We start from the raw sequence: 243,264 nt of genomic DNA, 5'->3' as shown, positions 1-243,264 counted from the left end.
GTCATTTTGATAGTAAAGAGAGAGATTTGGCAGGAACAGAGTAGAGTAGAAGATGCCAGCCAGGTCCCTCAGAGACCTACCTCGGGTTCAGCCTGGGGCAGGGCAAGCGGGGGATGATTAGTGAGAGCAGGAACTCTAGATAGGTTGAATAGGAAACCAGAAGAAGAGAAACAAGGCTCAAGCCTCACTTCTAGTTGGAACCTTGCAAAGTGTCCCTATGACCACATGGGCTAGTAAAGCACAGCAGAAATTGAGGCATATTGTGTTTTGGCAAAGAGAGACCCTGAGATTTTTATACACACTCCACAGAATTCCTTTGATTCCCATATGGTATAAGATGGACACCAGTTGAGTGCTAATGGGCTTGCCATGGGGTCACCACCATTAAGGGGGTGGTTACTGCACAGCAGGAGCTATAAGCCGGGGGCTGGATGGAGCCAGCAGGATCCCAAAGGACTGTGAACACCAATGAAAAGCAAAGCGAGATGAAGTTAGTCAAGGAAGACCACTGGGCTGAGTGCTGAGAAGCCAGACCACCCATTATACTAGCTTTGGTCATTCACTGGTAACTATGGGGAGAGCCGGACCCGAAATTCAGACACCAGACAGACAAACGACGGCTCAGGTAGAGATTAGAGACAGCTTGCTGGCATAGGCCCCTTCCTCTCATAACCAGAAGACCTAAACTCTGCATCCAAAAGACCTTGGAAGGTCTTGGAAAGGTGGAAGAAAGACCTTTTAGAGAAAACAGCCCTAATAAGAGGTCTGACCTTTAAGTTAACTGAATAAATATTTCCCTTAAATTAGACCATTTGAAAGTGGAAGAAACCAACTTAGTTTTACTTGGCAAGTTTATGTTTTTTCTACCATCAGAGGGAACTTATGAGAAACAGAGCATATGGGAATTTGGGGGCTCTGGAAGTCCCCACTAAAGCAGAGGAGGTAAGGCTAATACTACCAAACCGTAAGTTCTAGGTGGAGGTGGCCCCAGTTGGGTAGAGGCCTTCATTTTGGCAGATCAGGTAGCCTTTTTATCTAGCTCGTTTATTCATACTGTGTCTTAAACTGACACCAATTCTGTGTACAGTTCAGATCCAGAAATCTGTAGGGTCAGGCTACCCTAATCTCCAGCTAAGGCCAAATCATGGCTTGACTAATTCCCTGCCCTGTCCTGCTTCCCTCACTCCCTTTCACCTGAGAGCGTTTCCCCACGGAATCACTTGCACAAGAATCCCTGGCTCAGGCTCTGCTTCCAGGGACTTGATCTAAAAAATTTGAGCTGGAGCTACAGCAAAAATTTACATCACCCAGACATCCTTGACTTAGATTTTGATGCACTAAGTAATGAGACATTGAGTTATCTCCTTCTGAGGAAGGGGTGAGAATTTTTTATTTTATAAGGAATAACTGCGTTCTGTTAGGGAGTAGTATTTTTGAAAATATATGTATGGGAAGAACATAGTTTGGATGCTGAACAGCCATCAAGGTGAATTATAATGGACCTTTTGTTAAACAACACAGCATTAGTTTCCCCTTTTAAACAGTAACCCAGTTTTCCTTTTGGAGTATTTCGCTCCCGGTTGTATGTAGACTTGATGAGACAGTAATCCCGGCCCTTAGAGATTCCTTATCACCCAAGAGGCTGGGCATTTGACTCAAGATTGCCCAACCAGACTCTTTGTCCTGGGAATTTGAATCTTAAGCAGAATGATGCAAGCAAATTGCAATGATCATAGTTTTTCAGCAGCACTAGTGGAAGAGACTTTGGGGCAGGTTCTGCTCTTACTACTCTAGAACTGCCTGATTTCTATTTATAAATCTGGTTCCCCAGCCTTCCCTTCCATCCTAAGAGCTTTTTCATAACTTCAAAAATTATTTTTGCTTAAACTAATTAGCCAGTCAGTTGCTATTATGTGCAGCTCTTCAATGGAAGAGGCTTATCTTGTACAGGCAGCACTGCTCATTTCAGGCAGGACAATGGCAAAGTATGAGTGATGGCTGCGTCCTCCACCTCAGCTGCTACTGCTGCTAACCAACGTCACTCGGGCCTTCACAGTTCTCCTATTTGGAGATAAATCAGTCATTTTCTAGGGGAGTGCCAGGCCCTATTTCCAGTCTGCCACTGAACATCTGGGGCAGCCAGCAACATGCCCCTAGTTTCTGGCTTTTTCCTCCACTTTCACACTTCAATAAAGTTCCACACTTCACAGGCAAGGGATTTGATTTCCTAAGCAGCCACCAAAGGTACTGGATGATGCAGTCTGGAATGATGGAGGAGTCAACTCCGTGTGGGGAAACCTCTGACCAGTGGGAAATAAGAAAAAAGAGAGGGGCTGGCCCTGTGGCACAGCGGTTAAGTGCACACATTCCGCTTTGGCAGCCTGAGGTTCGCAGGTTCGGATCCTGGGTGTGGACGTGGCACCACTTGGCAAGCCATGCTGTGGTAGGCGTCCCACATATAAAGGAGAGGAAGATGGGCATGGATGTTAGCTCAGGGCCAGTCTTCCTCAGCAAAAAGAGGAGGATTGGCAGCAGTTGGCTCAGGGCTAATCTTCCTCAAAAAAAATTAAAAACTACAATAAAGTATTTTGGGGAAAAAAAAAAAAGAGGAGAGAGACACACGCTACCCTGGGATCTGTCCTTTCTGGCCGCTTGGCCCACACTGCTAGGGACGCATAGTGGACAGCCAGAGGCAGGCAGCAATTTTGGCCCTGGCTGTCAGGCTGCCACACTCAGTTTTGTTAGAGATACAAAAAGAATTATTAGACTGCAAGGAGTTGGCATTAGTGTTCTTTAAATGAGCCACAGGCCATCAGCTTTCGCTAAGATTATTAATACAGAGAATCTTGTGTGGGAATTCTTAGCCGTTCCAGACAACAACAAGGTGATTCTTGTGCAAAGAGGTGGGTTGGGCCACTTTAGTGCTGTCCCCTTAAACATGATTGGCCTGAAAGCAGGAAGGTGTGCCAATTATGTGGTGACAGTAGCTTGGTCAGCTAAAGCCACAGAAGAAGCCTAGAAGTTTGGGACTATGACTGAACTAAACTTTGGAGTTACATAAAAATTCCAGATCCAAGACCCTGGAACCTCAATCCAGATGCCTCCTATGTGTGTTACTGCACAAATGAGACTGCGCACAGAGTGGATTTGGACTTTATACCTGAATCAAGGAAGCAGGGTGGTTTGCAATATGTCCTCAAATTTCTTATTTAAGCCAGTGGACGTTTCCAAGTTTGGTGTGATTTTTGCTGGTGCCCAGAAGAACGTTGGCTCTGCCAGAGTCACAGAGGTGATCATCTGAGATGACCTGCTGGGGTTCGCCCTCAGAGAGTACCCCTTGGTCCTGGAATACAAAGCACTGGCTGGAAACAACTCCTTGTACAGCATACCTCTGTGTTTCAGCATCTATGTCATGGGCTTGGTCCTGAAGTGGATTAAGAATAATGTTGGTGCAGCAGCCATGGAGATCCTTAGCTCCATTAAAGCTCAAATGATTTATGATAGATATATATATATATATATTTTTTTTTTTTTGAGGAAGATTAGCCCTGAGCTAACATCTGCTGCCAATCCTCCTCTTTTGCTGAGGAAGACTGGCCCTGAGCTAACATCCATGCCCATCTTCCTCTCCTTTATATGTGGGACACCTACCACAGCATGGCATGCCAAGTGGTGCCACATCCTCACCCAGGATCTGAACCGGCGAACCCTGGGCCGCCGAAGTGGAACGTGGGAACTTAACTGCTGCGCCACCAGGCCGCCCTCGATTTATAATATTTTTGATAATTCTCAAGGATTCTATGTATATCCAGTGGACCCCAGAACAGAAACAAGATGAATAGAAACAACATTCTGCATTGGCAATGCCAAAGGAGACGATGCTTTAGATAAAAAGATTTCTAGATAAAGCTCTTGAACTTTGGGTCTGTGGGAGGCATTGGGCCTCTCTGTACAATGCTTACGGGATCAAAGATCTTCAGAATCTGGCAGCCTTCATGAAAAATTCTTTGGAGATGCATCAGCTATGAACACATCCTAACCAACACATACTCTGCCTTTGAACAATGTACAAAATTTAAAGTAATTTGGGAATGGCTACAAAAACGTAACAAATACAGTATTTCTCTAGAATGAAATGTTTATTCTAGATTCTTCTTTTTTCAAAGAATGACAACAAAACATTTGCAAAGCTGGTGGGACTTAATGGACACCTTAATTCTGACTTGAACTGGAAGCATTTAAAAAATCTTGCTCTGGGTCGGCCGGATGGTACAGTGGTTAAGTTTGCACATTCTGCTTCTTGGCAGCCCGGGGTTCGTGGGTTTGGATCCCAGGTACGGACATGGCACCACCTGACAAAAGCCATGCTGTGGTAGGCGTACCATGTATGAAGTAGACGAAGATGGGCACAGATGTTGGCTCAGGGACAGGCTTCCTCAGCAAAAAGAGGAGGATTGGCAGTAATTAGCTCAGGGCTAATCTTCCTAAAAAAAATAATAATAATAAAGTAAAAAAAATACAAAATCTTCCTCTGGCTTTTCTAACAAATTTCAGCTTATGTTGTCTTTGCTGCTACTTTTTCTAGCTAGATCTCAGTATTCAAACTTGTCTGTGGACTTCAATTATGCAAATTTCAGTTAATTGTCTCTGGAGACACACAGACACAACATGGAGGGTAAGTGGGGTCCTCTAGGTGCTGAATCTTGATCCTTTCCAAAATGACAGCAATGGGATCTCCCATTCAGCTGTTAATTCAGGTCAACGTTGACCATGTGGTGAGTTTAGGAGTTCCAGGCTAAAGGACAAACTGAAATCTTTCTTTATACTGTTAGTCTCATAAAGAGATAAAAGTGACATACTATATGTTTATATAGCAGGGTCTGTTTTTAATACTGAATAGTTTATATATCTCTATACATTTATATTTCTAATAATACAGTTCTCAGTAATACACTTAGAAACTTTTAGAATTTGTTAGAATTCTTGACTTTGTGTGTTACAGCACTACATTAGCAACAATTGTGGCTCCCATCCTTCACATCTTTTTCTTTTCTTTCTTTCTTTCTTTCTTTTTTTTTTTTTTTGCTGAGGAAGATTCACCCTGAGCTAACATCTGCTGCCAATGTGCCAGACACTACCACAGCATGGCCTCTGACAGACAAGTGGTGTAGGTCTGCACCTGGGAACCAAACCCAGGCTGTGGAAGCACAGTGCACCAACTTAACCACTAGGCCACCAGGGCTGGCCCTACTCCCCATCTTTTTAAGCTGCTTCACAAAAGAAGTTCTCTGCTTTACTTTTGCTGTCCTTTCACTGGGTAGAAGAGAAGGTTGGTTGGTTGGTTCTTTATTTTATAGTTATGCCATTTGGAACTAAAAGTCCCTGTTAAACTCCCTTATCCTTTGTTCACTTGACTGTTCTTTTTATAGTGTTTGACCAATGATGCTGTGAGTTCCAGAAGATATTTGCTGAAGAGTCTTTTCCCCTATTGTTTATCCATTGTCAATATTTTATGTTGATTATGTGAAGGACATAAAAATCCTAAAACATCTAAAAAAAGAGAGAGAGAGAGAGATAGGAGAGAGAATCTCCTCCTTCTCCCTCCCACAAACTGCTCCAAGGCACAGTTTCTCCATATGGTTTGTCCAGAGACTTCCCCAATGACTGAACACTCCTACCTGCTGACTAGCTGTGTCTCTTCAAGGCTCACCATGCAGCAGTGACGAGCAGAATACATTACCTCTCCTTGTATTACTTGCCATCTGAAACTTCTCTTTTCCTTTCCCTCACTGAGTTGATGCCCTCAGACTGCACCTCACAGATAAAACATCAGCACTTAATCCCTGCCTCGGGTTCTATTCAAGATAAATATTCCTTTGTATCTGTTTAATTTAGTTTTAAATAAACAGGTTTTTTTAAAGCGGGTTTTTACATTTATTATTGTTATATATCCCCTACTTACCCCCCATTTTTGCACTACAATCTGAGTGATCTATTGCCAACTGGCACCAATTCTCCAAATCAAAGTGTGCAAGAGAAACACACTGGTGTGATCCTCTTTAACAGAAGATACACCAGGCAATCTGTGTACAGAAGGGCTGCTGCTCTTCTTCCATGTATCTGAATTTCAGTTCTGGAAACTTCTTCGGCCTGTCTTTGGGCAGTGCAACAACCCCTTGCTTGATGATTTCCAGGACCCATTCACTGACAGCTTAGCTCCAGCTTGTAGCAACCTTGAGCTAAAGAAGGTGCTTACCAGATCAATATTTTGCATTACCTCCTGGAATGAAGGGTGAGTTTGAAATTGTTCAAAGACATCTCATTTGTAAAGCAGTGCATATACCAAGTTTGGATTGTGGTGAAGAGAATTTGTCAGGCAGGAACTGATGATCCGTAACATCATTCAAATCACTTCTTCAATGACATTTAAGTCTTGTGCGTAATCTGGTAAAGGAACATCGTTGGAACTCAGCAAACCTCTCAAGGTTTGTGTGGCTTGTTCTAGAACTTTGTTGGGTTTTTTAGACAGCAAGGAAAACAAATATATTATCAGTTTATTATAGAAGGATATAACTCAGCCAGAGGGAAGAGATGTATAGGGCAAGGTATGTGGGAAGTGGCACAGAGCATCCACGCTCTCTGAGCATGCCACCCTCCCCAAAACTCTATTTGTTCACTAATGTGGAAGCTCTGTACTATTTTTCATAATACTTAGTTCCTTCTCCTAAGCAGGAAATACTAATTTCACTAGTTAAAAGCAAACTATGGTTCAAAAAATTGTAACTGGTTTTTAACTGTAATTATAATGTTAATGATGTATAATGGAAACAATATATTTATTCCATTATAACTAAATACTTTTCACCGGAAAGAGTCCATTCTGCCCCTAAGCCACAGCCTGTGGATGGGACATTTTACACTCAATAAGAAGAGAGTAGAAAGAGAAAGGGTCTCTAATGGTACTGAGAAAACTAGGATAATATAATGCCCTACGAGCCAAGAGTGAATTTCAAGGAAGTGGTCAATCTTAAACGCTAAATATGGATAAATCAAGGGGAAAAGGAACAGAGAAAAATTATACAGTAGTGAGCCATATCTCTTTTCTGCTAAGCCTTCTTGTGGCTTTGGGAAAATCAGGGGAAATGAAAACAATTGAGATGTCCTACCTTCACAAGATCCATTCTACTTCTCTGCTTATCTCCTGCATATATGAGAAACTACGGCCTCCTCTCTAGCAATGTCTATTGTCCATTCATTGCTCTAGACAACTTGTGCAACTTTTCCTCGAGAATACCTCTTAACCCACTATTCCTTTAAGTATCTGCCATAGCCTATCATGACAGAAAATAGCAGATGTAGCGATGACTGCTGCCAATGCTTGACATTTAATTTAGCTATTTAGAATGATAGTTCTCTTAATGATCAGAATAATCTAACTTAGATGCTGTTCAGGAGGGGGAAAGTGATAAGGACACATCGCTGATCATGTCTCCCTCCTTTGTTAACTTTTACTTTATTTTATTTTTTAAAGATTTTATTTTTTTCCTTTTTCTCCCCAAAGCCCCCCGGTACATAGGTGTATAGTCTTAGTTGTGGGTCCTTCCAGCTGTGGCCTGTGGGACGCTGCCTCAGTGTGGTCTGATGAGCAGTGCCATGTCCGTGCCCAGGATTCGAACCGACGAAACACTGGGCCACCTGCAGCGGAGCGCCCAAACTTAACCACTCGGCCACGGGGCCAGCCCCCAACTTTTATTTGTATTTATTTATTTTCAAAGATTTTATTTTTCCTTTTTTTCACCAAAGCCCCCCAGTACATAGTTGTATATCCTTAGTTGTGAGTGCCTATGTGGGATGCCGCCTCAGCATGGCCTGAGGAGTGGTGCCTTGTCTGCGCCCAGGATCCGAACTGGCAAAACCCTGGGCCATTGAAGCGGAGCGTGCACGAACTCAACCACTCCGCCACAGGGTGGCTGGCCCCTGTTAACTTTTTTATTTTTTTATTTTTTTATTTCTTGAGGAAGATTAGCCCTGAGCTAACTGCTGCCAATCCTCTTTTTGCTGAAGACTGGCCCTGAGCTAACATCTGTGCCCATCTTCCTCTACTTTATATGTGGGATGCCTACCACAGCATGGCTTGCCAAGTGGTGCCATGTCCGCACCTGGGATCTGAACCAGCGAACCCCGGGCCGCCAGAGTGGAACGTGTGCACTTAACCGCTGTGCCACTGGGCCAGCCCCCACTGTTAACTTTTAAAATGCAAACTTAGGGACTATTTAGAGGTCATCTTGATCTTCAAAAGCCTATACCTATAGAGTAGAGCTGGCAAAGGTTTTCAAGAGAAACATACCCAGCTGGCATGTTCCTTTAGCCCTCTGTTCCTTTACTTTCCTTCTCCTTTCTGTGGACAAAATGCCTATAAGGGTAGAGCCATCTTACAACCGTAAAGACAAAAGCCACATGCTAGGGATAGCGAGTCAGAAAGCGAGGAGCCTAGTTCCTTGCTGACATTCTCAAATAGCTGTACCAACCCTGGTGTGCCTACTTCTGGACTTATTATATGAGAAAAACAATCCTCCTTTTGTTTAGTCACTACAGTCTCATTTTCTGTTGCTGGAAGCACAATCCAGACGTTTGATAGCCTTCCCCACTAGACCATAAGATGTCAGACACCATGTCTGTATTTGCTACCTGCATAAGATAGGAAGCTCTCATAGCAAGTAATAGAGAACCCAACTCAAAACTGCTTTCAACTACAAGGAAGTTTATTTTGTTTTCCTTAAGGATTGGCACCTGAGCTAACAACTGTTGCCAATCTTCTTTTTTTTCCTTCTCCCCAAAGCCCCCCAGTACATAGTTGTATATTCCAGTTGTGAGTGCCTCTGGTTGCAGCATGTGGGACGCTGCCTCAGCATGGCCTGATGAGCAGTGCCATGTCTGCGCCTGGGATCCAAACTGGCAAAACTCCATGTCCCCGAAGCAGAGCCCACGAACTTAACCACTTGGCCAGGGGCCAGCGGCCCCCATAAAGTAGTTTACCAGCTCACATAACTAGAGATGAAAAAGTAGGACAGACTTAAGAGTTGACGTAAGCCTGTTACTCCAGCTCCATTTCTCTGCTATTCTTTTGATCCCCCCCATGTGCTGACTTCATGCTCAGGTTGTCATCAACTTCAAGCCTCATATCCAAGCTCAACCATGTCCAGAGGGAGTGTGAATCACTTCTGCAATTTCTCCTGGAAAACCTTATCTGGAAGCATCCTGCAAACGTACTCTTGCAACACACTGAGGTGAACTAGGAAGTATGCGTGATCCTAACAAAGTCCCTGGTAAGAGGGTGATATTACACTTAGGCCAGTCGAGACCACCCTTAAAGCTGAGGATGCTGCGCTATGCCAACTGTGGTTAAGAGGGAGGCATTCCTGAACAAGATCAGGGTTCTGTTTGGAAGGAAGAAGGAAGGGAAGGAAGTTGAATAAGTAAAGAACTCACTTTTTGTATTCCCAGCATCTTGTAGACACACTTAAAAAAACCCAAAAAACCTCCCCCACCCACAGTTTATGCTTTATCTCAAGGTAAGGACCTTGAGAGAAAGAAGCATGTTTTATTCATATGTACTACTTTTTTTTTTTTTTAAAGATTGGTACGTGAGCTAACAATTGTTGCCAATCTTTTTTTTTTTTTTTTTTTGCTTTTTCTCCTCAAATCTCCCCAGTACATAGTTGTATGTTGTAGTTGTGGGTCCTTCTAGTTGTGGCATGTGGGATGCCTCCTCAGCACGGCCTGATGAGCAGTGCCATGTCCATGCCCAAGATCCAAACCTGCGAAACCTTGGGCCACCAAAGCAGAGCGCCTGAACTTAACCACTCAGCCACAGGGTCAGCCCTTATATGTACTACTCCTAACGTCTAATTCAGTATCTTGAACATAGTAAGAATTCAGATTGTTGAGTTTTTTTCTGTCAACAAGCCTCAGTGAGAGAGACAATGGCCTAAATTATTTAACCTCCTGGATTCTTTTGAAGATTGTTAGATTTTCTCGCTAATCCATTTCTTTGACTCTCAGGACTTAGAGCTGCTGGGGTAGACAGGGACAATCCCAAAGCAACAGACTTACATTTATTTAATAACTGTATTAATGTACTAATGACTTTTTCTGGAAAAGCAAATCATAGTGGAATCCTTAAAGTTCCTTTTTCTTAACAAAACGAAGAAACTGGAGGGATGAAGATGTTTTGCTTCTCTAGGGTCATAGCTGTCAAAAGTTCCACATCCTCCCAAATTCCAAGATTCTTTATCTCAATAACCAAAGATGACTGATTATTTTCAAGTTGATTTTCAAAGATACGAACGTTTTATATCTATGCAGATTGAAGTCTCGGAAGGAGAAAAAAATACACGCTTCTATACTAAAATTTCATCACCAGGAAAATCTGGATCAACACTAAATTGACTCCTTTATGTTTCTCTTCATCCTATTAAAAAGTTTTTTTTTTTTTTAAGTTTGAGGTTGTGATACTTATTTCCTCCATTGATGGCTCCTCAGCAGGCCCACTGATAGAATCACTACTTGACGACCAGAATAGTTGGTATTGGTGAGTTGGCTCGTAGAAAGTGCACTAAACTTGTGGATTGATAAAGTTTCGAGTCTCAGTTCAACTATTGCTGTGACCACGGCGAAACAATGACCCAATCAGCTTCACTTGCAAAACGGGGACTGCAACCGCCGCTTTTCTCATGACCGGGACTAAATAAGATTCGGTACTTAAGCACAATTCCAGGCACACAATGTTAATTTAACAATTTATTACTTTTCTCAACCGTTTCTCCAAACGTTCCAACTAATCGTTAATATCCATTCGGCCTCCAAACGGGCCAGGAATTGAGCAAAAGGAAGAGGCCTGCCTGGGGGATGGGGGTGGGGGACCGCTGCCCCGCGTCGCAGTCTGGGGGTGGCTCGGACCCTTGCACCAACACCGGCGGCCATAATGCTCGTCACGGCCCGGGGACACCGGGGCAAGGCGTTGCCGAGGGCGTCTAGCCCAGTCTTCGCCCCGGGGTAGACGAAAGGGGCGGGAGCCGTGAGGGCAACGCCGTACACCAGCCGGAGTCACGCACGCCAGGCCCCGCGCAGGCCCACTTGCCCGAAAGGAGGGTGGGAACACCAACAAAATGGCGCAGCCGCACGGTTCAGGGTGGACAACTCCCGGCCGCGCGCGCCGCAGCCTTCCAGGCAGTTTCCTGACCTTCGGAACCGGAAACGGGTCCCGGGCGCGCGTGGGCGGGGCCGCCTTCCCGGAAGCGCCTGCGCCTGGGTCCGGCGCGCGGCTCCCGGTCCGCGCCGCTCGCTGTGTGGCGGTGCTGTGGCCGGGGGCCCGGCGTCGGGCCCCGCTCTGGGCTCGCGGTGCCGCCCTGGGAGGCGGGCCCTGTGAGGGCAGCAGTCCCACGGCGGGCAGGGCGGGAGCCGGCCCTTGCCCCGCCTGGAGAGGGAAGAGAGTTTGGCCAGCTCGCGGGCCAAAGCGTCGTTCCCGGTCCCAAAGGGGAGGGGCGGGATGGACGGGCTCCTGACTCCCAGGGAGTCCGCAAAATTCGTTGCGGAAAACAGCCGAGATGTGTTCATTGATGGCGGAGGCGTGCGGAGGGTGGCCGAGCTGCTGCTCGCCAAGGCCTCGGGGCCCGAGCTGCGCGTGGGAGCCTGGAAGGCCCTCCACGAGCTGAACCCCAGGGCGGCCGATGAGGCCGCGGTCAACTGGGTGTTTGTGATAGACACGCTCAACTTCTCCTTCTGGTCGGAGCATGACGAGCACAAATGTCTGGTGGGTTACAGGGGGAGCACGTACAGTGGGTACTGGTCCCTGTGCGCCGCGGTCAACAGAGCCCTCGACGAAGGTTGGTGCTCCTTCTCCGGGTCGGACCCAACAGCCTTTGTGGTTTCAGTTTACTGGGAGGGTGCCGAGGAGCGGGCTGGGAGATGGAACAGTGTGTTAATAAGGTGAACTTGAACTTCTTCGTTGTCAGTCCCTCTGCTTGAGATAAAGATATGAGAAAAGGCTGGTATTAAATCTTTATTCAGTGGGAAATATCCTGATATTTATCATCATCGCAGCTAAGTAGAAAACTCAGTTTTCTAAAGAACGCCACTTTGATGACATCTGAAGAACAAAGGGACAGGTATTATAACACATTTTACACAGGCAAAATACATCGGATGTAGTATGGCAGTTGTTAGAAATGAGTGAATAGGTACAAACAGCAAATAGAAAGTGAGGGGTCTGCTTCTGATTTTTTATTATCCATCCACCTGTAGTGTATTCCTCTAACATTTAGTTGGTTTCATGTTAATTGTATTTACAACAGACAAGGGTCTAATGGATATAAAAGTACGACACTGTTTGCATTTTCTTTTCTCCCTAAGGGATACCAATAACGAGTGCTTCGTACTATGCCACCGTGACCCTCGATCAGGTCCGGCATGTCCTCCGTTCTGACACGGACATTCCCATGCCTTTGATAGAAGAGAGGCATCGGATTCTCAACGAAACCGGGAAAATTCTGCTTGAAAAGTTTGAAGGTTCTTTTCTTAATTGTGTCCGAAAAAGTGACAAAAGTGCACAGAAGTTACTGAACCTGATAGTTGAAAGCTTTCCTTCTTACAGAGATGTGACTCAGTTTGAGGTGAGTTGCTTCTGTCAGAGATTTTAGGATTCTAAAATCCTATGTCTTCTCATAGTTAACTCTTTTCCTTCCAGAACCTCTTTTGAGAATAAAAACTTAAATTTTGAAGTTCGTTCCTTATGGACAATAACAAAATTAAGCAGTGTTTCAAAGACATTGCTTCTCTTATGTTTTGTCGTTTTTCCTTTGTCCTTTAAAAATGTCTCAAACCTAAAGAAACAATGGACCTTCAACGTGATGTTGTCTCTTAGGGATAATGAGGTCCTTTCAGTGCTTCAAAAAATTTACTTCACTGGATGAAAATCAGAATACTGATTATACTAAGTTCTCTCTAACAAAAAGTATTTTTTGCAAAGTTCTAATGTGTATATACTATGTTGTCTTTTTCATGCACAGGGTACTTTAACAGTATTATTTGTTTTATGGTACAGGAAAAATTTAAATAGATGTGCTTTTAAAATGGTGAACATTGTGTATACCCTCCCTGTGTACACTTGGATTTTGTTTTTGTAAAATTCTTTTGGAATCCATTATCACTATGTATTTTAACTGTGAAGTAGAATTGAAAGCAACTTCGCGGGAATCACATGGTATAAATCTATTGAATAAGTTAATACTTATGTCAAATTGAAATTTTAAAGCTACACTTTTATAATCAATTCAACAACTAAAATTACTAATAATATTGTTTAAATTGCTCTTTAAGATTTACAGGATATTTGCACATACACTTTCGTTTGATCCACAGATCAGCTCTATGGGGCCCAAGGACAAGGAGCATTATTGTCCTGTCTACAGACTGGGAACCAAAGTCTAAAAGAAAGGTTAACTAGTTTATCTTAGGTCATTTAGTCAGGAAATAGCTTGCTTTTCCATCCTACCATAAAGTAAGAAATGCCTGATTATGTATGTTAAGAGTCTTTTCATTGCAAGTGACAGACACAAAACTAGAAAAAACTTAAGCAGAAAGAAGAATTTTTGGATGCATATTGGGGGTAGGAACATCCAGGGTCAAGGACTTGGTGCCATCAGGATTCAGTCTCTCCTCTGCTTCTGTTGGCTCCATTTTTGTCCTACTGCCAGACCAACTTTCTCCATGAAGGAGAAAAGTTCTGTGAATTTTGCATCTGGTGTACTGCTTCAGACACCAGAGAGAGAGAGAGGGAGACATTCTTTCTCAGTTCCTATTGTAAAACTGGGCAAGGACTGACTGAACTGGCATGGATTATGACCAGTAAGTGTGGCTGCTGCAGGTGTGGATGGGGCTGAGGCAGCTCCTAAAAAAGAGGCCCTAGGCCACTGCTGAACTTCATTCTGTTCTGACTAACCATTTTGCTAATGCAGAGGTTCCTTTGAGATTTATCTTTATCTTCAAAGTATGTCATTTCAGCCTTGTTTCTCAAGAAATTATGGATCAAGTTCCTTGGTCCGTCATTCAGGCCATCTAAATATATTAAATAGTCTGTAAAAGAAATCAAACTGCCATTAATGTGACGAAGAATCCATGTATTCCAGAATCAACACGGTTGAAATTAAATTTAATGTGACTTCAGGATGAAATGAATTCGGGACACTGGGCTCTTTATTTACTTTCAAGTTGTCCTGACTTTTTGTTTTTCTGGAAGAAAGGAGTGCAGTTGTTTTAGATAATAATATTGATTAAGCATTTTATGAACTTCTATTTTATTTACAGCACAGTGCTTTTTGATTTGCTTTGCTAAAAATTTCAATTTTTAAAAACTGATACCGGGATATAGATTAATCTTGAGGCTCATGCATTTTAAAATGAAAATTAGTACCCGAACCATTTCCCATCAGTACTGTACTCATTTCTAAAATACATTCTTATGGAAAAAATCTCCAAAATGTAACAAAAATCATACTTAAGAATTTTGACACTTTCTTAAAGGAGTATTACATTTTTTTCATTTATTTCTCCATAAGATTATCATTAGTGTTACCCAAAAGCAGTGTATTTTTGTAACTCCTGTGATTCCTGACATAACACTGAGCATATAGTGGGTGCTCACTTAACACTTTGATTAGTCAATTTACTGTTATGTTTGCATAATTTACTGTTATCTTTGTGTATTCATTTAAAAGATACACAATTAAAGCACTTCATGCAATTCCAAATCTGGAGGATTTCTAAAGAACTTTTGGGACTGCTTTTGAAATTCAGGAAGTGTTAAAATCAAATATATCTTTTTATCCATATTTTAAAATTGTCTTAATTCCAAAAGTAAAACATATTAGTTATATAATTTGGAAAGTACAGAGAAGCAGTCTCTATTGTACCAAGAGGTAACCACTGTTCAGAATTTGGTCTTTTTCTGTATGTGTGAGTGTGTATACCCATGGCCAGGGGAGAATTAGGATCAGGCTATGTAATATGTTTTAAAATTTAACATATTATGAACATCTTTCTATGTCAATAAAAATTCTTTCATAGCACAGTTTCTTTTCACAGTACCATTTTTACTGGCTTTACACTATTCCACTGCATAGATGTACAATCCCATGACTATTTGCCCAAACTATTTTACCACAATAATTGTGTTTGATATGCAGTTTTATTTATTTATTTATTTATTTTTGAGGAAGATTAGCCCTGAGCTAACTGCTGCCAATCCTCCTCTTCTTGCTGAGGAAGACTGGCCCTGAGCTAACATCCATGCCCATCTTCCTCTACTTTATATATGGGACGCCTACCACAGCATAGTGTGCCAAGCAGTGCCCTGTCTGCACCCAGGATCTGAACCGGCGAACCCCAGGCCGCCGAGAAGCAGAACGTGCGCACTTAACCGCTGTGCCACTGGCCCAGCCCCTGTGACTCTGATTTAGAATATATAGTAACTATGTAAAAATCCTGATTAATAAATTAGCTTCCTTAGACTATCATCTTTACTCTGACAGAGTGATAAATATACATGGAAAACAGGAGCTTCTTTGATATTTTAATCACTAACATTTTATGTACTCTTAAGCATTTGTAATTCTTGCCCTTTCTAGTTTGTTCATGATAAATTTGTTGAAGAAAATCAACTCGTGGTCATAGAGTTTTTTCACTGATGATTATTTTTTTAATGGTACTATTTTGAAAATGTTTTACTCATAAAGCAATATTATGGAACATATAGGAAATTGTTATTTTAGGATTTCCTGGTATTTTTGGTGATATCAGTTAATATTTTAGAGACATAGAATTTGATTACTAAAATCATTTGATTACTAACATCATATCAGTTTAAGACAATGTTTTATAGATGATTTGAATTTATTTTTAGATTCCTCACTTAAATCTTACTATTTTTTTTAGTTTTGAGGGTATTATAATCTAATCTTTATGATATACTAGTTGGCTATCATGGAAACAGTGGTCAGGATGTGACAATTTATGTTTTGTTAGATGCTAACATTTTTGTATATCTCTGGTTCCTAGATTTTTCTGTTTATGCCTCTTGTTAAACATGGGAGATAATAGTTTCTATCATAGTAAACATTGTGATGTAATAATTGTGTTTGATATACCGTTTTATTTTGTAAATTAAGATTTATGTCTTGCTGTTGAATAAACTAGACGAATTAGAAACTAGTTATCATATATAAGTTCAGTTTATGTAGAGGAACAGTTGTCAAGTTGTCATATTTTGATAGGTTTGGGAGTATAGGTTATTCCCAAATGATGTAAGGATACTTCTGAATGATTTGTTCCCCCAGCACTTCATTTAATTTACAGACTTAACATCATGTCAAAAAATGAGCATATGTCTTTGCCCTGGAAAACAAGATACTGAATTTCTTAATGGTAGCCTTAGAAAATTTAATTTACTTAGTAAAAGGAGGTCTGGGTTGATTGCAATAGGTATTCCTTAAAGTTAAGCAATATTAGTTTATTTCTTCTTAGGACAGAGTATCTTTGGAGGTTTTTTAGTAAGTAAAGGAATCTATATTATCATCTTAAGGAATTTTTGTATGGAACCTTTCCTTGAAGAATTTAATTTCATTTTTAATTTAATTATTTGTCATTTATCAAAACATTCTCTGAGGTGGTCAAGATAAATTTTGGGAGCCTGTAATGCTGATTATTCTCACTTAGCAAACAGTTACAAGAGATGATTTGAGGTTATTACTGTTGGTTTAGGACTTGGAGTATATTGTAATTGTCTGGTTTTTCTATAGTCTGTGCTGATCTGCGTTTGTAATTTTATAGAGAATTTTTGAGTTAAATTATAACCCACTATCTTATAATGCTTTTTTCCATGCATAAATATAATCCATAGTTTATTTTGTTATATGACTTTGTTATATTGACTTTGACCATTTCTAAAAATGGTAGACTGGATAAATTCTGGCTGTTGATCAATTGTGTGTTCATCTCTGAAGTAAGTTAATCATTACTAAAAGGAAACAGTTAAATGAATATTGTGATTCTCCCTCAGAGATGAGTTTAGGGATGATTATTTTCCTCTTTATACTCTTCTGTATTTTATACAATTAACGTGAGTTATGTTGCAATCAGAAAATATATATTTTTTAAATTAAGAAACTTTCTAAAGAAATACTATCTAGCTATTAAAAATAAGCAGGTAGATTACAGTGACACAGAAATATGTATATGAAGTAATGCCATTGAAAAAGAACACTAAATAGTACCATGATTACGTACATTGTAATTTAGTGCCTTGAAGAATATAGGAAGTAAATTTAGAATGATAGAGATAATTTAATATTTATCAGACTTCCTCCTTTTTTTACTGTAAAAGTTCTATAAATTCTTACCCACAGAGTAAGATTATTCTTGAAAAATGTTTTCAACGTGTGTCTTTTTTAAATAGCATACTTAAAGCTTTCAGATACCTAAGTAACATTTATATTCTCTTCATTCATCAGGGGAAAAGAATTTCCTTTTACAAACGGGCCCAAATCCTTGTAGCAGATACATGGAGCGTATTAGAGGGAAAAGGAGACGGCTGCTTTAAAGACATCTCCAGTATTACTATGTTTGCTGACTATAGATTACCTCAGGTTCTTGTTCACCTGGGAGCCCTGAAATATTCTGATGCGCTACTAGAGAAACTTCTCAAAGGTTTGCCAGCTTTATTAAGACATTCTTTATCATACTGTGACTTGTTGAGTCTCTGTCTAATTTCTTTCACAAAAGCTCCTTTCTTTAAAAGAAAGCCCTGTTTATTGTTAAAAGGACATGTCAAGAAAAATCCAAGGGCAATTAAAATACAGGCAAAATTGCTTTTTGTTGTTTACACTGTAGAATGTGGATATTGTGGGAAATTGCACTATTTGGACATGATAATTTCAGAGCCTCGTAATAAAATGAAACCTAAATTTACGTTACATGAAAGTGTGCAACACTAAGAATTCATCAGGTGTAGTATTGAAGAGCGTTGGTTAAGCTGAAGAGCACACTGCATGGTGAAATAGAAAGTGGGCTGAGAGCTGGGTAAGATGTACTGGATTTTGAGACAGGAGATTCCAAGATCTGCTGCTGGGTTATCTTGCTCAAATTGCTCACTGTTCTAGGTTTATTTATTTACCGTTAATGGATTTGATTATTGACTCTTAAGAGTGGGAGCCTTATTATAATATATGAGTATAGATAATTATGTTTGTGTGAAAATTAGCTTTTTGTTTTTTAAACTTTTCTGTGTATAAGAAAAATAATTGTATAATTTTCATGTTAATATCTCTCTTTGGGTGCAGTATTTTCAGCTACTTTTTTCTTTATAATTTCAAAGAAAGTAGTTTTTATGACTGAATAATTTTCTCTTGTGAAATAGATTTCAATCACCCAAAATAAGAATAACACAATATAAAGGTACCATTATTCCTCTGGTTGCTTCTACTAGGTTTTTATGCTGCCTTGGGCAATCCGTTTTGTCCTTCTGTTTCCTTATTTGAAAAGTAACAAGCTATTTTATGTCATAATGCTCATGTTCTGGGTCATTAATTGTTGGATACCTTTAAATGGAACAACATCTAGCAGTCGGGGCATTGACGCACAGCCGTGCTCAGCTGATTTTTTTTTTTGCCGTTGTATACACTGTTCATTCCTGTCTCTAAACATTCCCTTGCCTGGTTTCCCTACCCAAGTTTTCTTTTTTTCAATTCAAATCTTACATATCCACAAAAGCTTAGTTAGCTCTGCCACATAGCTTTTCCCAACTCTTCGTGAGTTATCCATCTCCTTCTCTTGAATTTTTATAGCACCCAACTGTCTCTGCTACTGTGAGAAAAACCCTGGTGAGAAGAGATCATTCAGCATAGTTGAGTCAAGTTGTCTGGATTTTTTTCTGCTATCTGTTTCAACTCCAGAGGCTGTTTCCCAAATGTCCCGCTGCAGCTGTTACTGCCTCCATTATGTTCAGCTTCTGAAAGGATACTCTGCGATCCTTAGCTAGTTTGACATAGGGTGAACAAATTTCTTTGCCCCTTAGTTTATTTAAGCAAAGTTGGATTTTTTTCCCCCAAAAAGTACTTTACTAGCAAACTAGAGGAGAAACAGAAACTATAAATATGAAGGAGCACACACAAGTATAGTACACTGATTTTTAAAAACTACCTTAAGTGAAATCTAGAACCAGGTGGCTTGACTACATGAGGTGGAAGCTTCCTTAACTGGCCTCCAATGACACTTCTTCCAAACCTGAGGATGTGCTGCACTTACATTCCCTTTCCTCTTCCCGTCTTCTGGAATCTCCAGGACAGCTCTTGGAAGGCCTACCCAGACTTCTGTCCATTTTATCTTTAACCCATCTCTTTACCAAAGGCATATTTTTTAGCCAGTTATAAAGACTGACAATGCAATCTGGCTACATTTAGATTCTTCCCTGTGATTCTAGGGCCGGCTTTCAGGCCTCATACATTGACCATGTTACCCTCCCGGACTCTAACCTATGTTTGTCAGTCCTCTCAGATAGTTTCATTCTTTTTCTGTTTCAAAGTCCATGTCCTATCCCATACTGTGAGTTGCTGTATTACTTACTTTATTAGGTTCCTAAGGCCAAGATAACAAGTTACCACAAATGGATGGCTTAAAATAGAAATTTATTCACTTAACAGCTTTCAGAAGTCTGAAATCAAGGTGTTGCAGGGCCATGCTCCCTCTGAAGACTTGGGAAGAAGCCTTCCTTGCCTCTTCTAGTTTCTGGTGGCTCCCAGCAGTCCTTGGCGTTCCTGGGCTTGTAGGTGCATCACTCCAACCATGGGGGCCTTCCCTGTGTGTCTCCTCTGTCTCTTTTTCTTATGAGGACTCCAGTCATGGCATTTAAGGGCCACCCTAATCCAGTATGACCTCATCTTAACTTAATTATATCTGCAAAGACCCTATTTACAAATAAGGCCACATTCACAGGTACCAGAAGTTAGGACTCCAATGTATCTTTTTGGGGGACAGAAGTCACTACAGTTATTTATTGCTCTGTAAAAAATTATGCTAAAATTTAGTAACTTAAAACAACAGACATTTATTATCTCACAGTTTCTGTGAGTTAGGAATCTGGGTGCTGCATAACTGGGTACCTCTGGCTCGAGGTTGCAGTCAAGCTGTCAGCTGGGGCAGTGGTCTCATCTAATGGCTCTACTTGTGTATCTGCCTCCAAGTCACTGTCATGGTTGATTTGGCAGTTCTGGCAAGTTTACAGTCAAGTTTGGAGGAATTGATTAACAAGAGAACTGAAGAGGAAGGGGTGGATTTGTATGCCAGCTCCTGGGCAAAGTAAGGAAATGGAGGGTACAGCTCGTGTCTGTTCTTCTCCCTGCCCCAGCGACCAGTGCCTCAGCCCTGGGGAGACATGGATAGAGGGGACATAAGTAACACTACTCAAGATCTCAGATAACAGAGTGGAACCCAGTGGCGCTGGGCATTTTCCCTATATCTCAATGGATGACAGGGCCTGTTGGGTACTGTGAAGCTCTGTGCAAGGGTACAGATTGGTGGTCAGAGGTCAGATATAGCCTGCACATGTGTTTTGTTTGGCTTGAAGAGTGCTTTAAGCAATTTTTATTTATTGATTGATTGATTTTGAGGAAGATTAGCCCTGAGCTAACATCTGCCGCCAATTCTCCTCTTTTTGCTGAGGAACACTGGCCCTGAGCTAACATCCATGCCCATCTTCCTCTTCGTTATATGTGGGATGCTTACCACAGCATGGCTGCCAAGCAGTGCCATGTCTGCCCCCGGGATCCAAACCGGCAAACCCCGGGCCGCCGAATTGGAACGTGCACACTTAACTGCTGCACCACCAGGCCAGCCCCAGCAATTTTTAATTAGTTGTCAACAATTGACAATTAAGAGGTTTCACATGAAAATCAAACTTTCTGACTTCTCATGTAAAAATAGAGAAATATTGAAACATTAGGTCTACCTTTAGACAGGGCAGCACATGCTCTCCAGTTCACCACAGTTTGCATCTGGCTGCTGCATTCACTTACTCTGTCTGCCTGATCCTTATAGGCAGTTGAGTTGATGAGCCCAACTCTAGTGTCTGTGGCAAAGCACAGCCAGGGCCCACCCTGCAGGATCAGATATACCCTGGAGATGGACGCTGAATAGACCGCAGGTCCTATGGGAGCTCTCAGCTCCATATTCAGGTAGAACTGACTAAAGGATCCTGAATCTAAAGAATGATCATGGTTTTCCTTGCTCAAGTAAGTAGCTTTGATTTCTCAGGTTCTCTTTGATGCACCTAGGGTTTACCCAAGACAGTGTTCAGTTCTCGATGAGGAAGGGAGGTGGTATTTATTTGGCTCCGTAGGAGTCCTCCAAATTTTGCAATAATTTTTTTTTCCTGGCATCAAACCCAATTTTAAATCTTTTCTGTTCAATAATTTAATAATCTTGCTGTCATGTTTTAAAATTTATGGTTACCCCACATTCATTTAGCATATATTTATTGCAGAGCTAGTATGTGCAAGGTACTATGCTAGGTCCTAGGAATACTGAGACAAAGAAGCCAGACATGGTTCTTATCCTTGTGGAACTTAACTTACAGTTTTGAATTAATGTCTGAGTTTAGAGATGGTTACATTACTGAAAATAAAGTCTGAGGTTTACAGTTTTAAAATGAGCACTATTTAAATACTGTGTTTTGTTCCACAGTAAAGTTCTGAGTAGATTTTATGTTGTTGACTCTTAGTGCTTCTTGCTCTGTTTTTCCCCCTTGCAGGAGAAATGCTCTCATATGGGAATAGGCAAGAAGTGGAGATCAGAGGCTGTTCACTTTGGTGTGTTGAGCTGGTCCGGGATTGTCTTCTGGAGCTTATGAAGAAAAAGGGTGAAAAAACTAGTGGAGAGATCAATTCCATTCTTCTGGATTATTACTTATGGGACTATGCCCGTGATCACAGGGAAGATATGAAAGGAATTCCATTTCATCGCACACGTTGCATATATTATTGACTCAAAGTGTAAACTGATCCAAAGAAAACTCCTTGCATTTTTATATCCCATAATCATTTGTACAATTTTGCTTTGCTATTCAAAGAAGGTGGTAGAGGTTACAGCAATAAGAAAATTGAATACCCAATCTCACTTAAAAAATTTTCCTAACGTATCACTCTGTATACACAACTTTTTCTTTGGTCTGCTTGTTTAATTTTGCCTATATTTTTCTTTTCTGTGGTCACATGACAGAAATAGTGAAGGAACTTTAATGCTTTCTTCAAATCTCAGATTCTTAAAATTAATCATGCCTTATAATGTGATTAATCTTAAGTGGTAATATTTCATCCATTCAATTGATCTCTTTTCTCAAGGTGTAGTAGTTTTCTATATATCTTAATCATTTGATATGGGGGGGTCTTTGCTGTATGAATGCTGCTGCTGTTGTAAAAATGAATCTTGACAGCTTATTTTAAACTTTTTATTGGTAATGACAGTGGATTTTTTTACATATGATTTTCAGTTTAGGATATCTGTCTAGTATTTTTTTTTAGAGTAACTATATTGGAATTGAATAAAGATTTTTAAAACTTTTCTTAAACCTGGAATGGATTATTTCATTAAAATGGAGTTTACCACATATAACTTTTAAAGGTTTACAATGCATTTGATTATTTACTTTATATTGCAGAACTCTCATTTCCCACCTTCACCCCCACCTTCCTTCTAAGGTAATCTTTTTTTCAGACATAGGGACTTTAGTTTTTGTTTTGTGTTTTAGGTATCTACTTTGTCAGCTCACTGTGAATCAGAAAAAGACGTCCTTTCCCCAAGCACTTTACTGCCATCTGCTGGAAATTTGTCGTAATAACCTTACAAATGACAATGACTCTGAATGGGGTCCCCCTGGAATTGTGCCCTGCACAGCTTGTGCCACCATGAGTAGTGGTTCTGTATCTATCCCTCCCCTAGTGATCAGGGGAAGGTGGTCCCGTCCCTAGTTCCAGAGGAGGACTTGAGTTAATATGAATGGTTTCTTATTCATGATAATCCTATCCTCTGCCTCTGATTGCTTTAGTAGTGGGCATAGAGTCTAGTTCTGGCCAGTGACACTGGAGGGGACGTCTGCAGGGAGGCTTCTGGGAAGAGATTTCTTCACTTTTAGGAAAGATAGGAGAAGGTCCGTTGTCTTGCTCTGAGCAGTGTTCTAAAAGTGACGCTGGAAGCTGTAGTAGCCGTTGTGTGGAGCCAGAGCCCGCCACACCTGCCCTGCCTGCGCCAGTCCTAGCTGTGGACTTCACTCCTGAGATGATGAACATGTTACCTTATTGCCATCATTTTGAGTGTTTTCTGTAACTTGTAGTAGAAAGTTTCATAACTAAGAATTTCCAATTTAACTCACTTTCTCAAGGATCCAGGAAGCAGAAGCTAAAACGGTCACCTGGACCTCAGGCTTTGCTGCCTCCTCCTCCTGCCACCCTCCCACTCCTCTCCCTCTCCTCCCTACTCCTGTTCATTTTCTCCCTCTTCCTCTCTTTTCCCTCTTTCCGCCTTTCCCCCCTCCTCTCCTTTCTCCCCTTCCTCCTCTAGGCTCAGCCAGCTCTGGGCTTCCTGCTTCCCCCCAGTTTACTTCTCCATCATGTAAAAGACAGGGAAGGCAGTCCAGAGCTGTATGGTTCTTGTGTCCAAGACCCAGCTGTCTTTTCTCATGCCACTGAGCAGAGCCTGGACTCGTGATTCAAGATGTCCACATTCTTATCTGGGCAGCAGGATTGAAGAAGCGATGCAGTTGAGGAGTGCAAGGTTGACAGGCTCCAGCAGCTACCATATGCATTTTTGCTATCATTTCACTGATAAGGACTTAAGTCATATGACCACAAATAACCACCATAGAGGCCAGGAAAGTAGTCTCTATTCTGGGCATCGGGTACCAGCTAAACTATGGAAGGAGTATGGATGGATATTGGGAAACAGTAAGTTTTCACCACCATGCATGGATTTTATAATTTCATACCTGATACAGACTAAGAATTTAAATAACATTTCACCAGTGGTTTCACCATTGATGATCATTTTCCAGATGTGTTATTTTATTAGGGATTGCAAAATGGTAATATTCTAATTCTAATGTTCTTAGTTTTGTGGCCCTTGTGCAGGAATAATTCTCTCTGTGGATTTCAGGGTAGTCTGGGGAATATAATGAACAGGGAGTCAGCTCCTGAAGTTCCAGATGAGAATGTAGAAATAGGATCTGGAAAGTTTTTTTGGTTATGTTGATTCATTCTGCATACTCTCTTAAAGACAATTAACGAAAACGTGCACAGCTCCTGGAGTCCCTTGATCACAGGCCTCCATCCAGAGAAATCCTTCATTTACTGTCGATAAGCCAGTTCCCTAGCAGAGATTAAACATTAATTCTAATTCCTTGGTGACTCAGTTTCCTTTAATGCATTTTGCTTTGTAACAAACTCAAAAACATTTTGGCTTTTTTTTTTTTTTTACATATTTCATTAATTCTTCTTCAGTGGCCACCTGATGATTTGCCTCCCTCTACAAACTCTAGTAATTTAGCCACAGTACCATGTCAGTATCCTCCAAGCGAAGTAAACAGGTTGGGCTAATTCTTGTTGCAGCATAGGGCATCTCTGCAAGAGGATGATTTAGGGGAGGGTCTGGGGAAGCAGGGTTCTCTCTAGATTGGATGCTGTCAAAAACAGGAGCAATTCTACCGCTGGCTGTCTCATAAATCTTATCTATAAGGAGGGCAGGCTAGAGCAAGTGAAAAGCTGAAATTGGTAAAGAAGCAGCAGTCACTCACTTTGGCCAAGATAGAAGGATATTTGGTACTATGTGTGTGGTACAGTAGCCTTGCTTTTGTCTGTGCTTAGACAAAATTATCAAGTGGCCTTATTTTTTGTCTAGCTTTGCCGTAATCTGTAAGTAACCTTGTCTGATGTTGGTATTCTGTGAGATTATGTTCAACAGGAGAATAACATGGCACAGCTGTGAGTGCCGGGCCAGCTCTTGTCAGGGGCTGATTTTGTTCCTTTCTCAACCTGTAATTCCCCCTAATTAGCACTAAAGAAATTAATAGATTTCATTCAGTTCAATTCAGAAATCATTTATCGAGCTCTTTCAATCTGCCTCCTCCCCTGAAGCTGAATGAGTAATGGCTTAATAACCCAGTTGAGGAGGTACAGGTTTAATGAGCACAGTATGTGATCTAGGATCAGCCCCAAGACAACCACACCTTCCTTTTCCTTATGTCTCTAACCCGTTTCTCTCAGTGTGCTTAGATCACTTTTTCCTTTTTTTTAATTTCAGTTTTTGATTCTCAGCTCTTTGGTGAATGCTCTTGTCAAAGAGAAAACCTGAACAAGTAAGGAAATTGGTCTTATTCAGTCTCTTGCAATATGAAGATCCAGAGGTCCAGAGGTCAGAGTCTCTTGGCAGAGTGGTGTTGCCCCGGTCTCTCATAGGGAGGAGTAGACAAGTTACAGGTGGGGGGATTTACAGGTGGGGTTGTTTTGCCATCAGGAGCAGTCTCAGCCAGCTCACTGAACTAGAAATGTTTATCTCTGTAGCTAGTTTCAGGTGGACAAACAGTTCTAATCTCAGCTAATCATTCACGAGACAGAGAGTGAGGAACAGGAGAGTCTGTATCTGGCCTTGTCAGCAGGTTTAGGCAAAAGAGGAAAGATTTGTGTTTGGCCTTGTCAAGGGTAAACAAGGGAGACATGAGAAAGAGTCAACAGATTAGTCTTATCTAAGTCACATACAGAATGGTGGTCCTTTTGGGTAAACCGTTTCCCAGAACAAAAAAGGGTGGGCAATTTCAGAAAACAAAAGGTTTGAGGAATTTCTTAATGTCACTGTTTTCTAAGAGTACAAGGTCAGGTAGAGTTCAGCAGTGTCACCATCAACCCTTTCTCGTTTGTGCATTGGTTGAGAAAAAAGTAGGCTGCCACGACCCAGGCAACTTTTTTTTTTTTTTTTTTTTTTTTGCTAAGGAAGATTTGCCTTGAGCTAATATCTGTGCCAGTCTTCCTCTATTTTGTATGTGGGTCACTGCCACAGCATGGCCACCAACATGTGGTATAGGCTTGTGCCCAGGAACCAATCCTGAGCACACTGAACTTAACCACTAGGCCACAGGGCTGGCTCCCCAAGCAAAATTTTTACTTGTTTATTCATTTTATTTGTTGCCAAACCATGGGAGGTAATGACCCTCAAAGTAAGGAAGTCCAGAATTGTGAGTTCTCCACAGTGTAAAATGTTCAGTCTCACGATCCAAGGGTCTATGCTCTCCTAGGAGAATCACTACATGCTCACTTGCCTCGGTTCTGTCATTAACATTTGAACAAATCAGTTAGAATTTCTATGCCTGTTTAATTTACATATGTAACGGGATCATCTGACTCTGATTTTCTAGTTCTGATTCCAGTTTTCTTTTTGTATCATTTTACAGGATGTATACATATCTCAAATTATTTATAGGATGAGATTGCAGTAGTTAATCTTATGTGTCAGCCTGGCTAGGCTATGGTGCCCAGTTGTTTCGTCAAACATCAGTCTAGATGTTGCTGTAAAGATATTTTTTGATGCGGGCTCAGCGAGCTGAGGAGTCAAAAGAAAGATTTCAGGGCCGGCCCCGTGGTGCAGCGGTTAAGTTCACACATTCGGCTTCTCGACGGCCCCGGGTTCACTGGTTCGGATCCCGGGTGCAAACATAGCACCACTTGGCTAAAAGCCATGCTGTGGTAGGCGTCCAACATATAAAGTAGAGGAAGATGGGCATGGATGTTAGCTCAGGGCCAGGCTTCCTCAGCAAAAAGAGGAGGATTGGCAGTAGTTAGCTCAGGGATAATCTTCCTCAACAAAAAAGAGAAAGATTTCTTGGACTCTCAAAGTCTGGTAGTAGTGCTCCTTTATTCAGAGAATAGCATGGAGGAGCATGGGGACAGGACCCATGGGCAGTGAAGAGCTGCAAACACAGGTTGAGGGTAGGGCTAAATTTATAAGGCATAGGTATGTGAGTTACCATCTTTACAAGATGAAGGAAAGGTTATGTAAAAAAGTCATTAAAATGGTATCAGTGTAGGTAGGGTCTGGTTATTGGGTGGTTCTACAACTTTAGATAAGAATCAGATGGATCAGGTCGGGACGTCCTGTGCTTCTTGGAGGATGATATAGATCAGTGTGTAGGCCAGGACGCCTTGGGCTTTTCTCCCCCGGGGCAGGTTTGATCCTCATCATTTTTTAGATATGATTAACATTTACAATCAATAGACTTGAGTAAAGCAGTTACACTCCATAACATGAGTGGGCCTCATCCAATCAGCTGAAGGCCTTAAGAGTAAAGATTGAGGTCTCCAGAAGAAGAAACATCCAAGCTTCAAGACTGAAACATAGGGGCTGGCCTGGTGGTGCAGCGGTTAAGTTCACATGTTCTTTGGCAGCCCGGGGTTTGCCGGTTCAGATCCCAGGTGTGGACATGGCACTGCTTGGCCCGCCATGCTGCGGCAGACGTCTCACATATAAAATGGAGGAAGATGGTGTAGGGGAGGAAGACATTTCCTCTACCTGCTCTGGGTCCTTCTGGCCGGAGAATGAATTAAATTCACATGAGACAGAATAGCAGGAGAAAATTAAACAAAGCTTTATAACATGTATACATGGGAGAGGTCAGGCAAGCTGAGCAACTGCCAAAATGGCTGAAGCCCCCACCTTAAGTATGATCTCAGCTAATGACAAAGGAGGATGTTGGGGGTGGGGGGAGTCAGTTACAGGAGGTTACCAGAAACAGGAATAAGATTATTATGCAGATTTAAATCTTTGCCTTTGGCATTGATTAAGAGTTTCTAGAGAGAAGGTCATCCCCTTTCTTCTTCCTGGTACAGAGAGGGAGGCACCTTTACAGATAGAGATTTCCTTTACAATGTAAATGTCTCCTAACAAAGGGCAAGAAAGTTCCACCCCTCAGAGCCTCCTTCCCTGTCCCAGTTTATCAAAAGCAATCAGCCTCAAATAATCCTCATGCCAAAGAGACATATCTTGGAGTGGCCAAGACCAGTCCCCGACAATGGGCACAGATGTGAGCTCAGGGCCAGTCTTCTTCAGCAAAAAGAGGAGGATTGGCAGCAGATGGTAGCTCAGGGCTAATCTTCCTCAAAAAAAAAAAAAAAAAAGACTGAAACATAGAAACCCTGCTTGAGTTTCCTACTTGCTGGCCTGACCTGCAGATTTTAGACTCAAAACTATAACATCCACTCTTACCTGAATTTCCAATTTCCTTAAAATAAATCTTTTTCTCTCTCTAGGTGGATGGATGGATAGATAGATATAGATTATAGGTCTATATCTATATTTATATCTCTATATATTCTATTGGTTCTGTTTTCTCTGGAGAACCCTAATGCAGGTATGAATAAATAATATGGCAAAATATCTTTTGCCTAACTCGGGGATATTGAATAAAAAATAAATATATGGTGGGACTAAATAACTTGTAAGATTTCTTTCAGGTATAAAATTAGCTAACTAAGGCAATTGGAAGTTTGGAGAAATAGATTATTGTGGCATTCAGCTAAGTTTCTCTTTTTCCCATATACTACATTCCTTCTTTTCTTTTTCCTTTCTGTTTTGATTTCTCCCATTGTGTCATAGATAGTCTAGTTTTAAGTGAAAGAAACCAGACTGAAACTAGCATAATGAAAAAGGAAATGTAATCATCAAAAGAAAAAAAGATAAGTCCAAGGAAAGAGCTGGCCTTAGCCATGCCTAGTTATGGTCCAGGGATTAAAATGCACAAAGACCACATCTTGTATTTCTTTTTGCTCTGTTGGAAGAGACGACTCTAATAGCTAGTGATTCCAGCCAATAGAGTGCAAATCTTTGCCAATAGCCCAAGGAAAAATCTGGGGCTTGGCTGATGAGCCTGGTGAGTCCCAGATCCTGTCCCCCTACCTGTCCCATCCCCGCCTCCTGCCCCCTCCCCGGTGACCTGGGGCAAGGGCCAAGTGATTGACTGGCCTACCAGATGGAGCAGGGGCATTCTTGAAGAAATAGAGGAGGTCTGCTTATAGAAAGGAAAAGAAATGGTAGGCAGCCAAAACTACCTTTTCTTCTACACCTATGTGTGGTCAGAATTCTTCAGCAGGTGGAGATCATTTCAAGCTGGGAACTGTTGAAGAAGAGCTGGGAAAAAAGTAAGGCTACATTCGAGTTGGTCCAAGGAAAGAACTAATCCAATTTCCTATCAGGAGATAGGAAAACCTATTAACTCTCTCCCTTCCTTCACCATTCCTATTTCGACATTCTCAGGACGGACTAAGGGTTGGTTTGCATGTGAATTAATCAGTATTCCTTGGGTGCAGGAAAGGAATTCAGTTATTAAGCCTCAATAACTTTGACGAAACCTGAGTTAAAATGAAAAGAAACAATAGGTCACAACGGTATTTAATAAGTCTGGAAATACTTGCTTTGAGGAGTGAAAATGGTATTTGGAAAGCAAGTAAAAAGTTAAAAAATCTATGAGTTCATAATCACACACACACACTCAACTGGAAAAAGAGAAACCGTATTGGTCGACTCTGGAGTTTGGTGGGGACCAATTCAGCATTCTCATAATTGATAAATAAAAGGGGAAAAAATCAAATATGTATCCCACCATTCCTGTACTAAGTGCATTTCAGGATAACCCAATGAGGCAAGGCTCTTTATAGAACAATTCCACCTACTAAATGCAAGAAAGGAATATTAGAATTAGAACTTTATTGTTTTCGAATCCCTAATGATATAATAGATCTGGAAAATGATTATCAATGACTGTTAAAACCATTAGGTAAAATGTTGATGGGGAACTTTTTTAATCGATGGATTATGCTGAGAATATCTGAACTTGCTAATAATCTTAAAATCATGAAAACTGGGATATACAGACATTATGTGCCTCCTCTTGTATTGCAATAGGAAGTATACAGCCCCGTCTGTGAATTATTCTTGGCAGAAAAATTGAACCTAAATCTAATCAAGAATCTAGATCTAACTACTAGTTTACAGGAAATGTAGGAAATAAGAGGAGCAAGTTAAATGACAACACAAAGACGCGACCACCAAATCTAGAATGTGAAACATTCTAAACGACACATGGGACAATTTCTTCAACAAATAAATGATTTAAAAAAAGGGTGGGGAATGGCGTGGATGTGGAAAATTGAAATGCTTGTGCACTGTTGGTGGGAAGGTAAACATGGTGCAGCCACCATGGAAAACAGTATGGTAGTCCCTCACTTAATTAAAAAGAGGATTACCATATGATCTAGCAATTCCACATTTGGGTATATACCCAAAAGAATTGAAAGCAAGATCTTGAAGAGATATTTGCACATCCTTGTTCACAGCAGCATTAATCACAAGAGCCAAAAGTTGGAAGCAACCCAAGTGCCCAATGACATATGAATGGATAAACAAAATGTGGTATATCAATACAATGGAATATTAGTCTTAAAAGGAATGAAATTGTGACACATGTTATAATGTGGGTAAATTTTGAGGACATCATGTTAAGTGAAGTAAGCTACTTATATGAGGTACCCAGAGTAGTCAAATTCATAGAGACAGAAAGTAGAAGGGTGGTTGTCAGGTTCTGGGGAAAGGGACGAATTGGGAACGGTTGTTTAACGGGTATAGAGTTTCAGGTTTGCAAGATAAAAAGAGTTCTGGAGATTGGTTGCACAACAATGTGAATGCACTTAACATGACTGAACTGCATACTTAAAAATGGTTAAGATGATAAATTTTGTGTTATGCATATTTTACCACAGTTTTCAAAAAGGTGAAGGGTTAAAAGATTAAAAAGGATTACGAGGATTAAAAGAGAATGAAGGGACATATTGACCAGAAGCTACATGTGGAGCATGTCTGGATCCTGACTTGAGCAAAAAAAGTGTTAGAGAGAGAGAGAGGTGCATTGTGTAGAAAGCTATAGCTCAGCTCAGCCTCTGGGGAGGCAGTGTTGACTTTGTCATTGACACATACAGGCTTCTGTCTTGCCTCTGTCAGTTAGCAACCATGTAGCCTTGAGCAAATTACTTGTTTTCTGATTGTTTTTTTTTTTCGTTTCCATAAACATTTGCTGAATCTCTGCGATGAGCCTAAAATTTACTGTGTATTAACGAGTGACTATGCTCAACAATGGGGACATGAAAATAAGTAATATATGGTCTCTGCTGATGCGGGAGAATAAAATGTGAGGCAAGAAATAGCAGGGATAAGTCTGGAAATGTAGGCAAAAAGTAGATTATGGAAGGCCTTGTATCCCATGTAAAGATGATGGGACTTTATCATAAAGAGCCTTTTTTTTTTTTTTTTAAAGATTGGCGCCTGAGCTAACAACTGTTGCCAATCTTCTTTTTTTTTTTTTCTGCTTTATCTTCCCCAACCCGCCCCCCACCGTACATAGCTGTATATCTCAGTTGCAGGTCATTCTAGCTGTGGGATGTGGGATGCCGCCTCAACGTGGCCTCATGAGCAGTGCCATGTTCGCGTCCAGGATCTGAACCCTGGGCTGCCTGCAGCGGACGGAGCATGCGAACTTAACCACTCCGCCACGGAGCCAGCCCATAAAGAGCCATTTTATCTTTATCATAAAGAGCTATGAAGTTCTTTTAAAAATTTGTCTTTCATGTTTATAAAATTAATGTATTTATAAATTAAAAAAATTTAAATACAATCCCAATAAACAAATATCAATGGAACTTTCTTCCAGAAATTGTCAAACTAATTCAAAAGTTCTAGAAGAGAAATGCTGAGAATAGTCAAAAAAAGTTAGAACAATGAGGACTGGCTTGCCCTATCAGCAAAATATCCCAGAAAACTATGGTAATTAAAGCAGTATGGTATTGGTACAGGAATAAATAAATTGATCGATGCAAAAGAGTAGAGGCCCCCTCAACTAAACTCATGAGTATATAGGAGTATGTCCTATTTCATTGATTCTAAGACATATTTTTCTCACATTTCACTTCAAGTTATATGAGCTGAAATATATTTTCTTATTAAAGATAATCTGACTTTGAGTTTCCATTACTTGTAACATGAAGTGCTCTAATGATAAACTTTTCAACATAGTCTTCTTTCCTTTTTTTCTTAAGTAATCTAGAGTTGGTTTCTGTTCCTTGGGACCAAGATCCTAATTGTTTCAACTATGAAAATGACCTTTGGGGCCCACCTGGTGGCACAGTGGTTAAGTGCGCACGTTCTGCTTCGGCAGCCCTGGGTTCGCCAGTCCAGATCCCGGGTGCAGTCATGGCACTGTTCCGCAAGCCATGCTGTGGTAGGCGTCCCACATATAAAGTAGAGGAAGATGGGTACAGATGTGAGCTCAGGGCCAGTCTTCCTCAGCAAAAAGAGGAGGATTGGCAGCAGATGTTAGCTCAGGGCTAATCTTCCTCAAAAAAAAGAGAAAAGAAAAGGACCTTTAATCCAGTGTTGATGGTGGTTATCATTTTGGTGAATTTTGTTGAATGTTTTTACTATCTTGTGTTTTTCTATGTGAGAGAATTGAGAAAATTATCATCATTCTAGCTACCTAATAATTTTTGAATACTTACTGTTCTTTGTGCTTTACAATTATTTCCTTCTTCAAACCTCACAACGATTTCTATGCCAATTCTTCAGGTGAGAAAAATAGATACTATTTTATATCCTTAATTTGTAAGCATTTTCCTATACAAATTTTTGTAAACATGAATTTCAATGAGTACATAATATTCTCTTTTATAAATGTAACAGGTTAATTTATCAGTCCCTTTCATTGAACATATATGTAACTTCCAGGTTTTTGCTATTACAAATAATACCATAATGAACTTCCTTGAACATGATTCTTTATCCATATCCGTATCTTCTTAGGAGAGATGACAAGAGTTGGGATTATGCACAAAATTTTCTGTCTCACTGAATGCTTGCTGGTATTACTTCATGAAAAGTTGTTGCCAACTTGGTAGGTGAAAATGGTTTATTTTAATTTGAATTGCTTGGTTTATTAGTGAAATAAAACATCACTGATGTGCAAGCCAGACTTCAGCTTTCTTCTAATCTTCTGCCTTCTAGGTCCACATGGTCGATCTCTGGTTTTGTCCAGCACCAGATTGGACTTGGGGATGGGCATATCTTTAAGTTTCTACAAACAATCCTCTGTCACAGATGCTTCAGTTAGCAATGTAGACTTTACTGAAGATTTTGCAGGGGAGAGAGAGGAAGGCGTACACACTGCACACCTCCCTACATACATCCTAAAGATCCCCATTACCCAATTCCCTTTTACCTGGAATTCTCATCATATACCCACTCCCTCCTCTCTGATACAGCGTCTTCCCGACACCTTTCCCTTCCTCCATCTTCCTCATTCCTTTTCAAGAGCAGTTAAATAATTCTTCTCTTGGTCTCGTATGAGCAACAATAGCCTCTTCTCTGAAGCCTAGGTACCAACAAAATCAAACCTAGGAGGCTTAGCTTCCACCTGGGTGTTGGCAAGCAATGCATCCTCTCAGCAAAACTGTCTCCCCTATGTGGATTTCTCATTCCAGCTGCTAAGAAGTAATATTCTCCATGATGTTACAGAAACGTTATAGGCAAAGGACAGATTTGTGGTCAGACTTGTGTCCTAGATAGATCATCACAGTAGGTGTGGAGGATGGATTTGTCAGAGCAAGATTGGAGACAAAGGAAAAATCACAGGTTCTTGCCCTGCCAAATGGTGGGAGTGCAGGCTGCTCCTCTCAGCACCCTCTCTGTGCTGTCATTCAATTGCTTTGCTTCAGTCTACAGAAACACAGAAGGAGATCATTCAGCCTCTTGCCCAATCACAAGGCTGGTTTCCCCTTGGTGCTGCTCTCCCAGGCTCTCCAGGTCACTCTTAGAGCCTCGTTTGACTGAGGAGGGAAGCCTCTTACTTGTGAACCCTCTATCCCCGAGTCCGCAAGGCCCAAGACCTCATCTCTCCCTTAGCACCCCTAAGTTCCTTTTATAAACACGTTAAAAGGATACAGGGCTGGAGTTGGAATGGCATTAGCTCTGTTCTGCTGTAAATCCTGGGGGCCAGTGGGAGGGGGCAACAATGACTTGTGTGCTCCTCACAAGTGGGGAACTTAAGTGACCCCTTCTCTTCACCTTTGGATTCAGGACAGCAATTTGGGTGAAACAGGAAATGTCCCATTCCAATCCTGTTATGCATTTGCTGACCTCCTTTGCAAACGTGTGGCCTCCTGAGACCTGCTGCAGAGACTTCCCCGGAATTCTCACACCCAAATTGTTACTGTTATTCATTGAGGTTTCGTCAGCAGGCCAGCCTGACCTACCAATTTACCATCACGCCAGGCAAATTTTTTTTGAGTTCTAAAAATGCAACATAATTAACAAATTCATATCTTTGGGGATTTTTAAAATTAAAAATATTCAATTTAATAACTAAGCAGTTATTAAATTCATCTTCACTCCTAAGTTTCATAAGAGAAGAAACACTTCTTGAAGATGCTTAGATTGTGCTACCCACATGTCCATCAACTGATGAATGGATAAATAAAATGTGGTATGTCCATACAATGTAATATTATTCAGTCATAAAAAAGAATAAATTGTACTGATACATGCTACCGCAGACAGTTACTTTGGCTCGGCACTCTCATAGGGTTCCCTGGGCGTTGGTTTTGTAACGACGCTTAGGGGAGGAGCTCCCGGCGGCGGGCGCCCGGCTCCTCGGCGACGGGGCGGGGCGGGGCGGGGCGTGCCCGGGGGCGGGGCCGGGCCAGCACGTCCAGCCGGGAGGGGGCGCTTCGGTGGCGGGCTTCGCGCGTTGCCGGGAGATCCCGAGACAACAAAAGGCGCGGGCGGCGGCGGCGGCGGCGGCGCGGCTAAGGGAAGCCGAGGAGTCCTGTGCTGCGTTCGCCGCCGGAGGCCGGGGCTTTCTCGAGCCAGTCAGTGAATGGCGGGCGCGTCGGGAGCGGGGCGACACCCACTTGTCCTCCCGCCGGCTGCGACCGTGACCCCGGCCAGCCGTTGGGAGGGGGGCCGTCGGCCGGGGAGTCAGGGTCTCCGCGGTGTGGGTTTGGGGGCGCTTGGGGCGCCGGCCAGGCCGAGGGGGGTGTCTGAGGGGGCCTGGGGTGGGTGCTGGGACCCCCGCCGAGTGGCCGGCGGAGCTCGGGTCTCCCTTGAGGTGGAAGGGCCGGAGGAACAGGAGGCGTGGGACCGCTGGGCTGCATCCCGCTGCCTCGGGTCCTGTGTCCTCCTCGGGTTCCCGCTTCCGGCTGCGGGTTTGAAGGGGGCTGGGAGGGCCGACCCGCGGCGGGGGTTTCGTTTTGTGGCCAGCCTCCTTTTCCCTGGCGGATGTTGAAACTTTGGTACTTTCTAAGCGCTGTGGGAGTCCGAAAGCCGCTCCCTCAGAGGCAGGTGATAATTGAGAAAGAAAGGGTGCCCAGATTATTTTTGAAACACCTTTTAAATAGCACTTCGTCCCCTCCAACTTTTTAAATATTTGTTTACGTCCTATCTTTACTCTCTACTTCCTATCTTCCCTGTCTACTTTATGCATTTAGGGCCTTTTCTGAGCTCCCTACACGATCCACTATTCATTTGCTGGGAAATTTCTTAGGAAAATATTAACAAACCACAATTTTTAGACAAGCAGTACTTCTGAAAAACGAGGGACACAGGATGGCAACGGTATTTGGAGACGCTTGTTTCTGATCAATGACATGGCATCAAGTGATCAAGTATTTCTCTTGTCTTTGCTCAGGTTTCAAAACTCCATTGAGTATACCTCAATATTACCAGCCAATCAGATTTCACTTTTCTTTACATTTATTGGTGACATGATACATAGGCTTCTGTTGACTGTAATTGATCCGAAATCTGAAGAAGTTTAAGTGTTATGGATTTTTCTTAAAACTTAAGTTCTTGTATTAATGTTTTGCAAGCCATATGTTTATGGTCCCTTATCATTCTTCAATGATTAGAATAGGTGATTTCGATTGCCTTTATAGTCAGATTGTTTATAGATATTCCTAGTCTAGAAACCAAGAAAGTGAAAATATCCCAATTACACTTGGCACTTTTTATTAGCGGTTTCATTGAAAGTAGTTAGATTTAACATAAAACATGACTTTTGTTTTAATGTGGTGGCATAAGAAAAGAAAATAAACCAGTTTTTATTGATAAAAACTTCATATGTAGGTGTTCAGAGACATTTGGAAGAACCAACTCTTAACAGCATCTCTGTAGTTTCTTTGGAAAAGTTTCCAGTACCAAATGATTGTAGAGTCCTTTAGGATCCAAGAAAAGATATATCATACTTAAGAGTATTTATTTTTTCAGTGCAGAATTTCCTACAGTGATTGAACTGCCAAGGTTAGGTGCATCTCTTTGTTTTGGCCCCTAAAGATAGTTTGTTGACTCAGTTTTGGGATTTTACAGCCCAAGGGAGCTGATATATTTTTACTCTCAGTGAGCTCTCTGTAGAGTGATGTAAATTTTTTTTGTTACTGTGATCCTTTTCAGACTCCACTCACAAAATTATAAATGCATAGTGCTGCTGTAGGGATTTTTAAAGGCTAGTGAATATTAAATGTCTTCATTAACATTTCCATAGCAAGTAGTGCTGAAAATATTATTTTAGTCCATTGGTCTATAGGTTACTTAATGATGGTGTTCAAGACTAGTCTTCTCCAAAGAGCCCAGCCCCACCCCAAACTGGTTATTTTTCATCATCTGCACTTAAACGTTATCATAAGTTACTTGTTACATTTGTTTTTAGCTTTTATATGGTGTAAGCTTTATCCTACCAAGACTGTGAACATGCATGTACAAATTTTTATGTCAACATACGTTTTCATTTCTCTTGGGTATATACCTAAGAGTGGAGTTGCTAAGTCAAATGATAACTGTGTTTAATTTCTTGAGAAACTGCCAGACTATTTTCCAAAGCAGCTACATCATTTTACATGCCCATCAAGAGTATATGAAGGTTCTGTATTCTCTACAATCTTGCTTACACTTATTATGATCTGTCTTTTTGATTATAGCTATGTTAGTGGGAGTGAGGTGGTATCTTATTGTGGTTTTTTTTTTCTTTTTCGAAGGAAGATTAGCCCTGAGCTAACGTCTGCCACCAGTTCTCCTCTTTTTGCTGAGGAAGACTGGCCCTGAGCTAACATCCGTGCCCACCTTTCTCTACTTTATATGTGGGACGCCTGCCACAGCATGGCTTGACACGCGGTGCCATGTCGGCACCTGGGATCCAAACCAGTGAACCCCAGGCTGCGGAATGTGTGAACTTAACTGCTGCACCACCGGGCTGACCCCTCTATTGTTCCTTTTATTGCTTATTGCTTTTGCTTTGGGTGTCATATCTGAGAAATCATTGCCAAATTCAAGGTTACAAAGAGTTTTACCCCAGTGTTTTTCTTTTAAGGGTTTTATAGTTTCAGCTCATACATTTAGGTCTATGAACGATCTTGAATAGACTTTTGTATATGATGTGAGGTAGGAGTTAAGGTTTGTTCTTTTTCTTTTTTTTAAAGATTTTATTTTTCCTTTTTCTCCCCAAAGCCCCCAGTACATAGTTGTGTATTTTTAGTTGTGGGTCCTTCCAGTTGTGGCATGTGGGATGCCGCCTAAGCATGGCCTAATGAGTGGTGCCATGTACGCGCCCAGGATTCGAACCGGTGAAACCCTGGGCCACCGAAGTGGAGCACTTGAAGTTAACCACTCTGCCATGGGGCCGGCCCCTAAGGTTCATTCTTACGCATGCAGATATCCAGTTGTCCCTTGACCGTTTGTTGAAAAGACTGTTCTTTCCCCCATTGAATTGTCTTGGCTCTCTTGTTGAAATCAATTGCCCATAAATGTGAAGGTTTATTTTTGGATTCTCAGTGCATTTCCATTGATCTTTGTGTCTGTCTTATGCCAGTACCACACTGTCTTGGTTACTGTGGCTTGGTTTTAAAATTGGGGAAATGTGTCTTCCAACTTTGTTTTTCTTCCAATATTGTTTTGGCTATTTTGTGTCCCTTGAATTTCCATTTGAATTTTAGGATTAGCTTATCAGTTTCTGCAAAGAAATAAGCTAGGCTTTTGATAGGTGTTGCATTGAATCTGTGGATCAATTTGGGGAATATTGGCATCTTAACAATGTTGTCTTCCAATCTATGAACATGAGCTGTTTCTCCATTTATTTAGATGATCTTTACTTTCTTTCAACAACATTTTGTGGTTTTCAGAGTATAAGTTTTACACATTTTTTTTTTTTAAAGATTGGCACCTGAGCTAACAATTCTTGCCAATCTTCTTTTTTTTTCCCCTGCTTTTTTTTTCTCCCCAAATCCCCCCAGTACATAGTTGTATATTTTTTTAGTTGTGGGTCCTTCTAGTTGTGGCATGTGGGATGCCGCCTCAACATGGCCTATGAGCAGTGCCACGTCTCCGCCCAGGATCCGAACCCTGGGCCACCGAAGCAGAGTGCGAGACTTAACCACTTGGCCACAGGGCTGGCCCCACACGTCTTTTGTTAAATTTATTCCTAAGTATTTTATTCTTTTTGATGCTATTGTAAATGAAATTATTTTCTTAATTTATTTTTCAGGTTGTTCATTGTGAGTATAGCCACCAGTTTACTTTTAGTGTATTAATTCCACCAGAGACCTTCAGAAATAAGTACAACATAATTTAGGAGTGGCAAACCAGTTTTTCTATTAGTTTTGATGATTTTCTAATAAAAAATTTAGCTTTAAATTTATATTGACTTAGAGAAATTCTTAAACTATTTTCATAGGTTTATTTCTAATATTTGTGCCAAAGAGGAGATGTTATTTTTCAATACATTGCTATAAAATCTAGTACAAAGTTTTCCTTTTAACACATGTGTACAATTGGCCAGTTATTTCCCTGTCTTAATTTCCTTTTTTTTTTTTTTCCTTCCATTTTTGGCCCTGAGCTAACATCTGTTGGCAATCTTCCTCTTTTTTTCTCCCCAAAGCCCCAGTACATAGTTGTAATCCTAGTTGTAAGTCCTTCTAGTTCTGTGTGGGATGCTGCCACAGCATGGCTTGATGAGCAGTGTGTAAGTCTGCACTCAGCATCTGAACCAGTGAGCCATGGGTCACCGAAGCGGAGCATGTGAACTTGACCACTACGCCACTGGGCCAGCCCCTCCCTGTCTTAATTTTCTAACTCCCCAATTGTTCAGTATTTAGATTAAAGAGCTGGGAAACATATTGCCACTATAGAAAGAATGGCACACTGGAATCCCATGCACTTATCACTTATCTTTATCATTTGCCAACTCATGGCCCCCACCCCCTAGATTATTTTGCAGCAAATCCAGACATCATATCATTTCATCTATAAATTATAAGTGTACTGTTACAAGACAGATTTACTCTTTGTAATTATCTTATATTGGAACAAAACCTGCTTTGATTGGCTTTGCTTTCGAAGATGGTTAGTTTATTAGGATAGAGGAGTCAATAATTAAATTTTGTTTTTATTTGATACACAGGAGTCCAGATCTTACGTAAAATGGATGTTTCTCACACTACTGAATATTAAATAGAAAATCTATTTAGTAAAATCTAAGCTACCATGGAAGAAATACCAGTAAAAGTTGCTGTAAGAATTAGGCCTCTGCTGTGCAAAGAAGTTCTTCATAATCATCAAGTTTGTGTGAGAGTTATTCCAAACACTCAACAAATTATCATTGGGAGAGATAGAGTCTTTACTTTTGATTTTGTTTTTGGCAAAAATTCCACTCAAGATGAAGTTTATAATACCTGTATAAAGCCACTTGTGTTGTCACTCATTGAGGGCTATAATGCAACTGTTTTTGCCTATGGACAAACTGGATCTGGGAAGACATACACCATTGGAGGAGGCCATGTTGGTAAGATTCTCATACTCTTTGGCTTTATTTGATACATTAGAAAGAAGCTAAAATATGACTGTACCTGACACACAGGTGCTCAGCATTCTGATTGAATGAAATAATGAATAGGATAATCAGATGTATTCATAAAATCATCTTTGAAACATTTGCTTTCAAATGTTGAAGTTTTATCAATTTAATTTATGATTATATTTGCTTGAGGAGAGAAGTTTGAGTGTTTAGTGTTCAGCCCTTTGCCTTTTTTCCCCAGTTTTATTGAGATGTAATTGACAGATAACATTGTATTAGTCCAAGATGTACTACCTAATATTTGATATATATATTGCAAAATAATCACCACAGTAAGTTTAGTTAACCTCAGTCACCTTACATAGTTACAAAGTGTTTTTCTTGTGATGAGAACTTTTAAGATTTACTCTCTCAGCAACTTTCAAGTATATAGTGCAATACTAACTATAGTCACCATGCTGTACGTTACATCCCCAGAACTTATCTTATAACTGGACGTTTTTACCTGTTGACCACCGTCACCCATCTTCCCCATCCCCCACCCCCGCCTCTGGCAGCACTTTGAACAGAATTTAAAATAGAGGGAAATGAGTTAACACGATCAGATTTTGCATCTTTTAATAGTCCACTTATAAATCTTAGAGTCCTGCAACCAAGACTTAGAGGCAGGAGGAGAAATTTGTTATGTAGTTTAAAGTGTCTTTTAAAGAATTTTCTAACCAGATTTCTATATTTTTTTTAGCTTTATTGAGGTATAATTGACAAAATTGTAAGATATTTAAAGTATACCTTGTGATGATTTGATAGAAGTTTCCAATGTGAAAGGGTTCCTCCCATCTAGTTAACACATCCGTCACCTCACATATATATATATATATATATACAGATTTCTATTTTAAATATTGAATATTTTGGGACATAATTTCTTCTGCTTTTGATTCTAGTTTGAAAAGTTAGAATCATAGGATTTCCTTTAGAGCTGAAAGGAACCTTGAAAATCATTTCTCTTCATCTGTAAGTGAGGAGCTCTAGCCATGGAGCTATGAAGGGCTTGTTCAGTTAGGTGACTAGTGACAGAGCTGGGATTGAAAGCCAAGTCCTCTGCTGAGATTGTTTACCATATTGGTATTTTTCTACTAAAAGCAAACTTTTGAATGTTGTGCATATGTATCATTGTCTAAAATTATCATTAGTGTTGTCTATATTTATAATGACTCAATATGTTTTCTACTTTCATGCTTTGCAAATATAGAATATATGACTTTCAGAAACATCTCTCATTACATGCAGAGATTCGAGGGGGAGGGTTGGAGGGTGGCACTGGGGTTTGAAGAAGCCCTCATTCCAAAGATTAAATAGAGAGGCCTCAAGTGCCCAGTATCCCTCCTTCCTCATTTTTTAGAATCGCTGTGGTTCAGGATTAGGAGATTAAAGATATTGGATTATTTTAGGGTCTCACAATTCAAAAAAATTCACTATTTTTGACTATAAGTTGTAGTTTTTCTTGAGGACTGTGGCTTTTTTTTGCTTGGCAAATGATTTATGATCTTTAAGACTCAGTATGTGCTTTATACTAATAGGAGTTATAAATGTTCAGAGCTTCGTAACTTAATTATAGCTATGGGTTTTTTTATTAAGAGTCCATGAATACAATTTCACTTCCTTAAAGGAAAAAGTTATTAAAGTTATTTATTGTCCTAAAATATTTTTTTTCTTTTTTGAGGAACGTTAGCCCTGAGCTAACATCTGCTGTCAATCCTCCTCTTTTTGCTGAGGAAGACTGGCCCTGAGCTAACATCCGTGCCCCTCTTCCTCTACTTTATATGTGGGACACCTACCACAGCATGGCTTGCCAAGCAGTGCCATGCCTGCATCCGGAATCTGAACCGGCACACCCTGGGCCACCAAAGTGGAACGTGTGCACTTAACCACTGTGCCACCAGGCCGGCCCCTGTCCTAAACTCTTTTAACTGCTCTAAAATACTTCGTACCAGAAGAAATACACCACCATTAGGAACAGTTTCTGGTGTTTTTTTTCCCCCTTGTTTAAAAAAAAATTAATGTTCATTGTAAGAAGAATTGCAGGTGATCCTTAAGCTTAAGAAATTAAATTAAACAAATGAAAGCTCCTCTCATCTCCCAAAAATAACAGTTTGATGTATACCATTCTGGAGTCCTCAAGACACTTTTCTAGGCATATTACAAATGCGTATGTAGTTTTCCTTTGTTTTTTGTTGTTTCATTTGTTTAATGATATATCCATGGTTTTTTAACTTTCTTTTTGCATTTAACAATATAAAACGTCATTTGATTTCTTCCCATTTGGGTCATAGAATTTCACCTCATTTTTTTGGCTGTATAATATTCCATAGTTTGAAAGGATCATAGTTCATCCATTCCAGTATTAATGAACATTTAGATTGTTTCTGGTTTTTACTATTATAAAAAAGTTGCAGTGTATATCTTTGTATATTTAACTTTGAATCCATGTGTTAGTATTTCTATAGAATAGATTACTAGAAGTGTGTTTGTTGAATCAAAGGGTATGTACGTTTAAAATGTGGATAGTTACTGACAAATTGCCTTCCAAAAAGGCTGTACCAGTTTATATTTCCACCCCAATATATGAAAGCCATTTGCTCATATCCTTACCACTTACTGGATATTATAAATCTGAAGTATATATATTTTTGCCATCTGATAGGTGAAAAATTGTACTTTGTTGTTTGAAGTTACATTTCTTGGTGTATTAGTGAAATTAGTGAGCATTTTCAATTTCCCAAGCTGTCTCTGTAGGACACCAATTCTGGGTCAGTCATCTGCTGTTTGATTACTGACTATGCAAACAGTGTTGGTTTTTTCCCCAGTAAATTATTTATTGAGCATTTACAATGTCTAGGGTATCATGCTAGGCACTGTGGCAGAAGGAAAATCTGTTATTTTTCAATATTATGCTTATTTGAACTAAAATTCATTTTCCTGCTTTTCAGAACCGTGGATTTACTGACTTTACCAGGCTTAATAGTCTCTAAAAACTTTTATTTGTGTACTATTTAAAGAGTAAATAGTTTATAATAGCTAAATGATGTCATTCTTTCTCTGAAGTAGTCTATTTCAGGAATATAAGTGTAACGTAGAAAATGTGATGTTTAGGTTACCAGGATACATATTGAAACTTTATTATAAATATTATTTGAAATTCAGCTTTTTGATAAGTCTTTTGAATTATTCTGTTTTGTTATCTATTGAAGTGGGAAATGAATGAGTTGTTTCTGAACAACCTTATATTTTGGCTATTCTAGAATGCGTATATGTATACTGTATATTTATAGATAGTACTATTGGCTAGTACCTTGAAGCTGTCAGAAAGGAGTCTTCACGTTCTCCCTGGTGTTGGAAAAACCTACAGCTTCTTTTTACCTGCCACACGATGGCAGTCTTACATCTTAAATTAGGTGAAAGGCAGCTCACATTAATAGAGGTTGAGATTTTCAGGATGTTTGTTGCCAAAAATCTAAACATTGGTAATCTTTAACTTGGAAGCAAGTTGTTTTTAAGGTTCATTTGTAAGCCTTTTTGTAGATTGGAATATATTTTCCATGAAACAAGACTGAAAATGTAAGCAGATTTCTAAATTGGCCTGCAGAAATTTATTTAAGTTCCAATTTTTTTTTCATTTTATTTATTTTTTTTGTGAAGAAGATTGGCACTGAGCTAATATCTGTTGCCAGTCTTCCTCTTTTGGCTTGAGGAAGATTGTCCCTGAGCTAATATCTCTGCCAGTCTTCCTCTACTTTGTATGTGGGGTGCTGCCCCAGTATGGCTTGATGAGCAGTGCATAGGTCTGTGCCCGGGACCTGAACCTGTGAACCCCAGGCCATCAAAACAGAGCATGTGAACTTAACCACTATGCCACCAGGCCAGCCCCCCTTAAGTCCCAATTTCTTTCAATTATTTTAAATTTTATCTTGCACTTTTTTTTTTTTTACTATTTTAAAAATTTTGGTTAAATAAGTAAAATTGGCCAGTTAAGCCTTTTTTTTTTTTTGAGGAAGATTAGCCCTGAGCTAACGGCTACCAATCCTCCTCTTTTTGCTGAGGAAGACTGGCCCTGAGCTAACATCCATGCCCATCTTCCTCTGCTTTATATGTGGATGCCTGCCACAGCATGGCTTACGAAGTGGTGCCATGTCTGCACCCGGGATCCAAACTGGTGAACCCCAGGCCACTGAAGTGGAACGTGCGCACTTAACTGCTGCACCACCGGGCCAGCCCCCGTTTTAGCCATCTTTAAGAGTATAGTTCTGTGACATTAGGTACATTCACAGTGTTTTGCAACCATCACCGCTATTTCCGAAATTTTACATCACCCCAAATAGAAGCTTTGTACCCATTAAACAATAACTCCCCTCCCTCCATCCCCTGGTAACCTTTAATTTACTTTCTTTTACTGTGAATTTGCCTCTGCTAGGTATTTCATAGAAGTGAATCATCCCTTATTTGTCCTCCTGTGTCTGGCTTCTTTCACTTAGCATAATGCTTCCAAGGGTATCCTCCATGTTGTAGCCTGTATCAGAACTTCCTTCCTTTTTATGACTAAATAATATTCCATTATACATATATGCCACATTTTGTTTATTCATTTGTCTATTGGTGGACACTTGAGTTGTTTCCCCCTTTTGGCTATTGTGTATAATGATGCTATGAACTTTGGTGTTCAAGTATTGGACTCCCTTGTGTGCATTTCTGTTCATTTGTAATGTTATTGTGCTGATCTGTGTTCTGGGCTGTGGAAGTGATAGAGGAGAAGCAGCAGTGATGGAGGAAAAGAGATACAGAGATGTTCTCTTCCTCATTCCTGGACTGAAGTCTAGGCAGGGAGCAGAACTGGCCTTTCTGCACACGTGTCTTCTGTTGCCTTTGGACTCTGGCTTGCTCCCCTGTTTGTTTCTTTTTTTTTTTTTTTTAAGATTTTATTTTTTTCCTTTTTCTCCCCAAAGCCCCCCGGTACGTAGTTGTATATTCTTCCTTGTGGGTCCTTCTAGTTGTGACATGTGGGACGCCGCCTCAGCGTGGCTTGATGAGCAGTGCCATGTCCGCACCCAGGATTCGAACTGACGAAACACTGGGCCGCCTGCAGCGGAGCGCTCGAACTTAACCACTCGGCCATGGGGCCGGCCCCTGACACAAGGATTTTTAAAAAAAGATTCTTGCTGACATAAATCAGTTGTATTCCAGTGACTGGGATTCTATCCGCACCATAATACATGATCTAAAGAGAGAATTTTAATGCAGAGGAGGTGAAATAGGTTGGTCTAATCTGAGTCAGTTTCAACTACCCCTGCCTGCTTTGAACTTCACTCATGCCCCTTATGCCCATTGTATCCCTGGAGCTTTCAGTAATATATATCCTTATTAAATCTTTTATTTTTCCCTTAAATTGTTATATAAATATCATTTAATTTTTTTAGTTGTCCTGTCATTTGATTGTGAGCTTCTTTGTTTTATGCTTCTTCCAATGCTATACAGTATATTTAGCTTATTTATTTTTTTAAAGATTTTATTTTTTCCTTTTTCTCCCCAAAGCCCCCGGTACAAAGTTGTATATTTTTAATTGTGGTTCCTTCTAGTTGTGGCATGTGGGACACTGCCTCAGCGTGTGGCTTGATGAACGGTGCCATGTCTGCACCCAGGATCTGAACCGGTGAAACCCTGGGCCACTGAAGTGGAGCGCTCAAACTCAACCACTTGGCCACGAGGCTGGCCCTATTTAGCTTATTTTTAAGCTATCTGTATTTAAAATTTTTAATTTAGTTTTAGACTACATATTTAAATTATTTCTAATGGTAAAAATTTAAATATTACAACTAAAAGATAAAAGTTTTTCTTTCTTTTTTTCTCCCTATTCTGACTCTGCTCAGGTAACCACTGCTTTTTGTGTACTCTTTCAGAAGTATTTTTTGCATAGATATGTATGTTTTCTTTTACTCAAATGAGATTTACTCTGCAATTGCTTTTTTTTACTTCATAGATTTTAACAATTGTTTAACAGTAGGTATGTTGTAGACCATTGTTGACTAGTCATTCTCCTACCAAGAGATTTATTAGATTGTTTGGAATCTTTTCACAATTACAAGCAATCTTTATACAACATCTTTGAGTATGTACATATGTATTTCTTTTATTTATTTATTTATTTATTTATTTTTTTATTAATGTTATGATAGATTACAACCTTGTGAGATTTCAGTTGTACATTTTTGTTAGTCATGTTGTGGGTACACCACTTCCCCCTCCGTACCCTCCCCCCACCCCCCCTTTTCCCTGGTAACCACCGATCAGATCTCCTTCTCAATATACTAATTTCCACCTATGAGTGGAGTCATATAGAGTTCGTCTTTCTCTGACTGACTTATTTCGCTTAACATAATGCCCTCGAGGTCCATCCACGTTGTTGTGAATGGGCCAATTTCGTCTTTTTTTATGGCTGAGTAGTATTCCATTGTGTATATATACCACATCTTCTTTATCCAATCATCAGTTTCTGGGCATGTAGGCTGGTTCCACGTCTTGGCTATTGTAAATAATGCTGCGATGAACATAGGGGTGCAACGGACTCTTGAGATATCTGATATCAGGTTCTTAGGATAGATACCCAGTAATGGGATGGCTGGGTCATAGGGTATTTCTATTTTTAACTTTTTGAGAAATCTCCATACTGTTTTCCATAGTGGCTGTACCAGTTTGCATTCCCACCAACAGTGTATGAGGGTTCCTCTTTCTCCACAACCTCTCCAACATTTGTCGTTCTTGGTTTTGGATGTTTTTGCCAATCTAACGGGGGTAAGGTGATATCTTAGTGTAGTTTTGATTTGCATTTCCCTGATGATTAGCGATGATGAACATCTTTTCATGTGTCTATTGGCCATATTCATATCTTCTTTTGAGAAATGTCTGTTCATGTCCTCTGCCCATCTTTTGATCGGGTTGTTTGTTTTTTTGTTGTTAAGCAGTGTGAGTTCTTTGTATATTATGGAGATTAACCCTTTGTCGGATAAGTGGCTTGTAAATATTTTTTCCCAATTAGTGAGCTGTTTTTTTGTTTCAATCCTGTTTTCCCTTGCCTTGAAGAAGCTCTTTAGTCTGATGAAGTCCCATTTGTTTATTCTTTCTATTGTTTCCCTCAACTGAGGAGTTACAGTGTCCGAAAAGATTCTTTTGAAACTGATGTCAAAGAGTGTACTGCCTATATTCTCTTCCAAAAGACTTATTGTCTCAGGCCTAATCTTTAGGTCTTTGATCCATTTTGAGTTTATTTTGGTGTGTGGTGAAAAAGAATGGTCAATTTTCAATCTTTTGCATGTGGCTGTCCAGTTTTCCCAGCACCATTTGTTGAAGAGACTTTCTTTTCTCCATTGTAGGCCCTCTGCTCCTTTGTCGAAGATTAGCTGTCCATAGATGTGTGGTTTTATCTCTGGGCTTTCAATTCTGTTCCATTGATCTGTGGACCTGTTTTTGTACCAGTACCATGCTGTTTTGATCGCTGTAGCTTTGTAGTATGTTTTGAAATCGGGGATTGTGATTCCGCCGGCTTTGTTTTTCTTGCTCAGGATTGCTTTAGCAATTCGCGGTCTTTTGTTGCCCCATATGAATTTTAGGATTGTTTGTTCAATTTCTGTGAAGAATGTTCTTGGGATTCTGATTGGGATAGCATTGAACCTGTATATTGCTTTAGGTAGTATGGACATTTTAACTATGTTTATTCTTCCAATCCATGTGCAAGGAATGTTTTTCCATCTCTTTATGTCATCGCCTATTTCTTTCAAGAAAGTCTTGTAGTTTTCATTGTATAGATCCTTCACTTCCTTGGTTAAGTTTATCCCAAGGTATTTTATTCTTTTCGTTGCGATTGTGAATGGGATAGAGTTCTTGAGTTCTTTTTCTGTTAGTTTATTGTTAGTGTATAGAAATGCTACTGCTTTATGCACGTTAATTTTATACCCTGCTACTTTGCTGTAGTTGTTGATTATTTCTAATAGTTTTTCTGTGGATTCTTTGGGGTTTTCTATGTATAAGATCATGTCGTCTGCAAACAACGAGAGTTTTACTTCTTCGTTACCTGTTTGGATTCCTTTTATTTCTTTTTCCTGCCAAATTGCTCTGGCCAGCACCTCCAGTACTATGTTGAATAGGAGTGGTGAAAGGGGGCACCCTTGTCTTGTTCCTGTCCTCAGAGGGATGGCTTTCAGCTTTTGTCCATTGAGTATGATGTTGGCTGTGGGTCTATCATATATGGCCTTTATTATGTTGAGGTACTTTCCTTCTATACCCATTTTACTGAGGGTTTTTATCATAAATGGGTGTTGGATCTTGTCGAATGCTTTCTCTGCATCTATTGAGATGATCATGTGGTTTTTGTTTTTCATTTTGTTGATGTAGTGTATCACATTGATTGACTTGCGGATGTTAAACCATCCCTGTGTCCCTGGTATAAATCCCACTTGATCATGGTGTATAATCTTTTTTTTTTTTTTTTTATTAATGTTATGATAGATTACAACCTTGTGAGATTTCAGTTGTACATTTTTGTTAGTCATGTTGTGGGTACACCACTTCCCCCTCCGTACCCTCCCCCCACCCCCCCTTTTCCCTGGTAACCACCGATCAGATCTCCTTATCAATATGCTAATTTCCACCTATGAGTGGAGTCATATAGAGTTCGTCTTTCTCTGACTGACTTATTTCGCTTAACATAATGCCCTCGAGGTCCATCCACATTGTTGTGAATGGGCCAATTTCGTCTTTTTTTATGGCTGAGTAGTATTCCATTGTGTATATATACCACATCTTCTTTATCCAATCATCAGTTTCTGGGCATGTAGGCTGGTTCCACGTCTTGGCTATTGTAAATAATGCTGCGATGAACATAGGGGTGCAACGGACTCTTGAGATATCTGATATCAGGTTCTTAGGATAGATACCCAGTAATGGGATGGCTGGGTCATAGGGTATTTCTATTTTTAACTTTTTGAGAAATCTCCATACTGTTTTCCATAGTGGCTGTACCAGTTTGCATTCCCACCAACAGTGTATGAGGGTTCCTCTTTCTCCACAACCTCTCCAACATTTGTCGTTCTTGGTTTTGGATGTTTTTGCCAATCTAACGGGGGTAAGGTGATATCTTAGTGTAGTTTTGATTTGCATTTCCCTGATGATTAGCGATGATGAACATCTTTTCATGTGTCTATTGGCCATATTCATATCTTCTTTTGAGAAATGTCTGTTCATGTCCTCTGCCCATCTTTTGATCGGGTTGTTTGTTTTTTTGTTGTTAAGCAGTGTGAGTTCTTTGTATATTATGGAGATTAACCCTTTGTCGGATAAGTGGCTTGTAAATATTTTTTCCCAATTAGTGAGCTGTTTTTTTGTTTCAATCCTGTTTTCCCTTGCCTTGAAGAAGCTCTTTAGTCTGATGAAGTCCCATTTGTTTATTCTTTCTATTGTTTCCCTCAACTGAGGAGTTACAGTGTCCGAAAAGATTCTTTTGAAACTGATGTCAAAGAGTGTACTGCCTATATTCTCTTCCAAAAGACTTATTGTCTCAGGCCTAATCTTTAGGTCTTTGATCCATTTTGAGTTTATTTTGGTGTGTGGTGAAAAAGAATGGTCAATTTTCAATCTTTTGCATGTGGCTGTCCAGTTTTCCCAGCACCATTTGTTGAAGAGACTTTCTTTTCTCCATTGTAGGCCCTCTGCTCCTTTGTCGAAGATTAGCTGTCCATAGATGTGTGGTTTTATCTCTGGGCTTTCAATTCTGTTCCATTGATCTGTGGACCTGTTTTTGTACCAGTACCATGCTGTTTTGATCGCTGTAGCTTTGTAGTATGTTTTGAAATCGGGGATTGTGATTCCGCCGGCTTTGTTTTTCTTGCTCAGGATTGCTTTAGCAATTCGCGGTCTTTTGTTGCCCCATATGAATTTTAGGATTGTTTGTTCAATTTCTGTGAAGAATGTTCTTGGGATTCTGATTGGGATAGCATTGAACCTGTATATTGCTTTAGGTAGTATGGACATTTTAACTATGTTTATTCTTCCAATCCATGTGCAAGGAATGTTTTTCCATCTCTTTATGTCATCGCCTATTTCTTTCAAGAAAGTCTTGTAGTTTTCATTGTATAGATCCTTCACTTCCTTGGTTAAGTTTATCCCAAGGTATTTTATTCTTTTCGTTGCGATTGTGAATGGGATAGAGTTCTTGAGTTCTTTTTCTGTTAGTTTATTGTTAGTGTATAGAAATGCTACTGCTTTATGCACGTTAATTTTATACCCTGCTACTTTGCTGTAGTTGTTGATTATTTCTAATAGTTTTTCTGTGGATTCTTTGGGGTTTTCTATGTATAAGATCATGTCGTCTGCAAACAACGAGAGTTTTACTTCTTCGTTACCTATTTGGATTCCTTTTATTTCTTTTTCCTGCCGAATTGCTCTGGCCAGCACCTCCAGAACTATGTTGAATAGGAGTGGTGAAAGTGGGCACCCTTGTCTTGTTCCTGTCCTCAGAGGGATGGCTTTCAGCTTTTGTCCATTGAGTATGATGTTGGCTGTGGGTCTATCATATATGGCCTTTATTATGTTGAGGTACTTTCCTTCTATACCCATTTTACTGAGGGTTTTTATCATAAATGGGTGTTGGATCTTGTCGAATGCTTTCTCTGCATCTATTGAGATGATCATGTGGTTTTTGGTTTTCATTTTGTTGATGTAGTGTATCACGTTGATTGACTTGCGGATGTTGAACCATCCCTGTGTCCCTGGTATAAATCCCACTTGATCATGGTGTATAATCTTTTTGATGTATTGCTGTAATCGGTTAACCAAAATTTTGTTGAGGATTTTTGCATCTATGTTCATCAGTGATATCGGCCTGTAGTTCTCCTTCTTTGTGTTGTCCTTGTCAGGTTTGGGGATCAGAGTGATGTTGGCTTCATAGAATGTGTTAGGGAGTTCTCCATCTTTCTCAATTTTCTGGAACAGTTTGAGGAGAATAGGTATTAAGTCTTCTTTGAATGTTTGGTAGAATTCTCCAGAGAAGCCGTCTGGTCCTGGACTCTTATTTTTGGGGAGGTTTTTGATTACCGTTTCTATTTCCTTACTTGTGATTGGTCTATTCAGATTCTCCATTTCTTCCTGATTCAGTTTGGGGAGATTGTAGGAGTCTAGGAATTTGTCCATTTCTTCCAGGTTGTTCAATTTGTTGGCATATAGTTTTTCATAGTATTCTCTTATGATCTCTTGTATTTCATTGGTATCTGTTGTGATTTCTCCTCTGTCATTCCTGATTTTATTAATTTGCGATTTCTCTCTTCTTTTCTTGGTGAGTCTGGCTAGGGGTTTGTCAATTTTGTTAATTCTTTCGAAGAACCAACTCTTTGTTTCATTGATCCTTTCTATTGTCTTTTTTGTTTCAATATCGTTTATTTCTGCTCTTATTTTTATTATTTCCCTCCTTCTACTGACTCTGGGCCTTGTTTGTTCTTCTTTTTCTAGTTCTGTTAGGTGTCGTTTGAGGTTGCTTACGTGAGCTTTTTCTTGTTTAGTGAGGTGAGCCTGTATTGCGATGAATTTCCCTCTTAGGACTGCTTTTGCTGCATCCCAAATGATTTGGTATGTCGTGTTCTCATTTTCATTTGTCTCCAGATAATATTTGATTTCTTCTTTAATTTCTTCAATGATCCATTGTTTGTTGAGAAGCGTGTTGTTTAGTCTCCACATTTTTGCACCTTTCTCTGCTTTTTTCTTGTAGTTGATTTCTAGTTTAATAGCGTTATGATCAGAAAAGATGCTTGATATTATTTCAACTCTCTTGTATTTATTGATGTTTGCTTTGGTTCCCAAAATATGGTCAATCCTTGAGAATGTTCCATGTGCACTTGAGAAGAATGTGTAACCTGCTGTTTTTGGATGAAGTGTTCTATATATATCTATTAAGTCCATCTGGTCTAATTTTTCATTTAATTCTATTATTTCCTTGTTGATTTTCTGTCTGGATGTTCTGTCCATTGGTGTTAATGGTGTGTTGAGGTCCCCTACTATTATTGTATTGTTGTTGATGTCTTCTTTTAGTTCTATTAAGAGTTGCTTTACAAATTTTGGTGCTCCTGTGTTGGGTGCGTATATATTTATAAGTGTTATGTCTTCTTGGTGGAGAGTCCCTTTTATCATTATATACTGTCCCTCTTTGTCTTTCTTTATCTGTTTTGCTTTGAAATCTACCTTGTCTGATATTAGTATAGCGACACCTGCTTTCTTTTGTTCATTATTAGCTTGGAGTATTGTTCTCCATCCCTTCACTCTGAGTCTGTGTTTGTCTTTGGGGCTGAGGTGTGTTTCCTGGAGGCAGCATATTGTTGGATCTTGTTCTTTGATCCATCCTGCCACTCTGTGTCTTTTGATTGGGGAGTTCAATCCATTTACATTTAGAGTGATTATTGAGACGTGGGGACCTACCACTACCATTTTGTGTCTTGTTTTCCGGTTTTCTTCAGTTTCCTTTGTTTCTCGTCCCATGGTTTAATCTGTTCTGATGTAGAGCTGCTACTCTCTGTTGTTGTCCTTCTACTTATCTCCTCTGCTCTTGGTTTTGTAGCCCCTTTCCTTTTTTGGATTTTTCAGGAATGAGGGTTTTCCTGAGGATTTCCTGAAGAGGAGGTTTTGTGGCAATGAACTCCCTTAATTTTTGTTTATCTGGGAAAGTTTTTATTTCTCCATCGTATTTGAAGGATATTTTCGCTGGGTAGAGAATTCTCGGCTGTAGGTTTTTGTCCTTCAGATTTTTGAATATATCATTCCACTCTCTTCTAGCCTGTAAAGTTTCTGCTGAGAAATCTGCTGATAGCCTGATGGGGGTTCCTTTGTAGGTTAGTTTCTTTTGCCTGGCTGTCCTTAATATTTTCTCCTTGTCGTTGACTTTTGCTAGCTTCACTACTATATGCCGTGGAGTTGGTCTTCTTGCATTGATAAAGTTTGGAGATCTATTGGCTTCTGTCACCTGAAGATCCATCTCCCTCACCAGATTTGGGAAGTTCTCAGCCATTATTTCTTTGAATAGGTTTTCTGCCCCTTTCTCCTTCTCTTCTCCCTCTGGTATACCTATAATCCTTACGTTGCATCTCCTAATTGTGTCTGATAATTCTCGGAGAGTTTCTTCATTTCTTTTAAGTCTTGCTTCTCTCTCCTCCTCTGCCTGCAACAATTCTATATTGCCATCTTCCAAATTGCTAATTCTTTCCTCCATATTATCGGCCCTACTGTTCAGAGCATCTAGATTTTTCTTAATCTCCTCTATTGTGTTCTTCATTTCCAGTATTTCTGTTTGGTTCTTCTTTATCGTATCAAACTCTTTTGTGACATAGCTCCTGAACTCGTTGAGTTGTCGGTCAGAATTCTCTCTTAACTCAGTGAGTATTTTAATGATGGCTGTTTTGAAGTCATCATCATTTAGGTTATATATCTCATTTTCTTTGGGATTGTTTTCTGTGTATTTGTTACTTTCTTTCTGTTCTGGAGATTTAATGTATTTTTTCATATTGCTTGATGATGTTGATTTGTGCCTCCGCATGGAGATAGAGTTTAGTTGCTCCTTTCACTTGTTTCAGCTGCTGCGGTGGGGGGAGCAGCTGTTTATACTTCACCAACCAGGAACCCTGTCCGTAGTTGCTAACTGGGCCTGGGCCCCTCTTCGTAGCCACAGTGGCCCTTTGGATTCCCTCCTCTGCCGTGGGGGCCGTCACGGGGGGCTTCAGGCTGCAGGTGCCTACTGTTGTTGCCCACCTAGATGCGCTCTCTCCTTGGGGTCTGCAACGGTGTTATGGGCTTTTCCAGCGGCCAGGGGTGGGATCACTTATATTTGTCGCTCCGTTGCTGTCGGCACCCACCAAATCTCACTTGTCCTCTATGGGTCGCAGGAGAGCTATTGGCATCTTCTACAGTCTGTGGTTAGTACACCTAGCTATGCTGCTTTTGCCCTGGGGTCTTCCAGCCTTGTGGCTGGCGGCTGGGTGCCTTCTACTGGTGCTGTGCAGAGGCTTTCCCTAAGGCTTCTGTGAGCCTGTAGGGTTTCCCCCTAGGCTACTAAGCTGGGTCTCTGGAACTCTCTCCAGCCCCAGTCCTCTCCGAGATCTCCGGCAATCCCTAGCCTCACCGGGTGGGCAACGGCAGCTGGGGGTCGCCCCGTCCTCTGGGCTTCTCTCCGGGCCTCTGCCGGGCGCTCTGAATGCTCAGCGTGGCCCCTCTGCTACCGGCAGACAGAGAGTTTTGTCTGCTGCCTGGCGGAGCTCCGGCGCTTCCCCTCCGGGTCGCCGGACCCGCCTTTGAAAGTTCCCCCGCCCCGGTCCTCTCCGAGATCTCCGGCAATCCCTAGTCCCACGGGGCGGGCAACAGCAGCTGGGGGACGCCCCGCCCTCTGGGCTTCTGTCCGAGCCTCTGCCGGGAGCCCTGAATGCTGGGCGTGGCCCCTCTGCTAATGGCAGACAGAGAGTTTTGTCCGCTGCCTGGCGGAGCTCCGGTGCTTCCCCTCCGGGTCGCCGGACCCGCCTTTGAAAGTTCCCCCGCCCCGGTCCTCTCCGAGATCTCCGGCAATCCCTAGTCCCGCGGGGCGGGCAACGGCAGCTGGGAGACCTCCGTACCCTCCGTGACTCTCTCTGGGACCCTCCGGGCGCCCCGGGCACCAGGCTGGGTCTCCCCGCCAATGGCGGGGAGAGACTCTCCCCGCGGGCTCAGGTGTGCAACTCCAAAGTTTCCCTCTGCGTTTAGGAGTAATTGCGGGGGGTTTAGGTAGGGTTCTGGTCACCTGTTTCCACCGTCGCTCCTCTGTTGTGTTCTCGCTCCTGCCCTAGATGTGTGTGGATCCTCTGGGGGCGTCCATTGGAAGAAAGCCGCTTGCGGGTACTAGGCTGCCCATCGGGGTCGGAGAGTTTTCACCTATTTCCACATCCTCCCGGAGGAAAGTCCGTCCGCCTTCCGATGTATAGTCACGTGGGTGTCTCAGACGTCCTGAGATGCTGTCTGGATATCCTTTGTCAAGCGATAAGTGTCCAAATAATTGTAGACTCGAAGGGCGAGAGACAAAGAGGACTACTCACGGCGCCATCTTGGATCTTCTGTACATATGTATTTCTTTAGGACTATATCTGAGTCAAAGGGTGATCACATTTAAACTTTTGATGTTATTGATACTAATGGTTCTCCAAAAAGGCTGTACCCGTTTACATTCTCATAGTGGATTAGAGGACCAATTTGCTCACCTTGAGGAAACAGTCAATTAGGAAATGGGGAATTATCAAATTTAAAAATCTTTACTCAGATGTTATTTTAAACAATGAATAATCATAAATAGTGATCGGCTCTTTGTGAACATTTTTCATCAAAGTGATGTGATTTTTAATAGTATTTTACTGTTAATTGAGAGAATGCTGGATAAATCGGTTTTACTGTATCTTAAAATAATTTATAAACTTTTCTTTACCCACTTCCCCAATCTGCTATCGCACTTCTCTGCTTCTCTTTGCAATAGAACCCTGAAAGTGTCATCTGTGACTCACTGTCAGTTCTTCTCCTCCCAGTCTTTCTAAAACCCATTCCATTCAGACTTTCATCTTCACAACTATTGAAACTCCATTTGTTAAGATGTCATAAATGACCTTCCCTTTCCTAAATTCAGTGGTCAGTTCTCATTTCTCATCATGCTAGCCTTTCAGCAAATTTGATACACATTCTCCACTTAGTTTCCAGGCCACCACATTCTTGGTTTTCCTCCTACTTAACTGGCTGTTCCTCACACTCTCTTGCTGATACTTTATAAGTGGACCAATAAATTATTAAGTTCCCGGGGCTCAGTCTTTGGTGCTCTTCTCTTCTGATGCTCTACTTTTCCCCTTGATATTGTCCAGCCTGATGACATTAGATACCATCTATATGTAGCTGACTTCCAATTTTTTATCTCCAGTCTAGACTTGAACTCTGGACTTATATATCCAGCTGCCTATTCAACTTTCCTAATTGGATGCCTAATAGACATCTCAAACTTAATAGGTCAAAAAATGAACCTCTGCCATTTTTCCCTTAAACCAGCTCAACAACCACTCTTCTCCATATCAGTTGATGGCAACTCCAGTGGCTCATGACAAAACTGTGGAGTCATCCTTGACTCATTGCGTTCTTTCACATTCCACATCGTATCTGTCAGGGAATCTTAATGGCTTTCCCTTCAACATAAATCCAGAATCTGGTCAGTTCTCACCTTTCTCTTCTATCATCCTAGTATGAGCCACTATTACCTACCTCCAACCCCCTTGACTCCTGGATTACTGCACTGTTCTCCTGAGTGGTCTTTCCACTTCTGCCCTTGGCCTTCTATGACAGATGTAAAGCACAGCAGCCAGAGTTGTCTCTTTTAAATCCCAAGTTACTGCTCTGCTTCAGTGGCTCTCATCTCAGAATAAAACCCAAAGCCTGTCCTTTTCTACAAGGACCTACATGGTCTGGCCTCTGTCATCCCTATGACCTCATCCCCTGTCCTTCTCCCCTTGCTTCTTCTGTTCCAGTCGCACTGGCCTCCTTGTTTATGGATCACACCAATTTAGTGCCTTCACACTGGCTGTTCTCTCTGCCTGGGACACTCTTCCTTCAAATACCCACCTGGCTCCTCTGCCACCTCTTTCAAGTCTTTGCTCTGATGTCAGCTTCTCAATGATGCCTATCATGACTTTCCTACTTTAAAGCTGCAAGTACCTCCCACCTAAATACACTCACACTTCCTGTCCCCTGACTCTGCCTTATTTTTTCCTCCACGCATACTTATCACTTTTAACATACCATATAATTCACTTATCAGTTATTCTACCTTGCTATTGTCCGTCTGTCCTCAGTACAGTCCCACAAGGACAGGGATTTTTTTCCTCCGTTTCATTCACAAATGGTTCCCAGGGTCCTAGAATGTTGCCTGGCACATAGTAGGTACTAAATAAATATTTGTTGAATGAATGCATGAATGAATTTTGAGTAAGGACATGCATGTGAAAACTTTTACCTATGAATTTTATGGTTATGGTTTTAAAAAATTTATAGAGAAATGTAAGAAAATAAATTTATTGATTATAAATTTTGGGTTGTAGCTTTTCTTATATTTTAAGTTTCAGATGTGGTTTCTTTTTCTAAATTTTCAGCTTCAGTTGTGGAGGGTCAAAAGGGTATCATTCCTCGAGCTATCCAAGAGATATTTCAAAACATCTCTGAAAACCCTAGCATTGACTTTAATATAAAAGTATCCTATATAGAAGTATACAAGGAAGACCTAAGAGATCTTCTAGAATTGGAGACATCTGTGAAGGATCTTCACATCCGAGAAGATGAAAAAGGAAACACAGGTAAAGTAGCTTACTTAATTGATAGCTTTCATTAGCAAATAGATACGATTTAATTCAATTTCTGGGTATAATCCAAAGAATCTTTAAAAAGAGACAGAAGCAAAATGAATTTGTTTTTACTTTAAAATTGAATAGCTTATTAATTAACAGCATCAGTACCAGGTGAAAAGTAGAATTTCAGACTGATTGTTGGTAAGGCGAAGTTATTAAGATGTAATTCAAGATGCTTATTCCTGTAATTGTCACCCCCACTGGGCTGACCTTAAGTGAGACTGTGAAATAGGTTAAATTAGTTTTTGTAATTTTTTTTTCTCCCAGAGTTACCCCGAGATTGGGGATGGCTTCTCCCTTTGCTGTTCATTCAGGTTGATCCAGAACTCTCCTTTCGTTTTGATTTTTGTCTTAGAACACCTGTAGCTTCTTTTTCTTCTTCTTTTTTTTTAATTTAGAGAGTTAGTGTGTTTGCTTCTCCATATTGACATTTACCTGGCCTTTGTTTTGCTTCTCAAGCTCTGACTTTCTGTGCTACCAACCTGTTAATCTTGATAAATATCCATTTGTTTGGAAATGGGAAAAGGTTAGAATGGGAGGGTCAAAATGCAAATATTTTAAGAAATAATACTGTTCTGCTGTTCTGATTTAAATGGTAATATGTTCAACATAGAACATTTTGAAAACAGAAAAGTATAAGGAAGAAAGTTAAAGATCATCTTTAATCTGAGAACCCAGAAATAGCAACTTTTCTTTTTGGTGTGTTTCCATCCAGATTTCTTTTTCTATGCATATATATATATATATTCTTAATTAACTTATTTTTTTGGTGAGGAAGATTGACCCTGAGTAACATCTCTGCTGAGCTTCCTCTATTTTGTATGTGGGACACCTCCACAGCATGGCTTGATGAGTGGTGTACAGGTCCATGACTGGGATCCAGACCTCTGAACCCTGGGCCACCAAAGTGAAGTGCGTGAGCTTAACCACTATGCCACCGGACCGGCCCTCATGTAATTTTTTTTTAAAATATACTTGCAACCCCACATATAGTATTGCATCTTGTTTTTTCACTTTTTCTTTTTAAGATTTAAAAAATTTTTCCTTTTTCTCCCCAAAGTGCCCCTGATACATAGTTGTATATTTTTAGTTGTGGGTCCTGCTAGTTGTGGCATATGGGATGCCGCCTCAGCATGGCTTGACTAACAGTGCCGTGTCCGCGCCCAGGATCTGAACTGGCAAAACCCTGGGCTGCTGAAGCAGGCAGACTCGACCACTCAGCCATGGGGCTGGCCCCCTTATTTTTTCACTTAATATTTATATTGTGAGCATTTTCCCAGGTCATTTTTTCAAACTTATTCTTCTTGGTCATGTAGTTGTTTTCCTGAAGTATTATAATTTATTTAACTAATATTGCATTGTTGGACATTTAGGCTGTTTCCAGATTTTCCATATTATTAATAACAATGACTGTTCTTGAATGTCTTCCTCTCCTAGAAAACACATTTAGTAGAACCATACTGGAGATAAAGGATCTTGCCAGAGTGACTCTGGGGGAACTTCCTAGCAGTTAGCAAAGATGGCAGTCGTCATTCAAACAGCAGCCTGCAGGGGGCAGTAAAGCTTGCCTTCTTATAGGCTCCGTCCTGGCAGCCCTGGCATTCCTGGGTTTGAAGAAAGTAGTTTCTGTTTTATTTTTTAGAAAGAAAGCATGGTAGTTTATGGTCTTATTAGATAACTCAGTATAGTTTTATCTTTTCTGGACAAATTCAGACTGATGTTTTGATCTTCTGTATCTTATGAAATGTAATTATTGAATGCTTTTATCTTTTACTAAAAGTTACAAGAATAATACGTTTATTGTAAAATAGTGAAACAATACAAAAGTATACACTATCACTCTTGATAAACTTAATGATCAAAATATTCCATAGCTGATAATCAATTTTGCAAAAATTTTGGAAGGACATGACAAATTGTCTTAAGACAGGTTGCCATATATCTCATATAGTGTCCCACTCACAACCAAAATGCATTTGTTTGACATATTTATTTAGTTCCTCTGTGTGAAGTGGTGGTTGGTATCCAACCTGGATGCTGCACAATTATTCTCACCTTGGAAGCTTTTTAAGAAATACTGATTTTGGGGCCCTACTTCTTTTTTTTTTTTTTTTTTTTGAAAAAGATTAGCCCTGAGCTAACTACTGCCAGGCCTCCTCTTTTTGCTGAGGAAGCCTGGCCCTGAGCTAACATCCATGCCCATCTTCCTCTACTTTATACGTGGGATGCCTGCCACAGCACGGCATGCCAAGCGGTTCCATGTCCGCACCCAGGATCTGAACTGGTAAACCCTGGGCGGCCGAGAAGTGGAACATGCGAAGTTAACCGCTGCACCACTGGGCTGGCCCCATGGGCCCTGCTTTTTAGAGATTCTGATGAATTAGTCTGGGATGAGGCCTTGGCATTGGTACTTTTTTTGTATAAACCTACCATGTGATTTGCAGGTGATGTTGAGGACCACAGATAGTGGTCAGCTATAGCCTAACATTAGAGAAACTTTGTAGAAGTTGGTTCTGTGATTTACAGTTACAGTGTCATTTTGGAATTGCTGACATTCTAGCACTCTCTGTAGCACAGGTACTTTAGAACTTTAAGTTAACTAGATTGTTAAGAAAGGTGTCATGATGGAAATAATACAAGCGAAATGATTGTTTTTTCAAAGAAACAGTGACATGAAAGGATCTGATTAAAGAGGAAGCGGAGCACTGTAATTTAAGAAGAGAATAGGAGCTTTACTGCTCTCATTCAAATCCCAAATCCACCTATTCCTTTTTTGAAATATTTTTGGATATAAACAAATACTGTGGGTGTTAAGCTTAGGTTATTTTTGCTTCTTATTCTGCCATTGAAATAGAAACATTTTTGCTTTTTTTGAATTGCCATCTCATTTGTTTTACTCTGATATTGTATCTACATTTCTGTTTTTAAAATGAATAACCAACTTTACTTATACTACTGAAATTTTCATTTATCATTGGTTATGACCCCACAATACCGAAAATTTTAAACCTAAGGATAGCTTGAATATTAACGAAACTCATAAGAAACTAATTTCTTTTAGCTAATCTAGTACTGATTAATTCTTCTGAGTTATATGTTTAATTACCCTATTACCTTTTAATTAATCTGTTAGACTCTGCAAATCAAAATACTGGTATAAAGAGTTTTTCTTTTGTCAGCCATCTTAAAGAATTGAGCATGATATGTGACTCCAAATAAACCAGATTTTTTTTTTTCCTTCTTCTCCTCAAAGCCCCCCAGTACATAGTTGTATATTCTCGTTGTGAGTGCCTCAGGTTGTGCTGTGTGGGATGCCACCTCAGTATGGTCTGATGAGCGGTGCTAGGTCCACACCCAGGATCCAAACTGGTGAAACCCTGAGCCGCTGAAGCGGAGCGCCCGAACTTAACCACTCGACCATGAGACTGGCCCCCGAATTGTTTAAAATATATATATATTTTATATCTTTTAGAATTTAAACATCAAAATGAGTGTTGTCCATTAAAATAGTTCCTTTGGGAGATTATCTGAAATTATTTAAGGATGATGCTGATGTTACTGTTATTTGAAGTGCTATTGATTTTTTTTTAAAAGGGACTGTTTTACCTGGGCATTTTAGCAAATGGTAAACTGTTCTGTGGTTAATTTAACTATACTAGATTTTGATTAAAACTTGTTTTAAAAACTTGCTATTGCTATTTTAAGTGATTGTTGGGGCCAAGGAGTGCCAGGTGGAGAGTGCTGATGAAGTGATCAGTCTCCTGGAAATGGGGAATGCGGCCAGGCATACCGGTACCACTCAAATGAACGAGCATTCCAGTAGATCACATGCAATTTTTACAATCAGCATTTGTCAAGTGGAGAAAAATGTAGAGGCAACTGAAGATGGATCGTGCTATTCCCGTCGGCATATTGTCTCAAAGTTCCACTTTGTGGATTTGGCTGGATCAGAAAGAGTAACCAAAACAGGGAATACTGGTGAACGGTTCAAAGAATCCATTCAAATCAATAGTGGGTTGCTGGCTTTAGGAAATGTAATAAGTGCTCTTGGGGACCCGCGCAGGAAGAGTTCACATATTCCATATAGGGATGCTAAAATTACCCGGCTTCTGAAAGATTCTCTGGGGGGCAGTGCCAAGACTGTCATGATCGCTTGTGTCAGCCCATCCTCCTCGGATTTTGACGAGTCCTTAAATTCTCTCAAATATGCCAACAGAGCACGCAACATTAGAAACAAACCCACCTTAAACTTCAGCCCAGAGTCAGACCGAATGGACGAAATGGAATTTGAGATTAAGTTGCTTCGAGAAGCTTTGCAAAGCCAGCAGGCTAGTATCAGCCAAAGCAGCCAGATCCCTCGAGAGGAGACTCCTGATAAAAATAGGATCCATTCTCTTGAGGAGCAAGTAGCTCAGCTACAAGGAGAATGTCTGGGGTACCAAAATTATATAGAGGAAGCCTTTACATTCCTAGTGGACTTAAAAGATGCTGTGAGACTAAACCAAAAGCAGCAACACAAACTACAGGAGTGGTTTAACATGACCCAGGACGTCAGGAAGGCAATTCTCACCTCCTTCAGAGGAAACCAAGGCAATGGAAACCTGGAAGAGGAACCACAGCATATTACAATTCTCCAGCTGAAGCGAGAGCTTAAGAAATGCCAGGTACTTACTCACTACTTTTATAAGTAACTTGCTTAAGGACTAAATTTATTTGGGTGAGTGTCATTTTGGAATTTCAGAAGTTTTTTTAAAAGGATTATATGTAAAATCTCATTTGCCTTTGCTCTGCTTCTTTCTCCTTTCTCTTTCTATTGCTTTCTCATAATTTATAACTTTCTTGGCTCCTCCTCCTTTCTCCTTTAGGTAAAATATATTTTAATTTGTTATATTCATTAAATAGAATTTTGTGGACCTTGTCATTAGAGGATGAAAAGAAATGCAATTTCAGAAACAAAACTAAGTTATACTTTAATGAGTTTTTATCCTTCTATGGGTCAGTGGTTCTTGAAAGAAAAAAATACTTCATCCTTTGAGTTTGGAGTATTGATTTTTTAAACAAACAAATCATCATATGTGATAATATTTAAGTGATGTAGATATGTACATGTATACATATTGCATATCTGTATATTGAGTTCAGAATTACATTTCCCCACTTTTCATTCAAAAAATATTTATTGAGTGAAGATTACGTGTCATGGGGGAAATAGTGGAGCATAAGACATACCTAGTTCTGCTTATGTGGAGTTTGCAATCTGGTGGGCAAATGGATGTTCTCCCAGTTTTTTAAAATAGGGAAACATAGTTAAAAAAGAGCTGCCTAGTTAGAAATCTTTCCTCAATACCTTTTAATATGTATTAGAAAGAATCCAGTTGTATTATTCTCTATTACAGCATTTCTCGAACTTTTTGTTCACAAAGTTCCTTTACACTCTTAAAATCAAGGTCCCCCATTGTTTCTATTGATATTTACCATATTAGAATTAAAACAAGAAATCTAAACTATTAATTCATTCAAAACTAACATAATAACTCAATTATATGTTAACATAAAGAACATTTTTTTGTGAAAGAAAAAACATTTTCCACAACAAAAAAAATTACACAAGAGTGGAATTGTTTACATTTTTGCAAATCTCTTTCAATGTCTGGCTTGATAGAACGTAGACAGATTTTCATATCTACTTCAGCATTCAATTTGTTGCAATATGTTGTTTTAGTTGAAGTATATAAAGAAAATCCAGCCTCATATAGATTTGTAGTTGGAAGGGAGGAATATTTTAATGACTTTCAGATAAGTGTAGATATTCTTCCTTGATATTACATCAAAACTCAACAAGCAGGGACTGGCCCTGTGGCCGAGTGGTTAAGTTCGGGCGCTCTGCTGCAGGCGGCCCAGTGTTTCGTTGGTTTGAATCCTGGGCTCGGACATGGCGCTGCTCGTCAAACCACCCTGAGGCAGCGTCCCACATGCCACAACTAGAAGGACCCACAATGAAGAATATACAACTATGTACCGGGGGACTTTGGGGAGAAAAAGGAAAAAAAAATAAAAATCTTTAAAAAGAAAACTCAACAAGCAGAAATTTCCTAAAGGTTATTTGCAATGTGAGATTTGAAACGATTTTGTTAGATTAAGATCTATACATTAAAATACACTGGTCTTTGTCTTGTACTTTGAATGGATCTCTTATCCACACATGATTTTGAATCATGCACTGGGCATTTGGGAAACATTTGTTTACTAAGTTATGCAGATCTTCCAAATTTTGACACATTTCATTATACAATATAAAAAAATCATTTTCATTAATATCACCACTGATCTCTCCAGCAAAGTCTTTAAGTATTGGAAGCTGTCACGCCCTTAGTAGCAGAAATGTTTTCCAAAATTCCAAAATTTTTGTACAAAACTCAAATTTTATAATTTGCAACAATTACCGTTAATTGTTTTCCTTGAAATGACAATTCTTGTTTTCGAGAAAATGTCTGCCACATACCCAAGTGTGAATAACCATATCTGTCAGTCATTCTTTAGAGTAGAAATAGTGCCCTATGAAAAAAGTGGCTAGTTCAGCTTGCAACCCAAACAATTACACAAGACTTTTCCCCCACAGACAACTATTGCCCTTCAGTATGCAGCAGAACTACTTTATGCATACCTCCCACTTTGTCACATAGAATACTAAAAAAAGTAAAGTGTTGAGATTTAATAAAATAATTTTTATTGCTTTATCAAGATATTCTTTTTTTTTTGCTGAGAAGATTCACCCTGATCTAACATCTGTTGCCAGTCTTCCTCTTGTTGTATGTGAGCTGCCACCACAGCATGGCCACTGGCACACGAGTGCTGTATGTCCGTGCCCAGAACCCAAACCTGGGCTGCTAAAGTGGAGTGCACCAAACTTAACCACTAGGCCACCAGGGCTGGCCCTATCAAGATAGTCTTAAGTAAAGTTGGCATCTGTTTGCTTTTAATGTGAGTGCACAGCAGTGAAGAGTACAGTGATTACTAGTAGAGTTTGGTGACTCTTCCTGTATTTGTGCTGGGAGCCGGCAGTTTTACCCACTATTGCTTTTGCACCATCAGTGCAAATGTCAACATGGTGAAAAAGGTAAATAGCATCTTAGTATTATTAGGAAAATAGTTTTGACCTCAAGAACACTCTGAAAGGATCTGAGAGACATGCCAAAAGGGTCTCTGTTGAGCACACTATGCTGAGCAGGATGAGAATTCCTGCTCTACTACAAAGTTTTTGATATTTAACTATAGGCATTTAAAGTAATACTTTCTAAATCACGGATTTTTTTTTAAAGGCTGTAACTCTGCCCTGCTTTCTTCCTAGTCAGCGCAGGCCTGGCCCTTCCTCATTGGTATAAGAAACTGGTGTACGGGTTACTGAAGGGTTGAACTTTGGGACACATGTAGGAGTTGGTGACAGGAAATGTTTTTCCTTCATGCTTCTAAGGTGGCTGAAATTGGAAGCCCACAAAACCCACCGCTTGAGGGTGGGGTGGTTGGTAACTTTTTCTCTCTGTTTGTTGGAAACTCTAAATTTAAACTTGTCCAGATTATGATTTCCCAAAGATATTAGCAGTCGTGATGAGAAGAGGCACTGTGATCAGATTATTTTGGGGAATGCTAGATTGGGAAAAGCATACAGATTTCCTAATCCCAAACCTTCTCAGAACTTTGAAAGTGCTGATGTCTATCACGAATCTCAAAGTGAGAGACATAATATTCAGTGTTTCCCAATTTTAAAAATGGGTTCTCTGTTTTTGATCTGCAGTCTTGCAGGACTAGTCTTTGGATACCACTAAACAGCAAATGGAGAAATGATTGGTGTCATTCCTCACCCTGTATATCTCTTTGAAAAATTGTCTTAAACTTCCTTTTCTGTTCTTTTTTTTCTGTGAGAGACAGAGTAACATAGTAGTTAAGAACATGGATACCAAACTGCTGAGGTTTGAATCCCAGCTCCTCTGCTTACTAGTTCTATGACCTGGGGTGAAGGCTTAACCGCTCAGTGCTTCAATTTCCCCATTTGTAAAATGGAGACAATAATAATAATCACTTTGTAGGGTTGTTGTGAAGATTATTACAGCATTAGTTCCCATAAAGTGATGAGAAGGATGCCTGGCGTGTAGTAAGGCTCAATAAATGTCAACTTGTTGTTATCTCTTCTCATTTATTTTTCACTGGCCTTTGCCTGTGGACTCAGTCATCGTATGTAGGGCCACATGTCAGGGCTTACTGTGAAGGCAGCTTGATAAACTCGTCTGCCTGAGGAGACAGCGGTCTGTTTGGGGAGAGGCACCTTCTCTTTGCTCAGCCCTGCTTCCTTGAGCCTGTTAGGGAAGCAGATAAGTACTTTAAAAAAAATTCCTAGCTAAGATGAGATCGTGGGCATCTCACAGGTAGAAGAGTAGCTGGATTGTTGTTAGGGAAGTAAGTGTCATTTTAAAGTTACCATCTTCTCTTTTTTAGACGCTGTCACATAGTGTTGTAACCTTGATTTTTGCCATTGGTCAATTATTGGAGCACTCCATCCCCTCATCAGTACTTCTTAAGGAAGTTTGTTGCTTTTTTATTCCAAATTTTGAACACAAGAACAGTACATGAACATGAATATATTCAACAGTTAAACACTTTTAAATAATAGTAAACAATAAAAATGTAGTTTATAAAGCGTATGTAAAAATCTTTAAAGGGTGTGGCAAAATCAGGGTTGGCCTCAGTCCATGGGTTACCATTGCAGGGGCCCATCCATCTCCATGCCACTGCCTGAGTTGTCGCACACATACTCTGTTTTTGCAAATTAAATCTTATTTGTAAAGTGAACACTGTGTAAATTACCTACTCTGTCTTGCCTTTTCCTGTGGCTTAGTGGAAAGAGTATAGACTTTGGATCGAGGTAGGCCCTGGGGTTGAATGTCAGAGTTTACTTAATGCCCCATATCATCTTGGGAAGAGGTTTTAATCTCACTGAGCTTTAGTTTCTTCATGAAAAAGGAATCATAGCTATTCAGTGAGATATTTTTAAAATTCCAAGTCACCATCTAGCATAACGTAGACCCTTGACAAATACTAATTTCCTTTTTGTTTATTTAATTTAAAAATTATCTTAAAAGTATTATTTGCATATCCCAAGTCTATTTTAAAACACGAATAATTTACTAGAAACTAAGGAAACTATTTGTTTAACCATACTTTTAGACATCTTCAAAATATCTCTCTTAATAGTAAAAGTGTACAAAAGTAGCAAATGTTCTTTCTTTTTTTGAGGAAGATTAGCCCTGAGCTAACTGCTGCCTAATCCTCCTCTTTTTGCTGAGGAAGCCTGGCCCTGAGCTAACATCGGTGCCCACCTTCTTCTACTTTATATGTGGGACGCCTACTACAGCATGGTGTGCCAAGCGGTGCCACGTCCACACCCGGATCCAAACCGGTGAACCCTGGGCCGCCGAAGCGGAATATGCGCACTTAACTACTGCGCCACTGGGCCAGCCCCGCAAATACTCTTTATTTAAACATCCAAATTCATTCTTATACTCTAAGGTCAGTTTGGAAAATGTAACCTCTTTGATTTTTAAAAACCCACATTAAAATCTTATGGCAATTCTAGCAAACTTGTAAAAATCCTACTGAATGTGCTCTAGAACCTAAATAACTGGACTTCATTTTAAAATGTAGGAAATAAAAATCAAGAAAATCTTCCTGTCTTTATGATAGTTAATTCTTATGTTATAGCAATGATAGGTCCTCTCAAGTGTTTCTGCCTTTCTTATAAAGAAACCAGAAAAAATGGTGAAAAGGAACAGGATAAGAACAATTTTAAGAGACATCGTCAAGCTGTCATTAAATAACTGTTTTTGTGGTATTATGTGGGTTCTCCAGAGTGTTTTCCGTGGTGAATCTCTCCTGTGCTTTCTTTCCCTCCTCCCAGTGTGCTCTCGCTGCTGATGAAGTAGTATTTAATCAGAAGGAGCTGGAGGTGAAGGAACTAAAGAATCAGGTGCAAATGATGGTACAGGAAAACAAAGGACATGTTGTATCTTTGAAAGAAGCGCAAAAAGTGAATAGATTGCAGGTAGAGTTTCTTAATGTATCTAGCTCTGTAGATTTAGTTGAAGTAGTACCTAACTAAACAGAATAGCATTTTAAATGATAAATGGGAATGTTTACAGAAATAAGATTAGTTGAAGAGTTCTGAACACAGGCATCTAAAATTTTGAGTTATTATAGTTTTTCCCCTAAGTCAGTATAAAGGGAAAATGTTGGTATTGTTAGCCTGACTTATATTTCACAAGTATAAAGATAATACCCAGGAACTTAATTTGCAGATCATGTTATGGTTATCTTTTTTTTTCGGTGAGAAAGATTGGCCCTGAGCTAATCTCTCTTGGCAGTCTTCCTCTTTTTGCTTGAGGAAGATTGTCTCTGAGCTAACATCCATGCCAATCTTCCTCCATTTTTGTACGTGGGACACAACCAGAGCCTGGCTTGATGAGCGGTGTGTATGTCTGTGCCCGGGATCTCAACCCATGAGCCCTGGGTCACCAAAGTGGAGCACGTGATCTTAACCACTATGCCGTTGCGTTGGCCCCTATGGTTATCTTTTCTCCATACTTTTCCTTCCTCTTGTTTGCCAGGGTAGTAGGCACTGTGATATTGTTGAGTTGGAAGGTAAACATATAATTTAAACATTTTAATTTATTAGTTTATCCTTCTTTACTCCTTCAGTGATTTGCTCTTTAACTTTGATTAAATCTTTCAAATTCTCTATCTTAGCGTTCCTGTTATTAACATGGATATGCCTATGGTGTAACAGGGTATGTCCCTGAATAGTGTACTCCCTGACTATGAAAGCCCCTCACCTCCCGAAACAGTTAATTTCATTGAAAGCCTTTAGCTTCCTATCAGTGAGGAACTAATGCCCTGAGAAATAATTTGATCCAGTACAAATTACATTTTGATTTTCACGTTATTTATTTTTGTTTTCTTTAACTCGTCGAATTCTATAGTAATTTTAACATATAAAACATATGCAAAACAAAATGTATTGTTCAGTGATTCATCACAAAGACAACAGCCGGGTAACCACCACGATGTCAGGAAATAGCAAACTGCCAGCCCCTTGGAAGTCCTTAGTCCCTCCTCAGAGAGAGCTGCTCTCCTTACTGTCACATAATCATTTCCTTGCTTTGCTTTGTGGTTTTACTAATGTGTATCCCTGAACACTACAGTTTAGTTTTTGGAATCTTTATAAGTTTCACCATTCAGTATATATTCTTTAGTTGCTTTTTGTTTGCTTTTATTGAACATTTTGTTTGTTCTGATTCATCCATGTTGTTGTGTGTAACTAGCTTGTTTAGTTTTATAGGTATATAGGATTTCATTGTATGAATATACCACAATTTATTTTTCTGTTCTGTTGATGGACATTTTCTTTTCTATGAATTTTCTGATACATGTCTCTTTGTGCACACATATGCGTGCACACACACACTCAGACATTTCTTTTGGATTTGTGCTTAGTAGTTGAATTGCTAGGTCATAGGGCACGTAAATCTTTAGCTTTAGTAAATAACACCAAACTCTTTTCCAATTTACTCTTACACCAGCACTATATAAGCATTCCCACTGCTTCACGTGCTTGCCAATGCTTGTTAGTGTTAATTTTTAAAACTTAGACAATCTGGTAGGTATGAGTGATATTTTATTGTGATTTTACTTTGCATTTCCCTGATGACTAGTAAAGTTGAACACTTTTTCATGATTTTTGGCTATTTGGATATCTTTTGTGAAAGACTCATTCAAGTCTCTCACTTATTTTTCTATTGGACTGTGTCTTTTGAATTATTTGCAGACGTTTGTTATGTATTCCAGGTATGATCTCTTTGTCAGTGACATGATTCCAAATATTTTTTCCCTTTCTTTGGCTTGCTTTTTACTCTCAATGATGTCTTTTGATGAAAAGATGTATTGTAAATCAAATTCAACTATCTTTTTATTATGGTTAATGATATTTGTGATCTGTTTAACAAGCCTTTCCTTTTCCCAATCGTTTCCTTTGAGGATACTTTCTATATTATTTTCTAGGAGCTTTGTTTTGCCTTTTGACTTTGGCTCTCCAGTTCTCCTGGAATTGATTTTTGTGTATAGAGTAAAGTAAAGGTCAAATTTCATTTTTTTTCCATATAGATAGCATTTGTCCCAGCATAATTTATTGAAAAGACCATCCTTTTACTACTGTTCTGAGTGCTGTCTTTGTCGTAAGTCAGGGTTCATTTGTGCATGAATCTATTGTCTATTTCCGGGACTTCTGTTGTGTCCTATTGTTTTGTCTGTCCTTGAGCCCATATCACATTTCTTATTTATGGTAGGTTTATAATAAGTCTAGACATTTGGTAGAGCAAGGCCTTCTGTTCTCCTCTTCCCCAAGAATATCTTTGTTGTTTCATATAAACTTTAGAATCAGCTTGTCAAGGGCCACAAAAAAAATACTTTTTGTGATTTTGGTTGGGATTCTGTTAAATCTATAATCCATTTGGAAAGAATCAACGTCTTTTGATTATAAGTCTTCTAATCCGTAAATGTGGCATATTTCTCCATTTACTTAGGTTTCCTTTGGTTTTTCTCAATGGTTTTGTGAGTGTGTAGAAGTATTGCACATCTTTTGTTAGGTTCATTCCTAGGTACTTGATTTTTTTGTGTGACTGTAAATGGAATCTTTTTAAAAATTTTGTTTTCTTAATTGTTTGCTGGTATATGTAACTGTACTGATTTTTTTTTCTAAAGATTGGCACCTGAGCTAACAACTGTTGCCAATCTTTTTTTTTTCCTGCTTTTTCTCCCCAAATTCCCCCAGTACATAGTTGTATATTTTTTAGTTGTGGGTCCTTCTAGTTGTTGTGTACTGATTTTTGTATATTGATATCTTATACCCAGCAGCTTGACTAAATTCACTTTTTAATTCTAATATTTTGTGTAAATTCTTTTGGATTTTCATTTACAATTGTGTCATCTGCAAATGATGACAGTTTTATTGCTTCCTTTATAATCCTTGTATCTTCTATTTCTTTTTCTTATCTTTCTTCATTGGCTGGGATCTTCAATAAAATGTTGAATACAGTGGTGATAGCAAGTGTCCTTCTCTTGTGTCCAATCATAGAGGAAAAGCTTTCAACATTTCACTAAGTGTCATGTTTGCTGTAGGTATTTTTTTATTTCCCTTTATCAAACCAAGGAAGATTTCTTTGTTGAGAATTTTTATTATGAATGGTTATTGAATTTTATCAAATGACCTTTCTTTACATCATTTTTCTCTTTTATTCTGTTGATGTTATAAATTATATTGATTTTTCTAATTTTAAACCAATCTTGTATTCCTGGAATAAACCTTTTTTTTGTCATGATGTATTGTGTGTCAGGGGTCCCCAAGACCACCCTCAAGTTGGATGATGCACTAGGAAGATTCAGCATATAGTTGTGCTCATGGCTAAGATTTATTACAGTGAAAGAGCAATGGTCAGCAAAGGGAAGAGGCACATAGAGTGAAATCTGGAGAACTCGGGCGCAAGCTTCCAAGAGTTATTGCCCATTGGAGTTACACAGATGTGCTTAATTCCTCTGGCAATGCTTGTAACAACACAGGTGAAATGTTGTCTACCAAGGAAACTCAGTAAAGACTCAGTGCTTAGAGTTTTTATTGAGGGCTAGTCATAAGGCGCTCTCTGTTCAACATATACCAAAATTCCACACTACCAGAAGGAAAGCAGGTGTTCAGCATAAACCACAATGTCTGCACAGTTTGAGCACAGTGAGCCACTCTTATCAGTTAGGGTGTTGGAACCCTTTCACAATCCAAGTTCCCAGATACCAGCCAATGGACACCTTATAAGCAGTTCTTTCAAAGAATAGGAGTCAGGTCTGCTATGTTAACTCTTTTCTACAAAGGTCCTTGATTTGGTTTGCTATTATTTTGTTTAGGATTTTAGCATCTATATTCACATGTGAGATTGGCCTATATTTTCCTTTCTCAGATAATGTAACAAGTTATGTTAGTCTCATAATACAGGTTAGGTAGTGTTCCCTCTTTTTCTGTACTTTGGAAGAATGTGTGAAAAATTAGTGTTATTTCTTATATGTTTGGTTGAATTCACCTATAAAGTATTTGAGACTGTAATGTTTCTTTGTGAGCACGTTTTGATTATGAATTCAATCATATTTTCTCTTTGCCCTCGTTTTCATAAGGTTTATTTTTCCAAGAATCTGACCACTGTATAGCTAAGTTTTCATATATATTGGCATAAGTTTATGATAGTCTCTTATCTCTTTAATGTCTTTGGATATATAGTGATATCTCCTTTTTCATTCCTGGTCATTTGTGCCTTCTCTTTCTTTCTTTGATCAACTTCACTAGGGGGTTATCAATTTTATTAGTCTCATCAAAGAGGCATTTCTTGACTTTGTTGATCTTCTCTAGAATATGTTTGTATACTATTTCATTAATTTCTGCCCTATTTAATTTTTTTCTGCTTTTTTGGGGAGAGCAATCTTATGCTGTCTTTCTAAGTTCTTTAGATGGATGCTCAGTTCATTGATTTTTAGCCTTTCTTCTTTTAGAATATATGCCTTTAAAATTATGTATTTCCTCGTAAGCTTATCTTTACCTGAATTCTACATTCAGCTCAAAATATTTTCTTTTTTTATTATGACTTTCTTTCTTTGACCTATGGGTTATATAGTTGTTTTATTTCTAACACATGGAGGATTTCTTTTTATCAATTTTTAGCTTAATTGCATTGTGGTCCATAGGATTTCAGTCCTTTGAATGTGTTGAAACTTGCCTTATGGGTCAGCATAAGACCAGTTTTTGTAGATATTACAGATGGGCTTGAAAAGAATATGTATTCTGCATTCATTGGGTGCTGTTAATTCTGTTACTCATATCTTTATTTTTACTCACCTTTTTGAGTCTTTTTTTTTTTTTTTTTAAAGTTTGGCACCTGAACTAACAACTGTGGCCAATCTCTTTTTTTTGTTTTTCCTGCTTTTTCTCCCCAAATCCCCCCAGTACATAGTTGTATATCCTCGCTGTGCGTCCTTCTACTTGTGGCATGTGGGTTGCTGCCTCAGCATGGCCTGACAAGCGGTGCCATGTCAGCGCCCAGGATCTGAACTGGAGAAACTCTGGGCTGCCAAAGCGGAGTGCACAAACTTAACCACTAGGCCACGGGGCCAGCCCTCTGAGTTTTTTTTCTTATATCAGTAATTTAGAGTGATGTTAAAATTTTGGATTTGTCTTACTTCTCCATGAAGTACGGACAATTTTTGCATTATATATATTGAAACCAATTATTAAGTACATAGAAATGTAGAATTGTTACATCATCCTGGTGAATTGACCTTTTTATCATTTTTACTTTTTTTCGTCTCTTCTAATGTTTTTTGCTTTAAAGTTTACTTTGATATTCATATAGCCATGTCAGCTTTCTTTTGATTAATAATTACATGGTGTCTCTCTTTCCATCTTATTTTTAATCTTTCTGTGTCTATTTTAGTTGTATTTCTTGTAAGCAGCAGGTTAGATAATTTTACAGTCCTCTCTGACAGTCTTATCTTTTTATCTGAATTGCTTCGTTTATTGTTATGAATTATGATTATGAATTTAACATAATTGCTATTATACTTCAGTTATAATCCCACCATTGTGCTTTTTTACTTATCCTATGTGCTCTTATGTTCCTTTTTCTCTCTTTTCTTACCTTCTTTTGGATAATTTTGTATTTTTTCTTTTTCTTTTTTTACGTCATTAGCTTAGAAGTTGTACTTTTGCTCTCCTTTTTAGTGGTTATTTCAGAGAGTATACAATGCCCCCATGACTTAATACAGTCTAATATTAATTGGTATTTTTACTCTTTTCCCAGACAATATAAGGACTTCATTTAACAACCCACCCCCAACTTATATATCATTGGTTTTGTATATTTTAATTATTTGAACACTTTTTAATAAGGTTTTTATAGCTCAGCATTAACACAGTGAAACTTCAGGGTTTGATTTTTTTCCTATTTAAACATTGTAGTACATGTGAGTGTTAAGACGAATGACAATTTCTTGCGTACATAATTTTGTTGTTGTAAAACAAAGATTGATGTTAGAGCTTTCTGAATTAGACATACTTCAAAAATTATCTTTAGAGGATATGTAAAAACCTAAACCCCACGTGCACACACACACACTCTCTCTCTCTCTCACTCTCCTGATGTACTATTTGTTCTGCCTTTGATTTCCAGGTTCTCCTTTCTCCCAGGACTATCAGTTGCCTATCTTCTCTCTCTTTGTGTTTTTGGCTTTCTTTTTCACTGAGTAAAGGCTTTCATTTCACTGCACCTGTTACCACTTTCTGTCTCCTTTGTTGCTGCCTCTGCTGTTTGCAGTTCTTTCTCCTCTTTTCAACTTTCCTGTCTCTTGTTGCTTCTTGGATTTCACTCAGAAAGTCCAAACTTTTGTAAAGATCAGCTAATCAGAGTGTTTCAGGTTAGCAAACCAACCAATCACAGTGTGTGGGGCATTTTCTTTGGGTATTTAACTCTTTAGGCTGTGTTTATTGCTGCTTACTATTCAAAAGTTTTTACCAGTCAGAACAATCCTAGATACTTGTGAACACCAGAAGACTAGTCTTTGGATAAATGAGGTTTTACTGTACTGTTAAGGTAGTTGTGATTTTGGTCAAGGTACTATTTATTGTTAATCATTATCTACACATGTACTGAGGTTCTCTATTTTTAAAATTCTCATCTCTCTTCTACAAAGAATGAAAAAATAATAGAACAACAACTTCTTGTGGATCAACTGAGTGAAGAACTAACAAAACTTAACCTATCAATGACTTCTTCGGCTAAGGAAACTTGTGGAGATGGGCCAGATGCCAGGATATGTGAAGAGAGACCATATACTGCACCATTTGATACTCGTTTGGGGCATTGTATTTATATCCCAGCAAGATCAGATTCCAGGAAGGTAAAGTCTAAACATTAACCTCTTTCTTATTTTGAGATTTTAAAAATATGATATATAATATCATAGTTTGTTTGTACAGTCTCAGCAGGATTTTTTCTGTTTGGTTTCATAGACTTTTGTGATTAGTCTTTGTTTTAATTATGTTTCTTTTTTTTGGCTGAGAAAGATTCACCATGAGCTAACACCCATGCCAGTCTTCCTCTATTTTTGAATATTTGGGCCTCCAGAACAGCATGGCTGCTAAGAGAGTGGTGTAGGTCCACACCAGGGAACCGAAGCTGGGCCGCCGAAGTGGAGAGTGCTGAAATTAACCACTAGGCCACTGGGGCTGGCCCTATGTTTCTTTTTAATAAAAAATTCATAAACAGGAAAATGTATAGTTATATTTGGAAGGAATAGTTGAAGATAATGTCTACATTCATCAAGAAGAAAAAGGTATTCTCTGCCATCATATTTTCCAACATGACTAAGATTGATATCTCTATGAATTTTTTTCTTTCTTTAACCATACCAAGTTGAGATGAGGTGGAGAGTATTTATTTCAACTCATTTGGTCTGTCTTGTTATTTTCAAAATTATATTTATGTATTATTCAGTCTTGCCAAGCTGACATAATCAAGACTGTATAAAGATTAGTATGAGGTTTTGTTTTAATATTTATTTATTTATAAATATGTGTGTGTGTATGGGTAAATATATGCACAGAAATTTCTCTTGAAAAATCATCAAGGAATCTCTGCTATGGAAAAGACTAATTATCAGATTTATGAATTTTGGTTTCTGTTTATTAATTTTGTGAAGAGAAACGATTTGTTTGAGATCTTTGTGGTGGTTACAGTCCAAGGGATAAGAAATATGAGAGACATCATAGACTTTGCAATCAGGCAGGCTGGAGTGTGAACACCAGCTCTGTTGTTTAGGCCTGGATGTATGACTAAACCTCTGTGAGCTTCAGGTTCCTTATCTGTCAGAATGGGAGAAACATTGTGGTGTGTAGAGGATTTGCATGAGCCGGTGACTCTGAAATTGCCGGGCACACTGCGTCCTGAACACACGTCTATGGATGCCACGTCCCAGGCTCAGTGCCTCAGAGTGAGATGGATGCTCCCTCCCTCTGTGGTTTTCAATTTTGAGTGGCTGGATTCTAAAATTTAAACCATTGTTATCATTAATTTCAGTTTTACTTTGTAGAATTATTGGCATTTTCTTTAGGTGGTTGAGTACTTAGTAAATTTTCGTAGAACATTTGGGAAGAGAGATAAATTCTTCACAGGATTCAAATTTGGTATCTATTAATTCAACTTAGTAATTATGTTATATATCAAGTCTTCTATATTTAAGGTTTTTTTACTATTGGCTAGTAATGTGAAAGAATTTCCTGTTTCTGTCCATTCTTTTAGTTTAAAAAATAACATTTGGCTTTTTTCCTGATTACGAAAGTTATACATATTTATTCTCTCTCTCAGTCTCTGTTTCTCGTTTTTACTAGGCACTCACACACACACATATATACATACATTCTTTGAGGAGATAGAGCTACGTGGGCTCTTGAGAAGGGTTAGGCCCTTCTGTTCTTATCTCTAGTTGTTTGATTAGACTTGAAACACACGTGACTGGAATAAAGACTTCCATGCTTATTGTTCCAACTTAGCAGATTCTTAGTTTTGTTTCATTCTTAAAATTTTCCTTCTACCCCAAAAGAACCCTGCTAGCCACTAAAAGAAGGGAAAACGGAAGAAGATGCAAAAGTCATATGCTCAGCAGTTTGGAGGGTTCTCTTGCTCCTACTGTGTGTCCAGGAATCCTGGCCACCTCCCTTGCTTGGCCTGGGTACTGCAGCAGACATGAAAAGGCAGGCTTGCATGGGAGGACTCAGCCTGACAAGCTGTGTTTCAGTCCTATTTGCTGTTCCATTGTGCTAAGAGTGAGGGGAAGGTTTCATACTGAATACCAAAACTAGCTAAATTAAGCCAAAGAGGACATCTGCAATACCATTTCATTTTCTCCTGGATTTCTGTCTCCTTGGCAGAAGTCTAGCTAAGGTTTTCCAGCTCTAATATTTTCTTTTAGAGTTTAGCTCTAATATTTTCTTGAGGTAAAAATAGTCTGAGAAGAGAATATTTCCTCAACTTAGAATACTTTCAAAGGAAAAGGGGGGAAAATGGCTTAATCAGTTTTTAAGTTAATTACAGAAAGCGATTTTATTTCTTACATACCGAGGGAAAGAGTGAAAAGATCTTATTTATTTTAAAAGTATTATTTATGTTATATTTATACATACACTTTCATTACTAGCTTTTCTCACTTAATATATCATGAACATTTGATAGTCATCAAATATTCTTCTATAATATGTCATTTTTAATGGCTGAATAGTATTTATAGTAAGGGCATACCATTGTGTACTTTTTTCTGTTGTTGCACATTTGTTTTCAACTATCTTTTAATCTGAAAAGTTAAACACCAAAATGGAATTACAGGACATATCCACTTCTGCAGAAATGCTAAAGAAATCACCCCTCACAGCTAGATAGTGTACAGGTAAATGAAAGGAAAAGTATTAGTATTACTTACCAAATTAATAGGACAAAAGAAGAAATTCATTTGTCTCAATAGATATCAAAAACTCATCTGATAAAATGCAGAATCGAATCTTGATTTAAAGTTAAAGAAAAAAATCTAGCTTTTTTTTTCTGCTTTCTTAACATGGTAAATATCAATATAATTAAAGCCAAGAGTCATGTTATACATACTAAAAAGGCACTTTGGAAAGAAAAAAATTCAAGGTGGTCCCAGTCATCACTTAAGTTTACTATAATACTGTAAATGCTGATGAAAATCTACCATATTTCATTGATTATAAGACTCACTTTTTTTTATGTTTTATCATCTTTAATGGAAGGATACGTTTTACAATTGACAACATGTCATAATTTGACAGCTTTTTTTCTTTCTTGGTGTAAAAATGATGGTGTGTCTTACAGTTGATGGCATTTTAGATTTGATGTAATATGGTATTATGAAAAGGAAATAAAAGCAATAGGTAAATAATGTTACTTTCAGTACTTGACATAATGTGTACTAAGAAAACCAACCAAAATATTCTTCAGAAGATTTAAAAAAATATCCCTTAAGTCTCTGAATTCACAAAAGTGGAAATATTTGTAAAATATTTTTGCTTTTTCCTGAATGAATTACATTTTTGTTGAGTCACAAAATTTCTTTGCATAATCCCACACTGTAGGTTAACAGCTTTTTCCGTTTTCACTAGTTTTTATCTTTCACACAAAGGCCATTTTTTTCTCACAAAAGAATTATTTTTTATTTTTAAGTACCTCTTTGCATGCATAGTTGCTTGTGGTGAAGAGCGAACACAACAGAACACAAGAGTTGTGTCTGCTGAGCTTTGACCAGGTTCCTTTGCTAGCTAGGCAACTCATTCCAGCAGAATGCACCAGCTTCACAGTAGCAAGGTGGCATATTACATCTCATGACCTTTTGCAGAACTCTCAGTTGAAACTACAAAGTTAAATACGTGAAAGCCACAATCTATGGTGAATGAGTTAAGCAAAACTGCAGCACATCTGATGAAACAAAATCAAATGCATCACTAGAGAGAGGAGGTTGTCTTACTGTATGGCGATTTAGAATATTATGTTCAGGTCTGAGTACAACACTTTAAGTCAAATTAGATTATTTTCAGAGAACAACCAAATTGCTGAAGGATCTTGAGGAAAATCTGAAGTAATTCTAGATTTAGTCCGATTCGGTGGGGGGTATGATGACTGTTGTCAGATATTTGAAGGCTTATCATTATCGTTAGCCTTTGTCTCTAGAATTAGGACCAATGAGAAGAAGTGCTAAGGGAATATAAAGAAGGGCATATTAGTAAGAACTGCCAAAGATGATATGAGAGGCCCCAGGCCTTGTGAGGGCCCCCACAGTGAATTTGTTTCAACAGAGGTTACATGATAATTTGCAATATTACAGAAGAGGGTCCAACTGGGATGAATAGTTGAACTCAGTAACTTTTTTTTTTTTTTTAAAGATTTTATTTTTTCCTTTTTCTCCCCAAAGCCCCCCAGTACATAGCTGTGTATTCTTCGTTGTGGGTTCTTCTAGTTGTGGCATGTGGGACGCCGCCTCAGCGTGGTCTGACGAGCAGTGCCATGTCCGTGCCCAGGATTCGAACCAACGAAACACTGGGCCGCCTGCAGCGGAGCGCGCGAACTTAACCACTCAGCCACGGGGCCAGCCCCGAACTCAGTAACTTTTAAAGTTCTGTCTAGACTTATGGCTATGTAATTCTAGGAAAAAATGGTTAGATTAAAAAATTAGCTTCTAGTTGTATACACCTCAGTTATTTGAATTATTAATCAGCTTATTTGAGTACTTATATTGTGATCAATACTGTCTGGGGTGTGGTTGAAAATGCTAAAATATCCCTATTGGGAGCTGTGGAATGCAGAAGCAAGTGAAGGGAAGCAGGACCCAACACCTAGGTAGGAAGGGGCCAGCTTACAGGCTTTACAAGCCTGGAAGGGGCAAAGAACCATTGTGTTGGGTGGAATGACTGTTAAAGAATTAATTCGCTAAGTGTTACTCACTGTGGCAGAATTTATTTAGTGTTCATTATTTAGCTGGGACATTTGGTTTTCTCTGTAAAAAAGAAATTTTAAAAGCAAATTACAATCCCAAAGAACGAAGTTTGACTCTGAACAAAAGTTTGATCTGCTCCTGAAATAATTTCCACCCCCCTGACAAAGAGAAACCTTGATGCCTGTCAGTTATGGGGCAAAATGGCCATACTGGGTACATTGTACTTGTTAAATAAATACTTCTTGAGTTGGTTATTCTGTAAATAATTCGCCTCCCCCATAGCTCCTACCTTAGAATTGGGAGCCCACCTAGAGAACTTTGCCCCTCATTCATCATGGTGTTGACATGACAGATGGTCTTATTAAGTGACCAACAGTGGAGGCACAACAATTAGGTATCAAGAAATCTTTAGTACCAGGTAGGCTTTTCGGGGGTGGGGGGTGGGGTACGTGAGGGACCTACATCAATTGAATTTTGAACACCATGTGATATATACATTCTACTGTATGTTATAATTTTAATAGCGTATAATGATTTATGTTAATAAATTGAATGTCCCTCTAAGATTTTATTATTTACCTTTTTTGATAAATTACCCTGAGGTTTGGTTACAGAGAGGTGGTGAAAAAGGAAATATTTGGTAACAAAACTAGAATAAAAGTTTAAAGCCAATTTCTAATTCATTTTTATTGTTTTCCAAGGTCATTTTTTGAGAACTTAAGGTGCATTGCCCATAGAAGCATGTTATAATATAGAAAATTCCCAGGCTAGCCCATGAAAATCTATTTATCCTACAATACATATTAAGTATGTCACTTAGAGCATTAATTCAGCCATCCCTAACCACTACATGTAAAGTGTGAGTAGATACATTTGGATTTCCAAATTGGGAGTATTTTGCCTTCGCAGAGGGAGTGGCGATGACTCTGAATTTCTTCATGTGGTGAGATGTGGATTGGAGGGGGATGCAGACCGTTAGCAGCAACACCACAGTTCTCCAAGTGTTCGGAACTGGAAAGATTGGAGTGCTGGGGAACACTTGCCTCCTGTTACATTGTATATTGGCTTCACATTTGTTGGGGAGTGCGTGTGCTCGTTTAAGCACTGTGATGTTTTCACTCATGGGTCTCTTTGGTTTCATTTTTGCATACTATTTTCCGTGAAGCTATAATTGAAGATAGAAGAGCTTTGTAGATTCTGAAGGAAGTGTGTGTCCATGAGGCACAATAGTATTGTGACATGAATTTTGACTTTTTTGGGGGGGGAATGCATACTTTTAGTGGTTGGCTAGTTTAAGAGCACCTATCTAGGGGCCAGCCCTATGCCTGAGTGGTTGAGTTCCTGCACTCTGCTTCGGTGGCCCAGGGTTTTGCTGGTTTGGATCCTGGGTGTGGGCATGGCACTGCTCATCAAGCCATGCTGAGGCAGCATCCCACGTAGTGCAACCAGAAAGACCTACAGCTAGAATATACAGCTATGTACTGGGGTGCTTTGGGGAGAAGAAGAAAAAGAGAAGATTGGCAACAGGTGTTAGCTCAGGTGCCAATCTTTAAAAAAAAGTACCTAATAGCCTCTTTTTTAAAAAAAAATTATTTTATTGAGGTTATATTGGCTTTTAACATTGTGTAAATTTCAGGTATACATTATTATGTATCAGTTTCTGTGTAGACTGCCTCATGCTCACCACCAATAGTCTAATTTTTATCCATCATATGTGCTCCTTTACCCCATTTGCCTACCCTTCCACCCCCTTCCTCTCTGGTAACCACTAATCTGTACTCTTTATCTATGTGTCTATCTTCCACATATAAGTGAAATCATACAGTGTTTGTCTTTCTCTGTCTGGCTTATTTTGCTTAATGTAGTACTCTCAAGGTCCATACATGTTGTTGCAAATGAGACGATTTATCTTTTTTATGGCTGAGTAGTATTCCATTCTCTCTCTCTATATATATACACACCACATCATCTTTATCCATTCATTGGTTGTTGGGCACTTGGGTTGCTTCCAGATCTTGGCTATTGTGAATAATGCTGCAATGAACGTAAGGGTGCATAAATCTCTTTGAGTTTTTGATTTCAAGTTCTTTGGATAAATACCCAGTAGTGGGATAACTGGGTCCTATGGTATTTCTATTTTTAATTTTTTTGAGAAATCTCCATACTGTTTTCCATAATGGCTGCACCAGTTTGCATTCCCACCAGCAGTGTATGAGGGTTCCCTTTTCTCCACATTGTCTCCAACATTTGTTGTTTTTTGTCTTGGTAATTGAAGCCATTCTAATAGGTGTAAGGTGATATATCATTGTAGTTTAGATTTGCATTTCCCTAATGATTAGTGATGTTGAACATCTTTTTCATGTACCTGTCAGCCATCTATGTATCTTCTTTGGAAAAATGTCTGTTCATATCCTCTGCCCATTTTTTGGTAAGGTGGTTTAATTTTTTTGTTGTTGAGTTGTGTGAGTTCTTTATATATTTTGGAGATTAACCACTTATCAAATATATGATTTGCAAATATTTTCTCCCAGTTGGTGGGTTGTCTTTTTTTTTGTTCCTGGTTTCCTTTGCCTTGAAGAAGCTTTTTAGTCTGATGTAGTCCCATTTGTTTATTTTTTCTTTTGTTTCCCTTGCCTGAGTTGACATGGTATTCGAAAAGATGCTGCTAAGACTGATGTCAAAGAGTGTACTGCCTCTGTTTTCTTCTCGGAGTTTTATGGTTTCAGGTCTTACATTCAAGTCTTTAATCTATTTTGAGTAATTTTTTTTTCCTTTGGTGAGGATGATTGGCCCTGAGCTAACATCTGTTGCTAATCTTCCTCATTTTGCTTGAGGAAGATTGTCGCTAGCTAACATCTGTGCCAATCTTCCTCTGTTTTGTATGTGGGACACCACCACAGCATGGCTTGATGAGCACTGTGTAGGTCTGTGCCTGGGACCCAAACCAACGAACCCCAGGCTGCTGTAGCAGAACGCACGAACTTAACCACTACACCACCAAGCCAGCCCCTATTTTGAGTTAATTTTTGAGTGTGGTGTAAGATAATGGTCTACTCTGAATCTTTTGCATGTGCCTATCCAATTTTGCTACACCATTTATTGAAGAGACTTTCCTTTCTCCATTGTATGTTCTTGGCTTCTTTGTCAAAGATTAGCTGTCCATAGATGTGTGGTTTTATTTCTGGGCTTTCAGTTCTGTCCCATTGATCTTTGTGTCTGTTTTTGTGCCAATACCATGCTGTTTGGATTACTATAGCTTTGTAGTATATTTTGAAGTTAGGTAATGTGATGCCTTCAGCTTTATTCCTTTTTCTCGGACTGCTTTGGCTATTTGGGGTCTTTTGTTGTTCCATATAAATTTTAGGATTCTTTGTTCTATTTCTGTGAAGAGTGTCATTGGGATTCTGATTGGGATTGCATTGAATCTTTAGATTACTTTAGATAATATGGACATTTTAACTATGTGTATTCTTCTAAACCATGAGCATGGAATATCTTTCCATTTCTTTATATCTTCTTTGATTTCCTTCAATAATGTCTTATAGTTTTCAGTATATAGGTCTTTCACCTCCTTGATTAAATTTATTCCTAAATATTCTTTTTGTTGCAATTGTAAATGGAATTGTATTCTTAACCTCTCTTTCTGCTAGTTTATTAGTGTATAGAAATGCAACTAATTTTTGTAAGTTGATTTTTTACCCTGCAACTTTGCTGTCGTTGTTGATTATTTATGCTAGTTTTTTTGGTGGATTCTTTAGGATTTTCTATATATAGAATCATGTCATCTGCAAACAACAAGAGTTTTATGTCTTCCTTTCCAATTTGGATATCTTTTCTTTCTTTTTCTTGCTCAATTTCTCTGGCTAAAACTCCAGTACAGTGTTGAATAGGGTTGGCGAGAGTGGGCACCCTTGTCTTGTTCCTGTTCTTGGAGGGATGGCTTTCAGTTTTTCACCATTAAGTGTGACATTGGCTGCGGGTTTGTCATATATGGCCTTTATTATGTTGAGGTACTTTCCTCTATGCCCATTTTATTGAGAGTTTTTATCATAAATGTATGTTGGATCTTCTCAAATACTTTCTCTACATCTATTGAGATGATCATATGATTTTTATTCTGCATTTTGTTAATGTGGTATATACATTGATTGATTTGTGGATGTTGAATCATTCCTGCATCCCTGGCATAAATCCCACTTGATCATGGTGTATGATCCTTTTAATGTATTGCTGTATTCAATTTGCCAATATTTTGTTGAGGATTTTTGCATCTATGTTCATCAGGGATATTGCCTTGTAATTTTCTTTCTTTGTATTTTTCTCTCTGGTTTTGGTATCAGGGTAACATTGGCCTCACAGAATAAGTTAGGAAGCATTCCATCTTCTTCAGTTTTTTTGGAATAGTTTAAGAAGGATAGGTATTAAATCTTCTTTGAATGGTTGGTAGAATTCTCCAGAGAAGCCATTTGAGTACCTATTTAATAGCCTCTTAAAAAACATTTTGAGTAATAGGATAAAAATAGACATTTAAAAATCACTTTTTTTGTTTTTGGGTGGGGGAATCACTTGTAAGGTCTACACGAGTCCTTCTGTGTACTCTCTGGATCGAGTAGTTGCTGGATTTCGAACACGAAGTCAGATGCTGCTGGGTCACATAGAAGAACAAGATGAAGTCCTCCACTGCCAATTTTCTGATAACAGTGATGATGAAGAATCAGAAGGCCAAGAGAAGTCTGAAATTAGGTATGTTAAATATAGACTGATTTAATAAACATAGTTATATGATACAATAAATGTATACAGAAGTAGGTTTTGTTTTTTTCGTTAAAGTGTATCTTTTCCATTTAATATAAGAGCAGGTAGTTTTTGCTAAATGTACTGTCAACTAAAGTGTTACGAAACCAGTATTTGAACACAAGTCATCAGTCTTACAATTGAAAAATAATTTTGCTTTTAGAGCTTTTGTAGTTGTTAGATTTTAATTTTCAGAGAGAACATTTTTGGATTTTCTGATTCTGCTACCACAGTGGCAACAAACAGGATGAATTTTCCACTGGATCCAACATGGGGGCAAGGCATCCTTTTATTTTGAGGAATATTAGTAAAATTCTATTTGTTTTATATAATGCTTTTTTAACATTACTGTCACTTTTTGGGGAAACTTATTTGAGGGCAGATTAGAAAACATTCATAGACAACTTACCTTTGATCTTAATTTTTCTTTTTTTTAGATGTAGAAGTCACCCATGGATTCAAAAGCCATTCAAAAAGCCAGGGTCTGTTTGTTCTCTTGTTGAGTTGAATGATATTCAGGATCAAACACAAAAGTCAAGTTCGGGGAATGAAGGTACACACACTTTCTCAAGTAATTTAGATCTAATATTTGTAAGACACTTCTCTTTTTCTTCGGTCAATAATTTAAGAAGCATTTAGGAATTCTCAAAGATGGGAGCTTGATGGGAGTGTTTTCCTGGTTGATAGAATGTCCTTTATGTTCTCTGTTGTACCTCTAATTTTTCACTCTTTTTTATTCCTTGATAAAAAAAATTTTCCACCAATCAGTTCTGGCTAGAGTTGTAGCTAAATCTTTCGAATGAGGATTTTATATTCAAACCTGAGTTGATATACATTGTACTCTTCACTACTTTAAAATACATCTTAAGTAATTTACTAAGTGTCTATTTTATGCTTCACTGGCACACATGCCTACCATTAGTGATGTATTTGGCATTGGAGCCAAATTAGTATACTGGGTGCTCATAATGTTCTAGTACACAATTGATGAGAATTTTTGTACATTAAATAACAGCATCAAAAATGTTTATGTTGCAAAAACTATAGTAGGAGATTTTAACTCATTTCTCTTGGCCTATGAGTGGTCAAAACAAAAAATAAGAGTATAGAGAAGATAAATAACATGATAAATAAGTCCTACACGTTGATAATAGCATCTTTTTAAGATCCTATGCATGTAATATTAACAAAAAATTGACTATATGTCACAAATAAAACGTGTATAAATAGTGTAGATTGGTGCTCCTCAAGCAGCCATCCTTGAACTGTTTGTTACTGGTCTACAACCAGGTAAGAAACTTAGTCCAGAAGGTAAATCAGCACACTAGTTCCTTCATTGAGGATGTCTTGCTATGAAAAAAGATAGCAGCTGAACTAAAACAGTGACATAGTTGATTTATGTTCTGGTCTAAGATAGTAACAAACAGTGCTGGACCATACTCTGAGTAGTCTGTTCTCTGATTACGATTAAACTACAAGTTAGTAGGAAAAAATTCAACCTTCTACCCACCTGGAGATTTTACACTTTTCTTAAATAACTCAGGTTAAAGAAAAGCTGAAATTGCAGAATATCTAAGGGCGATGAAAAACTGTATATCAGAACCTACAAGACATGACTAAAACATTTATATATTTTAAGGAAAGGAAGACTTGCTGTAAGCTAGAGAACCAGTTTCAACTGCTGTGTATTTTTTTTTTCTCTCTCCCTTTCTGTTTGTCCCTTCCTCTGCTGTCTCTAGACTGCTTCTGTGTCTGCTTTTCTTTTTAACTCTACTTCTGCTGAATATTTTATGAGCAGATAGTTTTATTTCTCAGTTTTGTTTCTTTTATTTTAAAGATTTACAGATTGACTATCTCCAGGAGAGTCAGGAGTTGAATTTGCAAAAATTAAGGAATTCAGAACTCATACTTACTGAAGCTAAACAAAAAATGAGAGAACTTACAATTAATATCAAGATGAAGGAAGATCTGATTAAAGAATTACTAAAAACAGGTAATAGTATGCTATCAACCAGCTTATATGAGAGAGAAAAGCTTCTAATGTTGCATCTAATGTTGTAACATTTACTTTAGTTTTTGATGCTCAGGACTATCCAGTGTAGCTTGTAATTTGGTGTAACAAGCTGTGTTTTAGAGCTAATATGTGAGGTTAGTTATCAAAAGAATTTTCTTATTTTGGAATTTCATCTATGAATTGTTCTAGCCAGTGTGAACTCTGTGTTGTGCTGAAACTCTGGCACTTAATGTTTTTTGCCACTTTTTAAGAAACATTATACTAGGCATCTGGGAATATGTCTGAGATGTTTTTCTAACTCATTTCAACAGTAATTTATTTTAAATTGTTAGAATTCATTTTCTGAATTAGTTCATTTTTAACATTAATTGTAAACTTTGTATTTTAAATATAGATAATTTTTATTTTTCTGAAGCTGTAAGGAGTTGTCTTTGAGAGCTGTTCTCGTAGCCAAGCTTTTAGCTCTTCCCCTTAGTCACAAATTCGGCCAGGTTGGGCGTATGTACCTCATCTCCTCACCTTCAGCTACTTTAGACTTGCCTTAAAAAGCACGTCTCAGGTTTTTTGGATTTTTTTCTCCCCTAATATACTAAAGTGCAAATCTTGACTACTTTGAAGTTCAGTAAAGGATTGAAGGAATAAGAGACACCAGCATTTCTTTTTTTCAACTCCAATGAAAAAGAACTCACTGGTCACATTTAGGGGAACTGAAGAAAATATTGTCTTCCTCTTCTTCAAGCCCAAGGCAATAATCACAATCACACTCAAACTACATGAATTATGAGTCCCAACTCCTCTGCCAGCAAGGGGAAACCTGCCTTCCCACTTCCTTCCTCTTCCCTGCAAGCTTGCTTTCTGGCCTTCGGTCCTCCTTTCTCAACCTCCTCTCCCTAACTGCGGTCCCAAAGTGTTTTCCTTCCTCATTCCTAGTGAGGTATATGCTGTGCATCATCCCAGCTCCAATTATCCCAGGTGTTTAAGTTTGACTATCCTCCTTATAGGCAGGATCAATGCCAGTAAACCTCTCTTATGAGTATCTAGGAACTGATTTATGGGTTTAAATAACTTCTCCATCCTCAAGATTTCAGGGTACTGCCTGTGGAAGTTGAGGATATTTACCGCTCTGGAATAGATGATTTTCTTTCTGGTAGATTATCCCACCATGGGATATCTCACTAAACAAGCACAACTTTGAGGCTGGTCTACCTATCCTGATTGCCTTAAAATGGAGAATACCTCAACTTATGCAGAGAAGGTCCTCTTCTTGCTCATTAGAACCAAGGGCAGTTTGGAGCTTTCTTAAAGATCTTAGAGATGGTGACTAGCAAAAGGGTCAGTGTGTGCTTTTCAAAGCCCTTCCACTGACGACTTCTCCCCAATAGCAGCTGCTTTAATCAACAGTAACAGTGACAAGTATACTGCATTTCATCAATTCTATTACACATTTTTTTCACATTTTAATCTCTGAAATCAAGATGCATCTTACAATCAATAGTATCTTAGCATTTAATCATGGTGTAATTGGCATTGTATTTTTTTTCTTAGTGGTTCATAAAATATTGGTGTGTTGAACAATTTATGGATCTTAGAGTCATTAAAATATAATAGTTGTATGTATTTTAAAGTCAGTCAAAATCATAGAGTTGTAGAGGCAGAAGACAACTCACAGTGCATTTAGTTTGATAACTCCTTTTTATTAAAAAATTAAGAGATTTTCAGTATAGCAGTGTGACAAATTGTCCCCGGCGATTATTCATCCCATGAGCTCTAGAATCTGATTTCCCACTGCCATGAGTTTGCTAGTTTAGTTCAAGAACAGTTGACTATTCAGAACAAATCAAAACCAAGTTTTTAGGCTCATAGCTGGGCTTAGAATGAAAAGATATGGAAATACCTAATCCTATTTTTCTCTATGTTCTAAATATTCATAAGAAAAGCATTTAAAAAGAATTCGTCTTTAACAAGTTCAGTGGAATGAAAAAGGAGGGGGCCAGCTCTAGATTAAAAGATTCTTAAGAGACTCAACAATCAGATGTCTGGTGGACCTTGTTTGGATCGTGATTAAAATAAACCAATTATAAAAGACATTTTGAGACAATTTGGGAAGTCTGAATAGGGACTGATGGGTATTAACATTGTTAGTTAGGTGTGGCAATGACTTTTTGGTTAGGTCCATATTCTGTATAGATGCCTATTGAAGTATGTATAGATGAAATGGTATGACATCTGGGATTAGTTGACAGTTTTTTTTGCTGGGAAAGATTCTCCCTAGCTAATGTCTGTTGCCAATCTTCTTCTTTTATTTTTGTTTTTTTGCCCAAAGCTGCAGTACTTAGTTGTGTATTCTAGTTCTAAGTCCTTCTAGTTCTTCTAAGTGAGCTGCTGCCACAGTATGGCTACTGCTAGACGAGTGGTGTGGTTCTGTGCCCAGGAACTGAGCCCAGGCCACTGAAGCAGAGCACGCTGAAATTTAGCCACTAGGCCATTGGGGCTGGCTCTACAATTTTTAAGGAAATTAAAACAAAAGGAAAAAGGCATAGATGAAGCAACTGTGGCAAAATCTTGATAACTCTTGAATCTGAATGATGAGCATTCATTATATTATTTCCCTACTTTTTATATAGTGAAAATTTTTCATAATAGTTAAAAAAAAAAAAAGAATTCAAAGAGACAGATTATGGGGACCAGGAAGCCAAAGTGTAGTAAGCAAGAGGCCAAAGAATCATCTCAAACATCCTACTTAACTGGAGTTTGATGCCAGCAAAGCTAAACTGCAAATTCAGTAGAAATGTCACACTGAAACACAAAAGATGAACCAATGAGATGATTGAATGGCACCATATGGGGACAGTCATTAAGGAACTCATTATTAAGAGGCCAGGTGGCAAATTGTGTTTGATGGGGATGGGTGGGGACAGTTGGGTTTTTAGTGCTATGCCTTAAATAGTTATACTGCCCAGGTGGATTTTTAAGAGTACAGCATTTTTATGTTTTTGATGTTTTACTTAGTTTTTCTTTTTTGCATAATTTATAATTATTATTACTGTTATTATTATGGTTAAGGTAATGATGCCAAGTCTGTAAGCAAACAGTATTCTCTGAAAGTAACAAAACTTGAGCACGAAGCAGAACAGGCGAAAGTGGAATTAACTGAAACACAAAAGCAGCTACAGGAACTGGAAAACAAAGATCTTTCTGATGCTGCTTTGAAAGTAAAATTACAGAAGGAGTTCCGTAAAAAGATGGATGCTGCAAAGCTAAGAGTCCAGGTAATTTAAAAAATGTATTTGAGAAAACTTATTTAAGGCTTCCTGCTTTTGAGGATTTTTGTACCTGGTTAGGAAAGAAGTAGGATTCTGTTTTTACCAGCAAGAGAAACTGGATGGCAACTTTTCTTTTCCAGTGTGCTGGTAGGTTTATATACCTTCAATCTGGGTAGTATATTTCTTCATTCAAGAAGTTTATTATTTTAATATCTTTATCAAAAAGCATCTACTAAGAAATAAAGATAACCACAGAAATATTTTCCTTTTCTGGAGGACGGAAGATTAACTAGTGATTAAATAATACATATAAAACATCTGGTACGTACATGGCACCTTGTAGACACTCAACAAATGGTAACTATTTCACTTTTCTGAAACCATAACTGCTTGCTTTAATAAAGGTTAATAACTTAACTACATATCATTCTTAATCTCCTAATGCTGGATTTAGCTATAACCTCGGAAATAGCTACAATTAAAAGTTCTATTCTATGAGAAATATTCCATTACAGAGAGATTTTGTGTAATGAAGCCATTTTCAGATGCTTTTGGGATGGTCAGACTGCTTTGTTAGTCTGATGATAATGAATTTGCCAGAATGCCTTCTCCTTTTCTTTTCATCCATAATCTATTGCTTTCATATTGTTTCCACTGTAGGTAGAATGGAATTGTAGTTAACCTGTTCAGAGCATTATTTATTTCTTTTTGAAACTGCCACAGTTATTTTCTTTCAACAAGGTAGCTGTTCACTGCACACCTCCTGTGCACCAGGTCCTTTTCCAGGTGGGAATGCAGAGGTGAACAGACCAAAAAGTACCTACTCCTAGGGTTTTTAATGCCTCCTCAAACATCTGGACATCTCCACTACAATGTTTTACCTAAGTAGCCTCTCAAGTCAACAAGTTAAAATAATATGACTTTAGTGTTTGAACTGCTTAAAGGAGGACATGTGGTAGTGTATGTCACACTTTCTACTTTCCTTCAGAATACTTATTTTCAGAATACATATTTTCACTTAGCAATTCACAGCAAAGTCTTGGGATTGATTCTTTTTCACTTCTTGACCCTTTAAATTAAGGCTGCGGTGCCTAACAAAGTAGTCATTTTAATAAAACATTAGTAGAAAAGAACAATTAAGATTTTTCCTTTGTGTTTATTATGAAATTTTATTTATAATTTCATAGTTTTATATCCTAGCTTCAGTTCTGATTGTAATTTTTATACATATTAATAAGTAATAACTGGGATTATTGTTTTTCTAAGGAGGTTATTATATTTATCATATACATCTATAGCTTAAGCCTTGTTTGTGGATTTAGCAAAGATTATTTTTGTATGTTCTATATCTCGCACAACTAAAATGGTTGAGATTGAAAGATTAAATGAAAAATTGTAATAGGGTTTGGGAATTATGATGTTCTTTTTGTTTTCCATGTTTCTTGCTGCATATCCTTTTCTGGTAAGGGTACTAATAAGGAAGGGAAAGAAGACATAGAGTTTAATTAAGCTCAAAAAACATCTCATACAACAGAGAACTGAAACAAGGTTCCCATGTAGTTTTAGAAATTTCTGTGCCTTGATGGGGTTGGGAATGATTAAGATGATGAGGATGGTGGTGGGGATGAGGAGATAGACAATAGTTACCAGTTGTTAAGTGTCTACAAAGTGCTATATGCGTACCAGATGTTTTATATATATTATTTAATCGTTATTTAATCCTTTGAAGTGAGTATTTTACCCTATTCTACAAATGAGGAAGCTAAGGTTTAGAAAGGTAAAATAATTCATTCAGAGTCACATAGTTATGATGACAGTAATGCTTGTCAGCACTCTTAACATTTCTTACCATTTTTAAATATTGAAATACTAGTGTTTTTATTGGTATAAAGTTATTTTAGTTTTTAAAACTTAAAATTTTTTTAATTTTTAAAAATCTGAACTCTCTATTCTATATGTCTTTAGATATATAGAGAGAGTAATATGCTCCATTAGTATGCTAATGCTAACAGAGGTGCACTTTTGAGCTTCTAGAATAAGTGCAAAAGACAATGACAACCTATCTCACTTTTAAATAAGATTATCAGTACTCATACTGATGTTTTCAACATTATGTGGAAAAAGACACTAAAATGCTCCAGTGTTGCAGTTACTTTCAAAAGTAAGTGGCAAAGCCAATGTCCAAATCCAGGCATGGAAAAGTGCAGAGGCCTGTGGCCTCCAAGCCAGTGGTCCACAAAGTAGTCCATTTGCACATTGTTCATTGTTGGTCTGTGACAAGATAAAGGTAAATGAGAGCACAGCTTCCTTCAGAACAGTCCTGCATGAAACCAATGTCAGCCGAATCTAATAGTGAGCTTAGTGGTACAGGCTGACAACAAGTCTGTGACTAGTACTGGTCCACAGAGCACACTTTGAGGAGCCCTGCTCTGAGCTATGATAGCTCTGTGAATACTTAGTCTAATTAAAATAAGATGTGTTTATGTCAACAATTTATTGCAAGATGAAGGAAATAATTATAATCTGCATAATTTACAAATAACCTTCCCTTAAATTTTTATGCCACCTAAGAGTTACTTAGTGCAATATTAAAGCACATAATACAAGTCTGATATATGTTTGTTTGTTTGATCAGGATTCAATTGGAACACCCTGATATTTTATATTAGTAGTGTAAACCCTTTAAAAATGTTCACAAATTTTTAATGCTGTCTGTAGATAAGCTTAGCTAGATGAGGAGAAGCTTTATTTAAGGTAGTTAAAATAGTAATTATAATGTTTGGTCACTCTCAGGGAAAATGGTATTGATTCTGATCATCTTAACTCAGGATTAATGATTTAGGCTATAGCTGGATATAAAAGAGGAGCACAGTGGAATACTATGCAGTCACATAGAAGGAACACATCTATGTGAAAGAGTAGCCTATCTGGAATATATATGAAGTTATTTGAATGCATGTAAATTATTTCTGGAATAATATTTAAGAAATAGCAGGACAGGAAGATTAGGGGTCTGAGATAAGAGAGAGTTTTTAAAAATATAAGGTCAGTTTTATGTTTTAATTTTTATCATGTACACATAATATTTTTAAATTGCTCATTAATAAAAAAAGCAGAGACTGATTTTGTTCTGTTTGGTTGTCTGCATCAGGAAGAATGATCATTCTTTATATCTAGTGAAAAGTATGATGGTTGCCTAGTTGTAAAAGTAAAAATGTAGAAAACAAGTGTGAATGTATCAAAAATAAGTTAAAATCGAGGCAAAATGCCTACCCTTGCCATTGAATGAAAAGTTTATGAGAGATGTAGTTTTTCATTTTGAAATATCCCATATGATCCCAGGTCTTACAGAAGAAGCAACAAAATAGTAAGAAATTGGCATCATTGTCGATCCAAAATGAGAAACGTGCTAATGAACTAGAGCAGAATGTAGATCACATGAAATATCAAAAGATACAGCTGCAAAAAAGACTTCGAGAAGAAAATGAAAAAAGGAAGCAACTGGATGCAGAAATTAAGCAGGATCAACAAAAAATCAAAGTAATATTGTCCTACTTTCCTGCTAAGCATAATAATGCTTGATTCGGTTGGCGTGTGAGGTATCTAACCTTGGCCTGTCCTGGGCTGCTGTCTTCATTCACTTTAAAGCTTTGTTCATCTACGTAGTAAAACCCATTTATTGAATTCTGAGTACTGTCTTGAAGGCTTTGACTTCACAAAAGACCAAAGCGCAGTGATAATTTCTCTGCTAGCACCTTAACTTTAGTTGAGGCTGTCAAAACTATAAATATATAAAGCTGACTTTCTAAAAGATATCTAACATGTGAATAAGATTTCCCATTTTCAGAGTGCTCTGTCATACATAGTGCAAGGTAAAATGGTACCATCTCATTCATAGTGAGCAGAAGAGTGATGAGACCTGTATGCACAGCAGTTCTATAGACTGGATTAGGCTTGGGAAGAACTGGTGGTGTCAGCCTGGGCCATGGAGCCAGGCTAGCATGGGTTCAAATCCCAGCTCTCTCAGTTCTTGGCTGGATCATTTTTTGAGAAAATCACTTACCCTCTCTGAATCTGTTTATTCTTATCTAAAATGGCCTTAATCATACTTGCCTCACAGGGCTCTTTTGAAGAAGAAGATGATAATGATCACAATAACGACAATAACAAACACTTATCTAGCACTATGTACTAGGCTCCTAGGCTCCGTTCTCTTGAAATGTTAAGCCAAATCCAAGGCTTGGAACATAATTGGAGATTTCCTGGATTTTAAATTTTGGAATATAATCTATTCTCAGAACTTAAGAAAGAAATCACAGAATTTAGTGATGAAAGGGTCTTTAAAGAGCAGTTAAGCCAAGTTACTGATTCTTTTGTTTTTGAAGATTGGCCCTGAGCTAACATCTGTTGCCAATCTTTTTTTTTCTTCTTCTCCCCAAAGCACCCCAGTACATAGTTGTATATTCTAGTTGTAGATCCTTCTAGTTCTACTATGTGGGACGCTGCCTCAGCATGGCTTGATGAACGGTGCTAGGTCCATTCTCAGGATCGGAACTGGTGACACCCTGGGCTGCTGAAGTGGAGTGTGTGAACGTAACCACTTAGCCATGGGGCTGGCCCCTGATTCTTTTTTTTTGTAACAGCTTTATGAGATACACTTCACATACCATACAATTCACTCATGTAAAGTGTACAATTCAGTGGATTTTGGTATATTACATTATTAATTTTTATAAGTTGTGATAAAATATATATAACATGAAATTTACCATTTTAACCATGTTTAAGTGTACAGTTCAGTGACATTAATTACATTCGCAATGTTGTGCAAGGATCACCACTACCTATTTCTAAAACTTTTTCATCACCCTAAACAGACACTCTAACCATTAAGCAATAACTCCCTATTCCCACCTTCCCCCTAGCCCTTGGTAACTTCTAATCTCCTTCTGTCTCTGTGAATTTACCTATTCTAGATACTTCATAAAAGTGGAATCATACAATATTTGTTGTGTCTGGCTTATTTCACTTAGCATAATGTTTTCAAGGTTCATCTGTGTTGTAGCATGTATCAGAATTCCATTCTTTTTTATGGCTGGGTAATATTCCATTGTATGCATGTACCACATTTTGTTTATCCATTCATCTGTTGATAGACATTTGGGTTGTTTCCACCTTTTGGCTATTGTGAATAATATTGTGATAAACATTGGCAGATACAAGTAACTGTTCAAGTCCTTGCTTTCAATTCCTTTAGAATTGAAATACCTAGTAGTGGAATTGCTGGGTCATATGGTAATTCTGTGTTTAGCTTTTTGAGGAACTACTAACTGTTTTCGATAGCAACAGCACCATTTTACATTCCCACCTTCAGTGTACACGGGTTCCAATTTCTCCACATCTTCACGAACACTGATTTTGTTTCCTTCTTCTATGTCATCCAAGTACATGTGCAGTTGTATCTCATTGTGGGTTTGATTTGCATTTCTCTAATGACTAATGATGTCAAGCATCTTTTCGTTTGCTTATTAGTCATTTGTATATATCTTCTTTGGAGAAATGTCTATTCAAGTTCCTTGTCTACTTTTTAATTAGATTGTTTGTCTTTGTTGTTGAGTTATAGGAGTCCTTTATGTATTCAGGACATTAAACTATCAGATATGTGACTTCCAAATGTTTTTTCTGATTCTGTAGGTTGTCTTTAAACTTTCTTGATAATATCTTTTGATGCACCAAAGTTTTTAATTTTTATAAAGTCCAAGTAATCTATTTTTTCTTTTGTTGCTTATGCTTTTGGTGTCATATCAAAGAATCCATTGCCAAATCTAAGGTCATGAAGATTTACCCCTATGTTTTCTCCTAAGAATTTTATAGTTTTAGCTCTTATATTTAGGGCATTGATCCATTTTGAGTTAATTTTTGTATATGGTGTGAGGTAAGGGTCCAACTTCATTCTTTTGCATGTGAAAATCCAGTTGTCTTGGCACCATCTGTTGAAGAGACTGTTCTTTTCCCATTGAATGGACTTGGTACCCTTGTCAAAAATCAATTGACTATAGATTTATGGATTTATTTCTAAACTCGCAATTCTATTCCATTTGTCTATATATCTGTCCTTAAGCCAGTACCACACTGTTTTGATTACTTAGCTTTGTTGTAAGTTTTGAAATTGGGAGGTAAGTCTTCTAATTTTGTTTTTTTTTTTTTTTTTAAGGATTTAATTTTTCCTTTTTCTCCCAAAGACCCCTGGTACATAGTTGTATATTTTTAGTTGTGGGTTCTTCTAGCTGTGATATGCAGGATGCCGCCCCACATAGCCTGACGAGCAGTGCCATGTCTCTGCCCAGGATTCGAACTGGCAAAACCTTCGGCCACCAAAGCAGAGTGTGTGAACTTAACCACTTGGCCACGGGGCCAGCCCCTTGTTCTTCTTTTTCAGGATTGTTTTGGCTATTTGAGGCCCCTTGCAATTCCATATGAATTTAAGGATCAACTTTTCCATTTCTGCAGAAAAGGCCATTGGAATTTTGATGTGGATTGCGTTGAATCTGTAGAACTCTTAGGATAGTATTGACATCATGACAATATTAAGTTTTCATATCCATGAGCATGGAGTGTCTTTCCATTTACTTAGGTCTTCTCTAATTTCTTTCAGCAATGGTTTACAATTTTCAGTTTTACTAGTCTTTTACCTCCTTGGCTAAATTTATTCCCAGATATTTTATTCTTTTAGATGTTATTGTAAATGGAATTGCTTTCTTAATTTCTTTGAGTTACTCAATTTTAATAATAATGATAATTATTTTCGTAGCAGTAGTTAACATTTATTGAGTATTTGTCTTCAGTCAGTACTATGCTAAGCACTTATGTGCTTTATCTCATTTAATTCTTTTTTCTCCTATATTTTCAACTTTTACTTTTCTCCTAGATTCTTTAAACATCTTAGATTTTTCTCATCCTAAAATTATCTTCCTTCAACTTTATACTACGCTCTCTCTCTTCTCTTTATAACCAAACTTCTTGGAAAAGGTTACTGCATTTCTTTCTCTTTCCTCTGTTTCCATTCATTCTCTTATCCTCTCCAGTCTGGCTTGTGACTCCTGGCTCACTGTCCACTTCAAAGCCCTTGAGAAGTTCACTAGTACTCTCTGTCACTAACGTCCTTATCTTAACCCCTCAGTTGCATCCAGCATAGTTCACCACTTGCTCCATCTTGAAATATTTTCTCCTTTGTGAAGTATTTGCCTTTGTGAAATTATTCTCTCCTTGTTTTTTTCTCTTTCTGATTGCTTATTTTCTGTCTTTGCTAGCTCATCCTACACTATCAGTCCTTTACATACGGGAATTCCTCAAGGCTCTAGCCTCTGCCCTCTGTTGTTTTTTTTTTTTTTTTTAATTGAGGTTTGGTTTATAACACTGTATAGATTTCAGGTGTTCATTATTGGATTTCAACTTCTGTATACATTACATTGTGTTCACCCCCAAAAGTCTAGTTTCCATCCATCACCATACAAATGTCCTCCTTTTACCTCTTTTGCTCTTCCTCTACCCCTCTTCCCCTCTAATAACCACCAATCTGTTCTCTGTATTTATGTGTTTGTTTGTTTATCTTCCACATGTGAGTGAAATCATGTGGTATTTGTCTTTCTCTTTCTGACTTATTTCTATTAGCATGATACTCTCAAGGTTTATCCAGTGTTGTTGCAAATGGCAAGATTTCATCTTTTTTATGGCTGAGTAGTATTCCATTGTATGTGTGTATCCCACATCTTCTTTACTCATTCATCTGTCATTGGGCACTTAGGTTGTTTCTATGTCTTGGCTATTGTAAATAATGCTTCAGTGAACGTAGAGGTGCACATGTCTTTTCAGATTAGTGTTTTTGTATTCTTTGGATAGATACTGAGAAGTGGACTAGCTGAATCATATGTTAGTTCTATTCTTAATTTTTGAGGAATCTCCCTACTGTTTTCCATCGTGGCTACACCAGTTTATGCTCTCACCACCAATGTAGGAGGGTTCTCTTTTCTCCACATCCTCTCTAACACTTGTTATTTCTTGTATTTTTGATAATAGCCATTCTGATGGGCATGGGGTGATATCTCATTGTGGTTTTGATTTGCAGTTCCCTAACAATTAGTATCCTCTGCCCTCTTATCTTCTGTACTCTTTCTGGGCGACTTCATCTTTTTCCATAGCTGCAGTTAAATTCTAACAACTTGCAAATTTAATACTTAATCCTAGATTTGTCCTATGAGCTCTGGATTCATATATCTAACCATTGAAATATTCATTAAGTTGTCTTATGGATGTGTTCATGATCTTCCTTATTTATCTCTCCACTATTCCCCCTCCCTGCTCCCTTCATGGAGAAGAAAATATAGTTTTCCAATGTGTCTTACATGACATTTCAATCTATTCACTTGGGTAAGCTAGAAATTTAGGAGTCATCCTTAACTCTGCTGTCTTCCTCATCACCCAAATCTAATGAACCACTAAGTTCTTTAGATAATATCTTCTAAATATCTTGAGTCTGTTCAATTCTTATTTCTACTGCCAACAACCTAGTCTGTTTGTTACAGTCCTTCTTCCAATGTGAGGATCAAGCCGGCCTGTCAGTCTTGTGGTTTTTGAGTCTCAGCTTCTCATCTCTCATAGACCTTGGCTTAACCCAACAAGATATAGCACTCTCTAAATCTATGCCTAGGGAAAAGGAAAAACTTTTTTTGTCAGAGTGCATAATCTACGGAATACAACTCTGCCTGTAACTTAAACTTTTCATGTTCTTATCTAGGGCAATTTTGTTTCTTCTAGCCATATCTCTCCTTCTAAGGAAGTGACCCATGTAAGGAGGAGAACGAATATTCCAGGAAAAGGAACAGTCTGCCCCAAAGATATATTGAAGTTTCCACTACTTCAGGCAAAAACAGAAAACCTGCTCACAGTTCTAAAGGACATCTTGCCTTTTGTTTGAAGCTAACTTTCTGATACTTCTGTTTGTCCATTTTCCACTTGAGTCAACCATTTCCAGAGAATACTACAACTTCTGCATAGGTTCTCCTTAGAGCAGCGGTTCTTTAACTAAAGTCCCTGTATGATACATAAAGAAAAGGTATGGGAACCCCTGAAGTTGTGGGCTGTAGTGTGATGGGGCTCTTTACTTCTCTAAGCACCAATTTCCTCATCTATAAAGTGGAGTTTATAATAGTCCTTGTCTGAGGATTAAATGGGATAATTAAATAGATTTTAAAAACCTAGCACAGTGCCTGGTAGATGGTTATTTTAATATTATGCAGGATTACAATATGAGATAAAGGCAGTAATGTCTAGAGCAACATGTAGAAGAAGGGATTAGACCTACTGCAGTACACTTTTAAAGGATTTTCAGAAGAATAAAAATAGTAAAGAGTCAGCTTCAAGCATAAGGTGACTTTATTTCAGCATGATAAAGTTGCTGTAACGATGACAGGGGCTAAGTTAAAACTGTGCACTAGAGCCAGGGAAGCATGAAAAATTAGTGGCTAGTAAATATAACAGAGTCCAGATTCACTCATAATACAACTCAGATGGGCATGGGAAATTTCTTTATTTAGCCTATAGCAGAGCTGTCTGCTTTATGAGCTACCATATCCTCTGTCCAATCCATGTCATGGTAATTGCTGGAAATATGGTGGGAACTCAGCAAATGTCCAGTCTGTTCAAACCTTATTCTGATACTTTAAACATTTTCTTTAAATAATTCTCAGCTCTCTCGAATAAAAATATTCAGTCTCTTAGCCTCTTCCCCACTGTGCGTCTCTCCCTAAGATGGGATCTGGTATATGTGGTGATTTGGGTGTGTAGCTTATGTTGCATCCATGGAGTCGAGGAGGATGGGACCTCCTGAGTTTCAGTTGGTCCCTGGATGTGATTGGCTGGAAACTGCTCTCTCTTGTTCACCTTTCCCTGCTGGCCCCCTGATGATGAAGCCCATGGCTGGTATAACTCATAGTATGATCTCGCCTTCAGCTGAGGGCATGGAGGTGTCTTAGCTTCATCTCATCTCCTAACGGCATTATAAACCCCTCTTTAGGCTATAGATCTTCCATGTAGCTTGCTAGCCCAGTGGCCTGTCCTCATCTTCAGTTTTGGGGGTCAATTCCCCACGATAACTAACCCCTGTTGACTTCAACTCAGGATCCATGTCACTGAGGCCAAGGAGTCCAGTCATTCTCTTGCCTGACCGTACTTCTCTGCTCTTTCATAGGGCTAAGCAGCCCCCTGTTGGTGTGGGGCCTCTGCACTGCAGTCTGTGTTCTCTCCCTCTGCTCTCCGTGATACCTTTATCACCCTCTTTCTGGGCCAGAACTCGAGAGGAAAATTGAGACACACATCTTACTGTCTCTTTTCTTCTTTCTGCCATTCCTGGGGCTGTAAAATGGTAGATTTTCCTTTTACTTCCTTCATAGCAGTAATTCTGAAATTAACTGTGGAGAAGGTACAATTTTTATTTTATTACTAATTTGGCACAGCTCGTTACTTTTGTAAAACATGAACTAGTAGAAAAATGAAATAAAAAATTGACATACACTATAAAAATCCATCTTTTAATGATTAGCTTCCACAGACATAAAATTATTCTGTCAAATTGCTATAAAAATTTCTAAACATTTTCTTTCAATTTCTGTATGTATCCATCATGGCACTAGTAAGAGAGAGTAGGCAGACTGGCCCATTTTGATTCATGGCCTCCTTCCTGAATCCTGCTAAGCTTTAGTGGTGACAGTGGCGTTTTCTCTAAACCCAAGGAGAGCACAATGAGGATTGGGCCTCTTGACTTGACTCTTAAGATGTGGATAGAAACTAAAGGAATTTGGAAATACCCTTCATGGGATCACGATCTGTCTTGCAAGCCTGTTTTCATGCTACAAAATCCGAATTTTGAATGCCAGAAATGGAATATTACTTTTCTTTTTACATTTCTACTGTCATAAATTTTAATATCCCTGTGGCAGATGGATGCCTTGGGTGGACTAACTGAAAGTAATGAGCTCAGAAAGGCAGAAAACAAATTTCTAATTTTCAAATTCTTATCCCTGGTATACTAATTTGTAATAGTGGCAAAGAATGAAAAAAAATACTTAGATTTGTTGGTAAACCCTGATTTTTGCTGTGAGAGTCTATTGCTTTAGTGTGGGCTAACATTATTTTCTCCTCAAATAGCTCCAACCTTCATCTACTCATTTTCTTTCTTTTTGCAACTAAGAAAGTGACTGTTAAATATTTAATGATGGCCAGGTAGTAAAAGCAATAAGATGTTTTCAATTTCTGTTTGCTGCAGGAACTAAAGTTAAAAACAGAACAGGAAGAAGGTCTGAAACTGAAAGCTGAGGATCTTGATGCATTGAAGATGAAAAGGAGAAAAGGTTCGTTTGGAAGTATAGACCAACTCCAGGTTTGTCGATTCTACTTAGTGTTTCCTGATTTCTCTTTGATGATTGTCTAAATAGAGGTAAACAGTGCCTGACTCTAAGTAAAATCTTCAAACACTAGACTTTGCCACTAAAGTGCAAAATTTCCAGTGCTTCTTCTGAAACCTTTCTGTTATTAAAAAATTACTTTATTGTCCAGAAATATGCTATATTCTTATTTCAGTAGAAATGGGTTTATCTGAATGTTTGTTGTGGAATGTAAGCATGAAATCCATATTCACTAGACTGTATTTATTCCTCCCAAAAACTTCATGTTTTTTGATGTTGCAAAACAAAAACCCACTTTTCAGAATTTAACTCTAAATAAGGACGAGATTATAAGTTAATCAATATGAGTATCCAAAGAGCTTGTAATAGGACATTGATTTGATATGAAGCTTTTTTATAAGAGGAAAGTACTTAAAATTAGAACTGTGGGGTAGGAACTTTTGTTATGAAAAGAGAAAAGAGGGAGCCAACCCTGTGGCCAAGTGGTTAAAGTTCCCCCTGCTCCAACTTGGCGGCCCAGGTTTGTGGGTTCGGATCCTGGACATGGACATGCTCCACTTGTCAGCCATGCTGTGGAGGCATCCCACATATAAAGTAGAGGAAGATTGGCACAGATGTTAGCTCAGGGCTAATCTTCCTCAAGCAAAAACAAAGATTGGCAACAGATGTTAGTTCAGGGTGAATCTTCCTCAAAAAAAAGAAAAGGAAAAAGTCAAGAAATTTTCAGAAAACCTACTTAGATACAGTGAATCCTACACAAATCATAATCTTTATTATATCAAATGAAGATAAATCCATTCATTTATTATTGGTTTCCCTGGGAAACCCGTATTATGTTAGTAAACTCCTACCCATTCTTCAAAGTACAGATAGAATATTACCTACTCTGTGACATTTCTTCCATTTCCCAGACAGAACCATCCCTCTCTCCATTTTTGCTTACATGGTACCTAGGAATTAGCTGTATATAGCATTTATTATCAACAATCATTTCTTTCAATTTCTCTCTTGTTGGAATGGAGCCTACAAAAGATCTCTCATTCATCTTTCAAACCTCACTCACAGTGAAGGAATGTGTGTAGAATATGTTTAGGTTAATTGCTAGGCTTCATAGGGTCTCCTATATAAGTTCCTAAGGTATAGCTGGATATAACAAAATTAAAGTATTTCTATAGTTGCTCTGGGATATCCTTCCTGTTCTTAATAATTGTAGAGCTACTGTTTTAAGCTTCAATATTATTTGGATGTGATAGTGCTTGTAAGACCATACTGTCTAGGTCTGGATGGAAGACTTCATAGCTGTGGATCTACTTTGCTTTGGCCACTTTGCTCTCTTTCTCATGCATATTCACCATCTCATTGTTTTAGTGTAGATTTCTAGGAACCAGTTTTATCAAGTTTGAGAAGAACTGGGAAATAGTACTATATTGATTTGTTTTCCTATTACTTGTCGTTTAGGGGGCATTGCTTCATTATTATGTCCACAATGCAGATGGGTGGTTGGTAGAATTCATCTTGGACAGTCATAGTCCATTCATATTTTTGTTTGTACTTGTTTCTGGGTATCCTTAATTTAAAATAGTATAAGATGATTGTTTTGGAGATCTTTCCAGCTCAATTCATTTTACTTTATAATTATTTGATGTCAACAGTCTACAATGCAGATTGGATTTCCATGCTCCATCATCTGTGTCTTCACTGTGTGTATTCATTTATTCACTTCATTGATTGATTGATTGAATCAGGTGCTCATTCAGGCATACCAGGCATTGCAGATAGAGAGGTGAACCAGCAGTGTAAGTGCTGTTACGGAGGTATGCTCCTCTACAACAGAGGAAAAGATTCCCAGCATGTTCTCAGAACTAACTCTTATTATATGTAAATAAAATTGTCAGCCCTTTGTCAGCCTAAAAAAATCCCAGACTCAAACATATTTGGGGAGTGAATTTTAATTCCTTATAAAAACAACACAACAAGTTGTTAACTACACCCGCGTACTTCTTTATGGTTTTAGATAGGAGCACTATTTTGTTATTCTCGCTGGTAGTTTTTAAATGTTCATTTAAAGTGTTTTCAGCCAATATGAAATTATATTATTACCATATAAATTTTATGGCAGAAGAAAAGCAAATGATAATATTTCTCTGGAATTTTAATGTAGAAATTGGATGAGCAAAAGAAATGGTTAGATGAAGAAGTAGAGAAAGTTCTAAACCAACGCCAAGAATTAGAAGAGCTGAAAGAAGACTTAAAGAAACGGGAGGCCATAGTTTCTAAGAAGGAGGCCCTGTTACAGGAGAAGAGCCACCTGGAAAATAAGAAGTTGAGATCTAGTCAGGTATTCTATTTAATATGCTGTTTGATTCTGGTTGTAAGCCATATAAACTAGGATTTTTTTCTTTAAGATGTAAATCATACCATTGTGAAGTTAAAAATCAAAAGAAAACTATTCTTCTGGTTTTCAATGTATTTTGCTTATTATTGCTTATCTAATAACCATCACTAACCATCACTAAATCTATTGCAACTTTTAAGTAAAATGTTCAGTGTTTTGCCAAGTATGATTTACTTACTGATTTTTGTTTGATGTTTTAAAAATTGTGGTAACATATACGTAACATAAAATTTACCATTTTGACTGTTTATAAGTGTACAATTCACTGGTATTAATGACATTCATAATGTTGTACAACCATTACCGCTATTTCCAAAACTTTTTAATTACCCCAAACAGAAACTCTGTAACCATGAAGCAATAACTCTCCATTTCCTCTGGCAACCTCTGTTATTAACTTTAGTGGATGTTTTTAGAATAAATTGTACTATTTGATGCTGTATATTGAACATTGTTAATTTGGGAAAATAGACTTGAAAATGATTTAGATATTACTACCACCCAAAGTTAGGGGTTTGCAGGGTTCCTATAAAAGAAAGAAGATTTTGTGTACTGAAGATTTGTTTTTCAAATTAGAAAGACTTGGAGACCTTTACAAAAATTTTTGCTGGAGAACTTGGATTTTATGAGCCAGTGAAAGAGGTGGTTTTATGAAGGATTTTGCCTCAATTTCAAGTTTTGAAAAGGGAATGATGGTGGAGGGAGTAGAAGGACCAGGAGATACTTTTCTGGATATATCTATAAATATTTTCAGCAATAGCATCTAAACATGAAGCTGGCTTGTCCCAGACTCAGAGAGGACTTTCTACCCAAACCTTTGCCTGCAGCAGGCCTCGAGTCCGAGATCGGTCCGTACATTGCGTCGTGGAACAGAGAGGATCAGTGACCTGCCTTTTCATTAGACCTGCCTTTCAGCCAGCATCTAGACCAGTAGGATCTGAGTTGATGGTGGTGTTGTCTTAACCTCTCCACCTCAATATGACAAGTAGACAGGCATGTACTTACCTGTGCTCTGTCCTCTGTTCCCCAATCATGTTGAAATAGCTATTGGCACCATGCTGTTGGACACAGGGGTAGGGGCAGCCCTTCCAACCAGCCCAGTTGCTGGTGCTATATTCAGGTAGCTTGCTCACACTGGTTGTCAGGGTCAAATTTTAAAAGCTGCCCCTCAAAACATGACAGCAGAGGAGATTAACAAATTAAAACATCAAGTGAGTAAATAGAAGAAAATAACCTGAGTGCTTTATATGTTCTGTATCACAAAAGAAAAAAGAGGAAAAAATAAAAAGGAATGAGGAGGAAAATCTTTTTCCTGAAATAAGTTTCCTTCATTATACAGAAAAAAAAAAAGAGAAGAAAATAGCTGTTTTCTAGTTTCAACAAGATGCAAGCAAGAACAAGAACATACTGAGATAAGTAGAATGCAAATAAATGAAACCCACAGTAGATCAAAGCAAAATTGATTCTTTGAAGGTTGTTTTAATGAAACAAAAGAGAAACTTGAGACTGTTATACTGCTAGGTTCTTTTCTGAACAAAAGGCATAAAAAGATTACATCTTTTTTCAGTGCTTAAGAAATACTTATAAGACTCAATCATATACATTTCAGACAAGGAACATGATATTAAAAAACCTATATTCATACCATATACCAATTTAACTCAAAATGAGTCAAAGACCTAAATGTAATAGCTAAAACTATAAAACTCTTAGAAGAAAACATAGGTGTAAATCTTCATTATCTTGGGTTAAGCAATGGTTTCTTGGATATTACACCTAAAGCATAAGCAGTGAAAGAAGCATTAGATAAATTAGACTTCATAAATTTAAAAACATTTGTGATGCAAAGGATACCATCAAGAAAGTGGAAAGACAACCCACAGAGTGGGGGGAAATATTTGCAAATCATATATCTGATCAGGGACTTGTATCTAGCATATATAAAGAACTCTTACAACTTAATCATAAAAAGACAACCCAATTAAAAAATAGACAGGCCAGCCCTGGTGGCCTAGTGGTTAAGTTCAGTGCGCTCTGCTTCAGCAGCCTGGGTTTGGTTCCTGGGCGTGGATGTATACTGCTCTGTTAGTGGCCATGCTGTGCTGGCAGCCCACATACAAAAAATAGAGGAAGATTGGTATGGATGTTAGCTCAGGGTGAATCTTCTTCAGCAAAAAGAAAAAAAAGAAAAATGTGCAAAGGATCTAATAGACATTTCTCCAGAGAAGATATACAGATGGCCAATAAGCACATGAAAAGATGCTCAACATCCTTAGCCATCAGGGAAATGCAAATTAAAACTTAAATGAGATACCATTTCATACCCACTAGCATGGCTATAGTAAGAAAAATAGATAATAAGTGTTGGTGAGGATATGAAGGAATTGGAACTTTCATATACTGCTGGTAGGATTGTAGAATGGTGCAGTTACTTTAGAAAACTATCTTGCAGTTCTTCAAAAGGTTAAACATAGAATTACCACATGACCCAGCAATTCCACTCCTAGGTATATATCCAAGAGAAGTCAAAACACATGTCCACCCAGAGATTTGTACATGAATGTTCATAACAGCACTATTCATAATAGCCAAAAAATGAAAACAACTCACATGTCCAGCAACTGATGAATGGAACAAAATATACTACATCCATACAATGGAGTATTATTCAGCAATAGAAAGGAATAAAGTACTGATACATACTACAACATGGATGAACCCTGAAATATTATGTTAAGTGAAAGAAGCCAGTCACAAAAGAACACGAATGATTCCATTTATATCAATGTTCAGAAGAGGCAATTCCGTAGAGACAGAAAGTAAAATAGTGGTTACTTAGGGCTGGGTGGGGGCTTAGGGAGGAAATGGAATGACTATTAGTGAGTATGGGGGTTTCTTTTTGGGGGGGGTAACAAAAACGTTCTAAAATTGACTGTGCTGATGGTTGCACAACTCTGTGAATATACTAAAAACCATTGAATTATATACTTTAAATAGGTGAATTGTATGACATATGAATTACAGCTCAATAAAGCTATTACTCAAAAACTGTAAACCCATAAAGGGGAAAAAACAGTGGAGGAGACAACTGAGGAAAAAATATTACAAAAAATGTTTGTAAGATGGAAAGCAAGTAGATGACTTAGCAGAACGGAGGAAGCTGAAATCCAAGTGCCTAGAGAGGGACACCAATGACAGCCAAGGCTTTAGCGTTAGTTTTTCTTTTTTTATAAAAGCTTTATGAGATATGATTCACATAGAACATGAAAAAGACTCAGAAATGAAAGGACCAAGATTTTCAGAAGGCAGGAGTGAGGCATAAGGATGAAGACCGTGTATAGTCAAGAAACTATCCTTTTCTTACTCTGGAACTAGATGGTTTATATTCTGAAGATTGAACGAAGCACAGAATAGGGTCAGGGTGAGTCAAAATAAATCAGGGAATGAATGAAAGTCTACATACAAATCCTGAGACATCCATTTCCTAACCCCTACTTGGATACCAGAAATGCTGGGAGCCAGATTTATACTTTCCCAGCAGGAGATTGGTGGATTTTCTGGAACAGTCTCTGAAAAAAGATGAAAAAACACTTAAATTTGAGGTAGAGCCCAGATATATCCTGTGGTGACAAATCTTACCCACCACACAACTTACCAGCTTTTTAATACCTGACTCTTAAGTGTGCTGGACATTTCAAGAATGCTCTTAACATTAAAGACAGAGACCAAAACAAAAGGAAAAGGAAGCTCAGAGAAATTAGAGATAGAGCAAGGAGCTGAAAAACTTCAAAAAAACCTTAATATCCTCAAGGTGGTAAAAGGTGATTCTCTATAAAACAAGAACTACAGGTTATTAAAAACATGAAAGAACTCTTGGAAATTAAAATGATTGGAAGATAATGTTGAGGAAATATCCCAGGAAGTAAATAAAAAGATAAATTAATAGAAAATAGGAGAAAAAATATTAATTGGCAGACAAATCCAAGAAGCCCAACATCCAAGTAATAGGAATTCCAGAAAATACAACAGAGAAAACAGGAGAGAAGAGTTTATCAAGAACATAATACAAAAAATTTTCCCAACACTGAGGATGTGAGACTTTAGATTTAAATAGCTCATTGAGGGCCCAGCAAAATGAGTGCCGAAAGCATATCATTGTGAAGTTTTGAGTATGCTTAGGAAAAAAATATCCTGAAAGCTTCCAGGTAGAAAAGACTAGTCAGAATGGCATTAGACTTCTTAACCTTCTTCATTAGAAGTTAAAAGACCCGAATGCAATCTTAAAACCCATAAGGAAAATGATTTCCAATCAAGAATTCTTGTTTTAGCCAAACTCTCAATAAAATGTGAAGTTAGAACAAAGACCTTTTCAGGTAAAAAAATTTCTCTCTCACCTAGCCTGTCTCAGGAAACTACTAGAGGATATGCTCCACAAGAATGAAGGCATATACTATGAAAAAAGGAGACTCAGGAACCTGAAAATGTGATCCAACATGGAAATTCCCAGGGTCGTACCAAAGGGCAGTCCCAGAGTAGCTTGTCTAGTTTGGGGCAGGAAGAGGGAGGCTCCAGGCAGAATGTTTCCAGAAAAGACTGGAATGAAAAGATTTCCTGATTTAAGTTTGATCAGATGAAAAAATAGTGTTCAGAGGAATTTCATAGTTCTTTGGGAGAAGAATTAGTTATAAAGTACCCCCCAAAATTGTGGCAGATGGAAGTATAATCATTTTATACAAGATAGTTCAGCTTTGAATAATATTCACAAAGCTGAATATTGATTTAATGAAAAACTGTAGTAAATATTGGGAGAATGGAAGGAGAAGTAGGAAAGAGGAGGCCCAGAATGCTAACTCGTCTTCCACAATAGACAGTCAGTAGACAATATCTAAAGTTGATAATGTTATTTAGAAACATGGACATAAACACCAGAAGCAATAGCTAAAAAGTTGAAGATGGTTGTTTCTGGGGAGCAGGACTCAGGTGACAGGGTGGGATAGAGAACTGCTTCTTTTAAAATTATAAACCTTATATATGTATAATATATATGCATATAATTACTTTGATGAAAAAAATATTTTAAAAATTATCTTAAATTAGGCCATAAGGAACATCTCCGTAAATCTAACTGGCCATATTTTCTGACCAGAATGAAATAAGAGTAGAGCAAATTATGTGTTTAAACAACAAACCAAATCTCAGCCTCTAGGAAATTTTAACAGAATTAATTCTACTATGTAACCATCCAAAGAAGAAAAGTTCAATTTAGAAAATAATAAAAAAGAAAAATGCTACCTCTCAAAACCTATGTTATATATTCTGGTGTGGCTAAACCATACTTGGTAGTAAATTCATTGAATCTCTGTTTTTTTAAAAAAAGGCATTCAATTTACTTTTTTTTTTTTTGAGGAAGATTAGCCCTGAGCTAACTGCTGCCAATCCTCCTCTTTTTGCTGAGGAATGCTGGCCCTGAGCTAACATCCATGCCCATCTTCCTCTCCTTTATATGTGGGACGCCTACCACAGCATGGCGTGTCAAGCGGTGCCATGTCCGCACCCAGGATCCGAACCAGAGAACCCCGGGCTGCCGGGAAGCGGAACGTGCGCACTTAACCGCTGTGCCACTGGGCCGGCCCAAGGCATTCAATTTAAGATTTTAGAAAATGAAGCCCCCTCCCACCAAAAAAAATCCATGGGTGAAAACAATGTAGAGGCTAAAAGTATATTCATTTAGTAATTTTTCTATGTTTTTTTCTAATTTATATGCAGTTTGGATTTCTAGTAACTGTTTTTGGGGTGTCTGGTTGATTGTGTCTTTTTAGGCCTTAAACCTAGATAGTTTGAAAATATCAACTCGCCTGAACTTGTTGGACCAAGAGTTGTCTGAAAAGAATGTGCAGCTCCAGAGCAGCACTGCTGAGGAGAAAATAAAGATTTCAGAACAAGTTCAAGTCCTCCAGAAAGAAAAGGATCTGCTGCAGAGACGAAGAAACAGTGTGGATGAGAAACTTAAAAATGGTAGCGTGTTATCACCTGAAGTAAGTCTGTGTTCTCTGGAACTGGAAGTGCTGTACGATGGATCACTTGGATGATGTCCTCCATCTTTGTCACTTAAACATAAAAATGATAAATCTGGTAAACTTTGTTTCCTTGAGACTTCATCAGATGTAATGAGTTTACCTGGCATCTGTTTGGTGCCATAAGCCATGCTTGATTAGAGACTGATGTCCTTGCGTAGAGGACCATGAACGTGGCCCCTTCCTGACATTGCCAGGGGTTGCAAGACTAACACTTTCCTTGAGTATGGCCCTTCTCAGCTAAGGTTTCTCATCTGAAATCACAGAACACAGAAAATTATTTGAAAGACTCTTTCTCAGTTCTTCCAAAGAGGGCACCTACCTTCTTCTATGCATCTTTCTTGAATGATCCTAGGTAATTCATTACATACAATGGATGCCTAGAACAATAAGAGTCAATTCTTTCATATTACCTTGGTTGAGAAAGGCCCAGTGTTCCACACTTAAGTCCCAGCCAGGTAGATGCACAAAATTCAAATCCCCGTAAAAATACCTTTGAGTTGGACTTTTAATTTAGGGGGCACATGGCTCCTCTCACCTTTGTTTTTTTAAACTATGTAAAAGATGTTTCATTTACTGCCTATAAAATTGCCCCAGACTTTGTCTTTTTTCAGCATTTTACTTCAGTTGGCAATGGAACCTGTACCTTAACTTTATCAAAGATGAATTTTTGAGCCTGACTTTTCTCTGCAAATATTTATCGTTGATGTTCTGTTGTTGCCAAAGCAAGAGAAAATTGCTAAGAGAAAGTGAATAGCTGAGAATCATGCAAAACATATAAGATTTAGGGAATTCTTGCCTGCCTAGGATGGTTACTGGGCCCATGGAAGAAACAAAAGAAGTGAAAAGCATTATTATGCTCCTCTTGAGAAATTCATACTCCAGGGTAAAAGAGACGTAAATATAAGAAAACTCTAAACCCTGAAGAACATGAAAAAGCAAGTTACAATGTAATAAATCTATACTTATTACATTATTTATACAAAGCAGTACAGTGATCATTTAGGGGAAGATTCATTAAGGCAGGTGGAATCTTGACCTGGATTGTGAAAAACATGATAGGTATGGGTAGATATAAGAAAGAAGGCCATTTTAGATAGAACACCCTTAAATAAGGAATAAAGATGGGAATGAGTAAATGATGTTTGCAGAAAGGTAGAGGGTCCATTATTATCATCAAGAAACATTTAAATTTCTCTTTCAGGTGGAATACTGGAAATGAAAACATCGTTTAGGGTTTTGTGGTGAAAATATAGCACCATGCAGGATACCTATTTAGCAGCCACTCTGGATTGGTTTGAGGGAAAATGGACCTCCTGCAGTTGATAGGGTTCCATTTAGTCATATGATCTTCTATGCAGCCTTCTTCCACATGACATAGTTGGTTTTTCTTAGTGTAGCTCTGAAGTGGGCTCTGCTCTCACCTCTGTTGTAAAGCCAAGATTGATTGGGATCATGGGATTCTGATGTGACACAAGCCATCAATAAAATATAAGTGGAATAGTTTAGTGTTTTGATGTCTTTAAACTAGCTTAGAATTATTTTCTCTTTCCACAAAAACTAAAATATCTTTCCTAATTGTATTACTTTACGGGAAGTGATAGAAAGATCTTAGATCACTATACTAGTACGGGTTTACCCAACTATTTAATTTAGAGAAATCACCTCCTTTCTTTGGTAAAATCCAGAAACTAAAATTAAAAAAAAATACTTGAACTCTTCTTCTAATAATGGAGAGCAGTTGCCTAGTAAGTGGGGTATAGGAAGAAAATACAAGAACTATTATATCTATGTTTATTTCATGTTTTAAACTTTCAATTTCATGTTTTATCATGAGAACATGCATCTAATTTATAGAGAAATATACATATATGTAGTTGCTTGCTCAAGTTTTTTTTTTTACTGATAGGGATGTGTAGTCTAAAATGTTTGGAGACCACTGCTTTAGATCCTTGTTACTCTCAGTGTGGTTTCTGGACCAGCAGCAACAGCATCACCTGGGAGCCTGTTAGAAATGCAGAGCCTCAGGCCCCATCAGACCTGCTGAATTAGAAATCTGCATTTAAAAAATTTATTTATTTATTTTTTTGGTGAGGAAGATTGGCCCTTAGCTAACATCTGTGCCAATCTTCCTCTATTTTATGTGGGATGCCGCCATAGCCTGGTTTGACAAGTGGTGCTGGGTCTGGCCCAGGATCCAAACCTGTGAACCCCAGGCTGCCTGAAGCTGAGCATGCGAACTTAACCACTACGCCACTGGGGCCAGCCCCCAAATCTGTATTTTAACAAGATCCCTAGTGCACGTTTGAAAAGCAGTGCTCTGTGGTAAAGCATAGTCAACTCTTGATAATCTGTGGTTTGAGTGTGGCAAAGTTTTCATGCTGGGACAGTTTCCCATTGCCTCTCATCTTGTCAGTCTACACCCATTGCTGGGTTAGAAGGAACCATAGATATTTATATGCTGCAGCCTCCCTGGAGTGAGCTGTCCTCAGGGTTCTATAGTCACACTACCTTATATTATCTCAGTGCTTCCTTAACTTAGATCCAAAACTATACAAACTAAATTTGTACCAAATTGTTCTCAGCCATATGTAAGGGCAAACTCTTTCTACATTTGTTTTTGATAAAATATAATTACAGAATGCATTCAAAAGTCAAGTATGTTCTTTGGATAATTTACTTTTGTTTTCTGGTTCCTCTTATTTATTCACCTAAGTACCTTTGAGGATTTAAGTTTGTTTTCCCTTTTTTTCTTGAAAAGTGAATATTATTTTCTTCCTTATGGAGCAATTATCAAATCATCAAATTCTTGATGGTTAATGATTGCACAGAGAAATAAAATGGGTGTTGAACATTTTTTTCAAAATGCCTCTTTTGGGAGATTTTATAAAATGGCTTTTAAAAATAAGTAGTATTCAACCCCTCACTGTAATAGGTTGTTACATACCTTTTCCCTGAATTCCAGAAAAGAAGTTCGGGAAGTTACTCTAACTATTCTTTAGGTAGGTCAGAAATATTAACATTATTTTCCTTTGAAATTCTGGGAGGCGGAGTGGAGAGAAATATTTGGGTCATATAACCAAGGCATTTCTCCTCTTCCTTCATTAACTCATTTAGCAGACCCTTACTGAGTTTAAACTAGGTGATATGTACTGTGCTAGGCAATAAGGACATTAGTATGCACCAGACAGTCTGCCCTCAGGAACTTACAGTTGAGGAGACCTCTGCCACACATACAGGTATACAGAAACATATCCAAGTCTGACCAAGTCCAAAATAAATTCTTACCAGAGATTTGGATGCCCTCAAATAACATATGCGGATAGTTCAAAGAACTGCTAGGTTTTTTGACAGGGACTCATCAGACTTTTTTTCCTACAAAGGAAATCATCTCTGGCATATCAAGAAAATGTTAGGCCACCACCATTTTTAATGCCTATATTTTCCCTCTAATGACATCTCATAAGAATCTTATGAAATGTTTCATGTTCTTAAATCCTCACTACTCTTTTTAAATGCCATACTGTGTTTTTTCCCTAGAGACTCTCCTCTGATTACTAGTTCTTAATAACTTATTCTAAGTCTATTTCTTGTTTCCCTCCCAGCAATGTACTGTTTTGATAGATCCTTGAAGGGACATCAGGTCTCCAGATTTCACTGACACATAATATGCACTTTAGGAGCAGTGGAGGGAGATATATGACCAATCCTGTGGGCTGAAGTTTGCTCAAGTGTATTCGTTAGTGACCAGCATTTGCTGTATGACCTTGGGACATTTCATAACTCACCTAAGCTTCTGCCTCTTCCATTTTACTACTCATGGTTTATTGCGAGGATTCAACGATTATAGGTTGTATATATGTGTATACACACAGTGCATTGTGTAGCATAGCAAGTACTGAATAAACATTACTTTCTTAAAATTTAGTAGAAGAGTGGTAATGTCCATTAGACTCAAATGGCATAGTAAAATCTTAATATATGACAAAGTCCAAGTTATACCATTTCATTTAAAATGAGTCACTTCTATTGTATTATATCTAGGAAGAACATGTTCTTTTCCAACTTGAAGAAGGAATTGAAGCTTTGGAAGCTGCAATTGAATACAAGAATGAAAGTATCCAGAGTCGCCAGAACTCACTCAGAGCTTCATTACAAAACCTTTCTCATAGTGAAGCAGATGTCTTGGAAAAACTAATTTGCCTGAACCCTATTGAAATTAGAGCTATTCTTTTCAGATATTTCAATAAGGTTTGTTTTTTGAGGGACAGAGTTTTCTTATAAAAAGGGGTCAAGATGCTTATATATCCCACATTTATTTAGAATTTTTAAAGAAATTGAAAGGCCTTAAGTTTTGATGGTTTTACTACAAATTTAAACATCATTTCTCTTTATAGTACTGAATGTTGACATCTGAAACCTTTGTGATCATCTAAATATGTAGGCCTAATGCTGGGTTTCTTAAAATTGAAGGATCATTTGAAAGAAGGGTTTTTTGAAATAGTTGTAAAAATCAAGGATTTAAGTTATATTCGTCAGTCACTATTTCTTGGATATTTTCTAGATTTTGGTATTGCTACTCAGCATTCATGAAAAATCAGGGGCCCTCCAAGTTTGGGTTGCCTTTCTCTCCTTCATTGCTGTAGAGTAGGAGTCCTTGTCCTTGCTCATCGTAACCTGTGGATTGAAATGGAGATGAAGTGGTGCATCAGTGGCAAAGACTACTTTGTAGTAGATTTTAGCATTAACCTGAATGCTTAATGTCAATTAAAATTTGACAGTTTACTGATGCGGAGATGTTTCTTAGCACTGAGAACTATATCTTCTCTCTAATATCTTCTCAAGATACATATTATGAAGTGTTAAACAAGTAGATAACTTTTTTCTCTGAAAAGTATATTAAATTTAAGGGAGTATCAGACAATTACTGAAAAATAAAACACTGAAGTTTTAAAATAAAGTTCTAATTCTGTGAGACAAGTGAAATAAAGATGAAAAAATTAATGGAAATAGTATGCACAGCCCTCCTCTTGGATAATTACTGTCAGTAGTAAGCTACTATTATTGATGAGAGTGCATCCTATTTACTAGGTGTATGGAGGGGAGAAAAATGGTGGAGTACTGTCTGCAGCTTTGATATAGATGACTCTTATGGTGCTCTTAGAGCAAGGGCTCTTAACTTAGAGCACCCAGGCCGACATCAGTGGATTTTCTGATCGTGAGAACCCTTTGTAGAAATGAGTATTTTTCTGGAGAGAAGGTCAACAACAAATTCAAAAGGCTGTTAGGTTATTTTGTAGGTATGTTACAAAGCACTGCCTAATTATACCATGGTGATTAAGGAAGTTCATCTTATATAGTCTAAGAGAAGTAGGTTAATCTATTATATTAAGCTTTTTAAGACACACTTAAAAAGGGTCAAAAAATGTCTTTGCTAGGTGGTTAATTTGAGAGAAGCTGAACGGAAACTACAGTTACAGAATGAAGAAATTAAAATGAAGGTTCTTGAACGGGATGATATGGTTCGTGAGTTGGAATCTGCACTGGAACATCTGAAATTGCAGTGTGACCGGAGACTGACCCTCCAGCAAAAGGAACACGAACAAAAAATGCAGTTGCTTTTACATCATTTCAGAGGTACCTGTCCCTTCTCATTAATTGTGTAAAGGTGATGTGTAGGAGGTTGATTGGAGAAGGAAGATTGGACAGAATTTGATTACTTATAAGCCCAACCTGGATAAACAGTTCCTACTTACGTGTTTTTGTGCTCTATGTGTTTTGGTTGCCACATGTTGGCACAGTTCACTTGGATGTAGGGCTGTTCATGCTTGAAATGCCCTCCCTTCTGCCTGTCCCCAGCACACACATAAGAACTGCTGTAATTCCATTAGTTTGTTGTTGGTCTAGTTTTTGTGTAGAAATGTGGAATGAGGCTGTCAGATTTCTAGTTATATTTCTTGTTATAATTTTCAGTTGATTGTAAATTTTGTGCAGTTAGGTTATATCTTAGGTCAAAATTAGTCTACCATTGATGGGCACAGCACAGTAGTTCAGCTGTCAACTCTGATGTGGAAAGAGCTGTCATATCAGTCGGTCCTCATATTACCGGGCATATGGCCATATATAAATAGTTGCTATGGCAACAAAATCACTGCCAGACAATACTGGTACTGCTTCAGTCCAGGCTGCTTAGCTACTTAGTCTTGATTCTTGTGATTCTCTAGCTGGAAATGGGTTAAACAGAATCTGGAAGAAACAACCTGAGCAAGCAGAAAATTGGAGAATTACCAATTTGGGTGTTGAGGCAATTTGCAACTAAGTTAATCCTATAACCAATTAAATATCAACCAATTTCCTGATGACAGGATTTCCTTGACATGATCCCAGAAGTCATTTCGTTCAAACTTGCTCTCCTTACCTTATTTTAGTTCTGTCTTAAGTCTGTAAAAGTAATATCCTAACAGAGTTTTTAATGTATTTTTCAAGTAATTGGCATTGTACCACAAAAGTTATAGCCAAATGAGAACATTTAAAAAATCATTCATTTCTACAACTATACAAGTTTTTCATAACAAAGTTATAACTGTAGTTAGCAATTTATGAATTTTCTAATTTTGACTGAATATGGGACATAAAATTAAGTTGATTTATAAAATATACTTTATGGAGATTCTAATTTATGTTGTCATTAATTTAAAGTATTTTTTTAAACAAGATGATAGGTTAATTTAAAATATACAAATATACTAAGATCAAAGTTTACAAAATAGCTAATTATAACAAAATTACAAACCATTAGGACCGTTTTATAAATTTACCAATAGGAAAGAGTAGATCTGAAAGTATGTATTTTCTGAAGGCCAGTAAACTAGGTCTTACTGGTTCTAGAGCATAACCTAGACATTTATAAATATTAATTAGAACCTTTAAGTTATATTGTAGCATAAACTAGAACTTTATGCTGTTTCTCCTCTTCTCCTTTTCTTGTGGTGTGTTCCTTTGTAATTTAATCTTTCTAGCCTCTTTTGAGAGGTTTTTGGTTTTTGTGGGGTTTTTTGGTGTGTATTTCTTGGGCCTATAAACCTTAGGCTTATGACTTTTCATATATCCACAGTTCCTGATATAAACTTTAAATAAGATTAATACAGCTGAGGAACTGAGTTCCAAACTCTGTGAACTTTTTATAGAAAACATCTTATTTCTGCTGTTCTAGTTAGTAGCTACTCAAAAAGTGCTTATGAATCATGAAAATGTGTTTGATAGGGGGTAGGGTACTGAAGCAGAGTAATGGCTCAATCCTACTTTGAAAAATTTTACAGGCAGAAGAATCCAAAGTGTAACTGGAAACAACTGTATTCAGGTAATAGATATGTGTAACATACTTTTGAGCCTTTAAATATAGTCTGGGGGCTATGTTAGAACATCATTTTCAATCATTTATTTTAAGCTGATTTTAAAGGTAAATTTCTGTTTTATAGAGCAAGATGGGGAAGGCATTACAGAAACTTTAAAAACATATGAAGATAAAATACAGCAGCTGGAAAAAGATCTTTATTTCTATAAGAAAACCAGCAGAGATCTTAAGAAGAAACTTAAGGAACTGGTAGGAGAAGCAGCTCGACGGCAACTGGTACCATCAGAACGTAAGACATTTAGTGTGATTTGTCATGCTCACACTGCCTGGTTCATAGTGTAGCCTTTCCCAATTGATTAGGTTATTTAGGATTAGATATTTAACTTCTCTTTGTCTTTGTAAACAAAAATAGTTGTCCATTCCATGTGTAAGACAGAAAGAACCACAGGAGGGATGAAGAACAAACATGTATGTATGTGAAGGGAAATGGTCATTTTTCGGGTTGCCTGCCATGTACGAGGGGCTCTTGTATTCCTTAACTCATTAAATCCTTAAAATAACCCTATAATCTAAGATAGCTGTTGTTTTCCTATTTTATAGTAAATTACACCTTCTGACTATCACAAAAATATATAAAATGAATAGAGAATAATAAAAGTAAAGGTAACATATATTGTTTGTATTTCTAAGATCAGTCAGGTCTTTTCAAATCTTGACCTCTGGAAATTCAAAAGTATAATAAAACCCATTGTTGAGACAAAGATATTTTCTTGCATAATTATATGTAGATATGTAGAAGTAGCACCTTCCTCAGTGAAATGATAAAACATGACAAAGCACTTTGCAAAAGTAAAAACTGCCATGAAGGTAATAAATTGCTGTGATTAAAATACATCCTCTTTAAGCCCACCAAATAGAGAGGAATCACTATTTCTAAAATAATATATTCGACATTGTATAAAAGAATTAGCCTTCCTTCAGAGGAGGTATTCTCCTAATAATTTCATTATGGCTTTTGAAAAGTTGACTTTACAACCTTTTAGGAACACACCTATTTTGTACCTGTAAAGAAAACTGCTTAAAGATGGGTACAACAATATGTAAAGAACACACCTGAAACTAATATAATGTTATATGTCAATTATATCTCAATAAAAAAAGAGATAATTAGGTGACGTCAGCAACATGGCAGCATGAGCTCACCTGGGACTCTCTCCCCTCCAAATTACAACCAAAAAGAGCAACTGCTTTCCAACAACAACAAAAAATCCTAATAACAGAAATCTTCGGAGACCCAAAGCAGCCAAACAGCGGAGGGCGGAGAGGCTGGAGCCGCCCTTGGAGGAGCTGGAACCGAGCAGGAGAGAACTTCGCTCCTGCCCCTAGAGACTGGGATTGCTGCTGCGGGTGAGGGAAGCAGCGGGGGAGGGGCCCGCAGGTCCATGGAATAGTCCAGGACTCCCACTGCCTGTGCAGTGGTAACCCTCTAACAGGGGAAAGCTTTCATGTGGGGGAACCCCAGCAAGCCAGGGGCTTGGGAAACCAGAGAGCGAGAGCTGAACGGAATCCAGGTCTGTGCAGGAGAGAAAGTGCCCCTCCTCCCCCAACCCGGGCTGTGCACCACCATCACGGCTGAAGGTGGAGGGCTCAGAACGTGTGGCTCTTAATCCCCATCTAGTGGCTACAGGCTGTAATTGCAACCGAATAATAGCATCATGCACAAAAACCACTCCTCTACCATCCAGCAATTTATAAAAGCTCCAGTCCAAAAGGAAAACAATAAAAATACAGAAGTATGTCCTAAGGACTTGGAAATAGGTAAACTGAGTGAAGATGAGTTCAAAATAGCTATCATCAAAATACTCAGTGAGGTAAAAGGAAATATGGAGAAACAACTCAACGAGTTCTGGAGTTACTTCACAAAAGAGATTGAAACTATAAAGAAGAATCAATTAGAGATACTAGAGATGAAAAATACAATGGATCAGATAAAACAGAATACGGATTCCCTGAATGCCCATGTAGACACCATAGAGGAGCAAATTAGCATAATCGAAGATAGACAGGCTGAATGGCTCCAGACAGAGGAAGAAAGAGAACTAAGAATTAAGAAAACTGAAGAAAATCTCTGAGAAATAGCTGACTCAATGAGAAAATGCAACTTAAGAATAATCAAAATTCCTGAGGGCGTGGAAAAGGAAAATGGAGCAGAAAGTGTGCTCAACGAAATAATAGAAGAGAACTTCCCAAATCTAGGGATTGAGAGAGAAATGTGTGTGGACAAAGGTTTCAGATCTCCTAGGTTTGTCAATGTGAAAAGACCTACTGCAAGGCATATAGTAGTAAAAATGGCAAAAATGAATGACAAAGAAAGAATACTCAGGGCAGCAAGGCAGAAGAAAATAACTTACAAAGGAACCCCTATCAGACTTTCAGTGGATTTCTCTACAGAAACCTTACAAGCTGGGAGCGATTGGAGTGACATATTCAAAACCTTAAAGGATAAAATTCTTCAGGCAAGAATACTCTATCCAGCAAAAATATCCTTCAGATATGAGGGAGAAATTAAATCTTTTCCAGACAAACAAAAGCTAAGGGACTTCATAGTCACAAGACCTCCACTACAAGAAATCCTCAAGAAGGCTCTCATACCTGAAATAAGAAAAAGAAGGAGAAAGGGGTCACAAAACACAGAGTATGGAGACAAATAGATAGAATGGGAATAGGATAGCAAATATTCAACAATAGCATTAGGATAAAGGGAAGTAAATCACCAAAGCAAAGACAATCTTATCACTCTAACTACAAACTCACAACACAAGTTGGAATCAGAGATGAAAATAATAATTTAGGAGGGGAGGAAGAAAGGGTCTGAAATAGTCTAGGCTAAGTAAGTAAGAGACCACTAGAAAATGGACTATGATATACATGAGATTCTGAATACAAACTTCAGGGTAGCCACTAAACTAAAAAACAGAACAGAGACACAAAGCATAAATAAGGACAAATCTAAGAAAGCCAGCATAGGAAATTGCAGAAGTCAATGGGTAGGCTAAAAAACACAGGATGAGAAACAAAGGAAACATAGGAAAACCAAAAAACAAGCAACAGAATGACGGCATTAAGCCCTCATGCATCAATACTCACCCTCAATGTAAATGGATTGAACCCTCCAATAAAAAGACACAGAGTGGCAAAATGGATTAAAGAACAAGATCCAACAATTTGTTGCCTCCAGGAAACACACCTCAGCTCCAAGGACAAACACGGGCTTAGAGTGAAGGGGTGGAAGACAATACTCCAAGCTAATAGCAAACAAAAGAAAGCAGGTGTTGCAATACTTATATCAGACAAAACAGACTTAAGATAAGCCAGGTAAAGAGAGACACAGAGGGCCAATACGTAATGATCAAAGGGACACTTCATCAAGAAGAAATAATGCTTATAAATATCTACGCACCCAACACAGGAGCACCAAAGTTCATAAAGCAACTATTAACAAACCTGAAAGAAGATATCAAAAATAACACAATAATAGTAGGGGACCTCAACACCCTACTCACGTCAATGGACAGATCATCCAGACAGAAAATCAGCAAAAAAACCAATGGAGCTAAACGAAAAGCTAAAACAGTTGGACTTCATAGACATATATAGAACACTCCATCCAAAAACAGCAGAATACACGTTCTTCTCAAGCACGCATGGAACATTCTCAAGGATAGACCATATGTTGGGAAACAAGGCAAGCCTCTATAAATTAAAAAAAATTGAAATAATAACAAGCATCTTCTCCGATCATAATGCTATAAAGCTAGAAACTAATTACAAGAAAAAAGCTGAGAAAGGCACAAGGATGTGGAGACTAAACAATATGCTGTTGAACAAGCAATGGATCATTGAAGAAATTAAAGAAGAAATAAAAAAATACCTGGAGACAAATGAAAATGATAACACGCCATACCAACTCATATAGGATACAGCAAAAGCTGTATTAAGAGGAAATTCATCGCAATACAGGCATATCTTAACAAACAAGAAAAATCCCAAATAAGCAATCTTAAACTACACCTAACTGAATTAGAGAAAGAAGAACAAACAAAACTGAAAGTCACAGAAGGAGAGAAATAATAAAAATCAGAGCAGAAATAAATGCTATTGAAACAAAAAAGACAGTAGAAAGGATCAGTGAAACAAAGAGCTGGTTCTTTGAGAAGATAAATAAAATTGACAAACTCCTAGCCAGAATTACAAAGAAAAAAAGAGATAAAGCTCAAATAAACAAAACCAGAAATGAAAGAGGAGAAATAACAACAGACTCCACAGATATACAACAGATTATAAGAGAATACTACGAAAAACTATATGCCAGCAAAATGGATAACCTAGAGGAAATGGATAAATTCTTGGACTCCTGCAATCTCCCAAAGCTTAGTCAAGAAGAAGTAGACAATTTGAACAGACCAATCACAAGGAAATATATTGAAACAGCAATCAAAAGCATCCCAAAGAATAAAACCCCAGGACCAGATGGCTTTCCTGGGGAATTCTACCACACTTTCAGAGAAGATTTAATACCTATCCTTTTCAAGCTATTCCAAAAAATTAGGGTGGATGGGACACTTCCTAACACATTCTGCGAGGCCAACATCATGCTGATACCAAAGCCTGACAAGGACAGCACGAAAAAGGAGCATAAACAAATGGGACTTCATCAGACTAAAGAGCTTCTTCAAGGCAAAGGAAGACAGGATTGAAACAAAAAAACAACCCAGTAACTGGGAAAAAATATGTGCAAGTAATACATCTGACAAAGGCTTAATATCCATAATATATAAAGATCTCACACAACTCAACAATAAAAAATCAAACAACCCAATCAAAAAATGGGCAGGAAACATGAACAGACATTTCTCCAAAGAAGATATACAGATGACTAATAGGCACATGAAAAGATGTTCATCATCGCTGTGCATCAGGGAAATGCAAATCAAAACTACACTAAGATTATCACCTTACACCCATTAGAATGACAAAAATAACTAAAACAAATAGTAACAAATGTTGGAGAGGTTGTGGAGAAAAAGGAACCCTCATACACTGCTGGTGGGAATGCAAACTGGTGCAGCCACTATGGAAAACAGTATGGAGATTCCTCAAAAAATTAAAAATAGAACTACCATATGATCCAGCTATCCCACTACTGGGTATCTATCCAAAGAACCTGAAATCAGCAATTCCAAAAATCCCATGCACCTCTTTGTTCATTGCAGCATTATTTACAATAGCCAAGACGTGGAAGCAACCTAAGTGCCCATCAACAGATGATTGAATAAAGAAGATGTGGTATATAAATACAACGGAATACTACTCAGCCATAAAAAAGAACAAAATTGTCCCATTTGCAACAACATGAATGGACCTTGAGGGAATTATAAGTGAAATAAGCCAGATAGAGAAGGACAATCTCTGTATGACTCCACTCATATGAGGAATTTAAACCTGTGGACAAAGAGAACAGATTAGTGGCTACCAGAGGAAAGGTGGGGTGGGGTGTGGGCACAAAGGGTGAAGGGGTGCACCTACAACATGACTGACAGACAATAATGTACAACTGAAATTTCACAAGGTTGTAACCTATCATTAACTCAATAAATAAAGAGATAATTATAAAAAGTGAAACCATAAAAAAAGATATAGAGACCAGTGAAAAATTTATGCATGCACAATGAAAAGATATATGCTGAAAATATAATCAAAGTAGAATTAACATAGTTTTAAATTTTAAAATTCAGTAATATTTTAGAAAAGTAGTCTGAATGCTACCCTATATTTATGGTATTTATCATGTACAGACATTTTCACAAGTAGTTCCATTTAACCTTCTAACTTAGAGTAGGCCAGTGTCTGCTAACCCCATTTTTAGATCATGGAATTGAAGCTCAGAGAGTTCAAGTGATTCCTGAACAGAACAATCATTAGAACATGGTCTAAGGTCCCTCATCTTCTGACTCCTGGTCCTGTGTTCTAGAATAAAAGTTGTCTTAGGATAGAGGTGTAATACAAACATACAAATCCTGACAAAGAGACTAGACTTTCTGATTTTCAGTGTAGTAATGCAGAGGTATTTACTTATGTAATTAAAACATTTGTGTGAAACACTACCTACAAAAAATTAAAATGTAAACAGGTATTACATAGGAAACAACAATCATCATAAGACCATGTTAGCTTTAAAAAAAATAATCCACTTTCCAATTTGAGATAGCTGAAATTATAGATCTAGTGTTTAAATGGCCCATTTTTATACTACTGAGTCTATTAGACATGTCTTAAAATGACAGTGTGGTATGGTGGCATACAGATTTAATAAACCTGGATCCTCATCTTGCTCTTTAATGAAACACATAGAAAGTTAAATAATCTTGGAGATGTGTAAAGTGAGGGTAACACCCATCTGACCAACTTACCGAGGAAGTCTAATCTTGATAATAATGTTGAAGGTTTTATTTCAGCTAACTTGCTCTTCTACCCAGAAACATCTTAAATACTTTTATTTTTTTGGCTATAAAAAGTAATATATAGTCGTCATAGAAAATTTTGAAAATACAGGAAAAAAGCACCCATAATCCTACCCATAACTATTAACATTTTAGCATGATTCTTTTCAATATTTTCCCCATGCTTAAAAAAAACTACAGTTGAAATCAGTTGGGGATATAGTTTGTACTATATCCTATCTCAAAATGCTGCTCTAATATAATAACAAACAAAATTTGTTTGAATTGTAAAATGTAGCCATTTAAATATATCAAATTCTGAGTTCCTTAAAATATATTGATGCTTAATAATCAGTATCCGAGTTAATACATGACTGTCTTCGTATTCAGTTGATTGGGTTTTGATAGTTCTCTTTTCATTGTCTGCCTACCAGACTTGTATTTATCTTCTTTGAATTTTTTTTTCCTCCTCAAAAGCCACAGTACATACTTGTATGTTCTAGTTGTAGGTCCTTCTAGTTGTTCCATGTGAGCCGCCACCCTAGCATGGCTACTGACAGACAAGGAAACTAACCCGGGCTGCCAAAGTGGAGCGTGGCAAACTTTTTAACCACTAGGCAGTCAGGGCTGGCTCTCTCCTTTGAATATTTTTAGCATTTTTAAGTAGCAGAAAAATTAATCTTTTGACTAAAATATCTTGTTCACTTCTTGGTCAAGCCTCTGTTATAGTCTATCTGTTTTCTAACGTATTTTTTTAGGATAAAATTAGTTTTTATGGACATGCAGTCTATACACTTAAGTATTTAAAACTTTATCCTTGTATCAATTTAAATCACTGTAAAACTCTATGTGAGGATATGAGAGTCAGAAGATCTGGTTTGAATCCTCACTTCTTTTACCAGCTATGTGACCTTGGGTGAATTAGTCTTTCTCTAGTTTGTTCCCTCAATGGTAAAATTCTGAAAGACAGAAACTTTCTTTGTGAAGAATCCAAGTGGGCTTGGGAGTGAGCCTCTCCAGTGAGCCCATCTCTGCTCTTTCAAATACGATCTTTAAAAAATAAGATGCCTGGCTCCTCTCCCCTGACACTGTGACCTGGGCATCAGGATTTTAAAAAGCTTCTGGGTAACTCTAATGTGCAGCCAAGTTTGGGACCCCTGTGACCACTATAGTCAGCTTTGTGAGTATCTGCTAATTCCATGTGAGGTTCTCTGTCATTTGCTAATTCAGGATTTTTGTTTGTGAGAAAAATTTTAAAAACTAGAAAATCAATTATGTTTTAAACCAGGGGTCCCAAACTAAAATGCCTGCAGGAGCCAGGGAAGCCAGAATGAGCAGTGGGAACAGCAGTAGTTGTCTAACTTGGCAGAAGCAACTCTGCTCCAGCTGCCATTGCCAGTTCTTCTCATTTTTCTATAAAAGCTGGAAATCTATATTTTTATTTGAAACTTTCCACTTCTTAAAAGTTGGGTTGTTTATTATTATAGGCTAAGTAAAACTTATCTGTGGGCCAGATTTGGCTTGAGAACTGACAATGCAACTTCTGTTTTTAAACTTGATATTTGCAGGACTAGAAGGGTACTAACTGTGTATCAACATCTGTTAAAGTTGGCATTTTTCATCATATTAGGTCTAGTACCTATATGGACTTCCCTTAACAAGTTTTTGTGTTCAAAATTAGATGGTTCTGTGGTTTGAGGACCTCAAGCTTTGCTCTCTTCACTCTATTACTCATTCCAGTGGGGTGTACCTCACTGAGGGGGTCTTCTCTCATCTTCCTTTTGATGGTGGAAGTTAGGATGCTTACCCCAGAGTACATTCATAGAGCAGAACCTTGCTACCATGCTTGGAGTGCCAACCAAGACTAGCTTTTCACACACATAATGCCAAGTCCCAGAAGATTCCCTGGAGATATGAGGCAAAGCCAGTATTCTCCAATGCTGGCTTCACTTACCTAGGATTTGGAGTGTGATTCCCCAGTGGCAAGCCCAATGGAGGGCAGGCATGGAAGGGTATCAGAGAGGCCCAAAGCACTCCTGTGTTTCCAGGGAGTACCAGAATCATTAGAAGACTATTTCTCAACTTTGTTCCATGAATTAAAAATTCGCAGTTATTCACATGTAAGATGCCTGTAAGTAAAATAAGAATAATTCATATTCACACTTCTATTTGTCTAAAAGAAGTCATTTAACAAAAAAAGCTATAAGGCATAATTTATATTAAGTGATAATGTAGTTATGTTAGGTATCATGATTAACATACCTGTTTTTGAGAAAATCTCTAATTTTTTTTGTTTTGTGGAATATTTTTAGATCATGATGCTGGAGATGGAGTTCTGAACCCAGAAGAAGCAAGCATGGTTTCAGAAGAATTAAAATGGGCATCCAGAACTGAACATATGAAATTAAGTGGAAGAGACAGAGAATTAGACAGTTCAGTAAGCAGCTTAAGAACAAAACCAAATCTTCAGAAGCCCTGGGAAGATGGACCAGAATTACCTCCAATTTATAGCTCTTTAGCACCCACTAGTGGGTATTTGTTTAGCACTGAGGATAAAGCAGAAATAGATGAAAATCAGTTTACAAAATCTCATAGTCGACCATCACCCCAAATTCAGCCAGTGGGAAATGTGGGACAGCTTCATGGTGTCACGCCTGTAAAGTTGTGTCGCAAAGAGTTACGTCAGATTTCTGCCTTAGAACTATCATTACGACGTTCCAGTCTTGGAGTTGGGGTTGGATCTATGACTGCTGATTCCATTGAAGTAGCTAGGAAACCGAGTGACTTAAAAACTTAGGCGTTTAATAATAGAACTTTAAATTTAGTAGATGTGTAAGATTCCTTTCTCTAACCTGTTAAAGCTTAGGCTCACTCGCTCTTCCCTCAGGATAAAGGAAGAAGGAGAGGAAGGAATCGCTAATTGTTTGTATACCATAGATGTGTATATCTTCTATAGTATATTTGGGGAGTTTTAATTTGCATTTCCCTAATAACCAAACAAACACGTTTTCCAATACTATCAAGTAATGGAACATTTAAATATTTCCACTTATAAATTTACTTAAATTTTTTTCCAGGTATATTTGAAGAACAAAACTAAGAGTAGAATAATAAACTAAAAAATCCATAAAATGTACATTATTATATAATATAAAAGTATATTATATTGTAAAAGTATGTTATAATACAATAATATGTTTGCATTATTGTTATTCTCAAATACAAGTATATTTTTGTTATTTTAAAAAGATCCAGTTAAATATTGCTTGTGTCAGAAAGAGTCACTTGCTGCATATGTTTTGGCACAGCTGAAAATTTATGCCAAAATGCAGTCTGTGGGCTAAGGCAACTGGCTAGGTTTATGGATTAAAGTTAATTTATGGTCCTCAGAACGCACAGAGTTGAGTGATCAGTTTTGACTTTTTAAACATGGTCTCTGCTCTTTGTCTGGAATTATTTTTAGAATAGTATTGGTTTGTTAATATTTGGGATATATGTTTTCATCTCTTTCCTGCCCTGTCTATTCAACATGTCTCTCAATATGCTACTAAAATTGGGAGAAATGGATGCAGTCCCATGGAAGAGGGAAACGATAGAATAGCACTAAAGCATTCTGACATTTCAAGGAAAAGGTGTCTGGTCACATAGAGTACACCTGTACAGCTTAAAGTCTAGCCAGAGGATCTGATGGGCTTAATCTGAGATTTTTCTCTACAATCTGCTTAGTCAGGACTTGCACACAGACCGGCCAGACACTGGGGCTGTAAATATGTAAATAAACATTTTTCTTCAAGATTTTTTTCGTCCAAACCTTATTATATAATATAAACTTCAGTTTGGAATTAAGAACTAAACGTTGATTTGGCCAACAAGTACAGTTTGGACTTTTTCATCATATTTTTCAATCATAGAAAACATCCCATTATAATGACCAGAGGTATTATTTTGTTACTTATGTTATTTTTGTTACTTTTCTAAACTTGCACTTGTAAAATAAAATTGTTTCTTAAACTGATTAATGTTTGTGGGGGGCAGTAGCCAGACCACCCTGACTTATGGATGCCTACTCAATTAGAGTCACCCACTTCCTTGCTGACTCCTTTTTTTCTTATCTGATGCTGTTACTAATTTTTTTCTTTGGTCCTTTTCTTTGTTGCTATTGACCTTGACCATCTTACCTAAGACTCAAACTATCACCTATGCTCAAAGACTTAAGGTTTTGTTTTTCTAGTTTCTAGCCCCTAGGGAGTAGGGTTCCTCGGTCCCATTGCTCAAAACCAGTTCCTATAGAAGAGAACCAAAACAAAACAAACTTCTAAATTGGTGAATAGTTTCTGTCTCTCTTAAACATGGTACTAAAATTCAGTTAAATTATGGCTTAAATACACTTTGTGGACTTACTTGGGAACTGAACCACAATTTATAACAATGAGAAATTGCTTCAAACAACAAATTTACAAACTAACTTAGAAATTTTATTTTTAACGGACTATTTGAAGTCAGATTCTTTTTTTTAAGCTAGTTTCCTCTTTTGCCTTTGGTTTGTATGATATATATCATATATATCATATATAATGTATAGATATATAAAATGGCAAAAGGCCAGTGCCTTAACAAGGCACAGCAATTATATATTTATTAATAAATACATATTTATTAATGAAGGTCTTACTTGTAAATTCCCTATAAGATTAAGTAATAATTTAGAAATAATTCATAAGAGTGTATTCTGACACTGGAACCTTGCTTGCCTACTCAATTGACACATATTTGTTTTACCTGTGGAAATATAAACACATTTTCTAAAAGGCAGCTTAGTAACAAAGCAAGAAAATTTATATCAAACTAACAATGATTAGATTTGATAATGCAAGTGTGAACTGACTTCTAAATAACAAAGGTACAATTTTTTTGTTTTTGGTTAAACATATATCCTTTGTATGCTATGATGGATTTCATATACATACACAAACACATATACATAAATAATGATAATGTCCTGAGTAATATGTTCTGGAAGTGAACCTCTTGTTAATCTAGTTTAGTCAGTGCCCTCACAAAGGAAAGAAAAATTAAGGTAACTCCCCCAAGGCAAATAAAATTAATTTTTTACACATACTAATAATTAATTTTACTCTTCTGTTTCACATGCTTTACTTAGTCTAAACATTTTGTCATTGTGCTTGCCTTTTTGCATGCATTTAAAATATGTTTGTGGTTTTCTTTTTTTGTTCATTATGGGTTTTTTGCCCACCTCTAACAGCATTTGAAAGGAACCATATTTGCCTCCATACATTACTAGTTCCTTCTCTGTCTCCGGTGTGCTGCAGATAGCAGAGTTGGAGAATTCTGTAAGTTTGGGAGCCATGGGTGGCGAGAGCATCAGTGAAGGTGCTTTTGTGCTTCAATGTTGGTTTTCTTTTGCTTATGGTTTTGGATTTTTTTTGTCTTTCAATTCTTCATGTCTTCATGAACTCAGGATCCAAGGAATCAGCAAAAATACACATGATCTTCAAGAATATGGACTTTATTGCCACTAACCATTGGTTGTTTGTATTAGTCCAGGTCAATAAAGTGCTAAATGCTTACTTAAGAATGGGTGTCTTATATTAAAAAAAATAATAAAGGTCTTATACTACGTCTTAGAATGAATTGCTAAGGAGTCAAATCCTTAGTGGGAGTTTGATTCTAGAGTCAACACAAATTCTCATGCGTTACATGTAGGTATGACAAGTTTTGTTCTTTCAGTTATTTCTTGAGGTACCTTCTTGTGGCTTTTTAAAACACTGGAGTATCAATATCTGAAAGCTCAGTGTCCACAATTCCTATCTCAACTTCGCTGGAATTTAAAAAAATATTCATTATGTATATTTTACATTTAAAGTTATAACAGGCTGCAGGTTGCCTTCATTGGTACTGATAACACTTTCTTCTACATTTATATTTCCAAAAATTGAAAATAAAGGTGGGAATGAGATCCTTGTGCAATAAATATCTCAGATGCATTGGGTATGTAGTATTTTTGAGCTCATGGACAGTAGTGTTCAAAGTTTGGGGTAGTGGGAGCATCTGCTCAATGGGGAGGAGTACTTTATCACTGTCATTGTTTACCTTGATGCTGACAACAAAAAGCAGACTGACTTTTCATGAGTTTTATTGTTTTTAAATTCTCTGCAGTGTACCCCTTATTCCTGCACCAGGGGCGACTGCTTCCATTCCTTGCTCATGGAATGCAGTGCATATATGGCACCAAATAGTAGAATGATGTTTGATTTTTATAATGACCTTCATGTTGACCCCAACAATATTCCAACATGGAGGTGATTAGAACAAGAGAAATTATAAAAAGAAAGCTCAGAAAAACTTGATTTTATAATATGGGCTTTTGATATTTTGCATAGTTCTTATTTGTCCCTTTTATATGTTTTTTCTAGGAATTTTTGCAATGAATCAGCAGAATTGCCACTATTTGAAATGCTAGCAGTGTAATTTAATTGAACCCAACTATATTGACTTATGCTTAGGTATTAGGTTCTACTGGTAGGTTATTACACACAGCTCTGCTAACTATCTCTTCAGTACTTTAAAAGAAAAATACAACAGTCTCACAGACTTTGTTATAATGAGCAAGATCCCTTTATACCCAAAGAACAAAATCATTCACAACGGAAGAGCAGAAAATCATTTAAACATTTTAAAAATGTGTACAGTCATGCATCACTTAACGATGGGGATACATTAGGATGCATCGTTAGGGGATTTCATTGTTGTGTGAACATCGTAGAGTGTACTTACACGAATCCAGATGGTATAGCTTACTACACACTTAGGCTCTGTGGTACTAATCTCATGGGACCACTGTTGTATATGCACTCTGTCGTTGACCAAAACATCATTATGCAGTGCATGACTGTGTTTATGATTGTTGGAAATTTAAAACTCCACATAGTAAATTTTTAATTTTAAAATTCTACAAGTTAATACTTATTAAAGTAGAACAAAAAATGTATTTTGAAGCAATATTCATATATTGTGTTTTCAAGCTTATTACAGTATATACAAAGCAAGGTGTAATTTTTCAAGTTCAAAATGCTGAATATTGTTAGAATTTATTTGATCTGAGGGGTCTTATTTTTAAAAGAACTACTTCTTGGACCCTGCCCCCTCCCCATTACCAACAACAAATTATAGCTCACTTACCCCTTGCTCTCCGCAATGTTCCAGGACTCAACTCTGATAAGACAAGAGATAAAGAGGTTTGTTTTAAAGCATTCCATAGACCAGCAAAGAATTTTCAAAAATATTTTGAAAGAATTTGTTTTATTTTTCTGGCAACAACACTGAAACTTCAAACTATTAGTACTGAATTTACCATTTGAAAATTTACATCCAAATTTTTATATTGGTTCTTCTTCCTATGATTACTATTAATTCAGGATTATATGAAAAGAAGCCATCCCAGACAGAATTTGAATGGCAATTGTGGAGCCATTCAATAAAGAATTACCAGAAACAGTAGTTTTGGATCAGTTCCAACAGCCATAACATAAGAAGAAAATAGTATTTAAGTGATTTTACCATTGAAGAACCATGAATAGTATGACAAAACAAACATTGGCAAAATTGACAGGATTTATCTTTATAAAACAATGCTTTACCATTTTGCTTAATTTTCCTCTCTGCTAAAACATCCCTGAATTTTTCTACTGAAAAACCTCTGGATAAAAGACTTCCATTCATGATTACAAACCAGCAGCTATTGGCCTACGTTGAGAGGCTGAATTGTTATTCATTTATGTTTGTGGCCTGTAGTGATATTTCACTATCCACCATGAAAAGGACTGGGCAGTTAATCTGAATTTGACTGACTGATCATTTTGATAATTTATAAGTATTAAAATTGTCAAAGCTTTGTTGTTACTTTCTAGTATGATTATTTCAAAAACAGGCAAGGTGTTTATATACTGAGGAGCCAATCTCCTCTTGAAATTCCCATCATCTGTGGTTGGGCAGCATCTGAATTGTTCCATTTAAAGCCTGGAACTAAGCCTATCTGTTTCACTGGACATTTTCCCAGCTAGCACCAGGTGCCACGGGTTCTAAGACATGACCGGAATGACCCAGGTTATAATCATATTAATGGAGTAAATAACGATATTTTCTAAAACACCAAACAGCCTTCCCCCCCCCCCAAAAAACCAATTTATGAATCACTCCCTTGCACTTAAAGTCAAAATCTTATTTTTCAAGTGCAACTCAAAGTAATTATTTAATAAATTAATAGGGAGGGGAAACTGCTATTTTTACCATATGGTAAATATTCTGTTACTTTATCAAATAACATGAAAGCACTTTGAAGACTAAAGCATCATATATGTTTATGATGGAACTATAAGTAGTTTTCCCATAGTTGGCTGTCAAAAATTGGAGAACTTTAGCACAAATGTGGTTGCTTATTTTATATATATCATAAAACATTTTTAAAAAATTCTCAGAGTTTTAGTTATATATGTTAGCAACAGCAGAAATAACAGTATTCCTGAGAAGTTTCATGTGACTTCTATTTTCATAGAAAATATTTTAAAGATTTGGCTGAGTCTATTTTTATAGGCAAAGAAGTGCTTCATGACTATTTCATCAATTTATGAATGAGAGAAAATATTTTTACTGGGTTTTTAACTACCAGTTTTTGGCTATTTGTCACTTATTTCTTTAGTAACAATTACATTTCTGAGTTATTGATGAACTCTGGCTGGAAAATAAACTTTTCTTAAAACTGAGAATGGTTTCTATTTACTAATCACAAAGATGTTTTACAAGCTTTTCTTCCCTCAAGGAAACTAAAACAGTAAGTTAATTTTTTGGTACATGTATAGGTATGTAATTAAATTCACAGCAAGTGACTGAGGTCAGTCTTCGTTTGGCATCTGTTGCTCTTAGCTACTATATACAAGAAGCATATTAGAATTAAATATGACATTACCACGGTGGTCTCTCCTTTAGAAACATTCTGAGGGAAGCTCATTCCTCTCAGTTTTCAAGTTTCTGCCAATGTTAAAGAATATTTTGCCTCTATTTAGATCAAAGCACCCATGACCTGCACAGCCAAGTAATCAAAGAGAAGGCCAAGACTTTAAGAGCAATGGAATCTACAATCATAAGTATTCTAGTGGATTGTGAACAAATAAATCAGAGAGGAAGAATACTAACATACGCTTTCCTGGAAGAGATACCTCCAGTGATACTGAGGTCCTCTCAATAGGTTTATTACAAAGTTCACTATCTCCTATAAGAAGGGAAACTAGATGCAAGGACATGATTATGTGAGTTTAACTGGCCAGGCCACAGCAAACCAAAACACCCTTCAGAACTAGGGCCAGTACCCTGGGGTTTAGTTCTCATATGGGGAAGAATCCATGCCTCTTGAAAAGGGTGAGCTGATAACTAAAGTTACTTGTATTCTGAAAACATCACAAAAATGCCATCTATAGACAACAGTGGGAAATTTCTGTAAATATTTAATTTATAGGCATTTTTTTCCTGTTTAATGTTTTCTATTAACCTTTTATTGGGGATAGAACTGAGACCTAAAAGGCCTATCCCTCAAGGAACTTACATTCCAGTGGTAAGTACTAAAGAGAAAATTAAACAGGGTAGGGAACACAGAATCAAGGATGCTTTTTTCGATGGAAATACTTTTCTGAGCTAGACACACACAAAGCTGTAAAAACAAGACGTAAACTTACTGACTTAAAAACTGCTTTTCAACTGACCTAATGTATGCACACTCAAAGGGGCAAGTATCATACACTGTATCTAAACACAGAAATCACATCCCATCAGTTTCTATGGGAAGGGAAGAGTACTCACTAACCTGCTGAGCCACTGTGTACTTCCACAAACAAGAAGCTGCTCTACATCTACTGCTTTCATCTATACCATTGCTTAGGATCATTCCAACCTTAGGATCACATTTCATTTTTAAAATTTTTAAAATCACACAGTGCACATAAAAAAATTTTACCATCTTAAAGTGCACAATTCAGTAGTTTTTAGTATATTTACTATGTTGTGCAATCATACTAATTCCAGAACATTTTCATCACCCCAAAAAGAAGTTCTGTCTCTATTAGCAATCAGTCCCAATTTCCCCTTTCCCTCATCTCCTGGCAACCACTAATCTACTGTCTATGGAATTGCCTATTCTTGATGTTTCATATCAATGATATCATACAGTGTGTATCCTTCAGTGTCTGGCTTTTTTCTCATAGGATAATGTTTTCAAGGTTCATTTATGTAGCATGTAACAGTATTTCATTCCCTTTTATGGTTGAATAATAATCCATTGTATGGATATACCACATTTTGTTTATCTATTCATGAGTTGATGGACATTTGGATTATTTCCACTTTTGGGCTATTATGAATAACTGTGTTATGGAATGCTATGAACATCTGTGTACAAGTTTTTGTGTGAATATGTTTTCAATTCTCTTGAGTATATACCTAAGAGTGGAATTTTCAGGTCATAAGGTAATTCTACGTTTGACTTTTGGAGAGATTGGCAAACTGTTTTCCACAGCAGCTGCACCATTTTACATTCCCACCAGCAGTATGAGGGTTCCAATAGCTCCACATCTGTGTCAGCACTTGTTATTGTCTGCCTTTTCATTATAGCCATCCTATAGATGTGAAGTGGTTTTGAGTTACAGTTCCCTAATGACTAATGATATTGAGTATTTTTTCATATGTTTATTGGCCATTTGTGTATCTTCTTTGGAGAAACATCTCTTCAAATCCTTTGCCCATTTTAAATGGAGTTATTTGCTTTTCAATGTTGATCTGTAAGAATTCTTTACATATTCTAGATACAAGTCCCTTATCAGATATGTGATTTGCAAATATTTTCTCCCAATCTGTGGGTTTTCTTTTCACTTTTTTGATGGTGTCCTTTGCATTGCAAAAGTTTTTACTTTCGATTAAATCCAATTTATTTTTTTCCTTTGGTTGTTTGTGCTTTACTTGTCATATCTAAGAAACCATTGCCTAATCAAAGATCATGCAGAATACACCTATGTTTTCTTCTATGAGTTTTATAATTTCAGCTCTTACATTTATGTCTTGGGTCCATTTTGAATTAATTTTTGTATATGGTCTGAGGTAGGGGTCCAACTTCATTCTTTTGCATGTGGATATCCAGTTGTTCCAGCACCATTTGTTGAAAAAACTATCTTTTCCTTATTGAGTTCTCTTGGCATCACTTTTGAAAACTAATTGATGATACAAGTTTGGGTTTGTTTCTGGATTCTTGATTCTATTCCACTGGCTTATGTCTGTCTTTATGCCAGTACCACATATCTTGATTACTGTAGCTTTGTAGCAAATTTTGAAATTGGAAGGTGTCAGTCTACCAACTTTGCTCTTCTTTTTCAATATTGTTTTGGCTATTTGGGGTCCCTTAAGTTTCTATATGAATTTTAGGAGCAGCTCATCCATTTCTGCAAAAAACCTGCTGGAAGTTTTATAGGAATTATATTGAATCTGTAGTTCCATTTGGGGAGTATTGCCAACTTAACAATATTAATTCTTCCAATGCATAAACATGGGCTGTCTTTCCATTTATTTCAATCTTCTTTAATTTCTTTTAACCATGTTTTGTAGTTTTCAGTGTACAAGTCTTAGGCTTCTTTGGTTAAATTTATTCCTAAATATTTTATTCCTTTTGAGCTGCTGTGAGTGGACTTAATTTCACTTTCAGATTATTCATTGCTAGTGTAAAGAAACACAACCAATTTTTGTATATTGATCACAATTTGGTTTTGGTGGGTAGTAAATTTGGGTTAGAAACATACCATACCATGAATCAAGGAACTTAAGTAATGTTTACCATACATACAGACTTAAATGAGCAGAAACCCCAGCTTTTTTGTTGTTATTGTTGATAAATTTTTAGCTCCTTATTTTAAGATTATTCCTTCAAGATTTTTATTTTTCTTATTTCTAGGTTAAGGGTGGTAAGAGCATAGAGCACAGCTTAATAATTTGGCATTTGTAGTCTGTAGTCTCAGGTCTTTCACGTGTATTTTTCCTATTTAAGTAAAACACAAAGGGAACAATTCTCAGTACCCCGTCTCTCTGTATCACGAGGACACTTTCTGTATGTCCCTCAATGCTCTATGTTTTAAAGATTAATGGTAATGCAGAGAAAGCTAATTTTTTAAACACATTTCTATGTGCTACGTCTTATGCTAAGTGCTAAATGCTAAAAGAAACAAAGTTTAATAAATCGCAAACCCATCCACCAAGGAGCATATAGTCTGTTGAGGAATGAAAATAACATTTTGACCATTTCAATGCACACAATAAGCTGGGCACTGTAGTGACCATACCGGTGAGTGAAACAGGCCAAGATTCTGCTTTAATGGGGCTCACAACGTAAAGGAGATATAATGGCTCTGATAAAAATATAGAAGGTACCACAGGAGGATGGAGAAAGGCTTTTAACTTGTGGGGATAAGGGAAGGCTTCTCCAAGAAGCTGCTCCTTGTGTCTTACTGGACAGGTTGGCTTTCAGAAGATATAGGAATATGGGCTGGCCTGGTGGCGCAGCGGTTAAGTTTGCACGTTCCGCTTTGGCGGCCCAGCGTTCCCTGGTTTGGATCCCGGGTACGGACATGGCACCGCTTGGCAAGCCATGCTGTGGTAGGCGTCCCACTATAAAGTAGAGGAAGATGTGCCTGGATGTTAGCTCAGGGCTAGTCTTCCTCAGCAAAAAGAGGAGGATTGGCAGCAGTTAGCTCAGGGCTAATCTTCCTCAAAGAAAAAAAAAGAAAGATAAAGGAATAAGAAGAATAGAATTTTAGATCAGGAAACCCCATTGCAAAGGCTAAGAAGTGGGAGAAAACATCATATACTTAGGGAACTGCAAGCAGTTTAGTAACAGGCCTAGTACACTGGGGATTGTAAATAAGTATCTGCTGAATGACTGAATTAATGCTGGGTATAAAGGATGCCTGGAGATGATAGGAAGGTGCACTGGATCACAAAGGGGCCACATAAAGAATCCAAAGGCTATGGAGTACCTGCTGTATTTATTCCACACAATTTATACAGCTGTTGGACTGGTTTACTTTTACTGCCCCAAATCCTTTTTCTCTAGACATAGCACAAACAATATACAAAATACCAGAAAAGAGTTAAAAACCCATTAAGTAGAACTAATTATTTGCAAATAATTTATGGGTGATATCTATAGCCATACGTAACGGTTTTAATCACTGCAAGTCTCCTGAGAAAAATACTCCTTTTGGTCTAGTGTGAAGGGGTATTTTTAAAAACAATTATTTTTGAAAGTATAAAATAGCCTTTCATAAAATAATTCCATATTCATGTAGATCATTTTTCAAATTCAAGTTAGTGACATTTGACTTCATATAAATAGTACACTATAAATAACACCACAGTAAGGGCAAGGGAAGGAGGGCGCTGAGTCAAAATACTAGAAAAGCAACATTAACATTTTTATTTTGCAGTGGACAGTGTGAAGGTAGAACGAAAAAGTTTAGCTTTTAGTGCTTCAATTTAGTCAATTTTCTTGAAAAACATATTTTTAAAGTACTAATAAAGAATTAGTCCTACTTACAATCTCAGTATTACTGTGGGGTGATTAATGCTCAGTCTATTAAATTGGCTGAATTAAAAGAACGATACTACAATCTTCCCCACCTCTTACTTACCATTTCTTTTTTAAAGAAACACAATTTTTATTTTTTTCGAAGTGACAATGTATGTGGTTTAAAAGTCAAATAATTACAAGGCTCATAACAATAAACAGAAGGCCCTGGTCCACCTGGCATCATTCTGATACCTGCTTCCCAAAGGAAACTTGTTTTCTGCTATTTAATTTCACATTTCTAAATAGCACATTTCTACTTCCATGTCTTGAGTTTGTCAGTTTTCGCCATTTTATACCATCTTCTAATTTCCCAGTATTTTTATTTCACATTGTTTAGCATTTATTTTTATGCCTATTATATAAGTATTGTCCACAGCATCCCATTTACATTGGCCAGGAGAGGTTAATTACGCTGCATTAACAAGTGACCACAAAAACCTCAATGGCCTACAACAGTTAAGGGTTGCTTCTCACACTGCATGCCCAGTGGCAGGTCGGCTGCACTTCTGCTCTATGGTTGTCTTCACTCAGGACGCAGATGGCCAGAGGTAGCATCTATCCGAACAGCGCCAATCTGTGGCAGGAGCAGAGATGTGGCTCTTAAAACTTCAGCCTGGAAGTAATATATTCACTTGTGCCCCTATTTAATTTGCCTCTGTAATTCACACTGCCAGGTCCAACATCAACGGGGCAGGGAAGTGTAATCTCCTCCAGTGAGGTAACACCAAATATTCTTAAACAATCATACAGTCCACCACAAAGATTCTGTTTTCCTTGGGGTGTATGATACCCACTTTCTTAGGTTGCTTAGTTTTCTCTATACTCATCATCATTTCCTCTCTGTATGTTCCACCAGAGCTGTGAAATTTTGTTCATAAGGTTCAACCACATTAGGCAATCGATCAGTTCCAGTTTTTTTTTTTCTTGGAGACATTCCTCTGGAGCCCTCCATCCTCCTGTTTCAGAATGGACTAGTTGCGCTCCACGCCTGCTACCCAGCTGCCATCCTGGAACTTCCCTTCACCTTCGTCTGGGGAATTTTCTGTTTTCTCCTTTTTGGAGCTCCTGATTACCAGGTCCCATGTGTTTCTGTTTCTTGGTTTACACCCTTTTTAAAAAAATTAATTAACTAATTAAGTTTTATTAAGATTATGATAGTTTACAACTTTGTGAAATTTCAGTTGTACATTATTGTTAGTCATGTTGTAGGTACACCACTTCACCCTTTGTGCCCACCCCCACCCCCCTTTCCCCTGATAACCACCAATCAGTTCTGTTGTCTATATGTTAACTGCCATCTGTGAGTGGAATCATACAGAGTTCGTCTTTCTCTGTCAGGCTTATTTCACTTAACATAAGACCCTCAAGGTCCATCCATGTTGTTGTGAATGGGATGATTTTGGCCTTTTTTATGGCTGAGTAATATTCCATTGTATATATATACACCATATCTTCTTTATCCAATCATCAGGTGATGGGCACTTAGGTTGGTTCCACATCTTGGCTATTGTAAATAATGCTGTGATGAACATAGGGGTGCATGGAACTTTTGGAATTGCTGATTTCAGGTTCTTAGGATAGATACCCAGTAGTGGGATGGCTGGGTCATATGTTATTTCTGTTTTTAACTTTTTGAGAAATCTCCATACTGTTTTCCATAGTGGCTGCACCAGTTTGCATTCCCACCAACAGTGTATGAGGGTTCCCTTTTCTCTACAGTCTCTCCAACATTTGTCACTCTTGGTTTTGGATATTTTTGCCATTCTAACAGGTGTAAGGTGATATCTTAGTGTAGTTTTGATTTGCATTTCCCTGATGATTAGTGATGATGAGCATCTTTTCATGTGTCTATTGGCCATCCATATATCTTCTTTGGAGAAATGTCTGTTCACATCCCCTGCCCATTTTGTAATTGGGTTGTTTGATTTTTTATTGTTGAGTTGTGTGAGTTCTTTGTATATTATGGAGATTAACTCTTTGTCGGATAAAAAACTTGTGAATATTTTTTCCCAATTAGTGGGCTGTTTTTTTGTTTCAATCCTGTTTTCCCTTGCCTTGAAGAAGCTCTTTAGTCTGATGAAGTCCCATTTGTTTATTCTTTCTATTGTTTCCCTCATGTGAGGGGTTATGGTGTCCGAAAAGATTCTTTTGAAGCTGATGTCAAAGAGTGTACTGTCTATATTCTCTTCTAGAAGACATTGTTTCAGGCCTAATCTTTAGGTCTTTGATCCATTTTGAGTTTATTTTAGTAAATGGTGAAAAAGAATGGCTGATTTTCATTCTTTTACATGTGGCTGTCCAGTTTTCCCAGCACCATTTGTTGAACAGACTTTCTTTCCTCCATTGCAGGCCCTTAGCTCCTTTGTCGAAGATTAGCTGTCCATAGATGTGTGGTTTTATTTCTGGGCTTTCAATTCTGTTCCATTGATCTGTGCACCTGTTTTTGTATCAGTACCATGCTGTTTTGATTACTGTAGCTTTGTAGTATGTTTTGAAGTCAGGGATTGTGATGCCTCCAGCTGTGTTCTTCTTTCTCAGGATTGCTTTAGCAATTCGGGATCTTTTGTTGCCCCATATGAATTTTAGGATTCTTCGTTCAATTTCTGTAAAGAATGTCATTGGGATTCTGATTGGGATAGCATTGAATCTGTAGATTGCTTTAGGTAGTATGTACATTTTAACTATGTTTATTCTTCCAATCCATGTGCATGGAATGTCTTTCCATCTCTTTATGTCGTCATCAATTTCTTTCAGGAAAGTCTTGTAGTTTTCATTGTATAGATCTTTCACTTCTTTGGTTAAATTTATCCCAAGGTATTTTATTCTTTTTGTTGTGATTGTGAATGGGATTGAGTTCTTGAGTTCTTTTTCTGTTAGTTCATTGTTAGCGTATAGAAATGCTACTGATTTATGTACATTGATTTTATACCCTGCAACTTTGCTGTAGTTGTTGATTGTTTCTAATAGTTTTCCTATGGATTCTTTGGGGTTTTCTATATATAAGATCACGTCGTCTGCAAACAGCGAGAGTTTTACTTCTTTGTTGCCTATTTGGATTCCTTTTATTTCTTTTTCCTGCTGAATTGCTCTGGCCAGCACCTCCAGTACTATGTTGAATAAGAGTGGTGAAAGTGGGCACTCTTGTCTTGTTCCGTTCTGAGAGGGATGGCTTTCAGTTTTTGTCCATTGAGTATGATGTTGGCTGTGGGTTTGTCATATATGGCCTTTATTATGTTGAGGTACTTTCCTTCTATACCTATTTTATTGAGGGTTTTTTAATCATAAATGGATGTTGGATCTTGTTGAATGCTTTCTCTGCATCTATTGAGATGATCATGTGGTTTTTGTTTCTCATTTTGTTAATGCAGTGTATCACATTGATTGACTTGTGGATGTTGAACCATCCCTGTGTCCCTGGTATAAATCCCACTTGATCATGGTGTATAATCTTTTTGATGTATTGCTGTATTTGGTTTGCCAGAATTTTGTTGAGGATTTTTGCATCTATGTTCATCAGTGATATTGGCCTGTAGTTTTCCTTCTTTGTGTTGTCCTTGTCAGGTTTGGGGATGAGGGTGATGTTGGCTTCATAGAATGTGTTAGGGAGTACTCCATCTTCCTCAATTTTCTGGAATAGTTTGAGAAGGATAGGTATTAAATCTTCTTTGAATGTTTGGTAGAATTCTCCAGAGAAGCCGTCCAGTCCTGGACTGTTATTTTTGGAGTATACCCTTATTTTTAATTTTTATTTTCTTTTGCTTTTTCTCCCCCAAATCCCCCCAGTACATAGTTGTATATTTTAGTTGTGGGTCATTCTAGTTGTGGCATGTGGGACACTGCCTCAACGTGGCCTGATGAGTGGTGCCATGTCTGCGCCCAGGATCTGAACTGGCGAAACCCTGGGCCGCTGAAGCAGAGAGCACAAACTTAACCACCCGGCCACGGCACTGGCCCCTACACCCTTATTCCTACAAGGTACCTTCCCCAGTAGCTTCCTGAGTATATGCAAGTTAAAATTTTTGAGAGTTGTTTTCACTTTGACATCTTTTCCTACTCCTCACATTGGCTCTATTTCCTGTCTCTTTTCTCTTTTTCTCTCCTTCTTTCCTTCCTTCTCTCTCTCTTTCACTTTCTCTCTCTCTTTCTTTTGTTTGTTCATTTGATGTTCTTTCATATAAGAGAGTTTCTTCAGACCCTTGACTATTCACCCACATTTAAGAATGAGATGGCAGGTGCCACCCCTGTGGCCGAGTGGTTGGGTTCCCATGCTCCACTTCCACGGCCCAGGGTTTCGCTGGTTTGGATCCTGGGCGCCGACATGGCACAGCTCATCAGGCCACGCTGAGGTGGCATCCCACATGCCACAACTGGAAGGACCCACAGCTAAAAATACACAACTGTGTACCGGGGAGCTTTGGAGAGAAAAAGTTGATTACAGCCTCTGTTGGTATGGGCAGAGCTTGCTGGGCTTCACTGTAAAGATAGGTGACAAGCTACGTTCTCCATTATAGGACCCCCAAACATCAATATTTGTAGGCATTTTCTCTTGGACCAGCTGCTTTCCCCTCAAGAGGAAGCTTCCAATTTTCAGACGGGATCCCAAAATTCTAGAATCTGAATTTGGGAACAAAGCTGAGGGGATAGGTCTCATAATTCAATATGTACAACTTCATTTAATTCTGCTTTTTTGTGGAGTGGGTCATCCCGGTCCTCAGCTCTGCCTGGTGTCCAAAGGAGCTCTGAGTCAACCTCTCCAGAAAGTAAACCTCCTATCTTCTGCTGAGTTAAGGCAACATGGGATGGGGTTGGGATTAGGAGGAAGGAAGGATCCCACTGTCCTTCATAAAACTTTCGTAATGAGTTCCGGTTTTCAGTCCCACTCTACCTCTGCTTTCAGAGGTACGGCAGCTATAGTTTCAGAGCCCTTCCAGGGTCTGTGAGGTGAACAGGTTCACTCCGGCTGGCTCCACCCCTCCACAAAGCTTAGGTATTAACCTTCCCAGTTTTGGTGAGTCAGTTATCACTCATCCATCTGTTTTCCATGTTCCGAAGTTTTGCTGACACCCTTCTTCAGCAGAGATCTCTTTTCTTGTTTGCTTTGTTTTTATGGGTTTATATCTTATTTATTCCTTCACTGTAATTTTAATGAGGTATCTGGAATGAGTGGAGAAAAACGTGTTCAATGCACCATGTTTAGTCAGAAGTCTCCTTACCATTAGGTCTTAACATGCGTAGATGTAATTAACATATTTTCTAAGTAGGAAAAGTCCAAGTATACTTATAGGCAATTCCAGAAGAATTAGATATAAGTGGAGCCGGCCTGGTAGCGCAGCAGTTAAGTGTGCTCATTCCACTTCAGCGGCCTGGGGTTCGCCAGTTCAGATCCCGGGCGCGGACATGGCACCGCTTGGCACGTCACATTGTGGTGGGAGTCCCACATATAAAGTAGAGGAAGATGGGCATGGATGTTAGCTCAGGGCCAGTCTTCCTCAGCAAAAAGAGGAGGATTGGCAGCTGTTAGCTCAGGGCTAATCTTCCTCAAAAAAAAAAAAAAGAATTAGACATAAGTACAATAATAGGATAACTATGCCTTTCATTGAGTGCTTATATGTGCTAAGCAGTCTTTTAAATGCTTATACGTATTATATATATTACATATTTATCCTCACAATAACCCCATGAGATGAGTGCTGTGATTCAACTCCTAGCAGTCTGCTTCCAGAGCCCCTGTGCTATATAACATGGTACATCATTTTCTAAGCTACAGGTTCATCTTATTTTCAATTTATCAGGTCTCTAGTCAATCCCTATTTATTATTAACTTCAGTTATATTGGAGGTTTTTCATGTAGATTTTGAACATTTACAGTACATTATCTGAAGTGGCAAAGCCAGCATCACTTTTGATGTATCTCTTTGAGGATACATGTAGGAGGTGGAAGAGAGTAGTCTGACAAATTTGAAAGCATAGTCACTTAAGCTGGGAAGCCTGGCGTGTGTTTGTTTTATAATACAGACAGATGGGCATTTCCTCTTAAAGACAGCAGTTACCACCTGTAATCTGAGAGGTCAAAAAGAAGCAATTAGAAATCTCACATTAGTAACATAAAACTTTAAAGCACCTGTTTACATGAAAGATGATATCTGCAAGAGTTTAACATATTAAATCACTGATGGCCTTGAACACTCTAATTCAGAGAAATCAACCCCTCGTACTTCGAAGATTTTAGGACAAGTTTCATGATCACTCTTTCTAAGGCTACTCACTACTCCCACACTACTATCACTTCTGTGAAAATTCTTTGTGAGATAAATATAAATATTTTATTATGCTATATATACAATATATATATATATATGCCTCTCAAAGCCTTGCTGCCTCTCAATTCCTTGACCACCTGTCTTCAAACAATCTTGTGCCTTCTGCTGTCTCAGCTCCCCACTCTCATGATCATTCCCTACACCTTGACATTACTGACAATGAGAGCCTCGCTTCTAATTTTAATTTCAAGCTTCCTACTCTCCAACCCATCTCTTATCTTTTCAGGTCATTCTCTACAGTGCCTAAACTCCAACAATTCTTCAGCCTGATCAGAAACACCAGCCTATTTACCCTACCGACTTTTCACCACTCTCCACCTGTCTTGTAGCCTTACTTCTCACCGTGACTGAAATTATATGTCTTCTTTGTTTCTACTCTCAACTACTTTGCCCACCTCTCCCCACCATACTTGCTTGACCAAATCTCAGTCCTGGTTAATCCCAACAGCCTACTCAGTGCTTGCACATGAGCAACTGTATATGGCTGGAGAAAAACGCACAACCATATTGACTAGTCTCACTATAAATTCATGACCACTTCCTCAGGTGGGCCCTTCCTAGTAGCCTGGAAACCTTACTATGTTTCCCTAGTCAATTCCTGCTCCCACACTTACAGACTACTATTCCACCTTTCTTCCTCTCTCCTCCTCCTTCCAAAACTCCGCCCTCATTACTTTCAGTTAATGACTACATTAGCTAGAGTAGGCTAAACAAATAGACCCCTAAATGTTATGGTTCCAACTCACTAGAAATTTATATCTTGCTCACATAATAATCCAGAGTGGGTGTTCCAGGTCAGTGGACAGCTCTCCTTCATCCAGGCATCTTCTTTCTTGCGGCTCTGTCAACTTCAGGGGCTGTGGTTATCTGCATAATCCAGCTGGCAGAAGGGAAAAACGCATGAAGGAGGCACACTGGCTTGGCAGTGCCAGACAGCATTTCTGCTCACATTCCATTAGCAATAACTTAGTACTTGACCATACCTCCCTGAAAGAGAGGCTGAGAAAAATAGTCTCTGTGCCCAGGAAGAAGGGGAGAATAAATTGTGATGGACAATTAGCAGTCTGCCAAAATGATCTTGCTTCTTATTTCAGTAAGAAAATAGAAGGAACTAGAAAAGAACTTCCACTTTGTCCCACTATCAAATCCACAAGCCTACTTCAGTATATCCCATTTACATGGGAACTGGGGGGATTAGATTTCTAGGCTGCTCCTGATCACAAAAGGGCAGTTTCCAAGCTTTCAATTAGAACAACATGGTCATAATGACCACACCACCTTATCACAAAATTCAAGCATACCTTGTTCCCTTGCGCTTTTCATCCTCTGTGGTTTTGGATATTGTTCGTCATCATTCCTTCTGCCCCTGCCTTTGTGAAACTCCAATTTACCTTGCTTTGGTGATTCTGCATTACCCTGGTTCTTCTCCTCCCTCTTTGCTGGCTTCTCTCATCTAGTTTAGATCCATTCTTTATTTGTTGGCGTTTCTCATGTAGGTCAGAGATTCTCAAACTTTAATGTGACACAAACCACTTGGGGGTCTTGTTAAATTGAAGATGCTCATTCAGCAGGTCACGTGTGGGGAGGGCTGAGAGTCCACCTTTCTAACAAACTCCCTGGTGATGCCAGTGCTGCTGGCTCATTGACCACACTTTGAGCAGCAAGGTTCTAAAGAAGACATTCTCCAAGATTCTGCCCTTTGTTTTCTTCTTTTCTCTCACAGGGGTATCACTACGAGGCTGATAACTTCCCATCTATTTTCTAGTTCAATTCTCTTTCCCATACTTCAAAACTCTTATCTCTAACTTCCTAGTGTCCACCTCTATCTGGCTGTTTTGACAACATTTCAAACCCTTAAAAATGCCCAAATCTAAACGGATCTCTCAAAAACCAGTTCCTGCTCCTGTCTCTTATTGTTTCTTTTCCATCTTTTATAATTTCTACCACCTCAAAACCTCCACTATCTTTGCTTTTTCTCTTCCTCCTTCATATATTAACTTTTAAATAGTCTCATGCTATCCCCTCTTGCTGTAAAACCAGTTAATAAACTGCCAAATTCTGTAGATTCTGCTTCCACACCATCTTTCAACTAAGCTTATTTAAATTCCTCCTGCCCTACCTTTAGTTTAGACTCATCATTATCTTTCAGCTGGCCTATTGCTGGTCTCTCTGGCAATTTTCCCACCTCTAATTTCTGTACCCATTCACAGATGGATCAAAAAGTCTTGCTTTTCTTCCCCCAAACTTGTAAACTATGAAACCCAAAGTACTGAAATAAATACACCTTCTTCCACTTGGCCTCCCAGGTCCCATTCTCCTTTGTCGCTCCCATTTCTCAACATGCCCTAGAATCTTACCGTTTGCTTTTTCCTGCACACGACGCTCACTGATTCATCCTCATATACGTTCTCACGCTATTCCTTCTTGCTGTAAAACTATCCCCATCTCCTTCAAGCTCAGTCCCAAATGCCTCGTTCCTCCATGCTCCTTCCTTCCTGGCCCCCAGAGCTGAGTTCTTTCATCTTCTGCAGTACTCTGTATTTTTCACGTGGCACCTATCATGGTTTGTCTTTTATTATAACTGTTTCATCTTTGTTTTATTCCTCACTCTCTGTAGGCAAGGATATCTTCATCTCCCCTCTGTAATCCTGCAGCATCTTACCCATGGGGGTGTGTGTCTCTAATATTAGTTGAATCAAAGTGATTTAGGGAGACAATGTGACGCGGTGGTAAGCAGCACAGAAATTTGAAATCAGTACAGCTGGGTCCCGGCTCTGCCGTTGATTAGCTGTGAGGCTTTGTGTAAGTCACTTAACCTGGCTTGTAAAGTGAGAATGCTACTACCTGATGGAGCATCAAGGGAGATAAGGTCCAAGTGTCCTGTAACTCGACAGAGAACTGAGCGATGTTCGTTCTGTTCCTTAGAGAAGGGTGTGATGTGTAGTCTTGCTATTCAAATCTTGATTTGCAGGACCATCCCTACTTCACTAACAGGAGGCCGAGCCCCGAGTGGCTGGGAACCCGGCCACCAGGTCGCACGGTCCTTTTCCACTCCAGGGCCCTCTAACTGCTCTCCACTATGCGCGTGAAGCCGCTGAACTGCGGGGGAATGGCCAGGAGTCCTATTCTCCCGGGAGGCCTCCCTCCTCCCACTGGCTCTGGAAGAGCCCTTCTCTTCCCGGGAACCCCGAAGACCGCCGCACCGCCGCCTACGTGAGACGTTTGGACCCTGCCCGGCCCCCGTAGCTCCCCTTCTCCAGCAGGTGGTTCTGGTCCTCTCCCCCAACTCGGGGCGCTCACGTCAGCGGCGAACCTCTACCCACGCGCCAGCGCCGCAACCAACCGAGAAAATAAACAAACCCCCGCGCGCGGCGGCCGGCACGCCAGGCCCCGCCCCCGGCCCGCCCCGCGGCTCTCACACCGCCCCCTCCGCCGGGACTTCCCTCCCGCCCTCGGCTCAGCCGCGCTCTCCCCGCCCCTCACCGCAGCCTCGGCCGCGCTCCCCGCCGCGGTCCACCAGCCCGCCCGGCCGCGGCGCCCGGGGCCCGTTAGTGCTCGGCGCCCGCTCGTGACCCCCGCCCGGCGCGAGCCTGTCCCCGCCTCTCGACACTTGACCCAGCCCCCGTCCCTACGCCCAGTGCGGTCGCCCCGGAGCCGCGGGAGCGGCGGCGGCAGGGGGAGGCGGGAGAGGAGGGCCGAGCCGGCGGCCGGGAAGGCCCGGTGAGTACGCGGAGGGCGGGCCGCCTGGCGGGGTCCGCTTCGGCGCCCCCGAGGCGGTCGTGGCGGCTCGGCCGCGCTGCTCCGTGCGCCTCGGGCTCGGCTGTTGGGGACTCGGCCTGAGGCGACGGGCCTCGCTGGCCGGAGCCTCTGGGCAGAGGGCGCGGGAGGGCCGTTCCTTGGAAAGGGCCGCGGCCCCGGCGCGCCGCGCAGGGCTCGGGGGTGGCGGAGAGAGACCGCGCCGGCCCCAGGCCCGGGCGCCCCGGCCGGGGCCACGCCGCCCAGACCCCGCGGGCCCGGGGCCGGGGCCCGGGGCCACCGTGGTCGCGGGGCCGCCGAGTGACAGGTGCCGCCGCCCCCTCCCCGCCGCGGGCATCGCGCTCCCTCCGGGGGTGTCGGGCGCTCGGAAATTTCTGGAGCGACAACCTGACTCGCTGTGTCCTCCCTTCCAGGTTTTCGAAGCCGCTTCTCTGCCCGAGGTAGGTCTCGCCCAGCCCGATTTCTTTCTCTCTGTACTTTGTGCGACTAAGTTTTGGCGCATCGGCTAGGATCCTGTGGGTGAGACTTGGCTCTCACTCACGGACCGGGGATAGTGAGTTACTCTTTGAAGAAAGTGCTCCTCCTCCTCCCTCTGGCTCAGGAAAAGTAAATGAGGAGAGTTTTGAAGTTTGCTTTTTGCTGTTATTTGGAGTCTTTCAGACTTTTTGTCAGATGTCTAGCATTTCGGGTGCTTAGTGGATATTGGATAGTAATGACAAAAGTGGCTTAGTAAATTGCGCTTTATCTCCGGCGTGTCTTACGTTTTCGTTCTTACCTCAGCCAGGTTTTACAGCTGAGTAGGTGCTGCGGCTTTCATTAGGAGCGCTGATGGAATATCTTTCTTTTTTTAACTGAAGAGCCTGTGAAACTTTTTCTAACCATTCAGTATTGCCTATTTCTGTATGTAGTGAATGTGCTTGTGATTGTAACCGGAATCATAAGTTTAATAAATTTGACTTGCCGCTATAAGAATATTAGTGGAACTTTATGGCAAATTAAAATATTAAAAATGTTTAATCTGTGGATATACGGATTTTTTTTTCCTCAACAAGTTCGTAATACTATAGTTGAGATTAGTCAAATTCTAATCAATGGGAGATATTCTTAATTGTCATTAATGGTTTTAACAAACGTATCTGTAAGATACCAATACAGTGGCTTCGCTTGATGGACTAAATGCAAGAACCTAGAAGGAAACCAAAAGAACATTGAGGGGGGCCAAAAATAATGTGCTTTATTCATGGGACAATCCATTAGGTTCTCACTCAGCACCTGCTTATACGTTTCACTTAGATTTTTCAGCCCTTGGAAATTAGGCACTGCAGATTGCAGAGGGGAGGCAGTATTTAACTATGAAGAGACAATGGAATTTGAGGCATATCCATTAGGTTGATGTGGTTCGTTTGCAGTAAGTGTGTTGGGAGCAAAGTTTTGGTATGCACTTGGCACTTCTTGGTTGTGAATCTTAGTTTATAAGAAGCCAAAGTGAAAGATATTGTTTAGTTGTGTTATCTGAGGAACAGAACATAGAATAGAATAGAACATAAAATGGAACAGAACATACATCTAAGTTAAATTTCAAGGAGGCCACACTAATTGTCACCTGCATAGTTTTGCTTTCTTTGTTGATGAGACTAACTGGTTGATAGTGTTAATGGAAGATGACTGTCATTCATTTTATGAAAAGAGATATATTTGATTGTTCTTGACTGAGGAGTTTATACATATATCAGTTTTGAAGTGCCCTACTTGTGGTTCCCAGGACTGAGGTATGGCTTCAGCTACCGTCTTTCTTGACTCTGTAGTCCAGAGAGATGAGGTAATAGAGGCTGTGGTCCTCAGAAGCTTGGTAGACAGGACCAAGAGTACCAGCCATTTAGAAATTCTGCTCTTGCAATTTAGGCTATTCAGTTGTTTACTTAAGCACCTTATGTAGCCTAATTCTTTTTAATCAACACTTTAAAACCAATTATGTTTTCTAAGCAAATGTTTCCTAAACAAAATTAGTTGTGGTGCTGATCACTTGGTATAATGGCATTTAAAATGAAACAACTTTGAACTGCTGATAATCATTGTTAATTCACGTTTGCATTATGGGAATTGGGGATTAGCTACAGTGCACTTTGCATTTTCTTTTGCTGTCCATTCTCCTTTTTTTTTTTTGAGGGACATCAGCCCTGAGCTAACTACTGCCAATCTTCCTCTTTTTGCTGAGGAAGACTAGCCCTGAGCTAACATTTGTGCCCATCTTCCTCTGTTTTATACGTGGGACGCCTACCACAGCATGGCATGCCAAGCGGTGCCATGTCTGCACCCGGGATCCGAACTGGCGAACCCTGGTCTGCCGAGAAGCGGAACATGCGAACTTAACTGCTGCACCACCGGGCCGGCCCTGTCCATTCTACTTTAGAGCATATCTTTCAATGCATAGATAACTGTGTACTTGGGGAATGTAAATATTTTTTTAAAAAGCACAAATGTGGTAAATTTATCTTTTGTATGCCAGGTCCAGTGGTATTTGTTAGGGATAGAAAGAAGAGGCCCTTGCCTTTCAGGATGTTGAAATAGGGATTATATGGGGTTAGGCACAACAGTAAACAGATAATTTTAATGGAATCCATTCAGTAATAAAAGTAAATATAAAGTACAGAAATCTAACAGAGGAAGGAAGGATTAATTTGAGAATCGGGTCAGAGAAAGTTTCATAGAGATGCTAGCACCTGGGCGGGATTTTGAGGGATGAATATAAGTTTTAAGTGGAAGAGACAGAGGGCATTTTAGACAAAGGGAGCAGCATAAAGATATGAACAAACAAAACTAAACATGCATTACGGAAATTTTGAGTAGGTTGTTTTGTTGGAGTACAAATCTAAGGAAGGATAGCTGTTACAGAAAGCCCTAACATACAATGTTTAACGTCAGATAATTGGCATATTCAGTATATCTAAAATGGAGACTTCACTATAATTTGACATTGTGATCTCAAGTATAGAGGAATTAATAGTTTTTACTAATGGTAGTCATTAAGAAATTATAAAATATTACACTTATATGTGGTAGGCTGCCTGCATGTTTATATTTGTGAACTTATTTGTTTCTTGTGCATTTTGACCTGAATCATTTGTTTTTAAATTATCTTGTGAGGAATTGGCCCTATGGCTGAGTGGGTAAGTTTGCACGCTCCGCTTTGGCAGCCCGGGGTTTGCTGGTTCACATCCTGGGTGTGGACCTCCACACCGCTCATCAAGCCACGCTGTGGCGGCATCCCACATAGAAAAACTAGAAAGACCTGCAACTGGTATATACAACTCGGTACTGGGGCTTTGGTTGGGGGGTGAGAGAAGAGGAGGATGGGCAACAGATATTGCTCAGGGCCAATCTTCCTCACACACACACTCACAAAAGCATAAAAAAGTTATCTTGTGAATTTTCTGTTGTCTTCCTTCAACTACTTAAATTAGCTTTTAAATTATTTTTAAAAAGACTCAAAGGGAAGTGAGGAAACATATGAAATAATCATTAGATTTCTGGACTAGAAACCTAATTTGTGTAGTATTTTAGTAATATGTAAATGTCTGTTTAATGTTCAGCACTAGCCACCATGTTCCTAGACTGACCAGTGTGAGTAGGTTAGTGTGGATGTCTATTAAACTTTATTTTTTGCATTGTATACCTTAATTATATTCATATCATTTAAGTGTATATATAAATGTCTGAGATTTTAAAGACCGTGAGAGAGAGCGAAAGGGAAAATAGGAGGGAGAGGGAGAAGAGCTCTGTTTGAATCTGTTTATTCTAATGTCTCTTAGATATGACTGTAGATAGAGATGCAGTTTAGGACACAGACTGAAGGAATACTGACCCTAGCCATGCCCTAAAATAGTGTATTTAAAAAGCCTGATGTTTTCATGGTCTACCTATTTATCCCTTTTTCTCCTCAAGGTTTAAAAAAAAAGTTAATGTGAATTCCTGGATTTGTGCAAATTCTGAAAAATTTGTTAATGAAGGTAATGTTCTCTTAAAAACAGGCAACATAGTCTTTGACAGTTTCTCTCTGTCATTTTTCTTCTGCATTACTAGCATAAAGGACCAGAGGCATCATCTCATTGTCCCCAAACTGGGAGGAGATCTACAGTGTCTGTGTAAAGCTGGGTGGAAAAAAATGTGTTACCTCTTTTTTTTCTTTTTACAGTATATGATTAGGACAGGCAAAATGAAATATAAAGTATTAGGAAAGATACTAAATGTTGAATTTGTATAAAACTTCAGAATCTTTTCAGGGTTTCTAATGAGAAAATTGTGCTTGCTTCCATGAACATAAATTTTTAAATAATAGGTTTATCCATGAAGTAAGAATATACAGTTCCTGATCCAGACTTTTAAATGATGCTTTGTTCAATTGAATCTCCACTGAAATTTTGTTTGGATGAGTAGGTAATAAAAACAAACCAACCATTTTTGTTGTATAACTGTTCAATAATTTATAACAGTTGAAATTATTTTTAAAGAATCTAAAAGCTTTTCTTGTCAAAAACGTAATATGAAACTTCTTGTGATAAAATGAAAAGAGTTCATTTTTAATGATGAGGCTCTAATTTGCAGAAAGCATATGCGTTGTTTGAGCAGTCACCTTGCAGCTAGATTTTTAGGCCATTAAAAAGGCAGGTCATTGGCAAATGGGGGAATATAGAGATTTCAGGAGCAGCCACTGCTCCTCCTACTGCGTGCCTTGTGTTTTGGGCACGTAGAACATAAACTCTTTTAGCAGCTCCACAGGCCTACCTACGGTGATGGGCAGCAGTGCATTCTGCAGCTATATGATGAAGTATATTTCCAGGGGCTTGAGACTTCCCTTGTCACAGCTGACAAATAACTGCACAGCAGCATGTACAGGATTTGTCCTCTGGGGAGCACCAGATGAGGCTGCTTTCATCTGGTTGTGACTGACCCAGTCTCTAAATTCTTCAGGGCTTTCTTGGTTGCTCCAAGAACTAAGGGAAACTTTATCTGAGGATACAATGGTAAGGAAGCTTTGCGCTATACAAAGAAAGATTCTATGAGCTTTGGAGATATGTTTTAGCATAGACATTTGTGAACATTTCACTCATGCAGAGCAATCCAAATATGAAATTCACAGCTTTGATATCAGTCCTAGAATAGAAAAGAAATTTATCTGCATAAGATATCAGTCATGATAAGCTTAGGTTATACTGCAATAACAGTCTGAAAATCTTGGCAGCTTAAAGCAGCAAAGTTGCTTTCTTGCTCAAGCTACATATCCGTTGCAGGCTAGTAAGGAGACTTTGTTCATGTTAGTTTCAGACTCCATCAGACCTGATTGATGGAGACTATCTTAATGTGTGCTTCTATAATCACAGAAACAGGGAAAAGAGAACGTGATAAACCATGTTCTGGCTTTTAAAGCTTTTTAAAGCTTGTGTTTCACTAGCCAAAGCAAGTCACGTGGTCATGCCTGCATTCAGCAGGAGAGTGATACATAATTCTCCTTCAGGACGGGGCAGTGAATATTTGTGAACAGCTACCACATGCAATTTATAGTCCCAGCAGTTAAAATTAAATACAATAATGGTTGCTGAACAGCTGTGTAGAATTATTGTACCTAAAGTGCTCAAAGCAACTAAAACTTACAGGCTTTTAACATGGCATGTTGAAGTTGAAGCAGAATTAATGTTTTCATAATAGTTTTGAGTCTGGAATTTCTTTTTCATTGTGTAATAGTTTCTCCCTTGTAATAACTTAAAAAGCTCATGCTTGCAGGAAAGATTTAAGCCTAAAAATATCTCATAATTTTTCAGGGTGATGTCGTCTGTGTATGTCATGGTATTTTATCTTGATTTGCGTATATCTGAGCATAGGAACAATAGGTCTTAACATGGTAGTATAATAAAAATACCTTGACTTTATAACTACTATACATCTACAAATATCAGCTCTCATTTTAGTTTTTCTTCATTGTTTAACAAAAAAATTGAAAGATGTCCAAATAATTTTTTGGATTCTCAGCTTAAGATGGAAGATTGAACACATGCTTCTCATTTTTGTTCTCTCCTGAAAACATACAAACTATGTTGTGTGGTTAGCTTTCAAAATGGACCACAATGATCCTCACCTCCTAGTATTCACTCTTGCATAGTCTCCTCACACACTGAATAGGGTAGACCTATGTAAACAGTTGGGTATTGTGGAAACGACAGTAGCTAGTTCAGATATGAGCACTGTGACTCAAGACAGACGTGATAAAACTACAAGAAAAACAAAGGAATAAGTAACCCCAAAATCAGGCTAATCGTTGACTCTGGGCAGGGGACTTTGGGGGATGCTACTGGGGAGAAGCAGGGGACGAGTTAACGGTCCGTTAATCTTAGTGCTGGATACTTGGAATGTACAGTTATGTTTTTAACTTAATCCTTTCTTCAGTTGTTTTGTACCTGATACATTTCAAAATAAAAATAAACAAATTTCTGAGTTTCACAGTCTATTAAAATCTGTTTCTTTTTGAATTGAAAGAGTGCTTAGTCTTCTAGTAGTTACAAGGCTTCTTACTTTGAACTTGCAGAGTAAGGCTCAGCAAATCTAGGTTTATTTAGGTCCTGATTTTGCCACTTGGAGAGTGATGTTAGGCAAGTCACTTAACCAGTCTAAGCACCAGTTGCCTCATCTTTAAAACTGAATGATTTGGGTTAGATATTACTAGAGAACCTTTAATATCCTGTCTAAGTCTAAAAGGTTCTTTTTTTTTTTTTTTTAAAGATTTTATTTTTCCTTTTTCTCCCCAAAGCCCCCGGTACATAGTTGTATATTTTAGTTATGGGTCCTTCTAGTTGTGGCATGTAGGCCGCTGCCTCAATGTGGCCTGACGAGCAGTGCCATGTCCACGCCCAGGATCCGAACCGGCGAAACCCTGGGCCGCCACAGTGGAGCCCGCGAACTTAACCGTTCGGCCATGGGGCCGTCCCCTAAAAGGTACTTAAAAAGCTGAAAGAAGAAGCATGCACTGAGACGAGTGAACTAAAGATAATATGGAAGGTGATTTTGAAAAGTTTCCTTTGGTTGAGGTAATTTAAGTTCTCTATTTTGCCGTCACTTCTGGAACTTAGTAGCAGTCTGTACAATCAAACTTAAGGCAGCATTTTGTATACTATAAGAGTGTTCTCCTTTTTCTACTCCTTTTTTCCCTGTCTTGTAAGTTGGGGATAAACGTGCAGTTGGTCTTAGGATCTCAGTGTGCAGTGAAAAATGATATTCCTACTTTTCTATTGTAAACCATGTTGATTTAGGATGTTTTCCATAAATATGTATATATTACGGCAGTACATTTAAAAGAGAGAGGAAAATGAGGAAGTTTTGAAAACCATAAATGGAAAAATGAACATAATATATTGGTGGTAGTCTTGCAGTAGTTCTCCATGAAATCTCAATATATCATTTTTCTATTTTATATTATACAATTGTGTGTTGTTTGCTTAAGTTAAAAAATTATGTTGTTGCCAATAGGACTGTGAGTATGAATTCAAATTTTACTAAATTCAGTGTGAGGAGAAATGTATGTGTATGTGTATATACACACACATAATTGTTGTTCAAGAATCTAGAACAAATTCTACTGAGCATGTTACTCATCTGCCTCCTCTTCTCCGTCCCCACAGGAATTATTCTTGACAGAAGTATTTTAAGAGAAAAATCATTACAATGGCCTCAGCAGTACTTAATTCTGTTCCTACTACTGCTTCCCGTTTTGCCCTGTTACAAGTGGATAGTGGCAGTGGTTCTGATTCTGAGCCTGGAAAAGGCAAAGGTCGGAATACTGGAAAGTCTCAAACAAGCAAGTCAACTACAAATGAGAAAAAGAGAGAGAAAAGAAGAAAAAAGAAGGAACAGCAACAGAGTGAAGCAAATGAGGTAACAATTATAAATATTGTGTCTGCTTTCCCAGTAGGCTATAAGCATCATGAGGACATTGTTGATCCATGTGTCCATAGTACCTGGGCCATAGGTACTTGGTGAATATGATTTGAATGAATGGATGTAAATTTGTGTGTATTTAAAGTCAAATGTCATGAACATTTTTTAAATGCCTTTATTTTTTTCTGTCTATGGAAGCTTACATGCTCGTTCCCAAAAGTTTCTGAAAAACAAGGATGTCTTAAAAGGAAACAAAGGTCATTTGTAAATATGACTGGAGATATAACCAGTTAATATTTTGGTATGTGTTTTCTGTACATGCATATAAGGTTGTATGAATATAGATATGTATATACACATATATCTATATATTCATATTTTACTTAAAAATGATATTATATAATAGACTTTTATAATTGGCTTTTAAAAAAAATTAGCCATGAGCAGTTTTCCATATGAATAAATAAAGATCTACATTATTTTAAATGACTCCACGTTATTTAATTGTATGGCTGTATCATACTTTACTTAATTGAACCCTTGTGATAAACATTTAGCTTGTTTCCCTATTTTTTTTTTTTACTGTTATAGACAGTGATCCTATGTTTAGCCTTGAACATACATTTTTATGCATTTTGCTGGTCATCTCTTTCTTAAGGGTAATAAGTGTGTGGCAGGCGCTTCTCCCCTGGACATTCTTAGCATGAATTACATGACCAACGCTTGATGTGTCCGTTTGTTTTTCAAAGAAATGCTGAAAAACAACTCTAGCCTGTGTTTGTCTTTTAATAGAAGAATCAGTCAGGTATATAAGGATCTTTCTCAGTATGGTTTAATGAGAGAAGTAGTAAAAGTGCTTTTTTCTGCTTATATTCATTTTATTTCTCAAGACTTAGAAAAAGCCCTTTTAAGTTATTTATTTGTTATGTTTCTATCACCATTGCTTTCAAAATATCTCTTTAAAATGCTGCTACACAGAGTAATTTTAAAAGAAAAGACATTTTCCCCACCATGTAACCTTTCAGAAGTCCAATCTTTCAGAACTTTTGATTGCCCACAGTTTTCTTTTTGGAATTAAAGATGATGTTGGGGAACAGAAAATAACGTAATAGTGGAGTTACCATTAGACAATAAGAAAACATGTAACTGAGAACGAGCCTGAGGATCTTCTTCCCTTTCTGCTTCCATAGCTATAGTTCTATTGGTCTTTACTTTCTGTAAAGTAGAGCAACAGTCTGCCTGCTAGTGCTTTCTCTCCTCCTCTGTGTTCATCCACAGCAGAAACCAGCTACTTAAAGTGGTGTTTGTATCCCATCACTCCCTTTTACAGAACAATCTATTGATTATCAATTAAAATTGTTGATCCGTGACTTAAAGCCTCTTTATTAGTTTCCAAGGGCTACCGTAACAAAGTATCACAAACTAGGTAGCTTATACAACAGAAATTTATTCTCTAACAGTTCTAGAGGCTCGAAGTCCAAACCAAGGTGTCAGCAAGGGCCATGCTCTCTCTGAGACTCCCAGTAGAATCCTTCCTTGCTGCTTCATACTTGTGTGGCCATCAGTCCTTGGCATTCCTTGGCTTGTGGCTGCATCACTCCAATCTTTGTGTCTGTTGTTATATGCGTTCTCTTTGTGTATCTTTGTCTTCAGCTCTTCTTATAAGGATACCAGTCATATTGGATTAGGGTCCACCGTAATTCAGTATGACCTTATCTTAACTTGACTACATCTGCAAAGACCTTATTTCCAAAGAAGGTCACATTCACAGACATCAAAGGTTGTAGGCCTACAACATATCTTTTGGGGGAATGCAATTCAATCCATTACAGCCTCTCAATATTTTTCTCCTTTGTTTCGACTACAGAGTCTCAGATTTGTTGGGAGTGGCTTGGCCAGTACAGTTTTAGTTCATTATATTACTTTGTGGACTAGGCCCTGTATTTTTCAGGACTAGCAAAGTAGTTGCTAGGGTTGCTTAAGCTATCTTCTCTTGCTATTTAAACTTTTAAATTTGTAAGCTGTTAAACTTTAATCTTTTTGAACCCTATTGGTTTGCATTTTAAAAGCACACTTCTTGTTATCCTGTTTTTTTATTCCTATAAACTGCTTCCCTTTAGTAAAGCAGAATCATTAAAATGGTGGGATAATAGAGTATAATCCATTTTCACTTTTTAATCATTTCATCCAGAAATCCACCAACTAGAAATCCAACAACATTATGTCAAATGCTGGTAAAATTAATATTTTACAAAAATTACAAAAAACACAAATAGTGGCTTTGTGAGTTAGCATAATGAATATTTGGAGTAGTATTTAGAAGTATAAAAATATTATTGATTTCTTCCCAAAAAATCATTAGTATCCCAGGATTGGTAAACTGAATTTAATATATTTTTTGTTTATTTCATAGCTCAGGAATCTTGCTTTTAAGAAAATTCCTCAGAAATCCTCCCATGCCATTTGTAATGCTCAACATGAGCTTTCATTACCAAACCCAGTACAGAAGGATTCACGAGAAGAAAACTGGCAAGAGTGGAGACAAAGAGATGAGCAGGTACATCTAAGTAAATCACATTATTTTGCTTTTTTTCCAATGAATTTATGCATTTTTAAGATGGCAGTACATCTGAATCCAGGACACCACTCTTCTAAGGAGCATCGTGGTTGGATTAATTCACATGTATTTGCTGGTTTTAACAAGAGGTCTTTTTTTTTCCTACTAGAAAAGCAGATTGAGACATTTATTATTTTTGTTAGTTTTGGCAATTCAAAGAAGTTATTTTGTGAGTTTTTAATTTGTCTGCCTTTTTACAAATGAAGGAGAGATAAGTAAGGTAGAACAACAGGATTAAATTATTTCAATTAAGAAAATCACATTTTTAGGGCCGGAGATCTCTTGTTAAAAATACCCAGTGACAGTTTTGTTTAAAAAAGAAAGACTTTGAGGGGAAACTGCCTTTTCAACTTTGATGTAAAATAGTTTATGACATTTGTTTGTTTCTTTAACCTATTTACATGATAGTTTGTTCTTCCGTGCCCCTATAAATAAACATTAAATAACCAAATTAAATAGGTAATTTATTAAGATGAGTCATTTTCTTCTTGTGTGTGTGTGTGTGTGTGCTCTCCAGGAAAGTAACACAAAGACTGGAATGTACTCTAGGAGATGCTGAATGTATGGGAAATGAATAGTTATTTATTTGCTTATCTAGTAAGCTGTCATTTGATCTATTGGGAATAGGTATTGTTCTAGCAGATGTTTGCCTTAATGGAGTGGTTATAGCTGTCATGTTTGGGTAACCAGTTTTAGGAGAACTAGATAATACTAAACTATGCTCTTAACATAAACTATGTTAATTATAACATTTTCTTTGGGATTTTGTAGTGCCTCGGTCTCATCATGATTGTCAGTTATGACACTAGAGCTGTGCACAAATGCTGTTCAAAAGATATTTCCAGGCACTGATATACTGGATAAATCATCTTGTATTATTCTGGGGGGGAGTTATTTGATTTTTCTTTTCCACCTACAGCATTCATTATGACACATTCTTCCGGTTTACTAGTATAAATGTAATGATCTGTTAGTTTAGACAGTAATAGAATTTACCAGTGTCTTCACCAGAGAGAATTTCTCCTGGTGGCCCAAGGGGCACTGGAAAATTAATGAAGGAAAACTACTCAAATTTGCACCAAAATGAATTCTGTGTAATATGGGAACTTGAGCACAGATATTTGATTGCCCTTCTTCTGGCCCCCGTGATTGCTGCCAAAATGACCAGGTAATTATGAAAAGGAAATAGTTGACTTGGCCCTGACCCTATATAAGAATGTCATCTAAGGCTCATGAACTTTCTGCTGGATATCCTGTTGACAGGTCACTTAGGAAAACCTGGTACCTTATTTGGAAGTCTCTTTTATAGGAAAATAGTTAAGGTCGTGGCTAGTAGAGTAGATCCTGGGATAATTACACTGACGAGTGAAGAGGAGATAAGGGCAAACCTTGGAACAGATGGATAGTATACCACCTGGAATCTATTTTACGGTATGGAATAATAGATTTTCAAAGTAGGGACCAGGCCGTAACTATACTAGGCAGAAAGCATACAGTGTGGTGAGTGTTCTTCCTCACATAGTAGGGAAACAACACTATGAGAAACTCCATGTATTGAAGTCGGAGCCAGTCAAAAAGCTGGATATAGAAATCTTGCCTGTTATGTAGCTGCTTATTTTAAACACAAAAGATAAATTATGCTAAGATAAAGTTCCCTACTCCTAAATCACCAAAGTGATAATGTAAATTTACATCAGCTAGGCCTCAGCATGAAATCTGAGAGCTAGCATTATACAGCAACCATCCAGTAAAGAATCATCCACTCCGCCTACTTATGAGCAAACATGGATCTTAGTTGATCTCATGTCAACTGAAGACAAGTTTCTGCTACATAAAAGGAAAAGAACACTGTATTTAGTGTCCGAAGTGAAAGCATACTTTGAAAAAGATTTGCTACAGGGAACAGAAGTTGATTTTAGACAGGACCTATTTTTTGCTTTAATAAAAACCAAGGGGCCAGAACATTTTGTAAAAGTCAAGAGGATAGTAATATTATCTAACAAAGTGAGATAATATACTGAGATGAAAAAGTGGTTAAGAGAAATCGAAAGGGAGATGGGAGAAATAAGAAATTGGGGAAATAAAATATTATCAGAATCAAAAACTTCATTAGAAGGACTAAAGAACAGAGTATACCTTGAAGAAAATTGAGTCAATTGTGTGAAGAAAAATGTGAGATAAGTTTTGCCAGTAAAATGGACATGATAGATTGGAGCACAGAAGTGAAATCCAATAGAGGCATAATTAGTGTCCCTGAAACAGATAGAACAGAGGCAGTCATTAAAGATAATGTTGATAGAAATTTTCGTAAGCTAAAGACTTGAATCTGAGCTTGAAAGAACTGAAGCCTTTTTTAAAGACTTGTTTTGAAGACTTTTAAAAAGTCTTTTTAAAAGATTTTAATTTTAAGAATGAGAAGCAAGGAAATAATAGTATAAATAGATGCATGAGAGAAAACAGGTTACCTAAGGATGAAAAAATCAGGCTGGCTACTTTAAAGGACAGGATTGAAATGTTAAGACCAACAATTCCATATCTAGCCAAGATGTCATTTGTGTGAATGCTAAAGAAATACATTCTCAGACATGAAGGGCTGAGAAAGCATACCACCATTATCTTTTCTGCAAATTTTTCTGAGATGTACTACTGCCAATTAAAAGGCAAATCTAAATAGCACAATAATTGGAAAGCACTGGTGGTGAGAATTGAAGCTAGTTCAATACAGAATTAACTCTAAGTAGTGATTGTAAATGTGGTTATTAAAGAGAACATAACTCACTTGAAGAATTTGCCTAAAATGAAATCCCTATTTATGAATTTAAAAAATTAGGAAGGAAACAGGTCAGAGAAGTCAGTAGGTGTTTCAGATTTTTTCACAGTGATAACAAAAAATAGTTCCAAATGTGTGTTTTTTTAAATTTAAAGAGAACTAATTCCTTTCATTCTGTAAGTTTTAAATCACTTGAAGAAAATAAAATGAAAACATAGTCTGGCAAGTTATAAAGCAAAGGAAATTGTAAGGAAGCCTTTGAAATGAAATATAAAAAAGGATAACAGACAAATACTTTGTTATATAAGTAAATATAAATAGTTGGAATTACTCATTAAAAGACAAAGACCAAATGGGACAAACTAAACTACATTTTGATCTTTTTTTTTTTTTTTGAGGAAGATCAGCCGTGAGCTAACATCTGCTGCCAATCCTCCTCTTTTTGCTGAGGAAGATTGGCCCTGAGCTAACATCCGTGCCCATCTTCCTCTACTTTATATGTGGGATGCCTACCACAGCATGGCTTGCCAAGCGGTGCCTTGTCTGCACCCAGGATCCGAACTGGCGAACCCAGGGCTGCCCGAAGCGGAACGTGCGCACTTAACTGCTGTGCCACTGGGCCAGCGCCTACATTTTGATCTTAATTCTAGTCTTTTCTCTAACATTAAAAATTGTGATACATTAACCCTGAAAGGATAGATTCAGCCTTTTCAAGATATTGTATATTTTGCTGAGGTATTCTACCAAAGCTTCTGGAAATTGTAGAAATGATCTTTATTGCATATTAGTGTCTTAAATGTTTTAAAATACTGGCATAAATTAGACTATGTGTTGACAACTATGTACTAATTCTCAGATTCTCAGACAGTTTTGAGCACCCTACAGATGATTGGCCCTGTAACAAAGAGCTTTCTTCAGGATTTTAGAGCCAGTTGTCCATTCATTGGACAGAGCTTTGTGACCTTGGAGCAAATTTCTATAATATGGGATAAGACCCTGCCTAACCAAGGCTTGACTTTCATGTCTGAGGTCTTTCAGATGTCTTTGAGACTTCTGAATGACTGAAGACACCATAAACCAAGGTAAAGACAAACCATGGATAGGGACGAGATATTTGCAACACGTATGATCAACAACCGATTTATATCCAGAATATATTAAAGACTCTAACAAGAGACAACTCTAATGATAACAGTGGACAGAAGAGAAGCTTTAATGGTCAATAAATATCTGAAAAGATGTTCAAACTCTCTAGTAGTAGGAAAATGCAGATTCACACAATGAGATACATGTATGTAGTAAAAGTACAAAACAAGCATGGGATGACACACTCCAACTTCCAGCTTCAGAATAGTGGTTGCTGTGGGAGGGAGAAAGGAAAAAAAGATTAGAATGGGACTTCAGTGTCATGTGTAATGTCTTATTTAGTTCTAAAAATAGAGGAAATATAGGGAAATGTTGAATCTTTTACAGGTGGGCAGTGAATATATGGCATTTATTTCTTGTATATTTAAAATATTTCCTATTTTAGAAGAAAAGAAATGTTTTTATATCATTTTCCATTTCGTAAACTTTTATCTATCCCAGCATACTTCAGTGTGGAAAGATAGTCTTATCTTATATTCCCTATTTCTTTGCAGAGAGGTATACATCAAAAGAAGATATATATTTTACACTTGAAATGGGTGAATTTTGTTGTGAGATGTGATATATGAAATATATGAATTATATCTCAGTAAAGCTATTTAAAAAAAGATGACTAGGCCATGGCTTTGATTTAATTGTACCATAATTTTTACTATTTCTTTTAATATTGAATCAAGATAAAGAGACATATTGTTCACCAACACCTGTTGCCTGGGAATAAATCTCTGTGTAGATGTTGTCCATGAACAACGTCTTGTATTCATGACACATTGTCATTATTGATTCTGGTGTACCCTTTTTTCAGGCTGCATCATGGCTCAAAAATAATTAACTGAATAGAAAAGTCTCTTCTCATGGGCTGTCAGTGATAAACAGATCAAATTCTATTGTGTATTTCTTCTTATTGATTCAGACTCCATTCATCACTGGTTTTGTGCAACTCTAAAGTAAAATATCTTCTAGGATGTGTACTATACCACACTGTATCCTTCAATCCATCAGATAAAAGTATTTACCAGTAGCTTGCTCTCTTTTTTGTTTGCTTGTGAGCATGATATTTGTCATAAACTGTATGGCTGGTATAATAAGTCCCTTGGCAATAGTTTGACTTGCACCTGGTTTCCCTATAAGGAGTGCAAATTGGAATAAATCCTCTGCGTTCTTTTGCTCTTTCTTTAGCAATAAAATGCATCACTTTTGTTCTGGAAAACATTACTTGGTACTTGTTCTGGAAAGACTCATACAGGTCATTGTGCTTTGAAAGTGAAAGAAAAACTGACATGTTTCATACCAGGAAGCTAGGAACAGATTGATGACTCAATAAATCAAAATTTCAAATATTTACTATCTTAATTTTCTATTTAGAAATTTCCTTTTCAGTGATATCACTCTTGTCCTGACACATACAGATTTATGTTCTATATTCACTGTATTAGAATCCTGTTGATTTTTAAATTTATGGTGTTTTTGTAAGTTGCATTATTTACAATTCTGTTTACATTACTTTTAATCCTTCAGTGAATCATTGAACCATTTTTATTACTGGAGATATGATAAAGCATACAACAAAAATGCAGACAATAAATGTAAACAACACTCAAAAGACATGAAGATACATTAGCTGAAATGAACTGAACTTGATAATTAGTATGAGCACATAGAGACAGTTTTTGTAGAACACTGACAGCCTTTAAAATCATGATGTTCAATAAGACTATTAGAAGACTTCTGGAAAATAATTCTACTTTCCAAATTAGTGAAAGACATGTGGTCCACACTTTGAAAATCACTAAGTTAGAGGACCACAGGGCACTACTGCTACTGTGGCTAAACAGTTGGCTGCAAGTGTTAGATGTCTTCAGAATGATTTTCTGTGTTGTTTTACAATAACCCTGTTCTAGGCCACCCCCCGTGGCCGTGGCCGAGTGGTTAAGGTCATGTGCTCTGCATCAGCGGCCTAGGGTTTGCCGGTTGGGATTCTGGGCACGGACTTAGCACCGCTCATCAAGCCATGCTGAGGCAGCGTCCCAATAGAAGAACTAGAAGAACCTATAACTAGAATATACAGCTATGTACTGGGGGGCTTTGGAGAGGAAAAAACAAAAAAGAGGAAGATTGGCAACAGATGTTAGCTCAGGGCCAATCTTAAAAAAAAAGAAGGGAAAAAAACCCCAATAACCCTGTTCCCATGATGCCTATGAGAAATGAAGATTAGCTCTTCATTTGGAGTTTGTTTTGCTTGGATTTAAAATGGGTAAATTTTAAATCTAGTTCCAAAATATTTACTATCTTTCCCATTTTTCGTTGGTTCTTCCTATTCTTTAACTGATCATAAACCCTTGAGCTATAGGTTTGTTAAATAGAAAAAAAATGTTTTACTACTAGATGGGAAGTAGGAGGCAATGAAGGAAGCCAAGAGGAAGGGGATCTGAAGTACTCCATCTTGGGCACATGTAAGTATCTTCTTCAATCGTCTAGGCATTTTAATGTCTACTGTTTCCTGTTTCTTCTTTTCCTCCTTCTCCCATATGTACAAAGAAAATGATGAGGAATTCTCAGTTTGCTAACTTAAATATAAGGTTTTTAAAAAAAAATCCTGGTTTTTATTTACATTTTCTTGCCTGGTGCCTGTCTTTTAGGCCCAGCCTTTCTTTTTTTCTTCCGTCTTCTAGCTATACATGTACTGATTATTTAGATTGATGACTATAATTACAGCAGTCTTATAATTAATTCATTCTCTAATTGAGATATGTTTAAAGAATTTGGAATTCTTTACATGTTTTCTTTCTCTTTCCTGATGTTTTAGTCTTGTGCTACCATTCTCCCTGTTATCTAGGGTCAAAAAATCTTATCTTTGATTAATTCTTCTTTGATACCTCATATTCAGTGTTCCAAAACTTGGTTGGTCTTTTCTAAGATCTAGCTTTCTTTATTTTCTGCACTGCTATATTCTGGTCACGGTTCCTATATGTTGAGATTACAGTGGTTTAGCCAGACACATTGATTCTAAGTTCGCATTCTTGGAATATTCCAGTTTATTTCTTTAATATTATTTTTATCAGCATTCCTCTTTCATCTACCCTGAATCCCTAATTTTTAGGGAGTGTCTGGAAGCTAATTCTACCCTACCGGAATAATCTTATTTTCTATTATTCTCCAACATAGAGGATGGGGATTCTGATTTACTGCGTGTAACTCTTGTACCAGGCAAGCACTACGCTAGATACTTTACATATATTATAGCTTTAAGTCGTCAAAACTACCCTGCAAGGTTGATATTTCTATTTCCTTTTTATGTATGAAGAAACCGAGATTCATAGACGATATAGAACTTGCCCAGAGTCACAGCTAGCATGGGTGGAATAGAATATAAATTATCCACCTGTGTGATCTCCCAAAGCCTGTATTTTTTCTGTATCTCTCATATTCTGTAGAATTCACCTTTTATTAGGTATCCCTTTCCTTGGTATCCCATAGTATACTTATTCTTGTTATACCTTTGTTCACGTGACTCTTTCCTCCTGAAATTTTTCTGTTCCTTTTTCTACATATCCAAATTATATCTGTCATTTAAGGACCAACTTAAATTAGTTTCTTTTCCGTATGCTTCTCTGAATTCTATTTGTTGTTTATCTTTTGTCCCCACAATTTTTGGAGCACTTTTAATGTCTTATTCTATTTCCCATACTTTATATGTCTTAGTCTCCTTCTCCACCTGCAGTTGTGATTCTTTGAGGACAAAAATCATATTTATGCTGCTTCTTTAAAACCCTACAGGCAAAGTGCATAGAAGGTTCTCTCTAAATCCTTATTGGCTGATTGATCATGCAGTGACATTTTTGGAAGATTTGTTGTAGTTTTCAAAGATTTAAATTGAAATTTAAATCATTTTTCCTACTTATATTTCCTTGTATACTAGTTTGTGTTAATAATTAAAAGGTAAATTTAAGCTCTAAACTGCTACGTTTAGAACCAAATCTGAGGAGAGCCATGTTTTTCACTTTAAAATTTCCATTTTGGGGCCGGCCCCAAGGCGCAGTGGTTAAGTTCACATGTTCCGCTTGGGTGGCCCGGGGTTCGCTGGTTCGGATCCCGGGTGCAGACATGGCATTGCTTGGCAAGCCATGCTGTGGTAGGCATCCCGTATATAAAACAGAGGAAGATGGGCACGGATGTTAGCTCAGGGCCAATCTTCCTCAGCAAAAAGAGGAGGATTGGCAGCAGTTAGCTCAGGGCTAATCTTCCTCACACACACACAAAAAGTTCCATTTCATTTAGTTTTTATCATGCTGTTAGAATCAGCTACTTTAATATTTATAGTTATATGAGTTAACATGAAAAAGAATAATGACATCTTGCAAGGCTCCAAACTTCTTAACCTATTCTCCTGCCTAGTAACTTATTTTTGGAATATCAGTCAGAATATGAGATATATTGGAAATAATCTTAAATGCCCTTTCCATAAGTGTTAAATGTCATTAATGTGTATTAAAAACTTAGTGGTAAATTGAATCAGCTTTGTTCAGAATAAACTTGAGTAGTTTTGTTACTTTTTCTAAGTTGGAATGACCACTATGCTTTAAATATAGTGAAATAGTTTGTGTTCAGTTTGCTTTGAGTTTAGGTGGAGAAATTAATGTAAACTTCCTTTTTTGCTTACACGAATCCAATTACATTTTTCTAATTTCCCAGGTATCCCTTTGAAACAGATTAGTCCTTTTTGGAGTTGGTTTCTGTTTTAGTTTAGTTTTTTTTTTATCATTAAGCAACAGAAACAATTCTGATTAACTTTGGCAAAAAATAATTCGTTGAAAGGATACTGAGTAATTCACATATTTGAATTAAGAACTAAACAACTAGGTCCTGGGAAGGATGGAGACTGAGGATTTCTGGGGTGCTCAGAGGTTTGAACTAGTCGAACTAGTACTCTCACTTTTAGAGGGCTATAATCAGATGATTAAACCCCACTTGCTTCGTGTTTGTTCTTAAAATTTAATTCCGAGGACAGGAAAAAAAAGAGTTGGATCCCTTGCCCCCACCCTGTTGTAAGTGACTGTAGTGTGGATGTTTGTGTGGGTACGGGGGTGGGTGATATACAGGATTATGTGATTGACTGTCCTGCTAGAATCATAGGACTTTGGAATGAAGAGTAATTATTCAAAGGAATAAAGAAAGGGCTTCTGGACAGATCAAAACAAGAGATGTCCACTAAATTTATGATTTCATTATCTGGTATGGATAGGTCAACACACACTGGTGTACAAATCCAGGATGTTTACTCCTATCATGTTGCAACTTTCCCTATATTCACCTGCAGACATACTTTATCCCCATTGGTGGACAATCCAAAGTCCCATACAAATACTGTAGCAATTCTGTTTGGCATTTAGAAGTAATTCTTGGAGAATAATTTGATTGGAGGGTGGTGGAAGCTAGATTGTAAGAAATTAAGGTGAGTTTGAGTGGTGAGAAGGAGAAACCAAAAGATATAGATCACAAAGAATCATTTTATTATAGTATCAGATAACTTTAAAGGTAGGGCAACCATATAAAAGGGATATAAGGATAGGAGTAAAATGATGTACTATAATTATTCTCTAACATCAGGCATATATGAGGACATTTGGTCACCTTATTTAAAGATTCTATACCTGTGGATTAGTCTATATTAAGAAAATGGTATGTGTTACAATGCTTACTGAGTTCTTTTTCAGTATTCTTATATTTTTGGGTAATAATCACTATTAAATTTTTTGGGTCTTAAACTGGATACTGTCTTTGACATCTATTGCAGTGTCAATTTCTTCGTAAGATTTTTTAATTAAAAAGATTATATGATATACAACAGATAATGGACAATAAAAGGGGAAATAGAAATCTCAAAATTAGAAGCTTTTGCTTTGGTATCATCTGTAAAATACAGAATCCTCTACTTTGGCATGGATAGGTAACTTTGGAGAACCCAGATTGTTTTTTAATATACAGACACGCACTGCATAATGTTTTGTTTAACAATGGCCTGCATATCCAACGGTGGTCCAATAAGATTAGTACCATATAGTCTAGGTGTCTCGTAGACTATACTATCTAGATTTGTGTAAGTACTGAAGGGGAGGAAGAAATTTTCCCCTACCCTTCTAGGCTCTTCTTGCTGGTCTAAGAATTAAATTGATATGAGCTAGATTAAGAAGATAATCAGGCTAAAATAATCCTCATTTTATTTTTTTATTTTTATTTTTTTTAAAGATTTTTTTTTTTTATTTTTCCTTTTTCTCCCAAAGCCCTCTGGTACATAGCTGTGTATTTTTAGTTGTGGGTCCCTCTAGTTGTGGCATGTGGGGTGCCGCCTCAGCATGGCTTGAAGAGCAGTGCCATGTCCGTGCCCAGGATTCGAACTGGCCAAACCCTGGGCCACCGAAGCAGAGCGTGCAAACTTAACCTTACTCGGCCATGGGGCTGGCCCCATAATCCTCATTTTAAAGAGACACATTTTAGGGTAGCAGATTTTGTTCCCCGTCAGTACACTCTATGATGTTTGTACAACACACAATTGCCTAATGATGCATTTCTCAGAATGTATCCCCCTTGTTAAGTGACACATGACGGTATTTGTTTTCTTTTCCTATATATATTGTCATGGCTGTTTTGCTAGTGTGGTAAAATGCTATCATTATACCACATATCATGTATAATGCTATCATCTGTTTATTGTGAAATTTTTTCTTCTTTTAGCTGACGTCTGAAATGTTTGAAGCAGATCTTGAGAAGGCATTGTTGCTAAGTAAATTAGAATATGAAGAACATAAAAAGGTATTTACACATTTATCAATTTAGATATTTTAGGTCTAAGTGGTCAAAGGTGAGGACCAACCTGTCTGAATTTTGTATAAAAGTTCTTTAAAGTTTGTCCTAAGAATTCATCATTGTAGCAGAATATTATCGCAAAATTTTTATGATAAGCTTCCTCCTCAAGTTTTGAGAGACAACAGAAACATGTGGATTAATCTTTGTCTGGTGATTTGAAATGTTTAGTTAAGAAATTCCTCCACCCAAGATGAAAGGAAGAGAGGAAATGAAACCAACAGCCAGTGATTTACTTTAACTTATTTTAAATGAACATATTTTCTATATAAGTAGATTTAAAAATTTAAGTAAGTATGAGTACAGGGGCATCCATTAAGAGACCCTCTGCTGGAGATACACTACAATTAACTAAAATAAATGAGAGGACAGTTCTGATAATTTGGCCTTGTGAACTCAGCATTTGTCACTAAGCCATGATATTGGGCTGTGTGCTGAAATGCATTCTACAGCTTGTAACTGTGTAGGAACATTTAAATAAAAAGTACTGTTGGTTTCCAGTTTCTGTATTTAAATTGAACATTTGTATTATCTTCATATTATTTAACATTTTAGTCCTTTACGTGTATTGGGAATTTTTTTTGGTCCATAAAAGTCATTCAACTTGTAGTTACTCAGTGGTTGATCATAAATGTCCTCTGGTCATGCTTAAGGGCCTATGTCATTGTACACTAGCTCCTTCACTCAAGATGAAGGGAAGAGAGGAATTAAAATTTACAACAGATGATTTTTCTGTTTATTTATAGTTCAAGGGAAGAGGATGAAAGTTGCCAGTAAAATGACTTTGTACACTGTGTTAGTTTCACTTTTCCATGTCACTATTCCTGTTATCTTGATTAATCAAGAATAAGTAATCCTTATTGTTACCAGTCCATTTAGACATAAAGCTGGCAATGGATACAGCTAGCTTTACTGCGATTTAATCATTTAAATGGACTTTCAGGTTACAATGGAAAAGTCCTCCTGACTTGCTCAATTTGAAGATAAAGTTTATCAAATAGAACATTATCATACAATAATGGTTTGTTGTTATTAGATATATGTCTAGATTCTAAAACTAAAAAGATTGGCTGATCTACAGAGGAGGAGTAGAGTAGATGGTATTGATAAGATACCATGCTCCCAGCCAGTTTTCTTGGCACAGTCATAGGCCTAGTACCAAAAAGCATTGGTTTTATCAGATAATAATGACTCTCAGAGAATGGAGGAACTCCTTTTTTATGCGATGGCTAGTTTGATATGATTACATTGATACAGTCATTGAGTTTTAAGTCAATATTCCAGTAAAATAACTATAGTTATTCTAGCCTAAGAATTTTTATAATAACTAAAGTTTGGGATGGCATTTTCTATTCTGTTCTATCACTCATTCACCAAATATTTTTTTGAATAGTCTAAATGTGCTAGGTACACAATACAAAGATAAAGATATGGTCCCAGCCCTTGAGTTTAGTGGAGGGAGACATACATGTAATTATAATGTATATTATTGAGAGATGTATATTCTCAGTGCAGTGGGAATTCAGAATGTTAGAATTTTCTGTGCCTTTATTGGGGATGGGTTTTAGGAAAGGATTCTTAATGAGTTTTACTAGATTTATTAGAAGTTCACTGGTAGGCATTCTCAGGGAAGGAGTGGCAAGTATACAAGATAATATACATGTGAAAGAGTATAGCATATTTGGAAAACTACAACTTAGGGACCCAGGGTTGCTGGAGATACTGACAAAAGGATAGGATATAGAGAACCTCACGTACCATGCTAAGGAGATTGGGTTTTATACATCTGTTAGCAGAGAGCTATTGAATATTTTTAACTTTTAGATTGATTTAGAGTTTTAGTTTTAGAAACTCATGCTGTAGCACTGTGGAAGATACATTGAGGGGCTAAAATTAGAGGGTGTTGCAGTGTCAAGCAAAAGAAGACAGGAGAAATGACAGAAGGTGTGAAGAAAAGAGGATAGGTTTGAGATCTTTAGCAGAGAAACTCAACAAGATCTAGTGACTAATTTGGATATAAAGTGTGTAGAACAGTAGGCAAGAATGACTCTGAGGTTTCTAGCCTGGATGGTTGTGTAGATGTTAGTGGCATTAAACAAGGTGCTTACTTAGAGGATGATGTAGGGAAGGCAGAGTGAGCATATGTAGTCTGGAGATGCTTATTAAACATTCCAGTTGAGTTGTCTGTACATACAGAAATCATCAGTGTATAGGTAGAACTTTAAACTTAGAATTTGAGGAACGGTGGGTATAAAGCCTAAGAAGAACAGCTTAAGAATGGAATAATGGTGAACAGCAGCTACATTTTTAAGAACAGAGTTGGGAAAAGAGAAGCCAGTGAAGGAGACTTACGAGTAGTCAGAAGTATATTGAAAAACCTAAGACATGCTTGAAACAATAATGTCTTTTGGATTTACCATTGGAGGGGAGGTTGACCTTAATTTTAGTATCAGAAAACGGCAGAAGCCAGATTTCAGGGGAGTGAGAAAGGAAATTGACTGTAGATTATTGTTTTAAGTTTGCTCCTGAAGTGGAGAAGGAGGAGAAGAAAGTGGCAACTAGGAGGGTTTATAGATCAAGGCGTAACTTTTTGCTTTTATTTTAATGTTTAAGAGTCAAGAGATTGAGTGTATAAATTAAAGTGTATCCTTATATATAATTTGGCTAAAGTAAGTTTTTATTTTTTATTTGCCTTTTATCTTAAAAAAATTTTTTAAAGACATATTACCTATTGGTGAGTTGATTTTATTAGTGTAAACCAAGCTTAATTATCATTGGTAATTCTTTTTAGGAGTATGAAAATGCTGAAAATGCTTCATCTCAGTCAAAAGTGATGAATAAAAAAGATAAAAGAAAGAACCATCAGGGAAAAGACAAACCTCTCACGATATCACTAAAAGATTTTCAATCTGAAGGTAATATATGTATGAAATCTGTTATGCTAGAAAAACTATCCTAAGTCTTTGTATACTTAAGTTGTAAGTACTTTTTTAATCTAATTTTTAAAATAAGTAAAGTGGTTTTGTTAATGTGTTATTTAGAATATAAAATGTCAACCTGTTTGGAAATAAACCATTTGGGGGTAGTAGTTTAAAATTAGTCATTCATACCCCATAAAACTAGATTGATATTTCTGAATTTGTCCCTTTTTTAAAGCTCACTGAAAATAAAAATTGACATTTGTAGTTTTTGAGTCATCTTGAAACATATTATTGTCTTTATATATACAGTGATTTGGCTGGCTTTAGACCAGGAAGAGCATCTTCAGGTTTCATCCCATTATTGGTCCACCTCTTCAAGTTGTCTGGAACTACAGCTTAGAAAATTAACATGCAGATTTTTAGAATGAGACTTATGACCAGAAAACTCTTTATAATATCATTTGTATTTTTGTTATCAAACAGAAAATACTGAAGAAAATTATACCATCCACCAAATTTTTGAAGATAAGACCACAAAGCATATTGTTTTTGATATGGGAAATGGTGAAAACCCTAAATCTGTACTGTATGATATAGTAGCCACTATTCATGTATGGCAGCTTAAAGGTAAATTAATAAAGAAAAACTAAAATAAGAAATTCCTTAGTTGCATTAGCTACATTTCACATGCTCAGTAGCCACTTGTGACTAGTAGCTTCCATATTAGACAGCACAGATCTAGAACATTACCATCATCACAGAAAATCGTATTGAACAACACTGTTCTTATACCAATCAAAATAGTTGGTGACCAGATGAACAGCTGTTTGTTCATTTACAGAGCAGTCTATTTGATTAATATGAATTTAGCCTTGACGCTACAGTGGGCATTTGTTCCATGAGGATTAATAATACCCCAGCAATAATCTAAAAAAAAAAAAGCCTAAATACTTTACTGTTTTCGGAAACAAGCTTATCTGTGAAATTAAGAGTAAGTTTAGAAGATTATATTGCTTTCCTTTAAGGATCAGGAAAGTTTTTCCTGCAGTCTGCCTCTCTGATTAAGTTGCTTTGTTTTGGGGTTAAGAAAATAGATATATGGGGGCCGGCCCCATGGCATAGTGGTTAAGTTCAGCACTCTCTGCTTTGGAAGCCCAGGTTCACAGGTTCGAATTGTGGGCACAGACCTACACCACTTGTCAGCCATGCTGTGGCAGCGACCTACATGTAAAGTGGAGGAGGATTGGCACGGATGTTAGCTCAGGGCTAATCTTCCTCAGGGGAAAAAAAAAAGATTTATGTTAAAATAAAATTTCTAGTTTAAGAAAGATTTTATGTAAGAAATATATTTCATTAAAAACTAGGCAGAAACATGAAAAGAATGCTTTTTAAAACTCCTAATTTATTTTCCGTATGTTTGATATTTTAAGTGCTATGTAAATTTATTAGATGGATTAAGAAAGATATCAGTGTGTGATATTGTTAAAGGAAGCTACAGAAGTATTACAAGACATGATTAACACAGTCATGATTCTTTCTTGGGTTCTGGCATCACATTGTATGCTAAGTAGAACATGCTAGAAGAATGACTGTACTAGAATTCGGTAGTTTGATCTGAAACTTGTGATTTTCACATTTATTGTGTTTATGGACTCTATTCTGATCGATGGATACTTCAGAGAACTGGACTAGCTTTTAGATCCTCAATTGTAAGAAAGCTATTCTATTAGATGATTTTTAGTCTTTGAGGATGGAAAATTTCTGCTGTGTGCAAGAAGCATTGTTAAATATTAGATATCCTCATCATCTCCAATTTAAATAAGAACGCTTGCTCCCTCTTTGTAATTTAGTTTCAACCTTATATCTGTGTGGATTCCATTATGTCTTCTTTTTCCTCATTCTGTAATCCCTTTCCAGAAATGCTGTGTTGTTACTGATTTGTTTAATCTTGATAAATATGTTACAGCTTCTTTTGGGTGTTCATTCTAGAAATATACATTAATTTTTAGGAGTTTTTTCATAGTATTATCAAATCACTGTAAGGTATATTTTTAAAATTAAAAAACTAGCTAATGGTTTTAAAGGACACAAATTACTACTCTACTTTTTATTTTATTCCACAAAGGCAGTGATCTGTACAGTTTTTGTAGTTATAGTACCCTGTGGTTTGATTTTAAAAAGATTTGTCCCCACTCAAGTCTCCCCCGGCCAAAAAATTACATGAAACCAAAACCTTAAATTATATGGAATTCAAATGTTTAAAATTTAATAATACTGCTTCATATGTGTGGCATTTACTGGGATAATAAGACCTAGTCTCTGACTAGAGCAAATTAGTAATTACAAACTTAATTTTAATATCTTATCCCTGGGAAAGTAAATATGACGAGTCCTAGATAACCCCCAAAAGACTTCTATAACTCTTATTATAATTTTGAAATTCTTTGCAATTACTTTAAGTATTTTTTTACCTATTAAAATACTTTAATTTCTTCAATGAAGTCTCATCATTTTTTTTTTTCCTTTACAGATCACATTAGTAAAAAGACTGAGGTAAGTGTTACTGTGACTATCTGTATTCTGGAAAACACGATGATTTTAAGAATAATACATATATTTTTTAGTTGAGGTCATAATGGTTTATAATGTGTAATTTCAGGTGTACATTATTGTTTATCAGTTTCTGTATAGACTGCATCGTGTTCACCACCAATAGTCTTATTTTTATCTGTCACCATACATATATGCCCCTTTATCCCTTTCACCCTACCCTCCCCGATCCTGTTCCCCTCTAGTAACCACTAATATGTTCTCTTTATCCATGTGTTTGTTTATCTTCCATATATGAGTGAAGTCATGCAGTGTTTGTCTTTCTCTGTCTGGCTTATTTCACTTAACATCATACCCTCAAGATCCTTCCATGTTGTTGCAAATGGGACAATTTTGTCTTTTTTGTTTTTTTGGTGAGAAAGCTTGGTCATGAGCTAACATCTGTTGCCATTCTTCCTCTTTTTGCTTGAGGAAGAATGGCCCTGAGCTAACATCTGTGCCAATCTTCCTCTATTTTGTATGTGGGACACCACCACAGCATGGCTTTCATGACTGGTGTGTAGGTCCACCCCGGGATCTGAGCCTGCAAACCCTGAGCTGCCGAAACAGAGTGCACCAACTTAGCCACTACACCCCAAGACCAGCCCCTATTTTGTCTTTTTTAATGGCTGAGTAGTATTCCATTGTATGTAGATAACACATCTTCTCTATCCATTCAGCAGTTGAAGGATACTTGGGTTACTTCCATGCCTTGGCTATTGTGACTAATGTTGCAGTGAACATAGAGATGCATAAATCTCTTTGAATTGTTGATTTAAAATTCTTTGGATAAATACCCAGTAGTGGGATAGCTGGATCATATGCTATGTCTATTTTTAATTTTTTGAGAAATCTTCATTCTGTTTTCCATAGTGGCTGCACCAGTTTGCATTCCCATCGGCAGTGTATGAGGGTTCCCTTTTCTCCATGTCCTCTCTAATATTTGTTACTTTTTGTCTTGGTAATTATAACCATTCTGACAGGTGCATGGTGATATCTCATTGTGGTTTTGATTTGCATTTCCCTGATAATTAGTGATGTTGAACATCTTTTCATGTGCTTGTTGGCCACTTGTATATTTTCTTTGGAAAACTGTCTGTTCATATCCTCTGCCCATTTTTTGATTGGGTTGTTTGTTTTGTTGTTGTTGAGTTGTGTGAGTTATTTATATATTTTGGAAATTAACCCCTTGTCAGATATATGATTTACCAATATTTTCTCCCAGTTGGTGGGTTAGGTTGTCTTTTCGTTTTCTTCTTGGTTTCCTTGCTTTGCAGAAGATTTTTAGTCTGATGTAGTCCAATTTGTTTATTTTTTTCTTTTGTTTCCCTTTCCTGGGTAGATGTGGTATTTGAAAAGATACTGCTAAGACCGATGTCAAAGAGTGTGCTGCCTATATGTTCTTCTATGAGTTTTATGGTTTCAGGTCTTACCTTCAAGTCTTTAATCCATTTTGAGTTAATTTTTGTGTATGGTATAAGATACTTGTCTACCTTCATTCTTTTGCATGTGGCTGTCCAGTTTTCCCAACACCATTTATTGAAGAGACTTTCCTTTCTCCACTGTATGTTCTTGGCTCCTTTGTCGAAGATTAGCTGTCCGTAGATGTGTGGTTTTATTTCTGGGCTTTCAGTTCTGTTCCACTCATCTGTGTGTCATTTTTTCTGCCGGTACTGTGCTGTTTTGATTATTTTAGCTTTGTAGTATATTTTGAAATCAGGGATTGTGATGCCTCCAGCTTTGTTCTTTTTTCTCAAGATTACTTTGGCTATTCGGGGTCTTTCTTGTTGCATATAAATTTTAGGATTCTTTGGTCTATTTCCATCAAGAAGGTCATTGGGCTTCTGATTGGGATTGCATTGAATCTGGAGATTGCTTTAGAAATATGGACATTTTAACTATGTTTATTCTTCTAATCCATGAGCCTGGAATATCTTTCCATTTCTTTATATATTCTTCAGTTTCTTTCAATAATGTCTTAGTTTTCAGTGTATAGGTCTCACACCTCTTTGGTTAAATTTATTCCTAGATATTTTATTCTTTTTGTTGCGATTGTAAATGGGATTGTATTTTTCTCTTTCTGCTAGTTCGTTATTAGTGTGTAGAAATGCAACTGATTTTCTAAGTTTTTTTTTTTGTACCCTGCAACTTTGCTGTAGTTTTTGATTATTTATAATAGTTTTATGATGGATTCTTTAGGGTTTTCTATATATAGAATCATGTCATCTGCAAACAGTGAGAGTTTTACTTCTTCCTTTCTAGTTTGGATCTATTTTCTTTCTTTTTCTTGCCTGGTTGCTCTGGCCAAAACCTCCAGTACTATGTTGAATAGGAGTGGTGAGAGTGGGTACCCTTGTCTTGTTCCTGCTGTCAGAGGGATGGCTTTCACTTTTTCACCATTGAGTATGATGTTGGCTGTGGGGTTTGTCATATGTGGTCTTTATCATATTGAGGTACTTTCCTTCTATACTCACTTTATTGAGAGTTTTTATCATAAATAGATGCTGTATCTTGTCAAATGCTTTCTCTGCATCTATTGAGATGATCATGTGATTTTTATTCCTCATTTTGTTAATGTGGTGTATCACTTCGATTGACTTGCGGATGTTTGAACTATCCCTGTGTCCCTGGCATAAGTCCCACTTGATCATGGTGTATGATCCTTTTAATGTATTGCTGTATTCGGTTTGCCAGTATTTTGTTGAGGATTTTTGTATCTATTTTTCATCAGCACTATTGGCCTTTAATTTTCCTTCTTTGTGTTGTCCATGTCTGGCTTTGGGATTAGGGTGATGTTGGCCTCATAGGATAAGTTAGGAAGTGTCCCATCTTCTTCAGTTTTTTGGATAGTTTGAGAAGGATAGGTATTAAATCTTTTTTTTTTTTCTTGAGGAAGATTAGCCCTGAGCTAACATCTGTGCCAGTCCTCCTCCACTTTATGTGTGGGTCGCCACCACAGCATGGCATGACAAGTGGTGTAGGTACGTCCTGGGATCTGAACCTGTGAATCCGGGCCACTGAAGCAGAGTGTACCTAACTTAACCACTGTGCCATGGAGCTGGCCCTAAATCTTCTTTGAATGTTTGGTAGAATTCTTCAGAGAAGAAATCTGGTCCTGGGCTTTTGTTTTTGGTGAGGTTTTTGATTATTGTCTCAGTCTCTTTACTTGTAATTGGTCTATTCACATGCTCTCTTTCTTCTTAATTCAGTGTTGGGAGGTTATATGAGTCTAAGGATTTATCTATTATAAGTTGGCATATAGTTTTTCATACTATTCTCTTATAATCCTTTGTATTTATGTGGTATCCATTGTAATTTCTCCTCTTTCATTTCTAATTTTATTTATTTGAGCATTCTCTCCTTTTTTCTTAGTGAGTCTGGCCACGGGTTTATCAATTTTGTTTATCTTCTCAAAGAACCAGCTCTTAGTCTCATTAATCCTCTCTATTGTTTTCTTAGTCTCTATTTCATTTATTTCTGCTCTAATTTTTATTATTTCCCTCCTTCTGATGACTTTGGGATTTGTTTGTTTTTCTTTTTCTAGTTATGTTAGGTGTAGTTTAGGATTAGTTATTTGAGATTTTTCTTGTTTGTTGAGGTGGGCCTGTATTGCTATGAATTTCCGTCTTATAACTGCTTTTGTTGCATCCCATAAATGTTGGTATGGAGACATTTTCATTTGTCTCCAGGTATTTTTTGATTTCTCCTTTGATTTCTTCATTGATCCAGTGGTTGTTCAGTAGCATGTTGTTTAGTCTCCAGATATTTGTGACTTTCCCAGCTTTTTTCTTGTAGTGGATTTCCAGTTTCATAGCACTGTGGTTGGAAAAGATGCTTGATATGATTTCCTCTTCTTAAATTTATTGAGGCTTGCCTTGTTTCCCATCATAAGATCTATCTTTGAGAATAGAAGAATGTGTATTCTGCTGTTTTGGATGGAATGTTCTCTGTATATCTGTTAAGTCCATCTGCTCAAGTGTTTCATTTTAATCCACTATTTCCTTGTTGACTTTCTCTCTGGATGATCTGTCCATTGATAAGTGGGTTGTTGAGTCCTGTCAACAACCTTATTGTGTTACTGTTAATTTCTCTTTTTAGATCTGCTAATAGTCGCTTTATATATTTTGGTGCTCCTGTGTTAGGTGCCTGTATATTCATAAGTGTTATGTCCTCTTGGTGGAAAGTCCTTTTATGATTATGTACTGCCCCTCTTTGTTTCTCATTGTCATTTTTATCTTGAATTCTGCTTTGTCTTATATAGTATGGCAACACCAGCTTTCTTTTGTTTACCATTTGCTTTGAGTATTGTCTTCCCTCTGAGCCTGTGTTCGTCTTTAGAGCTGAGCTATGTTTCCTGGAGGCAATATATTGTTGGGTCTTGTTTTTTAATCCATCCAGCCACTCTGTGTGTTTCTATTGGAGAATTTAATCTGTTTACATTTAGAGTGATTATTGATCTATGAGGGCTTAATATTTTCATTTTATCTCTTGTTTTCCAGTTCTGTATTTCTGTTGTTTCTTTTCCCTTATATTTCTGACTGCCATTTGAGTTTGGTGCTTTTCTGTGGTGGTTTTCTCAGTTTTCTCTTTATTTATGAATTGTGGCTCTATTCTGATTTTTGTTTAGTGGTTACCATGATGTTTGTATAAAAGATCTCATAGATGAGATAGGCCATTTTCTGATAGCCTCTTAGCTCCATTAGCCTAAGTAGGTTCCATCCCTTTTATCTTCCCCTTCCGAGTTGTCACAAATTATTCTGTTGTGTGAGTTTGTGCCTAAATTGCAGTGTTTATAGTTATTTTTGATGCTTTCTTTCCTCTATCTTTTATGTTACAATTAACTGTTTGCTAACCTGTTCTGATAGAGAGCTGCAGTCTTTTGATTTTGTCCATTTATCTCCTAGCTCAAGGCATTATAGACCTTTGGCTTCTTGTTTCAGATATGAGGGCTTCCTTTATCATTTCTTGTAAGGGGAGTCTAGTGGCGATGAACTCCCTCAGCTTTTGTTTATCTGGGGAAGCTTGTAGTTTTCCATTTTATCTGAAGGATTTTTGGCTGATAGTTTTTGTCTTTCAGTATTTTGAATATATCATTCACTTCTCTCCTAGCCTGTAAAGTTTCTATTGAGAAATCCGCTGAAAGCGTGATAGGGGTTCCTTTGTATGTTATTTTTTTTTGCCTTGCTGCCTTTAATATTTTTTTCTTTGTCATTAACTTTTGCTAGTTTTACTGTTGTATGCCTTGGAGAAGGTCTTTTGCATTGATGTAATTAGGAGTTCTATTGGCTTCATTAAGTCCAGTTCTTTCTGCAGGTTTCGGAAGTTTCCAGCTATTATTTCTTTTAACAAGCTCTCTGCTCCTTTCTCCCTCACTTCTCCCTCTGGAATACCTGTAATCCTTATGTTGCTTCTCCTAATTGAGGTGGATATTTCTTGAGGAATTCCTTCATTTTTAAAAATATCTTAGTTCTCTCTCCTCCACCTGAAGCATTTCTCTATTTCTGTCCTCTGAACCACTAATTCTGTCCTCTATAACATCAGCTCTATTTTTTTAAGGATTCCGGGTTATTTTTTATCTCGTTGATTGTGTCTTCATATCCAAATTTCTGGCATTTTGTTTTTTATAATTTCAATCACTTTGGTGAACTGCTCCCTCTACTCATTAATTTTGTTCCTGAGCTCATTGAACTGTCTTTTTGAGTTTTCTTGTAACTTGTTGAGATTCTTTATGGCAGATCTTTTGAATTCTCTGTCATTTATATTGTAAATTTCTGTGACTTCAGGGTTGGTTTCTGGAGACTTGTCATTTTTCTTCTGCTCTGAAGTGTTACTGTAATTTTTCATGGTGTTTGGTGAACTGATCCTTTGCTAGCACATTTGTGGTAGTATCAGGTCACAGATTCCACCTGCTACTGCTGGGAGGAAGCAGGAGCTGTGTTTCTGTTCCCACCCCATCTACTGGAAGTTGTGCAGGTACAGTGGGTGCTCCCATAGGCTGGGGTAGCATTGGTGTGCATTCCAGATTGCCGCTGCCTCTGCTTACAGTGGCACTGGCTGCTGTGCTTGGTGGGTGGGGCTTCTTTGCAAGGTGCAAGCCAGGGCTACTTGTTAGGGCTGTGGCAGCACAGTGGATGCTCTTGCTGGCCAGGAAAGTGTTTGCATGCATGTTCAGGGCTGCCGCTACCTCTTCTTACAGTCATGCCGAGGCACATTCCCCCTTGCAGGGCCATGGTGGCATAGTGGGCACTCCTGGCAGCTGGGAAAGCATTTGTGCTCGTGTGCAGGGCTGTTGCCACCTCTCACAGTCACGCTGAGGCACTTTCCCACTGGCAGGGCTGCGGTGCCACAGTCCACGCTCCTGCTAGCCAGGATAGCATTTGCCCTCAGGCTGGGCTGTCCTTGCCTCCTGTTTGGTAGTGCCGGCCATTGTGTGAAGACCTGTGACCTGGCTCACTGCTGCGGGAAGAGGTAGGGGAGTGCTTGCTTATCTCCACTGCTTCCTGGGGACTCAGTCCATCCACCTTCAGAGGTATAGCTGCATGAGTCTCTCAGACATCCTCTTGTGCTATGTGGGTATCCTCTGTTGGTCAATGGATGTTTGTTTAGTTGTAATTCAAATGGGGAAAGATAAAGGGAACAGCTTTCTCCACTATGTTTCTGACATACTCCGTTTAGATCAAGAATGATACTTTAATGTTTATCAGTAAATCTGGTTTTTTTTGTTGTTGTTGTTGTTTTTTTTTTTCCTGAGGAAGATTCTCCATGAGCTAACATCTGTGCCAGTCTTCCTCTAATTTGTATGTGGGTCTCTGCCACAGCATGGCTACTGACAAGTGATGTAGGTCTGCACCCAGGAACCAAATCCAGGCTGCTAAGTGGAGTGTAGTAAACTTAACAGCTAGGCCGCAGGGCCAGCCCCAGTAAATCTTTTTTGAGACATAGCTATTTAAAGCCATAGGTTTGTCAAGAGTGAACTCAATCATGTTTCTGGCAATTATAAGGATATAAAATATATCATAGTAGAATAAAATTATGATTATTTTCAAGAAGTGTAATATCATTTGGCTTTAGCATCCTAATTTGTGTGTGTGTGAGAAAGCCAAAATGTTGCCACACATAAGCTTAAAATTTTAGGGAAAAGTGGTCTAACGCTCCTGTCTATATTTTAGTCTTTATTAAAAACATCCTGAAACCATGTTTCAAGATATTTTGGAATTAAGGAAACTGTGAGGTAAGCTGTGATTCTATAGTTTATACCCATGGGTGAGATTAACATTATCATAGACTTCACTTACCATTCACCATTAGAGGGTAGAGCAGCCCACACGTAACTTCCTTGTGTTATTAGTTACGTTTTTTTTTTTTTTTTTTTTTTATGCCAATCTTCAGTTTATTTAGGTAACTTTTTAATTGAAATATAACACACAAACAGAAAATGCACAAATCAAAATGCATTGCTCAATGAATTTTCACAAAGTCCCCATTTAGCCGGCTCCCAGTAAAGAAATCAAACATTTACAGGCCCCTCTTTTTTTTTTTTTTTTATTTTTTTATTTTTTTTTATTTTTTTATTTTTTTTTTATTAATGTTATGATAGATTACAACCTTGTGAGATTTCAGTTGTACATTTTTGTTAGTCATGTTGTGGGTACACCACTTCCCCCTCCGTACCCTCCCCCCACCCCCCCTTTTCCCTGGTAACCACCGATCAGATCTCCTTCTCAATATACTAATTTCCACCTATGAGTGGAGTCATATAGAGTTCGTCTTTCTCTGACTGACTTATTTCGCTTAACATAATGCCCTCGAGGTCCATCCACGTTGTTGTGAATGGGCCAATTTCGTCTTTTTTTATGGCTGAGTAGTATTCCATTGTGTATATATACCACATCTTCTTTATCCAATCATCAGTTTCTGGGCATGTAGGCTGGTTCCACGTCTTGGCTATTGTAAATAATGCTGCGATGAACATAGGGGTGCAACGGACTCTTGAGATATCTGATATCAGGTTCTTAGGATAGATACCCAGTAATGGGATGGCTGGGTCATAGGGTATTTCTATTTTTAACTTTTTGAGAAATCTCCATACTGTTTTCCATAGTGGCTGTACCAGTTTGCATTCCCACCAACAGTGTATGAGGGTTCCTCTTTCTCCACAACCTCTCCAACATTTGTCGTTCTTGGTTTTGGATGTTTTTGCCAATCTAACGGGGGTAAGGTGATATCTTAGTGTAGTTTTGATTTGCATTTCCCTGATGATTAGCGATGATGAACATCTTTTCATGTGTCTATTGGCCATATTCATATCTTCTTTTGAGAAATGTCTGTTCATGTCCTCTGCCCATTTTTTGATCGGGTTGTTTGTTTTTTTGTTGTTAAGCAGTGTGAGTTCTTTGTATATTATGGAGATTAACCCTTTGTCGGATAAGTGGCTTGTAAATATTTTTTCCCAATTAGTGAGCTGTTTTTTTGTTTCAATCCTGTTTTCCCTTGCCTTGAAGAAGCTCTTTAGTCTGATGAAGTCCCATTTGTTTATTCTTTCTATTGTTTCCCTCAACTGAGGAGTTGCAGTGTCCGAAAAGATTCTTTTGAAACTGATGTCAAAGAGTGTACTGCCTATATTCTCTTCCAAAAGACTTATTGTCTCAGGCCTAATCTTTAGGTCTTTGATCCATTTTGAGTTTATTTTGGTGTGTGGTGAAAAAGAATGGTCAATTTTCAATCTTTTGCATGTGGCTGTCCAGTTTTCCCAGCACCATTTGTTGAAGAGACTTTCTTTTCTCCATTGTAGGCCCTCTGCTCCTTTGTCGAAGATTAGCTGTCCATAGATGTGTGGTTTTATCTCTGGGCTTTCAATTCTGTTCCATTGATCTGTGGACCTGTTTTTGTACCAGTACCATGCTGTTTTGATCACTGTAGCTTTGTAGTATGTTTTGAAATCGGGGATTGTGATTCCGCCGGCTTTGTTTTTCTTGCTCAGGATTGCTTTAGCAATTCGCGGTCTTTTGTTGCCCCATGTGAATTTTAGGATTGTTTGTTCAATTTCTGTGAAAAATGTTCTTGGGATTCTGATTGGGATAGCATTGAATCTGTATATTGCTTTAGGTAGTATGGACATTTTAACTATGTTTATTCTTCCAATCCATGTGCAAGGGATGTCTTTCCATCTCTTTATGTCATCGCCTATTTCTTTCAAGAAAGTCTTGTAGTTTTCATTGTATAGATCCTTCACTTCCTTGGTTAAGTTTATCCCAAGGTATTTTATTCTTTTCGTTGTGATTGTGAATGGGATAGAGTGCTTGAGTTCTTTTTCTGTTAGTTTATTGTTAGTGTATAGAAATGCTACTGATTTATGCACGTTAATTTTATACCCTGCTACTTTGCTGTAGTTGTTGATTATTTCTAATAGTTTTTCTGTGGATTCTTTGGGGTTTTCTATGTATAAGATCATGTCGTCTGCAAACAACGAGAGTTTTACTTCTTCGTTCCCTATTTGGATTCCTTTTATTTCTTTTTCCTGCCGAATTGCTCTGGCCAGCACCTCCAGAACTATGTTGAATAGGAGTGGTGAAAGTGGGCACCCTTGTCTTGTTCCTGTCCTCAGAGGGATGGCTTTCAGCTTTTGTCCATTGAGTATGATGTTGGCTGTGGGTCTATCATATATGGCCTTTATTATGTTGAGGTACTTTCCTTCTATACCCATTTTACTGAGGGTTTTTATCATAAATGGGTGTTGGATCTTGTCGAATGCTTTCTCTGCATCTATTGAGATGATCATGTGGTTTTTGGTTTTCATTTTGTTAATGTAGTGTATCACGTTGATTGACTTGCGGATGTTGAACCATCCCTGTGTCCCTGGTATAAATCCCACTTGATCATGGTGTATAATCTTTTTGATGTATTGCTGTAATCGGTTTGCCAAAATTTTGTTGAGGATTTTTGCATCTATGTTCATCAGTGATATCGGCCTGTAGTTCTCCTTCTTTGTGTTGTCCTTGTCAGGTTTGGGGATCAGAGTGATGTTGGCTTCATAGAATGTGTTAGGGAGTTCTCCATCTTTCTCAATTTTCTGGAACAGTTTGAGGAGAATAGGTATTAAGTCTTCTTTGAATGTTTGGTAGAATTCTCCAGAGAAGCCGTCTGGTCCTGGACTCTTGTTTTTGGGGAGGTTTTTGATTACCGTTTCTATTTCCTTACTTGTGATTGGTCTATTCAGATTCTCCATTTCTTCCTGATTCAGTTTGGGGAGATTGTAGGAGTCTAGGAATTTGTCCATTTCTTCCAGGTTGTTCAATTTGTTGGCATATAGTTTTTCATAGTATTCTCTTATGATCTCTTGTATTTCATTGGTATCTGTTGTGATTTCTCCTCTGTCATTCCTGATTTTATTAATTTGCGATTTCTCTCTTCTTTTCTTGGTGAGTCTGGCTAGGGGTTTGTCAATTTTGTTAATTCTTTCGAAGAACCAACTCTTTGTTTCATTGATCCTTTCTATTGTCTTTTTTGTTTCAATATCGTTTATTTCTGCTCTTATTTTTATTATTTCCCTCCTTCTACTGACTCTGGGCCTTGTTTGTTCTTCTTTTTCTAGTTCTGTTAGGTGTCGTTTGAGGTTGCTTACGTGAGCTTTTTCTTGTTTAGTGAGGTGAGCCTGTATTGCGATGAATTTCCCTCTTAGGACTGCTTTTGCTGCATCCCAAATGATTTGGTATGTCGTGTTCTCATTTTCATTTGTCTCCAGATAATATTTGATTTCTTCTTTAATTTCTTCAATGATCCATTGTTTGTTGAGAAGCGTGTTGTTTAGTCTCCACGTTTTTGCACCTTTCTCTGCTTTTTTCTTGTAGTTGATTTCTAGTTTAATAGCGTTATGATCAGAAAAGATGCTTGATATTATTTCAACTCTTTTGTATTTATTGATGTTTGCTTTGGTTCACAAAATATGGTCAATCCTTGAGAATGTTCCATGTGCACTTGAGAAGAATGTGTAACCTGCTGTTTTTGGATGAAGTGTTCTATATATATCTATTAAGTCCATCTGGTCTAATTTTTCATTTAATTCTATTATTTCCTTATTGATTTTCTGTCTGGATGTTCTGTCCATTGGTGTTAATGGTGTGTTGAGGTCCCCTACTATTATTGTATTGTTGTTGATGTCTTCTTTTAGTTCTATTAAGAGTTGCTTTACAAATTTTGGTGCTCCTGTGTTGGGTGCGTATATATTTATAAGTGTTATGTCTTCTTGGTGGAGAGTCCCTTTTATCATTATATACTGTCCCTCTTTGTCTTTCTTTATCTGTTTTGCTTTGAAATCTACCTTGTCTGATATTAGTATAGCGACACCTGCTTTCTTTTGTTCATTATTAGCTTGGAGTATTGTTCTCCATCCCTTCACTCTGAGTCTGTGTTTGTCTTTGGGGCTGAGGTGTGTTTCCTGGAGGCAGCATATTGTTGGATCTTGTTCTTTGATCCATCCTGCCACTCTGTGTCTTTTGATTGGGGAGTTCAATCCGTTTACATTTAGAGTGATTATTGAGACGTGGGGGCCTACCACTACCATTTTGTGTCTTGTTTTCCGGTTTTCTTCAGTTTCCTTTGTTTCTCGTCCCATGGTTTAATCTGTTCTGATGTAGAGCTGCTACTCTCTGTTGTTGTCCTTCTACTTATCTCCTCTGCTCTTGGTTTTGTAGCCCCTTTCCTTTTTTGGATTTTTCAGGAATGAGGGTTTTCCTGAGGATTTCCTGAAGAGGAGGTTTTGTGGCAATGAACTCCCTTAATTTTTGTTTATCTGGGAAAGTTTTTATTTCTCCATCGTATTTGAAGGATATTTTCGCTGGGTAGAGAATTCTCGGCTGTAGGTTTTTGTCCTTCAGATTTTTGAATATATCATTCCACTCTCTTCTAGCCTGTAAAGTTTCTGCTGAGAAATCTGCTGATAGCCTGATGGGGGTTCCTTTGTAGGTTAGTTTCTTTTGCCTGGCTGTCCTTAATATTTTCTCCTTGTCGTTGACTTTTGCTAGCTTCACTACTATATACCGTGGAGTTGGTCTTCTTGCATTGATAAAGTTTGGAGATCTATTGGCTTCTGTCACCTGAAGATCCATCTCCCTCACCAGATTTGGGAAGTTCTCAGCCATTATTTCTTTGAATAGGTTTTCTGCCCCTTTCTCCTTCTCTTCTCCCTCTGGTATACCTATAATCCTTACGTTGCATCTCCTAATTGTGTCTGATAATTCTCGGAGAGTTTCTTCATTTCTTTTAAGTCTTGCTTCTCTCTCCTCCTCTGCCTGCAACAATTCTATATTGCCATCTTCCAAATTGCTAATTCTTTCCTCCATATTATCGGCCCTACTGTTCAGAGCATCTAGATTTTTCTTAATCTCCTCTATTGTGTTCTTCATTTCCAGTATTTCTGTTTGGTTCTTCTTTATCGTATCAAACTCTTTTGTGACATAGCTCCTGAACTCGTTGAGTTGTCGGTCAGAATTCTCTCTTAACTCAGTGAGTATTTTAATGATGGCTGTTTTGAAGTCATCATCATTTAGGTTATATATCTCATTTTCTTTGGGATTGATTTCTGTGTATTTGTTACTTTCTTTCTGTTCTGGAGATTTAATGTATTTTTTCATATTGCTTGATGATGTTGATTTGTGCCTCCGCATGGAGATAGAGTTTAGTTGCTCCTTTCACTTGTTTCAGCTGCTGCGGTGGGGGGAGCAGCTGTTTATACTTCACCAACCAGGAACCCTGTCCGTAGTTGCTAACTGGGCCTGGGCCCCTCTTCGTAGCCACAGTGGCCCTTTGGATTCCCTCCTCTGCCGTGGGGGCCGTCACGGGGGGCTTCAGGCTGCAGGTGCCTACTGTTGTTGCCCACCTAGATGCGCTCTCTCCTTGGGGTCTGCAACGGTGTTATGGGCTTTTCCAGCGGCCAGGGGTGGGATCACTTTTATTTGTCGCTCGGTTGCTGTCGGCACCCACCAAATCTCACTTGTCCTCTATGGGTCGCAGGAGAGCTGTTGGCATCTTCTACAGTCTGTGGTTAGTACACCTAGTTATGCTGCTTTTGCCCTGGGGTCTTCCAGCCTTGTGGCTGGCGGCTGGGTGCCTTCTACTGATGCTGTGCAGAGGCTTTCCCTAAGGCTTCTGTGAGCCTGTAGGGTTTCCCCCTAGGCTACTAAGCTGGGTCTCTGGAACTCTCTCCAGCCCCAGTCCTCTCCGAGATCTCCGGCAATCCCTAGCCTCACCGGGTGGGCAACGGCAGCTGGGGGTCGCCCCGCCCTCTGGGCTTCTCTCCGGGCCTCTGCCGGGAGCTCTGAATGCTCAGCGTGGCCCCTCTGCTACCGGCAGACAGAGAGTTTTGTCTGCTGCCTGGTGGAGCTCCGGCGCTTCCCCTCCGGGTCGCCGGACCCGCCTTTGGAAGTTCCCCCGCCCCGGTCCTCTCCGAGATCTCCGGCAATCCCTAGTCACGGGGCGGGCAACGGCAGCTGGGGGACACCCCGCCCTCTGGGCTTCTGTCCGAGCCTCTTCCGGGAGCCCTGAATGCTGGGCGTGGCCCCTCTGCTACCAGCAGACAGAGAGTTTTGTCTGCTGCCTGGCGGAGCTCCGGCGCTTCCCCTCCGGGTCACCGGACCCGCCTTTGAAAGTTCCCCCGCCCCGGTCCTCTCCGAGATCTCCGGCAATCCCTAGTCCCACGGGGCGGGCAACGGCAGCTGGGGGACGCCCCGCCCTCAGGGCTTCTGTCCGAGCCTCTGCCGGGAGCCCTGAATGCTGGGCGTGGCCCCTCTGCTAATGGCAGACAGAGAGTTTTGTCTGCTGCCCGGGCGGAGCTCCGGCGCTTCTCCACCGGGTCGCCGGACCCGCCTTTGAAAGTTCCCCCGCCCCGGTCCTCTCCAAGATCTCCGACAATCCCTAGTCCCACGGGGCGGGCAACGGCAGCTGGGGGTCGCCCCGCCCTCTGGGCTTCTCTCCGGGCCTCTGCCGGGAGCCCTGAGTGCTCAGCGTGGCCCCTCTGCTACCGGGAGACAGAGAGTTTTGTCTGCTGCCTGGGGGAGCTCCGGCACTTCCCCTCCGGGTCGCCGATCCGGCCTTTGAAAGTTCCCCCGCCCCGGTCCTCTCCGAGATCTCCGGCAATCCCTAGTCCCCCGGGGCGGGCAACGGCAGCTGGGGGTCGCCCCGCCCTCTGGGCTTCTCTCCGGGCCTCTGCCGGGAGCCCTGAGTGCTCAGCGTGGCCCCTCTGCTACCGGCAGACAGAGAGTTTTGTCTGCTGCCTGGCGGAGCTCCGGCGCTTCCCCTCCGGGTCGCCGGACCCGCCTTTGAAAGTTCCCCCGCCCCGGTCCTCTCCGAGATCTCCGGCAATCCCTAGTCCCCCGGGGCGGGCGTCTCTCTGGGACCCTCCGGGCGCCCCGAGCACCAGGCCGGGTCTCCCCGCCAATGGCGGGGAGAGACTCTCCCCGCGGGCTCAGGTGTGCAACTCCAAAGTTTCCCTCTGCGTTTAGGAGTAATTGCGGGGGGTTTAAGTAGGGTTCTGGTCACCTGTTTCCACCGTCGCTCCTCTGTTGTGTTCTCGCTCCTGCCCTAGATGTGTGTGGATCCTCTGGGGGCGTCCGTTGGAAGAAAGCTGCTTGCGGGTACTAGGCTGCCCGTCGGGGTCGGAGAGTTTTCACCTATTTCCACATCCTCCCGGAGGAAAGTCCGTCCGCCTTCCGATGTATAGTCGCGTGGGTGTCTCAGACGTCCTGAGATGCTGTCTGGATATCCTTTGTCAAGCGATAAGTGTCCAAATAATTGTAGACTCGAAGGGCGAGAGACAAAGAGGACTACTCACGGCGCCATCTTGGAATTCCCTCACCTCTATTAGTTACGTTTTTTTTTAAGACTACAGTATAGCCTCTACAAATCTTTTAAAATTGGAAGATGATACTACTGTAAAATATCTTCTAACTTTGGAGAACAAGATACTAATAAAATGTTAGAGTTCTTTTGGCTTCTTTAGTTAATAATATGAAAGTTTCATTATTCTTCTATTATGTATATATTCTTGTTAGTAATTTCATTGGCTGATTTTTTTATGGTCAAATGTTCCTTGATTTCACTTTAGAATGTGTGTATATATATATATAGTTGTTGTTGTTGTTGTTTCAGGCATTTGCTTAATAGGTCAGGGAAATGAAACTCATCTCCGAGAAAACCAAATCTAAATAACTCTGTGACTATGTTAATAACATAGTCCTTAACTATGCATACAAACACAAAATTGATTTGTTGTTAAAACAGATGGTAAAAGTTCTTAAGTTATTTAAAAACCACTGTCACCATTTCTTATACTGAAATTTAAACGACCACAAATATAGATTGGGTATTAATTTTATGTTTGAAAGTAGAAAATGTACTTGTGAACTGATTCCAGTTTTTTCTTTTACCCACTGATTTATCTGGAGGATAGCTTTATGCAAATGAGAAAGCAGGTACAAATGGTACACCCTATTCCTAAGAGACTATCAGCAACTGATAGTGGAGGGAAAAATAATTTTTATAGACTGTTCCATGCTTACTTTTTCTTATTTTCTGATTTGAAAAACAATGCAGACTGACAGGATCTCATCTACTTAATATATTCAATCTGAGTTGTATTTAAAAAAGCATATGTATGTGACATAGCATATATTTTGTTTTTCATGGTAATTTTAGAACTGTGTTCTAATTGTCTTCTGTTATTAAATAATTTGATGTCATAAAATTCACTTTGAATAATCCTAATGATTAAGACCTTTTCTATATTAGTAAACACAGTCTAATTTATTTCTTATGTAACTGCTTTAGGAAATTGGTTAGAAGTATATGTAATCACATTATCTTTTCACACTTGTTAAAAATATGCCATAGTTCCATTCCATTAGAGGTGTTACTTTCTGGGACTTGAATATTTAAATGTTGCAGTGGTTGTTCTATTGCTCTAGGAATTTAGAAAAGCATTTTTTTCAGAGAGTTCAAAAAAGTCTGAAAAAAAAATTCTGATTTCAACTCTAAAATGGGATATGTTTTCTACTCCTAAAAATGTACTAGTCTTGGGGCCATCCCTGTGGCCGAGTGGTTAAGTTCCCGCTCTCTGCTTAGGCAGCCCAGGGTTTCGCCGGTTTGAATCCTGGGTGTGGCCCTAGCACCCACTCATCAAGCTCTGCTGAGGTGGTGTCCCATATGCCGTAACTAGAAGGACCCACAACTAAAAATATATTACTATGTATCGGGGGGCTTTGGGGAGAAGAAGGAAAAAAATTTTTAAAAATCTTAAAAAGAAAAATGTACTAGTCTTTGGTACATTGTGTACTCAATAACTGACTTATTTTTTTCCATCTTTAATATGTTACTTATGCCAAAAGATTTTCATAGATACTCTAGAATTTCTAACATCTGTTACCTCCTCTTAAATCAGATATTTACTGGATAAAGTTCAAAGGGGAAAAGGTTTTTTACTTTATTGCTGGATGATAAGGAGTACTTGAACTGCCTGTATATTCCTCTAACTGCTAGCTAAACTTGTTCTCAGGTTAATTTAGGCCCTATTTATCTTTTTTTTTTCTTTTTTGAGGAAGATCAGCCCTGAGCTAACATCTGCTGCCAATCCTCCTCTTTTTGCTGAGGAAGACTGGCCCTGAGCTAACATCCATGCCCATCTTCCTCTACTTTATATGTGGGATGCCTGCCATAGCATGGCTTGATGATGAGTGGTGCCATGTCCGCACCCAAGATCTGAACCGGTGAACCCCGAGCCACCAAAGGGGAACGTGTGAACTTAACTGCTGCGCCACTGGACCGGCCCCAATTAGGCCCTATTTATATTAACTGAAAAGAAAGGGTAGATCTGTTGATTTCTAAAATTATGTTAAAAGATCAGTGTGTGATTGAAATAAATATTACATGCTAAAAAGTTAACCCTATAGGTAATAGTACCAAAACACAGGAGAGTAGTAGTAGGTTAGAGCATTAAATTTTAAAAGCAAGTACATTCTACCTGGCTTTTAAAAATACCACCTAAAATCTGACTTCATCTAAGCAATTCAACTGTTTCCTACTGCTTTCAATGTGTGAAACTCATTTTTGTTCCCATGCTTTTCCTTTATCTGTATTTATTGTATTTGTTAGCTCTGGTTGGTTGTAAGTAACAGAAGTCTGACTCAGTCCAGAATAAGCAAAAGAGAGATGCTTATTTGCTTCATATAATCAAACCATGGAAGAATAGGGAGAGTGCTGGCCTCATAGTTGACTGGATCCAGGGATTTATGTATCTTTGGGGCTTTTCATTTCTCTCCCAAGTCTCAGTTGCTGTCTATGGCTTCGCCTCATGGCACATCACGTGATTACTGAAGGATCTCAGGGTTACATATTTACAGGATTTCTTGTAAACTGTTAATTAGCTCTTGAGGCTTGATAGCTTCAAGTTCAGTTTTTTTGAGGCGATGAGGAAGGCAAGAATATCTCCTAGATAGTGTGATATGCTTCCTATCATATCACATCAGGGGGCATAGAATGTCTGGTTATTTTTATGATGTTAAAATTAATCAGTGGTTCTATCATTCTCCAATAAAAGGAACCAGGATCCCTTGAAGAAAAGCTGCTTCTAGGGTTGCAACAGGAGATATACAAGATGAGACTGGAGCACCTTGTAGTGCCAAAATGTAAGGAAGTACTAAAAAAACACCCAGGAGGATAGGGGCATGTCAAAGGGACATAGGAACCAACCTGAAATACCTCCAAATTGCCAGAGCTTGGACAATTTGATAAACAAAACAGATAAGACAGTATTGGTTCTCAAAGTATAAAGTATATATATCTGTGAGTCGATACTAATATAAATAAGTGATTGAATAAATAAATAAATAGGAGAGAAGAGACAAATCTCCCATATAGGAAAATTCCAAATAATTTATGTAGATATTCCCCCTCCAGGAGAGGGACCTTAACTCTCTCCACCCACTGTGAGTGTGGGCTGCACTTAGTAACTTGCTTCCAAAGAGTAGAGTACAGAAAGGGAAGGAAAGTAACTTTACACTGGAGAAAGCTGGAAAACATGACCTTGACCAGGTGATCAGTGTTATTATTATTAATGATAAATCGTGTTGATAGCATGTACCCTTGATATGATGTGTTGAGAATGGCCTCTACCTCTGTGATTCCCACCACCACCAAAAAAAACACGTAACCCCAGTCTAACCATAAGAAAAACATCAGATAAACGCAAATCAAGAGACAGTCTATAAAATACCTGACCAGTATGACCAGTATTTCTCAAAACTAGCCAGGTCATCAAAAACAAAGTCTGAGAAACTTTCATGGACCAGGGAAGGTTAAGGAGACATGACAACTAAACATACTATATCCTGGGTAGAATCTTGGAACAGAAAAAGGACGTTAGGGAAAAGCTAGTAAAATACGAGTAACTGTAGAGTCTAGTTATAGTAATGTACCAATGTTGATACCTTAGTTATAAAATATATCATAATAATGTAAGATGTTATCAACAGGGGAAACTGGGTGAGAGATATATGGAAACTGTACTATTTTCAACTTTTCTGTAAATCTAAGACTATTCTGAAATTAAAAATTTATTTAAAACATTAATCAGTGGGTTCAGGTGTTATGAACCATTATAAAGTTTCCCATCAGACTTTCTTTCAATACTTTTAGTAGCTATTAATGATTATTTCCTTGATCCGTTATTTCTTTAGAGCTTGTTTGTCATTAAATTTAAATTTCTACCTAGGAATACCTGCATATAGTAATAATCGAATGGTAGAGGAGAATTTATGAAACTAGTAGTCTCCTAGCCATTGCCCTTCCCTTACTGCTTTTTAAAATCCTTCTCATATTTCATGATTGACTCTGCATAAAGCTGCGCAAAAGTGTTTAGAGTTTTTCTGAACACACTGTATTTTTTTCGTACTACCTTGCCTACCCGTGTGTTCTACCCTTCCATCTTTCTTATGGTGTCTCTTCCATGAATGCTTGTTAGTTGTTGCAAGGGAGAGCAAAGTGAAGAACGACCTATATTGTCACGTTAGTGATGTGACTCCCCTTCCGTCAGTTTTTATTTGGCTGTGCTCCACAACTTGGCCGAAGAGTCACTTTTTCCTGGAAGCATTCCCTGATCATGGTCTCATTTAGATGCCCGGAACCCCTGTGTATATTTCATAGCACTCAACACCCTGTTTTATCATTGTTTTGCTTCTTCACTAGAATTTGAGTTCTTGGAAATCTGGGACCATATCTTGTTGATTTAGTTTCCCTAGTAGCCCTAATTCCTGTCATTTAGTAGGTAATGTAAATGAATGTTGGCTGATGAATGAATGAATGTTCTGCCTTCTCACTAAAACCTCCTGTAGCCTTTTTTGGTCTACTTCTCTGTATTTTTACAACACTCGTAGTAGGGGCATATAGGTTTTATTTCCTCTGCCAGTTCAAGCACATTGTTAGGGCCTTTATGGAGCACTGCATTAAGAAGAATTCTGAGACTGCAGCCTTGTTCAGCAAGAAAAAGTGCCACTATCAATTAATTATATTTGCCATTTATAAAAGAGGAAGAAGTGGCTGATGCTTTACAGGTATTTGCCATCACTGAAGTGTATAGAAGTATATTTAATTATTGTTTATTATGTCATATGTTACTTTTTGTATTTTTCAGTAGATTGTGAGTTCCATGAGTGTAGCCCATGTATAACATAGTACTAACTTCATGGTAAGAGCTTAATAAATTATTATTTCAAGTCAAGTTCAAGACTTGAGTCCATCAGGGTCTGTCCTCGGGGAGAGAGAGTAGACTTACCCCAAATGTAATGTCGTCCTTAATATGATAGCTCATTTAAAGAACTATTATTTAGATTTCCTCTTGGAATAATTCAGAGTGCTTGTGTGGCAAAAGAGAATTAACACATATAGATGCATTTTTGAGGTTTGTGTGTTACTGTATATTAAGGTATCTTAAAACTGTAAAGTTGGGAGGCTACTCTTCTAGGAGGTGACTTGGAGCCCTTGGAAATGTGAAAGGAATTGTTGATCAAGGCATTCATATTTGTCAGTTTAGTTTGTAAATGATGTGTTCTTCAGTTAGGAACTAGGTACTCAGTGGGAAGTCAGGTTTTTTTTTTAATGAAATATAATTTACACACAATAGAATGCATAGGTCATAAATGTGCATGCAGTTTGATGAGGTTTGACACATTCATATACTTGTATGACCTGCATCCGTATGAAGATAACGTTTCCATCACACCAGCAAGTTCCCTTCTGCCCCATCCCAGTCATTTGCTCACGCCCCCTACAGGCAACCGCTATTGTGATTTCTGTCATCATGGATTAGTTTTGCTTCTTTATTTAAAATAAAGCGTATAGTTTGTTATTCTTTTGTCTGGCTCTTTCCGTCAGCAAAGTGTTTGAAGGCTCATCCATGTTGTTGTGTGTATCAGTAGTTTTTTCCTTTTCATTGCTAAATTGTATTCATGGTGTGAATATATCACAATGTGTTTGTTTATTCATCGTCCTGAGACATTTGGGTTGCTTCTCTTTTTTGACCATTATGAAGAAGACTGATGTAACATTTAAAAAAAACCAGCTTTATTGAGGTGTAATTTACATACTATAAAAGCTATCCATTTTAAGTGTATGATTCAGTGGATTTTAGTGCCTTTACAGAGTTGCGCAGCTATTACCATAATCTAATTTTAGAACGTTTTCGTCATCTGCAAAAGAAGCCTTGTGCCCATTACCAGTCATTCATCATACTTCTTCTGCCCTGCCCTCCCTCAAGCTTAGGCAACCACTAATGTACATTCTACTTAGTTTCACTGATGCTTTCTATTGTTTTTTTGGTCAATATTTTGTTTATTTCTGCTCTGATTTTTATTAGTTCCTTCCTTCTGCTAACTTTGGCCTGTGTTCTTTTTCTAGTTCTTTTAGGTATAGGGTAGGCTTGTTTATCTGAGACTTTTCTTGTTTGTTGAGGTAGGCCTGTACTACTGTAAATTTCCCTTGTAGTACTATTTTTGCCGCATTCCATAAGAGTTGTTATATTGTGTTTTCATTTTCATTTGTCTCTAGGTAGTTTTTAATTTCTCCTTAGATTTATTCGTTGATCCAGTGGTTGTTCAGTAGCATGTTGCTTAGTCTTCACATGTTTATGACTTTCCCAGCTTTCTTCTTGTCATTGATTTCTAGTTCCGTAGTATTGTAGTCAGAAAAGATGCTTGGAATGATTTCAGTCTTCTTAAATTTTCTGAAGCTTGCTTTCTTTCCCAACATATGATCTATCTTTGAGAATGTTGCATGTGCACTTAAGAAGAACATGTATTCTGCTGTTTTTGGATGAAATGTTCTATGTATCTACTAAGTCCACCTAGTACAGTGTTTCATTTAAGGCCATGGTTTTCTTGTGGACTTTCTGTCTGGATGATCTATTCATTGATGTAAATGGGGTGTTAAGGTCCCTTACTATTATTGTGTTGCTGTTGATTTCTCCCTTTAGGTCTGTTAATATTTGCTTCATATACTTTGGTGCTCCTGTGTTAGGTGGATATATATTCATAAGTCTTATGTCTTCTTGGTGGAGAGTCCCTTTTATCATTATATAATACCCACCTTTGTCTTTCATTATCTTTTTCATCTTGAAGTCTGCTTTGTCTGATATAAATATGGCTATACCCAGTTTCTTTTGCTTGCCATTTCCTTGGAATATCATCTTCCATCCCTTTGCTCTCAGCCTATGTTTGTCTTTAAAGCTAAGATGCGTTTCCTAGAGGCAGCATATTGTTGGGTCTTGTTTTTTAATTCATCCAGCCATTCTGTGTCTTTTGATTAGTGAATTCAATCCATTTACATTGAGTGATTATTGATATTTGAGGGCTTAATACTTCCATTTTATCTTTGGTTTTCAAGTTGTTCTATATTTCCATTGTTTCTTTTCCCTTGTATTTCTGTCATGTTAGTTTGGTGGTTTTCTCTTTATCTGTGATTTGTGACTCTGCTCTGATTTTTTGTTTTGTGGTTACCATGAGGTTTGTATAAAAGATTCATAGATGAGATAGTCCATTTTTTGATAGCCTCTTATCTCCATTAACCTAAGCAGGTTCCATCCCTTCTATGTTTTTGTTGTCACAAATCATTTTTTGTGTTGTCAGTTTGTGAGCAAATTGAAGTGTTTATAGTTATTTTTGATGCTTTCTTTCCCTTTTATCTTTTATAATTGTTTGCTAACCTGTTCTGATATAAAGCTGCAGTTTTTTATTTTGTCTATATATTTATCTCCTTGCTCCAAGCTTTGTAAACCTTTGCCTTTTTGTTTCATATAGAAGGGCTTCCTTCCTCATTTTTTGTAAGGCAGGTCTAGTGGTGATGTACTGCCTCAGCTTTTGTTTATCTGGGAAAGCTTTTATTTCTCCATCATATCTGAAGGATAATTTCGCTGGATAGAGTATTCTTGGCTGATAGTTTTTGTCTTTCAATATTTTGAATTTTATCATTCCACTCTGTCCTGACCTGTAAGGTTTCTGCTGAGAAATCTGCTGAAAGCTCAATGGGAGTTCCTTTGTAGGTTATTTTCCTCTCTCTTGCTGCCCTTAATATTTTTTCTTTGTCATTGACTTTATTTTTTAATTTTTTTTATTTTTTATTAAGATTATGGTAGTTTACAACCTTGTGAAATTTCAGTTGTACATTATTGTTAGTCATGTTGTAGGTACACCACTTTACCCTTTGTGCCCTCCCCCATACCCCCTTTCCCGTGGTAACCACTGATCAATTCTCTTTGTCTATATGTTAGCTTCCCCCTATGAGTGGAGTCATACAGAGTTCGTCTTTCTCTGTTGGGCTTATTTCACTCAACATAATACCCTCAAGGTCCATCCATGTTGTTGTGAATGGGATGATTTTGGCCTTTTTTATGGCTGAGTAGTATTCCATTGTACGTATATACCATATCTTCTTTATCCAATCATCAGTTGATGGGCACTTAGGTTGGTTCCACATCTTGGCTATTGTAAATAATGCTGCGATGAACATAGGGGTGCATGGGACTTTTGGAATTGCTGATTTCAGGTTCTTAGGATAGATACTCAGTAGTGGGATGGCTGGGTCATACGGTTTTCTATTTTTAACTTTTTGAGAAATCTCCATACTGTTTTCCATAGTGGCTGCACCAGTTTGCATTCCCACCAACAGTGTATGAGGGTTCCCTTTTCTCCACAACCTCTCCAACATTTGTCACTCTTGGTTTTGGATATTTTTGCCATTCTAACAGGTGTAAGGTGATATCTTAGTGTAGTTTTGATTTGCATTTCCCTTATGACTAGTGATGATGAGCATCTTTCCATGTGTCTATTGGACATCTGTATATCTTCTTTGGAGAAATGTCTGTTCACGTCCCCTGCCCGTTTTTGGATCGGGTTGTTTGATTTTTTGTTGTTGAGCTGTGTGAGTTCTTTATATATTATGGAGATTAAGCCTTTGTCGGATAAAAAACTTGTGAATATTTTTTCCCAATTAGTGGGCTGTTTTTTTGTTTCAATCCTGTTTTCCCTTGCCTTGAAGAAGCTCTTTAGTCTGATGAAGTCCCATTTGTTTATTCTTTCTATTATTTCCCTCATCTGAGGAGTTATGGTGTCTGAAAAGATTCTTTTGAAGCTGATGTCAAAGAGTGTACTGCCTATATTCTCTTCTAGAAGACTTATTGTTTCAGGCCTAATCTTTAGGTCTTTGATCCATTTTGAGTTTATTTTTGTGAATGGTGAAGAAGAATGGTCAATTTTAATTCTTTTACATGTGGCTGTCCAGTTTTCCCAGCACCGTTTGTTGAAGAGACTTTCTTTTCTCCATTATATGCCCTCAGCTCTTTTGTCGAAGATTAGCTGTCCATAGATGTGTGGTTTTATTTCTGGGCTTTCAATTCTGTTCCATTGATCTGTGCACCTGTTTTTGTATCAGTACCATGCTGTTTTGATTACTGTAGCTTTGTAGTATGTTTTGAAGTCAGGGATTGTGATGCCTCCAGCTGCGTTCTTCTTTCTCAGGATTGCTTTAGCAATTCGGGGTCTTTTGTTGCCCCATATGAATTTTAGGTTTCTTTGTTCAATTTCTGTAAAGAATGTCATTGGGATTCTGACTGGGATAGCATTGAATCTGTAGATTGCTTTAGGCGGTATGGACATTTTAACTATGTTTATTCTTCCAATCCATGTGCATGGAATGTCTTTCCATCTCTTTATGTCGTCATCAATTTCTTTCAAAAAAGTCTTGTAGTTTTCATTGTATAGATCTTTCACTTCCTTGGTTAAATTTATCCCAAGGCATTTTATTCGTTTTGTTGCGATTGTGAATGGGATTGAGTTCTTGAGTTCTTTTTCTGTTAGTTCATTGTTAGCCTGTAGAAATGCTACTGATTTATGTATGTTGATTTTATGTCATTGACTTTTGACAGTTTTAATATTATATGCCTTGGAGAAGGTCTTCTTGCATTGATGTAATTAGGAGTTCTGTTAGCTTCATGTACTTGTATGTCCAGTTGCTTCCCCAGGTTTGGGAAGTTCTCAGCTATTATTTCTTTGAATAAGTTCTCTGCTCATTTCTTCTTCTCTTCTCCCTCTGGGATACCTGTAATCCTTATGTTATTTTCCCTAATTGAGTCAGATATATCCCAAAGAATTTTTTCATTTCTTCAAAATCTTAGTTCTCTCCTTTTACACCTGGATCATTTCTAGGTTTCTATCTTCGAGTTCACTGATTCTCTCCCCCATAAGGTCTGCTCTGTTTTTTATGCTTTCTACATTATTTTTCATCTCATTAGTTGTGCTCTTCATATCCAGAATTTGTTTGGTTTTTGTTTTAGAGCTTCAGTCTCTTTGGTGAAGTAATCCTTCTGTTCATTAATTTTATTCATAAGCTCATTGAACTGTCCTTCTGAGTTTTCTTGTAACTTGCTGAATTTCTTTATGACAGCTATTTTGAATTCTCTGTCAGTCAGATTGTAATCATCTGTGACTTCAAGTTTGGTTGCTAAAGAGCTCTCATTCTCCTTCTGTTCTGCCGTGTTACTGTAGTTCTTCATGGTATTTGATGAATTGATTCTCTGTCTGTGCATTTGTGATAGTAACCACCTTTCTAATCAGCAACGGCTTTGGTTACTTTGGTTCTGAGCTACTTCTGGTTGTATTTGAGAGCCTGTACTTTCCACCCTCCACTACCTCTGCTAGAGGCATCATTAGTGCCCTCCTTTGGCCACTTATGCCTCTGAGGTTGCTAGTGCCTTGCTGGTTTTGACATTGATGCAGTCTCAGTTGTTGCCACCAAGATCGCCTGGCTGTGAGCACTTCTGCTGCTTCTGAGGTACCTGGGTCTTGTGTTCCCCAACTTGCTCTCCATGGGCTCTCCATGAGCTCAGGTGCTGCTGCTCTGTGAACTACCTGGGCTACTGCTCCTGGGTTATCTGGTGGTGCTAGCAGCACCTAGGTTCACAGGTTTCACTCTTGCTGTTGGGGGCCCAGGTTTTTGTAATCAGCCCCTGCTGTTGGTACAGCCAGTGTTGGGGGTGCTATCACTAAGGTCTGGGTCTCAGATTCTGCTGTGGTTCCTGAAGCCTCAAGTCACAGGTGTCACCTGCGTCTGCTATGGAAGTAGAAGCTAAGCCACAAGTGTTGTTGCTGGCCTTGCAGTCTGTGGTCACTGGCATTCATCCGCTGGTGTGCTTTTTGAGACCTCATGTCCGAGCACCCTACTCCTTCTGGTGAAATCTGCATTTTGGTTGCTGTCCCCACTGCTGGAGAGACCAGTGCCGTGGCCAGGGGAGGAGTAGGGGGCTTGGTCACCGGCACCACTTTGTGTCCTGAAGCCTCAGGACATGTGTGCTACCACTGAGGGTGGGCAGGGGCCTCAGCCTCTGGTTGATGGCACTGGCAATCACACTAGTGGCCTGCTCTAAAATCTCAGATCTGGGCACCCCACCCCTGCTGGGGAAATTTATGCCTCAAATGCAGTCCCCACTGCTGAAAGTTTGGCACCAGTTCTGTGGGATGAGGAAGGCCCTGGTCTCTGTCTGTGCTCTGTTTCCTAGAGCCTCAGGATGTGTGTGCCACTGGAGGTAGGGGCACACGGGCCAAGCCACGGAGTGCCATATTTGCTCTTGTAGCCCATGGTGGTCACTGGCTTGTGTGCTGGTGTGCAGATCCATGTTTTGGATTGCTGCCACTGAGGGAGAGGGAAGGGGCTACTGCGTTAGTTCCGCTGCCTCACGGAGGTCTAGTCCACCCACCTTCAGATGTAGTGGTGCATGGATCACTCAAGTATTTTGGTGTGCTGTGCAGGGAGTCCTTTATTGGTCAATGGTTGTCTGACTGGTTGTAACTTAGAGGGGAGAGACAAAGGTAATGACTCACTCCTCCGTGATGCTGATGTCACTCTCCCTTTTTTCTTTTTTTTATTGTGATAAAATACATGTAACATTAAGTTTACCATCTTAACCATTTTTAAGTATAGAGTTCAGTGGTGTTAAATACATTAACAGTGTTGTGCACCCATCACTACCATTCATCCCCATAACTCTTTTCATCTTGTAAAACTGAAATTCTTTATCTCTGAAACAATAACTCCCTATTCTCCCCTCCCCTCAGTCCCTGGCAACCACTGTTCTACTTTCTCTCTCTAAGATTTTGACTACTGTAAGTATTTCACAAAAGTAAAATCATACAGTGTCTTTTTGTGACTGACTTATTTCATTTAGCATAATGTCCCCAAGTTTCATACATTTTGTAGCATATTTCAGAATTTCTTTCCTTTGTAAGGCTGAATACTATTCCATTCTGTGTATACACCATATTTTGCTTATGCATTCGTCTGTTGAAGTTCACTTGGGTTGCTTCTACCTTTTGGCTATTGTAATTTTACTAATATGTTTTATTAAACCAGTATATCCAAAGTATCATTTCAACATGTAATTGATACCCAAATTGAGATATTTTACATTTTTTTAATGGTAAGTCTTCAAAATCTGCACAAGGGTTCCAGTTTTTCCACATCCTCACCAACATTTGTTTGTGTTTTCTGGTTTTTCGACACTACTTTCCTTGTGGGTGTGAGTTGGTGTCTCATCGTGATTTTGACTTGCATCTCCCTGATGATTAGTGATGTTGAGCATGTTTTCATGTGCTTGTTGGCTATTTGTATATCTTCTTTGGAGAAATGTTTGTTCAAGTCCTTTGCCCATTTTTGAATTGGGTGTTTCTTTGTTACTGAGTTTTAGGAGTTCTCTATATGTTCTGGATATTAATCTCTTATCCAGTGTATGATTTGCAAATATTTTCCCCCATTCTGTGGCTTGACTTGGTCATGTTGTATAATCCTTTAAATTTGAATTCTCTTTGCCAGAATTTTGCTGAGGATTTTGCAGTAATGTTCTTAAAGGGTGTCATCTTCTTTTCTTGTAGTCTTGTAATCTGCTTTTCTTGTAGTGTCTTTGTCTCACTTGAGTATCAGCATTACGTTGGCTTCATAGAATGAGTTAGGAAGAGTTCCATCTTCAATTTTTTGGAAAAGTTTGAGAAGGATTAGTATTAACTCTTCTTTAAATGTTTGGTAGAATTAACCAGTAAAGCCATCAGGTCCATATTTGGGGAAATTTGTGATTACTGATTCCATCTCCTTACTAGTTATGTCTGTTCAGATTTCCTGTTATTTGTGACTTAGTCTTGGTAGGTTTTGTATTTCAAGGGCTCTGTCCATTTCATCTAGGTTCTCCAGTTTTTTTGGCATACAATTATTTATAGTCCTTCTAAGTTCTGTAGAATCATTAGTCTATCCAGCTAATGGTTTGTCAACTTTGTTGATCTTTTCAAAGAACTAACTTTTGGTTTCATAGGTTTTTTTCTGTTCTCTATTTTGTTTATGTCTAATCTTTATTGTTTCCTTCCTTCTGCTAGCATTGGATTTAGTTTGTTCTTCTTTTTCTAGTTCTTAAAAGTTGCAAACTTAAGTTGTTGATTTCAGATCTTTCTTGTTTTTCTAAGGTAAATGTGTAGAACTATTAACTTCCTCCTTTGCACCATTTTTGCTGCGTCTCATAAGTGTTTGGTATGTTTATGTTTTCATTTTCATTTATATCTAGGTATTTTCTAATTTCCCTTGTGATTTCTTCTTTGATCCATTGGTTGTTTACAACTGTTTGTTTAATTTCCACAATTTTGTGAATTTTCCAGTTTTCTTTGTGTTACTGATTTCTAACTTTATCCCATTGTAGTTAGAGAAGATACTTTGTATGATATCTATCTTTTAAAATCTATTGAGACTTTATTTCTCTTTATATGCCTAACATACAGTCTATCCTGGAAAATGTCCTGTGTGCTCTTGAGAAGAATGTGCATGTTGTTATTGTTGAGTAGAGTGTTCTGTATATGTCTGTTAGATCCTGTTTGTTTATTGTGTTATTTAAATCCTCTGTTTCCTTACTTATCTTTGTCTGGTTGTTCTATTCATTATTATGAATAGAGTATTCATTATTCTGCATAGAAGTTTCCAGCTGTTATTGTAGAACTGTCTATTTCTCCCTTCAATTCTGTCAGTTTTTGTTTCATATATTTTTATGGTCTGTCATTAGGTGTGTAAATGTTTATAATTGTTACATTTTCTTGCTGTATTAAACCTTTTCTTAAAATATAATGTCCTTCTTTGTCTTCTTGTTACCTTTTTTGATTTAAAGGGTTTTTTTTCTTTTTTACTGATATTAGTATAGTCACTGTGGCTGTCTTTTTAGTTACTATTTGCATGCAATATCTTTTTCTCTCCCTTCACTTTCAACCTATTTATGTCTTTGGGTCTCACATAAGTCTCTTGTAGGGCATGTAGTTGAATCATGTATTTTTATCCATCCTACCAATCTTTGTCTTTTGATTGGAGAGTTTAATCCATTTATAGTTAAAGTAAATACTGATAAGGAAGGACTTACTCCTGTCATTGTGCTGTTTGTTTTCTGTATGCCTTAGAGCTTTTTTGTGCCTCATTTCCTATAGTACTGTCTTCTTTTGTGTTTAGTTGAGTTTTGTAGTGAAATGTTTAAATTCCTTTCCTTTTGTTTATATTCTATAGCTATTTTCTTTGTGGTTACCATGGGGATTACATTTAACATCCTAAAGTTATGGCACTAATTTGAATTTATAGCAGCTTATCTTCAATAACATACAAAAACTCTGCTCCTTTACAGCTGTCCCCACCCCTTTCAGTTGCTGATGTCACAGAATTACATCTTACTACGCTGTGCCCCCAAACATAAACTAATAATTATTTTAAATACATTAGTCTCTCAAATTATGTAGAAAACAAGGTTTGGAGTTACAAACCAAAGCTTTGTAATACTAGCTTTCATACTAGTAATTTTTGTTTGTTTGTTTAAACATGTTTGTTAAATCATGTATAAACAAAAAGTACAGTTTGTTGCATACCATTGTTACAATAATACTAGCTTTTATAATTGCTCTTGTATTTACTTTTTTGAGATCTTTGTTCCTCCTTATGGCTTTGAGTTACTGTCTAATGTCTTTTCATTTCACCTTGCCAGGACTCCCTTGAGCATTTTTTGGAGGGCAGGTCTAGTGGTCACAAACTCCAGCTTTTGTGTATCTGGGAATGTCTTGATTTCTCCCTCACTTATTTTTTTAAGTGTCGTATAGTTGACATACAATATTGTGTTCATTTCAGATATACAACATAGTGATTCAAGATTTATATACATTACAAAATGATCACCACCATAAGTTTAGTAACCATCTGTCATGATACAAAGTTATTACAATATTATTGACTGTATTCCCTATGCTGTATATTACATCTTTGAGACTTATTTATTTTAAATTTGTTTGTACTTCTTAAGACCCTTTACCTATTTTGCCACAACCCTCACATCACCCCACTGGCAACCACTAATTTGTTCTCTATATCTATGTCTGTTTAGTTTTATTTTGTTTTTTAGATTTCACATATAAATGAAATCATAGGATGTTTGTCTTTGTCTGCCTGACTTATTTCACTTAACGTAATACCCTCCAGGTCCATCTATGTTGTCACAAATGGCTAGATTTCATTCCTTTTTATGGCTGAGTAATATTCCTTTATATATATGTATATATATATACACTACATCTTTATCCATTGATCTACCAGTGGACACTTAGGTTGCTTCCATATCTTGGCTGTTGTAAATAATGCTGCACTTAACATAGGAGTGTGTCTATCTTTTTGAATTGGTGTTTTTGTTTTTTTTCAGGTAAATACTCAGAAGTGGAATTGCTATTGTATGGTAGCTCTATTTTTGATTTTTTGAGGAACCTTCATACTTTTTTCCATAGTGGCTGCAGCAGTTTACATTCCCATCAACAGTACACTGGGGTTACCTTTTCTCCACGTCCTTGCCAATGCTTGTTATATATTGTCTTTTTGATGATAGCCATTCTGACAGGTGTAAGGTGATATCTCACTGTGGTTTTGATTTGCATTTCCCTGGTGATTAGTGATGTTGAACATCTTTTCATGTGTCCATTGACCATCTGTATATCTTCTTCAGAAAAATGTCTGTTCAGGTCCTCCTCCCATCTTTGAATTGGAGTGTTGGGTTTTTTTAAATATTGAATTGTATGAGTTTTTATATATATTTTGAATATTAACCCCTGATGGGATATTTCATTTGCAGATATGTTCTCCCATTCAGTAGGTCGCCTTTTTGTTTTATTGATGGTTTTCTTCTTGTGCAAAAGCTTTTTAGTGTGATATAGTCCTCTTTGTTTATTTTTGCTTTTGTTGCCCTTGCCTGAGGAGACAGATTAAAAAAAATATTGCTAAGACCAATGTCAAAGAGTTTATTCAAAAGGAAACCATCAACAAAATGAAAAGATAATCTACCAATTGGGAAAAGATATTTGCAAATCATACACCAGTAAGGGGTTAATATCCAAAATATATAAAGAACTTATACAACTCAACAACGACAAAAACAAACAACCCAATTAAAAAATGGGCAGAGGACCTGAAGAGACATTTTTCCAAAGAAAATATGCAGGTGGCCAATAGGCACATGAAAAGATGCTCAATATCACTAATCATCAGGGAAATGCAAGTCAAAACCACAATGAGATATCACCTCACACCCATCAGAATGGCTATTACATAAAAAGACAAGAAATAACAAGCATTGGAGGATGTGGAGAAAAGGGAATCCTCATACACTGCTGGTGGGAATGTAAATTGGTGCAGCCACTATGGAAAACAGTATGGAGGTTCCTCAAAAAATTAAAAACAGAACTGACATATGATCCAGCTATTCCGCTTCTGGGTATTTATCCAAGGAATATTAAAACACTAATTTGAAAAGATATGTTCATTGCAGCATTATTTACAAATAGCCAAGATGTGAAAACAGGCTAAGTGCCCATTGACACAAGAGTGAATAAAGAAGATGTGGGATAAATACACAATGAAATACTACTCAGCCATAAAAAAGATGAAATCTTACCATTTGCAACAACATGGATGGACCTTGAGGGTATTATGGTAAGCAAAATAAGGCAAAGACAAATTCTGTATGATTTCACTCATATGTGGAAAATAATAAACTCATAGATACAGAGAATGGATTGGTGGTTCTCAGAGGAAAAAGGGGGCAGGGGGAGGGTGAAAAGAGTAGGGAGGGACATTTGTACAGTAATGCATGGAAAGTAGAATTTTGGTGGTGAACACAGTATAGTGTATACAGAAGTTGAAATATAATGATGTACATCTGAAATCTGTATAATGTTATAAACCACTGTTAGTAAAAAAGAGTTTACTGCTTATGCTTTCTTCTAGGAGTTTTATAGTTTCAGGTCTTACATTTAAGTCTTTAATCCATTTTGAATTTATTTTTGTCTATGGTGTACGAAAGTAGTCCAGTTTCGTTCCTTTGCAGTCCAGTAGCTGTCCAGTTTTCCCAACTCCATTTATTGAAGAGACTGTCTTTTCCTCATTGTGTATTCTTGCCTCTTTTCTCATAGATTAATTGACTGTATAAGCATGGGTTTATTTCTGGGCTCGCTCTATTCTGTTCCATTGATCTGTGTGTCTGTTTTTGTGCCGGTACTATACTGTTTTGATTACTATAGCTTTGTAGTATAGTTTGAAATAGGGAGTGTGATATCTCTAGTTTTGTTCTTTCTACAGATCGATTTGGCTATTCCAGGTCTTTTGTGGTTCCGTACAAATTTTAGGATTATATGTTCTAGTTCTGTTAAAAATGCCATTGGTATTTTGATAGGTATTGCATTGAATCTGTAGATTGCTTTGCATACTCTAGATATTTTAATAATGTTAATTCTTCCAGTCCATGAGCACAATATATCTTTCCATTTATTTATGTTATCTTGAATTTCTTTCATCAATGTCTTAGAGTTTTCAGAGTATAGGTCTTTCAACTCCTTGGTTAAATTTGCTCCTAGGTATTTTATTCTTTTTGATGCAATTGTAAATGGGATTTTTTTCTTAATTTCTCTTTCTAATGGATCCTTTTTAGTGTATATAAATGCAATAGATTTCTGTATATTAATTTCATATCATATAACTATCAGATTCATTTATTAGTTCTAATAGTTTTTTGGTGAAGTATTCAGGGTTTTCTATATATAGTATCATGTTGTCTGCAAACAGTGACAGTTTTACTTCTTTTTCAATTTGGAGACTTTTTATTTCTTTTTCTTGTCTGATTGCTGTGCCTAGAGCTTCCAGTACTAAGTTAAATAAAAGTGAGAGTGGGCATCTTTGTCTTCTTCCTGATCTTAGAGGAAATGCTTTCAGTTTTTCATGATTGAGTATGATGTTAGCTGTGGGTTTATCATATATGACCTTTATTATATTGAGATGTGTTCCCTCTATACTCACTTTGTTGAGAGTTTTTATCATAAATGGATGTTGAATTCACTTTGAATGTGTCATGCCACTCCCTTCTGGCCTGTAAAGTTTCTGCTGAAAAGTCAGGGGAGTCTTATGAGGGTTCCCTTGTCTATGGCTAGTTGTTTTTCTCTTGCTGGTTTTAAGATTCTCCCTCTATAACTTTTGACATTTTAATTATAATGTGTCTTGGTGTGGGCCTCTTTGGGTTCATCTTGTTTGTTACCCTCTGTGCTTGCTGAACTTGGATGTCTGTTTCCTTCACCAGGATAAGGAAGTTTTCAGCCATTATTTCTTGAAATAGTTTTTCTTTCCCTCTCTCTCTCTTCTTCTGGGACCCCTATAAAGCAAATGTTAGTATGCTTGATGTTGTCCCGTAGGTACCTTAAACTATGCGTTTTTTCTTTTTTGCTGTTCCAGTTGGGTGATTTTCACTACCCTTTCTTCCAGATTGCTGATCCATTCTTCTTCATCATCTAATCTGTTGATTCCCTCTAGTGTATTTTTCATTTCAGTTGTTGTATTCTTAACTGTCATTGGTTCCTTTTTATGTTTTCTGTCTCTTTGTTGAAGTTCTCACTGTGTTCCTCCGTTCTTCTCCTGAGTATCTTTGTGATCACTACTTTGAATTCTTTATCTGTTAGAGTGCTTATCTCTGTTTCATTTGGTTCTTTTTCTGAGGTTTCATCTTGATCTTTTGTTTGGAACATATGTGTCTCCTCATTTTGCCTAACTTTCGGCATTTGTTTCTGTGTAATAAGTAGATCAGCTATGTCTCTGGTCTTGCAGGAGTGGCATTATGTAGAAGACATCCCGTGGGGCCCAGTCGTGTGGTCTGCCCTGGTTACCAGAGTCAGGTGCTTCAGGGTGTCCCCTGTGTGGACTGCATGCGCCCTCCTGTGGTGTCTGGGCTGTGATTGCTGTGGTATGCAGGGCTGGCCCCTGGTGCAGCTGGCTGCAAGGCCTGACTGCAACAGCTGTGGGCACACTGGTGGGCAGAGCAGGCCTCAGGTGTGGCTGGCTGTGAGACCCAGCTGTGACTCTTGTGGATACTCTAATGTGCCGTACCAGACCCTGGGGCAGGGGGCCACTTTGGAGGGGCTCTGTTGCTGGCTGAGGCTGCCTGCTAGGTGTGGTGGGGCAAGGAGCCACTTTGGAGGAGCACTGTCTGGGCAGCTATGTAGAGGAATGCAAGAGTGGGGAAAGTGGTGCTAGTAAGTAGATGGAGAGAGTCAGAAATGACACCCACCAGCACCAGGCCATCGAGGTAGAAGGTGAGCAAAAAAAATGGCACCCATCAGCACCTCTATCCCTGGAGAAAGTTGCAACAGATCCCTGCTCCTCCAGCACATGCCCTAAAATTAGTAATACCCAGTATAACTGAATTCAGTGGGTCCATCTCTTCATGAGTGTGGAGCTGAAAACACAACCAAGGGTGAAGAGGGTGAAGAAAAAGGTTTATTGCTTGCACAAGCAATGGAGAACAACGGGGTTAGCTCCCAAAGCAGTGCCTGTCCCCATTTAGTGCCAGCAGAGATTTAATACTCCATAGTGCAGAGGATGTGTTACAACTTTGTAACAGCTGGGCCTAATCAGGGCACTTGTGTAGGCCATTACATAACGAGTTCAAGGCACTGTTACATAATGAGTTCAATGTAACATGCCATTACATGACATGTCCATGGTAACTTTTGGACACTTAGGGCTGGAGCAATTTGCAGGGGTCCTGCCGCACTGTTACATAATGAGTTCAATGTAACATGCCATTACATGCTATGTCCATGGTAACTTTTGGACACTTAGGGCTGGAGCAATTTGCAGGGGTCCTGCTGCACCTGTGTAAGTTTCACTGTAGGAAGGCAACTTCTGCAAGAATGAGGACATCAACTTCTGAAAAAACAGCACATTTAGTTTTCTCCTTGTCTGGAAAACATTTGACGGGCTATGTTGAGTTATGGATCAGATTTTCAGTAACCTTTTCCTTGCCTGGTTTCTGGTCACTTTATCAAAGTGCTGCTTATGTTCTGGGACTCAGAGCAAGTGAATTTTTATGAGCTCCTTTAAAAGCAGAGTCACAGTTCCCTACAGCCCTCTGGCTCTCCTGGACATAATCTTTTCTGGTTTTCAAAACCAAATGTTATGGGGGCTCATCTTCTCAGTACAAGTTCCCTGGGCTAGGGAGCCCAATGTGGGGTTCAGATCCCTTGCTCCTTTGGGAGGACCTCCATGACTGTGATAGCCCTCCCACATGTGGGTCGCTGTGCTGGTGCGTGGGTCCTAACCAGACTGTCTCTCCACTCCTCCTATCCATCTCAATGTGGCTTTTTATTTGTATTTTTAGTTGTGGAAATCTTTTCTGCTAGTCTTCAGATTGTTCTTTGTGATAGTTGTTCTATATAGGTGTAGTTTTGGTGAGTCCATGGGAGGGGGCAAGCCCAGGATCTTCCCACTCCACCATCTTGATCCTGACTCTTCCTCTCCTTCACTTTTGAAGGACATACAGGATTCCGTGTATGGGATTCTCAAAGTTTTTTCTCTTAGCACTTTGAATATATCAGCTCACTGTCTTCTGGCCTACAACGTTTCTGATGAGAAATCTGCTCATAATCTTATTGAAGATCACGTGTATGTGATGATTTGCTTTTTCTTGCTACTTTTTAGGTTCTCTTTTTGTCTTTTGAAAGCTTGGTTATAATGTGTCTTGATGTGGGTCTCTTTGAGTTCATCTTGCTTGGAGTTCATTAAGCTTCTTGGATGTTTATATTCATATCTCTCATCAAATTTGGCAAGTTTTCAGCCATTATTTCTTCACATATTCTCTCTGCCTCTTTCTCTCTCTCTTCTCCTTCTGGGATTCCCACAATGTGTTTGTTGGTCCTGTTGATGGTATCACACAGGTCCCTTAGATCTTTTTCTCTGTTTGTAGGCCTAGATAATTTCCATTGTCCTATCTTGAATTTCACTTATTCTTTCTTCTGCCTGCTCAAACCTGCCGTTGAATCTCTCTAGGGAACTTTTCAGCCCCAGGATTTCTTTTTGGTTTCTTTGTAGGTTTTCTGTCTATATTGATATTTCCATTTTATTCATGCATCATTTTCTTGATTTTCCCCATGTCGTCTTTTAGTTATTTGAACATCTTTAAGATAGTTGTTTTAAAGTTTTTGTCTAATATAACTGCCATAAAGTCTTTTTCAGGGATAGTTTCTATTTATTTCCTTTCATTGGGCCATACTTTCTTGCTTCTTTTTATGCCTTGTGATTTTTTTGTTGAACACTAGACATTTGAATCTAATAACATGGTAACTCTGGAAATCAGATTCTCCTTTATTGGAGGTTGCTGTTTTTTATTATTGGTTTCGTGTTTTTGTTATTGTAAGCTGTCTCTGTACTGAAGATCAGCCTGAGGTGTAACCTTAATGTCATCTTAGGTCTTTTCTGAGCCTTTCCTTTGGCATACTCAGTCAGTTTCTAATTTTCCCCTGAAGGCAGTTGTTTTTTAATGTCCTAGTTTTTAATGAGTGGATCCTGAAAGGGGGAAACCAAAAAATGAAGGGGCTGTGGAGAAGGTGCCGGCCCTTTAAATCTGCTGGAAGTCATTTCATTCGTAGAGGGAGGGGCTTGAAACAGTGGGGGGCAGGTGCAAGAACAACAGCTGCCTGCCTCTGTGTCTCTTTGTTTGCACCTCTATGATCAGAAGCAGCAATCAGTGATCAGAGCACAGATCCCCAATATTTGGAGGACAGGGTCCTTTTTACCTGCCGTAGCTCTGGCAAGCTGCTCTAGGAACACGTGCACAGCTGCCTGCTACTTGACTGAGGGTGGGGAATGGGTAGCTACTCCTGTGCTAAGAGCTGAAATTGACTGAAATTAACTGCAATTTATCTTCAAAGTCTTCCCCTGGAAGTTGCAAGCCTCAACAGACTCTAGAGTTCCAAAATAATTACATCAGACAGATCCCACCAGTGCAGTTGTTGTCTAGGTGGGGAGACAGATTCCTGGTGCTTCGTGCTCCACCATCTTCCAAGAATCCTCTCTTTGATCCATTTTTTACTTTTTTTTTTGGTACAGTATGAAGAAAGAGTCAAAATTCACCTTTTGGCGTGTGTGTATCCATTTGTCCCAACACCATTTATTGAAAACAAGCTTTTTTTCCTTAATGAAGTACCTTGACTCCTTTTTAAAAAAATGAATTGACCCTAAATATGAAGGCTTATGTCTAGACTCTCAGTTCTGTTCCATTGATCTATATAGGGGTGTACTTACACAAACACTATACTGTCTTATTCATTATAGGCTTGACACATAATAGGCATTTAAAATTTGAGTTAAATTGAAATTGAATTGGCTAGACTTAGTAAAGAAACTGTGTTCTTACATTTGCCGTATTTTTGTCTTTTTTCTGTTGGTGTGTGTGGCAGGAGTGGTTGTGGTTGATTTATTTTAGCTTCTTTTCCCTGTTGTTTGTTATCAAGGTATCTTTTGAAAAATTCGATCCTTAGATTAAAAATAAATTTTGTGCCTCACTAAAAAATACTCGAGTACAGAGTACCCTTTGGGATAGGTGTGCTGGTAATGGTAGAATTTATCAAAAACAGAGGTCGCTGGATGGAACTGCAGTCTTTATTGAAGTTAAATCCAGGGGCAAATTAGTTGTTATCATCACGCTACTCTTGCCATAGAAGCTCAGCAGTGTTTTAAGCATTGCTGTATTTATTGCTTTAAAATGAAATCTTACCAGAATGTACTGGAAGTATTTTATGAAGCAGTAGACTCAGAGTTATATCTGTACCACTTGGCAATAGAATGACTCATGGGAAAGTTAATTTTCCTGAGGCCGTGATTACTTCTGCAGAAATAATTCTTGCTCTGTCAGCCTCTTATGGTGTTAATAAGATTCAAATAAAGCGATGTTTATATAAGGGCTTTTCAAAATATGAAGTGTTGTATGAACATTGTTAATGTCATTTGTGTATTTATTAAGCACTGATATACAATTTTTTTCTTTCAAACACTTTACTTTCTAAGATAATGTGAAAGGGAAAGGATAACAGTCATTGAACTATTGGGTCACTTGCTTACAAATACAATTGAAATGGGTAAAATTGAGAGTATTGTAGTTCAGGAATGTGGGACGTAGGTGAAACCAGTGACAGTGAGAGAAACATTTGCGTCAGTCTCTGTCTTCACAACAGGAAGTTGGAGAGGAAATACTCCTTTTCTTGGAAGACATTAAATACCTAATTTTCGTCATGGAGTGGGTTGTGATAAAAATCTTACCTGTTTATCATTAGTGTGTAGAATTTATGTAAAAATTATTTTTAAATGTAATGTAAAAGATCGAGCAATTCAGAGCTACAGTAATCAAGTTAGTTTGGTACTGGCATAAGGGTAGACATATAGTTTGACAGAATGAGACTAAGAATCCAGAAAGAAGCCCTTAAATTTATGGTCAGTTGATTTTGGACAAGGATGCCAAGACAATTCAATAGAGAAAGAATAATCTCAACAAATGGTGCTGGATATCCACATGCAAAAGAATGAATTTAGAACCCTGTCTTCACACCATATACAAAAAACAACTCAAAATGGATTCCGAACCTGAATGTAAAAGCTAAGCTATAAAACTCTTAGACGACAATGCTGGAGTAAAACTTAATGACCTTGAGTTAGGCCATGCTTTCTTGGATAAATTGGACTTTGTCAAAATTTAAAACTTTTTTGATACAAAGGGTACCATCAAGAATGTGACAAGACCGCCCACAGAATGGGAGAAAATATTTTCAAATCATATATGTGACGAGATTTGTATCTAGAATATATAAAGAACTCTTACAACTCAAAAATTTTAAAAAAAGGAACCCAATGTTAAAAAGTAGGCAAAGGATCCAAGTAGACATTTTTCCAGATAGATACATAAGTGTCCAATAAACACATGAAAAGATGCTCAGCACTATTAACTATCAGGGAAATACAACTCAAAACCACAATGAGATACCACTTCACACCCACTAGGGTGGCTGTAATCAAGAAAGACAAATAATAACAAATGTTGAGAGTATGGAGAAATGAGAACCCTCATACACTGCTGATGGGGTTTAAAATGGTATGACTGTTTTGGAAAACTATCTGGCAATTCTTCAAAAGGTTAAAAATGGAGTGTATCATATATCCCAGCAATTACCCGAGAGAATTGAAAACACGTCCACACAAAGACTTGTGCATGAATGTTTATAACAGCATTACTCATAATAGCCAAAAAGTAGAAACAACTCAAATGTCCATCAACTGATGAATGGAAAAATAAAATGTGGTATATTCATCAATGAGATACTACATGGCAATAGGAATGAAGTACTAAGAAATGCAATAATATGGGTGAACCTTGAAAACGTTTTGCTAAGTGAAAGAAGCCGGTTGTAAAAGACCACCTACTCCATTTATGTCAAATGTCCAGAATAGGCAAATCTATACAGACAGAAAGTAGACTAATGATGTTCAGAGGACCACTGAGGGGAGGTATTAGGAGGAAATGGGGAATGACTGCTAATAGTTTAGAGCTTATTTTTAGGGTGATGAAAGTGTTATAAAATTGACTGTGGTTATGGTTGTATAAGGTAGTGAATATATTAAAAACCAATGAATTGTGCACATTAAATGGGTTAATTGGTATGTGGATAAAATTTTTTTTAAAAATCAATACCCAACTCAATATGAATAAGTAAGAAAAGAACATTTACAAATGTATCTCTACTGTTTATCTTCTGGAGATAGAGGAGAATCAGATGGTTGATTGTCTCTTAGTTGTCTCTTAGTTATCACTTTTCTTTCATTCTCTATCCTTCTAGTGGCTAAGTGTATTAAATGGATACGCTTTTGTGTTGAATGATAGTAAATCTAATTCATTTTTGACAGGAATTGAGTTCTTCTCAGACTTTATCACATGATGGAGGATTCTTCAATAGACTGGAAGATGATGTTCATAAAATTCTTATTAGAGAAAAAAGAAGAGAACAGCTTACAGAATATAATGGAACAGATAATTGCACAGCTCATGAACACAACCAGGCATGTAAAATAGAAAATTCTCTTAAAATCACAGTGAGATTAAAATGCAGTTTTTCTTTTTTAAGAGACATAAGCAGTGGAATCCAATTGTGACTGCATAAAGTTACAGTTTTAGGATGTTATCTTAGTCATTATCATGCGTAGATGTTTATATTAAGAAGTATGAGGTACTTCATTCATTGATGAATGTTTATTGAGCATGTGCTGTATACTAGATACCATTAGGCACCAGTGTAGGGGAGTGGGACTACCAAGATGGATAAGACCTTAAGGTAGACCCTAAAGAGAATGTCATTCAACACAATGAAGGTTTTAAAAGAAATAGAAATAATAAAAAGAGAGGTTTTAAATAGAAAAGGCAATAGTTCTCTCCTTGGATACATTGTGAAGGGTGTATAAAGAAGGGACATCTGGGATGGATTTTGAATCATTAATAACTGTATAAGCTGAGAAATGGAGAAAGACTTTGTAGTCTAAGGGAACTGCAAGAACAAAGGTCCAGAGCTGTGAAAGGCCTTAGACTGTTTTCAGGAAACTGAGAAATTCTGTATCTAAGCAGTGTAGAGTTAAGTGAGTATGGGATGACACGACTAGGGAAATAGATTGGATTTAGATTATAAAGATCTTTTTCTGTGAAACTAAGAAGTTAGAATTTTATCCTATAGACTCAGGTTGCAAACTATAGCCCATGAATCACATCTGGTCAGAGGTCTGTTTTTGTAAGGCCCATGAGCCAAGAATGGTATTCACATTTAAAAAATATTATTAAAAAAAGAAAATATCTCATCATGTAGATACTTGTAAGTCTGCGTTTATTTTTCTTACCACAACCACTAGTCTTCTACCTTATTTCCTCTAAACTATGAACCTGTTCTCCCAGCCCAAAACTTGTAGTAATTTAAGTAATGTCCCCATGAACTCTTTCCCTTTACTTCCTTGATTTTCTTTTATTCCCTTCTTGCCAGTACACAGCATTGACTCTCACAGTATTGTTTACCTTCTCTATTCTAATTTAATTCCTGGGCTGCCAGATATTGCTGGAAAATGTATTTTTTAAGACAGTACTAATATTCTCATCTGAAAACCAGTGCTATGTAACTTTTGCCATGTCCTTATTTTTACTTAGCAATTCTTTGATTCATCTCTTTCTGACTTTGACAAATTCCTAAAATGGCTATTCCAAATTCTAAAAGCCTGTTTCCAATCTTTTTACTCTCCTCAATGGATGTTACCTCTTTGTTTCCTAAGACTGATAAATTGAGTCACTGAACAAGTTAAACATCTACTGTGTGTGTTATATAGGACATGAGAGAAGTCAGACCCTTAAGAACTTTTTACTCCAATGCAGAAATAAGATTGGTTTATAAATAACACTATTCCATGTGAAAATCTGTTTTCAACTTATTAGTCGGAAATCCTTGTGTGCTCTGAAATATTAGTGAGCTTCTTACTTTCTGACATTGAATTAAATTTAATGTTTTTTTGTCTTGCCTTGACTGTCAAATTTGATGTACACTCCAGGAAGCCACGTTAATATTTATGGTTAGTATATTTACTTCCTCTTTTTTCATCGATTATAGTTTTCCCCTTTGTGGTCCGTATCTTCTTCTTTTTTTAAGCCATCTCAGATCATGTTTGGATAGGAAGAAGAATATTAATATACTTCACCAAATAATTAGGGTCTCAAACCCTTTGTAGAACAAAATTGGGTATACGTAAGTTTAGTTAAATGATTAAATAATATTAATGATATAATAAAACTGAAGTGACAGTACAGTATAGTAGAAAGAGAACAGTCTTTGAAATCAAACCTAGTAATACAAAATATAGCTCTGCAGCTTATCAGCTGTGTTACATTGGGATGAAATTATCTGCCTTTCATGAACTGTTACTAGGAAAATTAGCAATTATGATTTAAAATGTTTGGTAGAGTGTGTTGTACACAGTACACATTTAATAGGTAATTATTTTTGTACAGTGTAGAAAGTGGTAAGTCCAAAAAAGGATATACTGATAAAGTGCCATAGTAATTCATAGGAATGGCGATCAGAGATGGCATTCTAAGAAGAAAATAGATTTGGATTATGATTTAAAGGACAGCAGAATTTGAACATACAGAGCTGAGGGGAGAAGAAACTGGAATGCCATGAGTAAAAGAATGGAGGCAGTGAAGTATAAATCAATTTAATTAAGGCAGAAGGTTCATAGAGGAGCATAGTGTAAGTTTGGGAAGGTAGGTTGGAAAGGATTGTGGGGGATTTAAAGGCCTGATTTCTGATTTTGCCAGTGGATAGTAAAGAATTTTTTAAGGTATTTGAACAGAGGACAACGTTCTATATCGTAATATTAATTTCCCTGCAGTGCCTAGGGAAAACTGAAGAAAGGTAAAGACTAGTGATAGGAATCAGACAGACAATACTCAGTATTGGTAAGGATATAGAACAACAGTAACATACTACTAGTGGTAGTATAAATTGATATAACCATTTTGGGAAACAATTTGGCATTAACTTTTAAAGTTGAAGACTGTACTAGAAATTCTACCCTAAACTCTGGAGACATGTTCAAGAAGAATGTTCAAAACTCACTTGTTTGTAATAACAAAATCAACAGGAGAAATGAAGGAACTACAGCTATACATAGCAACATGGATGAACATCAAAAATGTAATGTTTAATGAAAAAAGCAAGTCACGAGATAATAGTTTGATGCCATATATATAAATTTAAAAAAATAGAAAATTTAATATATTGTTCAGGGATATATATATATGTTGTAAAAGACTAACAAAGGAAGAGAATGACAAACACAAAATTCATGATAGTGGATATCCTCAGGAGAGGAGGGAAAGAGATATGATTGGAGAGAGGCACATGGGAGATGCTAGAGTATTGGTAATATTCACATTCTTAATCTGCATATTGGGTTATTTTTCTTTTTACCTTACATGTGTCATTCATATATGTATTCTTTTGCATATGCAAAATTTTTCATAATTAAAAAATAAGGATTTTGTCATGTCATTGAGTGTAGTGGGGATAAAAGAAGATTGAGGCCATTTAAAAAGTACTCTACTTCTCTCTCTTTATCTTGTCCTTCCTCTTCTCATTGCACTCCTTTCTCAGAGAAGGAAAGCTCTTCTTTTTGCCAAGGGTAAAATAAAATTCTCTTTTAACTGTACATTAATATTTCAGGAAGTTTTAAAGGTGAAAAATAAGTCAAATGTAATTCAAGCATTCTTAACACAACATTTGGTTTCATTTTTGAATAGAACTTTTCTAGGAAAATGCCACATGCATAGGTATTTAAAAATAATCATAACAGACAACACTGCTGCAGACCACAAGGAGGGAGCGCGTCTAAGTGGGCTGCAACAGTAGGCACCAGCAGCCTGAGGCCCCCTTGCGATTGCCCCCACAACCAACGAGGGACCCCACAGGACCACTGTGACTACAAGGAGGGGTCCAGGTCCAGTCAGTAACAGCTGACAGGGTTCCTGGTTGGTGCAGTCTAAACAGCTGCCCCCCACACACCAGTCACAGCAAGTGGAAGCAGCGACTAAACTCTGTGTCTATGCGGAGGCACAAATCCACGCCATCAAGCAGTATGAAAAAATCTATTAAATCTCCAGAACAGAGAGAAAATGATAAGCACCCAGAAAACAATCCCAAAGACAATGAAATCTATAACCTAAATGACGATGATTTCAAAAATGGCATTATTAAAAAACTCAATGAGTTAAAAGAGAATTCAGATAGACAACTCAATGAGTTCAGGAGCTATGTCACAAAAGAGCTTGACACTATAAAGAACCAATTAGAAATACTGGAGATGAAGAACACAATAGAGGAGATTAAGGAAAACCTGGACTCTCTGAACAGTAGGGTCGATAATATGGAGGACAGAATTAGCAATTTGGAGGATAGGAATATAGAAATGCTGCAGACAGAGGAGGAGAGAGAACTAAGACTAAAAAGAAATGAAGAAACTCTCCGAGAATTATCCGACTCGATTAGGAGATGCAACATAAGGATTATAGGTGTACCAGAGGGAGAAGAGAAGGAGAAGGGGGCAGAAGGCCTGTTCAAAGAAATAATAGCTGAGAACTTTCCAAACCTGGGAAGAGAGATGGAACTTCATGTGACAGAAGCCAATAGATCTCCAAACTTTATTAACACAAGAAGACCAACCCCAAGGCATGTAGTAGTGAAACTAGCAAAAGCCAACAACAAAGAGAAAATACTAAGGGCAGCCAGGCAGAAGAAAATAACTTACAAAGGAAACCCCATAAGGCTATCAGCAGATTTCTCAGGAGAGACCTTACAGGCTAGAAGAGATTGGAATGAAATATTCAAAACTCTGAAGGACAAAAACCTGCAGCCAAGAATACTCTACCCAGTGAAAATATCTTTCAAATACGATGGAGAAATAAAAACTTTCCCAGATAAACAAAAGTTAAGGGAGTTCATCGCCACAAATCCTCCTCTCCAAGAAATGCTCAGGAAGAACCTCATTCCTGAAAAATCAAAAAAAGGAAAGGGGTTACAAAATCCAGAACAAAGGAGATAAGCAGAAGGACAGTAACACAAAGTAACAGCTCTCCATCAGGACAAAATGCAAAATAACTGGAAAACAAGTGATAAAATGGCAACAGTGGGCCCCGAGGTTTCAATAATCACTCTAAACGTGAATGGATTGAAATCTCCAATCAAAAGGCACAGAGTGGCAAGATGGATCAAAGAACAAGATCCAACAATATGCTGCCTCCAGGAAACACACCTCAGCCCCAAAGACAAACACAGACTCAAAGTGAAGGGATGGAAGACAATACTCCAAGCTAATAATGAACAAAAGAAAGCAGGTGTTGCCATACTTATATCAGACAAAGTAGACTTCAAAGCAAAACAGATAAAGAAAGACAAAGAGGAGCAGTATATAATGATAAAAGGGACGTTCCACCAAGATGACATAACACTTATAAATATATATGCACCTAACGCAGGAGCACCAAAATTCGTAAAGAAACTATTAACAAAACTAAAAGGAGACATCAACAGCAATACAATAATAGTAGGGGACCTCAACACCCCATTAACACCAATGGACAGATCATCCAGACAGAAAATCAACAAAGAAATTATAGAATTAAATGAAAAATTAGATTAGATGGACCTAATAGATATATGTAGGACACTTCATCCAAAAACAGCAGGTTACACATTCTTCTCAAGCACTCATGGAACATTCTCAAGGATAGACCATATCTTGGGAAACAAAGCAAGCATCAATAAGTTCAAGAGAGTTGAAATAATATCAAGCATCTTTTCTGATCATAATGCTATGAAACTAGAAATCAACTACAAGAATAAAGCTGGGAAAGGAGCAAAAATGTGGAGACTAAACAACATGCTACTGAACAAACAATGGATTATTGAAGAAATCAAACATTATCTCGAGACAAATGAAAATGAAAACACACCGTACCAAATTATTTGGGATGCAGCAAAGGCACTCCTAAGAGGGAAATTCATTGCAATACAGGCTTACCTCAATAAGCAAGAAAAATCTTACATAAACAACCTCAAATGACACCTAACGGAATTAGAAAAAGAAGAACAAACAAAGCCCAAAGTCAGTAGAAGGAGGGAAATAATAAAAATTAGAGCAGAAATAAATGACATTGAAACAAAAAAGACAGTAGAAAGGATCAATGAAACAAAGAGTTGGTTCTTGAAAAAATTAACAAAATTGACAAACCCTTAGCCAGACTCACTAAAAAAAGAGTCTCAAATAAATAAAATTAGAAACAAGAGAGGAGAAATCACAACAGATACTGAACAAATACAAAGGATCATAAGAGAATACTATGAAAAACTGTATGCCAACAAATTGAACAACCTAGAAGAAATGGATAAATTCCTAGACTCTTACAACCTACCCAAACTGAATCAGGAAGAAATAGAGAGTCTGAATAGACCAATCACAAGTAAAGAAATAGAAACAGTAATCAAAAACCTCCCCAAAAATAAGAGTCCAGGACCAGACGGCTTCTCTGGAGAATTCTACCAAACATTCAAAGAAGATTTAATACCTATCCTTCTCAAACTATTCCAGAAAATAGAGGAAGATGGAGCACTCCCTAATACATTCTGTGAAGCCAACATCACCCTCATCCCCAAACCTGACAAGGACAACACAAAGAAGGAAAACTACAGGCCAATATCACTGATGAACATAGATGCAAAAATCCTCAACAAAATTCTGGCAAACTGAATACAGCAATATATCAAAAAGATTATATACTATGATCAAGTGGGATTTATACCAGGGACACAGGGATGGTTCAACATCTGCAAGTCAATCAGTGTGATTCACTACGTTAATAAAATGAGAAACAAAAACCACATGATCATCTCAATAGATGCAGAGAAAGCATTCGACAAGAGCCAAAATCCATTTATGATAAAAACCCTCAATAAAATAGGTATAGAAGGAAATTACCTCAACATAATAAAGGCCATATATGACAAACCCACAGCAAGCATCATACTCAACGGACAAAAAACTGAAACCCATCCCTCTCAGAACGGAACAAGACAAGGGTGCCCACTTTCACCACTCTTATTCAACATAGTACTGGAGGTTTTGGCCAAAGCAATTCAGCAGGAAAAAGCAATAAAAGGAATCCAAATAGGCAATGAAGAAGTAAAACTCTTGCTGTTTGCAGATGACATGATCTTATATATAGAAAACCCCAAAGAATCCATAGGAAAACTATTAGAAATAATCAACAGCTACAGCAAAGTTGCAGGGTATAAAATCACCATACATAAATCAGTAGCGTTTCTATACGCTAACAATGAACTAACAGAAAAAGAACTCAATCCCATTCACAATCACCACAAAAAGAATAAAATACCTTGGGATAAATTTAACCAAAGAAGTGAAAGATCTATACAATGAAAACTACAAGACGTTCTTGAAAGAAATCAACGACAACATAAAGAGATGGAAAGACATTCCATGCACATGGATTGGAAGAATAAACATAGTTAAAATGTCCGTACTACCTAAAGCAATCTACAGATTCAGCGCTATCCCAATCAGAATTCCAATGTCATTCTTTACAGAAATTGAACAAAGAATCCTAAAATTCATATGGGGCAACAAAAGACCCCGAATTGCTAAAGCAATCCTGAGAAAGAAGAACACAGCTGGAGGCATCACAATCCCTGACTTCAAAACATACTACAAAGCTACAGTAATCAAAACAGCATGGTACTGGTACAAAAACAGGTGCACAGATCAATGGAACAGAATTGAAAGCCCAGAAATAAAACCACACATCTATGGACAGCTAATCTTCGACAAAGGAGCTGAGGGCCTACAATGGAGGAAAGAAAGTCTCTTCAACAAATGGTGCTGGGAAAACTGGACAGCCACATGTAAAAGAATGAAAATCAGCCATTCTTTTTCACCATTTACTAAAATAAACTCAAAATGGATCAAAGACCTAAAGATTAGGCCTGAAACAATGTCTTCTAGAAGAGAATATAGACAGTACACTCTTTGACATCAGCTTCAAAAGAATCTTTTCAGACACCATAACTCCTCAGATGAGGGAAATAATAGAAAGAATAAACAAATGGGACTTCATCAGACTAAAGAGCTTCTTCAAGGCAAGGGAAAACAGGATTGAAACAAAAAAACAGCCCACTAATTGGGAAAAAATATTCACAAGTTTTTTATCCGACAAAGAGTTAATCTCCATAATATACAAAGAACTCACACAACTCAACAATAAAAAATCAAACAACCCAATTACAAAATGGGCAGGGGATGTGAACAGACATTTCTCCAAAGAAGATATACGGATGGCCAATAGACACATGAAAAGATGCTCATCATCACTAGTCATCAGGGAAATGCAAATCAAAACTACACTAAGATATCACCTTACACCTGTTAGAATGGCAAAAATATCCAAAACCAAGAGTGACAAATGTTGGAGAGGCTGTAGAGAAAAGGGAACCCTCATACACTGTTGGTGGGAATGCAAACTGGTGCAGCCACTATGGAAAACAGTATGGAGATTCCTCAAAAAGTTAAGAATACAAATACCTTATGACCCAGCCATCCCACTACTGGGTATCTATCCTAAGAACCTGAAATCAGCAATTCCAAAAGTCCCATGCACCCCTATGTTCATCGCAGCATTATTGACAATAACCAAGTCATGGAACCATCTTATGTGCCCCACCAGTGATGATTGGATAAAGAAGATGTGGTATATATACACAATGGAATACTACTCAGCCGTAAAAAAGGACAAAGTCGTCCCTTTCACAACAACATGGATAGACCTTGAGGGTATTATGTTGAGTGAAATAAGCCCGACAGAGAAAGATGAACTCTGTATGACTCCTCTCATAGGTGGTAGTTAACGTATAGACAAAGAGAACTGATCGGTGGTTGCCAGGGGAAAGGGGGGTGGGGGGAGTGCACTAGGGCTGAAGTGGTGTACCTACGACATGACTAATGATGTAAACTGTAATTTCACAAGGATGTTAACTTTCATAACCTTAATTAAAAAAAAGGAAAAAAATTAATTTTTCTGTAACTATTTTCTCCAATAGAAGTGAGAGCAGGAGCCTTGGGTGTCTTGTTTATCATTGTGTTCAGTGTCTGGAATATAGAGTAGACAATCAATACATTTGTGCTTGTTGGATTGCTAGTTGTCTGTATTAAGGCTAAGTCTAGCTACTGAATAAAGTATGGTTTTTGGCAAGTTAATTTATAAAATAAAGACTATTTGCATATCCTAAAAAAATAAAAATTATCATAACAATAAGGAATATAGTTTTGTAGCCCCTTTTGTAAACCAAGCATTATAGTCTGTCAAATCAGCATGCTGTAATTCACTTGGTCATTGCCTTATTATGGAACAATTAGGTTGTTTAGAATTGGTCATTTGCTATTCATTGCATATCTTCATATATTTAATTTTCTTATGAATTATTTCCTTGGAATACATCCTTAAAAATAGTAATTGTATCAAAGGATTTAAACGTCTTTGTTGCTTTTGATGTGTGTATCAGCATTGTCTTCTAGCCACAGGATATGAGCTTACTAATTTCTACACAACTTCACTGGTGTTCCCTCTTTTGGCCGTCAGGGCTCTGTTTTATTGCTTGCCTTTGTCGCATATTCCACCTTTTTTTTCTGTGGATACCTTATACTCACTCTGTCCAAAATCAAGCTCATCAGTCACTCTCCGAACCAAGCTTTTGGCTTGACTTCCATCATTTCTGTTTTTAGTTTCATCGTTTTATCCAGACTTTAAACCTCCTTTTTTCACTTTTCTATTCTCATGGTTTGGGAGTTTTTAATCTTTGAAATATTTCTCAAATCTATCTTCTGTTCCATTCTCAGTAATATTTCTCTAATTTAGGCTCGCATTATCTCTCACTGGCATTATTTCAGTAATCTAACAAGTCTTTCTGCCTCCTTCCTTCTAATGTTAGGTAATTTATCATATGCACTGCTAACAGATGACTTTTTAAAAAGCGTGACTTCCACCATGCCACACCATGTCCTTAAATTTCAATGTCTGTTGAATCAAGTACAATGTCCCTGACTTGACATTTAAAGTCCTCAGCCTCTGCTTTTCAAACTGAGAGTCCCAACCAATTTAATTGGTCCTGAAGTCAATTTAGTAGATTGCTACCAGCACTTAGGGAAAAAAAAAAGTATGTCAGAGTATATGACATCTATTCATATTTTATGAAATTTGTTTCCATGTATATATATATATATACACACACACATACATAACATAAACACATGTACCTACATACACTGACATGTATGTGCATTCTTTGTTGTGATATAAAACGTTCCTTAATGTGGGTCACTGTCAAATGAGTTTGAAAGCATTGTACTACAGTGTAGCTTCAACGTAATTAACTTCAGCTGTACTCTTTCCCAAATTTTTCTCCTAGCTAAAGCAGAGCGCTCCTATCACAGAATGCTGGATCCTTCCCAGCTTTGCTCAACATGCCATCTTCTCCCTGAACCTTTCTATCACTGCTCCATCCCAACCTGAAACACCAAAAACAGAAAATCTGGATATGATCTTTCCTTGTTTTTCTATACCCTATAGCATTTTGTTTTTTTACGGCACATTTAATAGAGCACTTTTTTTTTTAGGAATATTTGCCCTGAGCTAACATCTGCCGCCAATCCTCCTCTTTTTGCTGAGGAAGACTGCCCCTGAGCTAACATCTGTGCCCATCTTCCTCTACTTTATATGTGGGTCACCTGCCACAGCATGGTTTTGTAAGCAGTACATATGTTCACATCCAGGATCCGAACTGCTGAACCCCTGGACCAGGAAAGTGGAGCAATGAACTTAACCACTACGCCTCCAGGCTGGCCCCTCCCACAGCACATTTTTATTATCATTTTTAATAGATTGCAAGTCCCCTGTGGGCATAGACTTTATCATATATGTCCTTTCATCCTCATTTTAGTATAGTATCTTCTAGTTAGAAGATAATTTTTAAAATTTATTTAATGAAATGAAGACTTTATAAACATGAGTGTGCATTAAAACAATATAATTTCCTGTTTTAAAAAGTGATGTTTGTTGTAGAAATTTTGGAAACTACTGATCAGTAAAATGAAGAAATGATAATGATGGCAAAAATAAATATTTGAGGTCTTATTAAATATTTGCCAGACATTATATTAAGTACTTAAAATGGTTATTTCATTTAATTCCCACAGTTAACTATGAAGTCGGTAGATATCATTATTATCCCCCAATTTGCAGATGCAGTGGCTAGAAATGATCCTGATCTCATTCATCGGGAGAAAATTGCTATTGATATTTTGTTGTGGTCCTCCTTTTCTATGGATATGTATACCTTTTTTCCACAATAATGTAGGAACTGTTATATGGACCACTTCTCAGTTAAATACAGATGGTGAGCATTTCAGATCATTAAGTAATAATTCTTGTACACTAAATCGTTGAGTTTATAGCTAAATTGCTTTTAGTTACCCACACAGAGAAAAAATTTTTAAATGTACCAGTTTGATATAACATTTCCTTGCTTACTACTGAGACTGTACACTTTTTTCATTTTTATTGGTCATATGCCTGTTATATGAGTTGAGACTATTTTTTCCAGTTTTTCATTTACCTTTTGATTTTGTTACAGTATTTTTGGAGATTTTTCTTCATTAAATATATCAATCTTTTCCTTTTTGTTTTCTCCCTTTGGTATCATGTTCAGAAGAGCTTTCCTATTCAAAGATGATTTGTTGTTAGTGCTGTCAAGTTGATTCTGACTCCTAGTGACACCATGTACAGCAGAGTGGAAGTCTGCCCGGTCTTTTTGTGCCATCCTCTCATCTTCCAGGGGGCAGTATATCAGACAGTGCTCTGCTGCTATTCATAGGGTTTTTATGGCCAATTTTTTCTGAAGTGGATGGCCAGGTCCTTCTTCCTAGTCTGTCTTAGTCTGGAAGCTCTGCTGAAACCTGTCCACCATGGGTGACACTGCTGGTATTTGAAATACCAGTGGCATAACTTGCAGCATCACAGCAACATGCAGCTGCCACAGGATGACAACCAACAGACACGTGGTGTGGTTCCCTAACTGAGAGCAAACCTGGGCCGTGGTGGTGAGAATGCTGAATCTTAACCACTAGACCACCAGGGCTAGCTCAAAGATGATAGATATTCATATTATCTAGATTTTATTTTAATACTTACATGGTTTCATTTTTTTTTTAAGATTTTACTTTTCCTTTTTCTCCCCGAAGCTCCCAGGTACATAGTTGTGTATTTTTAGTTGTGAGTGCTTCTAGTTGTGGCATGTGGGACGCCGCCTCAGCATGGCTTGATGAGCAGTGCCACATCTGCACCCAGGATCCGAACCTGTGAAACCCTGGGCCACCGAAGCGGAGCACGCAAACTTAACCACTCGGCCACGGGGCCAGCCCCATGCTTTCATTTTTTCAAAATTAAAATAGTATTTTATATTGTTCAATGATTACTCAGTATAAAACATTTTTGATGAAATTTTTTAACAATGAAGTGAAATCTTCCATAACCTCATGTCCGAAGAGTTATTAAAATTTTGGTGTATGTCCTTCCAGGACTTTTTCTTTGCATAGAGTATCACAATTTTGGGATCATACAAATATATTCTATAGTTTTATATCATCATTTTTAGTAATTTCAGAGTTTTCAGTTTATATTTAGCTTATATCCTATTGTTGGACATTTAAATTGATGTTCAGCTTTTTGTTGTCATAAATCTACAGTGAACACTCTCGTGGATACTTAGTCCCTCACTTACCTCTTTAAGATAAATTTCTAGAAGTGAGATTCCTGGGCCTAATAGTAGTATATTTCTAATTGTTTTTAAGTTTTTTTTTATTGAAGTAGCGTTGATTTATAACATTATTTAAATTTCAGATGTACGTCATTATATTTTGATTTCTGTGTAGACTACATCATGTTCACCACCCAAAGACTAATTACCATCTGTCACACCATACACGTTTGCCCTTTTACTCCTTTCCACCTCCCACCCTCCCCCCATCCCCTCTGGTAATCACTAGTCTAATCTCTGTATCTATGTATTTGTTTGCTGCTGTTGTTGCTTTTATCTTGCACATATGAGTGAAATCATGGTATTTGGCCTTCTCCATGTCACTTATTTCGCTTAGCGTAAAACCCTCAAGGTTCATCTATGTTGTCATAAATGACAAGATTTTATCTTTTTATATGGCTGAGTAGAATTCCATTGTGTATATATATATACCACATCATCTTTATCCATTCATCCATCAATGGGCCCTTAGATTTCCAAGTCTTGGCTACTGTGAATAATGCTACAATGAACATATGTCTTTTTGAATTAGTGTTTTCATGTTCTTTCGATAAATACCCACAAGTTGAATAGCTAGATCATACGGTATTTTTATTTTTATTTTTTTGAGGACTCTCCATACTCTTTTCCACAGTAGCTGCACCAGATTACATTCCCACCAGCAGAGTACGAGGGTTCCCTTTTCTCCACATCCTCTCCAACACCTGCTATTTCTTGTCTTGTTAATTATAGCCATTCCGACTGGCATGAGGTAATATCTCATTGTGATTTTGGTTTGCATTTCCCTAGTAATTAGTGATGTTGAAAATCTTTTCATGTATATGTTGGCCATCTGTATATCTTCCTTGTAAGAGTGTCTGTTCACATCCTCTGCCCATTTTTTAATCAGGCTTCTTGTTTTTTTTTGTTTCTAAGCTGTATGAGTTCCTCATATATTTTGTATATTAACCCGTTATTGCATATATGACTTGCAAGTATCTTCTCCCAGTTGGTAGGTTGTCTTTTCATTTTGTGGATGGTTTCCGTTGCTTTGCAGAAGCTTTTTAGTTTGATGCAGCCCCATTTGTTTATTTTTTCTCTTTTTCCCCTTGCCTGAGGAGACATGATATTCAAAAAAGATACTGCTAAGACTGATGTCAGAGAGTGTACTGGCTATGTTTTCTTCTAGGAGTTTCATGCTTTCAGGTCTTACATTCAAGTGTTTAATCCATTTTGAGTTAATTTTTGTGTATGGTGTAAGATAATGGTCTAATTTCATTCTTTTGCATGTGGCTGTCCCGTTTCCCAGCACCGTTTGTTGAAGAGACACTGTTATGTTCTTGGCCCTTTGTCGAAAATTAGCTATCCATAGATGTGTGGGTTTATTTCTGGGCTCTAGATTCTGTTTCACTCATCTGTATGTCTGGTTTTGTGCCAGTACCATGCTGTTTTGATTACTATAGCTTTGTAGTTTATTTTGAAATCAGGGAGTGTGATACCTCAAGCTTTCTTCTTTTTTTCCTCAGGATTCCTTTATTATGTTGAGGTACTTTCCTTCTACATCCATTTTATTCACAGTTTTTACCATAAATGGATGCTGTATCTTGTTGAATGTTTTCTCTGCATCTATTGAGATGATCATGTGATTTTTATTCTTCATTTTGTTAATGGGGTGTATCACATTGATTGATTTCTGGGTGTTGAACCACCCTTGTGTCCCTGGTATGAATCCCGATTGATCATGGTGTATGATTCTTTTAATATATTGTATTCAATTTGCTAGTATTTTGTTGAAGTTTTTTGCATCTATATTCATCAGTGATATTGACGTACTTTGCTTTTTAAATTTTTTTTATGTTTTAGAGATTGGCACCTGAGCTAACAACTATTGCCAATCTTCTTCTTCCTTTTTTTCTTTTGAGTTGCTTTTTCTCCCCAAATCCTCCCAGTACATAGTTGTATATTTTAGTTGTGGGTTCTTCTAGTTGTGGCATGTGGGATGCCGCCTCAGCATGGCCTTATGAGTGGTGCCATGGCCGTGCCCAGGATCCAAACCGGTGAAACCCTGGGCCACCGAAGCAGAGCGCACCAACTTAACCACTTGGCCACGGGGCCAGCCCCTACTTTTCCTTTTTGTGTGTTGTCCTTGTGTAGTTTTGGTATCAGGATAATGATGGCCTTGAATGAGTTAGGAAGTGTCCCATCCTCTTCAATATTTTGGAAGAGTTTGAGAAAGATAGGTATTAAGTCTTCTTTGAATGGTTGGTAGTATTCACTGGGGAACCCCTCTGGTACTGGACTTTTGTATTTTGGAAGGTTTTTGATTGCTGTTTTGATCTCCTTCCTAGTGATTGGTCAATTCAGATTGTCTGTTTCTTCCTGATTGAGTTTTGGAAAGTATATGGGTCTAAGCATTTATCCATTTCTTCTAGATTATTCAATTTGTTGGCGTATAACTTTTCATAGTATCCTCTTATAATCCTTTGTATTTCTGTGGTGTCCATTGTAATTTCTCCTCTCTAATTTCTGATTTTATTTGTTTGAGTCTTCTCTTTTTTTCTTGGTGAGTCCTGCTAAAGGTTTGTCAATTTTGTTTGTCTTTTCAAAGATCCAGCTCTTAGTTTCATTGATTTTTTTTCTGTTGTTTTTTTAGGCTCTGTTTCATTTATTTCCACTCTGATTTTCATTATTTCCTCACTTCTACTCATTTGGGGCTTCATTTCTTCTTTTTCTGGTTCCTTTAGGTGTGTTGTCAGATAGTTTATTTGAGATTTTTCTTGCTTCCTCAAGTAGGCTTGTATTACTAAAAACCTCCCTGTTAGTACCACTTTTGCTGTATTCCTTAAATTTTGGCATGTTATATTTTTCATTTTCGCTTGTCTTCAGATAATTTTTTATTTCTCCTTTGATTTCTTCATTGACCCAGTAGTTGTTCAGTAGTGTTTTGTTTAATTGCCACATATTTGTGGCTTCTCCAGTTTTCTTCTTGTAGTTGATTTCTAGTTTCATGTTATTGTAGTCAGAAAAGATGCTTGGTATTATTTCAGTTTTCTTGAATTTATTGAGACTTCTTTTGTGGCCTAATATGTCATCTGTTCTGGTGAATGTTCCATGTGCATTCGAAAAGAATGTGTATTCTGCAATTTTCCGATGGAATGTTCTGTATATATTTACTAAGTCAATCTGGACTAATGAGTCATTTAATGACAGTATTTCCTTGTTGATCTTTTGTTTGAATGATCTGTCCATTTATGTAAGTGGAGTGTTAACGTCTTCTACTAGTATTGTGTTACTGTCGATTTCTCCTTTTATATCTGTTAATAATTGCTTTATGTATTTAGGTGCTCCTGTGTTGGGCACATAGATATTTACAAATGTTATGTCTTCTTGTTGAATTGTTCCGTTTATCATTATGTAATGCCCTTGTCTCTTGTTACAGTTTTTGTTTTAAAGTCTATTTTGTCTGATACAAGAATTGCTACCGCAGCTTTCTTTTAGTTTCTGTTTGTATGGAGTATCTTTTTCCATCCTTTCATTTTCAATTTTTGAGTGTCTTTAGGTATGAAGTGTGTCTCTTGTATGCAGCATATATATAGGTCTTGTTTTTTTATCCGTTCAGCCACCCTGTGTCTTTTGATTGGAGCATTTAGTCCATTTACTTTTAAGGTAGCTATAGATAAGTATGTACTTATTACCATTTTGTTACTTTTTTCTGCATGTTTTTGTACGTCTTCTTGTTCCTTTCTTCTTCTCTTGCTTTCTTCCCTTGTGATTTGATGGCTTTCTTTAGTTATGTTTGAGTTCCTTTCTCTTTATTTTTTGTGTGTTTATTATAAGTTTTTGGTTGGTGATTGCCATGAGGTTCACATATAGTAATCTATGTAAATAGTAATCCATATTAAGTTGATGGTCTTTTTAAGTTTGACCTCTTACTAGAAGCCCTACACTTTTACCTCCCCACTATGTTTTTGGTATCATATTTTACCTCTTCTATTTTTGTGTATCCCTTAACCTCTTATCATGTAAATAGAGAATTTTAGTAATTTTGTTTTTTAACCTTCATATTAGCTTTATAGGTGGTTGATCCACTACTTTTACTGTATATTTGCCTTTACTAGTGATACTGTTTTTGATAATTTTCTTATTCTTGTTTGTGGTCTTGTCTTTTCCACTTACATAAGTCCTTTTAACATTTCTTGTGAGGCTGGTTTAGTGGTGATAAACTCCTTTAGTCTTTTGTTTTTCTGGATAACTTTTTCTCTCTCCTTCCATTCTGAGTGATCACCTTGCCAGGTAGAGTATTCTTAGCTGTAGGTTTTTTCCTTTCAGTGCTTTGAATATATTCTGCCACTCCCTTCTAGACTGTAAAATTTCTGCCGAGAAATCAGCCAATAGCCTTAGAAGGTTTCCTTTGTATGTAACTTGTTGCCCTTCTCTTGCAGCTTTTAGAATTATCTCTTTATTTTTAATTCTTGACATTTTAATTATAATGTAGCTTGGTGTGGACCTCTTTGGGTTCATCTTTTTTCATACTCTCTGTGCTGCTTGTACCTGGATATTTGTTTTCTTCCCCAGTTTAGGTAAGTTTTCAGCTATTATTTCTTCAGATAAATTCTCTGCCCCTTTGTGTCTGTCTTCTCTTTCTGGGATACCTATAATGTGGATGTTAGTATGCTTGATGTTCTCCCAGAGGTCCCTTAGGTTATCCTCATTCTTTTTAATTCTTTTTTCTTTTCAGCTTGGGTGATTTCCTCTACTCTTTCATCCAGATTCTGATCCATTCTTCTGTGTCATCTACTCTGCTGTTGGTTACCTCCAGTGAACTTTTCATTTCCAGTATTGTATTCTTCTGCTCTGATTTGTTCTTTTTTATATTTTCCAATTCTTTGTTGAAGTTCTCACTGTGTTCATCTATTCTTCTCCCAAGATCAGTGAGCACCCTTATGACTATTAGTTTGTACTCTTTATCAGGTAGATTGTTTATCTCTTTTTCATTTAGTTCTTTTTCTGAGCATTTGTCCTATTCCTTTTTTGGAACGTATTCCTTTGTCTCCTCATTTTGCCTACTTCTCTGTGCTTATTTCTATATATTAGGTAGATCAGCTATATCTCCCAATCTTGGAAATGTGGCCTTACGTAAGAGATGTCTTATGGGACCTAGCAACATGCTTCCCTACATCACCCGTGCCACGTGTTCCAGGAGTGTCTCTTGTGTGGACTGCATGTGCCCTTCTGTTGTGGCGGGCTTGCTATTGCTATGTGTGCATGGGTAGGTCAGGCTGGCCCCAGGCTGACGGATTGTAAGTCTAAGCCACATGCAGCAGCTACGATCACTTTATTGGGTGGGGTAAGCCCCAGAATGGCTGCCTGTGAGGTCTAATAACACACAACTACTGCTGTTTTGCTGTGAAGTGAGTCAGGCCCCTAGTGTGGCTGGTTGCTAGGCTCAGGGGCTCACAGTTGCTCCAGGCCTCTGGTGTGGCTCACTGAGGCTGTTGTCAGCTCTCTTTTGGGCAGGGCAGGCCTCTGGCCAGATATGGCTATGCTGCGCTGCAGTACACAGCTGCCTCAGGAGTACTGATGGGTAGAGCTGACCCCAGGCACAGCAGTGCAGGATTGGTTCAGGCACTGGAAGGTGGGGCAGGGTCCATGTGGCTGTTGATGATGGTTTGTGGCACAAGTCAGCTGTGGGCCCACACACCCTGCTGCAGAGGTCCCACAAGCCCTGCCTATGTGGGCCCACAAGTTTGCTTTCCTCTTCCCCCTCTACCTTCCCCTATCTTTTTCCCTTTGATCCTTAGTCCTGCTAGTAGAAGACTCGTATGTAAAAGCTCATTCAAAACTGTTTCTTGGCAGAAAAGAAACTGTTCATTTAAGTCTTAGACCAAAACAAGTTAGAGTAAGTGTAGTAGACCAATAAGCTTCCTGTTTTTGTCTTCTTGCCCTCCCTAGCCTGGCTGGAGGATAAGATTTGAGAAGGACATTCTGTCTTTTGTGTTATTCTGGTGACTATCCTTAAGCAGTCCTTATTTTATTGATTCCTTCTGAGGCACACAGCACTGGACAGTCTTCCAACCCAGGTTTTAACCACATTTCTGTCACTAAACATGTGATTTTGGCCAAGTCACTTTATCTTTCTGGGTTTCAGGTTCATTGTCTGTAAAAGCAAAAGAAAATATTGGACTTGGTGTCTAAAACCCTCTGCCTATGAGTCAAGTGTCGCTTTCCAGCCAGTGCATATTGACTCCAACCTTACTGTAATAGACTGGGGCTTTGCTGGGGAGGGGGTGAGGGCCATATTTAAAAATAATGCCCCATCTGGAAGAGACATACTTTGTCATCAGCCTGTCTTATTCTTCATTAAAGAAAAATCAAACAAACAAAAACTTGTCATTTCTAGTAAAATAGACATTTGCATTCGTGTTTAGAGGGGAAAAAAGCCATCTCTCTTAGCTAACAAATGTTTTTTCAAAGTATAGCCACTTAAATTAGTGCAGGATGGATTAACATGTGGCCATTATATTTACATTATCAAAAAGTATGTATATATGTATCAGCTCTAAGTTGTTTTTCTCTTTTGGATTTTTAAGATAGAGTAATAACAACAGCTTGTTACAGAGCACTTTTAATAAGTTTATTCCAGGATGGAAATATCATTTCAAAGCCCTGATATTGTTCTAGGTTATGTTTATAGTTTGAGATTAATCATAAATATCTTATTTGCCTGCGCTGTACATAATTATAATTATATAATTGAGTAGAAGTGGAAATATAGTCAACAGTTTAAGGTTGCTTTAGAAAACGAATTAAAATCGGGATTTTTCTTCTTAAACTTTTCACAAAGGATATTGTAAGCCAGAATTGGCAGAACTATATTAGTTCTAAAATAGTGTTTTTCCTCTTCAGGAAGTAGTTCTAAAAGATGGAAGAATTGAAAGACTAAAGTTGGAACTTGAAAGGAAAGATGCCGAAATCCAGAAACTAAAAAATGTGATCATTCAATGGGAGGTTTGTATTTATTTACTGTAAACTAAAATAATTCTATAAATCTGCACATTTTCTGTTTTTCTTATGTGTAAGTGCTTAATATTTGATTCATAGAAATATTGTTTCTGCTATTTAGGTTTTTAAACTCTTTCATTAATTATATCTAATCTAAATGATAGTATATTTTTTATCATGGTAAAACATATATAACATTAAATTTGCCATTTCAAGTTTTTAAGTGTAAAATTCAGTGGCATTAAGTCCTTTCACAGTGTTGTCTAGCCATCACTACTATTTCCAGAACTTTTTCCTCATCCCAAACAAAAACTCTGTACCCATTAAACTTCCTATTTCCCCTTCCTCTGCAGCCCCTGCTAACCTCTAATCTCTATGAATTTGCCTGTTTGAGGTACTTCATTTAAGTAGAACGATATATTTGTCCTTCTGTGTCTGACGTATTTCACTTAGCATAATGTTTACAGGGTTCATCCATGTTTTAGCATGTATCAAAATTTCATTCCATTTTATGGCTGAATAATATTCCATTGTATGTTTATACCACATATTGTTTTCTGTTGATGGACACTTGTGTTGTTTTCACCTTTTGGCTATTGTGAGTAATGCTGCTATAAACATTGGGGTACAAGTATCTGAGTCCCTGCTTTCAGTTCCTTTGGTACATACCTTATAAGAGGGGAATTGCTGGATCATATGGTAATTCTATGTTTAACTTTTTGAGTGACCACCAAACTGTTTTCCACAGCAGCTGCACCATTTTACATTTCTACCAGCAATGCATGAGGATTCCAATTTCTCCACATCCTTGCCAGCACTTGTTACTTATACAATTTGTTTTAACCACAAACCTGCCTCTTTCTTCCTTCCTTCAGCTTTTAAAAAAGTCTCTTATTCATCTCAAGTATCATTCTTTTTTGACTAATTTTTGTTTACTCAACAATTATTTATTGAGTGCTTGTAATATGCCAGGTAGTTTTCTTGGCCCTGTGTATGTAATAGTGAAAAAATAAATCAAGTTCCATCCCTGATGGTTCTTACATTTCCCTTCCTATTCTACTCGTGCCTTTAAGAATCATCCCTGCTAAAACCTTTTTGGACTGCACCCACCCATCTCCCATAGCTTTTTCTTTGTCATTTATGTTATCCATTGCTTTTGTTGAGCACTTAGCATGTGCTAGGCACAGGGAATACAAAGATGAGTTAGCGAGAAGCTCATAGTTTAATGGGGAAGATAGACATGTAAATAATTGCAGTACAATGTATAATTTATAGTTTAGATTTGACAGAGTCCTCCAGAAGCACAGAAACAGGAATAAATCAGTTGCTGCTGTTGAAAATTGGTAAGGATTTCACAAAAAACATAGTTTTTCTAAATAGAATAGCATATACAAAGGCATGGGAATGGTAAAAAGTACTTTCTTGCTGACATTTCGAGACATAGGAAGTTGTAGAAGGTGAGATTGGAGATGTTAGTTGGGGTCAGAATTTGAAGACATTTGGATTTTAGCAAAGAAAGGGCAGTAAAGGTTTTTAGAAGGGAAGGGGAGTGGAGTGAAGATAGCCTGGTAACACAATTAACAGGTATTGAGTGTAAGAGGAAGAGCACATTTTGAACTGGTTTGGTGAATGGGAACTAATAGATCCCATTTTGGACATGTTGAGTTTAAATGGCTGTGGATGCATGCATTGATGTTCAGGATGCAGTTGGACACATGGAGTCACAACTATGTGTATTTAACTTAAGTGCTCTCTTTTTCATGAAATTAAAAGTACTAATAAGGGCACTGTATATTTCATTTGTACTCTTTATTATAAATTACATTGTACTAGGATTTTATACATTTAAGTTTTTGTAGATATATTTACTATTCAAGGTTGTATATACAAAGCTATATATGCTGTTTTTATGGGCAATATAAAGAGTTTTCACGGGTAATTTTGCTCGTTTGTAATTTTTGCTTTATGGGCTGACTTTAGCCCCTAAAGGCTAGCATAAGAGGTGCCTCCATGTACATTGATATGGACCTTGGACAAAAGGCTTGAGCTAGGGATAGAGTTTGGTGAGATAGTGACATTGATTGAAGCCCTGAGATTGAGAATTTCATAGTGGATATGGTTTCAGATTCACAGTAGATATATTCATAGTAAATATGGTTGTAGTTCACTGTATATGTTTTTCCCATCATATTTTTATGTTTCCATCTGACTTATCTCCCTCATTCATGTCTAAGCTTCTCAAAACTCCTACTCCCTCATGTTTACTATGGTGCTTACTACTTCCGTTTAGTGTATTGTCTGCACTACTACTCAGTAACGTCATTGATTCATCCTCAGGGATAGTATATTTAGTAAAAGCCATCTTCATTGGACTTCACAAGAAAGATTTTTGAATCTGGCAATTTCTGTACATATCTGTGTACATATTGAGAGGAGAAATGACAAGTTTTTTATACTGATCTGTTTTCTCCCTCTGATCTCTTATTTTTCTGTAATTAGTAAATGTATTATTTTCTCTAATGTATTAATGTATTAAATATTTATAAATAATTCAGAGTGCTTTATGTGTTGAATACGGGTAGCATAAGAGGAAAATTCCCCAGAATATGGACGTTAATGTGGGAACACAATTCCTGTTGTTTATAAATGTAGAATTGTGTCATTTATGTAGTTTGAGAAGAAGCTAAGAGACATAGAAAAAGAAATCGAAAAAGAATTGAAGAATATTTCAATAAATTACTAATTCATGTCAGCCAAAAATTAATTTAGCAATATTTGGTTAATGAAGTAACAAGAGATTAGTAAAGCCTTAACTGAGAAAATACAGAACTGTGCTGTACAGTAACCACTACATGTGGTATAAAATTAATATACCACATGGATTTTAAATAAATAAAATTAAGATTTTTAATTTTTATAAATAAAAATAAGATAAAATTAAACATTTTATTAAATAAAACTAAATAAAATGTACAATTCATTTTCTCAATCACACTAGCCACATTTCCAGTAGTTAGTACCCACATATGGGACAGTGGCAGATATAGAACAAATACAGAAAGTTCTGCTACAGTACTCGATAATCCTGGTATAGAGCTCTGAATCAATTTTCTTTTTGTTTTCATCTCATTATTTTGAATTGTATAAGGGTTTTATTTAAGGAAGAAAAGAGAAAGACTCTTCAGGAAAACTTAATATTATCCTGAATTTTTTCCACTTTTATCCCTCTCTTCTTTATTTTTCAATCACCGATAATATTAATTTCTACTATTGTACCAGGGATTTAATTTAAGCAGTAGACAGTTCCAAATACATTTTCCTCCATCTAATTTCTTACAGAAGTAATTTATGTCTTTGAGCAAGCTTAGAATTCGTAGCTCCATAAATTGAGAGTAAGTCATTAATTATATCATTTACCTTTTAAAAATTAAATCTTTTTTCCTTGATTATTAGGCAAAGTATAAAGAAGTAAAGGCAAGAAATGCACAGTTATTGAAAATGCTTCAGGAAGGTGAAAGTAAGTGATTTGTGTGTTTTTAGAATTAAAAGTTAATCTTTAAAAAATTTGAAGATAATTTTTCAAGATATATGATTTATCAACTCAACAAAATAAAAAAGTTTCCCAAAGTGATACAAACTGGACTGTTCTTGATAATTTTATTATTACATGTCACTCTTACAGCACCTTAGTATTACACAAGTTTGCAATTATTCAGGTAAGAGAAACTCTTGAAATTTCACTTCTTATAAATTATTGGACTACATTTAGAGGGAAAGCAAGAATAACATTCGCTTACGATTCTGCTTTTTAATTATTAGAGGAGAAGGGCTATCATCATTTTAGGTTTTCCTTTTCCCCTCCCCCACTCTTCATGCTTCTGCTGCCACTCTAAACTTTCGGCAATAGGTCACTAGCAGGAAGACAAAGAAATCAATAAAAAATGATTAGAAATAATAAGATTAGTAAAGATGATGTTATATGAAAACCCCCCAAATCAGTTGTAATCCTGAATATGTATACCTAGTGACTCTTACCTTGAAAGTTCTGTGAAAATGTTTCATTCAGTGCACAAAAGGAATGTGTATTAATTTTGCAAAAGAAGATTATAAACCATAAAAGAGACATAGAGAAAGACATGAATAAATGAGAAAATCTTCTAAATAGACAAAATTAAGTGTAATAAACAATTTTCATTGTTAGTAAATGTTAATGAAATACCAAATGTAGCTCATGTGAGTACTGTATAGCACTTAATAAATTAAGAAACTCACCTTGAAGAATAAGTAAACAGGATACAAAAAATTGTTTCAGATATGAAGATATGGGAGTGGAATTGTCCAACCAAAATTTAAACTATATTATTAAATAAGTTATCAAAACAATATGAGTAAAAACCAGAAATCATGTCCAGTTTAAAAGAATGTATGGTTTTGAAGTAGATTCAAACTTTATGACTTTATTCTTTTTAATAATATAACTATAACTTAACTATTATACAGCTTAACTGATGAAATAGAAGTTAAAGAGTAATGGGGAAATACGTTATTTGGACAATTAGATATCAACATCCTGAGATTAATTTAGATCTCTACATGTTACTGAGCTCCATGTGGATAATTTAATGAATAAAATTATGAAAATAAAATAATTGTTTACAAGATATATTTCTAATTGAAGAAATTAAGGGTATCGTTGGCTATTGGATGTATGATTTTTAAATATGTAAAAAGTAAAAATAAAGTAATATTCCTTACTTAACGAAACATTTGTGAAAAGTGAGAAAGTTAACTAATAAAAGCTTACTCTCAAAAATAGATTAAAAATGGCTACCAGTAAATAACATCAGTGTCCATACTCCATACTATAAATAATCCAAGTAGAAGAATTTTACATAGGACCACTGAAAAGTTGAAAAGTGGTCCTATATAGGACATGAGAAATACAGTACCTTAGAGTACACATCCTCTAGCATTTTAAATATAAATGTAAATACAGTCAGTTCTGTTATAATGCAACATGTAATGTTGCATGTAATGTGTTCCTAAAAATATAATGTGTTCCACATATAATGTGTTCCTAAAAATCACCAATCTCTGCAAAATCACACAGTTAAAACCATAAGGTTTATGGGGAAAATGGAGTTGGGGAGTATACAACACTCAAAAACTTAGTCAGTGGCACATTAAAAAAAGATGGAAACAATAAAAACAGCCACACAGTTTTATACATGTGTAAATGGTTAAACACATAAATGCTATAATAAATATAGCACTTTACCTTGAAGACAACCTAAAATTTCTTGTAGAAGTAGGCTTCACAAGGGTTACAGCTTGTGTGTTACTGTTAAGTGACGGAAGAATGGAAAGTTGGTGTGGTTCTTAACACACAGTGAACTGAGATAGCTTGTAGATATTTGAGGTGTGTGTGCATGGGTGCAGTTTTGTGTTCATGAAATTGTGCTTAAGCAAATGCAAAATTTGTGTTATGTTTAAGTTCTCTAATGTATCAGTTTCGTTGAAACAAATACATATTTTCAAAACAAGCTATAGAAGAACTGACTACAATTGAAATATAATTCTTAAAAATCACTAGTTCTCAGTGAGTGTATTTAATTCTTGGGATGGAGGGTAGAAGGTATAATTTGTAGAAGTTCCCAAGTTGATTCTTGAGACGCTATGATTTGTTTCTTTTCACCTTATTGGATATCATATTAAACTATGAAAAATAAATTTGAATTACAGTGTTATATTGGTAGAGCTGTGGTGATCAGTACTCATATATTTGAACAATTCCTCCTTTACTAATTTTATTACATTTGTACCTCTTCAATATCTCCTAGCTTGTTTCCAAAGTTGAGGATTTAGATTTTCATGAGTTAGCTGTTACTATAGGTTAAGGAAGTTGTCAGCCGTGTAGAGATTTGTAAAGTTTAGGAAACATAGGGGCCAAATATAGATCTCTTGCTTCCCCGAAGAGAGAAAAACCTCCAGACAAATGAATAGTTCTAAGAGACCACAGATGTTATATTATCAGTTATGATCTTATGAGCTACATTTATTTGAATGCTTTATTGGTATGTAAAGTTGGACAAAAATAACTTTTGTGGGCATTATGGTATGTTTGCCCTGACAATTTAACAAAACAAAACAAACAAAAACACTCTACATTTTTTAAAAATCTTGCTTTAAGATTAGTCAGGGTATTTAAAGTTTTTTCCCTGTGTGAAACTTTTAATTTTCTTGTGTCCTTGTCCTAGTGTAGATGGAAAAAACTAATCTTCATTATATTTGTACAATTAATATTTTAACACCACAGATAATGTAAAATTTCAAAAGAAAACTTCTGTAGTGATAATAATGATTAGAATTTACCAGTTAAAAATAAGAGCCATGGGGTCAAGAAATACATTCATTAAGTATGAGGACAATTAATCTTTGTCTGACTGGTCTGCTGTCTTGGTTCACTAAAATACTGTTAAAATATTTGAGTGATTGAAAAGATTATAGTGCTGTTTTCCCCTTTTTGTCAGTGAAAGATAAAGCGGAAATACTTCTACAAGTTGATGAATCGCAAAGTATCAAGAATGAGCTAACTATACAGGTAAGGAAAACCGTATGGGACTGGTTTTCTTAAGCTGTTCTTTAGTCCTGAATTATGAAATTTGACTAAACAAAAATACAGCCCATCAACACACTGCAAGAAAGTGATATAAATTATGCTTCATTATTATTGTGTAATAGAAAATTAATGAAGATTCTATTTACCATGCTAAGGGAGGTAGGTATGTCATGAAGAATAGGGGAAGACGGGGTTGTGTTTTAGTTGATGTAGACTATGAACACAGAGATAGAAAGGGCAGCTAGAACTTACCCTGTTCATGGAATTGATTTCTCCCCTCCGCACACTTATTATGTGGTCTTCTCTAAGAACAGTGAGCTTGTCCTATCTATCTTTAATTTATAGCTGAGTAAAATGACTAATTGAAATCGGGGAGGGGTTCTTCTCTGATGCTCATTCATCTAGTAGTCAGAAATCATCATTGTGAATAAGTCTCAAGAATGAAGAGTATGTGCCTGAAAAGAAAAAAGGAAGTCTTTTTTTATTAAATATTTTGTTATAGGTGACTTCACTTCATGCTGCATTAGAACAAGAAAGATCTAGAGTGAAAGTATTACAAGCAGAATTAGCCAGATATCAGGTATGATTTTATAATTTTGAAGGTGTTTTCATTACGAGTAATACATTTGGGATAGATACTATGTGAGCATAAATGCATTATTTTATTCTTAGGCCAAAATTTATTCACCAAACATTAATAATTTTGTTATTATTGGTCATATAATTTACATTTTAGAAAATGTTCAGGTTATTCTAGATATTGGTATATACAGCAGTAACTTAAGTAATTCAGAAAAATCCTTGGTGTACTATGTAGATGACATGACATACATGCCATTGAATCATATTGAGGGAAGGCACACAGTGACATTTACCCCATTATATAATAAGTTTAGTCACTCAGGTACAGCAGTTATCTTCTAGGTATCTTCATTGTAAAGATATCTTTTCCCCTTTGTAATTAATAAATAATATGTGGAGTGATACTTTGAGATTATGTGATTATCCTTTTCTTTTTACCCAATGGTTTCAGCGTCCATTGATGATATTTGTCAGTTATTATTTTGGTGGTTGCAATATAGTGATTTTTCTGATTCTGTCATTTCTTCTGCGTGTACAAGCTAGAATTCAGCATTTTTTTCTGGGTGAAGCAGTAAAAAGATATCAGTGCTTTGTTTCAGTATATGATATGTATATGTGTGTATATGAACACACACACATATATATATTTTTGTATATACATATGTATGTGTGTCTAAGTCATGATATAAAATGCATTAATTAATGTGGGATCAGAGTTAAAAAAGTTTGAAAGCCATTGGTGGCCTAGAGAATATAAAAGTTGTTTAGCTCCTACTTTGACATCTCATCAGTCCAGGAAGGAGAATTCCATTTGCCTGGAAGGCTTTGAAAAGGATCCTTGAATTTTTTTTTTTAATCTTGTTGAGAAGCAAGGTAAGAGTTTTAACCTGTATAACATTGGTACCTATGTATAGTGGTTATCTAACTTAGAAAATTTTTTGGTAAATTTATTTTAATTTTCTTGCTATCAGGAAATAAATCTTGTTTTTAATACATGTGATTACATATCTCAGGCCCCATGTAACATCTTAATACTTTTTTTCTCTGAACGAATCTTTGTGAAACTTTTGTCTGTTCAGGAGTGAATAATGGCATTCTTAGACTTGACTTTTTTTTTAAAAGAAAGTTGATATAGAAATGTTTTTGACCACCAAGAGGGAAATTACAGGCATAAAAAGGATGAAAGAAACAAAGAGAAGCTGCTAACATAATTTAATGAGTCTGGGTTCCATGTGTCCCTGATAGAACCACCACTTTAAGAAATGCACTTCCCCAGACAAGTAGTTCCCAGGCTTGACTGATCATCAGAATTACTTGGGAACTTTTTGAATTGCAGATTGTTTGGCCCACTCCTGGTAATTGTAAATAAATAGGTCTTGTTCAAAGCCTGGACATCAGAATTTAAAAAATATTACTACTTAGGTGATTCTAATGATGAACTAAGTTTGGGTACCATTGCTATAGTTTATAAAGATGAAGAAAAAACTATAAAATTATTGTAAGATAAATACATCAAACCATTATTTATAAGTTTAAATGAGGGATAGAGTAGTTATGGATGATTTTAATTTTCTTCTTTGTACTTGTACTTTCCATATTCCTATAATGAATATTTGCTTTTTAAATCAGAATAAGGAAAAAAATGTTATGTTAAAAATAACTAATGTAAAATATTTCTTGTCTTTTAAACTGCCTTTCTCTTTCCTTGGCTCAAGTCAAATACCATACATGGAGTTTCATTTGGAGCAAATTAAATACAGATGTGTATATGTCACTGAGCAATATAAAAAGTATAACCTACTTTTCAACCCGGTGATGAACAAAATCAGCTTTCTAATGCTGTCTAATATGAACAAGACTAGATAGAACTTGAATTAGAAATTGAATTACCCAAAAGAGTAATGAATTACCAAATTTTCTCATCATACAGAGCAAATTGTTTATTTTAGTATTGATCAAAAATTTTATTTTTAAATAAGTCTGGGACAGTCCAAATGAGCTCTAAAAAATAAGATATTGGGTAATCTTATTAAGTCAAGACTAATTCAAGTAGAAGTAACTGTTTTCTACAACCTATTTTAATCATTTGTAAAAATAATTTAGTGGTACTCGCATCCAAATTTGCAACAAACTCAGAAAAGAAATTTCTTCCATCTTCTACCCATAATGCCTTTGGTCTCATATAGTCTTAAAATGAAAATGCCCCCAAATGGTATTTCCTAAATAATTTGCCCTATTTTTCTTTACAGGGTGGCAGAAAAGGGAAAAGAAACTCTGAATCCGACCAGTATAGGTGATTCCATTAGCCTTTGGGTCAACACAAAAGTTAAAACTTTCAGGGTTTTGCAAAAATGTATATATTTAATGCTGTGCAACTGCTAAACTATGCAGTTTTTGTTGAAGAAACCTAAAACAATTAGCTCACTAACAGTCTATAGTTTTATGTCCTTTTGGCTTAAAGTGGAAAGAAGAAAACTAGAACTCCAACAGAACTCAATGATTATTGTTTACTATCTATATTTCTTATCACTTTAGTTTTTCATCAGTCAATAAAACTAATTTACTCTTCCATTAATATGTTTGAGTTTTGAAGTTTCAGAAACAATGTGAAAGTATTATTTTTGCTTATAGCACGGTCAGTTTAATTGGATCATCTAAGTTCAGTGAATATTTACTCAGCACTTTCTGCATGCTAAACCCTATGGGACGTACAAGATGAGTGAAAAATAGTAGCTCAAGTAGCTTCTGCTCAGGGGAAATAGAAGGTGGGGGTGGGTAAAGACAACAGCAAAAAATTACCATACAGATTAGACTGTGATATCACATTGTTTAGAAATTGAGAAAATTTGCATGAGATAGTTTTTGGAGGGTAGATACCTTTTCTATAAATTTATTGAGAGGCATTCCAGGCATAAAGAACAAAATCTGGGCTGAGGTATTTGTTTAAAGAACACTCTGGCTTGACAGAAACGTGACACATTGAGCACAGAGAATGTTGATGTGGGGGAGAAATGAATGAGAGACTTTTCACTGCTATAATCAATTACTAGAATAATTAGTAGTTTATAGGGTTAATTTTTTTTTAGTGTACTCAGTGAAATACAAATATGATTCATCAAATTACAG

General features: G+C 37.7%; 3 protein-coding genes, 1 long non-coding RNA gene and 1 pseudogene across 28 annotated transcripts; 4 read left to right on the top strand and 1 right to left on the bottom strand.

Annotated features, from left to right (window-relative positions):
* The first annotated feature begins 571 nt into the window (after window positions 1-571).
* On the top strand, window positions 572-4,414 carry LOC100053724 (phosphoserine aminotransferase-like; annotated as a pseudogene).
* Window positions 4,415-11,134: 6,720 nt separating this feature from the next.
* Window positions 11,135-22,672, top strand: QNG1 (Q-nucleotide N-glycosylase 1). 2 transcript variants are annotated; one of them, XM_070248955.1, is made up of 5 exons: window positions 11,135-11,885; window positions 12,412-12,671; window positions 17,565-17,760; window positions 19,752-19,873; window positions 21,857-22,672. In XM_070248955.1, the coding sequence occupies exons 1-5, from the start codon at window positions 11,549-11,551 to the stop codon at window positions 21,953-21,955; spliced, it is 1,014 nt and encodes a 337-aa protein (XP_070105056.1). In that variant the 5' UTR covers window positions 11,135-11,548; the 3' UTR covers window positions 21,956-22,672. The 2 variants fall into 2 exon arrangements, with proteins under 2 accessions (XP_070105056.1, XP_023483441.1); XM_023627673.2 differs by lacking the exon at window positions 19,752-19,873.
* Window positions 22,673-34,849: 12,177 nt separating this feature from the next.
* On the top strand, window positions 34,850-128,563 carry KIF27 (kinesin family member 27). Of its 7 annotated transcripts, XM_001488810.6 has the most exons (18): window positions 34,850-35,048; window positions 39,626-40,006; window positions 57,241-57,441; window positions 61,198-62,156; window positions 67,442-67,585; window positions 74,317-74,523; window positions 83,696-83,865; window positions 84,354-84,469; window positions 85,754-85,909; window positions 88,994-89,199; window positions 92,536-92,733; window positions 100,514-100,627; window positions 102,814-102,990; window positions 108,867-109,082; window positions 113,166-113,372; window positions 114,560-114,758; window positions 116,600-116,764; window positions 125,288-128,563. In XM_001488810.6, exons 2-18 carry the CDS (start codon window positions 39,709-39,711, stop codon window positions 125,770-125,772), a joined length of 4,218 nt encoding a protein of 1,405 aa, XP_001488860.1. In that variant the 5' UTR covers window positions 34,850-35,048; window positions 39,626-39,708; the 3' UTR covers window positions 125,773-128,563. The 7 variants fall into 7 exon arrangements, with proteins under 7 accessions (XP_001488860.1, XP_070104597.1, XP_014590877.1 ...); XM_014735391.3 differs by lacking the exon at window positions 67,442-67,585 and having other exon boundaries at window positions 34,855-35,048; XM_070248498.1 differs by lacking the exon at window positions 61,198-62,156 and having other exon boundaries at window positions 34,859-35,048.
* On the bottom strand, window positions 98,608-146,557 carry LOC102151118 (uncharacterized). Of its 8 annotated transcripts, XR_011431434.1 has the most exons (7): window positions 146,454-146,557; window positions 143,739-143,850; window positions 130,176-130,208; window positions 125,238-125,365; window positions 124,930-125,104; window positions 109,078-109,375; window positions 98,608-99,659 (listed from the first exon to the last, which is right to left on the bottom strand). It is a non-coding gene; the product is annotated as an uncharacterized lncRNA (long non-coding RNA). The 8 variants fall into 8 exon arrangements; XR_002803380.2 differs by lacking the exons at window positions 143,739-143,850; window positions 146,454-146,557 and adding an exon at window positions 131,959-132,116; XR_011431433.1 differs by lacking the exon at window positions 98,608-99,659 and having other exon boundaries at window positions 104,507-109,375.
* Window positions 146,232-242,713, top strand: GKAP1 (G kinase anchoring protein 1). 11 transcript variants are annotated; one of them, XM_070248500.1, is made up of 14 exons: window positions 146,232-146,690; window positions 147,140-147,166; window positions 154,394-154,646; window positions 157,063-157,206; window positions 167,915-167,992; window positions 170,835-170,958; window positions 171,448-171,591; window positions 173,495-173,517; window positions 213,397-213,549; window positions 232,842-232,943; window positions 236,391-236,454; window positions 239,468-239,538; window positions 240,059-240,136; window positions 242,388-242,713. In XM_070248500.1, exons 3-14 carry the CDS (start codon window positions 154,437-154,439, stop codon window positions 242,433-242,435), a joined length of 1,239 nt encoding a protein of 412 aa, XP_070104601.1. In that variant the 5' UTR covers window positions 146,232-146,690; window positions 147,140-147,166; window positions 154,394-154,436; the 3' UTR covers window positions 242,436-242,713. The 11 variants fall into 11 exon arrangements, with proteins under 11 accessions (XP_070104601.1, XP_023483438.1, XP_070104605.1 ...); XM_023627670.2 differs by lacking the exon at window positions 171,448-171,591; XM_070248504.1 differs by lacking the exon at window positions 213,397-213,549.
* Window positions 242,714-243,264: the final 551 nt, after the last annotated feature.

The sequence above is a fragment of the Equus caballus genome, chromosome 23 (genome assembly GCF_041296265.1).
Source record: "Equus caballus isolate H_3958 breed thoroughbred chromosome 23, TB-T2T, whole genome shotgun sequence".
Lineage (NCBI taxonomy): Eukaryota > Metazoa > Chordata > Mammalia > Perissodactyla > Equidae > Equus > Equus caballus.
Note: the sequence above shows the minus strand (reverse complement) of the source record. Positions and strands in the feature narration are given on the sequence as shown.

Excerpts from the sequence above, each read along its gene's own strand:
- QNG1 (XM_023627673.2), top strand. The coding sequence starts at position 11,549 with ATGGACGGGCTCCTGACTCCCAGGGAGTCCGCAAAATTCGTTGCGGAA. Across the intron at positions 12,672-17,564 it reads GAGATGTGACTCAGTTTGAG|GGGAAAAGAATTTCCTTTTA; the intron begins GTGAGTTGCTTC and ends TTCATTCATCAG. Across the intron at positions 17,761-21,856 it reads ACTAGAGAAACTTCTCAAAG|GAGAAATGCTCTCATATGGG; the intron begins GTTTGCCAGCTT and ends TCCCCCTTGCAG.
- KIF27 (XM_001488810.6), top strand. The coding sequence starts at position 39,709 with ATGGAAGAAATACCAGTAAAAGTTGCTGTAAGAATTAGGCCTCTGCTG. Across the intron at positions 40,007-57,240 it reads CATTGGAGGAGGCCATGTTG|CTTCAGTTGTGGAGGGTCAA; the intron begins GTAAGATTCTCA and ends CTAAATTTTCAG. Across the intron at positions 85,910-88,993 it reads TAAAGAATTACTAAAAACAG|GTAATGATGCCAAGTCTGTA; the intron begins GTAATAGTATGC and ends ATTATGGTTAAG.
- GKAP1 (XM_070248500.1), top strand. The coding sequence starts at position 154,437 with ATGGCCTCAGCAGTACTTAATTCTGTTCCTACTACTGCTTCCCGTTTT. Across the intron at positions 236,455-239,467 it reads AATGCTTCAGGAAGGTGAAA|TGAAAGATAAAGCGGAAATA; the intron begins GTAAGTGATTTG and ends CCTTTTTGTCAG. Across the intron at positions 240,137-242,387 it reads CAGAATTAGCCAGATATCAG|GGTGGCAGAAAAGGGAAAAG; the intron begins GTATGATTTTAT and ends TTTTCTTTACAG.